Source organism: Asterias rubens, chromosome 1 (genome assembly GCF_902459465.1).
Source record: "Asterias rubens chromosome 1, eAstRub1.3, whole genome shotgun sequence".
Taxonomy (NCBI): Eukaryota; Metazoa; Echinodermata; class Asteroidea; order Forcipulatida; family Asteriidae; genus Asterias; species Asterias rubens.
The window spans coordinates 993,332-1,264,149 of NC_047062.1; the positions used below are offsets into that span (position 1 = coordinate 993,332).

At 38.3% G+C, this 270,818-nt stretch overlaps 4 protein-coding genes across 14 annotated transcripts; 3 read left to right on the forward strand and 1 right to left on the reverse strand.

The window, feature by feature from the left end:
• Positions 1-19,208: 19,208 nt before the first annotated feature.
• LOC117294605 lies at positions 19,209-58,053 on the forward strand. The gene is made up of 3 exons (XM_033777095.1): positions 19,209-19,315; positions 29,062-29,137; positions 55,755-58,053. The coding sequence occupies exon 3, from the start codon at positions 55,755-55,757 to the stop codon at positions 56,064-56,066; it is 312 nt and encodes a 103-aa protein (XP_033632986.1). The 5' UTR covers positions 19,209-19,315; positions 29,062-29,137; the 3' UTR covers positions 56,067-58,053.
• Positions 58,054-73,209: 15,156 nt separating this feature from the next.
• LOC117292964 (peptidyl-prolyl cis-trans isomerase FKBP3-like) lies at positions 73,210-80,320 on the forward strand. Its single transcript, XM_033775147.1, has 7 exons — positions 73,210-73,419; positions 74,215-74,316; positions 75,244-75,342; positions 75,959-76,100; positions 78,069-78,133; positions 79,180-79,277; positions 80,174-80,320. The coding sequence occupies exons 1-7, from the start codon at positions 73,309-73,311 to the stop codon at positions 80,226-80,228; spliced, it is 672 nt and encodes a 223-aa protein (XP_033631038.1). The 5' UTR covers positions 73,210-73,308; the 3' UTR covers positions 80,229-80,320.
• Positions 80,321-83,889: 3,569 nt separating this feature from the next.
• On the forward strand, positions 83,890-104,983 carry LOC117298064 (G patch domain-containing protein 11-like). 3 transcript variants are annotated; one of them, XM_033781312.1, is made up of 7 exons: positions 83,890-83,947; positions 95,212-95,447; positions 97,425-97,466; positions 98,672-98,883; positions 101,553-101,687; positions 103,182-103,263; positions 104,160-104,983. In XM_033781312.1, exons 1-7 carry the CDS (start codon positions 83,937-83,939, stop codon positions 104,213-104,215), a joined length of 774 nt encoding a protein of 257 aa, XP_033637203.1. In that variant the 5' UTR covers positions 83,890-83,936; the 3' UTR covers positions 104,216-104,983. The 3 variants fall into 3 exon arrangements, with proteins under 3 accessions (XP_033637203.1, XP_033637187.1, XP_033637195.1); XM_033781296.1 differs by lacking the exon at positions 83,890-83,947 and adding an exon at positions 84,456-84,527 and having other exon boundaries at positions 95,215-95,447; XM_033781304.1 differs by lacking the exon at positions 83,890-83,947 and adding an exon at positions 84,493-84,527.
• Positions 104,984-105,915: 932 nt separating this feature from the next.
• Positions 105,916-231,277, reverse strand: LOC117296642 (regulator of G-protein signaling 7-like). 9 transcript variants are annotated; one of them, XM_033779676.1, is made up of 17 exons: positions 231,185-231,277; positions 230,060-230,107; positions 215,234-215,392; positions 209,593-209,657; positions 191,377-191,453; positions 167,203-167,359; positions 158,114-158,200; positions 147,869-147,934; positions 138,072-138,133; positions 135,038-135,154; positions 132,860-132,991; positions 130,700-130,774; positions 127,788-127,989; positions 124,961-124,981; positions 121,432-121,503; positions 117,654-117,666; positions 113,226-113,245 (listed from the first exon to the last, which is right to left on the reverse strand). In XM_033779676.1, the coding sequence occupies exons 1-15, from the start codon at positions 231,258-231,260 to the stop codon at positions 121,441-121,443; spliced, it is 1,407 nt and encodes a 468-aa protein (XP_033635567.1). In that variant the 5' UTR covers positions 231,261-231,277; the 3' UTR covers positions 113,226-113,245; positions 117,654-117,666; positions 121,432-121,440. The 9 variants fall into 9 exon arrangements, with proteins under 9 accessions (XP_033635559.1, XP_033635624.1, XP_033635575.1 ...); XM_033779668.1 differs by lacking the exon at positions 117,654-117,666 and having other exon boundaries at positions 105,916-113,245; XM_033779700.1 differs by lacking the exon at positions 124,961-124,981.
• Positions 231,278-270,818: the final 39,541 nt, after the last annotated feature.

The window sequence follows — 270,818 nt, forward strand, 5'->3', positions numbered from 1 at the left end:
GTTAACAACTAAGGACAGTCTTATGGTCTAGACTATGAATAATGGTTTTTCACATTTTAGAGGATTTGTTTCTTCATCACCAGGATATTTAGAAACAAGGACAACAAGTGTAGTTCTTGAACTCTGGCTTTGAAGTTGGAGCCTCCATGAATCTCACGGGTGTTACATCAGGTGATTTACAGATGTCTTATATTACCTAAAGACAGACAAGGGTATAGTTGGCACAGTTGTGTCTCCTTGGTGCACGGTGTAGGGGATGAAGCAGATATGGGCCTCTTAAATTGATGTTACATCTCAAGGGTTTTGCAGGACTCTACAGTCACTTCTTGGGGATGATTTGTACACCACCCCCCCCCCCCCCCCAAAAAAAAAAAACACTTTAAAAGCATTCCTCCCTCATTCACCTATTGCAAAAAGAAAAAAAAAAGAAAAACTAAAAGATTTGTCGTTTTCGTACTGACGGACTAGTCCGTAGAGGTTATGGCAAACCATGAACGCAAATCCTATGGATCAATGGCCATAGTGCACACATAAACACACGATGACCGGTTTATACAGCCAGACCATACGACGACGACTAAGGCCTTTATACATAACTTTCATGGCCCCAGCCCAACACCATGATGGTACATACATAATAGCACCATAACCTGCCTTTGGTGACAGGAAGCTGAAACCTTACCGTTAATGACGCGTATACATCTCAGCAGCGTACTTTGTCAACGTACTTAATAGTTTATATGATACCTACTCAGTGCGTACATTTACACACTAATGGTTGTCATTTTGAGTTTCAAAGTCATTGATAATGGCATCTTTTGGTTTACGTAAAATCAATGTCCGAATAATGCAAGTATTATGAAGTTTGAACGGTATGTCGGTGCATCACATTGTATGGATATTGATAATTAAATAATTAAGTCTGAATCACGAAAGGAAGGAAAATAAACAGCATGAACATTAACCCAACGATGTACTTAGTTTTTGCCTACGATATGGTCAGGTATTGCGGATTATACATTTCCATCCCACTGTCATACATTGGGTGTTTGTAAATAAATTCGCAAAACGAAAATAAAAAATAAAGTTAAACACATAATCAAGCTTCGTTAGTTTGTAACCTGTGATTATTTTCTATCAGAACAATATTGCTTGAAGAGCACGCAAAGCAAACAAATTACCCTGTGATAGAGTAACAATTTTCCCTAAACTGCTTTATATTCGCTAGGGGATTCATATACCATTAAAACATCGATAAAAACCAACGGCATCGAATTAACCATTGTGTTTCTAGCGGGGTTTTTTTAGGGAGAAATTACTTGCATTTGAGGATTTTTCTTCAAATGAAGTGTCTCTTCACTGCTTCGGGCTTTCATAGCCTTCTTCGATGAATTTACATATAAATTCAAGCACGGGTGAATGACTTTTTATGTTAATAATAAACCTCTTGATTTCTCATTGTATTTCAGACGTATCCCCCTCATTGCTGTAATCGACTTTTAATTCTCAAGACAGCTCCAGGCACGCATTATTTTCATTTTGTTTTAGTTCCATAAAATCGGGGCAAGTCTCAGCGAATGCGAAAGATGTCAGAAGAAACTCGATCCAGAAAAGGAAGATGCGGCTGAAGAATTCATACACAGAGAAATGAAGGGCAGACAACAGGCGACTTTTAGGTTTTTGTTTTCTTCTTCAGAACATATTGTTAACACGATTTGCTCACGAACTAAATTGGCACAGACCTGTTTGTACGTAAGTTTTGTACTTGTACCGACCATTTTGAAAAGCTGTCGTAGAAAAATTGCACCAGCAGTGTACAACAAATAACAAATAAAAATCCCCTTCCTTTAAAATACAAGTTAAGTTATAGACTACATTTAAAGGCACTTGACACTATTGGTTATTACTCAAAATAACTATTATCATCACAACTTACTAGGTAAAGAGCCTTATAAAAGTATAGACTCTAAAGAGTAGATTCGCGACCACAATGTACTCGTTCGGCGCGACATTAGCCACGAATCTACACTTGCTCGTCAATTCTCCTTTACGTAATTTTAAGGCGATTGTTATAAGCAGTTGGCTACTATTTCAAAACATTTCCTCAAAGCACTTTGTATAACCATCTCAGCTCTCATATGCGTAATCTATTCCCTCCCATGCCCCATTTCTGAGAAGTAAAATAAACATCCTAATAAAAGAGGAATGGGGAGAATCAAATAAAATGAAACCTCTGTTTGTTGTTTGATGATTGCATAAACGACCTACAAAACGTAATTAAGAGTCCACAATACAAAACAACATCAAGAAGTTGTTTGTTTTGCGGTCATCAATTTAGTTCGCAGACCATTGACTAGAAAATGTTCAACAAAAGCAGCACAATATGACAAACCTGTGATATCAAGTTTCTCATAATTATACGGGTAAGAACAAAAACGCAATGGCTGTATACTGCTGCAGCCCACGAAATGACGTGGATATTCAACCCACGCCCGTCAATAAAGGCTAATAGAGTGTGACGTCATAGGTGAAAAGTTTTAATGGGTTGTCAGGAGCCAACAAACAACAGGTACGGCAAGAAATAGCTTGAACTACGAAAAAACGACTTCAAGACCAATGGTACTTGGTGAAGTTGAATAATACATCAAGGGCTCTGTTGTTTGCTATAAGTGTTATATTTGATGGCCTCTTAATAGTTACCAACGCAGGCCAAGCTTACAGAGGCGGGAGCCAGTCAAGGTCCGTTTGTCCAAGCAGACTGTACAAATAGAACACATCTCCTACTGAAGTTGGTTTTATTTTATTAACGTCATCTTTAATGAGAGTAAACTCCTTTATCAGCGCCCAGCATTGCTTTCCATGTAGGCCCTCATTAGTAAAAACATAAATTACATAATTATAACAACAGCAAAAATGTTTAAAAAGGAAACACCTTGTTCCCCTTGGATTTAGATGAGTGCCTGATAAGCAACGTATATGCTTACGACTCTATAGTCATGTCATTTTAACACGACCATTTGGGATTTTGGGATCAACTTACATAATCATTTCTCTGGTCCACCCCCAGAGACCAACGGATTCTTTTCAGAGCCAACAATCCCTCAAAAGAGATTTACACATTGTTGTACCCGCAAGTATATTCATATTTATATTTTATCTTATTATCCACACCATGCAAAGCTTCTAGCACCATTTACTGGTCCACCCTGAACCGCGCTAGGAAAACAGCCCCGGTACGCTAATTTCAAAATGGTTCCAAAATGTTTCCAAATAGTCGACAAGTGTAGTCCGACCATCACTGACTAGACGACTCTCAGAGTAATGGTTGAGTTGGTCGAACTATGGTCAACGGTAGCTTTTATTGGCACGCCATTGGGCAGACTTGATAGATTACGTAACACTAATAATAACAAAAACTTAACAAACCAAAATAATAACAATAATATTGACCTCCCCCCTCTGTTTCCCACCATTGATACTGTCCTTTGTGTTTCCATCTTCTTTTGGTCAAACCAGCCCCTTTCCAACACCTTTTGTCTCCCAATTCATTGTTTCTCCTGCTGTTTTCTGTATGCTCTAACTCCATTCATAAACTTCCATTTCCTGCCTATTTTGCACTTAGTTACCTGTTCATGTTTGTTGTGTTTGCAATAACAAAAGCTGTTACACTGTATACAGGCCAAATATTCACAACCCATGCACTGATACTGTTTTGACGTCGAAAGAACACGAAAAAGGACAAAGAGCTTGACAAAAAACTTGTGGTTTTGTCATAGAGCATAAAATCGAAACCACCAAAAACCGTCAACTTACATTGAACATTTGACTGTCCCATTAATCAGCCGATGTATTTAACAGCGACACACATTTCGCACTATTCAGTTCTCAAAAAGTGTAATCATCTTGAACTCCCGTGTGACCTAAATAATTATGATTTATTTTTTAATAAACGTTAACGAACGAACTGAAAATCTAATAAGAGTAGGGCAAGAACGACTCCTCAAGTCTGCATTTGACACGTTTCCACACTAAAGCTCAACGCGTTCCAATAAACATTTGCAACTCGCGGAGAAAGTGTGGCTCAATTAATAAAAATCCCCTTTGATTTGCTACAATTCCTATAGTGCCATGTTATGCCAGGTGTGGAAACTAAGTGTTTGTTCTGTTTAGTTAGAGACAGATGTGTTCTTAAAACTGTTAAAATATAACAAGGAATGACAACCTCCGCTATAATATCAGCAGTAAATAGAGATGTTTAAAGAAGGAGAAAAAAAAATCAATTTAGAGAGAAGTCTTCTGACGTCTTCTTGAAGATGTGAGTTTATTCACTTTATAGCAGGTACTTATTTTTCCCGTGGATTTTAAAGATCTAGTAATTACCTATTATATTTTTGTCTTAATTTTGTTTTCATGATTGCCTCGAGGGGGGATATAAGAGCCTGAACAAAGTTTCCCAGCTGGACCTTATGTTTCCATGGCAACTGTCTACTTTCGACAGCTTCAAGTGAAAACGGTTATTATGACCAAACGTGTGTTTTGACTGACTCTTTTTTAAAGGCTGGCTAAGTCTTAAGCTGACAACACAAGGGTGATTATATAATTTTGAACCAAACTGTGCATTGTTATATTTGTGTATAACAACAACAACATTGTAAGAGTTATACATTTTGTAAAGATTAAAATTTTATATATCAATATTTCAGGTAAACAATGATATAGCTATAATTATTGCTGGATCAAAAACTGTTATTTATTTATTTAGTTTTTTTACCATGAAAGGGTATAATAACAAATCAGCGTGACTATTTGATCAGTTTCCCCCATTCATCAGTCATAAGAAGGTTTATTTTGTGCATGGGGATGGAAAAACATGTAGGGTGTAATTCTAGCAACAGAAACAGTTGAAGTAATGCATATTTTTTAGTTATAAATAACTATTTTGGTGCTTATACGCCATTTGTTGTGGAGACATAAAAGAACGTAGCCTGTACTATTTTTTCCTACAAAATACTTCGTTTAGTATTACGGTAAAGATGGGCGTCAACGAGTCCAATTAAATTTGTTGGACCCACTTATTTTCCAAATGAAAATGAGTGGGTTATAAGAAGGCTTCTCTCTCTATCCCCATGCTAAAACATGTTAAAACATTGTAAAACGCCACAGTGTTTCATGTCTCCCAAGTGCAGTTATGTAAACATCAAAAACCATGCGATGACGTCACATTAGCATTACAACGGTCAGAGTACTACAGCCGCATTCCCGGTAAAGTAAAGTTGGGCTTATGGCTTATCCTTAATTGGCACTCTATACCTAGGTTGTACAAGATCAGATTATTTATTTAAATTCTTTACTTAATTATTTCATACATTTAAAACAAAACAAAAATAATAATACATTTTGGCGTGTATACTAAAATTGCTTTTGTTTGTCGATGAGACTCCCCTCTGACGGGTAGCTTGCACACGCTACAAGATAAAACATGGTAGGCCACGAGGAGAGTGAGTGCGGCTACGACTCTAGCTGATTAGTGGAATGGCTTCTGACTGACACGATACACAATAAGACCGTAACCACAGGCCTAGTTAGCACTGGGTAAACCGCAGCACAAATCCGGATTTCTTAGATTGAAATCCCAATCAAGTAATTGAAGAAGAATGAACATTACAATTTCTGGCCCTAGTTATTGACATAACAACTCAGATGTGGATTTAGCTCTATACACACACAAGAATATTTTGTCTAGTTAAAACGTTGTTTTAAATTACAACTCAAAAGAGTAAATCTTGGATTTTGCACTTTTTGTGTATCAAGTATGTGTATACTCATTGCAAAGGTCGTTGGTTCACATCCCACCTGAGTAACTTGCCTGTGGATTTTGTCACAGAACTTGGGAAAGTAATGCTTTATACATATCGGTAAAAGGAAACACATCAGTTAATATTCGTTATCCCCGATTCAAAATTAACATAACACTATAAAGGTCCAAAGGGCATGCTCAAATATTGTACCAAATGCTTTCCTTTTATGGTTTTATACGCCGTGCTGGAACACCCTCGCAGATTTAAACTGGATCAATGTCCGTGCGGTCCATTTTCAAATTTCAGTTATTCTCCACAATCTCACCTTGTCAGGCGGAACTATGCAAGGCGTTATTATCTCTCATACAAAAAGAGATTCTACTGACAGTTTTTACTCATACACAATGTTAGGTTTTTACATTTATTGAAAGTCATAATAATGTCAACATCACATCATAAATCAATTTTTGTTCGTTTGGAAGAATCAAAACATCAGAACTTTCGTCATCCCGATCATTCTCTTTCCCCAATCTCCTTTTGAAATACCACATGTTACCCGGAAGGCATTGTCATAAGACGTCCCCCCCCCTCAAACTAAGAAGATGACGAACGAGAATATGTCAACCCAAACACTCCAAGCCTCTGGTCCTTTGTCAAGTTCCCCGTCTCGTCAATATGAGAAGATCACACACTCGGGATTTGCATGCTTGGTTTAAAGAAAACATGACAGAAGTCGGAAACTCTTTTTTAATTTATCCCCAAGATTACCGCCATCAATTTTCCTGTGTGAATTCCTGTCGCAAATTTGCTAACCGCCTAGCCAATGACAGTTCGTACAATATGGATGTCTTTGCGCCCAGCAAAGCGGCTCATACAATACCCTGATTAATTTTGCTTACCCCCTGCGCCCCCCTCCTTTTCAAGTTGTCCTCTTTTCGATTAATCTTGCTGATCCCTTTACATCTCTATTCCTCTCACAATTTCCTTCCTCTTTTTGCTTGTGAATCCAAGGGGTTGAGATTGCCATGCCAAAGAATCAATAAAAACAATATTGATGACTTCATTCCTAGTGGTGTAGTCCGTAAATCATATTTATTAATTTGTGTATAGCTTAGCTGTCAAGTTTTATGCTGTGTTCACATCACAGATGCTCTCACAGAAATCTATAGCTACATATTATTTGTGTAAAATAGGATTGAGTTTTCCCTTAGTGATTCGGACACCTGTTCACTAACATAATCCCCCCACCCAGGACCCGAAATGAAATGTCTGTTCTTTCTTTATAGTGCACACCAATTATTTATTTTCCTGACGTTTAGTTCCTTGCAGAGTCTTTCTCGGAGGCTAGAAAGACAACAGTATAAACCTTATACCCATTTATGTTTGTATAGTGATGTCGATTTGCCTTCGAGAAACACTCTGCAGGGTCCAAACGACACGCCACAAACTACTTTTTTGTTTCTTTTATACCACAGGTCCTATTGCTTGGTACTCAGTTTTTAACAGCTAATCCTTTTTTATGGTAATAATACATCATTGGTTTGGGGAAGAGTCTCTCCGATTCCAGTTTTAATTGTTTCATAATGTCCAGTTTTCGCGAAAACAACGAATTTTGTTTGATGTGTTATTTGGGATTATGTGCACGTTCATGTACGTGCCTTTAGGTTCAACGAGACAACAAAAATAATCAATTGACATTTTTTGTAGTCTTCAGATATCATCTTGACTCTGACAGCATTTTCTGAGAGATATTTTCTTAAAAAAAAAAAAATAATAATAATAATCTGTTTTCATAATTTAATAATAAAGTAATATGCTTCCTTATTACAAGAAAAACAATTTTTACTCGTTCGTGTGTTTTTCCAATTGAATTACAGTAGATAAAACAAACGATTAAAACACACAGGAAATGGATGCAGGCATGTAGCGATATCCAAGAATTAGACGATAATATTACATGAGAATGACAGAAAACAAACATGACGATACCATGGTACCGTGTCAGTTCAATGACTTTTTCAAAAATAAGAGGGATGTACCTTTAACATCGGATCAAGTCGGGTCCATTACTTTCTTGTTTTTAAAGAACGCTTCACTTTGAAATCCTCCAGGCAAAAAGACACTGTACTTTATTCCACAAGACTGTAATATCATTTTTACAAGAAAGTGTGAAAATCCGTACCCACTCTCAAATGACTATGTATAGTATGTGATACTAATGCAGCAGCATGTATGCAGACTTTTCTCATGGGGGTCTAAGTGACAATTCAGAAGTTGCCCCAAACCCTTTGCTATAACACTACTGTCACTTGTGACCAAGCAAGCTTTTCTACTCAACACTACTCAAATTTTCATTTGGAAATTTTTGATATTTTTTGCTATTTTTGATTCCTTTGCCTCATGATTTTAGAGTCTGAGGCATAGGAATATTCTTATTCTCTACGATGTGCCCCCAAAAGAGCCAGATTTCGATTTCAGAGGTCCCAGGGCCTTGATGAGCTGAGATTACTCTAAGGCTATGCTCAATAGCTTAAGAAGCTGGATTTAAAAATTAAAGGACTCGGGCACACGTGTTTCTCTCTAACCAAAATTTATAGTTTTGTTTTAGTTTTTATTTTAAATAATAACAATGATAAACTATTCTTATAAAGCGCATATCGCCGTGATGTCCGTATGCGTTGTAAAATGTAAAAATTGAAAAATATTGATCTAGAAACATGGACTCAACATAAATATATGGGTGATCAAGATTTGATGGTTGAATTTGAAGAAAACAATCTCAATGGTTTGTCAAAATGCGTTTCCTGAGAGCAAAATATGTTGATGGATTTAGGGGAAACAAAATTAAAAACAATGTTTACCGTCCCTAAAACTGACCTAACCCTAGTAGGGTTCGGTTTGTGGGCTCCTGTTGTTGTGTGTTCTGTTTTTCCCTTATTATTCTGAAGAATTATCCTAATGGGTCCAGGTAAAACATAGAATGCCTACGTGGGGTTCATCGTTCCATTGTGCAAAGGACCCCACAAGGGCGCTCCTATAAACCACACACATACAAACAAAAACATCACACAATTTAGCAAACGAACACCCCAACACCCAACAAGCAAACAATCAAACAAACAACAGTTCATACATTACACTCCTAGCTAATTATCAGACTGTAAATCTTACACAGTCTGTTAGAATAACTCCCATGTGGGTTCCTTCGTTCCATTGTGTTAAGGGACCCCAAAAGGGCACTCCCGTGAGCCATACCTCACACACAACACAACATCCAAACAAACACTCAAACAAACAAACAAACATGTCATACATTACGCTCCCTATTAGGTCTGACTGTGTAACCTAAACACTTTGACTGAAGTTACATCTCACAAAAGTCGACACCATCCCTTTATATAGAAAGAGCATTGCTTAAGGGAAGATAAGTCCTGGTTCTTCGGTTTATCCTCAAAATAATCCATCACTTAAAAAGAAACTCACTATAATTCCCCAATTGAACATAATCCTCTACTAACCCCCTGTTTGATACGATGACGTTTCATATTTTCTTTTCAATAATTGAAGTAACATATATTTTTATGATGGCATGCTAACACATATGGTCGGGGTGCAGGTGTCTTAATACTTCATCCCAGTTGAAAGCAATTAAAAATGGACCACTTGGCAATTGTCAAATACCAGTATTTTCACTTGGTGTAACAAAACATATGCATAAATAATGGCAAATCTGTGAAAATTAACCAAGTTGGTATTCGAAGTTGCAAAAGAAAATTGACAGAAAAAGGGCCCTTGTTGCACTAGTGTGTGTCTAAGAAATTACCTCTGTCTCAAAAACTATTTTACTTCAGAGGGCGCCGTTTCTCAAAATTTTTTAAACTATCAGATGCTCTCCATTGCTCGTTACGAATTATAAGAAACGCTTGTATGAATTTATCGGACTTGACAGCAAAGGTTGTTTTTTATTGGATATCGGACATTCACAAATAGTTTTTACAGGGAACATCAATGTTGCTTTTGGATGTACAAGGTAGACATTGAACGTACAAATCTACGTGAATGTCCGATGTCCGATAACGAAAAAGCAACATTGATTTCGCTGTACAAACCTATGTGAATGTCCTAAATCCAATAACAAAACTAACGATACACTGTCATTCATCGGACAGCAACAATTGGGGTTTTATACAGTCCAAATGGGACTCTGGAATTCAGTGCCGTTTTAATTTTGTATAATCAGTCCACGATTGAACTGAAAATTATATGCACAAAATAAATCAGAGATCAGGTTGGTTCAGGGGTTTCTCCTTGTCTTTCACCTCTGTGGACCCAGATTCGAATCCCACCCAAGACCAAAAAGCTTGTGTGTGGATTTGGTTTTTAGTCCCCTTGTGATGGCGTGGGTCCCCCGTAAACGACTGGCAAGTTCGTCCCTTATCCCTAAACCACGCCCAATCCTTACACATCAATTAGTTTTATATTAGTAAGTATTTATAAAAAGTAAAAAAAAACAATTTGCTTGCGGCACAATAACAAGTATAATTTATTGCAAAATAAATATTGGGTCACCTCCCAACTCTCCTAGCCAACAAGTTAACATAGTGCCACCCGATCAGAAGCAAACACCTATTGGGTTATAGTTCTCAATCACTTCGTTCAATATAAGGATTACATCAACAAGTCAGGTCGTTGCGAGTGTTTAATCACTGCCTGGGCCGTCTCTCTGAGATCGGGCCATTCCGACAGTGACGGACGATCTCTTTACCTCTTCACTCGATCCTGCACCAATCCACGATAGCTTCAAGTGAATTATTTGCATTACGTTCATCATAGCTCTAGATAACACTTCAAGCTCCCTGGCTATTATTAACCGGGGGTTTAAATGAAAAGCGAAAAATCAGGGGCGGACAATGGATAGAAAGCCGGGAAGACTAATGAGCTTGCACCTGGCCATGAATTAAAGGAACTTGCCGGCGGGATGTGTTGATGGTCCCACTTGTGGATATGCTCAGCAGGTGCCGTGCTTTCAGATACACTGTAGAGGGTTCTTAAGATGGGAACCGAGGGCCGAAAGACTTCAACTGACTCGTTTGAGAATGTCAGAGAGGGAAACTAAACGAAAGAGGGCTCGTTGTCGTTACAAAATAAAACTTCTGATTTGTCATTCTGAGTAGAACACGTTAAAACAATTACGAGTATAGATAGACTGCCGTATAACTAATAGAAACAGAACAAATTGAATTACGGCTGTGAAATACTCAGACAGAGGATTGAAATGGTAAAGTCATTTCATGAGAGAACTGGTACACAGTAGATTGTCAGAGCAATTTCACAGAACATGATACCAAAAGACAAACATAATTCAGTCCTGTGACGTTTATCCGTACTTAGAAAAAGATAAAGCTGATTGTAAGTTACACTTTCTAATAAAAATACACGACGTTTTGTCCGTAATTACTTAACATAAGTTCATCTATTGGAAAGACACTGAAAACACACAATGCACGATTATACAGACAATTCTGACATTGTCCTTTCATTTTCTTTTTGACAATCACATTGCAGTTTTAGTCAGTCAATAGGTTAGGGTATACAAGCCAAGGCTTCACCCAATCCCAAGTTTTGTGTTCGTGACACCAGGGCCGGATTGTATGGCCCTGCTTACCGCCGAATTTTGAGCTTACGATCCGCGATTCCCCGCTTATACGTGCAAGCGCCAAGTTTCTGCGCTAGCCTTGTAATCGTAGAATGCATTAACGTAGAGTACGCACGCGCAGAAGCCAGAATTCGCCGCTAAGTGGGTTACGCTTGGCGTAAGCACAGAATTCCCTACTTCCGTAAGCACCGATTCTGTGCTTATGGTAAGCACCGATTCTGTGCTTACGGTAAGCATAGCCATGCAATTGGGCTCTGGTGGATTATAATGATATTCTTCGTCACATTATATTAACATATTGTTTACCCGCATCTTCACAGTACGTCTTCTGCAAACTGAGTACTGCTTGGGCAGATGGGGCAGATGGTACCCCCCCCCCCATTTTACATAAATAAACACTCTTTATGAGTTCAAGCGCCAAGTTTCTGCGCTAGCCTTGTAATCGTAGAATGCATTAACGTAGAGTACGCACGCGCAGAAGCCAGAATTCGCCGCTAAGTGGGTTACGCTTGGCGTAAGCACAGAATTCCCTACTTCCGTAAGCACCGATTCTGTGCTTATGGTAAGCACCGATTCTGTGCTTAAGGTAAGCATAGCCATGCAATTGGGCCCTGGTGGATTATAATGATATTCTTCGTCACATTATATTAACATATTGTTTACCCGCATCTTCACAGTACGTCTTCTGCAAACTGAGTACTGCTTGGGCAGATGGGGCAGATGGTACCCCCCCCCATATTACATAAATAAACACTCTTTATGAGTGTAAATTGAGTGCTATGAGTATAACATTACAATATTTGTTAAAAGTGCACCGATTTCTTACTTTTTCTTGCAGTAATATTCTGATTTTAAAACATCTTTCTCGAAGCAAGGGTACTTGCTAAGTTGACGATAAACCAGAAACACCAGGGTTAACTCCTACCATTCAACAATGAAATGTTCTGGGTTATTTAACGTACACTACAAATTATAGTATACACAAGACCTATAAACGGCTTTAAACAAACAAAAGTAAGTCTGAACAATGTTAGTACCACCATGCTCTCGGAACAGACCACAATTCAGTAATCATCAACCAATAAACAATTACTCAGTCAAAGAAAGAAAACAAATCGTTCATTCGTTTTTTTCCGAAAAACATACAAACTGTCCAATTTGTTTTGTCACTTCATAAAAATCTGAAGACTCGATCTTTTCTGTTTGCCTGAGCTTATTTCCAGATAGCCGTAATTGATAGCAAATCAATGGATCAATTTACACCTCTTGAGATCACAGCCCCACTCAATCAAAAGTAGGAAATGGCAGAAATGAAATGTAGAGGACGCCAAGAGAAAGAAGACAATTTTCACTGTTGCTTCACTTGGAAAACTGAAGGACGTTGATGATGTGAACAAGTGTCTGAGCTTCGATTTCTTTTTGCCACCCGGACGAGAAACTTCCGCACACTGTTGACATTCAGACGTAGGAAGACGACTGAGTGAAAACCAAGGACACAGACCTAGTCTTAAAAGCATGCCATTGTGACTAGAAATAAAATACAGGGATTATTAGAAGCTGAATCCTTGGACTTGTCTTGAAATATAGTTTTGGAGGAAAGGAGAGGTGACTTGCGTTGAAAATTAAATAAAAGGAAAGAAAAAAAAGAGATAAATAACAGGGAGGAATATTAGTTTCCATCGGAAAACTCATTGACTGTCAAATTTATGTTAGTGCTATTCTTCAAAAGATATATTAATGTCAAAGTCGAAAAATAGTACTTGAACACATCGTATTACAAAATATAAATTAACAACAAAAAGCTAACAGTGATTAATGGCAAAAATCATTGAAACAAAGTATGATCCGTATTAACCCGTTCGACCAGATATGATTAATTTAATAGACTGTATGGATTTTAATAGGTTTACTTTTAAAGGCAGTGGACACTACTGGTAATTACTCAAAATAATTATCAGCATAAAACATCACTTGGTAACGAGTAATGGGGAGAGGTTGATAGTATAAAACATTGTGAGAAACGGCTTCCTCTGAAGTGATGTAGTTTTCGAGAAAGAAGTAATTTTCCACGAATTTGATTTCGAGACCTCAAGTTTAGAATCTGAGGTCTCGAAATCAAGCATCTGAAAGCACACAACATCGTGTGACAAGGGTGTTTTTTCTTTCATTATTTTCTCGCAAATTCGATTACCAATTGAGCTCACATTTTCACAGGTTTTTTTTATGCATATGTTGAGATACAGCAAGTGAGAAGACTGGTCTTTGACAATTACCAATAGCATGTTTTCATGGATAGGCGCTATATACATTTCCATTATTATTAGATGTCAAATGAGCATCGGGGTTAAAGATTATTTTTAAAGTTACCCCTGCACAGGAGTGTGTAATTTATGTATGCTCAGTACTGTCCTGAGTCAAGTGAAAACAAATCCACAGGGATGTTACTCGGGTGGAATTCGACCGCTGACCATTGCCAATTCTAGAGCAGTGTCATACCAGCTAAACCTCCAAGACCGCAAGATTGACCGGTAGCTAGAGGCAGTTTGAATCCTGTTATTTTAGCAGCGGGTTCAACAACAGTGTAAAAGATGTTAAATTTGCATTATGCTATTTATGTTAATTTACTACAGATGTATGGTGTTTGCTGAAAAATATGGGTTAAGATTTAATTTATTCTTCCAACCAAAGATCCCTTTAAATGGAAGGTACACGTTTGGTAATTACTCAAAATAAATATTAACCTAAAAACTGACTTGGTAACGAGCATTGGAGAGCCGTTGATCGTATAACACATTGTGAGAAAGTAGCATAGATTTTGAGAAAGAGTTAATATCTCACAAAAATAATAAAAGACTTCTCTTTTATTCCTATCTGAAATCACACAATTTAGTCCAACAAGGGTGTTTTTTCTGTCATCATTGGATAAACCAAGTGAGAAGACTGTTCTTTGACAAATACCAAACATGTACCTTCCCTTTAAATTATCTGGAACCAAAAGAGAAACATGCATTAACCTTTTTGTTCAGTACCATCTTCCTTGAAATCAGCTACTCTTGTTTATAGCGTTTCTTTACATACGAACTGTGAATTATGATTGGTATAATTTATCATGTAGCCAAAGTCCTAAGTCTAGTGTCTTACACACAAACTACACATGATAAATTGTCACCACTTCTCATAAAGCAAATGCTAAAATAGAAATATGGGAACATTAAAAACACAATAAACGATATAGCACTAGATTGAGAAACGACGCTTTATCGAGATGACTTTCTAAACCGGTGTATTCCTGGTAAAATACGGTTGTATTGGTAGCCTTGTGTCTTTATGTAAGCATAACTTCCAGCGCCAAAACTATAGGGGGACATTGTAGGGGGACACACAACAAGGGGCGCACCGTTTTCTTTTCTAGGGGAATATGTTTGGGCCACTAAAACTTTAATTTATGTTCGCATTTTTCCTCGGAGGTAAAAAACAAAAAAGAGTAAATTACATTTAGTAAAAAAAAACAAGAACATTATTTATTAAAGCGTATAATAGTGCAATAATTAATTCCTGTGTTTGTTAAATCTGAACAGCTCGTTCCTCCCCACCCCCGCCAGCCCCCAACCCCTCCCTCCCCTCTAAGTTGCCACTAGGACTACCCTAATTTCTTCTTTTAAAATATCAAAAGCGTTGGCTATTTCAAGTTATTGATAGAAATACATGTTAAGTATAAAAAGCATTTGCAACACGCGCAGACGATTAGCTTGTTTGAAGGTTGGTTCGAACTCTGTCCGGGCTAGCGTGGTTATTTTTAACTGAAATTATCAAATTCTAGCTCACACGTCAATCGACCTACCAGAATGCATTTTTCGAGACCTCAATTATTAGAAACATTATTTAGGAGAAAGGCAAGTTTTATGCGTTGGTTATAAGGCAAGCCAATACATTAAATCAACACAATGGAAAACCAGTGCTGTGGTCCAAACTATACGTAAACGCACCCCAAGTAACATTTTATCTCACGCCTACATGCTCTCTGTTAATTCCAGTTATTTAACAATTGTGAACGCTCATCATGTAGACAACGAAGCATATGGTTATGTTTACAATAGCAGTACCCACTGTTACCATGTAAAACAAAATCAGGTTTCTCAATCTAAATTCACAAAGACGAAACTTAATTACAATTTGATTGCCCCGTTCTTCTTTTATTAATGCCACCGTTAAATTTGCTTGAACAATGCTTTTTTGTTTGTCACTGTTGTTTTCCCACTCGTGGATCCTTTAGGAAGGGGAACAATTATGCCTATTGTTATGTTCTTGTGTGGTTTCTATTATTATGACCTTGTGGGGTTTCTTCCAACCACACAGATTTGGATAAATTAGCACTGTCATAATAAGCAGCGATGACGCGTGATGGGGGAGCCCACCACGGATTTGTGACGGGTGAAACTTGTAATTTTCACAGTAGGGATAGAATCTTAAAGACACTGGACACTATTGGTAATTGTCAATGACCAGTCTTCTCACTTGGTGTAACTCAACATTACATAAAATCAAACATGTGAAAATTTGAGCTCAATTGGTCTTCGAAGATACGAGATAATAATGAAAGAAAAAACACCCATGTCACACGAAGTTGCGTGCTTTCAGATTTATTTCGAGACTACAAAATCTAATTATGAGTTCTCGACAATTCGTGGAAAATTACATCTTTCTCGAACTACGTTTACGTTACGTTTACTAGAGGGAGCCGTTTCTCACAATGTTTTATTTTATCAACATCTCTCCATTACTCGTTACCAAGTAAGGTTTTATGTCAATAATTATTTAAATTATCAATAGTGTCCACTTCCTTTAAGTCCTTTAATATTTGAGAGAGAAAATACCTCTTTCTCAAAAACTACATTACTTCAGAGGGAGTCGTGTCTCACAATGTTTTATACTGTCGGTGCCTTTAAAGGAATGGAATGGCCACGTTGGATGAAATACCACTTTTCAACCAAACAGCATCTGAATAGACACAGGTAATGTACATTAAAAAAGAACAAATAAAACATCACAAATACTGAAAAAGGGCCCTTTGTAGCTATGCATAAGAGCAATATTAACAGAATTTGGAAAATGTGTACAAGATCCCACAAATCTAATAAAAAGAAGACAGGAAAAAAAAGTAAAAGCAGAACACATAAAAAACCCTGATAACTGAAACACTAGCCCCGAGAAAAAATCTAAAACGTTAATTGAAATCGGGGTAGATTTACAGGTATGCTACAACACGGTGAAAGGCAGTGGAGTCACCGTGGGCAGGGGGCTGGGGCTTCCCCTCTTAAAAGAACTACTTCAGCCTTCTACGTAATCCAACAAACAGTAGTTACTCTCACACTTTTGCTGAGCAAAATCTTGCGTGCTTATTCTCAGTTTCTCCAATCAATTTCCCCCTCAATGTTTTCAATGCTTTAATTGAATCTTACCTAGGATAGTGGTAGACAATGACAAACATTGATAATAAATCATAAATGATTGCATTCCTACACAATAAATATTTGCATACAGTCAGCCTTCCCCTTTAATGAGCGAAGAGTAAGTAAATGCAGCCATCTGTACGAAATTGCAAATCCATCAAGAGACATCAAGAGATACCCATGCATCAACATGAGGAAATATGACGTTGCGTCAGGTGAGATGGAGGTTGCAGTGTACCATGGAGGAGCACATGGTTACTCATGTATGGGTATTGGGGGCTGATATCTTGAGGGAAGGGCGTCTCTTATGTACGGTCCAGAACAAAACTCAAAAATCTGTTATTGTTGTGTTTATAAAAGCGCATATCACAATCACAGAGCAATCTCTATGTGATTTGAGTTAAAAAAAAAAAAGAAGAGAATTCAAGTTACACAATAGAGACAAGAAACCAAAAATTAGCTGTTGCAAACAACTTACCAACCAAACGGACCGAGAGTATAAATGCAAAAAATAGTTAACGGCCTGCTACGGGGATCACCTCGGGAGTCAGAGTTTTTAACCATTGCACGAGTAAAAGCAGTCAATATTTGTTTTATAACACCCCAAACATTTCTAACTACTGTACTATTATTATTGAGTTACAGACCTGAATGCTACAATCCACGGACGACGCGAATACAGATTGCAAACACTTTTACTGTGCTGCATGTAGTGTCGTGCAATCCGAAATGGTTACAGACTATTAATTTACCATCCTCGTACACGCAACGGACGTCTGGGTACTGTACGGCGTGTGCTAGTCTTCGGACTAGCGCATGGCAAACCGATGCACTATCACACGGCCGTCGTCTAGCAAAACTAATACATGTCATGTGACGCGCTCTAAACCAATGAGCAGGCAGAATACTTGCAAGGGGTGTTATAAACTTAAATACGTTCTCTGCCATAAAAAGAACCCTTCTTGTTGGTATTCTTCTTTACATTTTATTGTTTTGGATGTGTGCCGTTTCTATGAAGCATGGGAACTAATATGATTTTGAATTAAATTTTGAATTGAATAGACCTTTACCATGATGCCACTGTCTTGGTCACGTTCCATGTATCCAATAACAGTACGGGTGCTAACATTCATTGTATAAAAATGAACCAGACTATTATTTTCATTCCGGCCTCGTTTTGGTTACATTGATCTGAATGAGAGGAAATTAAAATAGACGCACTTTAATAAAGGTTTATAGGAAGGAATGTCTTTCGTATCTTGAATGTGTAAGATAAAAAATGTTTTAAAGTTATCGATTAATGAAAACAAAACAAATGACTACCTGAAGTTTTTCTTGAATGTAATTGGAACTGGTCTTTCTTGATTTATAGTCTTCTGTTTCGGTTAAACATCATTGATGCGAGTCGATTACTAGACATTGAATGACATAGTTTATCAAGATCTAGGTCCGAAAGTCACCAGCGGTTATTTTTTCTTTTGTAATCCAACCTTGAAAACAACGATTAAGTTAATTAAGAAGATTAATAAATATACGCTCTTATTAAATTAATTGGCTTAATGGCATGACAGCGAGTTCTTGCAAATAAGATTTTACCCTATTAAAAACGATTTGGCTTGACATTAAACAATTCAATTAATATTTTAAATTGTACACCGCTTTTCCCCAGTTTATCCTATACTCTAATTAAAACCATAATACATCAAGCTAATTTGCTAGACTAGGTGAACAAAAAAAACTGCAACTGTGACAAAAATTGCCGCTGTATAGAGAAATCAACTATTTTGTGTAGTAGGATGGCCAACTCGATCCCATCACTGACAATCTACTCCTCTCCTCCCATTGGTCACTTGTTGGGAAGGCCCTGCCTGTACAAGCGACCAATCAGACCGCTCCAAATTGTTGTCCATCACTGATTAGCTGCTTTCAGTTCTTCCCTCATGAATAAATTACTCAAAAGCCACAGCCGAAGAAGAAGAAAAAAACACAAGCCTCTGTAAACACTTGGGAGATAATGGAGCATGAAATTTCACTCGAAGGGAACATATGCAAATTCATGTAAAGAGGAAAAGCATAATGAAGGGAATGCCAGTAACGTTTATTGCTAAAACTCATCCTTGGTTAGATCTAATATCCTTTTTAGAGATCCCTTTCAATTAACCGTCACTATGTCATGTTCGATGTTGAACGTGTGTGTGTGTGTGCAGGGGGGGGGGGGGGCTTGGGTAGGTGGACGTCAGAGAGATGAACAGCACGGTGGGTTGGGTAGGCGGACTCCTGGTGAGTATAAATGGCCCGAATGTCACAGCTCAAACTGGCAATAGACACAACTCAGATACCTGTGAGCTTGATCAGTTAGAGAATTCTACTCTGGAATTGAGAAGTGCGAAACACAGCAACGAATTGAACAGGTAAGATTTTGCTTGCTTTTATTTATTGGTGGTGGATGGAAATGGTTTTTAGTCTATTGCAGTTCTATTCTGGCTTAAAATGGCGAAGGAAATGTTACACTTTGGTAATTTCTGTTATGCACCGTGTACCTTCTTTTCCTAAATTGAGATATAGCCTACCAGGTGGTAAACTCACATCCAGAATCATGCATTTGGAGTTCAATTATTAAATTTTTCCCAACGATTTTTTTTTGTGCTAACAACAAAATGTTGACACCTCAGAAAAAATAATGTTATAGGTCTATATCGGGTTTGAGAAGTAAGCCGAGGAATATGGACGATTCTCACTTTCATTAGGCAGTATTTCTGAACAGGGATTACCTTCTTTACTTATATTGACTAATGGTTTTAAACAATGTTGGCCAACAAAAAATAACCACGATTTATCAGTCAGACTAGTATTTGATCTTCTGATTAGGTGGACGTTTTCAGCAGTATGCTTTTTACACCACTAGGAAACAACGAAACAATAACAATGTGATGTTGTCAATGTATGCCAGACGCACGCTGTATTTGGCACTCGATGTAATACATGATCTGTTTTAGAATGAGTGCATCCACTGCTATCGCACAGGCCCAATTTCATGATGCTGCTTACTGTGCAATTCTATGCTTACGGCTCATAGAATGCATTTACAAGGCTCCGTAAGCGTAGAATTCTTTGCTAGAGAGAGCAATACAATTGGGTCATGTTCGCAACTTTACTCAACGCGGGAAGGTCTTGTCACATTGGTGATGCTTTCCAAGAAAACAGCAAATATGAGTCTAAGGTTATTGTTTCAGAGATTGTGTGATTTGAAGCGGTATGTTTTGTAAAGCGGTGTGTTTTAAGGCACTGGACACTATTGGTAATTACTCAAAATATTTGTTAGCATTACAACTTACTTGGTAATGGGCAATAGGGAGCTGTCGATTGTAGAAACAAAAATGTGAGAATGGCTACATTCGAAATAACGTAGTTGTTGAGAAAGAGATAATTTTTCACAAAATTAAATAAAACACTTTATCATTCATCTGAAAGCACAAAATCTTGTGCAACAATGGTGTTGTTTCTAACATTATTCTCATGCAACACGAAGACCAATTGAGAACACAATATTTTTCACAGATTTGTAATTTTATGCTTATGTTTGGATACACCAAGTGACATTACTGGTCTTTGATAATTACCTAAGGTGCCAAGCATGGCTCGATTCCACAAAGCAGTATTACCATAGTGATTTGTATTGTGACATCACACATTACTCAACTACGATTGATTTGCAGTTACGATCAATCTTAGCTCTATGTGAAATCGTCCCCAGTGCTTTAAAGTCAGTGCTGTCGTAGTAATTCTGACGCTTATGTTATATAGGATATTATTTTGGTACTCAATGGTAGTGACAAGTTTATTAAAAAGTGTCTTTTCAATCCTGACTATTATGTGTTATATCAAAGTACACGCTCGTCCAAAAACTCGCTGAATAAATAAATAACAAAATAACTACGAGTTGCAATACTAGGTTGATCTAATAGATGTTAAATTTGCATCGGGGATAAATAATTTAATTTTGATAAATAATACTAGGTTGACAACAATTTACTGAAAAACTCTCCATTGTACCATTTCAAATACCTTTTTACTATTCATTTTAAAGACGCTGGACACTATTGGTAATTGTCAAATACCAGTCTCCTCACTTGGTGTATGCATAAATATGCGAGATAAAAATAAAAGAAAAAACATCCTTGTCACACGAGGTTGTGCGCTTTCAGATGCTTGATTTCGAGACCTCAAAATCTAATTCTGAGGTCTGAGGTGAAAAAAATTACTTCTTTCTCGATATCTACGTTACTTCAGAGGAAGCCGTTTCTTACAATTATTTATATTATCAACAGCTCTCCATTACTCGTTACCAAGTAAGGTTTTATGCTAATAATTATTTTAAGTAATTACCAACAGTGTCCAATGACTTTATTGCCTCGTTGTTAATTTTGTTTATCAAAATTTATAAAAAAAAACATCGAGTTTGGTGCAACTTTAAGGTGTGCCTTTGCAAAGTCTGGTAATCAGTTCGCAAGTTCACAAGACACTTAAATCATTAACATTAGGCCAAGGCAAAACGAAAGGTATCAACGTGTGGCTCGAATGAGAACAATATTTCTCTAGCGGGACGACTACAGAATGAAAATTTGATCACTACCTTGGTAAATATAACATAGTAATCTGGAAGTAGGTTCACACCCCGTTACCAGTGATGCTGATCTCCCTGGCACTGGAAAGCCACTGTGTACAAACTGCCTTTTACCAACTCACCCCAACTATAAAAGCAAATTCAAAACATTATCAAACAAATAATATATAAATTGAGTAAAGCGTAAAGAAGAAACATATGAATACAGCGAACATGTTGTAGCAGACGCAGCTTTGTTTTGCAATCAATTTGTGGCCGTTCCTTTGTTCTGTACATCGTTTTCTTTAGCAATTGTGAAAAATTGTTGTGGAAGGGTGGAAGTCCACAAAGTTTTCCAAAACACTGCCTTATGTGGACTTCTTTTGTTTCCATGTCCACACTTCGTATACAATGCTTACCCGTTGTAGTGAATTATGCAGTGGTGAATAGGAAGTGACCGAGGAGGGGGTACTTAAAATATTCTTCAAATTTGTTTTAGGGTGTTTTTTAAAACGATTGGATATCGAAATCTAAATTATAATTTTTTAAATAAAATTAAGTTCTTTGATTTGGGAACATTGCAGCCTCTAGCACCCCTTTTTACTTCTAAAGAATTGTTAGTCCTTCTTCCATGGTCGAAGTTTCAATGTCCATCTAAAACCAATATTGTGCAGCCACTGGATAAAGCTTTCAAGACTGACATCGGTCGCTTAAATCTTGATTTATTTCCGGTTATGAAAACTGACCACACTACCAGAAGATGTGTGAACGTACAAGGTATTCAATTGAAGAAAAGGAAACGCAATGTGTGTGGGTGAGATGAAAACTCACTTAATATATTGATTTCTTCGAATGTAACTGTCGTGTATCCTGATTACTATAATGTGCTTCAATCTTTTAGAAGCGAAGGCTAGAAAACCTTTCAGAATGGTTTTCAAAACCGGAAGAGTATTTCCTGAGTAAATATACATCCCGAACGTTCCAAATCTATCCGCTCAGTTACCCCACCTTTCAAAAGCTGACATTTATAAGGGGTTTGTCTGGTCTATTAACTCGCTACAACATGTACCGCTATGAAGAGGATTTAATTGATTCATACGTGAGCAAACTTCGACGACTACACGGCATTTGACACTTTTGATGTGTTTCTTTTTATCGTCTGACTTAAGGCGGGAAGACTGATATTTACAGAGAGTCTATAATCGCTTCAGTATGGTAAATTATTCAAATCTGAAAAAGTTGCAATTTCGCTGGCGCCGAAGCCTCGTCATTAGCCGCCCCGAGGCTAATATGATTTATGAATTGTAACAGTTACGAGTGAACTACCATATTAATTGCATACCTAAAGTGATTTCTGAAGGTAAATGGACAAGGGAGTGTTCTCTTTTATGAGCAGTGATTTATTGCTGAAGTTCTCAAACAGCTTTGAGGGATCTTAATAGTGTTCTTATTGATTAATTCCTATTTCAACCAATCTAATTGCAGCTCGTCAATTTCTAACGTTCGGTTCCGCACTGAAACATTCATAACGTCTTCTTTTTCAAGTTGATGAGTGAAATAATATACAATGCATTTTTCAATAATATCTCCGTACGACAGCACAGATTTATTTCAATGCATGGTACATTAGGACTATTCTAACCCGATTTGACGGAAGAGCTCTTAGTGGACTGCGCTTAAGAGCACACGATAATCTCTACTGGAAATAAAATGATTATGACAAAAAAGTAATGCAGACAGAAGGTCATCATGTAAACCAGTTCAACTGTTATTATTAATCCCATTGTGGGAAGGGATCAAGGGTTCTGAGCGAGATCGTGAGGCTTCAGTCCCGCCCAAAGTCCACTCCCCCTCCTCCCCCGTTACGACAGGGGTTAAATGCAACCATAGCCTCAATTCTTTCTAATATCAAATAATTACATTTCAATGTCAAGGACAACTTCCAAATAAGAAATTGAGTTTCTCATTAGACATTACAGACACTGATCAGATAATAATAAATAAAATAGAAATTATTAATAATAATGAAAAGAAATTACAGGTGATTTCAGAACCATAACATATGTCAGTATTTTTTGTAGAGCTTAGCGGCCCTGTTTTGGTTAAACGATGTAAGTCATTTTTTTGAGATTTTGAGATAAAGCCATTTCCCAGTAAAGTGAGGGCGCTCTTTCCGATTCTGAAAATCTTATCGTCAACGGATGAGTGGTTCAGAAGATACAAACTGTATGTTGACCTGTACAACTCAAAGTTTGTGACTTTAATTCACAAAAAAGATGTATGTCACACTTACACTTATTTTACAAACTAAAAATATGGTAAAATGGTGTATCTCTCTGACATACACTATTTGAGCAAATTAATCAACATCCCAAATGCTTTTTAGTATACCATTGTTATGCACCAGTTTGACGACATACGCTTTCCTGTGAGTGTGCATTATTTCGGTGAAATGATGTATCTTTGAATAAACTGTCACAGTTTCTTCAATAATGTTCAAAAACTTATAACAAAATATGGAAACTTATTTTCAATTATTACATTAGTGAAAAAAAATGACAATCCAATATTCTGAAACAAAAAGGCAGTTATTTCAACTTTAAACATATTTTCTTCAAATTAGCTTTTTTGAGATACATCGTTTCACCAAAACAGGGCCGTTAGGTCCTGGCAGACCGTCAAGGATTATATGCTTTATTGTCTTTATTTGCAACTTAGCCCAAGTTGAGTAGAGGGACCATGATGGATTCTGAAATTAAACTACTGCAGACGTCATTAATGGTAATTGTGTTTTAATTTACAAGTACACCGCAAGGGTGGAGCCAGATTGTGTGATTTGTCTCAGACATTTGGCTTTGTACCTGGCTACTAATGACTGCGACTAACTTCCCCCATCATATCCAATAGGCGTGACGACAGAAAACTATAGTGAGTTATTTTGGTAAAAAAAAAAAAGGAGGGAAAAATCATCTTTAATGGCATGAGGAACACTTTACCGAACCTAATGACCTACTGATTATACGATCATGCGGCCATGATCGTCTTTCTAGACAGAAACCCGAGTATGTCCCTTTTCGAAACCACGGCTTCGGCTCCAGACTCGGCTCAGGGTAGCTTGGCACCGCGGTTGTCTTGAAAACTGAGCGTGCTTTGTGTACGTGCTCATGGCTCCAGACGAGAGAATGGAGCCTGAAGCCGAATCCAAAGCTGAAGCCGTGGATTCGAAAAGGGCATTAGACTGGAAGAGAAAGAAGCTGGGCCCAATTGCATTACCCAATATGCTTACTCAATTTGTGCTTAGCAAGGATTAGCAGGATACCACTTAGAAGTGGTGCATGATGGCATTTTTCTTTCTTTCTGATAACCTTATTCTGATAAGCATGATTTTTATTTGTGCTTTATAGCTCATCTTTGTGCTCACTCATGGTTCTCGTGGTTGTTGTGGGACACACAGCAGATGTCGTCCGTATGGTAGCGCTTCGTAAGACGCTTTATAAGAAACGGAAATCCTTGAAGCGTTTCGAACAACAACACTATACACAATCACTTATTGATATCCTGTATATACAAAGGTTTATCTGAAAATAGACACACAAGTTCAACACCATTTTTGTTTCATAAATGTGTTTTGTATGATGCTTGATGAGGTCTTTTCAAACATCAACAGTTATTGTTCAGCCTGATGCCATTCAAAAGGTTGTTTTTATTTTGTTTTTAATTTTGACGAAATGTCTAAAAGTTGTTGCGTCCGACCTTGTGGTATGTTACGGTTTATTCCGGATTATTTGTTCCAGAGGTACGTTCTTCAGAGAGAAAAACGAACTGATCACCCAGGGCTCACATAAAAACTAAGAAAACGTATTCAATTATTAGGAGTGCTATTTAAGAATTTATTAAAACAATACAATACAGAACATACCGGGAAGCGATATTAACTATAGGATATTTAGAGTGAAAGTTGGATTGCAGAAATCTAAATAGTTGCGGCACGTTTTCAGGACTTGTCACCCCAGCAATTAAAAGTTCTTCTCCAACTTTGACAATGCAGTTCACTGACTTGAACAATAACACCTCTAATCGGAGACTTGGTACAGTTTATCTCTTCTTTTAAATATTTGTAATAGTCATTGAGCTAAACGAGTCATGGGATCAGTACACAACATTAACATTTTAAGTTGACTAAAATTTAGGCTTTTCTGAAAACAAATCAACAAAACCTCAAAAAATTGATGAAGGAAAACTCCCCAAATCCTTCTAAAACTGGTCAATGTTTTTTAAATTATTACTCAGATTTCTTTTTTGAATAAGGGAAGCCTTCAAAGATGTTAAAAATGTCAATTGAAACCCGTTCATTTCCATAAATAACTGTACATTTAAGTAATGTAAACTTCACTCAAATGAAAATGTATGTTAAACAATCAATAAATATCGGATATTCATTAATTTTCTTTTTCTTGGACAAAATCAATTAAATTACTCATCCATTGATCCTGTGATAGGATGAAAGAGATGTTTGAATTACAGGTGAAGGTTGGTCTAATGGCCAACAAATACAAGATTTGCAACCCAAATTATCCACGGTCATTCGTAACGATCTCAGACTGTTCATTTTGACGTCAAACTACGGCAAACTGTTTTGGCAATCAAAGCTATTTTTGTTCATTATGCAGATAAATTAATTGAAATCTTCATGCTGTTTTTAAGTAAGGCAATCTTACAGGCTGTGTTTCAATTATGTTGAGTAAATGAAACCTAACTTTAAAGGCATGCAGTGGGGTAAGGAGCTGCAGCCCCGCCCAGAACCCCCCCCCCCACTACCGATTACCAACCAAAGAAAAAAAATCAAGTGTAAAATGAATGGTTCAATACAGTAAACAGCAGACCATCATCATGTCTTTGTCTACGCTCTCTACCCCCTTGAAAACGGGTTATTGGGTTGGTCGGGTTGTATAGGACTACGGTTCGAATCCCGCCAATGCACTATATTGTTTTCTGTCCTTAACTGAGTGCCTTGGTTTGCCCTTAGAATGTTTTTATTTATGTATTTATTTATTTATTTATTTTCTGTAACACCCCAAAAAATTACACTTGTACTTGTTTTATGCCCCTGAAGAAGGTCCACGATGGTCGGGCGTCGGAAATCTTGACGCGCGATCATAAAAAGACACGGTTTTTAGGCCTCAGTCTTAGGATTGCGCGCAAGAATTCTGTCGCGCGACCGTCGCGCGACCGACTATAAACCGGCCTTAAACACTCTCGGACGACCCCAGACCATCTTTATAAAGTATAGGTTTTCCTTCTATGGAGTTTTTCTTGCATCCTTGTCTTTCTCCATATGGTACTTGGCTAGTACAGTGAAGTTTGCTTCACAACCAGACTAAATAAGATGAAATAAAAAGTGAAATGAAAATGCGTGGCTTCTGTCATGTCGCGCTGGATAACTTGAAGCTGCTAATGCATTGATATACAGCTTCATCTCAGCTTCTGTCATGTCGCGCTGGATAACTTGAAGCTGCTAATGCAACGATATACAGCTTCATATCAGCAAAGTACAATTAACCCCATTATGACCAAGTTACCTACACCAACCATGGGGTATCTTAATGGCAAATGACTTCATGGACCCACATTAATTTATAAATTGACCATTAATACTAGAACATAAAATAACAATGCGGTATAATTATATTCATTGAACCCATTGGTGCGCAACTCTGATTACATGTTAGGCGTATGGTTTATTTTTCCAAAGTACGATCATCACACACGCCTCTATACAGAAATTGGGTTTTCCAAGATCGGTAAAAAATTAAAAAATAACGTCCACAGGGATTGTTGACGCCATGGCGTAGTATCATACACTTGAAAGACACAAATTAAATTGCCTTAAATTATGACTAACAAAATTGGTCGGTATGATTAAATGAACAAATAATATAATTTTTGATGGAAACAAATGAATTGTTAAAACCTTTTGTGACAACACTAATCCATTGCCTTATTTCGTAACAGATGTGGTTGAAAAAGTCGACCACTAATGTTATTCATTCTAGTTGTTATTATTTTTGGTTTAGCATATGAATAGAAGATTATGTTTCGGTACACTATATATAAGGTCCACATTAAAGACACTGGACACTATTGGTAATTGTCAAAGACCAGTCGTCTCACTTGGTGTATTTCAACATAAATGCGTAAAATAACAAACCTGTGAAATATTGAACTCAATTGGTCATCAGAGTTGCGAGATAATACTGGAAGAAAAAAACACTCTTGTCACACGAAGTTGTGTGCTCTCAGAAGCTTGATTTCGGGACCTCACATCTATTTCTGAGGTCTCGAAATCAAATTCGTGGAAAATTACTTCTTTCTTTCGCACAATGTTTCATACTACCAACAGCTCCCCGTTGCTTGTTACCAAGTAAATTTTTATGCTAACAATTATTTTTGAGTAATTACCAATTAGTGTCCACTTCCTTTAAATGGAATGATTGGCCTACGAAGTGCACATGCAACCAAATGCACAACATTAACCTTGCTTAAATATGCTTTGTTTGTACGAATGAATAATTAAGTCCATTTATACCTGACGACATATTCAAATTTACACAACGGTTCATTTTTTACCTATGAATTGATTTTGTTTTCCATCAGAATAGACCCAAGAACATAACTCACTTGGGAATTTAGTTTGTTATTTACTTACAATTGCTTACTCGATACATTTTTAATCCAACCATCTGAATCGCCCCCAGTATGCGTCCACACATTAATTGTCTTTTATTCTTCCATGAGAGGAAGACTAGAGTCGAAGAAACAAAATGCACAGCATCAAACCTTCATGCATTGCTAATTGTACGCTAGGGTCGTAGTAGAATATGTCCCTCAAGCTCCACAAGACCTCCTCTGAGAATTCTGTCAACACTTCGCTTTCTTTCTATTAAACTTCATAGTATCAAAGCCACCGGTTGAGTCAAATTAATTGGCCAACTGCTTAGTTAGGGAGTTCAGACCAAACAACAGAGCGCCGTCTTTAACGAGACTTCACAATCAGTTCTTCGGGTATACCATATACAGTGAGAATTCGTTTAGACCTGCAGGCGTTTTGTTCATTACTAGATTGGGGTGCAAGGGTGCCTATTGGAATTAAAACATTGCCGCCACGCATTTGACTTTGTCCTCAAGTTAATTTGAAGCTGCCTGTGGCTGCGACAGGTATACGGGTTAAACAAAAATAAGTGCCTTGTTTATTTCTCACAACAAACATGTTCTTCATTGAGTTTTTTGCTTGGTTGTGGTAGAATCCAGCCAAAACTATGAACAGCAATTGCTGTGAGAGTTTGATGGATTTATTAAATTTAAAATATAACAAGAAATACTGTATTGCATATTAGATTAAATGTACATGATAAATTGTTCATTGTTCCAATAAATTTGACATTCGATACTTTGATTTAGTATCCTTGCATTGTTTTCAATCACTCCAAAATGACAGCCCGCCACATTATAATCGCTCCTTTGACGAATAATCATTGTATGTGTTTCATATTTCAGGTATACACCCAGCATCCTCCGTAAACTACAGTTATCTGCATCACCTGCGAAACACAGCCACCACATATTCACAAAGGTAGGGTCATCCTCCGTTATCACCCCCCCCCCCCCACCACCACCAACCCGGATGGACGAAAACAGTATCAGTACTCGTGTCTTGTGACGGTTACTCTGCACTTGAAGACACATTTTGCTTATACTTCCAAAAAGTTCCAAGTGAACTTGACTTTGGCGATGATGCAGAAGCTCAGTGTTATATTTCTCTGTTTGTTGTCACTGTTAGTCTACTCTTAATATAACCAGATTCATTAAATGGTGAACGTCGAAAGAAGAACATATTAAAATATTTTATGAGAAAATATAATAAGCTATTGCAAAAAGGACATCAGGTGATATTATAAAGTTATAAATGCGAGAGAAAAAAATTACATAGTTTTCGAATATTTAACAAGATAACATTTTACAAATTAAACTGACATACAGTCAGTAGACAGTGGGGTGAAGAGGTGCTTCCATTGAATAAACGGTTGCATTGATTTATTTATAATATTTGTTGACCTTTAGTTTTTGAAGCAAACACTCGTGATGACAAGCACATGCGTCTTAATTTGGCGCTAGTGCCTGTGTGGCCTTCTCATTATTTATGCAGCTACATCTGGAGCAATCAAAGGAAATTATACATATCCAAACAGTTAGGGAACGAAAGGGTAGAAATAAAGACAACGAAAATGCTTTTGATCTAAAAGCCCATTGATTGTTAAGTGTAGACTGGTTTCAGTTGTCCTTGGACATAAATCCATCTGAAATATTGTCAGAGAAAATAGTTGTTAAGACCCAACGTACCACCGTTGTTAATTCAATTGCCACAACCGAAATGAGCCCTATAAGAACAAAATCCCTCGCTGACTAATAACTTCTTTCCACTGGATCTTGATTGCCGTACTTGCTGTATTTCTTTCCAAGTAGGAAATTGTTTTTTCAAACTTAAAACAACTCCTCACTTTACAAACATGCTGAAAAGCCATTACAGTAAAACAAAACATAAAGTTGACCGATGTAATACTTTTTATAAAAAACAGAGTTGACCTAGACACAATATTTGAAAGTCTCATTTTTGTGATTTTTCACAGTAGAGTATACAATGATAGAGACGCTGTGTTTATTACAATCTTGGGGATGTATTGTAATGAGTTTACTCTTCCAAAAAATACCAAATAACTAACGCTCCCATTAGCGAACAAAAATAATCATTCTTGTTTAAAACAAATAATAATAATGAAGTTAATAAAAGTTAATATTTTTAATATAAAAGATACAAGGAATACACTACACGTCAAAATTGTCAAATTTCTGCAATGCAATTATGTACCTTTATGCCTACTGCGAATATGTTCCATTCGAAGTAGCTGTATAACCATCTGTTAAATCGAACCTGATCCTCGCTATATGTCCTAACAAAACAGTCTCATGACTTCCCGTCACGTCTCAAGAAATATCACAACAAGCTTGAATTGACTTTGACACAGCACTTGTTCATCATCATTGATTTTTAGTTTTGAACATTGTGAGTTAGCAAAGATTTGATTGAAAGAATCCTCAGCATTCCTCAATCCAACCATCGATTCAAATCCTTGGGTAAAGATCCAACAGTCTTCCAAGTCATGTCATGAATCTTTCATCTCTATCATCAAAGCGCCTGTTTTCTTAAATATATCATTGATTGGCCTTTTATCTATCGATTTTTCTTCTCATTTTTGGTTTATACTCGAGTTTAAAAAGGCAAAGTGTGAGTAATTCAGACATACCATTTAAGAATGAAATGACACTTAAGGACCTGAGTGAAGTCAAAGCGTAGCTTCTCAAGTGACTTATTGATTTAGTTGGCATAGAATAGCAAACAGTCCTACAGACGGTGTACGGAATCTTGTTATCTCCGATAAAAAGCGGTCTAGCAAGGTTTTTGTTCTCATAAACAAGGCAAAGCCCGTATAGACTACTCAAAAGGTGCGTCAAAAATTGCTTTATTAAACACTAGTTTCTGGCATCAAATTGCTTCAGGTATACGAAAATTCATTTGAATCATCCCTAATTTAGATTCATAAACCCAGGTGTTTGACTTAATTTTGGCATGGAATCTGTTTCAAACTGACCGAGAAGTCAAAATGTTTAACCAGTGTCTGACCCAGCCTGGCCCAGAAACGGGCCAGGTCACTTGAAACTTGGAATCCGGGTCAATTCTGACTCAGAAGGTTTTAGACTCCAACAACTTTACAGATTTTTTTCTTTCAATGTTGGCCTACACAAAGGACCCTGTCGGGTCTCCCCCCCCCTCCCACCCCCAAAAGAAGGGTTGTTTCTTTGTTCAACTTGGACGCCCTATATGGACTTGCTTTTTTATTTGATTCGATTTGATTTGAATTGGTTTATTTGAAAAGGGGGAGGGGAAAGAGCAGTAACAGGATCACACACAAGCCTATCTGAAAGGTTGTATGTGTGCGCACTACAAAACGAATTATCTTTAGAAAAAAAAACTGATACATTTAGATTTTAGACACAAAGACCTCCAGCGAACTACGTGTTTCTATGTTTTCACAATAAATTATTTTGTTAGTAACCTTGTAACAGAGAATAGGCACTGAGGCTTTCTCATCCGGGTTAAAGCATAGTTTCTTATTATGATTTTAATAATCCGACTTCTTTTGTAAGAAGTGATTTTTTCGGGGTTTTTGTCTCGTGTTTTTGTTCGTTATTTGTTGCACTTGAATCAGATGATAACCGAAATGGCCGTATCAAATGTAGAATATTGTTTAACATCGCGTCTTTAAATGGTTCATGCCAGTGGTTAAAAACATAATTGTGAAAGTTCCACAATCAAGTGGGATCATACTTCTAACATCAAGGGTCTAAAGCAACCAATTGATTGATCACCTTAAAGGCACATGAACACTATTAGTAAAATACTCAAAATAAATGTTAGCATAGAAACTTACTTGGTAACTGGCAATGGAGAGATGTTGATAGAATGAATCATTATAAAAAACGGCTCCATCCAAAGTAACGTATTTGAGAGAGAGGTTCCGTTATTTCTCACTCAAATAATTTAAAAGACTTCAGTCATGAAGCTTTTATAGGCATCGGAAAGCAATCACATTGTGCAACATGGTGTTTTTCTTTCATTTTTCTCTTGCAACTTCGATGATCAATTGAACCCAAATTGTCACATAATTATTTGCTGCTTTATGCATGTTTATGTTTTGATACACAAAATGAGAAAACAGGTATTTGACAATTAACAAGGTGTACAGTTCCTTTAAAAAATATAAAAAGTAAAATTATCAAATTGACTGATCTTGAATCGACCGTAGACGCAGGTCTGTCAACCAGAGGAGGGTAAAAAAACTCTAATGGATTTGGATTTTTTATACTTTTTTTATATAATTACTTTAGGATTGACAGGTCAACATCGGTCCCAAGAAACATGGAAGCGGTCATGTCCTTGACTAAATTAAACATCATGTGCTTTGTGCATTGATGAACTGCGTTTTTAAAGGGAAGATGTGTCAGGAGGACTTGACAGTTCGCATGGTGGAGATACAATTTGTAAAGGTTTGCGGTAACACCATGTAATGAGTTGGGGGTTGAAAGATGTATCATTATTTGTAAGCTACTCAACACCAGTTTTGAAGACAAATTGAAAAATTGTAATTCCTTCAAAAGATCTTAAGCAAAATTTGTTCTTTACCGACGATAAGAGTCTTGAAATATTATAATAATTATCTGTTTTTATAGGAAGCATCAAAATAGCATATTAAAAACCCATATTTTTACATAAATGAAAGCGTTTACACACAAATTCATTTGTCACTAAAATTCTCATTTTGAAAACAAACAACAAAAATCCAAACCCCAAAATACAACGTTGAGCTTTTTATCGAATCCAAAATGTGAATATTTTAAGAAATAAACTGAAGTATTCAATAGTAATTTTTAACATTTGTGTATTTAAAGCCTATTGAGAATCAATCTTTCCGATGGAAATACTAAGTAGGAAGTACTTTCACCTTGTACGACTACATGTTTCATACCTACTTACACCCTAATCCTCTTAGGCTAACAGGAAAAGTCCTTAAGTAGGATTTGGAACATTGCATGGTGGAAAAACGACATGGAAAGGTTTGCGGTAACACCATGTAAAGACTACTCGAAATTAGTTGGGGTGGTTCTGAAAAAACCATTGGTTTCAGTATTCTATGACCGTCTTCTGGGGAAAGCTTAAAGGTCCTCTATATACGTTCATGGCCACTGACCTCTACTCTCAAACATCATCAACCATTTCAACAATATATGAGATGCAGTTTATTCTCTCATTGAGGGTATTGATATTGGTAAAAAAAACCTTAGATGATAAGATGTTAACTGTAGCGCCAAAGGAAGGAATACAAGATGTCTCACCATGATGTTAAGAAATACATAGTTTGGCGGAGTCTTGTTACAGTTGAAGTCACCGACTAATACCACTCGACAAGTTACACTTTGAGTGTCGTTCGAACAGCCTTCTAATTGAATACACTAAAACCATGGCCAGTAGTGTCACAACTGCAACAATTTCTAGTGATAATACATTATTTGAAGCTAAAAGAATTGGTCTCAAATCGATAAAGCGGATAACATCTCAAAATGTTCTGGTGCTTAATTCGGTACATGAATCATTGACACATACTGTATGAGATTTGACTTATTACTCTAGGAATCTACAGACTGGGTTGGCCAACGTGACGTCAGTCCATTAACAATGTCAATAATTTGGAAGTAAACGAATCTTGTAACCACACACTTTGGGTAAATTTGTAAAGGATCCGTGAGCAAATTAACCCAGCTTCATTTCCTACATGAGTTAAGTGTCTTTCGGGGTCACTTATTTTATATCTTGGAGACTACCCAACCCCCACAGACTCACAAGTAAACATCTCTATCGGTACCTCTTGATTTACCACAAACCTCTGACTGCCACTGTTTAGCGTAGAGACATAGGTTTTGACAAAGCACTCCTTTTCAATTGCAGGAGTCAGGATATCAGACAAAACACTTCATTTCCCTTTAAAGGGTTGTATTGCAGGTATCTACGCGCTATGGTTAGCTCAATAATTCAATGATGCCACACAGTGTGTGCTGGTCATTCAAGGGCGTATAAAACGCTAAAGGATGTTGTGGGTTGTGGTGAAATCATATGTAAAAGGGTACATTATTTATTCCATTCGACTTGTAATTATGTGTGTAGGAACGTATTAAGCATGTAAATGCCAATTTGTATGCTTGGGGAAGTGAACCTTTTTGTTTCAAAAAGCAACGTCATCAAGCTGCGTTCATCTTCGATCATCTTGAAGGTGCACACAATGACCAGACTAGACTTGATTCCACAAAACTCGCTCTGAACGTGACCACAGCGTGAACGGTATGAAGGGTGGCATAGACTTTGTTTGTACGGCAATTAAAGATACCTCCCTGAAATCAGTGTTTTTAAACATTATCAGCAAAGGCCCATTTGACCGAAGCCCGACTCACTAGAACATTCAACAAGCGCTGCTGTTTCAATTTTGTTGTTATATAGATTTAAACCTATTAGCCAACTTTACGTTATGAATAGTTGTATTATTCTACCAGTTCACATTCTAAGCGTGAATGCATTTGAAATTCATTCGCACACTTTAAAACAATCTTTGCCAAAGTGGTAAGCCTAAAGCAACATAAATTTATGTATTCGGGCTAAAAGCCTTCCGTGCATTGAATCTGACGAGCAACCAATTGCCTCAAACTATACATTTACATCGTTCATGAACGAACTGGGCAGGTTTTCATGGACGGCTGAAGGCCTGTAAAACACCTAATCGAGCAAGATGTTTTAACCAAATTCAAAAATTGTCTGCAAACTTTCAATGGAATAAAATACCTCACATATTGGTTATGTATTTTGTTCGAATATTTTGTGTGACATTGTTAGAAACAGTAGCTATCTGTTTTTGTTTTGTGTGTTTGCCTTTCCAAAGTTTTCCAACCTCGGTTGATAAAAACTCAAGCTGTGACTTTGCGACAGAAAGGTCTAGACACGCATATGAATTCTCCATGCCTTTTTTTTTTTTTTTTTTTTAAGGTTGCATCTCACACAAGGTTTGAACTTTCCTAACTATTATCATCAAGTTTGCATGTGAACATTTCGAATGGTGTCCCCTTGCAGACCGGGAGTTCGGCGGTAAAAGAATTAATTGCACTTTTCCACATCTCCGATGATGAATCCCCCTCGGAAATCGCGGCACTCGTCTTATTGGGACCACAGTCCAAATCAAGAATGAAATTCCTCCACTATTGTCTACAGTCTTCCTGTTAATTACTGCATTTCAGTTCCCCCATTCCTAATAAAATTCCCTTCCAAAGGTTTTGCATCCAAAAGGTCCGAACTTTGATTTGAAAGGTGACGACAACAACCTGGCTGAATATATTAGGTTAGCGCTGTGTTTGATGCTTCCAGTATTCCGGGTCTAGCTCTAGGGCCAACTCTCAATTCTCCCACAAACTAAGCAAAACTGGACAAATTAAAAGCCCAATGATGATTTCTGTTGGGAATCATGAAGAACGTATGTCTGTAACTTTGCTCCCGGCCGGCTGAAAATTGATGAAAAACATGGCTTAATTGGAGTTTTTGGCGGAGCATCGGTAGAGTGCTTAGAAGTCCCCTCTCTCTCTTAAGTCGGTTCTTGAGTGAATTTTAAACAGGGTGATTGAAGGTTTGAGAAGAGTGAGTTGATTGACATTTTGTTTTCGTGTGATATGTTTAACTTCACGAAATATTTGGCTTGTAAATTTTGTAGATGAACTTTAAGAGAGATTCAAATGTTGACTATATTTAGCTCGTTTTCAATTTATAATGAGATGTAGCTGGAAACTGAGTAGTTTTCTGGTTCAATAAATTGCATTTAATCAGTTGCATTTGGATGGTAAGTCTTTAGACTTATGGAAATAGCTTTCATGCCATGGTACCTATTTGGTTTTTGAATTAGTTTACGTCGTTCAAACCATCTAGTTCCCTCCTTACTGAATGTATAACACAATGGTGTTTATATGATTTGCCGTTTACCAGCCCTCCAAGTAATCACCAAGAAGAGAATCTATTCACAATCAAATGTTCTCATAATTTTCTTGAGAATCGTAAGACATTGTTTGAAAAACTACTCTAAGCATGCACTGCAGTTGTTTGCCTTCAAGTTGCCTGTAAACGTTCTGTTTTGTGACAAGACCTTTGGATTCAATAAGCAACCATGCAGTCAACCAAGTACATTTTCCCATTGTTTTTTACTGTAATTTTCACATCGTGACTGACAATCCGTGTTCAAAAGCAGATGACGACCAGGGCACAGTTTAGCTCACAGTTTGGAGACCAAACCAACCGGCTCTTTTCAGAGCTACAATTTTTTCCAAAAAAATAGATTGTTAGAAGGAGAGATCAGATGCAGATTACAATAGAAGCATACCTCATATGTCCGCTGTGCAAAACCCTCGAAATGCAACTACAGAGGTTGTCGTATGCATGAGTTCCACTCTTACAAATTGTCACAGCATGCACACTGCTTTTTACAGATTCAGGATGGGGAGAAAGAAAATGACATACTTTTGTAAAGTCTTGACTATTGTGGGTGATTGCCACCGTCAACCAGGGAAAACAATCTCCCTTGATGACCGACTTCATACCAGGCTCTAAATCATCCGGAAATGAAAGATCATTAATTGTCATACATCAGATGTGGGGCTTTCCCTAAAGAGGAAGGAAAAAACCGACACTGGAAAGAAGACGCAAAACGATTTGCTTTTTGTATATTCACCTTCATTTTATTGCAAACCTCCGTAGAGGTTTCACTTTGCAATCGGGGGATAGATTGACGTGGTTGTGAACTACTTGACCGCTCCTACTGATGCATCCGTTTTAGCCCCTGTAATGCATGCATACTCGTTGACTGTCTCTTATAACAGATCCCCCTCAAGGAGTTTGCCCATCGAGACGAACCTCGACGATCCAAGGCAATCTCGGGCTCAATTGATGCAGTGTACTGCATCGGCTCGTTAATTGTCTTCGCAATGAGTTTATCTATCGAGTTCGGGTTCACCATTTTTATTATTTTCCTTAAACCGATTGAGTTATCTCAATCCCTGCCTCAATGGGGTTTGTTCAAAGTCTAATATTTTCTTCCGACGAATACCACATAAAGCAAAGAATGACCGACAATCAATAATCGTATAATATAATAAATACACACTTTAATTTGATAAACGGGGCTTCATTATCAAAATATTCGCCATGAAGTAAGGAAAGATGATGTATAAACCGTCTTATAATAATTATTACAATCATCTATACGAACGTGTTAAACTTGTTTGCATTTTAATAAATATTTGTGTGTAATATTACAAGACTAAATACCACTATAGTTGGTTTGCGGTAATTATGGGTATCTTCTTGCTGTGTAGATTATGTTCTTGCTTGATATTCTACTACAGTGGAATCGAATTTTCGGAAATGGGAAACTTCTCTACTACCGCAGATTATAATGGTCAAATAACACAATCTATATAACCAGCAAGTAGATACACAAATGGTGTTACCGCAAACCATTATAAATTGATACCTCACCTCACCATGCAATGCCTCAAATCTAATACATTCGGTAAGATACTAATTGAGTCATAATTTACTCATTTTACATGTTGACTTATCCTCGGTTCGAATCCGAAGCAAAATATGACGTCACGAACTATTTGTACCCCGGTTCTATGCTTAGTATTTGGGGAGCTCGGGAGAACTCAATTTTGCTAAGGCACATTGGACCACATAGTTATTCGACAATAGAGATCCGTTCAGGCGCATTGTGTAGTAGGTTGACCTGGCGGCACTTTCGATTATTAAGATTAATAATATTTTGATCACTGTGTCGACCATTGTACTCCATTTATACAACATCTTTCCAACCATATGCATGGCAAACGGTTACAAACGGCTTTTTATTGACCAACTCGTCCGATCCAAGGCAACGTGTCCCTTTAATGTTGCCAACCATTTCCGTCGATATGTCATTGAATACAAACTTGTTGTCTTCAAGACCAGATTAATATGTTGATTATTTTTACAAGGTTAATATGGAAACAATAGTTTGTGAATGATTACCAGTTACACCACTCATGCTTATCAGAAACATTCGTTTTTGTCAGTAGCATCACAATGAAATAAAAAGACGACACTTATGCTTTTATTTCTAGGGCGAATGGAACACAAGTCACCCCAGCAAAAAGGCATTAACTTGTTAAGGTTGATGAATGGTTGTCATTGAATGTGTCACAATTTGGTTAAATTTGTAGTTTTCAATAAAAAAAGAGACAATCCCCATGTGAGTGTTCTGTTTGACCGTAAAGCAGGGTATCACCGTATAGGCAGGTGGGGCAGCTCAGTGACAAAACGGTTTCATGTCCTTTGCAAGCACGGTGGCCGCTGGTAATTTCCTTCGCATTTGCATATAAAAACCAGAAATAAAATTCTATTCGATTCGGACTGCTTTAAGACCATATAAAATGTTTTAAAGCAACAGCTATTGGGAATGACTATTCTGGAATAACTAGGAGCCTGCACAAGTTTTTACTCAATCTTTCATCGGATTCACACGAAAAAAATAGTGCAAACAAATATTTCCACTGTTCTCAAACACGGTTGCGGACTCGCAAAATCACTTTTAATTGTTTTACTCATTCGTAAAACTATGACATTTCAGTCAAAACTATTTCAATTGATGCTTTGGCTATCTATACCATGTAAGAAAAGTACAAATTGCGAACATGTTGGTATACCCGGATGCTGAAATACTATAAGAAAAATAATAACGGTATTGGGCGTGACGAGGTGCAAAAATCATTTATCAAATTAAACCGACCACCCTATATTCGAACTCATGTTCCGACACCCAATAGTATTTTCGTAACCATAAGGCTTTGTAAATCATCTGGGGGAGGGGGGGGGGTTCGGAACTTCGGGTAGTCACCCTAACAAACTACCCTGGCTTATTGACTGATTGTAAAAGCTCCAGATTATCGAACTCGACATCTATGACAAGCCTAAAAGCTCCCGTTGTTTTTCACCAACAAGTGATTTGTTGGTTACTCTTTGGAACAATAATGATAGTAACATTTTCAAAATATAACAATACAGATTTAAATCGTTAAACCAACACACAATCAGTTTTTAGATACAGTTCTAGCAACTTATAAAGGACGACACCCTGGACCGGAAAAAACCACCAAGATTTTTGATTAGATTTGTATTGATTTGTTTAAATTCTATTCGGGTAAAAACAAACAGCAAGACACGTGGCACAATAGCCTAGATAAATTTTATTTGGCACAGTCGCCCACCTTTCCACGACGAATTGTTATACAGTGTGAAATGAAAATCTATTTTTCAGGGGACGTTTCTATAATTACTGGTGAGTGGAAGAATTGTTTTTTCTCGATTGAGATGGTTATTTATCACAATCCCCTCTGGTCAGTATCTTCAGCTTTAACAGCCGGTATTCTTGCAATTTCCTCTGGACTGACAGGGGCATCAAGACGAACGACCATACATCATTCCCACATCCAACTATTCTCATAACTTATCTTCGTGTACAAAACGACGTCCACTCTTTCCAGACTCTATATTATTCTGAATTGTAACAAGAATCTGCTTTCAATGTACCTCAGTTCAAAATGAGATTAAGACTTGGTTGAAATTACCTCAGGTAAATGTTGATTTTACCAATTTGAATGCACACTGTATTATTACAAGTGTTTGGTGGACTTGGGATCGCCAGTAGCGGAATCACCCATAAATTAAAGGCACTGAACAACTTTAGTAATTGTCAAAGACCAGTATTCTCACTTGGTGCACATTTATATGCATAAAATAGCAAACCTGTGAAAATCTCAGTTGCAAGAGAAAGAAGAAACACACTTGTTGTACAAATTTGTGTGCTTTCAGATGCCTGAGAAGGGCTTCAGGCATGAAGTCTTTTAATATTTGAGTGAGATATTACCTCTTTCTCAAAAACTACGTAAATTCACAGGGAGCCATTTCTCAGTGTTATACCAACAGCTCCCCATTACTCGCTACCAAGTCAGTTTTTATGCTAACAAATAACTATTTTAAGTAATTACCAAGAGCGTCAAATGCCTTTAAAAATGATGAAAATCCGTGGATAAATAAACGCCTACGCGTTTAAATACAAAAATTTAAGGGTCTTTTGTGGAAATATAGAAGCTTTCCCCAGGGAGAAAATACGAAATCAACGGCATGGGATGCCGGCGGTTGTCGCGTTTTGTATTATAAGATTGCCCAACGGCAAGTTTGACTACAGAGTTGTCGCATACAGACACAAATCACACGAAGGAAATAGGTTGTTTTTTCTTGTTCTTATTAATTATTTGTTACAAATGTGCACAAGTTTGAAAAGAGATGAATGCAGAATTATTTATACTCCAGAAAAACGACTCGTTAGTGCCTTTATAAGAATGGACAAATAATACTCTTGTGTTATAACAATGCGTTATCGGTTTTTAAAATGATTTGACCATAGTTGTAATCCTCCGGGTGTGTGATTCAACAGGATCTCCGACTTCCCATTTCACAATCCCACAACCATCACCAGAAAGGTTGTTCACACCCACCTTTTTGGCTTCTGAAGTGTTCCTTTAGTGAACTCTCTAGTTGTCACCTTTTATGACGCGTCGATTTGGTGGTTAATGTATACAAAAAATAACATTTCTGTTTGCCTCAGCTATGGTAGAATAGAGCAGCTGAACTTTCCAAAGAAATTCAGATCAATTAAATTAAATTCAAATAAAATCCACATTTATTTCCATATTGGTGAAAAAATGAGAATAATAAACAAATTGAGAACAATAATTGAAGTCAAAGACAGTCGAGAACTTGTCGAAAAAAAAGACATGAATAATGAAATGACAATAATTTAATGTAATGGATATAGAGCTACATGATCAATAAAACACGATGTCGTCATTTCTGCAACGTCCACACTGTCAACAAGCAAATATTAATTATTAAGGAGATCGATTTTTAAATTGTTTGAACCGTTGAAAAAAGATGGCCACTGCAAGAAAAAGATGGCTGCAAGAAAAAAGATGGCCACTACAAAATAACTGGCCACTGCAAGAACAACAAAATTGTCACTTCAAGAGAACTTCCCCTTGAAACCTTTTCTCAGCTGTTCCGAAAGCAAAGGCCAGAAGTATATTGGAAGTGAGTTTGACATTATTAGTCGCACCATCGACCCATTGCTGTCACCGGGAAATACGAAGCGTATCTTATTTATAGAGAATCCCTTGAACATTCAACATTAAACAAAACAAAAACGGACAAAGACATTAACCGGTTTTCTGTCGTTTTCACTAAAAAGGTAACCCCCAAATTTGATGAAAATGTCACAGGTTGTTTTGATGTTGTGTTTGTAGGAAACTAGAGGGTGGAAATTTAATCTTCAAAACCACACTGGTGTTCGTCTGTATTATTAACCTTCCAAAGAACAAACAAAACAATACGTATATTGTCAATGATAAACCGCCGGTGTTTTTTTTAATCATCGATATTGCACAATAATTTAAGCGAGTGGCCCCATAGTTTCTGGGTTTAACCTAATCCAGATGCACTTTAGACGTGTCATCCATGATAATGTTTCACCAAAGCATTATATATTTAAGATCGATTTGCTTTTATAGGATCAATCTCCATGAAGGACCGACTGTTGACTAAACCGAAATACACCGGGGTTTAGAGAGTGGACATAACGTCCAGTAAACCACATCGTATAGGAAATCCATCCTTTCTAAGGGTGAATTGAACAGTGTTCCATTAGTCCTTCAAATTGGGTTCTTTTTTTTAAGAAGTATGGGAACCATCACTCTCTAGTTTCCAATGAGGTTTCAGACAACCTGAAGCTTACCTCGAGGCACTATTGTTATGTTCTCCTGTCACCATGCTGTATTCCTGTCAATTTCGCCAGCTAATATTTCCCCGCGATTGAATCGCTGTTATTAGATTGCGTTAAATAAGTGGCAGCAGGCCTTTGTTTGGTTTGTTACTGTACATTTTGGAAGGGCGATTTCTTTGATGGCAAGCAGTCGTGGTAATGGTTTGGGACACCTTCAATTTGATTGTCTGGCACTGAGTGAATTTCCTCGTCTCTGATTGATTGTGGAAAGGCATGTTGAGAAGGAGTGTGTGCTGACATCAACTCAAAGGAGTATGGAAGCCACGCCCATCCCACTCCGACAATAGAAACATATGTCCCAATGTGTCCACAGAGTGGATATTTTGCATTCGGACATAAGAACAGTGCCAGAAATGTTTGACTTTGAGTTGTAGCTTAAAATACTATCGATGGTTAGGGAAATGTATAGTGTTGCTTATATCTGGCAACGATGCTGACATCAAACTCAAAGGAGTACGGAAGCCACGCCCCTACCACTCCGACCATAGAAAACATGGCATAATGAGTCTATATAGAGTGGATATTATGCACTCAGACTTAAGGAAAGAGTTCCAAAACTGTTAGATTTGGTGGAACAGCTTAACATCCTATCGATGGTAGGGAAATATGCACTTAAATATCTATCAATGAGTCGAACGAAACTTGATATCAAAAAGACAGTCGAAGAAACCCTAGGTAAACTGACATTTGATAACAACTAAAGCTATTTCCTCTGAGTTACATGCGTATGGTTTTTAGCATCGAGCGTTTAATAGTCAAACTGCACATAAAACTCATCTGAGTAAATATAACCTGATGATTTTGGTCTTATTTTCGTGACCCTACTGTCCCAGCTACAAACCCACGCTAAAGTGACCACCGGTGTGTACAAAGTATGAGTTTCTGTCAGATTTTTCTTGTTGTATTGAAATTTGATATTTCCGAATCTTGTTCTTTGGAGAGTCAGAGTAATACGAGTATATTTTGAATTTCCCTAATGGCCAGATTCCTTTAGAAATACATAGACATTCCGAAGATGATATACTTATAAGTCTGACTATAGGCGTCAAGTCGAGGATGTTCACGTCACGATTGGGAGTGTGTGTGCTCATAACAGACAATAGTCATTATACTTCAGACTTGAAATCGAGTCTAGCTTCTTGTTCGTAATCAACCAGAGTCTAGCAAGGGCTTTGCCACCTGTTGCCCTAATTGTCTTCAATAAAAAGCACACTTGAAATGTTTATATCACTCAAGTTTGAACGGTGCCAAAATCTTGACCACCAGTGTCTAAGAAATTACATTTAATTAAGTGCGTATCTGATGAGAGAGGACATGAGGTGTCAGATTTCTTAAGAAATGACTCTCTGTTAACATGTACTGGTGATTAAATTTCAAATCATTCTGTCCAGACATACTGTCATATATTGCTCCCATTGAAAGGGACATTCATATCAATTCAATTCAATATGATCAGAAGCGAAATATGAAACTTTACCAGAGACCGCCTCCATATTTCTGATATCTGAATTACTACCAGTGTAAAACTACATTGAAGCTGATGTCAAATGCATTAAATCTTCGGTGTTTATTTGTAATTCTAGAAAACTAAATAAACTTAATCGATTGGTGACTGGGCAATATTTCGATGATTAAAGGAATATAAAGGAATTGGTAAGAAAAAAAAACTCGTCTGAGATCACAGATTTACATAAAACGTACACGGTCTAATAATGATGATAGTAGAAAATATCCCATGTCATATTTGATGAGAAATAAATAAAACTTGTATCCCGTTTGGAGTTTATTAGTTTAGAATTCGATGTCATGCAAAATGTGATAATCGTCTTTTTTTTCGCTGTTTTTCTTTTCTTGACCCAGATGACCGTTCAATTTCCAACTTTTATAACAGCTTACACTGCCAGCAAACTGCATTGTTCCTAAAAAAACAATTTTGTAATGTTGCTTTAATGTGGAAGTCTGTTGTAGTTTTTAGGACAAGGTCTTAAGATGGGCTTATTAGGTCGGGTTTATTAAATAACCTCCTTAAGGGATACAACGTACACCAACAACCCCCTACTGGGAGAACATATGGGTTCGCATTTTACACGATCCTTATATTAGCTTACCTAGACAAGAACTCAAACAAACCCAAGCACAGCAGGCGATGTTATTTGACATATAGCTTGAATTCAATTTCATATTTCAAATCAGTTTTAATATCACTGGCTTGGTGTCTTAGAGTGATCATCTAAGACATGTCAGTTTTTATTTCCTTCAAGTTAAGACTTAAGTGCATATACCGATCATATTGTGAGTTTACACTGAAGAAGTCTTGTCATTTTCAAGATCATTAAACAAAAATGACAACTTGCAATCATTCGATAATGTCATCTTAAAAATAAGTTGTTGAAAAATTGATAATCATTATGTTTATACATCTGCGGGTTGAAAAGATGTCCTATTTCGAAAACCAATAATACCACGATCCAATCGACGGATCATTGTTGCATGCCTAAAGTGTGCTTCCCGATAAATATGAAAAAAACAAAGATACGGTCTCATTAATATTTTTTAGGCCTTCCATTTTTCCTTTTTCTAACAGATTTTAGAGCACAAGAAAAGGGATACAGTGTACGTTTGTTGTGACCTGGGGGTCGTTGGCTTCCAATTTATTTTGGTTGACGGATAGCCCCTGAAATAAAAAGTCCTTTTTGCCAAGACGTTAATGCACATTTTTCAAGAGCGATGCTCGGACGTTTGGAAAATTACATGGGTGTAGGGGTAATTTTATTTGGAAGGTGAATAACTCGACGGGCACGAGGACTCCCCATATCCTCTCAAATCCAATTTCCCCTTTACTGTAAAAAGCTGTGGGACTTTTAAGTATTATTTGTTCGTGTATAGTCAGCATTTTGCACTTTATGCCATTGGTGTTTATTTTGTGATGTGCAACCCTAAGCCCTCATGCTGAAGCTGTAGAATCAAAGAATGATCTTTCTCAAGCTTACCACATCTCAGTGCACACGAATAATAACAGCCCAAAGGAACAAAATTGTTCCATCCGTCCAATTCACCCAATGTGTCTGCTTGGATTCAAAGCTCGTTTCCTCTCCCAAAAAGGAAATTATATATGAACACTGTACTTGATTTCACAAAGCACTGTGATTCATCTTAAAGACACTGGACACTATTGGTAATTGTCAAAGACCAGTCTTCTCACTTGGTGTATCTCAACATATGTACAAAATAACAAACCTGTAGAAGGTCGTCAAAGTTGCAAGATAATAATGAAAGAAAAAAAAACCAGGCACGCTTTTCACACGAAGTTGTGTGCTTTCAGATGCTTGATTTTGGGACCTCAAAATCTAATTCTGAGGTCTCGAAATTAAATTCAAATATTTGAGTGGAAATTACTTCGCAAACTTCGTTACTTCAGAGGGAGCCGTTTCTCACAATGTTTTACACTATGAACAGCTCTCCTTTGCTTGTTTTTAAGTTTTTATGCTAACAAATATTATGAGGAATTACCAAGAGTGTCTTGTGCCTTTAAAGGCAGTGGACACTATTGGTAATTACTCAAAATAATTACAAGCATAAAACCTTACTTGGTATTGAGTAATGGGGAGAGGTTGATAGTACATTGTGAGAATTGGCTCCCTCTAAAGTGATGTAGTTTTCGAGAAAGAAGTGATTTTCCACGAATTTGATTTCGAGACCTCGGATTTAGAACTTGAGGTATCGAAATCAACCATCTAAACGCACACAACTTCGTGTGACAAGGGTGTTTTTTTCTTTCATTATTATCTCGCAAGTTCGATCACAAATTGAGCTCAAATTTTCACAGGTTTGTTATTTTATGCATATGTTTAGATACACCAACTGTGAAGGCTATTCTTTGACAATTACCAATAGTGTCCACTGCCTTTAATATGAGTTGTCTGGTAATACTATAGTGATATGCATTGTGACATCACACTTTGCTTACATAGCATTTAAGATGGATTCACACTTAAGATCAATCTTAGCTCTTCGTGATGTCAAGATCTTGTTAAGAACATAATACATTTCCGTTGTTAGTTAAACACGCCAGCTTCTGAACTTCAAAATGTTCACCAACTTCAACTTCTTTAGTACAAAAAACCTCAAGGAACACCGATTAAATGATGACGTCAAAGAATTTTCCCTTAATTTCATCCCCTAAAACAAAAAAAGCACTCAGAAGTATTTCTGGCATAGGAAAGGGAAATCCTCGTCATGCTACCATGACAATTACTCTCAAGAGAGATTTGTTTTTAGACTTCACAAAGATTATCTCTGTCAGTTGTTAGAGGGCAGAGAGTGTGCTGAAAGACATTTTGCTATCTCCATAAGATATAAAAACATATTTCTATTGAATTAAACAATAACAGAGTGGTGTGGGTTGGTGGTGAAGTGCCCCAGTCTCAGGTTTCATTAACGGCGGTGTGTTGGTGCGAACCCAGATGTGGTAGTTGTGACTGTGATTAGGATGTTTCACTTTCATAAAGCCTACATGTTGTTTTTGTATAAGGCACTGGACACCTTTGGTAATTGCCAAAGACAAGTTTTCTCACTTGGTGATAATTTTTACTCATTTGGTCATCGAAGTTCCAAGAAAAATAATGAAATAGCAAACACCGTTGTTGCACAAATTGGTTAGCTTTCAGAATGCTCAAAAAAGGCTTCAGGCATGAAGCCTTTTATTGATTATTAGTATACACATAATGAATGTTTATGAGTGCAATGGTGCGAATATGTTCATGAGTTGAAAGATGGAATGTTCTATTCAACGAGGCGGAGCCGAGTTGAATGGAACATTCCAGCTTTCAACGAATATTTCACTTCTTATCTCCTGGCACTATCCGTCCGTACAATCCGCCCATATTCCTCACTGTATACAAGAAAGCAAAGAAGTGCAGCATTGACTGCCTGGTTTAGACACAACATACCGATGGTTTGTTAGATGAACACATATAGGGCTCTGACCTTCTAATACCTTGCTGAGACTGTTTATTCTTCGTAACAATGAAACTATTGCACTTATGGTTTCTATAATTTCCATTTACAGCTGTCGGAAAGTCTGCAATCTGTTTTGATACTGTGTTTGAGAAATAATTGAAACATAATGGTAATTCGCACATTTGAAATTAAGCGGATGCAACCGTGTATAGCCGTTGGTATCTGTTTCAAAAGCTGTGGATTCGCACACGAGTACGTGCAGTCACTGTGTGGACGTTCATTTATTCATTTGTTATCTACACTGAAGGAAAATCCTTATCCTTAACACTGTAAAAAAAACTGTGTGGACGTGTGTAATTCGACATCGTATTTCTAGTCCCTTGATTGTGGACCTATTTTGTTCTAAAATGCACATCTTCGCACACATTCTCAAAAATGACTCCTTTCTCTTCCTTTTCCCCTGCACTTAAAGGCAGTGGACACTATTGGTAATTACTCAAAATGATTATCATCATAAACTCTTAGTTAGTAACGAGTAATGGAGAGGGGTTGATGTTATGAAACATTGTGAGAAACGGCTCCCTCTGAAGTGACATAGTTTTTGAGAAAGAAGTAATTTTCCACGAGTTTGATTTCGAGACCTCAGTTTAGAACTTGAGGTCTCGAAATCAAGCATCTGAACGCACACAACTTCGTGTGACAATAGTGTTTTTTCTTTCATTATTATCTCGCAACTTCGACGACCGATTAGGCTCAAATTTTCACAGGTTTGTTATACTATGTATATGTTGAGATACACCAAGTGTGAAGACTAGCCTTTGACAATTACCAATAGTGTCCACTGTCTTTAAAAACTTCCCAAAGACTTTGTACACAAGTTTACTTGTGAGGCACGTCTTTTTGCGAGTCCTGTTGTTTTCATGTTTAGGGGTCATTTGTCTACAATAAGATAGGCTTACCCAACATAAGCACAGTCGTGGAAACACATACGGTCCTATGGCGCCAATGCAAGACGGCCGACTTGACGATATCAAGTCGACCCATGGCATCATAGCTAAACGAGTCCTGACTGTAATTGTAACATGATTCGGGGGTGTGGTACCCCAGAGGTTCAATGCACTAGGTTGCCACTGTAGTAGTCTAAGGATGACATAAACTATTCTCCAGTGGGATTCTTAAAGGTATTAGGAAGTAGCGGAAAGGGCATTGACAGCCGTGTAATTGCTCTTTTAGAAACAGGCGGGAAAAACTAAGATCGACTGTCATTCATGACGCAGTATTATATACGACTAAACTCTATGACCAAATCTTAAGCATTTATAACAATCTTTCCTGTAGTTTGTGTTTAAACACACGACCACAGGAAGTACAGATAGTACTCTGTCCACAATCACAGAGAAAGGATAGAGGGTGTTTCTTTGTTTTTCACTTGTGCGTAAGGTCCGGAGTTTAAAGGAACACGTTGCCTTGGATCGGTCGAGTTGGTATTTGAAAATCGTTCTGTAACCGTTTGTTGTAAAATGTGTATGGTTAGAAAGATATTGTAAATGTAGAATACAATGATCTACACAAATATGCCTCGAAATTGCGTGGTTTTCTTTTTACCCTGTCGACTAACACGGTCGGCCAATTATGGGAGTCAAAATTTTGACTCCCATAAATGGCCGACCGTGATAAGTCGGGAAAACCGTGCAGTTTCGAGTGATACTTGTGTGGATCATTATACTCTACTTTTAAAACATCTTTCTAACCATATGCATTTCATAACAAACGGTTTCAAACGCTTTTTATAGACCAACTCGTCCGATCCAAGGCAACGTGTTTCTTTAATAGCTTTGCACATAGACAAAAAAAGTGTATGGTACAGATGGCGCCCTGTCTTAATTACGCAGACACTCATTGTGCCGAAACGTTGTTGTATTCAACACACGATCCGACCAATTTGGATTAACTGCTGTACGTTGACAAAACTTCCGGCTTGGTTATCCCTTGCATAACACAAAAAAATGCTCCACTTCAAACAATGAAACAATGAAGAATTAAAAACAATACTATGTGGAATAAATACAAATCGTTCATTGTTCGGTGATGCAAGAACGGGTGAATGCCATTGGGCATTCATTTACAATAATTTGCATTACAGTACAGTACAGTCCAAATGCTGTTGTTGTTTTTACACAAAGTATAGCTGCACAGAGAATTCTTCCTCGTTTTAAATTCTTTGGTAACAAAAACAAACCATGGGTAAAAAAACACTATGTAAATCCAAAGCAATTAGTTTTCCAAACACAAATGTTATATTTTCCTTTGGCCCCATTTTCAATTATGAGGCCTGCAAGTGGCGGGGCTGGAATTTATTTTTTTCCCTCGGATAAGAAGTGTGGCCTGTCGGCCAAGTACTGCGATTCGAGAGCAAAGTAGGCACTCAGTCAGCTGCCTAATCTCCTCAAATCCTTTCAGAAGTTAACCTGCCGCCATCGTGTTGGTAAATTATTGCAGATCTTGTGTGGAATATCCTTTATTGTGAGCATGTGTTTTCCCTGCGACGCTTGGTCTATCAAATGCATATAGCCCAGATATGTCGCAAATAAACATGTACCCAACAATTGTTACGGTTTGTAGTCTACATAAACGTCCTACTCCGAATTGATAATTTTGTTGCAAGTTATTGAACCTCGTAGCTCGTAAGGAACAAATACATCACTTATTAAAAACATTAAGAAACAGTTGTTCTGTTGTTCTAAGATTGTGCATATGCTACAACCATCTAGCACAGCTGAGAGTCATTGGTCTCTAAACCTACTTTCCCACCAGGGACCACAGAGCTAATTTGCAGGGTTGAATGTGTTTCTTTCTAAAAGATTAGACCGTCACAGATCCATAATTTGCATATTGATCACATGTGCGTGTTGCAATTGCCTAAACATGATTTTTTGAAGCAAAATTGTACACTAAATTGACTAAAATTTAAATGTAGTATTAACTACTTCAGTCTTTGCCTTTGGTCTGTGCAACCGACACCTTTTATTGAATTATGTGTTCATATTATTTGTGGTAGTTTGTAAAGCAAAGTTGCACACAATAATCTCGTGTTTCCGAGATGTTTTGCGTGGTTTAGGAGAAAAGGTGCAGTTGGTTACGTATTTCATGTCAATGTGGACTACTCTTCGGCCAGGAATGGCACATCATGTATATGATCTTCTAAGACTTATGCTCTAGCAATGCTCAGGTTTCGGGAGTGATTTGACTGGGCGAGAAGAACTCGGGAAAGTACCGAGTAGACAATGCTAAATACACATCGGTGTAAGTGTGAAACCAAAGTTCCATTTTTTATTCCCAATTCAAAAATAATAGATACTAAATGCACTTTATACCTTTTGGAAAAGTGCTAAATAAGTCAACAAAATTCACCAAAAGATGTCAATACTTTTCCCCTTTCAAAAAGGCAAAAGTGAAAATAAATCATGACTTTGAAAATAACTGCTTCACTTAAACTCAAGGTCTACCAGCTACTTCTTTTTCATGAAAGATTACCTCCCAAATGGCGCTCCTCATATTGTCAATTACCATTCCAGGAAAAACATTACTGAGGAAATGCCTGAACTATATCAAAACGCCACTCTGTATAAGCATCATTTTCCAGTAATCTCTAAAGAGATATTTCCATCAAATAGTTTGCAACATCAATAAACCAATCAATCACAACATCCCTACTGCCTTTAAGCCACCCTAACCCAATGGAGTAATTACCCGTAAGGCCTGGTCTATTCCTTATTGATGTATATCAAAACATCATTCTATGGAGTATCAAAGTGCTTTACGGTCTTAATCACAGCGATAAAAATGATTAAGTCACAACTTCTGATGAATCGAGTTCAATAAAAAGACCAATGCCACTGATTACGACAAAGGCTGCTATCTACTTCGGATAAATGGAGACAGATTGGGGACATGGGAGGAGGAAAATGTTGTTCACGTTCTGAAACTACCAGGGATTTCTTTTTGTCTATTATAAAAAGGCACAATCTATCTTGTATATTGTGTGTGGCTGCACCTGAGGGTGATTGCAGCTTTTGAGTCTAAGTTATTGAAGAAAAAATATATAATAATACAAATCAGGAAACTCCCTTTTCAATTAGATAGCAAGGAAGTCATTCACCTGGGAAATATGGGCAGCTGAATTGGATTGATGTGTCTTTGACATCTAATGCATATCAGATTCTGATTACTATACGAGGCAGGTGCTTCGTACTAACTAAATGGTGCATTTGCAAATGTCAGACAAGCTCTGCATTTATACGTTGCTGACATCTCACATGATTTTCCGGTACAAATAAAAGCAACTCTCTGTTTCATTATTGTTTTTCTCTTGATTGGAGTTACACGACTCCGTCCATTTCACACTCAAAAACATCTCATAATTCACAAACAAAACAATCCAAAACTTATCTACAAATTAAAGGAATGATTAAAGATTAGGTTTCCTAGAGATATACAAAACAAATTAGGGGAAGTCATTAATTAGGTATCCACAAATAATGCAGACTGAGTACATACAATTGAAACGAAAATTAATAGTTAAATTCCATTTGATTGGCCTTATTAATTAGCACAGAGTATTATTTCTAGAGCAAACATACACAGATTCTGTTTTATTATTTCATAAAACCAAAGTAGCAGTGCACAGAAATGAATTTTAACTACGGTTCTTGGTTTTTAAGTATGAAAAATGTGCATTTATTTATTCGAATAAAGTTACAGACTAGGATATCAAAATATATTCAACTCTGTCAGTGGAATATTTGCCGAAGGAGGCTCTGATTTGAGATTATTGAGACAGTACTCTGTCAAATCAGCAGAGATTGGATGAAGGGTGTCAAGGGTTGGGGCGGGTGTGGGTTGTGGTGTGGGTAGGGGTGGACAACATTCTTACACCTTATCGACATACTCTCAAGGCAGGCCAAGTGGTCCAATGTCCATTACTTCGTCACCTTGTATCCAAGTTACTTCGTAACAAAAATAGCAAAACTAGGTCACTTCATACTCGAGTCACTTCGTACTAACTAGGCCACTACCAAGGTAGATTCGTACCCAAATCATTTTGTACCTCATTATTGTCTGAATCTGCTGACTGATGTAGCTAGCCCACGCCGTTTGAACTGACCAAAGATTATTAATTCGGCCATGAGTCTGGTGCTCTTAACCGCTCGGACACGGCACGCCACAATTCAACCAATCTGTTACATCAATAGTTCGTTTTTGTTTTGTTTTTACTAATTAAATTGTACCGAAGACACTTACTATATGAATAGAAATTTACAGTTTGTTTTAAAAAATCTGTTTAATTTGTATGTCATTCTATTCAGAAAATGAAAACAACCTTGGGAGAGTGCAGTTATCTTGTTTGGAAGAAAAAGAAGAAAAAAATTCTTAAATAAAAGGGAGTGTTTGCTAATTTTGATTAATCTTTCAGATGGTGCTTATTCGGGAACTTTAAAACGGCATGTGGAATTAAAGTTGAACTTTGCTGTCTTGCTAGTTACCTTGAAAAGAAAAGACCCCAATTTAGACTATCCACTCGAACGAACAATGTTGTTATTGATATTTCAATTACTTAAAGATCAATGATTCCCGATTAGTTTTTATGCCAATCCGTGCTGCAAGCGTCTGTTTGAAATGTAGCCAAATGCAATATTAGTAAGCATACGATTCAACTTAAAAAGTAAAAAGGTGCAATTACCGGAGTTCATGGGTATTTTCGCAGATTGTCCTTAATTTTTTTTTAGGTACAGTAACAAGCAATGGCAGACATGTTGAAAACAATTGAACATTGCTTGTTATGTACTTTTTCAACGGACACAGCTAAATCTTTTAGACACTGCTCTAGAATTGTAAGGGTCGTGGGTTCAAATCCCAACCGAGTAGTATGCATGTGATATTTTTTCACAGGACTCGCAAAAGTAAGCCTACTGAGAAACAGTGCTAACACACATCGGTATATGGGTAAAAACAAAATTAATATATTATTCGTTATCCCCGATGCAAATTTAACATACATTATAGCTAAATCTTTCGTATGATATACTCCGAGTGTGAGCCAAACTCGTGTTCATGTCTGTGTCATCAAAGGCACAATTCGCCTACATTATTTCCTAAATCTTCCATAAACTTTCACTGATGTGGTTGGTGGAAAAAAACGTAATGACGGGAATCTTTATTGATCAATCTCCCGTTTCTCATCTTGTGGAAACTCACATCAGCATTAAAGCCATAATCACAGTTTGGTTTTGGTCAAATGAAAGGTTGATAAATAGTTTCCCTTTCTGGAATCAACAACTAGCCCCCCCCCCCCCATGCCTGCACTAATAAGGAAAGCCAGATACATGTCCCCATCATTATTGACGGACAATATCTTGCCGACTTTACAACATTTACATATTTTTAAAATCGACAACTCTTCATCAAAAACGTTCATAGGTATGGTGCTTCGGTTAATTTCTACCTCCATGGGTTAATGAAGACACAATCATACTGCACTTAGCCATGAGCACTATCTGAAAGCGATCCCCCCTTTATTGGAGTACTGAATCAATCGAGATGTGCATTTTTATTAGCAATTCAAAGATTGAAGTACCCATTTGAACTCGGCAGTGGTCAGTAGTGCTCCACGTTCTGCCACCAGGAGCCGCAGAGCCGCCTCGTTCTCAGATCCAAACGACCTCTTCTTAATACATCGTCCCCGCCCTTCCCACTCTGAGTGATTGGCCACTGAAGGCATTGATGGAATGATGGAACAAGGTTTGGGTCAACTTCGTATACTCTTGCTGCGGTAGATGAACCATTTAGATCCAACGAGGACATTAACTCATGATTCCCTCATATTATGAGGTTCAAATTGTCAATTATGCTAAAGGTCGCCATCATCACGGTGACCCGTCTGAATGGCTTCCGTTTCGTCGTGAAAAATTACCCCCTCTGAAGTTTTTGAAAAGGAGGTAATTTCTCACTTAAATATTTAAATATGAGAAAGACTTCAGGCCTGAAGCCTTCCTCTGACATCTGAAAGCACACAGATTTGTGCAACAAGGGTATTTTTTCTTTCATTATTTCCTTGCGATTTCGATGACCAATTGAGCCAAAATGTTCACAGGTTTTTTAATTTGTACATATCTTGGGATACACCAACTGAGAATATTGGTCTTTGATAATCACCAAAGGATGTCCAGTGCCTTTAAAACCCACAACTGTACTGAAATGTGTTGCACGTTCTTTCCGTGTGGCGTGTAACAATGAAAGACACGTATTACATCAGGGTGTTTTTGATAAGATGAGTTTTGTGATGAGATCGCGAGGGATTCGTATCTTCCTGTTTCTAACGGACGATGTCGACCCTTTCAAAATGAAACCAATTCTAGCGTAGTTCCTACTCAGGAAATGAGACAAGAGGTTTCAGGTTGGTCTTCTTTTTGTCATGCTCCAATAAATAGCTGTGAACCACTTGTTTGGCGTAGTATTAACAGTGCATGGTTGTTCATTGACTAGCGACTTATATGATGGTATTGTTGATAACCACTTTTTCATGGGTACCAAGTACCATCATGCAATTCGACTATTTCAGGCGCAATATGAAACCAATTGAGTGTGTAAAAGTTAATTAACCACATCCAATTTGAATTGACCATTTGAAATGACAAGTCTATCCTACCCAATAATACAATCAACAATATGAGGCAAAATCCCTCGTCCTATAAAAGGCAGTTTGTTAATGAATAACTCCCGTATTAAACAAAAATAAGGCAATGATAATAATTATCCAATTATAAAACATCACAGTATAAGGTGATTTGAACGAGTTCTTCAATTGACTGTCGCCTAAAAACAGGCCCCGTTAAACATAACTCCTTGGGCAAATGTTTACCTCGAATGTCACTTTGAAGGTAATTTAATCAGTGGTTTGGAAGTTCAGGATATTTGACAATTTCAAGAGGTATCTTCATTGTTTCTTGTTAATAATGAAACTGTCAATCAAAAGGAAGCTGCAAACAATGTCATGAATAAACGTAACTCTTTATACGTGCTGCTCATTCTCAATATCAACAGCATAGTGTTATAACAACATGAAGGGGACTGGCATTGACATAAACAAAATCAAAGTTCTTAATTTGATATGTACATAACAACAATTATTGAAACTTTTTTAGTTGTTGAAGCAACATTGTCGTTTTCTGGATTAATGGTATCATAAGTGGCCCTTTTCTCTTATTTTTGAATTGGTGATTTATTTCGCAGTTGTCTGTGCTACTTTATGGTTCCCAAACGAAGGCTAATCCAATACAAGCAATCAACGTCACTGGAGAAATGGTTATACGCAATGTGTATGTTTGGACTGTTTTTCTTACGGGATTTTATGCATTGCATATATTTGGTTTGCGGTATCACCATGAGTGTATCTGCTTGCCAGGTATATTAGAGTTTGTTCTTTAGAGAACTGTCTTTCTATATATTTTACTACTGCGGAGTCAAATTTTCGGAATTCGGGAGACTTCTCAGTTCTGGAAAGAAATGTCCTGCTTTATTACTCTGGACGAAAGGTAGAAAATCTGCTGGGACTACTACTGTTTTTCTCATTGGTGTATTTTCTTCTCTCGTGTTTGTATACAGATGAGGACAGCACTGGTAACGTTTTTAGCCATGCTTCTGGTTGGCGACCTGATAGTCTCAGCATTACCCATCGACAATGAACAAGACAGTGACCCCATCTTCGATCACCTCTACACCCGAAACATAGTCGAACGCAGGAGCCGAAAAGACCTCACCAAATGCATCTCTGAGTGTGTATCCTGCGCTAAGTATGCCGGACTCTACGCTGATAAATGCGTACGAGGCTGCAGTAGTAAAACAAGCGGGAAAGGGATCATCAATAAGACGGAGTTCGACGCGTGGAGTGCATGCGAGCAGTTCTTACACCGTTGAGTCTTAAGTTACTATTACGTTTCTTTGTTTTTCGTTCTCTCCTTTGTTATGAACTCTTTCGACCATAAACATTGACCTTTTTGCTTTTACTTGAACTGGAAGACACAATTAAAAACCCCGATCCTCATCAGTTAAAGTCTTTGAGATTACTGAAGTAAGCAGAGAGTAGGTACCAAGTTATAGGAATACATGGGTTTGAGATGGTACCGACCCCTTGGTTGTTCACCCATCCAAGGAAAGGTATGAAATCGGTTTTGAAGAATGCTTGTTCTGAAACATGATTTTGCTTTAAAAAAAAAGTTATCCAAATTGAAAGGGATTGCAGTTTGAAATTAAGAAATACTTTATGTAACAGAACCACAAAGGCTGACCAGTTGCCGAAGTGTTGTCCACAAACGTTATACAAGTTAGAGTGATGGAATTTAAGTAGGAAACAATCATCAGTTCTACGATGCGCACCATGAAAGGCCGGGTTTCAGTGATAGGCTAATGGACAACCATTCAATATGACATCTTTAATCAACCCCAACAATATTAAGTACGAAATTCTCTGAACCAATAGAAGTGATATGAACCATTTCTCTGTATGAAGATTGCAGAACAAAAAACTTCCAGTACATTGGGAAATGAATTTACCGACTTTAGAACTAACATTTAAGCTTTGGGTAAACAATTTCGTTAAAATAATGAGCTATAAAAATACTTCTTTTGGACTGCGAGGATTGGTAACTTCTGATTACATTTCAAAACAATGGTCTTTATTCAAATGAGCGTGCCAACAAAATACACGTAATATTGTATATAGTTATAACGACATTCCTTAGCAGTATGTATCTTAATCAATGACTTTACATCAATTGCCCTTAATTATCAAATTATGCATTTCGATTTCCTGTTGTCTGTCAACTACAAGTTGTTACAGCTCTCCTCGGTAAATTGCCCGAATTGGATCGTATTTCCAGACTGTCAGAACTCAGATAGTAAGGCAGTTGGACATTTTCACTGTGCTAAAGTGCTTTTTAATTAAAAGTTTAATGTCCATCTCAATTTAGACTTGAATAATGAGTTTGTATGAACAACATCTTTAAATTCGGAACACAGTTGTGGCAGACGCGTCTTCTGCTGAAAACCCCATTACATACCTTTTTGATAAAGGTACTTGCTTACATACAGTCTTTGGTTATTTGTTGCGTGTGTGGTTAACACAAAAGTTTTGCTAAAGGAGGAACACAAACTCAATCTGACATTAAAACCATCCAACGTAGTGATTGATAATTGTCCGTAAGGATGTCTCTTCATAAGGTACTTGTTTGTGCAATGTATTCTGACTCTGTTAATATACCAGCTACAGATTATGTGTTGTATATATTGAACACTATTGACAGTCAAAAGGATTTGTAGAACAAAGTTTAAATATAATTTGTTTGACTGGCACAACATCACAATTTACCAATGTGAAGTGTATGATATGGGAGTGCAAAGCAAATCTATATTGTATCAAATGATAAAGCATGCAAGAAATCCATCACTTTAATAGGTCATTTGATCATTCCCTCATCAAACTTGTACCTATTCACAGAGTTTCGCCTAAACAGAACAATAAGCCATAGGCCCGAGTTCTTCGAAATAATAGTAAATGTCCTTTGAACTGTACAATATTGAGTAAATGACCTTTGAACTGTACAATATTGAGTCAACGGCCAAATGTAAATAGCACTCGGGCCAAAATCTTCAACAATTTCGAAATATCTCCACTTTGAATTGTCATCATTTGGAAATAAAACTTGTCTTGATTTTGTAGTCATTACGTAACTCATGAATTCTTATGGCTCAAGTTAGTGTAGGCAATAATCACTATTATAAACCGTTGTAAATGTAAACTGGTTTGTTGATTTTGCCTTCCTCTGCAAACCAACTCAAATGCCTGAACTTAAAGATAAGCAAACCAATAAACGAATACAATTAAATCGAACATATACAGACGGACGATTTGTTTTGGCGACAAGAGTGTTTTAATCTTGTGTTCGTGTAATACGAAAGTTAAAAAATAAATTTATATATATCATTATTTTGTAACAGTAGTTCTGTTAATTAAGGGATTCTAAAAAACGAAAAAAACCTATCACTGTAACCTACCTGTATAGAAAGAAATGGTGAAGAATTTTCAACTTAGGAAATCCACTAGAGCTGCTTAAACCGAAAGCCCTGCACCATGGCTGTTTTCATGACATTGCTTTACTAATTTTTCAAAATCTACAGCACCTCAGCAAGTAATATTTTCAGGGAAGCTTTCTACTATCATCTTCAAACTGTGTAAGTTTAATGTAAATCTGCGGACATTGTGTTTTTTTGTCTTATAAAAGGAACATAGATCCTTAAACAAAAAAAATCAGCATCCCTCATTTTTGTCTTTATTGCAATATCGAGTCCGGAACTAACGATCCTTTAGTACCAGTGGGTCGCTATGGAACCTATTATGGAGTCTAAGATATTTCTGTTGTAATGACATTGATACAATCAAAGCAAGCATCTGTTTGTGGTTTTCTTGTGCAAGTTTTTCCCCTTAAAGGCAGTGGACACTATTGGTAATTGTAAAAGACTAGCCTTCACAGTTGGTGTATCTCAACAAGTGCATACAATAACAAACCTGTGAAAATTTGAACTCAATCGGTCATCGAACTTGTTAGATAATAATGAAAACAAAAACACCCTTGTCACACGAAGTTGTGTGCGTTTAGATGGTTCATTTCGAGACCTCAAGTTCTAAATCTGAGGTCTCGAAATCAAATTCGTAGAAAATCACCTCTTTCTCAAAAACTGTGGCAATTCAGAGGGAGCCGTTTCTCGCAATGTTTTATAATATCAACCTCTCCCTATTACTCTTAACCAAGAAAGGTTTTATGGCAATAATTATTTTGAGTAATTACCAAAAGTGTCCACTGCCTTTAAAGAGCAAACGCTTATATTGCAACCTGAAACGCGTCAAGTTTTAAGCAATGGTGCAGAACGAATGACATTATCAAGAAGCATTCTTAGAACACGATGAGATTTCACGAGAAGATCAGACATATTACTTTATTTTTAAGGGACTGGAAACTATTGGTAGTTAATCCAAAAATTATGCTAGCATAAAAAATTACTTGGTAACGAGCAACGGAGAGCTGTTGATAGTATAAAGCATTGTGAGAAACTGCTCCCTCTGAAGTAACATAGATTTTGAGAAAGATGTAACTTCTAACTCAAATAAAAAAAGACTTCAGGCCTCGAGGCTTTTTGTTATGCATCTGAAAGCATTTTACAAATTTATGTGGCAAGGGTGTTTTTTTTCTTGTTTTGTTACTCTCTTGCAACTTCGATGACCAATTGAGTCAACATTTTTACAGATTTGCTAATTTATGCATGTTGGGATACATCGAGTGATGATAATGGCCTGTAACAACTACCAATGTGTCCAGTACCTTTAATTCAAAAATTTGCACATTTTTAAGTCCCACAATATTTTGAAGGCATTTATTCAGGGGGTAGTGATTTTTTCGTAAAGCAACTGTAACATGACTTTGGCAGTGGGTGTATTTTGAATGATCAATCTCGATCCAGAGTAGTTCAGTGAGAGAGCCTTGTGGGGCACGACGGAATGTTGTTGTGATGAATTATTTCATTAAAGCAACCTTCTTATGTCTACACAAATAAAGAGGTGTTTATTGTTCACTAACCACACAGCAAACATCGCTAGAAATATGTTCCTCGTTGAATGACGGACGACAGGAAAACAACAAAATAATATCCTCCAAGGCTTTTCGCAAGCAGGATGGACTTGTTTAGAAGTCCCACTGTCCCACCCTAAGGGGGTATTGGCAAAATTGATTCATAGTAAATAACAGATTTCCACCATGTCCAACAAGTCCAAATTCACGGTACAAAAAAAAAGGCACTTTCTGGCGTTTTAATCAAGAATATGCAGTTTCAATCTCTGCGTCTCACCCATGAGTATTACAGCCATAAAGGTAACAAGGAGGGGGGGGGGGGATGAATATGCACGTAGGCTTGAAGTAGCGTTCGGTGCCAAGTGGGGGCGTTGAAGTGTTTGTGACATGACAAAAGAGAAAAGGATATCAACCCATATGCACCAAACTACGGCAGTCACTGTGAGTCAGGGATATCAACTCATATGCACCGTTAGCTGTGTCAAACGACGACAACCAATGAGACAGTGGTGAGGGGGAAGCGTTGGAGATGGAAAGCAACAATCTCTTGACTATACCCTCATATTGCGTTAAAGGGTTTGGGTACTTTTTGTAGGACACATATACAAAATGTCCACAGACTTGCAGTAAACTTACTGGTTGAAAGCTTCCCTTGAATCAACAGTGCTGTAGTTTATTAGAAAATAGTAAAACTATGTCATTATTGACAAAAAAGGGAAACTGCCAATATGATATAAATTTAGATAGCTCAGTATAGATAGCTCAGTTGGCATAGCACCGGCACGTTAATCCGGAGGTCGTTGGTTCGAATTCCACTCTGTCTTTCTTCAACCCCGAAAATAGTTTTCGTCTCATTAGGATACGCATATTATTTTGACTAATTTCTTACAAACTACAGCTGCTCAGCAAGAAATGTTTTAAGGGAAGCTTTCTACCATCATTATCTTCAAACCGTGGATTAATGTGAATTTGTGGACATTGTGCTTTGTGTCCTACAAAAAGTACCCAAAGCCTGTAAAGACACTGGACACTATTAGTAATTGTCAAAGACCAGTCTTCTCACTTGGTGTATCTCAACATATGCATAAATTAACAAACCTGTGAAAATTTGAGCTCAATTGGTCGTCGAAGTTAATAATGAAAGGAAAAAATACCCTTGTCACACGAAGTTGTGTGCTTTCAGATGCTTGATTTCGAGACCTCACATTCTATCTGAGGTCTCGAAATCAAATTCATAGAAAATTACTTCTTTCTCGAAAACTACGTCACTTTAGAGGGAGCCGTTTCTAAAAATGTTTTATACCTCTCCACATTACTCGTTACCAAGTAAGGTTTTATACTAATCAATATTTTGAGTAATTACCAATAGTTTCCACTGCTTTTAAGATCTCCCGCGCTTACTGGATCAGTAATTCACCTACGTCATCACAATGACCGGTAGACACCGCAGGGATTTCATTTCAATGGACTTAATAAACGTCCAATAATAAATTTTCTGTCACTTTTTTTTTTTACAGGCTCTTAAAATAAAATATTTTCCCCAATTGATTTCCAATCAAAAATACTCGATTCCCAATGGGAAGTTTACAATTTAAATTCCAATCTCTTCGAAATTGATCGATTTTTAAGTCCTCCCTGCAATAGGCAATGGATCATCATTTATCAAGAGCAGTAAAATGGTTCAAAGGAAATAATTTTCTCGGATTTACCTCAAGCTGAAATGTATCCTTAGGTCTGAAATTGGAATCAAGTGACGGTCCTAAGCAGTTCACTCCTCTGCAAGCAATTCACATCAATGTTGAGCACCAGAATATGCAGTGGTTACTGAGTTCTCCTCCGGGTGTTTATAGTGTCCTCTTTGGGGCCGGGACTTCACAAATAATCCGCTACGCGGCTCAGCTTTATGGTAAGAATTCACTCTAGCCAGCTCTCTATATGATTTTTGATTGATTTTTGTTTTTAGTGTAAACCAAGAAAAATATTTTTTATGACTTTAAAAAATGTATGAGTTGTGCAAATAAAAAAACTTCTTAAAAGGGGAAGGTGAGTTTGAGATCTTTAAAGACACTGGACACTATTGGTAATTGTCAAAGACCAGTCCTCTCATTTGGTGTATATCTCAACATATGCATAAAATAACAAACCTCTGTGAAAATTTGACCTCCAATTGTCGTCGAGGTTGCGAGATAATAATGAAAGAAAAACACCCTTGTAACACGAAATTGTGTGCTTTCGGATGCTTGATTTTGAGACCCCAAAATCTAATTCTGAGGTCTCGAATCAAATTCGTGGAAAATCACTTTCTTTTCTCGAGAACTACGTTACTTCAAAGGGAGCCGCTTATCACAATGTTTTTTACTATAGGTTTTCTCGTTCAGATTCGGCAAATAAGCAGTCAATTTCATTTTCGTGCGTTCGGATTAAAGCTGTTTTGCCGCTCCAGTTGTTACTGCGTTTCAAATTCAGATTTCGGTCATTCAATTTCGTTTTGAGTCGAGTCACATTCCTTTAGCACTCTGTTCAATTTAGCCTCAAGAATTTGAATGCTGCTTTGATGAATTGTAAAATTCAATGACTTTCAATTCGATTTCGCCGAAATAAAAATTGAATAGCTTGGAGGTAAAATTGGCTGCTCATTTTCCGAAATTGACAGAGAAAACGTATATCAACAGCTCTCCATTGCTTGTTACCAAGTAGTTTTTAATGCTAATAATTATTTTAAATAATTACCAAGTTTCCACTGACTTTAAAGGCGTTTGGTATCTGAGCCATACGTGTAGCGTCGTTAAAACCAGTTAAAAACATATTTGAAAATACTTCACAGTAAATGCTTTGTTTGCGTGAAAAACATTTTGATAAGATTTTATAGTGAGAATTTGTCCGAACACAAATATTATGATCAGCCGAATTGTATGAAGATGTCGGGCAACGAAAGTCGGGCAGGTTCAAGACAATCCCGTGTTTTGAGCTCATGTTGAGGAGTGGAGGCAGGAATGTATTCTAAATTGTTTTCAAAAGCCTGATTTGGATCTGTCGTGGGCCCAATTTCACATTTTGTTTGGGTTGAGAAAAAAAAATGAGAACATAATATATCAAACAAAGACCTCTATCTCGGGTTCCCCAAGCTTAGCGCCAAAATCTGCGCTAGAAGACTGAGGTTTGCAGGGCACTGCTATCGCCACCCTGAGCTTCCAGCCAGCAAGCTTGTGCTCTGGGAGCCCAAACAAGGTCAAGCCCAAAGAGGTCGAGGCCATCTGACCTATGTCGATCTGCTGAAAAAGGACACTGGGTTTGTGACAGCTGGGGATTCGTATCCACATGCATGGGGGACAGGAAGACCTGGAGAAACCTCAGCCGTAATATCATTGACCGAGGACACCGTTCGAAATAGTAGAAGAAACATGGGCCATGCAAAAGAGGTGCGAAAACTTTGGGCGTTCAGATGCGCCAGGGTGGGACACAATAACTTAACCACAGGGTAAGCAGAGGTGTAACAACAGAGCACCGGTGAACAGAGGCATTGAATACGGAATTCGTCAAATGAAAACCCCTTGCAGCATGCCAATTATTATGTCGATACAATATTACAGTTTAATTTTAATAAAAAACATTATTTAAAAATGCGCATGGAAATATTGCTATAAATAAAACGGTTTTTTTTTTACAATGGGGACATGGGTTACCCTGAAACTCCCCAACTTGTGGCCAACTGTTGACGAGTGAATTCAGTTTTGGTGTCATTTAACATCTCCAGTGCAAAAAAAAAGAGCAGACGCCGATAGTTAACTGCATTTTCTGGACAAAAGGAAAGATAAAGGTGGGGACCTACAACACTATGGACAGTAGAAGTAGCTCAATATCATGGAGGAATTTGGACACCAAATAGATGCACATCTAAGAGAGGCCTGCGCGACACCACCCGAAATCTCCCCCGGCAGCGGGGAAAAGAGCCAGCGACCAAAGACCAGCCCAGCGCCCAAACCCGCACGCTCAGATCGTCCCCCGGAGATCACTGGTTCCGTCGCAAAACTAGCAAGGTGACTATACCTGCCTGTCAATGGGCTTTATATCCCATTCCAGTCATTGACCTTGAATAATAAGGGTAAAGGTGTTCGAGAAATGGGTCAACCAAATGATTTGAGGCGTCAATCCGTCTTGAAAGGTGGGGGGGGGGGGACATTACATTTACGGCGTTGGGTCCGGGCCCGCTTTAGGGCCCTGGAATTTGTTTAGCCCGTAGATGCTCTCTAGTGCATTATAGTGAATCTGAGGGTGATGTTCCCCCCCTCTCAGATGTTGGAATTTAATGCCATTTCAAGCTATGATGCACCTATTCTTGCTATCATGGTTATTGTACCTAAAAAGCAACTCAATAATATAGCTTTGTTATATCCATATTGTTTCTGCATTCTAATGCTCAGACGGCGTTTCATCCCTATCATCACCAGACCTAAGACACAAGTTGTATGGGGCAGATCTGTCAGAATGGTACAGAACATCTGTACAATGTGAGCAGCAGTAGAACCTTTTGGGTTAACCTTCAAGTGCGGATCTATGAACCAAGTTTTAGGGGGAAATACTGTCAAAGAGTGAGCACGCGAGCAAAAACCTTTACGGCATGTTTCCGGGCCCGCTCAAGGGCCCGGGAAAATTTAGTATTTTAGATGCTCTGTGGTGCTATCTGTAGGCCATTTAGCGGCCAAATGGCAAACGAAACAGAATAATGAGCTGTGTGGATATTTGTGCTCCAGTGCTCCACCAGTTCCACAGTGCAAAACACGATTTTCATGATAAAGGTGGTCAAACGACACGGGGAACATTTGATACTGTGTCCCCCACCCTTCGAAAATGGGGTGGGGTGGGGTGGGGTGGGGTATACGTCCCATCCGCTCTTTCAAGGGGGAGGTGCAAATCTGTCAACGATGGAGCATGCGTGTGAGAAGCCTTTACGGCTCGGGGTGCGGGCCCGATTAGGGGCCCGGGGAAATTTTGCATTTTAGATGCTCTGTGGTGCAATCTTTAGGGCCAATTTTGAGGGGGGATATTGTGTCATCCTTTGCCCACAGGATTAATGCCCATATAGGGACACAGGGTTTCGTCTTACACAGTGCAAAACTTGGGCTTCATGATAAAGGTGGTCAAAAAGGTGGGGGGGGGGGACATTTGATAGTGTGTCCTGGAAAAAGAAAACGCCACACACCGGGGTCAACCCAAGGAAGCCAAACGAACGCACCCAGTATTAGCTCGGTTAGTTTACCCAAATTAAGTCCAATGCGACAAGGGCTAGGCCCTGTATGCCGAAACCAAACGGCAGTTCTCAAAATGACAAGTATTTTGGGGGTTCATGATCTTACAATATCAAATTGGTTTTTTTTTTTGGTTTTTTTTGGGGGGGGGGGGTTGAACAAAGAATTGACTACCCTAACAGTGGGTTGAACCAACGACCTCCGGGTTAACGTGCCGGCGCTGAAACCCTATAACCCCAGATGGCGGTCTCTCTATCTTGTCAACATCTTTGTTTGTGCCAGTCAGAAGCCATACAACCGTTGAATTGCAATACTGATGTTGGCGGTGAGTTTACTTTTACTAGGATTGGAGACGCATTGTGACGCATATGCAAACCGTGCATATATTATAACTCAAATACAAACAATACTGGACATCCAATCCATGTTTGAAAATACGATACGTGAACCGCAAACCTTTCGACAAATGTATGCATTGTTTTGAACGGAGTTTCTTTTCACTACCTACATATTGCAGTAATGAATAGGCACTTCTGTGAACATGAAAATGACACAGCTTTAAAGACAACTGTGTTTTTTACATACAGCAGCTTGAAGGGCATAATTAGTGATACACTTCAGCCAGATTAAACACAAGGCATCTAAATGTGTATCTATGTCTGACAGAATAAACATCACCACTCGGATACCGGCGGCAGACCAGGGTTTTTATAATGCTTCAAACGGCATTAGTACTGAATCAAATGCTGCTTAAAGCCCTTTCATGCGGCAGAAACCAGACGAAGACGTGCCCTTGCATGTACAATAGATGCGTCGAAAAGAATAAACAAACGGGCGAGGCGCAGACGTTCACTCCGCCCGTACTACCGTGATGTCCTCACTAATGTATCAATCAATGGCGTACGAGAACCTTACAAGGAAATGTTTCTTATCCATACAAATATTTGATGCATTTTGAGTGCATTATAGGAGAATACAATCTGGGTGAAATATCTGGACTGTGAAAGAGGCAAGACTTCACTGAGTGATGTCTGCAACAACAACACGAACGAAATACCTTAAATATTGAACCCATATATCCTTGCCATAATAAATTTATTCACAACCGTCATAAAATGTATACACGGAAACTCGTCCACCTTACACACACAAAAAAGTTCAGTTTTTGTTTAAGGCTTATCACTAACCATGGTGTTTGCAAATGTCAAGTAATTTGAATAATTAAAATTTCAAACTCAAATAAGGGTCAGCTCTGTGTAGCGTTTGCTTGGTTTCTAAAGACCTTTGCTATGGATTTTATATTTTAACGACGAACTACTATTTTGGCAACAACATACCTGAAGCATTTCTCATCAATTGTTTGGGTGAAAAGTTTTATCCCTTTTCTCCTAAAACTACATTCAAAGGGTGTCGTTTCTCACTACGTTTTATAGCATCAACAGTGCTCCTTCCCTTTCCAAGTACACTTTGAGTAATAACTAAAGTATACAAACACCCCCATAGCTTTCCGAAAATCACGCTACCAATAGAATAACTGCCACTGGCAGAATAGTCACAATGCATATCCGATGTTAGGTTCCACGCCTACGTAAATACATATTTATATAGCTTTAATAAAACGGACTATGTATCCTACTATATTAACATCGAAAGTACATCGGGCAATTATCTACACACTGACATTTTGGTGCAATAACCCGAAGGTTCGTGAGTATATGAACATTCACTAACACAGTGGATTTCACAAACTGCTCAGTGAAACAAAAGGTCTCTTTCTTATCCTCGGTACATCTTCACTCAACAAGAAACATCACACACAAAACTACAAATTATCTTAACGTCTAGTGTGAGGATTATGGCACACCCAGGCATCGTCGATAAAGAAATTAAGAATGACTGAATTCAATGACTCTTCGCAAAGCCCTAATTCTAAGTGTGAATTTTCAATCATTAGATGCAAACAAACACAATCCATGTGGATATTTAGAAGCACGTATGGGCCTACCATAACACACACACACAAAAAAACGTTCTTAAAATGCCCCAAATTTTAAGCTTACGTTTATTTTAAGTGCACGAGACACTTTACAGGGTGTCAAATTGATGTCAATGAAATATTTTACCTTTACAGAAACTTAATAATGATACACAGTCAGTCTAATGGCATAACTAGATTCAAACACACCGGTATAAATTAGCAACAGTGACTTTACACGGCTATAGCACACAGTGCAAGATTTGTACAATATGCTATTGTTCGGTCAGCAAACACAAATTCCTGCATCTGATTGAGCAGAACCTAACAATGGATAAAATCAGCTGTGGAAACCAAATCATTTGGTCGCCATAGAAATCTGAACAAACAGACATCCTTATAGGAATACATTTGTTTTCATAGATCAATCCTAAATCACAACAATCATTACTATTGGTCATTGACAATTGTTTTGAATTTCCGATATATAAAAACTATAGCTTACCTTTTTGAATGAGGCACTGGTCAAAAATAGGCTTCAATGGGGTCGACTTCAGAAGTACTTTCACCTCTGAGAACATTTTTAACTTAACTCATGGCTTTCCACTGCAAGCTAAAATTAAAAAATATATATTAAGCCAATAAATGTGGCTGTAATGTACACTTGGTTGAAAAGGGGAGTATTCAGTCTTTGAGGGGGAAGTGGCCGAGCGGTTAAGAGCACCGAACTGGAACTATGGTGCGTCGGATCAGAGGGTCTCACCCATTTCTGGGTGTCAGACCAATCCGGAGGGGTTGAAATCGGATCTTAGTTGAGGTATATACGTCAGTTTGACCCACAACTTATCTTAGTCATTTCAACACGAATTCCGGGTCACATTGACCCGATTGGATCAGGCCCCACGTGGGCCGGATCCGGGTGAAATCTAATCGGATAATATGTGCAGTTCGAATCCAATTATTTCAAGCAGGGATACCGCAACGAGTTAAAAGAAGGCTACATGGCCGGATTCTGTACCTCCGAGCTTGTGGGCGAATTACTTCTGATGGCGCCCTCTTTTGAATCCTCCTGCAGAAGTCATTGTTTATTTTTCCATGGCTGACAGAATCTCGAGCCGACAGACTTTACTTTATACAGAGGTCGTTGGTTCAAATACCGCTCTGAAAGACCATTTTTCTTTGTTCAACGGTGCCCTAAATCTTTTAAGTAGCCAGTCACATTAAGAAAAAAATTCAAATGAAAATGTTATTCAGGAGGGGTTACAGTAAAAAGACATTATCCTAAGTATACTTTATTAAGACCAAAAAATCACATGTTTTCTTAATCTAATCGTCAAAACCCTAAGTATGTCTCAAATGTAGAGCTGCCGATATTCGCATCTTGTGCAGCCTGCTTATACTTAGAGGGACATTTTACACTTAACATTAAAACATAATATAATGTTTCCCACACAATCAGGGAGAGTTGGTTCATCAGAACATGGAAATATGTTTTTTTTTTTCAGTGAACCTTTTGCAGAATCAGGGAGAGTTGGAAGCTTATTCAAAAAAGATATGTCATGAAAACGAACTAATCACTGAGCAGAAAGGGGTATAAAATAACATTATGTATACACAATACTCAGTACACAGGGAGGAATTAACCCTGTTTTCCTGTCATTTGAATCCAGCGCATCTACGTCTAAGCCTTTATGGCAGTGGACACTATTGGTAATTACTCATAATTAGCATAAAACCTTACTTGGTAACGAGTAATGGAGAGCTATTGAAGTATAACGTAGTTTTTTAGAAAGAAATAATTTTTCAAGATATTGATTTCGAGACCTCAGAATTCGATTTTGAGGTCCCACACACAGCTTGTGTGACCAGTTTTTTTTCTTCTTCCGTTTATTATCTCGCAACTTCGACAAAAAATTGAGTTCATTTTCACAGGTTTGGTATTTTATGCATATGTTGAGATACGCCATGAGAGAAGACTGGTCTTTGACAATTACCAATAGTGTCCAGTGTCTTTAATTGATTTTATCATATGTTGCATGTATGACATCATGTAAGGATTTCAATTATTTTACCTTTTACTGAGCTTTGTACTTTTCCAGTGGGGTAGCTTAATGGGAAGTAAGCAAGCCTAACCCAATCCTACCCTATTGACTTTGCATTTGTTTTAATCAAAGTAAACGGCATTGCGTTCGCATTCGGCTTCTTGATCTCCTAAACAAAAATGGTGTTTTCATCTCTTATTTCATGTTTCACTTCATCCACACTGTCACATACCCAGGAATTCTCACTCTGAGGTTGGACCTTCAGTAACCACCTCTCTCCTAAGGCCAACAAATCATTGAGCCAGGCATACACCATCTCCTTAGGAAACTCATATGCCGAATGAAATATATTACACTCCCATAGAGCCAACAAACCCTCCAAAACCCAATTAATAAGAATGTTAGGAATTTTTAATTGTGTTCCCCACTAACTGTTCCACCTGCTCGCCCAAGCATAGTCATGAATTTTTACTATTCAAATAACCAGTGAATTAACCAATCAAATACCAAGTTGGCTCAGTAAGTTTAAGGAATTTCCAAGTCACGGTTCGGCCACTTAAAACAAAAACTTGTTATCTTACAAGACAAACTAATAAAGTATACTACGGCCATTCACAATTCATATTACGTTACAGTCTTCTGAAACAATATTTCTGAGTAAAAATCGCAACGAAAATTTTTACTCTGTAACAAGCACAATGTTTAAAAATGCAAAGTCGAATATTTCGCAGAGTTGAGAGCATTACAAATAACCACATTAATTAATAAGGCCCGTTTCATCGCGCTCTCTTGCCGTGTCGAATTCAAATAGTCTGTATTATTAAAGATTCGACTAACAGAAGCACGACGTTTGATTTAGTCTGTGTGGACAACAAAGTAAAGTATGGGGTTCGGGAGGGGTGCGTAGTTTTCTTGTTGTGGCGTCTTTTTTTAAGGCCTTAAAGGTACCGGTGTCCCGGGAAAATTGCTCCGCCGGAGATTCTGCCCCCCCCCCCCCCATTATGGGAATAAAACATGGCCCGAAGGAGGTTGATTCAAAAGAGGACGCTATCGGCTTTCCTCTCGCAAACATTAACAAGCCGAAACGGCAGTGATTTTGTATTGTAACCGTTACTTGGACATTCCATAATTGATGTGTTACGTGATTGTGTTTAATGCGTTATGGAAATTCTAAATGGTCGCCGCCTAATCCAGCGGCAATTTTGGATTTGGGGGTTTCAGTCCGTAGTTTTAGAGGTTCAATCAAACAATTATATGGTGTTTATAAAGAGGCCTCATCATTGCCCCGTGAAATAAGTTTTAAGCGGGTAAACTTTTAAAAACGCGAGCTAAACCAATTATGTTACTAAGTAAACTCCAGTTTTAAAACGCAATGTCACGTTTTGGATTGAGTCAAAATGTACAAGCTTCTAATGTAAGTCATTTTGACAAAAGCAAAATACAGAAATCATAATTGAGTAAAATATATTGTTATATTTCGTTTGCGATACGACCATTAGTGTATCTACTTGCCAGGTAGAGTTTGTTCTAAGAAAACTGTCTTTCTTTATTATACTACCGCGCACGGAGTAAATTTATCAGGTGTTCGGGAGACTTCTCAGTTCTGAAAAAACTGTCCTGCTTTTTAACCATTAGTCTATTACCCGGGCGTTAGGTATAGAAAATAGGCTGGGACTACTACTTTAGCTTATATTGTATTATGATCATAATTGTACCTGCACTACCGCGGAGTCAGTTCTTAAAAATGGTCTCATTGTTTCGACCAGCTTGCTCTAGTCATCGTCACACAAATAGTTTTGTTTCACCAATAGGCAAAAGTGCCCTTTGATGTGAAATTGTTTTAATTTTGTTTTTATGTTACCGTGGAACTTATTTAAATGAACATTTGTGGCAAGTTTCATCACTGTAAAAAAAAAATATGCCAACAATCCTCATACGTAATAAAAATGCCCGGTCCTGGGTGTTGAAGAAAAAACGAATTGGAAAATTGCATGAAAAGCTAGCTTCACAGTGTTCATTGAACTAAAAATGTATGCAACAACGTCCGTCAGATTTATCTTCTTTAGTTCTAATTTTGTCAACCGATTTCCCGGATTGAATTTTGATCCAGTGACCACTACCAAGGGAAAGCCGACGAAATGGGACTGGATTTAAAAATAATCAAGGGGGATGAGATTTCAGTCCAAGTGCTTTATGGCTGTGGAGTTTCTCAAATCCTGGATACCATGGAAACCAAGGATGACACTTCAAGATCTAGGTACTTTGGGGCTTTATTAAAGAAACCCCAAGAGGGGGCCAAGTGTGACGAGTACAAAGCCACGCAAGCAATGTAGCAAATTAAAAAGAGGAGGACTAAAAAATCATACTATGCAAGGCTTTTCAAACTGCTTGTGGGATCAAATTTTGCATTACTGGCGGCTTCCTTGAGCGTGCAGTTTTTGTTTTTGCTATTTATCTATTTATTAATTTATTAATTTATTCATTTATGTACGAATTGCATGATTTTTACGATGATGCATTTCTGCATTATAAAAGAGTTTGTTTAGTACTTCTTCATATAATGATTGCTGTGTTTTTTTCACTGTTTTCATGAAGTATGAAAATAAATGTGAGTTTGAATAATAATTATGTTTGATATCAGCATTCATTTTTCTTTCTTTTTTCTTAAGATGTGGCTGAAGTTAGTCTTGCATTAAAGCTCCATGCTCAAACGGGGAACTTATCACCAGTTATGCCCTTCAATGGCATAACAGAGTAATAATTTTTTTCATTCATTTAGAGAAAAGCAAGTTTTTGTTATAAAAGCGGAACAAAGGTGTTGAAGAGGCCGAGATAGAACATGTTATAGTACAAAACCATGTAGTATCGTAGCGTCATACGTTATCGACCCTCATATGTTTTCGGTCCCAACTTTGATTCCCGTTTACCGCGAGATTGTGCAAGCTGTGCACCGGTGACAGAAGCTCTGCAGTTTACTCACAGTCTGTATTTTTATCAGGCTTAATCATGCTGAGAAAAAAGTTTCCTGTTGTTGGTTATGCTCAAACATTTATAAATTGATTGATTTTTGGTACTAATCACTAAGTGCATTATTATGCCAACATTCAAATGAGTCAAAGAAACATCATCCAACCTCGAAAGTTCAAAACAAAATTATTATCTGCTAGATTGAGTTTCATTCTGCTTTAGTCACTAGATGGATCACGTGAGGTGGTTACTATTTGGATTCTATTGTGTGCCAATATGGGGAAAATATTAAAATATTTTAAGTGAAAATGACCAAAAACAATTGTTTGTTTATTCAATTCCGATAAGCGTAATAAATATTAAGTCTACATTAAAGAGAAAATATCATAGATTGATTTCTTATCTCCTGAAACCATTACTGGTCTGAAATGGGGGAAACGGATTGTTATGAAGTGTGTGTGTTTCAAGGGGGGGGGGGGGGTGTTTTACTTTCATACCTTATGATAATATCTCTGGATTCTAATAGGCCTATAGTAGCCAAAATGCCCTTGGACAAAATTGTAATTAAATTTGTTAAGTAGTAATTGAATAATATTTTTGATTTATTTTGCACACCATTAATACTAGCTTCTGAATATTCAATAAAATACCAACCAATGAAAGGTGTGAAAACATGTGACGTTGCTCCAATGTCATGCATGCATAAGCACTGTTAATGGCGGACTGTCTCTCGCAACGTAAAACCAAAACTTGAACAATTTCAACACATCATGAAGTTTAAGTGTAATTGTTAAATTGGATAGATGATTTGAAAAAAAAAATAGTTTTGATTGTGAACAATTTTCCTGTTATCCTACTGAAAACACATGACACCAGGATATGCATAACTTTGAGGTGGCAAAGCGCCCTCAATTTATCCATAAAAGATTTTCGAGTTTGGCTGTTCTGCCATGGGACTTGGGCCGATCAGAGCAACTAATTGCAGGTTCAACCATGGGTAAAAATAGTTGCTCTTATTCTCCACACCGTTATGCAAAGCTTCAAACACCATTAATTGGGCCGATCATTTCACAAAGAGTTAGGACTCGTCTTATCTCGAGTTAGGACGAGTTTTGTGATAATTTTACCGAGACAAGATCGTAGGCTAAATGACGAACGTTGATCACAAGAGGGCGCTGTTTTTAGCAGCTTTATCAGGACGACTAAAAAGCCACGATCACGCTGCAGCGTGTACGTCGTCTGTTTTCTGTAAAAATAAATGTTATTGTATTTTGCTCTTCTCCGGATTTGACGTTAAATTTTCACAACATGGCGTCTGAAACTGAAGTAAGTCGGCCTTGGACGGATGATGAGCTAAAATCGGACAACACTGCCAAGAAAGCAATTGCTACATTTTTGCAAGAGCATGCTTCCAAAAAGGTAAGTTGATGTGTCGCATGTGCGTTACTGTTTCTTTACACCTGACCAGTTATGCTATGGAAATGTTTTTTTAAATATTGTACCACTGTTCTGTATCTTACTTCTAGAAACTATAAGGCTCCCCGTGAATCATCTACCGAATGCCTGGTTTGCACGCGAGACAGTTTAAAGTCCAACGGTTAACCAGTGTGGTAGTAGGCACATACTGTCAACAAACAATCTGCTCAAGTGTCTGTGTATAGTCTCAAAGTCAAACACAACACCCCAGCAATTACTAGTGATTTAAGGGAACTACTTTCTAGCTACGTACAAGCATTATCTGCAAACCGTCGAATGTAAATTATTGTGATTGGTCTCCTACAAACAGGAAGAAAATTGTTTTGTTTTTATAAAAGTGTGATTATTTGTCATTGAAATAATTATTTTATCTTACACCTGCACTAAAATAGTACTCTTGATAATTTTCACCGGCCAAATGACCATGGATGGCTCTACCTCTAGCCCTGGTAGGGTGTCAGTTTGTGCCACACTGCACTGTTGCATGCAACGGAGGAGTCCAACCTGGGCTAGGGTGGCACTAACGTATAAAGCACCTTGAAACAATATTGTAAATAGCGCATTAATTATATTTATAAGAAGTAGTCATTATATTAAAACATTGAAAACTTTGGACGACCTCTAAGGAAAGCAGTTATCAAAAGATTTAGAGCCAAATCATTAATGCTTCACTGTGAAATCTTGTTATGAATAGATATTAACCAAACTTATTTTTGTCTTCTTTATTCTCGTCTTTAGTTCTTGAGGGCACACAAGATGCTGGGCTCTTTGAAACAAATTACAAAGGTTTGCAACAAAGATCAGTTTGTCAAAGCCTACAAGGAATTGTTTGAGCAAAAGGTAATGTACTTAAACAAACATCAAATAAAAATGTATTAAAGTGTTACTGTTACCCTATTTGAAATTGTTAATTATGAATCAGGCATCGAGTTTCATCATTAAGACGATTTGCTATGTTAATTTGCAAAAGACCCTTTCATTAGAAAATCTTTTTAAGGACCGTGGCCTTTGTGGCCCTCTTTGATTCAAGGCCTGCTAATTATTATTATTATTATTATTTTTTTTTTTTCCAAAACTGTAGCATTTTGTGTGAAAACCAATATTTCATGTGATAACAAAATAATATAAAACGAATGTCTGTGGGGAATGTGAAGCCGTTCCTATTTCTCATATTATTATTATTATTCTAATTGTTGATGTAGGTGTTGTTGAACTAATTGTTGCAATTAAGTAAACATACTTAAAACTTAGCTTTTGAAAAGGTATGGAAATATTTACCCTCTATGTGGACATTTATTTTGTACCACTTTTTATTGACACAGATGTAAGGCTTATGTCAGCTCATGGTCTGCCATTTAGAAAGTCAAATTCTGTGAAAAGGGCACCATTATTATTGTATGCACACTGACAGTGAACACGCAGAGTACAATGTAACTCCCAAAAAGGCGCAACAAATATTTATTGTGGCAATGACGTCAGGTTAATTTGGTCAATAGATAGTTATGCAGAAAAATACCTACTTTGCATATTGTCTGTCACATGTCCTTGTTATACACTGGAGAGAAATTCCATCGTAGAATCTAGTCATTGTTTAAAACTGGGAGAAGTCTGATTATCAGGTATTATTATTCAATTGAACAACACATGACAGCCAGACTCGTCAGGTCATGAGTTTACTGGCCTGGGACTAAAATTTACTCGGACCAGTGTCGCAATCAAGTCAAGAAAGAGGGTAATATTTTATTATTAATCATTTGTACAATGTAGGCTTTCAAAGGTCCAGATGACGAGGAGGAAGACTTGGAAGAGGTCACAAAGAAGGCAGCAGAGATCAAGATCAAACCCAAACCTGTTCATGAGGAGAAAGTAAGAGAGCCTTTATAATCTTGTGAATTCAAGGGTGACAAACAGGTCCAATGGGCTCACCATTTGTCTTTGAGTCTTCCTGAAAAGTTGTGTTTATTGTTTATTGTAGGTCATTCAGTTACCAGACCAGGGCCTTATTTCATAAAAATACTGCTTGAAAAATTTCTTTGCTGTGCATTATTATTTGTTGATTGTTGTAAGCCATGTAGGTTACTAAGTAGAGCATCTTCAAATGCTGACTATTGATTTGTTTATTTTTTATGTTTTATTAATCTGTGAAGCTAAATAGTAGCTCCTACTTGATATAAATAAAAATAGCACATTGTAAGGCTTCACAAGGTGATGCTACATGTATGTCTGCGGCCTACCATGCCAGAAACACAATGGCAAACTCTTCATGCTTCGCTGCGTTCATGTTTATGACAAACAGTTTCAATTTATTGTAGGACACTCAATGAATCACACTTGGAAAATATAATTTTGTTTCAGAATTTAATAAATCATGGGCGTGGGCTGTTGTTAAACTGCAAACACTGCATACACTGATCGAGAGTTCTACGCCAACTCAGTAAGCAGCAGGAGCTACATGTAATACTTCATTTTGTTATTCACAAAGGTTGTTGAAGCCCCCAAGTACACCAAGAAAGTCCTGAAACAGGGTGACAAGACGACATTTGCTAAGAAGGGAGATCTGGTGTCTGTGTGGTACACAGGCAAGCTGACCGACAACACAGTGTTTGATACCAATATTCAATCTGGTGAGTACTTGGGGGTCCATGGCTTTACCTTTTATGTTTAAGAGTTTCATGAATGGAAAGTTGTACAAAGTCATGGATCAATAAGCCTCGGCTTCTAGATGATGCCTTGTAAAAGAGCTTTGTTTATCGGTTACTTCTTTAAATGTTAATGTTTTGGCTTTCAAAGTATACTTAAGCCTGGTTCAATTTGACGTCACAACTCATTATGGTATATGATTTTGAGGAGTTGTATGCATCTGTGGGTGCGTTCGATAAGCTTCCCAGGGTCGACCCCGTGGTGCTCATTCGGGTGAGCCCCTGGCAAGAGCTGATCGAACGATCACTCACAGCCTCTCGTGGTGACGTCATTCACCTCGGGCCAGCCCCAAGTGACCTGTTCCACAAGCAGGGCACTTGGGGCTGACCCAGGTGATCCCCTGGAATGAGGCCTAAGCTATCCGACGTACCGGGGGCAGATTGGGGTTGACCTGGGGAAGCTAGTCGAATGCACACAATGAAAGATGAAACTTTGGACACTACGGATAATGGTATGGGGAGGTAGATAGTAGTGGGTGAAGTTGAGGGAATGGAGTAGAAGAGGCACACCATTTACCTCATGGATAGAGAGTGTCAAGGCGTGGACGGAACAGGGAGTTTAAGTCTCTCCATTCGTAGATGCTAAAATTGATTGGTAGTGGACTCTAGTTAACCATGGTGCAGTTTGATAGCAACCACATCACCCATGGCAGCTAACTGTAATGGCTGGTGTACTTTGGTAGCGACCACATCACCCATGGCAGCTAACTGTAATGGCTGGTGTACTTTGGTAGTGACCACATCACCCATGGCAGCTAACTGTAATGGCTGGTGTACTTTGGTAGTGACCACAGCACCCATGGCAGCTAACTGTAATGGCTGGTGTACTTTGGTAGTGACCACAGCACCCATGGGAGCTAACTGTAATGGCTGGTGTACTTTGGTAGTGACCACATCACCCATGGCAGCTAACTGTAATGGCTGGTGTACTTTGGTAGCGACCACATCACCCATGGCAGCTTACTGTAATGGCTGGTGTACTTTGGTAGTGACCACAGCACCCATGGCAGCTAACTGTAATGGCTGGTGTACTTTGGTAGTGACCACAGCACTCATGGCAGCTTACTGTAATGGCTGGTGTACTTTGGTAGTGACCACTGCACCCATGGCAGCTAACTGTAATGGCTGGTGTACTTTGGTAGTGACCACAGCACTCATGGCAGCTAACTGTAATGGCTGGTGTACTTTGGCAGTGACCACATCACCCATGGCAGCTAACTGTAATGGCTGTTGTACTTTGGTAGTGACCACATCACCCATGGCAGCTAACTGTAATGGCTGGTGTACTTTAGTAGTGACCACAGCACCCATGGCAGCTAACTGTAATGGCTGGTGTACTTTGGTAGTGACCACATCACCCATGTCAGCTAACTGTAATGGCTGGTGTACTTTGGTAGCGACCACAGCACCCATGGCAGCTTACTGTAATGGCTGGTAACCTCGTATACTGGAACCATAGCTGTGCAGTTTCGCTCCATCTGACCAGAGAGAAAAGTAAAAATTATAAAAAGTGTTTTTCTGATTTTTTATTTGGCAAACTGACTCTTTTACAGAGATCATAGCAGTTGCAAACAGCTTGGACCAGAATGCTCATGAAATGTCCAAATTGACACGTTTCCTGTGTTTAACATAGTACATTTATAAAGCAAAACTAAATTCGTTTTTGTGTTTTAGATTATTTTTCTTGACATGTTGATTAAAAATAACCACATTTGCCATATCTGGGCATGTGATGATTAATTCTACAGAAGTGAATGGTGTCAAAAGGTTGAAGCATGTTTTATTCTTTTTCATTGAGCTGGACGGTGATTTTACAAGAAAACTTGTAACTATTCTTCCATTGTTGGTTTTCAATCTGTTATTCAAAGCAACAATTTTTTTTTACTTTTCAAGGTAAGAAAAAGAAGACAGCTATACCCCTCAAGTTTAAGGTTGGAACTGGCAAGGTTATCCGAGGGGTAAGTGCTGCACTAAATGGAAAACAATATTACAATGTTTGTAAAATATAAGATAGGTTTCCTGGTTTTCTGATGAGATGTGGTAATGAAACTTCTGATGTGACAATTCAAAAAGCTGTTGATCATTAAAGGCAGTGGACACTATTGGTAAAAATAATTATTAGCATCAAACATTACTTTGTAACAAGTAATGAGGAGCTGTTGATAGTATGAAACATTCTGAGAAACGGCTCCTTCTGAAGCAACATAGTTTTCACGAAAGAAGTAATTTTCCACAAATTTGATTTTGAGGCCTCAGAATTAGATTTTGGGGTCTCGAAATCAAGCATCTGAAAGCACACAACTTCGTGCGACAATGGTGTTTTTTTCTTTCATTATTATCTCGCAACTTCGACGACCAATTGAGCTCAAATTTTCACAGGTTTGTTATTTTATGCATATAGTGAGATACACCAAGTGAGAAGACTGGTCTTTGACAATTACCAATAGTGTCCAGTGTCTTTAACAAAGAGTAACCAGATTGAGCAAATTCCATCTGAAGTCTTAATACTAATTTTGGAGAAAACAGTTTTAGCAATACTGTGGACCTCCCTCCCATCATTTCTTCATGAAATTGACAACCTTGACCACTTCATAGCTTCGCTCAAGACTCACATCTCCCTTCAGACATGTAAATGCTAATTTTGTTGGAGAAGCTCACGCCTTTAATTGTTTTTGAAATATACGGTGCCATACAAATGCTGTGAATCATCATCATCATCATCAGACATTAACATCAATACTCATGCCAGGCTTTGATTGAATGAACAGCATGGCCAACCATATAACAAACAAAGTATGATGTAAAACACATCTCAAAACATATCTATTTCAAAACAGATTTTGGAAACCATAGCTTTTAAACTTTAATTGTCATTGTGTGCATAGCAGAGTTCTTGTTTTTGCATCAGGAAAGTCATCATTGACAGACATGGCACACTAGAAGTGTTCAATATTCTTATTACTATTATTAATAAAGTTAATGATTATTTGTCTTTTTGTAACAGTGGGATGAGGGTTTGCAGACCATGACTCTGAATGAGAAGGCGGAGCTTACCATTGAACCAGAGTGGGCGTATGGAAGAAAAGGAAAGCCGGAAGCAAAGTATCCTTTTTATATGTATTTTCATTACATCATTGATTTTTTAATGAGTAAAATACCTATTTGTTTTCCTCATTTAACATAAACAAGGATTATTCAAAACAGCGAATGCTTCTGATTGGTAGGGATTTTGTGTCAGTTACATGTTACTATTGCATCGATGGAAATAAGTAGGAGTGATATTGGGGTCTTCGAATGGTATCAGTTTGCTTTGAGATTGAAGCTACATGTAATTAATGTAGTTTGTTTTCAAATTATAGCCCATCAGCATCTCTAAAACAAATACATGTATTATAGTTTGAAACGCATTTTTGTTTTGTCACAAGCAAGTTTTTCCCGCAAACATAAGCTGTGGCAAAGTGACGATAAATTTGCTCCCGCCAAACTTTCAGCCACTAATTTGCAAGACCAACCCTTATTGGTCAATACTGTTAATAAATCAAAACAAATTTAAGTAATATATATTTGGTTTGCGGTAACACCATGTGTGTATCTACTTGCCAGGTAGAGTTTGTTCTTAGAGAACTGTCTTGCTTTATTCTACTATCGCCGATTAGATTGTTTGGGTGTTCGGGAGACTTCTCAGTTCTGAAAAGAACTGTCCTGCTTATTAACTATTACCTGGGCGGATGGTATAGAAATAGGCTGGGACTACTATGTAGTGCACTCTGTTCTACCAGCCAGGCTTCTTGTGAATGATACCCATGCCTACATCCTTACACACTTAGAAGGGTGTAACCCTGTTTCAGCCCAAGGAGTAGGTCGCAGCGTGCCCCTGGGGACAATTGATTTGGGTCGGCAGCCCAAATAAGTTAAGGGTAGTTCTCAGCTTGAAGTGGCCTTGTGATTTAGGGGGATTTCTCATTAAACATTATTTTCCTTAATGCATTGATTTCTAGGATTCCTCAAAATGCAACTCTCATTTTTGAGGTGGAGCTTGTTGGTGTTGACTGAACAACAAAACGTGAACACCTTCTTCTTCTTCTGCTGCCTTAAAGGATTTGTGTACTTTTTGTAACACAAAACACAATGTCCACAGATTTACACTAAACTTACACCGTTTGAAGATAATGATACTAGAAGAAAGCGTTCTTTAAAATATAAGTTGCTGGGGTGCTGTAGTGTTAGACAAATGAGTTGAACAATGTAATGAAAATACGTTAAAATAATGTTTGTCTCATGGTCACCGAGACAAAAATTTATTTGTCTTGACACTATTTTACTCATTTCTCAAAAACTACAGCACCCCAGCAAGTAATATTTTCAGGGAAGCTTTCTACCATCATTATCTTCAAACTGTGTAGGTTTAATGTAAATCTGTGGACATTGTGTTTTTTGTTCTACAAAAAGTACACAGACCCTCTAACTCAATATTTTTCCATTTGGAAGTTTCTTTTGCATGATACAATAACAAGAGGGATGTCATTATTAATCAAAAGAAATTGACTTCTTTAAAACATGCCCTTTTTGTCTTCCTTTTTGTCTTTTTGAAAAGTGTATTCTTAAGTTTTCAAAATCTGTATAAAATTTCATTCAACTTCCTGTTTTTGTAGCTCATTCATGAGATGTGGCACAAGAGGAGTAGGTTGTCACACTTATAACTAACTCTTTCTGGCCCTTAAAGGAAATGTTACAGAATTAGTAAGAAACAAAAATCGTGAAGATCACAGATTTACATAAAACTTACATGGTCTAATGATGATGATAGTAGAAAACATCCCTTGAAATATTTCTGTCGTAAACTTCATATTTGATGAGAAATAAGTAATCTAATTTCACGTTTGGAGTTTATCGCTCAGTGAGTATTTATTCATTTTTGTTTGGGCATTGATGCAATGCAAAATTTGTAATCGGTTTTTCACAATTTTCTCATGACCCAGATGGCTGATCGATCTAAAACTTCTACAGGTTGGTCAGTTTATGTATATGATGGATTTAATAAATTGCTTACACTGCCAGCAACTGTTTTGTTAGCAACAATCAATTCTGAAATGTTCCTTTAAAGACACTGGACACTATTGGTAATTACTCAAAACAGTTTTAAGCATAACAACTTTTATGGTAATGAGCAATGGAGAGTTGTTGAGAGTATAAAACATTGTAAGAAACAGTTCCCTCTGAACTAACATTTTTTTTTTTTGAAAAAAGGTAAGTTCTCACTCAAATATTAAAAAAGACTTCAGGCCTGAAGCCTTTTATAAGGCATTCGAAAGCACACAAGTGTTCAACAATGGTTTTTTCTTTCAATATTCTCGGGCAACTTCGATGTTATGATGGAGTTTGTTGCATTATGTTGGGGGTACACACCAAGTGAGAATATTGGTCTTTGACTATTACCAAAGGTGTCCAATGCCTATTTGGTAGGGGTGTTGATGTCTTTGACTATTACCAAAGGTGTCCAGTGCCTATTTGGTAGGGGTGTTGATGTCTTTGACTATTACCAAAGGTGTCTAGTGCCTATTTGGTAGGGGTGTTTATAGTGCATATGTTGCCTGGTATTCTGGTGTCCAGTGCCTATTTGTTAGGGGTGTTGATAGTGCATAATTTGCATAATTTGCCTGGTATTCTGTACAATAGTTTCTCATCACTGATATTTTGAGGATGATTCATGATCAGTGATAAATTGCTGACATTTGTTTTAAATGTAACATTAAAAAATGCATGACTTGGACTTTGACCCTTGCATCGATGTGTCATAAGTACTGTATAGTCAGTAATGTAGGAGTCGTGCTGAGAAAAAAATGACTGGGTACTCGGGTTGTGTATATAAGAACTAGAGATGCTGCTTGCACAAATGTGACGGGACCGCAAGGAGACACGCGCGCCATTTTGTACGCGTGTTGAATATGGAGTACATGTTGGAGTTTGTGTTTTAAAACTCTACGCGATGCTTTTATGTCAACTTACAAAATGGCCGCACACCAGGCCGGGTAAACACAGGCTGTGCGATACTGTTTTGTCAATTTAGCAAATGGTCGCATGCGCGCATGCCGGGCCGCGTATATAGGCCAGTGCGCCCTCTCGTTCTTATATAAAACTCTATGTTCAAACCCAAGACTCCTGCATTCTAAAGCTTATGTGATTGAAGGGTTGTTATCATTGTTTCAGTTTGTAGCGGTCGTCGAGACAATAATGTATCTGATTTGTAGTTTGTTTTACATATTTCTGGAGTTTTAAGGATAAGATTTCCTGAATAAGTATTCATTTGAGAATCTGGGCATTGTAAAGGAAAACAACTCTGAGAAAAAGAAAACAAAATTGATAAATACAAATTCCCCATTTTAGATCCAGATGAAGGGATTGAAAACACCACTGACATTGTTTTTGTATAAAATAATATCAACGTAGGGTATTTTGAGCAACTTTTTAACAGACATAATTCCAGCAGTATCATGGAAGTATTACATTTTGGTCTTTTTAAAGGTCAAAGCTTCTTTATTTTCCCTTGGCAAATTGATTTTTCAATGGGGGCGGACGCTTAAAGGGAAGGTACACATTTGGTAATTACTCAAAACAAATATTAACTTAAAAACTGGCTTGGTAACGAGCATTGGAGAGCTGTTGATAATATAAAACATTGTAGGAACGACTCCCTCTGAAGTAACGTAGTTTTTGAGAAAGAGGCAATTTCTCACTAACATAATAAAAGACTTCTAGCTAGAAGTCTTTTATTCTTGTCTGAAAGCACACAAATTCGTCCAACAAGGTTTTTTTTTTCTTTTCTTTTTTTCTCGCATCTTCGATGACCAATTGAGCCCAAATTTGTACAGGCATGTTATTTTATGGTTATGATGGGATACACCAAGTGAGAAGACTGGTCTTTCACAATTACCAAACGTGTACCCTCCCTTTAAATATAAATGGAAAGCAGATTTTTAATTCTTTTTTAATTATGAACTTTCTGGGGGAGTAAGTTGTTTATAATGTTTAAAACTTTAAAGCCTCAACAGTTTCATATATGATCTATAAATAAAAAGATTATAACAAAACTTAGAATGATGGTTTTAAATCTTGACTGTCCGTCTGGCTATTGCTTTGTATTGTAACAAACGGTGACTGCTCTATATTCCGACATCTCTATGTTCCGACACCCCTTTGTTCCGACACCCCTATGTTCCGACAACTCAACCTATGTTCCGACACCCCTATGTTCCGACAACCTGCACCAATATTTTGTGTAGCCATTTTTTTATAAGAAAAACGGAAAAATATACCTGATCGCAAATTAGTCCATTTGTGTAGTCCCCCAAAGGAGTTTAATTTTTATAAAAAAGGGTTATTCTGCTATTAAAAAATAGCCACTTTGTTTTCAATTCAATTCAAGAATACATTTATTTCCATACTATCATAAAAGAATAACAACAGTTACATGTATTACGGAGTAAAGCAAAACATTTCTTTAAGTAAACATAAATAAATTAAGAGAGTACGGGGCTGTTTTGGTAAGCATAAGCTTGTAAAATACAGACACAACAAGTTCGTAATAGAAGCGACAAGATGGCAAAACAGTTTAAGCTGAAAATAAATAAGACAAGTATTGAAGAGATGGATGTGGTTCAATTACATAAGATGAGAAGCTAGGATACATAATGGGAAGACAATGTCACGTTTGAAAGCAGACTAAAAAAGACTCACGGAGTGAGTATAGAAGAGGACTGAGTAATGGAGGGGTGGTAGGACTTAATTATTTATCATTATTAATTGTTAACAAATTATTATTATTATTATTACTAGTTTTTTTCGGGGGGGGGGGGGCAAAAGAAAGAAATTACACATCGGCGCAATTAATAAACGCAGTAGAGGATTATTATTATTATTATTATTATTATTATTAATTAACATTTATTTCATCGTTGCCCATTCATCTTACAATACATAGATTAATATTACATTCAGTTACACAATAACATGTTTATGATAAAGTAGGCTATTACAATGTATACGCAATATAAATAATAGATTGGAATGTGTTATTAATTGAAGGCTCACTGGGAAACCTGGCTGTAATACAAGTTGTGTTTTTGTTATAACAACCAACAGAGTATAAAATGTGCGAACAACAATTTGTCGGAACATAGGGGTTTCGGTTCAGTTGTCGAAAAAATGCCCAATACACCGTCGTTGGTTTGTTGTTTGGGGGAATTCCCGTTTTCTGTTTAACCACTTGAGGGCGCTAGACTTCGAACGTAAACAGTTTACAAAAATGGCACACGACGAAGATGACTACATGTCCGACGCTTTTCTTGTTGAAAGGTAAGCCTCCCCATTGTTTCATGCAATGCCATTATAAAATATCTAGTTATATATTAAACAGACTGCTGGACGATTATCCATTTGTCTATTCAGTAGTTTAGAGCCCTCATTCATGAAAAAATGATGGTGCCATACGAAAACTTTTCCCAGTACCAGTCGTACCATTCTACAAATTTACCCCCCAAAAAACAATCTTCAATTCCTACTCAAAAAATCAATGTGTAGCATTAAATTAAATGCAGACTGCTCCTCTACAATGAGATATCCCTTTTTGTCAGTTTGTAGAAACGAATGAAAAAGTGATGGCGCCATGCGGAAAGGGAAAGTTAGGGAAATAATTTCTGTATTATATGGCTATTGGCACCACTACTTTTTCATTCAATTCAATATAGTATCTAATTTACCTCACTAAGATATCACTTTTTGTAAAAATCACTGAAAAAGTGGCGGTGTCATACGGAAAGTTTAAATCAAAAATAATATTTGAATTGAATAAGAGACCTCAGCTGAGACCCTACGGCCTAGCCCACCTTGTTGAGCTGTTCATGGCTCCGCTTAAAATTAACATCGGTCTCATCACTGTAAACTAATGGCGACAGTGATGAGACTGATGTTAAAAGCAGAGCCATCATGACAGCTCAACAAGGTGGGCTACTTAGACCCAGTAACTGGGGCGCTGTACTCCTTTTTTCAAAATTTTGACATTATCGATCGAACGCCCGATAATGCCAAAATTTCAAAAAAGGGAGTACAGCGCCCCAGTTACTGGGTCTAAACCTCAGCTTAAGTCTCGAACTCAAGGCATCTGAGTGAAAGCACACAACTTGTGCGACAAGGGGTATCTTTTCTTTCATTATTCTCTCACAACTTCAACAACCAACTGAGTTAAAATTTCACAGGTTTGTTATTTTATGCATATATGTTGAAATACACCAATTGAGGAGACTTTTGGTGTCTTTAAAAAGTATAAAGAAAATTGGCATCAAATTCAAATAAAAAATTGTGCCATCTCCAAATCTTTTTCCTGTGTCGATGGTCGCTACAACATTTTGTGACATTTTCGAAGTATTATCTTGGGTCAGAATAAAATTTAAAAACCTGTTTTTTTAATGTTCACCATGTTTTTTTTAACGTTAATAATGGTTTATCACACCTTAGAAGATCTGTCAGCAATACGCTCCATGTTCCTCGAACTTGCCTGGCCAGTTATGGGGGACAGGGCTTACTCCAAAATAGCTACAAGACTCTGCAACTCACTTCCGGAATACCTCAGACAAATACACAACATCACTCTCTTCCAACAGAAACTCAAAACACACTTGTTCTTGCTTGCTTTCCAACATCTTGACAAAACTTGACCAGTGCCTTTGAACATTTCTTTTTTCAGTAAAGTGCGCCTTATAAATGCTGTAGTTTATTATTGTTAATATTAACCGGCTACTTGGGCGGAATGTTTCTAACGGAAATGGTATTTTAACTTGTTTATAATGCATTTGTTCACCACTATAATGTAATTTTGATATGTACGCTTCTGAGTTTTTCGTAATTATTGATTAAAAAATCAGGCCCCAACCTAAAGGTTTTGAAAAACTAAAAACACTTCTGCCATTGACGGCGGCGTCAAAGGACAATGCTTTGACGTCATTTGTGGGAGTTTACTTTATACCTTCACGCTGCAACAAAGCGGCTTTACAAATTGGAGCTCCCAACTATGATGTTTTGAGAGTGATTACGTAACAGAGCTTTTCGCAAATATCTCTCAGAAAAGCGCTGGATAGGGTATTCAAAATGATTTTTTTTTACACAATTAAAATCTATTGTAAATTTAAACATATGACTCGATTTCCTTATTCATTGAAAACATTTGAAATGAAGAAATTCAGCAAAGTTCCTGACTTTACATTTTCGTTCAAGCAGGTCTTTAGGGCAATTCCACACCAAAGTGGACATGACATAATTTTTTTTAAATGCATGTCACAAAAACAAATAAGGTGTCAAATTAAACTTTAAAGCTTAAGGTCTATATTTTCAAGATCTTTACTTAGAATAGTGATTTTGATACATTTTGGTATCCATAAATATCAATAAATCAATAATCTAGTTATGAAAAAAAATCTGATGATTTATACTTACCTAAAGATGTTCAAGAATTATGCTGAAAGTATATATAATTTATTTTAACTTTATCCATTCATATGAAAGTATAGAGTTTAAAGGATTTGGGTACTTTTTCAAAATGTCCATACTTACATTAAACTTACAGGGTTTGAAGATAATGATAGTGGAAAGCTTCCCTTAAAATCTTACTTACTGAGGTGCTGTAGTTTTTTAAAAATTAGTGAAACAATGTCATGAAAATACGTTTGTAAATGATTAAAAAAAAAATTGTCACATGAGACAAAAATTATTTTCATGACATTGTTTTACTTATTTCCCAAAAACTACAACACCTCAGCTCGTAGTATTTTCAGGGAAGCTTTCTACTATCATTATCTTCAAACTATGTAAGTTTAGTGTAAATCTGTGGACATTGTGTTTTTTGTCCTACAAAAGTTACATAGACCCTTTAAACAAAAAAATTAAAACAAAAAATCACAAATTTTGCAATTAGTTTCACTTCAGTGACTTTACATATTTTGGTGTAGTAGAATGTCCTTCCGTTACCAAAGAAACGTCATATATATATTTTTGTAAAACTAGTTATAGGATAAATGCAGTGAATCTTAGTTTTTAAAGCAAGTTTTGGTAGGCCCTTAACATGGAATTGTGACTGATGCCCCAAAACTTTTTGTTTATTAATTATGATTGATTCAAACATGTCATTCCGTTACCATATTAGTAACGGAAGGACGGTAACGTAAGGACAAGTTCAATTTTTAACAAATGTTTTATGTAATTTGTAGCATTTGATAATAAACAACCTGGTTCGCAATGTCTGTGTTGTGATACTGCAGCTTGGTGCAGCGTTTAACCTGTGGCAACATCTTTTGTTATGCTAACAAGCCTAGTCATTAAAGGATTCGGTTACTTTTTCAAAACGCCACAGATTTACATTAAACTTACAGGATTTGAAGATAATGATAGTGGAATGCTTCCCTTCAAATATTACAAACTGAGGTTCTGTTGTTTTTGAGAAATTAGTAAAACAAGTCACAAAATAATTTTCGTCTCAATAACATGAATAAGACGAAAATTATTTTAGCATGTAAAATCCCATTAACCAGTTATGATATTATACCATAATCAAAGCATAAAAATACGTTTTTACATGCTAAAACTGAGACGAAAATTATTTGTTTTACTCAATTCTCAAAAACTACAGCACCTCAGTATATAGTTGACGCTACTCGGGCCGAACTCGACTCGAGACATTGTGACCATGGGTTTGTCCAATGTTAGAAAATTGTCTGTGCCATCCAGGCCGATCCTGGGCAGCTTGAACGTGCTGTAGGCCAATACAACATATAAGCTGTGAGATGTAGGTGCAGCGGAGGCTTCCACCTTGTTGAAAGGGCTCAGATGGCTGGTTTTGTGGATTTAAGAAGGTAGCGAGAGGCACCCCAGGTGGAAAGATTAGCATACTTGAGAAGTGGTTTGTAGTTTGTTTTATTTGCTTCAGTACCTACATGAAGGTTACGTAGTTCAACCTTGGTAGCCTTTATGGGGCCAATCATCAAGAAAAATTAAGTGTTTAATCATTAATTAGCAGGAAATACTTAAATTACAATAAACATTTTCTTTATTAGAATTGTATTGACAAAAGGTCTAATGTTGAATAGATGTCACTAACGCTGCACATTTTCAGCAAAATTCTTTTTGAAAATGTAATGTTAAAATCACTTTGTGTGCATGGTATATTGAGTAAACTTGTTGTCCGTTACCGTCCTTCTGTTACCAAATGTTAATCCACTAATAATACAGTACTAAACAATTTCAAATGAAGAGTGGTAAAGTATATATAACCAAACCCCTAAGTATTGAATTTCTATCCTTTAAAATAAAATTATCTTTCAGAATTCACAGAAATTATGCAAAACATGATAGATGGTGTCCTTCCGTTACGAACCTTATTAATATTCATATTTTAGAAACTAAAAGTATTTCAGCCGAAGCCATTTTGAAAGCAGTCATTGATAAAAGAAATTTGGACATTTGCTTGATGAAACTAATTAAACTGTTAATGATATCCATGAATTAAATGTTGTTCAATGAGTCAAAACGTCCTTCCGTTACCATGGAATTGCCCTCAAAGTTTTTATTAAGTTTAAGAAAAGTGAGTCTAAAATTATTTTTATGTGAGAAAAAAATGCATTGTAGGAATTCAAGATGGCTGTACAGTTCAATGCAAATGAAACTCTATTTAGATGCAGTCACAATGATTATTTGGTTTGAAGGTTCTAAAATAATTAAAGGCAGTGGACACTATTGGTGATTACTCAAATTAATTATTAGCATAAAACTTTAATTGGTGACGAGTATTTGGCAGAGGTTAATGGTATAAAACATTGTGAGAAACGGGTCCCTTCTGAAGTGACATAGTTTTCAAGAAAGAAGTAATTTTCAACGAATTTGATTTTGAGACCTCAGATTTAGAATCTGAGGTCTCGAAATCAAGCATCTAAACACACACAACTTCGTGTGACAAGGATGTTTCTCTTTCATTATTATCTCGCAACTTCGACGACCAATTGAGCTCACAACAAGTGAGAACACTGGTCTTTGACAATTACCAATAGTGGCCAGTGTCTTTAATTACATGCATACTATGTCAGACATACGAAGCAGTATACCAATACAGGGACAACAACAGAGTGGCTGACGTTTGAAAGCAAACCATGGCAACCTTTTCATATTGACAATTAGCATTAACAATTGACAATGATCGCGTTGGAAGGCTGATTGGAACTCTTTTGTGTAATAATTTATGTTTTCTAGTTGAGGATACATCATAGTTAACCACGACCTTGTTTTTATAATTATGCCTGCCAGAACTTTTGGTATTATTGAAATTGACGCTAATGGATGACAGATAAAATCAATAATTTTGCAGCCTTACTCTATTTGTGTTTAACAACGAACAGACAGCAGTTTATAAAGCTCTATAGTACTAAACTACTAGTTCGAAATTTGGTTTGTATGAAATGATTTTCGCAGATTATCAAATCTTTTTTGTTAGTTTGTCTGTCGTCAACATGGTAACCAGGGGTGTGTTTGTAGCAAGAGGGTGCCCTAATGGATGGGTGCCTTATGCTGAGTCTTGCTACTTGGGTCTGGATGGATCCATGGAGGGCAACTGGTTCACTGCCGTGATGCAGTGTGATCGTAACAACGCATCTGTAATGGTCCCAAGCTCAGATTGGGAGAATAAATTCATATTCAATTCGTTTCAGCAACATGGAGACCTCTTTGGTGCTTGGATCAATTGCAATGAAGCAGAAGTTGAAGGCGATTGGAAATGTTACGAGGGTGATAAGCACCTGACTGAATATCGTAAATGGGAGCCAGACCAACCAGATGGTTATAAACAACGAGGGGACCAGGATTATGCGATCATGATAACCCGTAATTACAAGAATCGACCAGGCGTTCTAGGCTTCTGGGGCGATACCTGGGACTATGAACAGTTTTTCATCATCTGTGAGCGCCCCCGTAAAGCCAGATGTGGTACTTCTACTACTCATGGATAAAATGCGCATTGATGAAGGTACAGCAGTCAAAGGACTGCACCTTGTGTCTCTCGGGCTTTCAAGGACTCTCTGACTTCTTCTATAGTGGGGCCAGCTTGGACACTTACAGAAATGCTTGAGAGAACCATTTCTAAGACGCGTCCCATCCAGCTTTGCAACAATATGCACTCAATATCAAATACCCTGAAGGAATCACCAATGCTGAACTTCATCATCGAAGCAATCACACCAGCATCAACAACACTACAAGACAACTGATTGGACACGCAACAAGGCGTGACACTCCTCTCTCAATACTCCAGAACAGGAACACTCAACCTACAGTTAAACCCTATCAAAGAGGTGGAGCACACAATGCAAACCTACTACCAGCAGCTCTCTGATGACCTGAGGATGGTCGGTATTGGATTCAACCAGCTTCATCAAGCCACTCAACATGCCCAACAATGGAAACAAACAAAACAAACAATTATAGCCACGATGAGCAACGCCTGTGCGCTGCATGCTCACTACATCACCATGATGATGTGTCTCTGCTTCGTTAGACACATCCTGGACAAATACCCAACAGTCTAGAGTTCATATAATATCAAACTAAAATGTAAGGTACTAAGACCCATTGTTGTCAGGTCAATTTTGCTACTCACTACCAGTTCTTCTAAAAGTTGTTTTCATATTCAGCTGGAGATTGTAACCACGATGATAACGATTTTCAAATTTTTCTGAATGAGTATTTTACTAAATGTTTTTGATTCAACAACAGATTCCTGTTGTTTTCTTGTAAATAATAGTGGCTTTCTTATAGCGCGCATATAATCCATCACTCAGTGATGCTCCCGGCGATTTAACAATATGCACAAAAACCTGAATTAATATTCTTCAAATATCCCAATGCAAATTTAACATCGAATTATATAATAATCAGTGTTTTCCTGCAAGGTATGTTAGACTACGTTTGAATTTATGAGACCTACACTGTACTCCTTTTACATAGCACCAGGAACATCGGGGCGAACCCCTTTTCTTTTCGATAAGTGCACTGGGTTATACAACACACAGGACCACAGCCATATAAATGTCCCATCCAAAGGACGAAGTACTCATTTAAAAGTGTCTAGCTTTTTAAGGACACAAGTGTCACAATTGGGATTGGAACCCACATTCTGCTGATCAGAAACACCAGAGTTTGAATTCAATGCTCTTAATCGCTCTGCCTTGACACTTCCACGTTGACCATCTTCAAGAATGGCTGTAGTTTGCTGATAATCACAAGCTCAGACATTGTGTGCATGGCAAGTTTCTTTGCACTTGTGATCTGCTCAGGCGGGAAGTGTTGATTTATTCATCTATTTTACAACACAATCTGTAAATATACAATGGTGGGACTGGTGAAAGACTTGGCCAGACTTGGAGTGAAAAACAAACAACCAATTGGATAAAAAAAAAGAGAACCTAAAGACGCTAGACACTATTGGTAATTGTCAAAGACCAGCCTTCTTACTTGCTGTATCTCAACATATATGCACAAAATAACAAACCTGTGAAAACTTGAGCTCAATCGGTCATAAAAAAAAAAAAAAACACCCTTGTCACACGAAGTTGTGGGCTTTCAGATGCTTGATTTCGAGACCTCAAATTCTAAATCTGAGGATTCGAAATCAAATTCGTGGAAAATTACTTCTTTCTAAAAAAATACTCCACTTCAGAGGGAGCTGTTTCTCACAATGTTTTATACCATCAACAGCTCCCCATTACTCGTTACCAAGTAAGGTTTTATGCTTAAAATTATTTTGAGTAATTACCAATAGTGTCCACTGCCTTTAATGCTCTCAATGCATAAAACTCCAGGCGCTACGGGTCTTGTTTTAAAATTCAATGCATGAAACTTGCTGCAACTGGTCGCACACTCGGGATTTGGGATACTTGTGGCTCTAAAGCTCATATGTGCACACATGATTGTACCTAGTATATGAATTTATTTAACAAAAACTTGTGAATTAGTTTACAAAGATATACTTTTTAGTTTCTTGAGTAAATTATAAAAGAGAAACTACTTCTCATTGGGCTTGCTAACTGTTGTTCTATAATCCCTGGAGCTGAAATGTGTGGATAATTTACAGTTAAATGGCGTTATTAATTTCCAGCTAAGATATTACACAGAATAGTATTAACTAGTGCTGATTCTTTTGGGATTGTATAAAGATTGAGGATTTAGGCTAAATGTACAAAATGGGGCTTAGGTAGCTCTGTATCTTGTAGACAGATTGGAATGTTTGTAAACAAACAAACAAACAAACAAATTGTACAAATATTTACAGAGTCTTCACATAGAATGTTTTAAGGCCAATTTGTTTAAAATTCACCTACTGTCATTTTTAGAAGATTAACTGCAAATTTTACTAATTTTTAAATAGTTATTGCTTAAAACAAGTTAACTTTTAACTTCAGAGGACAAATGATGCGTGGCGAAACGATATTGTTTCAGTCAAAATTAAAAGTATACCCCATGTAGGTCATCGAGAACTTATAAAACAATTTCTAGACACACTTGACTTCTGAAAGATTCACTGTGTAATGATGTTTTGACTGTACTGAATATTGCATAGTGTTTGCCCATACTGGGGCCAATTAAAAAACATTATTTACCCAAAACAATTCAAATTCTTGAAACTGTGGGTGGGTGTAGACAAAAGAAATAACTGGAAATCAAAATTCAGTTTTTATTTTAAAACAAATGTAAACAATGTACACAGTATCAACAAAAGAAAAAGAAGAAGAAAAAAGCTGGCCAAGATCATCTATTTTATTCCGTATTAACCTATAAAGTTGTTTGTTTAAGTCAGGAAATGCCATTGAAAACTACAAAACCTGGTTCAATTGATGCAATGCTTTGTTCTTCAGTGTAATGAATTATATTAGATCAAGTAAAAAATAAATAACAAAGTCTTGACTTTAAAAAAGAAATTTGGTGAGGGAGCTTAGGTCCTTGTTGTTTTAAATTTCCATTTTTACGTTTTTTGGAAAAAAGTCATAGGATACAATTGCCCAAGTTTTTCTCACCAGATATGAAAAGACCAGTGTTGGCCCAAATTACAACCGAAACGGAGAGTTTATATTTTGGGGTCCAAAAATAGGGTAAAAATGTTGATTTTGCAACCTGAAAACATACTCTTATGCATGATCCAATTAAGCACTAGGGTGAAATTTAAACTTTAAAGCAATAAAGGCCACGGATAATACTTTGTAGTGATATGAAAGGTTTTTTGAAATAATTTTACATTTTGGTGGGGTGGAGTTGTACATGTACATGTCCGCATGTGAGCAAAAAAAAACAGTTTTTCAGACCCCCAAATCAGCCTGAAATGGCCAAAAAACAAAATGAGCTGTAATCATTGGCCTATATTGTGAATTGAAAATGCAATTTTGTTTACTCGCACCCCAAAGCCCTTCCACCCACAAAGTTTGAAAGAAATTAATTTTTTGACCGTGGACCGTGTTGCTTCTTCAAATAAACAAATTGTGCATGTTGCTTCTTCAAATAAACAAATTGCTATGAAATGATGTGTCTATTGTTATTCATTGATGTGTCTATTTTTATTCATTGATGTGTCTATTGTTATTCATTGATGCGTCTATTGTTATTCATTGATGCGTCTATTGTTATTCATTGATGTGTCTATTGTTATTCATTGATGTGTCTATTGTTATTCATTGATGTGTCTATTGTTATTCATTGATGTGTCTATTGTTATTCATTGATGTGTCTATTGTTATTCATTGATGTGTCTATTGTTATTCATTGATCACTAATGAAATCGCACACTAACACCATCCTACTCATTTGTCAGTAGGCGTGAATAATAGGCAAATTGCCTTGGGGGGTTGAACAGTAGATTACTAGACCGTGGACACAAAATGTCAAATATTTTCCTGAGCTGCCCCCTCTTAATATTTTACATAATTGCATTTTCATTGTGCATGTTGCTTCTTCAAAAAAACAAATTGCTATGAATTGATGTGTCTATTGTTATTCGTTGATGTGTCTATTGTTATTCATTGATGTGTCTATTTTTATTCATTGATGTGTCTATTGTTATTCATTGATCACTAATGAAATCGCACACTAACACCATCCTACTCATTTGTCAGTAGGCGTTAATAATAGGCAAATTGCCTTGGGGGGTTGAACAGTAGATTACTAGAATAAGTATTGTCAACTAGTTACTGAATCACAACTTCTTGATTTGTGCAATTCATAATCATAGACGTTAAACCAATGTTTGTATGAGAGAGATTGGATGTTGCCAGCTTGGTGTTTATATCCTCTCAAAGGAGTTTGCTGAGTTCCCTTTACAGGAAGATCATCTTAACAAACGAACGAACGAACGAACGAACGAACGAACGAACGAACGAACGAACGAACGAACGAACGAACGAACGAACGAACGACTGAACGAACGAACGAACGAACGAACGAACGAACGAACGAACGAACGAACGAACGAACGAACGAACGAACGAACGAACGAACGAACGAACGAACGAACGAACGAACGAACGAACGAACGAACGAACGAACGAACGAACGAACGAACGAACGAACGAACGAACGAACGAACGAACGAACGAACGAACGAACGAACGAACGAACGAACGAACGAACGAGCGAGCGAGCGAGCGAGCAAGCAAGCAAGCAAGCAAACAAACAAACAAACAAACAAACAAACAAACAAACAAACATCCCCAACAAACAAACAAACAAACAAACAAACAAACAAACGACACAACCCTTCTCACTTCTAATCAGACAGATACGGGCTCTCTGGACCCCAAAAGACAATATTGTAAGCTGTTATACAACAAAATCACATACTCGTACTGGCAACTATTAAAAATCTTCACTAACAGTAGCTTTAACATTAGTGTATCCAAACACATTTGTTAATTTTGAGCCTGTCGTCAATCTTACTCAAACTAATAAAATGTAATTTCTTCAGTAGCAGTAAATCAACCGATCGTGGCCTCGCATGGGGAAAGCACGTCAAGAAAAACAAGAAAGACGCTCAACACAAGGCAATCAATGAGCAACACCGCACTAAGTTCAAGCCGATCAAAGAGCGTGAGCAGGAACACCGACTGAAGGGTCTGAGTAATGCACTGACTAGTGACAACAAGGGGTTCGCTATGCTGGAGAAGATGGGGTACAAGAGCGGTATGGGTCTTGGCAAAAAAGGTAACCATTGTGTAGGGATTAGGGTAAGATTTGATGATGATAGCCCCTTATAGGTCCTGACTGGAGAGTACTTTTTGTAGGACAAAAAAACCAATGTCCACAGATTTACACTAAATTTACACAATTTGAGGATTTATTTATTTATTTATTTCCTTTATTTTCCCATGGTGAGCTAAATCAGTAAAAAATAGCTGGTTTCCATTTGGGCCCTGCAAACAAATAAACATTAAAAAGTAAAAATAAAATCACATAATAAAAAAAAATGTAAAAAACCAACATAATAAAATTACGATATAAAAATTACGTAAATATGTAAGAATTACAGGAAAATTAAAAGAAATACATAATTAAACAAATACTTATATTAGAAAGCTTCCCTGAAAATAGTACTTGCTGAGGTGCTGTAGTTTTTGAGAAGTAGGTAAAACAATGTCATGGAAATAATTTTCATCACGGTGATCATGAGATGTAAATTATTTTAGCATGTAAAAACGTATTTTCATGACATTGTTTTACTAATTTCTCAAAAACTACAGTGGGCTCACCTCATCAGCAACTAATATTTTCAGGGAAGCTTTCTACTATCATTATCTTCAAACGGTGTAAGTTTAATGTAAATCTGTGGACATTGTGTTTTGTCTTACAAAAAGTACATGTACCCAATGCCGAGACGTTGTTTATATTGTTCATTTCTTTTATCAGTTTTTGTTTTTGCCAGCAAGACAGAAATGACATAAAACAGCAAATTTAGTTTTGGGCTAGAAATTTACACACTAAATTGAAAAAATTAATATTCAGACATGACCTTTACTTAAAACCTCTTTATATTTTTTTTATTTATTTCCTCAAAACCTCAAAAAATGGAGAAGATAACAAGATTTATACAAATTACATCAAATAAACAGTATAAGGGACATAAAGACGTTAGTAAAGAAACAGGATAACCCGACAATCTCGGACGACCCCCAGACCATCTTGACAAAGTATGAAACAAAGGGATTGTCAGACTGATCTGAGTAGCCGACCGAGAGTATCAAGGTCATCACATTCAAACTGATTACGATTCAAAAAACTGTTTTTACACTATCACAAATACCATGGTTGACGCAGTTTACATACTTAAGGTCAGCGTTAAATTTCCGCCTGCAAGAAGGATTAATAATGCAGTTAAGCAGCAAAAAATCTTTGTGCAAGCTACACTGTTTTTAACACATCAATCAATCAATTAATGTATTCTTAGAATAAGCAAAATCATCGCTGGCCTCGCAATTTAAAAGGTGGGCATAACAAGATCTAGCCTTAGAAGTGTTAAAAATCTGACATACTAGATTAAAGTCATTATACACTTTCGGTAACCAGTATTGTCCAAGTCCCACACTTCCTGTATCGCAACTTATATATAAAATAACAAACCTGTGAAAATTTAGGCTCATTTGGTCATCGGAGTCGGGAGAAAATAACGGAAAAACCCACTCTTGTTTTCGCGCGTTTCGCCGTGTCATGACATGTGTTTAAAAATAAATCCGTAATTCTCGCTAACGAGAATTGATATTGTTTAAATTTTTTCTCATAAAGTAAAACATTTCATGGAATAATATTTAAAGAGAAGTATTTCACCATTACCTTCTGTAAATTATTTGTAAATCTGTGATTTTTTATTTATTTTTTCTGTACCGAAAGTGTATGATGGCTTTAAGTTGGAATGTCAACAAAATATCATTGATCTTACATAAATGTGATGAGGTCAAACCTTGCGGCCATACCTGTACGATATATGACACCTTTTGAGTAGGCTCTACATGAACAAGCTTTTACGTGTACAATAATGGTGCTTTAAGAATACATAAAATAGATCAAACATAGTTACCTTAGCATTGAAAGAGGAAACAAACAATATGATGCACACCACAGGTCTAACCGTCATTTCATGGCGGTTGTGTTAATCAAACCTTTGTATTCATTTTGGATGTACTACAGGTGGTGGTAGATCGGAGCCCGTTCCAGTTGAAATTAAAACAGGTCAGTACAAGAAAGTGATGGATGGAAGTGGTTAAGAAATTTACTTCTTTTTTGTTCTAGCCGAAAACTTCACGGAAAGCCTCTTCACAAATTCTCAATTTCACTCTATCCTGAGATGTCTCATTGCCAAGCAATGTCAGAGTAACTTGAAAAGGACTTGGCATATCATTGTTGAAGCCTATCATTGTTGAACACCCTAGTTAAAGACACTGGACACTCTTGGTAATTGTCAAAGACCAGTCTTCTCACTTGGTGTATCTCAACATATGCATAAAATAACAAACCTGTGAACATTTTAGCTCAATTGGTCGTCCAAGTTGTGAGATAATAATGAAAGAAAAATCACCCTTGTCAGAGGAAGTTGTGTGCATTCAGATGCTTGATTTCATGACCTCAAATTCTTAATCTGAGGTCTCAAAATAAAATTCGTGGAAAATCAGTTCTTTCTCAAAACTGCGTCACTTCAGAGGGAGCTAATTCTCACACCATTTTATACTATCAACCTCTCCCCATTACTCCTTCCAAGTTAGGTTTTATGCTAATAACTATTTTGACTAATTACCAATAGTCCACTGCCTTTAAATGTCAAGGTCATTATGGCTAAAACAAAGGAAATATTTTCCATGCGAAGGATAAGAATGGGGTGAATCAGGGTATTTGTGTTTGTCAAACATTCTTGTTTCATTTTTTCATTTTTATAAAACGAAGAACATACGTATAATAGAAAAAATTGCAAAGTTAGTATCAAACGGTATAATTTGGAAGCTTGTCAAGAAACATTTTTGCAGTACCCAACATGCCCAATGGCCGAAATCCCATAAAGTTTACATTAATGCAACTGGTGTGCTGCTCATTTTTTGTTCAGCTTTGAATGTTTTTTTTATCAAAGCTGTATTTAATGTCACAGCTCCGTTTTGGCACAGCTTTTTTTTTTTTTTTTTTTTTTAATTATTGTTTTTTTTTTGTTGGGGGGGGGGGGGAGGGGGTAGTTTTGTGATGTTGAATTGGGTTGGCATTTGCAATGAACCAGGTTTACTTGGCATGACAACAAACCTGCAACTGTTTTTCTGTGTATGTACAATAATTACGGTAATTACATTTTGACAAATCAGTTTTCACATTTGGAAACTGTTGCCTTTGGTTCTGGAAAAGTAACACGTTCTTTTAAACAATCTGTTTCCCCAACCCCTTCAACTCTCTGGAAGGTAGAGGAGGTTTAGGAAGAGAGTCCCAAATGAAGGATCAGCAGGAGACGAGGCAACGTCAATATCTAGAAACCGTGCGACAACGAGCTTCAATGGAAGTAGAATACAGGCAGGATTTCCGTCAGCGCATGAGCAGTAAGTTTATTGACAAGGAGACAGAGAAAGACCTGAACACAAGCCAGAAAGCATGTGAACATTTGGATGTCTCTCAGGTACGTTGATAAGTGGAGCTGTGTTTAGTGTTGAGAAGTTGAAGCCTGGCCTACTGAGAGTATTTAGAGGCCACACCATTGTGCTGTTTTGCCAAAGGAAGAAAGTTCGGTAGAAAAGTCTAATTTAAAAAGTTAAAATGGCCCGACGTGTCGACCCTAGCAGAGTGTTTCTTGAAACTGCTAGGGTTGAAGCGTCAGGCTGTAAAAAGATGTGCCTTGTTGGGGATTTATAGCACCTGTCCTTTGGTTGGTAATAGGCAGTTTGCAACAGCCAATTCTTTTTTTCTCAGAAAAGTCTAAATAATTCATTTATCATGTAATACACTGACTGACTGTAAGGAAAACATATTGGTTTTGAACAGTGTCAAATTTACTGGAGCTGAACTTGAACCAATGACCCTGGATTAACGCGCCAGTGCTCCCTCTACCAACTGAGCAATCTAAACCTAGGTTGGCAGTCTCCCTTTTAATCCATATGTTTGTTCAATGGTGCTAATTAGAAGCCATACAACTGTTAGCTGCCGTAAATAGTCAGGGGTCACACCCACGTTATGATACACCCTGGGAAGCGGCAGCTAGGGGATTACCTTAACCCTCTACACCCTGGGAAGCGGCAGCTAGGGGATTACCTTAACCCTCTACACCCTGGGAAGCGGCAGCTAGGGGATTACCTTAACCCTCTACACCCTGGGAAGCGGCAGCTAGGGGATTACCTTAACCCTCTACACCCTGGGAAGCGGCAGCTGGGGGATTACCTTAACCCTCTACACCCTGGGAAGCGGCAGCTAGGGGATTACCTTAACCCTCTGCACCCTGGGAAGCGGCAGCTAGGGGATTACCTTAACCCTCTACACCCTGGGAAGCGGCAGCTAGGGGATTACCTTAACCCTCTACACCCTGGGAAGCGGCAGCTAGGGGATTACCTTAACCCTCTGCACCCTGGGAAGCGGCAGCTAGGGGATTACCTTAACCCTCTACACCCTGGGAAGCGGCAGCTAGGGGATTACCTTAACCCTCTACACCCTGGGAAGCGGCAGCTAGGGGATTACCTTAACCCTCTACACCCTGGGAAGCGGCAGCTAGGGGATTACCTTAACCCTCTACACCCTGGGAAGCGGCAGCTAGGGGATTACCTTAACCCTCTACACCCTGGGAAGCGGCAGCTAGGGGATTACCTTAACCCTCTACACCCTGGGAAGCGGCAGCTAGGGGATTACCTTAACCCTCTACACCCTGGGAAGCGGCAGCTAGGGGATTACCTTAACCCTCTACACCCTGGGAAGCGGCAGCTAGGGGATTACCTTAACCCTCTACACCCTGGGAAGCGGCAGCTAGGGGATTACCTTAACCCTCTACACCCTGGGAAGCGGCAGCTGGGGGATTACCTTAACCCTCTACACCCTGGGAAGCGGCAGCTAGGGGATTACCTTAACCCTCTACACCCTGGGAAGCGGCAGCTAGGGGATTACCTTAACCCTCTACACCCTGGGAAGCGGCAGCTGGGGGATTACCTTAACCCTCTACACCCTGGGAAGCGGCAGCTAGGGGATTACCTTAACCCTCTACACCCTGGGAAGCGGCAGCTGGGGGATTACCTTAACCCTCTACACCCTGGGAAGCGGCAGCTAGGGGATTACCTTAACCCTCTAGTCACTGCACCGCCCGAGTTTCTGAAAACAAATTTTTCAAGATTCTTGCAGTAAACAACTGGAATCGTAGTTCAATTTTTAAAAGACAGCGTAATATTTATGCACAATTTTTTACCCTTTCGGTAATGTTTGTATAAAAGTACAAGCTCCCATTGGGAACAATAATCGGCTTTCGAATATTTTTTTGTAAAGATAAAATGGACACAATAGCTTTTCAAGGCTTTTATCTGGCTCAATGCTCATACTAATTAAATGCGAAGGCGTTAGTTTTCGACAATATCATCATTAATGATGAATAAATACAGTTTCCGTTGTGTTTACTCATTGGTATGAGCTAAATTATTTCATCGAAGCTAATGACGATGAAATAATTTAGCTCATACCAATTAGTAAACACAATGATTCCAGTTGTTTACTGCAAGAATCTTGAAAAATTGGTTTTCAGAAACTCGGGCGGTGCAGGGACTAGAGGGTTAAAGGGGATGCAACCTTTGGTTTAAGTCCCGCTCCAGTCAATTTATGTTGTTCAAACCCAGATATTTAAACCAATTTTTAATTTTTTAAAAAAACTCTTAATCTGATGAGCCATTTACAAGTTTGATTTGAATAATTTCTAGTACAATACCTTGCTGGTTCACAATTTACTGCTTAGTTTGGAATTCCTCGGACAATACAGACAGTTACTAATGTCAAATGATATGGGTCAAGTTTTTGTATTGTCACATAAGAGATGCAGGGTTGAAAACGTACCTCCTAGGATTTGAACCCAATTTAAAAGAGCTGCCAAGCCCAAAAAGATGATAAGCACAACAAAATAAGGCTTAATACCAAAATGAGGTCACATCCAAATTGTCATGTCATGTGTACAATTGTGACTGGTATCCTGCTCAATGCTGCCAAGCAGAAAGGTGGTTAGCAATATTTTCTGCTTAAGCAGCTCTATGAATTGGGCCCTGGACCCAAATTTCTGACTCGTTTTCTAAGCAAAGACTCTCATCCCGGACTGCTTGACTTTAATAGGAGATTGAAACACCTGTAGAGCCATGGTACTGGCCTAAGAAGCCTTCTGAAGAACCTGAAGAAGAAGATAAAGAAGATGAAGAAGAAGAAGAGGACGAGGAGGAGGAGGAGCCTGAACCAGGAAGTCACCTGACTGTAAGAATCAATCCATCTCAGATTAATCAATATTAAAACACACCTCCTGCTTGTTCTGTAGTCTGGTTGGCTGAAACACAGTCACGTGGGGTGAACTAATACAGTCTAGTGATTGTGCATGCCTGATTTGCAGGATAGTGCTCGCTGGGCAAAAGTCTTTGAAAATAGTACCTGGTTACAGCGCCTTCTCTTGACGTGAGTCGTGAACAGCATCTACACAACTTCCTTTCTTTTCCAGAATTCTGTTCTTTTTTTCACATTTAAGACCGTGGTATTTTATAAAACACATATTGACTGGCGTAATTCAGTAACTAGTGTACGTCTATTCCCCCTCGGGCCCGTTAGTGACCAGAAGAGTGGCCTATTTCCCTCAGCCTCAGGAAATAGGTCCCTATTCTGGTCACTCAAAGTCCCTCAGGGAATAGACATACACTAGTTACCTCATTGCCAGTCAATATGTGTATTATATTACTAATGGACATTTGTTTTGTGCCATATCTGTCAACTTAACACTCATGGGGCAGGTTATATGAAAATGATGTTGTAACTACATTACAGTCTTGGAATAAGTAAAAAAGATGCAAATTTGAGTCAACCAAACAGAGCTTAGCGTTGATAAAAAGCAAAGTTTTGAATTACTTTGAATAAAACCTTTTGTTTATTAGATGCCTACGGCAGTTTTGATAGTACATTTATAATTATAAAGCATTTTGAGAATCAATTCACTTGGAAGTATGGTGGTTGGTAAACATATATCAGGTAGGTTTTGAGAAAATTAGTTCAGTACAAAATATTTTGTCATAAGTAACTCACAAAGGTTTGTTTTAGGTCACGTGTTGTGTTGTACCCAAATAATGCAAAATATGCTTTACAATTATGAAAATGGACCCTGCTGAATATAGGCCTACAGTAAAAGATTTGTGCTGATTTAATTGCCTTGGACAATGCTCAGGTTTAAGTGTCGTGGCCTAGCGAACTAGTGTGTCTGTCTAAAGTTCTGATGTCTATCGAAGTGTGGGTTCGATTCCAGCTCATGTCATTTGTGTCCCAGAGAAAGACACTTCAAAGGCAATGGGCGATATTTGTTACCGCTTGAGGGCGCTCTCAATCACTTCCGGGGGTGTATTCATTCATACACAGAACAGTTATTAAATACTGGAACACATTACCACCCCAGACATTTAAAGAAGCCGTTTTAATCAAACTCTAAAGCAACTTCAAACTACGGCGCAACAAAAGTGACAGAACGCCTATTAGAACTGTGCAGGACTAATCGCGTATACCCCCGGAAGTGACAAAAATACTATTGAGAGCGTCCTCACGCGGTCAAAACAAAATTGGCCATTGCTTCTCTTTACCAAGATGTATAAATCTGAACCTGAGAGGTCAGAGACACTGGGATTATAAAGTAATTTGGGGTTTGATGCTCCTCAGGGAATTCAACAAGTTTTGAACTTTGAACTAACAACCCAATGAATTGTTGATTTGTTTCAGTCAGCAGAGAAGCTTGTACAAATAACCAGCTACCTCCGTAGTCAACACACATACTGTATATGGTGCGGGACATCATTTGAAGGTAAACTAGATTAATATTGTATTCAGTTTGGTTTTACCTATATTTATCAATGTGTGTTAGCAATGTAGACTCAGTACTTTCCAGCGCTCTGTGAAAATAATCACAGGTGTATGACTCGGGTGGGATTCGAACCTCCGACCATTCCCTCAAGCTACCGGGGCAGTCTCGATGGAACGTCTAGTTGGCAAGAACCAAAATGGGTAAAACCAAAAATAATATTATTTATCCCTGATGCAAATATCCATAGATTAATATTAATAACTGAAATATCAGATTGAGGTTACAAGAAAAGACAAGTTATTGTTTAGTGATGACAAATTTTGACTTTTGTTTTGTTTATGCTCAGGTAAGATTTTTCAGGAAGGGAAATGTCAAATTAAATTTTGTAAATACTAATTTTCTAATAGAAAGAGTCCTCATTTGAGTGAGGGGAAACATTACAAGTCTCTTCTCTCACGTTAAGATGGTTAAAACCACAGTGGATGATATTGAATGGTCATACAGTAGGAGGGTTATAGGAACTTCAGAATGATCTTTTTAGTTGGATCTGTTTACTTTGAATGTAACTTGACCTAATGGACGTGTTACAGCTCTGGCTTTGACTGTTACTAGGGCGATTCAGCGGTAGACGTAGCTGAGAATTCAGTCATGGCCTACTAGACTTTTTGATTGATCAATCAATTGTAATAAAAATAATAATACAATTTTGCCAGCCTGTTCGAGGGCAAATAAAAGTAAAAATGCCATAAGAAAATTACTCAGAAAAAAAGTTTTAGAAAAACTACAGAAGGGAGTGTAGAGGTACATGATATGATGATTGCAATGTCTTTCCAGTTTGGAAACTGAAATCAATTTATTTATACTGTATTGTAATTTTCTTGTAATTTTCTGCACAGATCAGCGTGATTTAGCAGACAATTGTCTGGGCAACACAGCTGAGGATCACAGGTAGCAGGAACCGAAACGATGGACAGATAAATATACTACACTGTACAAACATCCCGGGCTCAGTTTCATGGGTCTGCTTACCCCAAGTAAAGAATCGGCACTTACGTCAAAGAATCGGCACTTACATGTACGTCAAGCATTCACCGGTTAGTAGGGAACTTCGGCTTGTGCAGGTGTGTACTCCGTGTTACAAAGGCATTCTCTGCTTACACAGCTAGCCCAAAAATTGGACACTTGCTCTGCAAGCGGAGAGTGGTGATCGTATAAGCGCAAGATTCGGCAGTAAGCAGAACCATGAAATAGGGCCCTGTAATGACTAGGCATTCTGTTCAATTGTTACATATGATCAATTCATGACACCCATGTCAGTCTGCAAAACGATTTACCTGGTGATGTGGTGATCACACTTTGAACCGACTGATTGATCAACTCACCAGCCTGAACTCAGATATCTTATGGTGAACACTCATGATATTCAAATATCATGAACAGGTTCTCTGCAATGCTAAAGGGGACTCTTAATTTCATTGTCTATTCTCGTCAGACTAGGTCAAGTCAAGTCTAACCTAAATATTGAAAAGTGAAGAAAAATATGACCTTAACCCACTTAGTTGGAGCGTGCCATAATTGGTCTTTGTGTACTACATGTTTACCTGCAGAGAATACCCACTGAAGAGGCTGCACCATGCTGTAGGCTAGCTCTCTTAAAGGCACTGGACACTATTGGTAATACCTCAAAATAATTGTTAGCACAAAACCTTACTTGGTAATGAGTAATGGGGAGACTGAGGTTGATAGTATAAAACATTGTGAGAAACGGCTCCCTCTGAAGTAACGTAGTTCTTAAGAAATTGATAATTTCTCACTAAAATATTTGGCATCTGAAAGCACACAACTTGTGCGACAAGGGTGTGTGTTCTTGCAGCTTCGACGACCATACGAGTTCAACTATTTGACACGTTTTTGTTATTTATGTATATATATGTTCAGATACACCAAGTGAGAAGACTGGTCTTAGACAATTACCAAAGGTGGATGGAAGTCCTGTATTACAAGACGGGCATAGTTTGATTTAAAAAAAAAAATTGCCCTTGAAAAATTGAGTGGGTTGAGTGGTCAAGGATGCAACTGTTATGACCAGGATTCAAACCCACACTCCGATGACTTAACCACCAGAACTTGGATTTGACGCTCTTGACCACTCAACCCACTCAACTTTTCAAGGGCAAAAATAAATATAGGTAGAACCAAATAATATCAAGTTTGTAGAGTTGGTCATTCCCAGAGTCCCAGTCAGTCAATGTTGTGCCCTCTAACTGTCGACTAATATAACAAAACCAGAATTGACCATCTAATACTTGCCCTGTCTATAACTTGATTCATAGACTCAGTTCACAGACTCATGAAGTCCACCTGAAGGCAGTGATGTTAAACACAGTCACATTCTCCTCCTCACCATACACCCCATGATGACCGAATTATTCTCAAACCCCTGTAGTCCGACAACATGAATGTTCCAGAAAATCCCTGATGATGTGCTCGCCAAGGGTAGGGTTTAGGGTCAGGGTTAGCAGAAAACATTTGGGGTGTCCGAACATAGGGATGTTGGAACATATGGGTATAACCCTCCCTATAAACCTACTTATCTTTACATTTAGGCTTAAATATGACAAGAAAATAAAACCAGACAAGATTTCCAACCTGTAGAGTTGCATGTTTTCAGAGTAAGAAAACCATTTATTGCACATGTGCAAAAGCAAGACGAGCGTTGAAGAGAGAACAATAAGGTTCACTGTGCGTCGGTGTACAATGAATTAATGATTCATACTCTGTTAGACAAAGAATGTAAGAAAAGAACGCTACAATGACCAAGTACGGCCCAAAAAATGATTTGTTATCAAAGAACAGAAGGCAGATTTACTACTCAGCAGTGCAGTTTGCAGCTCCGAACACAGTTTGCCTTTTAAAATGCCATTTGGTGTAAATTGTTTATGTCAGAATCCTTGATATTAGTGTTTCTTAGGTTTGAATATATATAATAATGACTTATTATAGCACTCCAATAAGTGGCGTTCAGTTGCGCATGAACAGTTGACAAATGCCATGAAGGCGATTGTTTTACCGGTAACAGACCGTATTTGGAGAGCTTAAGACAAGATTATTACCAATTTGCAAAAAAATTGAAAGATGCAGCAAACCATAACTCAAAGCTAATAGAATGGAATCTTCACAGGATGTTGAAACCCTGACTGGCGAGATCTTAGTATCTGCCCCATTTTGACACATTCAGTATGTCCCAAAGTCCTGAGCCTTACAAAAACCTGCCACTCTATCCCCCAATCACTTCTTAGGCAATCTTTGTCAAAACAGAAACTAAACGTTAAAAATGTCCACATATTTCAGGAACCCGCAACAAATTAAAAATGCAAAGTATGCAATGATTGTTATTTAAGTTTTGTTGTGACATTTGTGAGCAGAGGTTGCCTTTGACTTGTCCATCCTGTGATGTACAAATTGTGCGCATTGAGTCATTTTTGTTGAGCGTAAACTATGTTCACATTTTCTTTTTCACTCTGGCATTTCTCTTTTATTTGATAATTGATACCTGTGGTATTGCATGATTTATTATTGCTGATAGCGACGAGTCTCATACTGCTTGGTAACCTGATTATTTTCTTCATATAATTCAACTTTCTTATTTATGAACACGATGTTTAGTTTTGCTGTAGTTTACCCGATTTCAAAATAATTTTGTTTGGGGATACAAGACATGGGGCATAATATACTGCTCATAAATATCACAACGAGACAACGGGTTCATGGGATGTTGATTCAAAAGCCTAAATAGCATTTCAAATAAAACATTTCATTCTAAAAATCATCTTGAATGAGTTTTGTTTTTAAAAATTTACTACAAAAATTGAACCTTGGTGCACACCATTTACTGTGCGTAATCAGAGAATACATGGTTAATAGTCTAGCTACGTTTTGGTCAAGATTCTCCAAGCCTGTTGGCCATCATCAAAGGTCCCCCATCCTTCCTCCCCATCCGACACCATTTTGTACCTCCAACTTGAAATCAATGGTTCATAATGATTCATAATGAGCACACTTTACGAAACACCGGGAGGAAAAAAACAGCTCACATCTTGGCTAGACTTGATGCAGAGCATCCATTAAGCCAAGCCTACTGAATACATTCACCAACCCGCCAAAATATCCACCCAAAATCTGTCACATTGAACTTTTATAACAAAATGTAAACAGACTGGTTTTTGGAGAGCTAAGTTGTGCATTTGACGTTTTGGGATGATTTGATAACAGACATGTTCATCTGGTTACAGTAGGCGGGGCTTAATAAATTCTGTCTTTTTTCTATGAACTGCGCTCGTACCCAGAGCTTTGAGACTTTCCCGTGTACAGTGTTTCGTCCAAAGTGAATCCAGATTACTCATTGGTCATTTCTGATAGTTTGAGGTAGTGCAGCACAGTAACCTACCCTGGTATAAGAATTTTGAACTTGACATTTGGTTTAACGACGTGCCGCACTACGTTGTCCGACATTAATGTCTTTCTTTCTTCTTCTTTTTTTTTTGGGGGGGGGGGAGGGAGGGGGAATCAAATCATAAAAAGGCATAGTAGGAATGCCACAGTTTAGTGGTTCCAACTGCCCACAAAAGATTACTTCACTTCAGAGTTTTTACCCCCAAAGTGTTTCAGCTGTAATTGACAACTAAATGTGGTTCCGTAATGCTATCGTGAATCAGCAGCCACATCAGTGTTGGATTGGAGTGTCAAATAACACCAGTCTGTAGTCAAATTTTTCCCAAAGATATCTTAAGTGGGGTTGATGCAACATCAAGGTAACAATCAATTCTGGTGTTTTTTTAAAGGGTGAAAATATATTCAAACACCAAAGTTGAAGAAACAGGATCTGAATGTTTTTTTTAACCAAATGGAATCAAGAAAACAGTGTTAAGTATCAGAGAGCAAAATGTTTTCTAGATTTGTAGTCGGCGTCAACCACAATTCAAATTTTTTCCAAAGGAATCTAAAGTGGGGATAGATTGAGGAAATTAAACATCCTCAAATATTTCACCATCCCTTCACATTTAAGCCAGATAGAGACACGACCTTGATCCTTGATCCTTAAAATATGTCAACTCATCAAAGACAAGCACTTCCTTTTTGTTATTATGGGCTAGGTAGGTTACTGTGATCTGCAATCAAGATATGGAAATAAACATGACAACATTCTTCGCAAAACGCAACCCTTTATGAAAGGTTGATGGCCAACCCAAAGCTCATCTGTGATTGGTGGACTGCAAAACTTAATCCACAGATAACAGCCCATTGCTGTGATTGGCTGACGGCTAAACCCCCATCCTCTGTGACTGGCTGAAATAACCCCCGATTAAACTAAAACCAGCTGCAGTGCACGGTGATTTACTCAACAGAAACCCAAATATGGCAAACACATTGGCTTTGCTATTACTCCTTGCACTCTACCTAATAAAAATCATCCAATAGTTAACTCACTAATAAATATACCATTTATTTATTTTTGTGAAACATTTCATACTTGATACTCCTTATTTCTTTAAAACTGTATATATCTCCATTGACTAGATTAATAGTATATCAATACTCTTACAGCTAAGAGTTTTGGGCTGTAAAAATGACTCTATCATATTCCTGTACATAACCTGTATTTATTTACATGTACATCTCAAATAATGCTTTTAATATATATTTTCCCACATTGAAAAATGTGTCTTTATATTCGCACCTCCTCATTTTTCTCGTAACTAAACAAAGCAATTACAATATACACATTGTATTATTTATATACCCAGAACCTTTTTCTCACAAAGGTTGAACGCACACTTCACTAAATCTACACTCATTCCCACAATATGGTATTCATCAAACATTTAAAAATTTGTTTGTTTTTGGTGTTTTTTATTAATGTTTGTTTGTAATAGTGAGTACAGAAAAAGTTCAGGATAAACCTGAAACGGAAATAGCTCCAGAAGTTTTTAAAATGAGCATTTAGATAAAATTGTATTACTCCAGCCAATGCGAATGAGCCACCATGGTTTATAGTTGGCGCGGTAAATTATCATCATGATGCTACTAAAACCAGTCTAAACAACCGATGTACTGAACACTGACCATGAGCACGCCACCCATACTACTACTGTGCGTGGGTCATCCGCACTCATATAAATGGCCGCATACAGAGGGACCTTGGAGAGTCCATCTCACACCACGCAAGCACTGCGTAGTATACATTCATGCACAGTGCGCATGTAAACACACAGACTGCATAAGGTTTGGGCGCGTAGCGCAGTAGTGCAAGGAAAGAAAAAACTATATATTAAAAAAAAAAAAGGAAATAAAACTCCAACACCTTGCTGAAGGCTAAAGTTTGCCTCGCTTATAAAAGTGAATGCTCTATCAAGATACTATGATTATTTTATGGGCGGTTTGAAGCGATCACACTTTGTAGCTCACTAATAAACCATGGTGGCTATTCGAATCGGACCAGTATTTTACCATCAGTTGATGAATAAAAATTGTAGGTGTTTCTCCTTGACAAACCTGAACATTTTTATTACAAATAGTTAAAAAAATAACCTCCCAAACCGAGGTCAACTGTTGACTGCTAAAATTAAACGCAAATATTCATGATACCAAAAACAAAATGGCCGATGGCAATTGGAACAGAAAGGCAACCAATAACAAAAGGTTCCTCTACTTTTTCAAAAGTATTGGTCTTTTAAAATTATCCAGAGTTTAAAAAATATCATTCATTTATTGAAACTTATTTTGTTACTAACCCTTTGGAGCCCATGTCTGCCGCAAGTGGCCGAAAAAAAAAAAAAAAATCTCAGATAAGTTGCAAATAACCTATTAAAGATTGGATCTACTTCCATTAAAGATTGGATCTACTTCCATTAAAGATTGGATCTACTTCCATTAAAAAAAAAGTCTTCATAATCATCACACCTTTGTCCTAATTTCATAGAGCTTCATGCACAAAAGAAATTTGTGCTGCTAAAATAAGGTAACCAGCCCACAAAACTATGCCAAATGAACTATTTTTGACGGGTGTTCATTTCTGCAATGTAGAAGATTTTTCTTGAACAGTGTTTGCGTAATGGGTAACCCCCCAAAAAGAAGAAAATTATCCCCAGATGCAAATTTATAACTTTAAAATCATTGTGGGACCCGGTGCTAAAATGAAGGATTCAAACTGCCCCTAGCTACACCTGACAAGCAGGGTAGGCTAGTGGTAAGACATCTGTTCTAGAATGGCAAAGGTCATCCGGGTTCGAATCCTACCGAGTAACATGGTTTTGCATTGGACTCGGGATCGGGAAAGTACCGAGTATGGTTCTGTACACTTAGGGTGTGAGGGTAAAACCCAATAATATTTATTATCCTCGATGAAAATTTGAAATCTATTGAAAAGAGCTGGTTGAGTAATGTTGTCTGCAACTCAGTCAAACTGGCATGACTGGGATGTGACTTACCGATTTCAAAACCAAAGCAAGCGTCCACTTCATTTGCATGTAAAGAAAGTATGTTACAAAATTTAGAAAATCAGCCCTGATTGGACAGAAACAAAGGACAGAATTTGAGTGGTCTCCCAAGGGTTAGGCAACAAGACAGCTACGGACAAATTGTACTTGTGATAATATGCCATCAAAACCTACCTTTAAACTGTGACAGTTTAAAACCTGGTTTAAAAAAATATCCTGACTGTTTTTGTTGTTGTTATCGATACATGTACTTGTGTATTTGTTCAAGAAAAAACATGTGCAGTGATTTTCACTATCAACGAAAACACAAGAAGAAAAAAAAACTATTTTTTATTTATTTATTATATAGGCCTACATGTTTATAATGCTTGTGCAGCACATACATGCATACATGGCATCAAAAGTCTAGTTACCCAATTCATTAATTGTATAAAAACTTGTGCCCACCGCACATTTTTTTGATAATCTCATTGCCTTTAATTCTGCACAGTTAAAATCCATCTCGCACAGTCATGCACAAACTCACTAACACCCACTACTCCGATAAAACGCTTCAATTGCATCAACTAAAAAAATTAACACAGTTTCTCTATACAGAGTTTATCAAGTAAAAGTTCTTCTGTATATATAACGTGTCTGTTATGAGTAAAACTGCACTCAATTAATTAACAAACAAAAACGATATCCCCAAGAACAGAAACAGATATTCTCAAGAACAGAAACAGATATTCTCAAGAACAGAAACAGATATTCTCAAGAACAGAAACAGATATTCTCAAGAACAGAAACAGATATTCTCAATTTGTACATCTGTACACAAAATGCTTTGAAATAATTTCCAATATACAGTAGGAAGGCTTTTCTATCTATATGTGACATAGCACACAAAGACAGAGAGAGAGTTCAAACTCTCATGACTTTGGTTAAAACAGCAAGAAATAAACTTCCCTTGCATGGTGCGATGAGAAACTCTCAAGCAGCTTAATAATGGCTGCCGTACAAAATGAAAACAGCTTTGAAACCCCTACTTTGTAGTTTGGTTGTCACTGGGTGGTGTATTACATGAAGTTATTCCTTGCTACTTTTTGGTTGTTTGCCGATGCGCCCAATTCTACCCCACACAGTGGGGTTTCTTTATGGCCTATGATTACATGCACCTATCTTCATGTAGCTCCGTAGTCTACTCTGGATCATGCACTCCCTCCATGCAGACGTTGTACTGCGGATTCTTTACATGCACTCCTGGTTAAATATATTTCAGTTTGAACGATGCGACCATCATCAAAATTTCACTTGTGATAAATCAAACTCAGCTATGATTTGGTTTTGTGTTGGATGCCTGACTCCTGAGAGCAAGGTTGCCTTGTATTCTGCAGTGTTAAGCTTGCGGCAACACTTCTTTGTGATGATTTTTCGATGGTGAGTTCAGTAAATGACTTTGACATTGTTCTGAACTGTGAGAAATCTCAGACCAGAAGACGAACTCCTCCTATCGATCGAGCAAAAGACTAAAGTAGACTAGAGCTGCATTTTTGGTTGCTGGCAAGCACTTAATGATGCACTTGACACCAAGCTGAATCTATTCAATATTCATGAGGACTATTCCATTTGTTACGTCAGGTTCCTAAAACGTACATTTTGATTCCAAATGCCCCGTGAACTTGAGGACATTTCCATCTCTATTGCTGCATTGGTTTGAAATCTCCAAGTCTCAATCGACGTTCCTCTTGTATGCGTGTTCCAGCGATTCTTGACAAGTTGGGTTTCTTAACCACATCAAGAAACCTCCCAAGCCGAAGCACAGGTTTCTTGAAAATAGTCAGCTGCATAAACCTGCTTGTGGTGCTTACCGAGGTGGTGATCTTTGCAGCAATAAATGGAACAGGTGAATTTACTCCTTGATAAGTGATGATGTCGTAACAGACAGGTGGCTACGTCAGACTCGATCCACATTCTGAATGCTGATTACTGGTTTACCACAGTCATCTTCTGTTTCAGGACGGTGTGTTATGTCCTCATTTATACATCAGCTGCTTGTCGGTCAACCATGAGGGCAGCATGTAAGCTTTCTTCCATCACTGAGGCCTGCCGCAGCATTTGGGTCATCCACGAGGAACAGGAGGGGGGAAATAATAAAAGTCGGCACCAACCACTGGATTTGGATGATCAGTTGGAATCTGGAACTATCAGTTGCTATGAGATAGTTTTGATAATAACTGTCTCGGTTTGAGTTTGTTTTCTCTCCATCCGTTTTGAATCCATGCAAGATTCATGACACAATCCTGATTAATTGAGTCCATTGTCTCAGACAGGGCTGTGTCGTTGAGTTCTTTTTTGGCATTTATGGAATCTAAGGAAGATGATGAGGGGGTTGGATACAAAGGGGAATAGGCAAGGGGAGTAGAAGGGGGGCACTAGATGACCACTACGGCTTCTTGTCATCCTATATGAAAGCTGGTCAGATGGTGTAGAAACTTGCTTTGCTGCTGTACATGAGGGGTGGATGGGCACGGAGATAGATCAAGGGGTGAGGATTTAAGAGGTTGGTGTAGAGAAGGAGGAAGGAAAAGAGAGAAAAAAATAAATAAAAAATCATCGTTATTCAAGTTGTAAATACTGATTGAACACTTCCCCTGACAGAATGAGCTTATCATTTGCTTTCTGGCATGTTTAAACTTATTGTTGTTAACAACTGTAAAAAGTGCTGCCTTTTATTTAGTTATCTGTCTTTTTAACCATGTAAAAAAAAAAAACTTTATTAGTGCGAATGACTCACAGTTACAAGAAGATGAGTAAATTCCAATTAACTCTAAACATGACATCAACAAAAAAAGTTCAGTTTCACTAAAAAAGAGGAAAATGAGACAAACTCAAAAACACAGGATGACACCTATGGGCACAAATACACACAGATCATTGCTACATCAAACACGACAACACTGCACACACAAACCACTAGAGGGCTGTTTGATTGACATACACCAGACTCCGGATGTGTTAGTGACGCTTATAGCACCAAACAAAAAACTACTAAACCAAATATTAATGCCAAGCACGTTTAACATCAGACAATCTGATAAACAAAGTTGGTTAAACACTCAATAAACAAGATTGACAAACGAAAAGTGCCATCATGAGAAAACGTAAAATGAAAGCAAGTTTCCCTCCAGCAGTAATCTTCTCCAGAGGGACAGGAAATCTACATCTTCATTTTGGCAAAAACAAAAAGATGGTTTTTATTTTTCATCTGATAAGGAAATAAAAACCTTTTGCGCAATTTAATTTTTCCTCCAAAGGATTAGTAATGCAAACGAATTGCACAGACAAATGGCACGGACACGCAACAAGGAAAGAAAGTACAGAAACAAAGACAACATATTTCACTCAAAGAAAGAAAAAGAAACAGAATAACGTAATATACAATAAAACAGTTCAATCGCTGTCACTGCAATTAGTGTGTTAGTTAGTCTGTTGAGGTAGTGGGTAAAACCCCATTCTGTTTAACTGCCGAAGTCACATGTACAGCATTACTGTCCGTGTTCGTCAAGTCATCGGTAATTTTTCATACAGGTATTAATCAGACAAAATTGAAAGCACTTCTTGACCAAACCAATGAAAGACTTCCCAAATAGTATATGAAAATTTGTGACGTCCGAGAATTTCAATGAGAATGCAATTTCTACTCTCATAATGTCTTGTACAACACCTTGCTCAGTGACAAGTGAATGCTCAATGAGAATTCCTCAGACTTAATCTAGTGTGCAACGTTACATGGTGTAGGTTTTTGCACAGTTCACATAAGAGATTGCGAACAAAACACACATTTCCAACAAAATGTATGGTAAAATTGTACAAGTGTCTTTGCTGGTCTGATACATAAAGCTATTCCATGAACCATGTAACATAGCAATGCTGGAATTAGACTGAGGAATTCAAATTGAGTATTCACTGCTCGCTAAAGGCTTATTGGTCTAATTTCATAAACAATTAATATTATCAAACAAACCAATTTGTCATTATGAAATCGATGTGGAAATTTCAGCCAGGCGTGGAAACTTAACAAATACTCAAATGTTTTTTTTCATGCTCAGCAAACTTATGAGTATAATTCAATGATTTGTCCGTCCGTCTATTTTGTCGGTTGTCATGATGATGTATATAATGTTTGCAGGCTCTTGGTGACCATCAGTGTTAATTAATGGCAGGGTTTTTGAGAGTGTTAGTATAGCTTCAGTACATTATGGCTGTTATGAGCACTGTGTTTGATGAACAGGGGCGAGTTGCTGCAATATGATGAAGAGAGGAAAGAGCTGGTGTGGGTAGGAGGTTGAGGGGATAGATGGAAAGTGTAAGTCTGTGATGACTGCGATGGAAAGGAAATGATAATGAAATCAGAAAAGGTTTAGCCGTCTCCAAACTGAGAGTCCTACCCATGGGGGCTGGTCTAATTGTTAAAAATAAGAAGATACAAAACAAGAAGACCTACAAGTAAAAAATGCAACATATGTGTGAAAACTTTCCCGCCTTTTTTCAAACTGATTGTTACCTTTTCACAGCTTTACTACATCTCTAAATTTGTATCTCATTGATTTGTTTTGAATGCGATGCAAGCATCCATTTTCATTCATTTTAATTGGGGAATAAATAAATAAATAAAAATATTTCAGCAACAAAATACTTAATCTGCTAAAATATGGCTAAATAAATAATATGGTCCCATGATGAAACTAAACTCCAAGAGAGGGTAATGCTCTTATAAATGAAGAATGACTTAATGCTACTAAACAATCCTAAACAAAAAGCAAGTTGTGTTAATACATTGGTATCAATTTACTAAATATGCTGACTGCTAGCAATGCCGTCTCAGCAGACAGTGCAAAAGAGTTTGCGATGCACCGAAAAGACAATTGACTTTTGTTCCCAGAAATATCACCTCCTTGCATGAAAGATTTTTAAACACTAAAACTGCTAGCTGGACAACAATTAATATGCCACTCCATAATATTTTGTCATACATCATATTGGCTTGTAATCACAAACTTGACTTACAATGGCAAAGGAGGAAGGCTTGACTTTTTGGAGTTTAAGCCCCTGCATAATTCCCTGACGGAGTGTACATATCTTTGTGTTTTACAATAATCGTGTAATAAATTTTGTTCAGACACATCCTATGTGTATAGGGCAGCCTTCACCTGACCACAACCAGGAGAGGATGCTCCAAAGTTGTACCTGGCATAAATAAATGCAATCTTTTGGTTGAGGGAATATTCTTTTCCCAATTATAGCTTTCTTTTTGCCTCAGATTATCAGTTTTCCTGCCCATTCAACTCAAAAAGGTTGACCTATAGTAATATTAGTGACCATTAACCAGCACTACCACCACACCTTAAAAGGCACTGGAAACTATTGGTAATTAGTCAACATGATTATTAGCGTAAAACCTTACTTGGTGACGAGTAATGGGAGAGGTTGATGGTATAAAACATTGTGAGAAACGGCTCCCTCTGAAGTGAGTTAGTTGGAGAAGGAAGAAATTTTCCTCAAATTTGATTTCAAGACCTCAGATTTAGAATTTGAGGTCTCGAAGTCAAGCATATCAAAGCACACAAATTCGTGTGCTGGGGCGTTTTTTTCTTTCATTATTATCTCGCAACTTCGACAACCAATTGAACTCTAATTTTCACAGGTTTGTTATTTTATTCAAGTGTTGAGATACACCAAGTGAGACGACTGGTCTTTGACAATTACCAATAGTGTTCAGTGTCTTTTAAAAGATTCTCCCAAACAGTAAATGAAGCTTGGTAAAGGGATCAATAGTTGTCATGAAATCATTATAATCCTTACTTCTAAAAAGATGCAAAAATCTGGATTTATAGGCTTAATAATTTCCTAAGCCTGTTTGATTTTCAAAAGCCTTTTTGATTTTCAAACATTTCATTTTAACAATTGGTCAAGTTCATCAGACAGAGGAAACACTGTTTAGAAAAAGGGAATTGCACTTCTACCTGCTTTTTGTATGAGGTTTTAAAAGGGGTCTAAATAAACTGTAAGACTGGCTTAAAAGTACACAAGGTTCGAGGGAACAAAGAATGGTGAAAGGGAGTTAGAAGGAAAGAAGGCATGACCATGAAGAAAGTTACAACTTTCAGATTGAAAGAATACGGGTAAAAGCAGAATACAGTGAAATCTCGTGGGGACACAAGATTGCAATATGGTGCGACTAGCTTTCACTGCTTCTTCTTGGTGGATGCGGTGACACATTGACACGACTGTGAATACTTGGCAGTGCAGTAGAGCAGAAGGTGCCGTTACAGGGTTCAACGCATGTTTTCTTGCATTGGAAAGTTTTTAAGGATGTTGGAAAGTTGAGCGAAGGGAGGAAGAGTAAAGATACATAAGAAAAATGGGTCATTTACAGAGAAAACAGCATTCTTCCTTTGAGTATAGAAGTAAAGACTTGTATGAAATCAAGGTTAGCTTCAGGCAAATGACAATATTTTTGAAAGGACGTCATTTTCTTACATCAACTATGTGGTGAGTGAGAGAAACATCATCTACGAGTAGAAAAATGGTCCTTAATCTATTGATCTACAGTGTTACAGAGAAGCAGATATCGATGTGTGAAGCTGTATGATAGCATAGTGCAGTTGGTGATTTGGTTTGTTTGGTTTCCCTACATCAGGAGTGGACCTTAACATTTGCTTGCCAATGGCTTGTCAGTTCACCATTTGGCATGCCTCAATTCTGAAACCTCACCGTCCGTTTGTTTTTCTCTTCAATATGGTTCAAAATCCATCACAAAACTCTCCCCCCCCCCCATCCCAAAAAAATAATCAGTTAAGGTCCAAACCTGGTAACAACTACAGCCAAGATTACCATACGGTTAGTACATACCTCTTTACTTCTTCTAATAACATCACATTGGCAAACATGGATCAAATTTAACCATTATTCAAAAGTTAGATTTTTTTAAAGTATTTGATAGAGGGTTAAACAGGTGTCCATAATCGGTGTGCACTATTACACAATAATCATCAAGTGAGTGAGAATACTCATAGATAAAGGGAGGAATCCGAAGAGAAATGGTCACAAGATCTTCAACAATGCAAGGAGTTTCATGCTAATCTAAATCAAGAGGAAACTAATTCAACCATTATAAAATGTAATAAGAGTGCGGTCTGAATAGCTGAGAGGCAGCAGCTTAAAAAACCTGCCTTAATAAGCCCCTACATGTTCTTGATGCCACCTTTCAATGGCACAACCCTGAAATCTGCTGACAAACTTGGGCAAAATGCAGTGCTGCTTTTAGCAACAAAAGTTTCCTAGTTTTGATTTTTCTCATGTTTTAACAAAGACATGCATCATGGGAGGGTACCAGTTTTGTTCAGTGGTCTCCGGGTCACTGTTTTGGCTTGTTATGCAACGCATTGGCGTCATACATTGTACAACTTGTTGAGTTATCACTTCTGAATCAATTAAATGACCCACCCCCACCCTTCCTCAAATACAAAACATTAAAAAAAAACTTTCACGATTCAGCGGGGGTATCTTGTCAGGGATTAGGTCAAGAGCATCTTTCTGGTTACTGATAATATATTTATGCATTGAGATTTCACACATGCTACAATTCTGTGTAAATTTGTTTCAAACCATGCAGTGATTAAAGAACACAATGACTCAGCTGCTTGTGCATAGAGATAAAATGCTCTTCATCCTAAAGGTTAAAGTTCAACAAAAGGTCAAAGTTTACATGAATCAAATCCAAATCCAAGTTGAGACTTAAAATGCAACTCTTATAATTGAAGTTACCATGACTGTAATTAATACGTGGTAAAATGTAGACACCAACTGTAAGTTAAAAAGCATGCAATATGTCAGGACTGGAACTACGTTGAGACCATAACCATTTTGAGATACATGGTGAACACCTTCATAAGACACCATGGGTTTGGGTAAATTTGTCTGTATTCACCCAAATCAAACAGTGCACTCCTGTGTCCGCACTATTGAGTTTGGGTCAAATTGTCTCTATACACCCAAACCAAACAGATTGCATACATATAGATGGAATGCAATATGCGTCATCGACCGCCATCTTTGATGTATTAACAAGGGAAAAGTGCTCGCGTGTAAGTGCTATGCGTGCACTTTTCCTTATTAATACATCAAAGATGGCGTTCGATGACGTTTATTGCAAATCATCTGTAGTGTCGGCCATACCTCAAAAAGGCTTATGGCCTATGTTGCCCCGGTCACCCCTTCAAATGTGCCTCATACAAATTGTTTTCCTAACGAAAATACCTTTTGCAAAGTGAAAATTTCCTTTCCCTCTCAAACATGAAATTCCAGGCCTGAATCTGTCCCTAACGGTTGGAATTTCAAAAACTCATTATATTTCTTATAGCCGGGCCAAATTTATAGGAGCTGCTGAACATAAAGTATGGCTTATAGCTAGTAACTTTGATCAGAGTGAGCAAGGATATTGTCGCAAACGATGTTCATCCTGTGAAATTTTGGAAGAAATGTCCAATGACCAGATACTTGCAGTAATGGCTGTCTTAATGAACACTTGATATAAAAGTTGATTAGTATATGTTTTGTACGCTACATCATAACTATTTAATTTGATTTGTTTTAAATGTTGGGAGAAAGAGTCTGTGTTGGTGTAGACAATGAGAAAAGACGTCTCTCATGGATGATGCCAATAAGTGCTTGGGTGATAATTAGTGATGTAATGGTGCACCATGCATATTTGGTGAGGCAGGTCATGCATATTCAATGTCATTCGTGCATATTCATGTGCAGTTCATAATGCAGAGTAACAATGCCTTATGCATATTCATGATGCATGTTAATGAGTTTCATGCACATGCAGCATCATGATTGGCTGCGGAATGCTGGTTTTAAACCAATCACAGCATGGATGACCGGCGGGACCTAATGATAAATTGTTCTTGTGTTCATCGGGTGTAAAAAGTCACTGTCGTTAGAAAATGTTAACATCCAAACTCAACCATGCATAAATAAACCACACACTGTCACGCTATAAACCTGTTCCTATAACGTATATATACCATGGTGGTTAATGAGTTATGTCAGAATGCAGGCAAAGGGGGGGGGGGGGTATTATAACAAAAACAGTATAATCCTCAACAAATTCTTGCATCGCATTGAAGAAATGATATCACTGAGTCACCAGCTCTGCATAACCATTGACACTTCATGAAGACATCTACAACTTTTCTTTACCATAAGGAGAGAATTTTTTCAAAATGTCCCCAAACTTAATTCAAATGTATATTAAAGACACTGGCCACTATTGGTAATTGTCAATGATCACTCTTCTCACTTGGTGTATCTCAACAAACATAAATGCAAAAAATAACAAACCTGTGAAAATTTGAGCTCAATCGTTCGTTGAAGTTGATAATAATGAAAGAAAAAACACCCTTGTCACACAAAGTTGTGTGCTTTCAGATGCTTGATTTCGAGACCTCAAATTCTAAATCTGAGGTCTCAAAATCAAGTTTGAGTAAAATGTCTTCTTTCTCGAAAACTATGTTACTTCAGAGGGAGCTGTTTCTCACAATGTTTTATACTATCAACAACTCCCCATTACTTGTTATACCAAGTAAGGTTTTATGCTAATAACTATTTTGAGTAATTACCAAGAGTGTCCACTGCCTTTAAAAAATCGATAAAAAGAGCCCCTTAAAAAACATGTTAGGATTTTCATAGACCTAGTGCCTTCTTAGTCTATTAACCCCAACTCCTCCTACAAAATTCGTTCACCACAATTGAGAACAGTTGATTGGATTCAATCTTTGAAATCTCACTTCTAATGCCAGTTCCACTCGTCCAGAGAAATAAATTCATCTTAAATACTTGTCAAAGTGAGAAAAATATAATTTGATGACCCCCAAATTACCAAAGCTTCCAGGGTTACGATTAGTTTACCACAATCGGAATAAGCTCAAATATAAATGTTCACCCCCAAATAAAAAAATCTTTTTTCCCCCCATTAATCAAGATCGACCTCCAAATTTGACCGAACTTTCACAGGATGGGAGCTGAATTCTTAGTCTTCGAGAAACTAACCAAACCTTTTTGTTTACTGTATCTGATGTGAAGTCTTTGTGTTTAAAATTTGCTAATAGTATACAAAAGCTGCTTGGGTATTAATGCTTAGCTTTTTTCTTCTTAAATGAAGTTATTTTCTTTGTCTCCAAAAGACAGACATTATCATCTGAGGTTTCTCTTTTAGAAAATCCTCAAACATCATAAGAAGATGTTGTAAAAACTTAAATGGTTGAATATTTGGTATTTAAAAAATAAGAATTTGTCCTTGAAAACTAGGAACACTGGCAAGTAACTCTGACGTGACATGCAGTTTGGTTTTTATGAATCTCTGGTGCATTATAAGGGGGTACTGTTATATCATTGAGTTTGCATGCACCCTATCACTCATTCTGCAAACCAAAAATAATGAAAAAAGGAATGGGGGGAACAGAAAGGAAAATAAATCTATTGGTGGATTCTTCTTTAGGTTAACATTCACCATTCACCGATCATGCACATTCACTCATTTCCAATGTCCAATAACTACTACAATGTTTTGAGTGCGCTACGGCCTGTGATGGAAAGACTATGAAGGGGAATTCGAACCATGTACCATTGCTATTCACTTATCCAGGAAGTCCATCCGATTGGCCAGACTGGGCAGTTTGGGTATGAGTGATTTAGTCTGCCGCAATGATCATAGAGAGAAGGCAGGGAATATACAACGTTAAAGCATAGGTTGGCACGATAACAGATTTAAAGCAGTTTATAATTCTGGGCCCTTTCATGAGAAAAGGAAACAAAGGAGTATGGGGAGGATGCTAATACGATCTGAATTCTACTATACTTCATAAAGCTTCTACTACTTCATAAAGCTTGACTACTTTTAAAGTAATATCAAGAATGAGTGTACACTTCAAGGGAAAACCTCTGTTAATACTCTCACAATTTGAAAAGGAAGCAATGAAAAAGTATGACTAGTCCAGATAGAGGCCATCTTTACAGGTGACTTGTGGGTTTTGGCTTTGAGGTGCGTCCCATGTTTTAGTATTTCCACTGAGGAATCATGCATGAATTTGATCAAATCCACATGTGCTGCAAGCACACTGTATATATACGCAAAATTAAAGTTGCGTTTTTTTGAAAATTTGTGCAAAGATGGCCGACATTATACTGTGACATGTCACATTGGCTTTCCAAACGTGAAAATCCATTGTAAATTTAAAAAAACAAGTATTCTAGAAGGTTAAGTTGTGGTTGATAAGTTTTCCATCAAACAGCTTTTTATCAAATAAAAGTGTTTTTTTTTTTTTTTTTAACAAAAAAACAGATTGAATCCTACACATATTTCTGTCTGTTATTGTACAAGATGAATTGCATTTTTCTAAGCATCTCCAAATTAAATGAGCAACAACTTTGATATGATGTACGTTTTTTTCTTGAATGGGAAAACATCTTGAGATATTCTGTCGAGATTGTACACTCCTCATAATAACCTAGTGACCGAGCTGAAACTAAGGTGCAAATTAATAAGTTAAGTAAATAAAATGAAAACATAATTTGTATCCCCATTAAAATTTGAAACAACTAATCGAACTTTTGTTAAAGCCATTATACACTTTCGGTAAACAGTATTGTCCAAGTCCCACACTTTGTGTATCACAACTTATATATAAAACAACAAACCTGTGAAAATTTAGGCTCAATCGGTCATCGGAGACGGTAGAAAATAACGGGAAAACCCACTCTTGTTTCCGCGCGTTTCGCAGTGTCATGACATGTGTTTAAAATAAATCCGTAATTCTCGCTAACGAGAATTTATATTGTTTTAATGTTTTCTCAAAAAGTAAAGCATTTTATGGAACAATATTTCAAGTAAAGTCTTTCACCATTACATTCTGTAAACCCTGTAAATTATTTGTAAATCTGTGAACTTTTTTTTTTTTCTGTACCGAAAGTGTATAATGGCTTTAAATTACTTATTTCTTTTGTCTAGTTTTAGTTTTTTATTATCTGAAGTGAAAAAGGTTAACAACTTCACATGCCTTGAAGGAAAAATAATAAAAAATAAACTCCCCTAATGGCGACTGGACATTCTTTTAGAGTCCAGAGTTTTGGCATTTTTTCTTGAATGACTCAGTAAAATCAGTATAAAAATAATTAAAAAAACGAAAAAACAAAACAAAGTTCACTGAATTTTAATAGTCATCAGATAATTTAGCCGAAGTACAGTGCTGACCTAGGAATTCTTTATGAGCCTTTTTACGCTCCTAGCCTACTTCTTCAATCTCTGCGTCGTCGACGCCCCCCCCCCCCCCAATCTAGAGTAATCAGAAGAAATCTTATTGCAGTCTGACTCCTTCCCACTTAGCGGCTATCTTGTAATAGAATGAGAAAATGGCAAGAGGAGGGTGAGAAAAAAGATTAAGGCATTTGGGTAGGAACCGAGGGTTACTTCAGATAATGGCCTGCAGAATGGGGGCGTATCTGATTTGCAAATTATCATCAAATTCATCGGCCGGATATTTCACAGTCAAAAGATCAGTTAAAAGAAAATCACCTTTTTTTCTTTCCCCTGTTCACTTTGAAAAAATTAATGTGGCTTTTTAGATATGCGTTTCCAGAGTCATAAAGGAAATATTATAATTATGTCTTGGTTAGTTTTTGGAAAATTTGCTAAGCAGAAAAAAACCCGGAATGGTGATTGTTTCAAATAAACTTAAAAGATCTTAAAATTTAAAGAGCTTGTATGAAGACTTTGAATTAATTATCAAGGACTTTGTTTAATTTATTGTAGCACTTAAAGACAGTGGACACTATTGGTAATTGTCCAAGACCAGTCTTCTCACTTGGTGTATCTCAACTCGAGTAGTGTTCATCTAGGGCTATGGCTGTTTGCTGCGGCAGCATCGTTAAAGATTGGACCTTTTATAAAATAACCACTGCTGATGCCTCAACGTGACTACCTCGTTCCCAGCGAGGTATGACCACCATTTTTCTTCTCTTCCCCAGAATGATCATAACCCCTGGAAGTGTGACTTTGAAATATCAAAATATATTGGACATTTTAAATGGTCCTATAGTTGATCCATTCTGTGTTAGAGATTACGCAGAGCCCCCTTTTGTTATTTTCCAATCTTGTGACACGTCGTGTATTTGGTTATGGTGACCACATAGAAACATATATTTATTTGAAATGTATTGCCTTGAATTAAAGCATTTTGACACCGGTGTACTAAGCTCTCCAAAAGCGCTCAAAGTTTTTTGTTTGTAACTAGCGATAATGCAAATCAGCAGTTTTTGTTAGCTAATCAACATTGGTTTTCAGCTCTTCCCTTCCAGAGGTTAGTGACGAAAGGTATCAATACAACGCGCTGCCTGAGGTAGTGAGGCTGCTAGAGGAGGGCTACTTTTACCACAGGGATTGGGGACGAGCAAGGAATGTCATCTTCTTTATAGATGTGATTTAATATCTTGGGATGTTACTCCCTCATGAAAGATATCCAACAAGATGTCAAGTAGGTATTTAGAGAACAAGGAATAAACATTATTTCCGAATAGTTGTTGTAGTCAGCTTGGGGCTTGTGAAGGGGATGTTATAAACGGGCCGAAGTAAAACGCTATGCTACATCATATTGGATTTGTCATCCAACGCAGAAATTTGCTTCCCCTTAGAATCAACAAATGATTTAAAATGGTACTACTTTAAATACTTATAAGACTATTTCTTCACGATGAAAAAACAACTACATGTAGATTATCTGACTTATAAAGTATTTATCTACCATATATGAACTTAAAAAGTGGATATCTACATGTTAGACTGTTAGCAAATTGGACATAAGAACAGATACACAACTTATTTGCTGCAGAGTTTACAAAACAAACAAAGTCCCCAGCAACCATAACAGCGCAACCAATCAGAGAGGGTTTAAATTGATACTCCCATTGGTCATTCTGCAGAGTCACGGGGGCTGACATCTTGGTTTAACTTGGCATCAATAAAGTTGCATATAGTTATTCCTGATGGAGTTTATAAAATATACTCTGAATTTGGACTACTAATAATGAGGGGTGAAGAGGGGTGATGATGTGTATGGGTCTAGAATGTGGATTAAAGCAAGCCATGGAATTGACCATACCTTTTCCCAGTGACTCAGGCACTATGTGCAGCATAATAAATGAATGGCAGTGAAGACGGAGCGGAGAATGGGGGCGTAGAGAGGGGGTCATGAATGTAATCCAGAGAGAGGGGGGTAAAGGGGGCATTGGTCCAAAGGGAATGATCCAGTATGATAAAAGGTGGGCAAGACAAAAGGTGGGATGTGAAGGACAGGAGAGAGAAAGAGTTATTATTAAATTTTGTTCACGGAAAATGTTTTGGAAATCAGTGTTTGTATGTCTATTTATAAAGAATGTAGTATGAGTGCATTATTGTCCCATCACACATCAGTCCGAATCAAAGTGAGACTAGGATTCAGACTAGGCGGGTGCCTGTATTTGTAGTTCACATCCCACAGCAATCACCACCATGCAGTCAAGGAGCTTGACAATGACAGCCAACAAAGAAATACTCTGGAATACTTGTAGTAGGTGTACATGGAAATGTGCCTGTGACTTCTAAATATTCTAGCTTGGTAAGCTGGTAAATGTTTTACAACTTGTTATTGTATTTTCAGTATTTCAATAATTTTGCAATAATGTGCATTTACAGCAATCACTTACCACAATTATCGACATTAACAACTGAACAAAATGCCAAGAATCAATTAGTGTCTTTAACAGGCACTCATAAACACAAGCATGGGCGAAACAATTGTGCTATATTGTGCGAGAAAAAAAGGTGACGCATGTAAAAGGGCAGCGTTAAAAATGCTCTGTTATTAAAAACCAAAGTGCAGCATCAATTAACTGAAACACATGACAGTAATCTGTACTCTACTACATAGACAAACTCAAAGACAACGAACAGACAAAACTAGAAGCCAAACTAAGAGGTCTAAGGGACATAGAAGGGCGGGAAAGGGTGGGGGGGGGGGTGAAACCAATATTCGCTAAACTTCTAGAAGTCCAAATTAAACACTTGTCTGGCAACCAGCCTGCATATATGTGTATTGCTATTGAGGAACTAAGAAAACATATCAGTCACAGACTAAATCATGGAGCTACATTCTTATTCAGGCCATTTTAAAAACTCATGACTAAAGCCATGTTCATATTCCTGCGAATGCGAAACAAATTTTTATGAAAACAAATTCGCAACGAATCAGTTCACAACAGTTGACTGTGTTCAAATGCTGACGAATCAGTTCACGAATCAGTTCACAACAGTTGATTGTGTTCAAATGCTGCGAACCATGTGACGTCAAAGTGGCGTCGCATGAAGTATGAAACGAGCCTAAGGCTTGGGCTTTAACTTAGGATAGCCTCCGCCTGTTTGGAGAAAAAAGAAAGTGAACATTCTTAAAATTACTGAAGGAGCTTCAGCAGGAACCTAAAAGTCAAAGATGTGGTTTTGAAAATGGCTGCAAACATTTAGAAACTCAATTGAAATGTCATATACAGTACCCCTATTGTGGCCAGTATCCTTCTATTCCAAGAGAATTTGTTTTAATCCTTTTCGTTTGTTTTTGTTTAAGGGTGTTTTGGGGATAGGTGGGGTGTGGTTGTATGGGCTTTGGCAAATGTTGTACTCCACCCAAACTTCAATTGAACTTAATTAAGAGATTGTTTTGATGATAATCAATGAAATGGTATACTTGCAACATCCAGAGAATGAACAATTGCACTTCATATGCAGAATGGTTCCAGAGTTTGTGCAGGAAAGATTTCCGGAGGGGGTGGGAGGGTCGGATTAGTTGTAATTAACAACAGATAATGTATAAATTCAAACAGATTGATTTGATTTGGGCCTGTAATGTCAAAGTACATGTAACTCCATTGCTGAAACCACTGTATTTCAACAATGCCAAACTCCTGATTAACTCCCAATTTCTTTCAAATACATAACTTTTAACCCGTTCTCAAATTTTAAGTTTAACAATTTGAAGATAGCAAATTTTGCATTGGTTGAACTTTTTGAATAAATATAGTACAACCAGAGTAAGATTGAAAGAACATAGATTCAAATCTGCCAAAATAAAGACCTTATGCCCATGATGATGTCATTTCAGTAGGGTGCCCTCGACTAGAGGTTATTTATTATGCGAAACATGTGCACCGCTCGTGCAAATCAGCCAGAAATCAAACCAATCAGAGAAGTCTTTAGGAAAAGAACTAGAAAACAAAAAGTGGTTGTCCTTAGGAATGAAAACTTGACACAGGACTCTGAATGTTTTTGAACACATTTACGACACAATTACATGTACATGTAGAACACATTTAAAACATATTTAGAACACATAAAGAACAAATTAAGAACACATTGAACACAACTCTAGACAAAATGAAAATTGTGAATAATTGTTTCCCTTTCTAAGCATGAATTAGTGAGGCTTCATTGTTGAAGGTGCTCTTGCTTGTTGAATCAGTGCAGCGCTTTTAACCCACACTAGAAGTAGACGCACGAATAGAAAGCCATGCAAGAAATCAAGTGCCCCAATTAGAAATGTGCACATGCTTTTGGTTCCAATATTTTGAGTAGAACAAAACCTAGGTAGACGTTCAGAAATCCATGCACCGAATTGTTCAAGAAGAACACAGTGACATAATGCAGCATAGCTTCACAAGTAACCAGCTCTGTTAAGGTGAGTTGCAACTTAAGGTGGTACTGTAACTGGCCGTGGGCATGGTGCGGCAGAACCAGAGTGGGCAATGCCCAAAGCATAGTGGAAAGAATGAACAATACAACGTGGGGCTAATCAAAAAATAAACCAACAATAACACTGAAAACAAAAGTCTCCCTCCAATTTCTTTTACAATGATATAGACACCAACACAGAGTAGGGACGAAAAATACGCAGTGTGTACCTTTTTCTTGGGATTAAGAAGTTCTTTATATTGATCTGATTTGAGGAATCGTGGATAGCTATCGCTCCGCATCAACGTGTAGATATGGTCCTGGGCCGAGTCAAATGTATACCTCCCAGCTCCTTTCATGTTTTTCCGGGTCACCTCCCGGACCTTGGAGTCCACGTTGATTGGACTGTGTGATGACTCGGACAGGAATTCACTGGAAAAATATTGATAGAATAAAAAGTATTAAAGAATCTGTTTTGCTTGGCAGACAAATTTTCTTTACGTAAACAAATTGGTCCATCTGGCGTGTCATGGCTGAGCGGTTAAGAGCACCGGATTCAATCTGTTTGATCAGCAGAGTGTGGGTTTGAGTCCCGGTCGTGACACTTGCTACTTAAAATTGGGGAGGTAGTGCTTTCTGCTCTACCAGCCAGGCTTCGGATTTATACCCAAGCCTACATCCACATGGACTGTAAAGGGGGTAACCCTGTTTCAGCTGTAGCCCACACCTTGAAGTAGCCTTCAGGACTTGTGTGTCTGGCAACTTGCATTAAAAAAAAAAAAAAAAAGCTTTTTGAACAGTCAAACCCTTGGCAAGCAAAAAAAATCTTTACTGTTTACTGTATTAAGGTTACCAACCAAAATAGCATATCACATCTGTGATTGTTATATCTCAGTAACAAATTGTGAAGTTTGATTGGTCGAGAACCAATCATGTGCCGTGCAACAAATACGCATGTATCATGGCTAAAGATGCGCGCTACGCGTATACACAGCGCGCCGGGTAACATCACCTTGATCTTTCCCACCGTCGGTCGATTTCCAGCGCTGTACGAAACACACGAGGGTTCGAGGGAACAGGTGAAGAATTGTTTCTTATTTGAACTGTTCGTCTGCTTTTTAAACCATGATTAAACCATGCACTGCTCCGTCTTAACAATGATTGAAGATGACAACAAAACTTTGAGAAGAGGAATAACAATGTTACCAAGGTATAACAAAACAATTGTTGCACGCTGTGACTGGGTCCATGGGTTTCGTACACCCTGGGGGGCCAATGGCACCCTCGGCTTTGCCTCGGGTGCCATTTTCCCCATTGAGTGTACAAAACACCATGGATCCCGTCACAGCGTGCAACAATTGTATACTGGAAACCTGCTTTTTTGTTGCCGAGCAGAAAATGTTTAAGCAAAATTGTCTACTTAGGCAGCTCTATCGAAATTGGACCCTATCTGTAAATGTGATGTAACTACATTGTTTTCCATGCCCACTTCACACACAAACATGCTCATGACAACCGATTACTGAGCTAGTATAAATTGAGCTAGTATAAATATTGTCCCTATGTCCATGTCAATTTCATGAACTTGTTAAAAGAACTGGCCAATACCATTTCGTAGTCGCCCTTCAACTTAAGTGTGCGTGGGCTACGTAGGTCTCAAACCAACAACTACTTAACCGTGAGTCATTGATCAAACCTGTTTAATTAGGTACAATTATACCTAGTTCTTATATGGTGCATTTTACAACAGCGTACAATAGCGTACGTTAGTGCCCTGTCGTCGATTTCCCCACACTCGTACTAACTTAGGATTAATCTTAGGACTTAGGACGAGTTAAATTCCGTATCCAAATAAGTAGGAGGCTATGAACCCATCCTAAGTTAGGACGAGTTACTCGTCCTAACCCGAGATAGGATTAATCGTAGCATTTCGTGAAATCAGCTGCAGGTCATTGGGCCAATAACATTCCTTTAATCTTTCTCAGCTCCCTGGTGAGTATACAGCCAGAGCTGCTGTGCGCTCAGAAGGCTTTTTCAATTACAATATCAACCTCTACCCTCGCAGCTACCCATTTATACCCCCGGGTTGAGAGAAGCATTTATAGCAAAGCATCTTGCTCAAGGACACACGTGTCACAACTGGGGTTGTAACCCACACTACGAATTTTATGCTAACATGTATGACCCCTCCGCCATGACACCCTAATTGTATACACTTACATGTATGACCCCTCCGCCATGACACCCTAATTGTATACACTTACATGTATGACCCCTCCGCCATGACACCCTAATTGTATACACTTACATGTATGACCCCTCCGCCATGACACCCTAATTGTATACACTTACATGTATGACCCCTCCGCCATGACACCCTAATTGTATACACTTACATGTATGACCCCTCCGCCATGACACCCTAATTGTATACACTTACATGTATGACCCCTCCGCCATGACACCCTAATTGTATACACTTACATGTATGACCCCTCCGCCATGACACCCTAATTGTATACAATACATGTATGACCCCTCCGCCATGACACCCTAATTGTATACACTTACATGTATGACCCCTCCGCCATGACACCCTAATTGTATACACTTACATGTATGACCCCTCCACCATGACACCCTAATTGTATACACTTACATGTATGACCCCTCTGCCATGACACCCTAATTGTATACACTTACATGTATGACCCCTCCGCCATGACACCCTAATTGTATACACTTACATGTATGACCCCTCCGCCATGACACCCTAATTGTATACACTTACATGTATGACCCCTCCGCCATGACACCCTAATTGTATACACTTACATGTATGACCCCTCCGCCATGACACCCTAATTGTATACACTTACATGTATGACCCCTCCGCCATGACACCCTAATTGTATACACTTACATGTATGACCCCTCCGCCATGACACCCTAATTGTATACACTTACATGTATGACCCCTCCGCCATGACACCCTAATTGTATACAATACATGTATGACCCCTCCGCCATGACACCCTAATTGTATACACTTACATGTATGACCCCTCCGCCATGACACCCTAATTGTATACACTTACATGTATGACCCCTCCGCCATGACAACCTAATTGTAAACACTTACTTGTAAATCTCCTGTGCTTTGGCTGGTACCTTGCTAATCGCTGTTGCTTTCAGCTCTTGACATGCTATCCAAAATCTACAACAAGAAAACAAACAAACAAAAATCATGTCAAATAATGCATAAAAAACTAACCAGGCATATAAAATACCAAACAAGATGTTAGTTATGCAACAGGATAAAGAACACAACTTGTTTTTACCCTTACATCTTTAAGGGAATAAAAGGGTAGCTACTAGTTCTTTCACGGCCGTTTAAAACAGGCAGGGTCAAATTGCCGCATGATGAAGGCCAGAGCCGAAGGGTTTGGCTAAAAGGCGAATCAAAGTAAGAAACTCTGTAAAAATTAAACGTTTCGCATGTGCTTGAGCTCTGTATGTTTCTACCTCCATGGTATGTACATGTTACATGTACATGTACGACTTCCGTCCGTGTGTTGCATGCCTATTTCCGACAGTTTCCAATTCCGTTCGTGCGCATGCTCGTTATAGTCTTGGTGCAACACGTTCTGGTTTCCCTTTCACACACAGCGCGGCCAACTCACCGACAGCGCCTGCATCGCCCGTAACAAGAAACGCCTTGCATCAAGACTAGCGCGCCAGAGTATCCGCTCACAACCGGTTATAAACACTGGTCATTATCAAAGGTTTAACACCCCCATGTGACATGCTCTCTCCCAATAGGAATAGTGAAACTGTCTGAGGTATTTATGAATGTGTATTTAGCACTGTTTACTATAAAGTACTTTTGAGAGTTCTGTGAAAAAAAACCCAGAGACAATCACTCGAGTGGGATACAAACCCACGATTTTTGCAGATTTGTGTTGAACCTAGACCACCCAGCTAGCCCAGTGGCTAGAGGCAGTGATAAAGATAATTAACGATTGTTTTTACCCTTACATCGACGTGGGTTACACAACACGGACATTGTTGATCTCAACTAACTGTGAAAATGTTGAAAGCAAAGTAACTTCAAGTTTGAATTGCAAGCCAGCTTTAGTACATATTTCTAAGGGCAAACAAACTGGAAATCTGACCAAAGTACAGGACTTGAATTGGGGAGGGGGACCCACAAGACCCCAGGGCTTGCAGCTCAAAATATTAACTGGACCAGAATTTTTTTTTTGAAGATCTAAGAGAGGATTAATCAAATTGTTTGTTGTGGGGTTAGTAATCTTCAATAATCAATAAACATTTAACAGATTGAAAGTCATGATAGATGTTAAATTTGCATCGGGGATAAAGAATATTAATTTTGGTTTTTACCCATTGAAAGTCAACGTTTCAACAACAAACACAAGACCCGAGCCGTAGATTTCACCTAACTCTTCCCTAACTTAGGATTTATCTTAGGAATTGCACTGTTACATGTAAACCTTAAGATTAATCCCAAGATAGGACTAGCTACTCGTCCTAACTCGAGATCGGATTAATCCTATTGCTTTAATAATAATAATAATAATAATAATAATAATAATAATAATAATAATAATAATAATAATAATAATAATAATAATAATAATAATAATAATAATAATAATAATAATAATAATAATAATAATAATAATAATAATAATAATAGTGGCTTCTTATATAGAAGTGACGCTCATGGCGCTTCAACACTATTACCCCTGGTCACTGGGCCTTAAATCATTCCCTAAACCATCTCAGCTCCCTGGTGAGTATACAGCCTGTGCCGCCAAATATGTAGCGCACTAAGCTAATCAATCACAAGAACCAACTCTGCCCTCACAGGTAACCTGTTACCCATTTTGTGAAATCGGCTGCTGGACTTCTTTGGCTATAAGTTTATTGGCCTGTTGCTGAAAACACTGGCCTCTGGCATGCAGTCCAACAGTAGGACGAATATCAAACCCCATGATAGCTACCAGGGCCCAATTTCATGGCTCTGCTTACCGTTAACACAGAATTGGCGCTTACAGAAGCAGGGAATTACGTGCTTATTTCCCAGGTTAGCAGGGCATTAAATGCACAAATTTTGTGCTTCACTCCATGTTTTATAGTAGGCTTTCTCACTGCTGAAGCTAGCGCAGATAATCAGAGCTTGCGCAGTAAGCAAAGAATGGTGAGCGCAGGTGCAGAATTCGGCCGTAAGCAGAGGCATGAAATTGGGCCACGGTCAATATTAAAGAAGCTTTCTCACCTTAGATTCTCTTGACTGAACTCCTTGGCAAGGAACCTTGCAAACTGGTCTCGGCCTAACGGATCCTTCAGCAAATCGTCGAAGGAGAAACCCCACTTCTTGACTCGCCACACAGGTACATCCTTCAGGTTCCTATCCGAATAAAATGAATTATACATGAGTAAGAACAAATAACAAAAGTACCAAACTGCAGAAATTGAGCTCTGCCGAAGTCGACGTTAAGATGTTGAAAGCTTGATGAGTTGTCGGTTGAGTGTTTCCGCAGTGAGTGGAGGCATGGAGTATATATAGAGTTGTATATCAGTGATGGCCAATTAACATATAGTGACTGGCTATCTCTCTCCCTCACTGTAGTCACTTAATCCAACTTGACAAGATTCCATTTATGATTTGAATCTGCCAATGTGTGCAGGTCCGGTCAGAGTCCCCCCCCCCCCCACTCCCAATCCAGGGTCCATTAGATGCGGTAGATAGTAAAGGTACATGCATCTACAATGAATCAAGTACAATGTTAGATCGTTAGTAGAAATAGCAGGCGAAGCAGGTGATAATGTCTTGACTCACGGTGGCTGAGCGAGGAAGAAGCGGGGGGGGGGGGTCTGGTTCAGTTATCAGTCAATCATCGATATCATTGACAAAATAGGATCTCCGTATCTGTCTTTCAGACAAGAACCTTAGGAACGCTGTCATTCCTACGCATCCCCCTCGAGTCAACTTTATCCCTCACTTTATCTAGAGTTTCTTACACAGGACGAACTTCTTAAGTCAAACGATGCCAATCACCACAGAAGTAGTAATTTAGCTTAAGGAAGAATGCTTCTCTTGGGATGACCAGGCGGTAGCGTCGATTCAAACCCCTTCAATTTCTTGATGACTTTGTAGTCTGACCTGGTTTTTGACTTTTGTCATCCAGGATGAAGTTCCTGTCTCATATAATAACCCATTTTACCTATTCCAGCATGTCCAGGGTTAACTTGTGTAGTGTACTGTGACCTTTATATTGTCTTATGCTTGGTATTTTTTGTCTTGAGGTGGATGAGCCAAAATAGCATTTATTCTCAGCATATTTGAACCACGCAGAGAGGCAGGTATCAGTCTTATAAATCTGCAGTACCAATAGCGAGACTTTTAAGCCAAACACAAAGTGAGTTGAAGCTCTTTTGGTGTGTGTTGTCATTGCGCTTTATTAATATTTGTAAAAATTTTTATTTTTTTTATTGTTTGAATGTAGAGGACGAGTTTGTTTTCTGGGAGTTTGAAAAAAAAATAATAATAAAGAAAGGTTTATTAACTGGTTTGAGATTACAATACGGCTAAAGGTGTGTACAAACTATTCAATGAAACTTAGAAAAAAGAATCAAATTTCTTAGCTTTAAGAAATCAAGTTCTGTTGTTTATCTAGAGAGATTCAGTAAAAAAAAAATGTCACATCAGGGGTGGATTTCACAAAGAGTTAGGACTATAGTGTTATCTCGAGTTTAGGACTAGTCTAAATGAGTTACTCATCCTTACTTAGGACCAGCCTTAAGTTTTTAATATCTCTTAGGACTAGTCCCAAGAGATATTCCTTTTTCTTTGTGAAAATCGACCCCAGGCTTTTTATAAATTATTATTTTTGTTTTTTTATATAATTGTTTTAGTCATGTTAGTGTGTGAGTAGTGGATTGTTCAAAATATTTAGTTGTAATAATAATCCTTGATTCTCAGGCCTGATTTCATTTAGCTGGTAAGCAGAACATTTATTGCTTAACAAAAAAACCTTGCTTAGCAAAACATTGTGTGACACCAATCACACAACCATCTGCTTCATGAAATCGGTAACCAGCTTCATGAAATCGGTAACCAGCTTTATGGAATCGGTAAGCAACTTTATGAAGTAGGCAGATTTATGAAATCAGTTACCAGCTTCATAAAATCAAACGTTGTTCGTCACAACTGGACAAACTTTTGTTACTATTCATAATAATGGACACCCGCAGTGTGTCATATCTGTCAGAGACACTCTTGGCACATTAAAATGAACTCTGGTAATGACGGTACTTAATACGTTAATCAGCAGTGACGTTTGAGTGCATTGGCCCATCTCAAGTCACAAAACAATCTGAGACTCTTTCCCTTCAAGAAGAGAGTGTTAGAGGTCATTGACCCTTATTAATACTCTCTTGGCTGTCTACTTACATGGTTGTGGCAGCTTCCCACATTAAGGGATCATCGGATAGCCAGGGATTGGTTCCTTCTGTTGGTGCTGACAGGAAACTATCATAGTCTCGGTACTGCTGACAGTAACTTATCAATCTGTTAAACACAGAGACAATGACAGGTTAGAAACTTATCGAAGCAATTATGCTTTGACTTTATTACTTATAGACGATGTCTAACATCACAGTAAAACCAAAACATTAGAACTTCTGCCCTGTGGTGGGCGCAATCATCAAATTTGGCTCAACCAAATTTGCAAGAATTGTGCTGTTGCTGCTGGACAAATATCATGAGAGGGCAGTTCAGCTGCAAACAAAGGGCACATAGACCATCTCGCAATAACTCAGTACGCGGGCGTTAGGCGCGGAATGATGTGCATGCTGGTCGAGCTAGCACCTAAGTTTGATCACTAGCTAGACCAGCATATACCTCATTCAACAGTTAGTGCTTGCGCTTTTGGTATTCGCGAAAAGATCTATGTTCAACATTTTATTTTTATTTTTATTTTTTTCATGTGGAGGGTTTATGGTTTATTGACTACTACATGTAGAAACTTACTGGATTCGCTAATGGTTGAGACATGTGAGATGGCTTTGCATACAGATTTAGGTATTTGGATACCATGATACCGTCACAAAAATTGTCACAAGAATTATTAAATGTTAGACATAATTAAATGATTATCAAAACAGACAAATATGCTGAGACATAAACACTTGGAAGACTCATGCAAAAAGGTAAGATGTACAAATATGGATCGAAATTATCCTGTACTTATAGAACCTATTCGTAGGAAAAATATTCTTTTTTTCAGGAGTCTTTTGGAATTGTTTTTTTCAAAAACAAACCTTCCAGAATAGGTTAAATTTTGTTGTGGCGCATGTTTTTATTTTATTTTGCAACTTTACATATGCTTGATTTGTTAAGCAGTTTGTTAAAAAAAAAACCTGATTGTATAACCTTTAATAATTGTTTCATTTTGTTTCTTTTCAGTAAAATTTCCCAGTTTTCACAAATCAATGAAATTGAAATGTACATGGTAAATTTAAAAAGAAAACAAATGAACACAACATTAAGATAAAAATGGAACCATGGCAGTTGCCGTAACCCATGATAAAACAAGATTACCTTACAGGGTGGTAGACAAGCAGAGGGCATTTCAAACCAATTTCACCATCACTAGCAAACAACATAGCGAGAGAGCAAAGAGACACAATCATGCAAAGAAAGTAGAAAAAAAGAACACAGGGCAAAGGAAACACAGTGGTAGGAAAGTGGCAAAAAGAAAACCGGTTAATCTGAAAACAAGAGCAAAACAACCAAAACAAAACCACAGCGTATTAGCAAGGAAATAACTCTGTTTAAAGTTTGGGTATATCTTGTTTGTCTGGGAGGTGTGGGAGGGTGAAGGAATATAGTACATGCAGGAAATTTTTCTCTGATTAAGTGATGCTCATCATGTAAGGAAACTCTCTAGCCAACTTGGCAAACTTCAAATCAATCAAGAGTAGGCACTTTTGTATCCACTCACTTCAAACAGCAACTTCAATGTTTTACTAAACTTTGCAACATCTTGGCTTCCAATAAGGAAGAAGTGAGGCCAACTTGGGTACACTTAAACAAAAATAACAATTAACGGAGGAAATTACACAGAAATGCTACAAATATGCTTAGACAGCATCAGTTTAAGGCCCTAGACTTTGGTGCTACAGCTATATGCTTCAGGCATAGTCAAACCTAATAGCAATAAGTCGTAGCCAAACCCACCAATACGGATAAAATGAAAGGGTAGTTGCTATGATTTCAACACATGTATGCATTACATGTAGATATAACATTCATACACATGCAAATGTACACATGCAATCACGCAAAGAATGAAGACATGCACTATGTGGCTATTACCCCAATTCACCTAACGTCATCACATTATCTTGGTTGCGCCATTTTGGAAGTCAATGCCCACGTGTGTTATACATTGTAATGCACATTTTAGGTGATGCTACATTGAAGCCATTTTAGAAGACAATGCGCATTTTAGGCAATGCTTCATTTACGCCATTTTAGAAGTCAATGTGCATTTTAGGCGATGCTGCATCGACTATAATAAGGACAAGCATATTTGACTGCTAAAGTGGTGAGACAGTACGCCATGTGTGACCTCAGTTCAAGGGGTCAATACCAGTTCAAAACACAATATTTCAATACTAAAAGTGTTAAACCCTAGCAGTGTCTTGGCCAACCATATCAGCCCAGTTTTTAGACTATTTGCTTACAATGCATTTGTTCTGGTTACAACACATCAGGGCTCAATGTCATGGCTCTGCTTACCATAAGTAAAGAATCAGCGCTTGCAGACGCGAGGAATTCTGTGCTTACGTCAAGCGTGTTTTACGGGCTAGGGGGAAATTTTGGCTTGTGTGCAAAAGCACTCCACATTACTAGGAATTCCAGGTGAAAATAAGTGCAGAATTTAGCGGTAAGCAGAGCCATGAAATTGGGACCGGTGGCAGTACAATTATTTTTAAACCACACACAACACGAGGGAAACTGACTATATGGGTAAGTTTTAAAACAGTTTGGGTTTGAACAAATTCAAATTGACTGGGAGCGGGATTTGAGCCGACAACCTACAGATTAATAAGGTGCTCTTCCAACTGAGCTAGCCAGCCCTATGTTGGTGGAATTCTTTTATTAGTCAATATCTTTGTTCAGGGGTGCGGTCAGAAGCCATTATGTTGTGTCCAAAGCAAAGTTTGGGAAGACAGCTTTGAACTTGTGTAGACCTGAACTTATATAGTTGTTGCTTATGGAATTTGTATTTGTATTTACGCATAATAAAAAGAACAAAAACAAATAAGAAAAAAAAGAAGAAGTAATGCAAAGCAAGGATTTAACAAAAGGGCACTGCTGTGGTCTGCTGAGTGGGTGTGGAAGGGGGGAGTACAAAAAGAAAAGAAAATCAAGAAAACTGACCAAATTTAATAACATCTTTCGGAATGACTATACTTACAGTTCAGCTACTTTCGACGTCTTATACTGTCTCTTTTCTAATCTTGCTGCCTGCATTTCAACCTGTGTAAGAAAAATTGAGGGGGAAACAAGAAATGTGTAAATAAACCATTTATGACAAGAGAAAATCCAAGTCCAAAGAGGGGGGAAACTCACAGCGTCCATACAGTCTATTAACTGCCTTATTTATGCTGAGAAACTGAAACAAACTCAGCGTTCCATTCTAACTCAAATGTAAAAGCACTAGATTGGATTCGACTGGACAAAAATTCTATGAATTCTTCTCAGCCAAAAGGGGGGGGGGGGTGCAAATACTAACAATCTATAAGTACAGACCAGAAATCCAGAAGACATAAACCCATCTGATGTCAGGAATTATGATTAGTGTAAGTATCCATTAAGACAAGGTTTTCACATTTTGAGCACTCATTGCGTTTGTTTCATAATCTGCCAATTCAACCAGGGGTCATTGACACTTGTTTGGATTAGAAGTGGATATAGTTCAGGTATGTTCTAAGGCACTTAATAATAATAATAATAATAATAATAATAATAATAATAATAATAATAATAATAATAATAATAATAATAATACAAACAATTATAACAATAGTGGATTCTTATATAGCGCTCAGGTCCGTCACACAGTGACGCTCATGGGGTTTCAACATTATTACCCCTGGTCATGTGGAAACAACTCAATCCATACTCCTACAAACTCCTCAAACTGGTACTATTGCGGAGAGTGGGTTTTCAATAGAAACGTTTCAAGAACAATTTCATCTTCTTGCAATTCATGGAAATTCTGGCGCTCTTTATCTTTGGAAGGTGCTGCACACAGAACATGACTCATGAATAATTCAATAGCTATGTACGAGTAAGGTCTCTGAGAGTCATTGCCCCGCTATGCCATCGCCGGGCTTGCGTGACAGTCTAGCCGACACCCTCCGAGACGTGGACAGCCAAAATGAGCAAACCTCAAGTGGTAAAAACCCAATCAATTTATCCAACGAAGCACAAATGACTAATTTAACAATACACAAGCAGAATAAAAAATTCCTTTTAGCTATCTCGGCAGGTGAGGTAAGTAGGGGGCTGAGAGACAGTTTGGGGGGGGGGGGTGGAAGTCACTCCTGGCATGTGTGGAAATCAAGGCTAGGAGAGGCACAATGACGACATTTTAAAAATTACTCTCTTGTTTACCAATAAAAGGTAATGTACATCCATGTGTGGGTTAAACTGGCATCAATCAATCAATCGATCAAAACAAATTACATAGCACTGGAATCCATACAACTTGATCAAAGGTGCTGAGTACACACGTTAAGTATAAATTTAAAAAAACAGAAAATACTTTGGGAGAACAACTGAGTCTGGAGTCTCTTCTTGAAGAAAATGGTCATGTTTAGGGGCTCTTTGGATGTTTACAGGGAATCATACACACTATCCCCATTGCGATGATTACATCAGTTAAAGACACTGGACACAGTTGGTAATTGTCAACGACCAGTCTTCTCACTTGGTGTACCTCAAAATATGCAAAAAATAACAAACCTGTGAAAATTTGAGCTCAATTGGTCATCGAAGTTGCTAGATAATAATGAAAGAAAAAACACCCTTGTCACACAAAGTTGTGTGCTTTCAGATGCTTGGTTTCGAGACCTCAAATTCAAAATCTGAGGTCTTGAAATCAAATTCGTGGAAAATAACTTCTTTCTTGAAAACTACAACTACTTTACTTCAGAGGGAGCCGTTTCTCACAATGTTTTATACTATCAACCTCTCCCCATTACTTGTTACCAAGTAAGGTTTTATGCTAATAATTATTTTGAGTAATTACCAATAGTGTCCACTGCCTTTAAAAAGGTGAGAGTTAATGTGTTTGAGGAGCGGTAGTAATTTGGGTGCACGAGAAACTTCATAAAACTTCAGAATCTAACAAACACTACAAGCCAAAATCAAATTCAAGTTCAAGTCCTGTCCTTTTACTTTTGTCTTTGTCTAACCCCCACCCCCTCCACTTTTTATATGGAGGAAAGGGATTTATAAAGAACAATTCCTAGTAGGATCCAAAGCAACTGGATGTCTAATTGATCCAAGTTATAGTTCAAAAGTTTGGGTCCCAAGGAAGATGGTTCCCACCAACTATAAACAGGTGAACCCAACCCTAAATATAAACCTTCTATTTAAATTTTCTAGAATCTTTCAAGAAACGGCATTATATTAGGAATTTCCTAGTAAATTTTGACTAAGAACATAATTCCTTTCAGACTGTTTCATATGAAGACTTCCAGGTTTAGCTACAACGAAACTCTTGTCTGAGCAGATTCCCACAAGTTTCCACAAGCTGAACTAACTTGTTGTTACATAAAGCAAGGTTTCCATAAGAAGACTTCCAGGTTTAGCTAACAAGGAAACCCTTGTCTGAGCCATATTCCCACAGGTTTCCATAAGCTGAACTAACTTGTTGTTACATAAAGCAAGGTTTCCATATGAAGACTTCCAGGTTTAAGCTACAAGGAAACCCCTTGTCTGACCCATATTCCCACAAGTTTCCACAAGCTGAACTAACTTGTTGTTGTTACATAAAGCAAGGTTTCCATATGAAGACTTCCAGGTTTAGCTACAAGGAAACCCCTTGTCTGAGCCATATTCCCACAAGTTTCCATAAGCTGAACTAACTTGTTGTTGTTACATTCAGCAAGGTTTCCGTAAGAAGACTTCCAGGTTTAGCTTAACAAGGAAACCCTTGTCTGAGCCATATTCCCACAGGTTTCCATAAGCTGAACTAGATTGTTGTTACATTCAGCAAGGTTTCCGTAAGAAGACTTCCAGGTTTAGCTTAACAAGGAAACCCTTGTCTGAGCCATATTCCCACAGGTTTCCATAAGCTGAACTAGATTGTTGTTACATTAAGCAAGGTTTCCATAAGAAGACTTCCAGGTTTAGCTAACAAGGAAACCCTTGTATGACCATTATTCCCGCAGGTTTCCATAAGCTGAACTAGATTGTTGTTACATTCAGCAAGGTTTCCGTAAGAAGACTTCCAGGTTTAGCTTAACAAGGAAACCCTTGTCTGAGCCATATTCCCACAGGTTTCCATAAGCTGAACTAGATTGTTGTTACATTAAGCAAGGTTTCCATAAGAAGACTTCCAGGTTTAGCTAACAAGGAAACCCTTGTATGACCATTATTCCCGCAGGTTTCGATAAGGAATAACCAAACAGTAATGGAGCTGCCAACATTCGCATCTTGAAACCAGAGAGAGTTTGTCCAACAATCAAGTAGAATCTAGAATAACATTCTACATGAAAGGAATAAGGTTTCCATAATCAGGGAGATTTGTTCATTACAATCTGTAAGGATTGGTTTAATTTCAGGGAAGTTTTTGCAGACTTTAGGAGAGTGCAGAGCTGCCAACATCTGCATAATGCAATCAGTAATATTTTGTAAAGCAACCGAGAAATCTTGAATTACATTTAACAACAGGGAAAAGGTTTCCATAACCAGGGAGATTTGTTCATCACAACATGGAAGGAAGTTTCTGCAGACTTTAGGAGAGTTGCAGAGATTCCAACATTTGCATAATGCAATCAGTAATATCTGGTAAAGCGACCAGGAAGATATCTAGAATTACATTCAACAACAGGGAAAAGTTTCCCTTATCAGGGAGATTTTCTAATTTGTTCATCACAACATGGAAGGATTTGTTTACTTTCAGGGAAGTTTTTTTTCAGACTTGAGGAGAGTTGCAGAGATTCTAACAATTCCATCTTGCAATCAGGAAGTTTATGTACAACAATCAGGAAAACATCTTCAAAAACATTCCACCTAACTGGGAAGAAAATGTTTCCATCAAAATTGTTGATCACAACATGGAAATACTGCTTTATTTTCCAGGAACCTTTCGCAGACTCAAAGAGAGTTGTCTGCTCTGCAGTGACCACACATTGAGCTGCTGTGCTTCCCAGCCATGAGGTGATGTGAAAGTATTAAAAGCAATTGGCTCATCCCTACCAAGAACAAGAAAATCAATTCCAACCATTGGGAATTCCTTAATGCCTTGCTGAATGAATGACGTTGAATAAAATATATTAAAAAAAGTAAAAAAGTAGTGGGGGGGGGGGGCTTGGATGTGTATGTCCTACCAAATGCTGACAGATCACATGACAAGGTTTTATGAACAACCTGTCTATTTATTGATCAGAGACATGATAAAATTTCATTTACTCATATTCATTGAGACTGAGTTGCCTAATGGGACACGTGGACACACAATCAACATTTGTTTAGGGTTCTTAAGCATAGGGGGTTCTTAAGCATAGGGGGCCCAGACGTACATTGGGAAACCCAGAGTTACAAAGTCAACCTACTCCGGTCGTTTAATTTTTTTCTTGGGGGATTTTGTTTTCTTGCTAAAAAGTGGTCTCCGTCTCATGCAAGAAAATTCAAAAAAATAAGGTGGGAGATTCATTGTAAAGCTAAGTTCAATGCAAAAATGGAAACAAACTGGCGATATTGTTCATAATGGCTTATTTCGGATATCAAGCATTAAAAACCATGACGTTTGTTTACCACTGTTTGTGCTTGTACTTGCATAAATGAATTCTGACGGGTGTCATGTGCAAATGGTTTACAATTTGGTGATGGGTAAGTCCTTCATTTCACCTAATTGCGTAGTTGGAAAGTTTAACCCTAAAAGAATGATGTACTTGGATAACACGAAGGATTCTTACATCCTTTTATATTGAAGCAAAATTTGTAAAATTCTTTCATCTATCAATATCTTTGCTTTGTGCGGATACTACCACAACGTGGTGGACTGGCTTCAAAAAGTAGAGCATCAAATTTTCATGGCCTTATTAAATTTGATGACGATATCAATTTTTGTTAAAAGCCTACCTAGCTGTCAATATTTAGTTTGAATCAGGCCTTAGTTACAGTGGGAGCAAAGTTTAATTACATGTAGATCATGATTAATAACATTCAATCAGAAGACGATCAGAGCATACTGATCGAAACGTCGAGTTAATCCAACGGTTCTTTTCAGAACCACCCCAACTCGTTGAGAGATTGTTATTACATGGTGTTACCGCAAACTTTTCTATAACATTCAATCACAAAAATGGCAGTTATTTGTTCCAGTGCCATGCCCCAATTAGCCATACCAGCTGGGTTTGCTCGTTAATTGAGTTTTTTTGTATGTATGTCTACCTCGCTGGAGAAGTTATCCTTGACACAAGCATAAGACAAGTACCTAAGGATAGGTTAGTGTGTATGCAAAGCCAACAATCCAGGCCCAATTGCATGGCTCTGCTTACTGTAAGCAAAGAATTGGCGCTTACGGAAGCAGGGAATTCTGTGCTTACGCAAGCGTACTTCACGGGTTAGCGGTGAATTTTGGTTTCTGCGTGCGCGTACTCCATTACTAGGCATTCTAGGCTTACAAGGCTAGCGCAGAAATTCAGTGCTTGCACGTAAGTGGGGAATCGATGATAGTAAGCGCATAATTCGCGGGTAAGCAGAGCCATGAAATTGGGCCCTTAGCATACCCTGATGTGGTTGGCTGGTTTGAAGCTCATCACCAATCTGGACCCAATTTCATCAAACTGTTTGATAGCAGGAAATATATAGTGCTCCAAAAATGTCTCTGCTAAGCAAAAATTAGGTGGGGCATCAGTCACAACAAATAGACTAAATGTAATTTTTGCTATTTACTTTATTCTGTTAGGCAATACTTTGTTTTTGCTTAGCAAGTTTTTGTGTTATTTCTTTTCATTTACACCGATGTGTGTTAGCACTGTATACTCAGTACTTTCCCGAGCTCTGTAAAAAAGGCTTTATATAATATGGCCCTGCATTGATAACATCTGGAAATATTTGAGGGATTTTTTTGGTTGCTAGTTTGTTGTGTGTGTGTGTTGACAATCAGAGATACCCATTGGTATACACATGTATGTCCAGCAATGGTGTGGTGTCTGTGCATTTCGGCTGACTGACCAAGAAGCATATTTGCTATAAAATAAAATAGGTTGCAAATGGCCATCAATTTTTCTTTAAAGATATAAAAATTTATGATTGTTTGCGATCGATTAAATCAGAACTTTTCTAAACAAATCCTGAAAATATGTAGCTATGATTTAGATAAATGCAAAGAAAAAGAAGTTCCAATACATTCAGTATTCAACCGATTCATGAAAGCCTGCGACTTTTGATGATGGCCTAGTTTGAACTCATGATAAGTAAAAGAAACAAGAATAACAAGAAGAAAAAAAACAAAGTAGAAGGAGATCTGAGGCGCGTGATTAAAATTCATGCCGTCGTCCATCGCCGTCTACAGTTCCACACCACACATGTCTCTGTATCATTCTACATGAGCTCATATTAAAGAGTGTGGATGTCCACGGAGCTTAAGGTTTCATTATCAGTCAAACAAACATTGGCGTTTCCGGCCACAGATTCATTCTGTACAAGTGATACATGTACAGGACCCCCCCCCCCCCCTTGACTGCAGAATTTAGCATTTTCTGCAGGCAATCTGGAGCAGGTTACTGGGTCAGAAATAGTGCAGAGCGTGTCTGGTCGCACCGGCACTGCATACAGGCTGTGGGAGTTGCATTCCAAATGTATTCACGATCCGTGTGACTGAGTGCTATCGTTTGGGCCATTTTAAACCTCCTCCGTAATTCATTGACAATGTCAAGGGTAGAGATTTTGCAACGGATACGTCATCGTGTGAAGGGGCTACTTCAAATGTCATCACGTCATCACGTTCATTGTTTGTTTTTACAGCATAGTGCATGCTTAAATTGCTAAAGCATTCAAATTGGAAATTCAACTCATGAAGGAAACACATCTCAACATTACTGTATCTGAAACACAATGGAACTGAGACATATAGTGTTGGGAAATTTTGACAGAATCACATCAATCTGGACTGACTTTCTCTTAAGTAGTTTTTAGTAGTCAATTTTGTGATCATAAAACACTCATGGTTAGTTCAGGTTCAGGAATGTTACCTTTGAGAGGGGGAACACCATTTTCATTTTGCAAATGGTGTTTCTTTTGGGGAAAAAAGGGTCTTACGGAATTATTCGGGACACCCAAGTCCATGAATGTTCCCAACACCTTTGTGTAATCCCAAGCATTCTCTGCTACAAGAAAGCAGCCTCTCTGCAGCGCAAACGCATGGCAGCAAATTGGCCCCAAAGTAATTTTCCAAATCCGTCCTAATCAGGTCACTAGTTCATTGCCTTTATGAAATAAACTCATCAGACTGAACAAGGTACTAGACCAAAGTGCACACACACTAACCCCGTTGAATATCTTGTAGTTGGCGGGGCTTTACGGAAGTCCAGCCATCTGCAATAATACTCCTCAATGATGGGGTGAACGTCAGCAGCTGTAATGTACTTCTTATCATTTGTGCGCCTTATTTCCAACTAATTAAGCAGCTTATTGTGAGGGTTATTCAAGTGTCTTTGTGACGCGCTATAAACCCAAGCCATACTCAGATTATACTGCTCATCTATTAATGCAATTTGACTCTTATGCATTTTGATTGTTGGGGACAGGAAGTTGTGCAGTTCTACTGATGTCTTAATGAACATTAATCTGCAGTACAATCAAATTTTCTATTTGAGACCACCCCAAGAATATGATTGAGAGTGAATACACTTATCATGGCAAAGTACTTTTAGCGATGACGTTGAGGTTTGGCCAGTGTGTAGAGTGCAACTTCCTAGTACAGTTAGACTTGACTTAAGTCCAAATCCTGTATTATTTTGTGATGCTCTGCATTCCCCAATCCCTAACCAGTTCCGCATTCTCGTGACCACATTTTGACGGCGAGCATGCACTGCTATCTACGGCTTGTTTGCTAAAAGTGTAGTTGGCGCGATATGCTCAGGGACCTCTAACATGAGAACGGGACTTGAATCAAGTCTATAGTACAGTTTGATGATGGATGGGATTAGATCTACAAAGTTCATCATGTGACACGCATGTATGGCAGTCTTTTTTTGCATGGACTCTAGCCATGTTGATTGGTCACTGAAAACATGGAAAATGCTCCAAAATGCTCAATTTGCGATACCATTTTACCATAGTGATTAGGTTGGCGTAGTGTTTTACCATAGTGATTAGGTTGGCGTAGTGTTTTACCATAGTGATTAGGTTGGCGTAGTGGTATTATTCCTCGCCTTCCACCTCAAGGACCCCTGTTCGAATCACGCCAGGAGCACTAGCACTTTGAAGATTGGGTTTTTAGTCTTTAACTAACTGCATGGGTTTTCCCATGAATAAATCTATGTGGTTTCCCACCCACATCTTAAACTGAAATTTCCTTGCTTGTATTCTCTTGATTGGGTTCTTTGCTAGTACAATCATTAAGTTGCCCTTTTCTGAGAGTCCTTGGATTCACAGCCAGTATAATTCAAAGGTAATAAAAGCATGCCAAGTGATGTCACTTTGTGGTACACACAGCAAGACACAGAGTACGGTAGAGCTCAGCATTTTGCAAGCTCTCTTTCAAACATATTTCCCAAGTTAACTGTATGTTCACTTTAGGTACAAACAGACCAAAGACCAATTTCATAGATCTGCGTAAGCACCAAAAGTAGCTGATTACAAAAGAATTGTGCTCACCAGATTAGGGTTACCAGCCAAAATACCATGTAACATGTACAATCTGTGACTGGTATGCTGCTTATATTTGCTGAGCAGACAATTGTTAAGCATTATTCTGCTTAAGCAGCTCAAGCAGCACAGTGAGAAACTTTATCATATTGCTGAAGAGAGAGGCTGTGGCTCTGGCTTAAGATAAAATGTTGAAGCTTCTAGCCATAGCTGCAAACTGAAAACGAAGTTTGGACAACAACATCAGTCCAAAAACATCCTCCGACACATTTCCTATCTTACGAAGCTACATATAGCTAAAATCGATACTGGCTCAGGACAAGTTGCAAATAATCTTTCAAATCTCCCCCCCCCCCCCAAAAAAAAAAAATGTATGTATAACAGTGAAAGATTTCAAAGATACAGTGGAATGGCTGTGGAAAAGAAATATTACTGTCTGGAACAAATGAAGAATTAAAGAAACACGTTGCCTTAGATCGGAAGAGTGGTCTATAAAAAGCGTTTATAACCGTTTGTTATAAAATGCATACGGTTGGAAAGATGTTTTAAAAGTAGAATTCAATGATCCACACAAATTTGCCTCGAAATTGCGTGATTCTCCTTTTACTTTGTGAACTAAACAAAAATTTGACTCCCACAAATGGCCGACCTTGTTGGTCGACGAGGTAAAAGGAAAGCCGTGCAATTTCAAGGCGTGTTTATGTGGATCATTGTTTTCTACTTATACAACATCTTTTTACCCATATGCATTTTATTAAAAACGGTTAAATACGCTTTCCAAAGCCCTACTCGACCGATCCAAGGCAACGTTTTCAATTAAAACCCTGTTGTGAAAATTCTTAAAGATATATATTTATGAAAAACATCAACAATGATATATAATTAATACAATGTCAACTGGTCACCAGCATGCTGCAGCCATCTTCATTTAGATCAACTGACTCTAAATGCAAACAATGAATAATTGTGCTGACACATAAAAAGGGATCAGTCTGCTTAAATGCCAGCCTCAGTTTCATCACATTTTGGGGGAAAGGAAAAAAAGATGGCTGCAGCAGGGTTCAGATCTTGCTGCACAAGACCTTTTAAGGAGCTCTCAAAGCATGGGGAATAGCTTGCCCATAGAACGCCACAGTGGGATTAAAAAGGAGACAGGCCTACCTTGCGCTTGAGGAACAAGATGGGTGAACAACATGCAAAGTGCAGATGCTCATGATGAGATGCATCCTGTAACAAGGAATTGGCATGAGAAATGGGTGGGGGTGGGATGAGGTGGGATATGGGTGAGGTAAGATAATGGAGAGAAAAGGATCAGGTGGGTTCAGGGTAGGATAATAGGTGGTTTGCCGTTTGGGATGGAGTGTGAATCAGGGTGAGAATGATGGACAAACAGGAGCACATTGTGGGTACATTTTGGGATGAGGAGGGAGGTTGGTACATGTTGAGGAGGATGAGGAGGGAGGTTGGTACATGTTGAGGAGGATGAGGAGGGAGGTTGGTACATGTTGAGGAGGATGAGGAGGGAGGTTGGTACATGTTGAGGAGGATGAGGAGGGAGGTTGGTACATGTTGAGGAGGATGAGGAGGGAGGTTGGTACATGTTGAGGAGGATGAGGAGGGAGGTTGGTACATGTTGAGGAGGATGAGAAGGGAGGTTGGTACATGTTGAGGAGGATGAGGAGGGAGGTTGGTACATGTTGAGGAGGATGAGAGTGTGTGACAAGGAATGGGGACATTGGTTAAACCACAGTAAGGAGTGATTGGGAGAAAGCAAGGTACGATACAAACATATATTAGGAATAGAAACACAACAATAGCCAACACAATCCAAAACACAAGTTGGCAACAGAACAGTCATTGACAATCACAATGGTTATTTTTGTGTTTTTGTTGTGTTTTTTTTACAAAAACACCAACATTTCATAAAATGACAATTCCAAGAAAGAATGAGATGTTTAAAACGATGTATAAAACAAAGAAAGTGGTAAGAGGGAAAATAGTAAAAGATAAACAACGATAACAAACACAAGAAAACAAACCAAGGAAATAATTAGGGAGGAAACGGTGGGCACAAATACAAATTGAAGAGTTGTTGACAAGAAGTGTCACATAAAAGAAGAACACGGGAAGAACAGCGGAAAGGATCATTTTTTTTAGGAAGGGACGTTGGGGGGGGGGGGGGCGAGAAAAAGATCAGAGAGAAGGGGAAGAGAGATGGGAGAGAAGAAAGCCATGATTATAAAAATGAGTTTGGAGCAATTGACACCGATTCAAGAAGTCTTTGACTTTGCTTGGTGTTTGTTATGTCACCACACTAACCCACCAGTGCAAACTCAACATGCAATAAAAGTACATCAGACCATCACTGGCAACGACGTGTTTCAAATAACCTGAAACCACCCAAACAATTTTCAACATGAGACAAAGGCTTACACTGAAAATAATTTGATTTGATTGATTTTGATGTTTTTATCTATTCTTTTTAACATCAACAATGAATGGATGACCTGCCCTTTCTATTCATTTGTTGTTGAGTGAAATTTAGAGTAATTAGCAACACAAATAATAATTGTTAACAGCTCAAACTACCTTTTGCTGCAAAAACAATCAATATTTAAAACATATCAGAAGAATGACCAAAATATTATTTAAAATGTAAGTGAGAAAAAAATAAAACAACAAAATAAAAATATCAAATGGTGAAGTTTACTTTTAAAAAACTTGTAAGAATAGTCATGCTATTAAATGAAGAAGAAAAACATGTTGATGCAGGGGTGAACAAATTGTTTGGTCTACAGTTCACCGGCATGCAGATTAAATACTCCAAACAAACAACAAAATGGGCATCAAAGAATAAAATTGCGATACTTTTTGATACTCATCAACATTGTATGAACAAAACTTTCTGACAAAATCGTCACACTTTTTTCAGAGAATCCTATTACATAATATCTTGTGAAATTATATAAACGCATTCTGAGAAAATTGCTTTATGTACAAGTGAGTAGGAAAAAACTGACTCATAATTGTTTTGTTTTCCGATTGAACAAAGTCAAGTTGACTAGAGCAAGGTTGGAAGCAGCATTGTGACCTCAATGTGACCTCAATGTGACCTCCGTTTTAACATGCTCTACCAACTGAGCTATCAAGCTTGCAGTCTCCCTATTCTGTCAATATCTTTGAACCGGGATGCCATACTTTTCCTTTTGTACGTGGACCATTATTTTGTTTCAAACTGGGCCGAATTTCAGCTAAGCACAAAAATTTGCTTAGCATGAAACTTCTTCCTTGATTAAAACAGGATTACCAACCAAATTTCCACTTGTTGCATTTTGCTTGTTACTGGTATCAGCTGTTGTTTGCTTTAAAACCTGAAAATGACGTGGAAATTTGGCTGTCAGACAAATATGCCACACCACCTACATGATCACTGCGCAATCGACGTGCAAAACTGCACTAGCAGTGCAGGGTACAATTTGAACACACGCGCGCCTTAGTGAAATTTCACCATTTCATCTGAGATCTGGGTACTTGGCAATATTTCGCATTCGTGCAGAATGCTATTGGCAAGAGTATCTCCTTCAAGACAACTCAGCAAATTACGAGGATTGTATGCCAAGATGCAGAATGGTGATGAGTTGATGACGAGTTTGAATGAAGTCATGCACTATACGGTGTAGCTGTGATTAACGAGGGGGCTACGATACACACACATCAACACGTACATGACGGGTACCACTAGTAACACCTTTGAGATGAGTCTAGGTGCAACTAATGTGACACAGCATGTAGTGTTACATTCATTGTTGGGCACTTTAGGAATGGTGTGTGCACTGCGTGTGCTATTTTTCATTTCCCACAGTGAAAAATGTGCTGTTGAAAAAACATTTCCATGCAGCTTGTTGCGGACTAGGAGAATTAATTATTTCTTTGCATAAAGCTACTCTATCGTATTACCACAAAACGCAGAATTAAAAATCTTAGACTTCAACTTTGCTCTTCTCAGAGAACTGTGCAATATTTCTGACAATCAGATTTTCATTTTCTTAAATGCATTGAGTATTGATTCATTTTAGAAGCAGCATATATTTTTGTTCTTTAAAAGATGGGTTGAACAATCTCTCAGCAGGGTCCAGGTTCATGGCTCTGCTTAGCGCAGAATTCTGAGCTTACAGTGCCAGTTAACTGTGTGGTTGGATGCGCAGTAAGCGCACAATTCTGAGCTTACAGTGCCAGTTAACTGTGTGGTTGGATGCGCAGTAAGCGCACAATTCTGAGCTTACAGTGCCAGTTAACTGTGTGGTTGGATGCGCAGTAAGCGCACAATTCTGAGCTTACAGTGCCAGTTAACTGTGTGGTTGGATACGCAGTAAGCGCACAATTCTGAGCTTACAGTGCCAGTTAACTGTGTGGTTGGATGCGCAGTAAGCGCACAATTCTGAGCTTACAGTGCCAGTTAACTGTGTGGTTGGATGTGCAGTAAGCGCACAATTCCACGGTAGGCAGAGCCATAAAATTGAACCAAACACTGACGATGAAACATACTTCCAGGTCCTAACTAATCTGTTACTAACCAAACACTGACGATGAAACATACTTCCAGGTCCTAACTAATCTGTTACTAACCAAACACTAATGATGAAACATACTTCCAGGTCCTAACTAATCTGTTACTAACCAAACACTGACGATGAAACATACTTCCAGGTCCTTACTAATCTGTTACTAACCAAACACTGACGATGAAACATACTTCCAGGTCCTAACTAATCTGTTACTAATAGTATGGATGAAATGATGAACTTGACTGCCATTACAGATACAACAATGACTTTACATGCACATTACACATGCATCATTTGCAGAACAAAGAGATATACACAGGCGATATTAAAAATACACAAGTTATTTAATTGAAAAATAGTTTAAAGGAACACGTTGCCTTGGATCGGTCGAGTTGGTCTTCGAAAAGCGTTTGTAACCAGTTGTTACAAAATGTACACGATTAGAAAGATATTTTAAAAGTAGAATATAATGAGCCACACAAGTATTACTCAAAATTGTGTGGTTTTCCTTTTCTTTTACCTCATCGACAAACACGGTCGGCCATTTACGGGAGTCAAATTTTTGACTCTCATAAATGGCTGTCCGTGTTCGTTCGCAAAGTAAAAGGAAAACCACCCAATTTCGAGGCAAGTGTGTGTGGATCATTGTATTCTACTTTTAAAACATCTTTCTAACCATATGCATTTTATAACAAACGGTTACAAACGCTTTTCAAAGACCAGCTCTACTGATCTAAGGCAACGTGTTCCTTTAATAAACCATCCATGAAATAATTATTTAATGACCAAGTTGTTTTCAGAAATTGTTCTTGTTTCAATCAAACTATAGCACTGCAGACAGGCCTGACTGCAGAGCTGAAAATGAAATCACAAATTAAAAACACTTTCATTTTAAATGCCTCAGCATCACTTTGTGTGACCTTCTCCACGTATTTATATACACAAATCTGGAAGTAGCTGTTCTGTCAATAGACAAACGCTTTTGTCGCATTTGCATGCGCAGAAAGGAAGGGGCAAACAAAAATACAGCAATTCTATTACATCAAAAGTGAGTATGAACTGTGCAGCTGATATGTAAACAAGAGCAAATAATAAAATCTTAGGTCCCAGCTTGTTAATTGCTTTATAAATGCAACTCCTCTGCAACTGCCATTGTGTTATTTCTTTTACACGGCGAAGGAGTGAATGCAAATTTGGAAAGGCATTTAGGCAAGATAGTAATAACCATGTCCTAGGAGATTTCATGTATTATGCAAGGTTGTGTGAGCCGAGAACGGATGGTTTGTACGCATGCCTGGACAGCACAGAGGATTGGCCCCTGACTAGGACATGGCGCTAGGCATGGGAAGCTGCGAGGACGTGCCGGTTGGAATGCTGCCAGACACGCGCGTGTCGTCATGGATTATTGTCATAGCAACCACATTTCCTGTAGGGGAAAAAAACATGCTGCACAAACAAATACTGCATGACTTTTAAAATAAAAAAAAAAAGAATGTATGTATACCAACCACAAACAACATTGAAAAAAATAATAAATAGATACAGGAGCTTGTAATTTCAAGGCAAGCTAGACCCTTAAAAAAAACAAAATAACAATTTTGTGCTGAGGTCAATTTGCATACAATGAAACTTCTGAAAAGGGGGTTGACAAATCAGACCTTCTTATGACTGCTTTTTAAGTATTAATCTTTTCATATGAAGGGCAGATTTTACATGAGTCAGGCAGGATATTGAGTTCTGTTTGAATCTAGAAGACCGTTCCTGATTGAGATGTTTTAATCTAGAGGACCGTTCCTGATTAAGATGTTTGAATCTGGAGGACCGTTCCTGATTGGGATGTTTGAATCTAGAGGACCGTTCCTAATTGGGATGTTTGAATCTAGAGGACCGTTCCTGATTAAGATGTTTGAATCTAGAGGACCGTTCCTGATTAAGATGTTTGAATCTAGAGGACCGTTCCTGATTGGGATGTTTGAATCTAGAGGACCGTTCCTAATTGGGATGTTTGAATCTAGAGGACCGTTCCTAATTGGGATGTTCGTATCTAGAGGACTATCCTGATTGGGTTGTTTGAATCTAGAGGACCGTTCCTAATTGGGATGATTGAACCTAGAGGACCGTTCCTGATTGGGATGTTTGAATGCAGAGGACTGTTCCTGATTGGGAGGTTTGAATCTAGCGGACCAATCCTGAATCTAGAGGACAGTTCCCAATTTGGATGTTTGAATCTAGAGGACTGTTCAAGGAAGAGGATGTTGTGAGATGAGTTCACATGATTGCCGAGGACTGTAGCTTTGGCTCTTTGCAAGGGTCATGGGTTCGAATCCCACCTGAGTAATATGCCATTTGTTCACAGGCGTTGGGAAAGTACTGAGTATATACAGTGCTATCACACATTAGTGTATGGGTAAAAGCCATAATGTATATTCTTCTTTATCGTCATGAGGGCCAAATTTTCATAAAGATGTTAAGCAGAAATACTGCTAGGCAAATTTATTTGCTGAGCAAGAACTTAGTGGGGCATTAGCCACAACAATGCAAGCTTAATGCAATGTTGGCTTGTTACCAGGTTTAGCTAAGCAATACTATTCTGTGCTTAGGATTTGTTTGCGTTTACTGGCTTTATGAAATCTGGGAGGGGGGGGGCACATGAATAGCTTTTCATTTTAAAATTGCTCTCTGTTCCTTTTACAATCGCAAACAAGCTTTTGAGATTTTGGCTTTTACAGTTACTGCATTTGTAATAGAATAATGACATTTTGAAATAAGTTTTGTAATATTTCCTTCTGCTAACATTCAAAACAACAGAACAAAACTTGAAGGAGTTAACAAAACAAAAAATCTGGCACATTTACATTGTAACCATGTCTACCTGAATGTTTTACAAACATTTTTTGTTGTGTTGCTTTTTCATGCATGTTTAAAGATATTGCTATACACCTAATAGCTTCAAGTTCGTCAAAATAAAAGGAGGGGAAAATTTATATGATTGAGTTAACTATTAAACAAACTAATTAATAAAATTAATTTAAACACAATACCACGACAGAAACAAAGCAAGACCAAGCGGGCGGAAGGGAAGAGGGCGGAAAAAATGCAATCAGTGGTGCAGTAAACGATGCAATGGACAAACAAAACCCTCACGCTCTCTTCTTCAAAGCTGCATTAAATACAATATTTCAAAAATCCATACTTGGAGAAGAAGGGTGGAAATAATTCACAGAATAATTAAATAACTGGCTGAACTTCGTCCGATTGAAGAAAGAGGAGAATATTGTCAGGCAGCAGCCTCGACACAAAACTGACGGCGAGCATAATACCCATTTAACGCTGTTTTGATCAACATGGAGCGGACAACAACAGTCCTTGAACTTGCTGCGCTACCTGGGAGCTGATTTTTTATTTTTTTTTTTACTTTTTTACACTGTGACTAAATTGCAGCCTTGTACAATTGTAATTTGAGACGATTTAAATTATTTGCATTTACTTTGTCACCGGTATTATTGCATGATAAATCAGTGTGCAGCCGGTCATACGTGAATCCTGCCATATCGAACAACCTGTATAATAAAATAACAACTAGCTAAACAAATATTTTTTTTAAAGAAAATAAACCAAATTTTAGGATGCAAATATTTTTTTGTCTTGGTTGTTCTCCCCAATGTTCTTGATTAATTTCTAAAAAAATTAATAATATAATTTTATCCAACTCATTATTTTTTTGAAAAGTTTCCATAATATTAAAACAAAACAAAATTTCTTCTAATTTTGAGTTGGAAACTGATCACTTTGACTCCGTTCCAAATAAAGCAGTTTTAGAAACGAAAATCACAAACAAATTTGAATCTGAGAAAGCTCAGACATCTGAAAGTACATAATTCAGATGCAACATTAACTTTGGTGACCAATTCAGCTCAACTTTTCACAGGTTTGTTTTATGCATATTTTGGGAGACACAAAGTGAGGATACTGCCGGTGCTTTCACCAAATTCTTCCTAACTTAGGATTAATCTTTAGGACTAAGGACGAGTTAAATTACTGTATCCAAAGAGGTTAGGACGCATCAAACCCATCCTAAGTTAGGATGTGTTACTTGTCTTAACTCGCGATAGGATTAATCCTAGCGTTTCGTGAAATCGGCTGCTGGTGTTTAACAATTACTTAAAAGTACATCTTTAAATACGCCAAAAATAAGGGCAAGGATGACTTTCTCCCGCTTACCCACCCAACTCATTGACATGTCTTTTTATCCATCGTGCGTTTGGGAGTGGCAATCTCTGCTTTGGTTCATTGACATGTCTTTTTGTCCATCGTGCGTTTGGGAGTGGCAATCTCTGCTTTGGTTCATTGACATGTCTTTTTATCCATCGTGCGTTTGGGAGTGGCAATCTCTGCTTTGGTTCTGGTCCATAACTTTCTTGTTAAAAACAATGGATAGGCCTACACTGAATGAGTATCACTCCAATGTACTAAACAGGAATGCTTGGGTGACATTCAAGCTGGGGCTTAAAGCCATTGTACACTTTCAGTAAACAGTATTGTCCAAAGGTCTACACTTCGTGTATCACAACTTATATATACAATAACAAACCTGTGAAAAATTTAGGCTCAATCAGTCGTCGGAGTCGGGAGAAAATAACGGGAAAAACCACCCTTGTTTCCGCACGTTTCGTAGTGTCATATCATGTGTTTAAAATAAATCCGTCATTCTCGATATCGAGAATGATAATTGTTTAAATGTTTTCTCAAAAAGTAACGCATTTCATGAAATGATATTTCAAGAGAAGTCTTTCACCATTACCTTCTGTAAACTCTGTAAGTTATTTGTAAATCTGTGAACTTTGATTAATTTTTCTGTTCCGAAAGTGTATAATGGCTTTAATTCAGCTTTCGCTAATGCTTTTTGAACGATTACACTCCCAGTTGATTTGAGTCACATTTAACTTCGTTATTATTATAATAATTCAGTTAATTTTTATTTTTCAAACCAAAAGGGCATAAGATGTGGGCCACATGATATCATGATATTCCAGTGATGGCAGATTTATGCATACATGATGAGATGGGGCCTATGGCAACCTAAACTGCAGCCAAGTAAATCCCACACTCGCATGGCAGTTCAAATCACACTCACAACTACTGTACAGAGATGCACGCTCCGATAATGGCCAACGATAAAGCTATGGCTTGTTTAAAAAAGAAAAAAAACAAAAACCTGCAGGGAAAAACCACCCCAGCAACGATTCCGAATACAGGAGACCCATAGGGTTATTCAACCCTATGGGTCTCATATCAAATAATATGATATGAAATGGGATTATTCCAATCCAACGGGTACCGGTCACTTCGGCATCTTGCAAACTCGGCACCTGCAAACTCGGCACCTGCAAACTCGGCACCTGCAAACGCGGCACCTTGCAAACTCGGCACTTACAACCTCGGCATCTTACAAACTCGGCACAATTTGTACAAATACAAACTCGGCACCCAGTTGAAAAAGTTTGATTTTCACACTGCGTGGCGCCTCATTTTTATGTTAAAGTTCAGCCCCCCAGTCACGTAACAAGCTTGATCCTGTTATAAATTATTTATTATTGCAATATAATTATCGTAAAATTTACCAGAAAATAGAAGCGACTTTATAGCACGGGACGAGAAAACAAATACTGAAAGGATTGTGTGCACCAACGATCTTTGGTGCGTGCACGCGAGCTATCACGCACAGAACTGTCGCGACCGTCGGTAAATTAGTACCTGTTTATGGCCGGCTCCTTTCGGCAAATCACGCTCTGTTAAAAAGCAAAATTCTATTGAAAACCATTAAACAAACTAAACAAACCCTTATTAAAATTGTTCAAAGCCCACATCATAAAAGAAATGGCACCGCACTTTCACCGACATGGATGCAATCATTCAGCCTAAACAACATTTTAAACACTTGTAGACTGAACACGGTGCGGCGCCACGGTAAATTTCCGGGCCCAAATTTTCCCATAACTAGTGATTTTGCCATTAACAATTTATACAAAGCTACTAACTATCAAACCATTTTTTATTGCATAGTTACACCTACGTTACTTTATTTTAACCACTTGACTCTTCAAGGTTATTTTTGCTTGGTACCGAGTTTGTTAGTCAATAAAAGGCCGGTGCCGAGTATGTATGGTGCCGACATTCTTGGTGCCGAGTGTTGCCAAGTTTGCAAGGTGCTGTTTATGGATAAAGTAACATCCAATTCAAATTCAAATCAAATAAAACAAAAATGCAAATGTAATAGATGTTAAATTTGCATCAGGAAAAGAATGCCTCTGATTTTATTTTCACAGGACTCGGGAAATTACTGTATACAGTGTCAACACACATCAGTGTATGGGTAAAAAACAAAATTAGTATAAAAAGTACAAATGTTTAGGTCCTTCACATCACTTACTGAATGAGGATTAACAGTGATTAGAATAGTTAAAGACAATAATCAAACTTTCATTAGACAAGCTTATAAATGCAGTAACTAATTTTTCAGTTAATAATGACAAGATAAAACTCTGTGTACAAAAATACTACAGTGCTTCAAGAATATAGTTGTAGTGTGTTAATGCTGCATAATCATGGTCATTTTCTACAAACTCAAAAATAATTTGAAAACATCGACCAAAAAAGAACCTGTCTAAAACACAAGAAGATGAAGCGATAAAAATAAACATGTCATCAAACAACCCAATATGTGAGAACATTAATACACAATTTGTTTCACAAGTGTAATAGAAAAATTACACCAAAAAACAATTCATTCATTCAAAAGGGGTTGAGGAAAAACGGGCTTTATAGACCTGAGTTTACTTACCGTTCGGATGAGTTCTTCAGAATGTGACTGAAGATCTGAATCTGATGCACATGGACTAATTCTCTCACCTCCCGCTCCGAAATTCATCTGCAGAAAAAAAAACATTCAAAAAAACCGAACATGAGTGATTAGGTAGTATACATGATGAAAACCCAGACATTGTTACGTTATAAAATTATATTAAAAAAAGTGAATAGTTTCATTTAAAAGCACTGGACACTATTGGTAATTACTCAAAATAATTGTTAACATAAAAATTTAATTGGTGCAATGAAGAGCTGTTGATGGTATGAAACACTGTGAGAAACAGCTCTCTCAGAAGTAACGTTTTTGAGAGAAAAAGTAAATTCTCACTATTGAATTGAATGAGACCTCGGCCATGCGACAAGGGTGTTTTTTCTTCCATTATTCTCTCGCAACTTTGAAGACCAATTGAGTTAAAATTTCCACAGGTTTGTTATTTTATGCATATGTTGAGATACACCAAGTGAGAATTACCAAAGGTGTCCACTGCATAAACCTACACTGTATGATTCTTCTAGTATTATAACCACATCGTAGGTTCCTTACATGCCTTATATCAGCGTTTATTTTTACTAATATTAATTTCACGATTGTATAAATAATCAAGATCAGCAAAAACATTATGAACTGGTTAACACATGATGAACATAGAACAAAACATAAACATCTCTTTGTGTTCACCAAAAACTGTCTAACAGGACACAAAAAAAACAGGGGGGGTGGTGGAAATCTCAATTCCGTTTGATTTTTGTTTGTTTATTTGTCTAACATTTAAGGAAAGATTTTATCAGAGGCAAGTAACCTCGACATGACGTTTAAGCGTACAATCCCATCTCCTTCTCTTGAGGTATCGACGTTGACCTCAAGGTCATCTAACCTCCATCCCAGAGCACTATACAACCTTATAGTTATTATATAACGCAGTTCATAATAACCTATGAATGCGCTTTACATTAGTGCCCAGGTCATTGGGCCAATAACATTCCTTTTATCTTTCATAACCCCCAGGTGAGTATACAGCCCTGAGCTGCCGTTTGCGTACATTTTCATACACAATATCAACCTCTACTCTCGCAGGTACTGTATTTACACCCCTGGGTGAAGAGAAGCAATTATAGTAAAGCATCTTGCTCCAGGACACAAGTGTCATGACTGAGATTCGAATCCACACTCTGATGACTTAACCATCAGAACTTGAATTCGATGCTCTAACCCACCCCCCCCCCTTCAAGATCGGAGCCGTTCAAGAAAATGTTCCCGCTCAGAAGACGTAGATTGCAGACACATTTCATTTTATGTAGCATTCAATTGAAGAAAACCGCTCATTTGTTGCTATTTATATTCTTCTTTACTGCAGTGAAGGGGGAAATAAATTCAAAACCAGTAAAGATATGGTACAAAGTAAATCTGCGGTCCATTTTTTTTTTCAGACCAGGGAATGACTTTTTCCAGAAGCTTTGCGCTGCAAAATATTTAAACTGAACAAGTTTTGTGCACACTGAATGATAGCACCAAGTAGAAAACGATGATTTATTTTTTTGAAGCAACTGATCCATTTGAGTGTAGCATGTTGCTTGGGGAAACCGTTCACTTATCACTATTTTTGTTCTTTTGATATGGGATCACTTGCAGTGGAGGAGAAAATGTATTGCAAACAGAAGGATAAAGAATGATTGTTTAAAGTCTGTAGTAAAAGTTAATATGTTTGTAGTTGGTTTTATCTATTTATCAATTTTGATTATGCCGGAGCCATTCCTTGATAAAACTTGCTAACGAAGAAAATATTCAAAACCTCATTCATATTTGAAGAAAATTCTTGTCGGTGTAAATTGCGCTACAGGATTACAATGGCTTGTAATTAAGTAAGCTTGTACGCGCTTCATTTGAAATAAGCCGGTGTATGAGTAAATTACATTGTAAAAGTAGCGTAAAATTATTATTTGTGTGAAGTCACCAAATTGAGCTTCTAATTTTAGCTTTAGAATGTGGGGTGCTTTCCAATCATTCATTTACACTGCACTATCTTAACTTGGTATTTGTACATCCAATGTGCTATTTCAGAGGTATAAGAACAGCACTCAATTTAAGATGTGCCATATCTATCCAGCATTATTATGAAATGTATCTCAGTAACCCTATCCAACAAAGTTACAAATACGAACACTTAAAGACATCTGCCGTTAGAATGAGAACACAGAATACACGTGTTGTTGTCAGCATTTTTGTTATTTTGGAAGTTGACTCCCTGACCGGCCGGCTATATTTTTCCTCGACGTCGAGCCGATTGAATAATCATCCTAATTGTCACATCCACATTGCCCCTGAACTGAACAAACCAGCATCCGAACCGATTACGAAAAATTCATGAACCTAAGACTAAAACACCCAACTCCTCCAAAAATACACAGGGGACGGTGTCCCAAGTGTACTGCCTCCCAAAATAAAATCTTTAAAAAAACCTCCATCTCGTTGTTTTTTATGAACCACCTAACTGCAGACATGCATGTGGGAATCTAAAAATAGATCTAGCTTTGTTTGCCCGAGCACACACACAGTCATAATAAGTTGCGCTTGACGTCATTGCCGGTGAATTCTTGCACTTCATATGGTCTCGGGCCATGAAACAAGCCAGTAAATAAGCCTGGCAGTGGACTGTATCCTACTCTATTAGTACACAAACAAGACCAGCAGATCCATGGGCTAAACGTGTGTGTCTCGTCGACACAGGGTGAAGGGGTGAACTTGAACATGGTCAAGTATTGATACCACACATCGGGAAAATGTCGGGGGTGAGAAAAACACTGAAATCAAGGCGAGGAATCTGAGAAGCTTTGGCTGAAAAACAGCCCGTTAATCACCCCACTGACCTACTTCTATTAATTGATTTATCTGGCATAAACATGAGGGCCTGGGAGCTAAAGTTATAGCCTAACCGTACATCAAATGCATCAACTTGTGTGAGAAATTAATGAATATACACACGATGACGGCAACATTTGCTGTGAGATTTTTCACAGCCACAAGGTTTTGAAAGGAGTGGTGGGTGAGCTGGTGGTTTATAATCTTGAATGATAATTTGTGAAATCTACACCGTCAATCAAATGTTGAACAAAATTTATTTTTGTTACCAGGTAAGGTTTTATGCCAATAATTATTTTAAGTAATTACCAATTGTGTCCACTGCCTTTAACGAAAGTTATATTCGAAATGTAGTCTGCACAATGGAATAAAAAGCATCCTCCACTGACATAACGAATCAATACATACCCAATTCTTCATGAGGTAATAGGGCAATCGCAAGTGAGAGAGGCCCTTCGTTCGGACGATAACAGAACCCTAAACCCTCTTAATTCTTAAAACCACCCTCCAACAAAAGATTGCCTGCTCCAGCTCCCAACTGAAACCAGCTACTAAAATTTTATTTGTATTGACGCAGTTCTAGCAACATTTCACACTGTCATTCATCTTAAAAGCAGTGGACACTATTGGTATTTCTACTCAAAATAATTATTAGCAAAAAACTTACTTAGTAACAAGCAATGAAGAGCTCTTGGTACATAGTATAAAACATTGTGAGAAACGGCTCCCTCTGAAATAACATAGTTTTTGAGAAAGAGGACAGAGAACCCTGGTCACTGACAATTACCAACGTGTACAGTGCCTTTAAAGACACTGGACACTATTGGTAATTGTCAAAGCCAGTCTTCTCACTTGGTGTATCTCAACATATGCATAAAATAACAAACCTGTGAAAACTTGAGCTCAATTGGTCCTAGAAGTTGCAAGATAATAAAGAAAGAAAAAAAACACCCTTGTGACACGAAGTTGTGTGCTTTCAGACGCTTGACTTCAAGACCTCAAAGTATAATTCTGAGGTCTAAAAATCAAATTTGTGAAAAACTATTTTTTCTCGAAAACCATGTTACTTCAGAGGGAGCCGTTTCTCGCAATGTTTTATACTATCAACCTCTCCCCATTATGTTTTATACTATCAACCTCTCCCCATTATGTTTTATACTATCAACCTCTCCCCATTACTCGTAACCAAGTAAGGTTTTATGCTAATAATTATTTTGAGTAATTACCAATAGTGTCAACTGCCTTTAAATCCCTCTCCAAAGGTAAAATATAGAGACGGACTTATTGTATCTCTTCAGGGGACTCTCACCACCTACATTGACACTACATTTAGCAATATTCCAAAAGCCCCCTCGCTTGGTACTCAAGTGCAAAGCTCCATGGTATCCCATCTAACTTATCCTAGAATAAACACTGTGACAGTCCAACAGCATTTATCAGATTAGAGGAAGCTTAGGAATGTGGTTGTATCCTCAAAGCACTGATGGGGTATCATGGTACGGGGCCGAACGCTGCGGGTTGCTTGCATGAAAGCTGTGTTTTAAGGCTTGCGCGGGCAGCCATCATCCCTCTTACTGAGTCTCCCCGTACATCTATCCCTAATCAATTGAGGCTATAGGCTGACTAGCATAACAGTACATGTAGGTAGTGGTGTAATGTCATTTAACATGTAGGAAACAAATGTGGCTGGCTGCACACGCGCCAACGACGATGTCCACAGCCACAATTTTAAAATTTCATAAAAAAACTGCAATGGGATTCACAGCAGCTGTTTCACCGATAATCAATGCACTCCCGCAACATGGGCGTTCCTGTACAGTGGACCAGTGATGAGAGCTCTTCAGACACAGCACGCATAACATGTCACACGGGCTGACAAACAAAGAGATACACCTGTCCTTATATGTCTCCAGCTTAAAAAAAAAAAAAAAGCGTCAGTCTAAACACGGAAGGTTTTCTATTTTGGGAGACGCTGGACCCAAAATAGTTGCAAGGCAGAGGTTACATCAGAACCCTGGGAAAGTGGATGAGCATCAGACGTGTTTGTGCAAGCCTTGATTTTGCACTCCTGTCAATTTTCTTGACGCTAGAATAAGAAACACAAACCCCTACCACTGTTTTTCATCCCAACGTTGTCAGGAGTACCACTCTAAGTTCACTGTCCCAACTTTATTTGTCAGTGTGCAGAATATCACAGATGTACAGAATGTTGTTAACCTGCATGTCAGGATCTAACATACATGTAATAATGTTTAAGTAGGATATGAAACTTTGCATGGTGGAAGTACGATATGGAAAGGTTTGGTTCTTTTCAGAACCACCCCAATTCATTTAGAGACAGTCATTACATGGTGTTACCGCAAACCTTTCCATCCAATGATTTTTCTTTTAGATTTCATCACAATATTGGTAATGATCAACAAAAGCTGATTTCTAAACCTGAAAAAGAGGAGTGTTAATAAATATTGACAACTTTAGGTGTTTATCTTTATTCTGGGGTGTTGGTTAATACAGTATTACACAAGCTAGCACGCATGTGGAAAAACAAACAGCAAAGTACATAAAAGTACAATAGAATAAACTATAATAACATAAATCTGTTGCGCCCCAATACTACTACCAACACCACTTATTACCGCGTTGGAACTACTCTGAGTAATGAAGTGATATCAGTTTTTAAGTGGAGTAAAATGAAACAATATCAATCACCCTGAGACTAAGTGGCCTCCTCTTGCCACTTACTATTATTGAGGTTGATTGATGCTACCCGGGAAGGGCTTCAAGCACTACATTCTGCGGCAGTCATGATCTCAAAGTTGACAAGTTAGCAAAACTCAATCCCAATTAATTAAAATGTGTCCTTTGTTCATCGGGGCGATTGTTTTGGGCGGTTAGATACACATAGTGGTATCTTTCCTCGCCTTCCACTTCTATGACCCGGTTCGAATCACGCCAGGGGCACTATGTGTATTGGGTTTTCAGTCCATAGCTGCCTGCTGGGGTTTTCCCCTGGAATATTTCAATTGGGTTTCTCTCCAACATCTGCAAATGGAAACTTTCTTGTCTTCTCTCCATTGTTCTTGGCTAGTACAGTGATTGGGTTTGCTTTTCTGAGTGTCCTTAGCTTCACAAATGTGGTTTGAGTCTTCGGTCTATACCTAGTTGCACGAGTTGTCCCTATCGGGGTGTTCCACTCACATCTATAACAGAACATTTCTTCACCATCTTCTATTCGCCCTATCATTGGCGCTAATTGGGCTGTTGGACTTGTAATGAAACAAGTTAAGTCTTTGGTTTTTTTTCTAAGTACATGTTAATTCCTTTTCTGTTCTTACAGCTGGTAGTAACATCATTTTTCATATTTATATTTAAGTACTTCCACAAACCTCCACAAATTTTTTTTGAACTCTTCTTGTTTAGGAAACTTCTACTGGCCCAGCAGTGTTTTCTGTTGTCCACCACTCTGCTCTCATTTGAGGAACAGGTAAATGCTAAGATTGAACTTGGCCAGCAAAAGAAGTTTGTACAAAATAATGTATTCGTACCCAGCCCAAGCATAAAGTTAGGTTTCAGGAGCAATAAATTATTGGCGAGCAAAAAACAATCATTCAACCAGACAACAATAAGTAAACACAAAACTATTTTAAGGCACACGCACTTCTGGAATCATTTCAGGTATTTCTAAATGAAGGACCGGCAAAACAAAAACTGCCATTTGAGTTTATGAGGGCCATTGCTATAATTGCTGCTGATTCTTGTCAACCCATTTGTGGGAAGATTCTTGGGCGGTTCAAGCTAAACATGGAGGACAAGTATGATGAGGATATCATTTATAAGCCTGATCGCCTGCTAATGGGAAGCATTGCAAACAAAATTGACTGGGGCTGATGACAAGGAAGGTGTATGGAAACCTTATTTAACAGGCCTAATACTTAACGGAAGCAACAAACGCCTCCATGCCCCCTTGGTGCCCTTGATGAAGTGCTACAGTAGAAATTTACAATTTATTCTTAGGGTGCCCTTTACCAAGGAGAAAATGCCTTGGTGCCCTTGCCCTTTCAAAAATGAATCATACAGGAGAAAGTTTGAGTGTGCACAATGGTTAACTTTTAAAAGGTTGACCATTTGCACTTGAACCCAGGCTGTAGACCATTGGTGTATATTCCTTTCAACAAATTTAATTGATCATGATGCCATCTTACTTTTTGCCATTCAACCAATGTAACCAAACTGAGGCTGGAAGGTAGACAAAAAGAGTCTGCTCCCTTAATTGAGAACGCTGAATAAGAACTTGAATCTGATCAAAAAGAGCGCATCATAAAAATATCCCTTACCCTAGTTTATAGCGACCCCTGACCAAGGCCACTACCAGTGCAGCATATGTGGGAAAACAAATACCAAATAACAAAAACAAACAGAAAAATCCATAACTTCTAACAGCTCTCCAAAGTGCAATCAGCCTTTTTTGAATCAACAATCGGGTAAAAAGAAAAGATGACAGCAAGGAAGGATAAAAAAGATATAAAAAAAGAGAGAAGTTTCTATCCAATAAGTGTTGAACTGATTTATGCTATAAAGTGAACCTCCGTGGAGCCATAACCCTTAATCATGTTAATCCTGTAAACTCTGGTTTCATCCTCTGTACATGTATGACATCATCGCAGGTCTGATACTTCATGGAGGCAACAAAGGCGATTGTCTTCATGCACCCTGGTCATTGCCTTGGTGCCCTTGAAATGCTCCAGTACAAATTAATAATTTCCTTATAACGTGCCCATTTTTTTATTTTGTATTATTATTTTTTTTTAAATAATAATACCTCATTGTGCAATATCTATCATGACAAAATGGTGACTATGAATCGGATAATGTACAACTTTGTGGAGTATCAAAGTACATTTATCCAAAAGATCTTCACACACCTTTATATATAGCCACTAATAGTATTATTATGAAAAAAACACCCAGTTTTTGTGGCATAGTGAGGGGTGCTGTGGTTATCTCAGGAAACGGGGTGATTACTTGTAAGAGACTCGGGACTCGGAACTCAAACCCACACTCTGATGATCAGATAGAGAAGAGCTTGAGTTCGGTGCTCTTAACCACTCTGCCATAACACAGCCTTTGACATGTTTGATCATCAATGGCGAAGAACATGAACGTCTTCAGACAGTCATTGAACATGTTGAAGCATCAGGAAGTCTCATTATAAGATCCTAATCAGGCTGCTCATAAAGGTACTCTCCCTTGCTACACTTCAGACTCAATTGGTCTGTGAATCATCCCCTTTGTAAATCAACGTCACAATTACTGCTCTACCAACTGAGCCGTCTAGTCCTTAGCCCTTTAGCTTTCAAGAAAGACTCTGCTACGATCAAAACACCAGGCCATTTACAATATTTTGCATTGATACCATAGGTCCATGTGGTTGGCTAGCAGTTTGCAACAGCTAATACTATTTTCCCATTTAGTCCTAATGTTGGTGGTCTCCCTATGTTGTCAATATCTGCGGGGGTACCTGCTAAAAGCCACACAACCCGTTACTGCCAGATAACCAGCGATCACAACCAACTTTTTTAAACATTCTGGGCAGAACGAAGACGGATCACCTCAAAGGCAGTGGACACTATCAGTAATTACTCAATATAATTGTTAGCATAAAAACTGACTTGGTAACAAGCAATGGGGAGCTGTTGATAGTCTAAAACATTGTGAGAAACGGCTCCCTCTGAAGTAACGTAGTTTTCGTGAAAGAAGTAATTTTCCACAAATTTGATTTCAAGACCTCAGAATTAGATTTTGAGGTCCTGAAATCAAGCATCTGAAAGCACACAACTTCGTGTGACAGGGTGTTTTTTCTTCCATTCTTAACTCGCAACTTCGACAACCAATTGAGTTAAAATTTTCACAGATATGTTATTTTATGCTTATGTTGGGATACAACAAGTGAGAAGACTGGTCTTTGACAATTACCAAAGGTGTCCAGTGTCTTTAAGGGGATGCAATTTGTTTTAACTTCAAATTTCAAGTAATAAACAAGGCAAACTTACCGCGTAAATTTGAATTAATTTTGAGTTCAACAAAGAAAAACTTTCTAAAAATGATATGAAGAATGCCCTTCTCTGACCACCCCCTCCAGCTATCACCCCGTCCCCCTTCATTTAGACAATGGGGGCACAGACCAAAATAAGAACTAAGAGTCTTACCTTTTTCTTCTTACACGTACGATTGATACGACTGAGTTTCTTTATGTCCATCTCTGTTGTGTTGACACATCCGGGTACCGGTCGATGCACGTCCCAAAACGCCCTCTCTTGACTGTCCAGAACCTTTCGCTCCATCTTGTCTCTCTTCTTATCCACTCTGCAGAATGAAAGAAACAGTTCAAAGTTTTTTACAAGTGCTTCCATTGGGGATCGTTTTAATCCCAGACCCTCGCCCCACCCCAACCTCTACAGCAAAGCATACCACAAAGTTGTACAGTATGTTGGATCACTCTTTTTCTTTCAAACAAATCCCTCACAACACTCCCAAAACCTTCTACTTTGGATTGGAGGAACCGACCGCACTGCCTCTTGAAAGCAAGACTGGTCCGGACTTTGAGTTGGTGGAACCGACTGCCCTGCCTCATGAGCAAGTTTTTGCTACTACGGTTAATTAGATCCAAGTTGACATTGTGACCTCAAACCACCGTGCAAAGTTTCAAATCCTTCTTCCTTATCAAAGAACCTCTAACAGAATCTTTGAACCTTCCGCCCAGCAACAACTCAAGATCCTCCATCACAATGAAGCTGCAAACTCCAGGTGTGCGACGTGACTAACACAATTTGTCAAAACACCGACGGGACATTGATGGGTGGAAGCACTGCCCTGACACAATGTTACCCAACAATTACGCATCTTTAATAACCGACACCTGTGAATTAGCGCAGCACGACTGTCACTTCAAATTTAGGTCAACAGTGTTATCTCTTTTGACTCCTCATTTGCTTTCGGGCAGGACTGTGGCAATCTGGGAGTTGTTCATCAACGTTCTTCTTTTTTTTTCAGAAAAGACTTCTCAGAAAATCCAGCAACCTCACATTCTTTTCCCACCATCAGTACAAAGTTACAGTACAAAGTTAGTACAAATCCTATGAATGAAAGTCTCGGTCATTTTACAAGATATACCCGAAAAATAAATTTTCCCATTTTCAGAAAAGACTTTACAGAAAATCCAGCAACCTCATATTGTATTCTCACCATCAGTTCAAAGTTAAAGTACAAAAATAAGTACAAATCTTATTAATGAAAGTGTCTGTCATTTCACAAGATATACCCGAAAGATGAATTTCCCCATTTTCAGGAAAAACCTCCTAGAAATGCAACCATGGAAGTTTTGCAATCCGGACTGAAGCCTTCGTGGCTTGTAGTCAAGTTAGACCTTAGAACTTTTCGCAAATACCAATTTCACATGCTGGTCTATCTCAAACTTGATTCATAGCTAGACCAGCATGCACCTCATCCTATGCTGAACGCGCGCAGACCGAGTATTTGCAAAAGAGGTCTATGACAGGAAGAAAGGCTAGATATTGACACAATCTGCACGAAATTTGACCTAATCAAGTTCATGTGTGAAAGCCAGTACTAAGTTTAGCCATGGAATAAGCTCTGCAAGGTGTACATGTAGGAAAGTCATCGAAAAGGAAAAACAAAGCCTTGTGACCGTTAACTCAAGTTTTGCCAGTGTCGTCTAAGTGGTGTACATATGATCTTGGCGAGCCATCCCCCCTCCTCCAAAATGCTATTTGAAGTCAAAATACTTGCATTTACTTGTGTATAATAAGACCAGTCCGGTGCCCTACAAGCGTTCGAAAGTTTCAACAAACACGCGCAGAGCAGTAAATTTTAGTTAGCCAATCAGCAGGTGATATAATGTGAGATGTTGATACTGGTAGAGAGTCAGCAGCAAAACAGATACAATTTTTTGTTGTTGCAATGTACATTGAAATGATCTGTGCCCAATTTCATGGCTGCTTACCGGAAGCACAGAATTGGCGCTTATGGAAGCAGGGAATTCTGTGCTTACGCCAAGCGTATTTCACGAGTTAGCAGGGAATTTTGGCTTTTGCACATGCGTACTCTACGTTATCAGGCATTCTGAGCTTACAAGGCTAGTGCAGAAATTTGCCGCTTGCATGTAAGCGAGGGATCGTAATCGCAAGCGCAGAATTCGGCGGCAAGCAGAGCCATAAAATTGAGCCCTGTACATTAGACCTTGTTTTCTACCACAGTGTACAATGAAAACAAACATAGTACATTAGACCTTGTTTTCTACCACAGTGTACAATGAAAACAAACATAGTACATTAGACCTTGTTTTCTACCACAGTGTACAATGAAAACAAACATAGTATATTAATCTATCACCTATTACTTCCACTTATTAGATAACTTCAAGGGAGGTATTCATAAAAGATATTAATAACAAATAATAACAATTAAAATTAACAACATAAATGTTTCGCATGAGATACTTTTGTTGTGGCATTCCTTTCATATGCTTCAGCATTTCCTGTATATATATGTATGAATACATTGTAAATTCTGTAGTTGTGTATAAGGAAATAAACGTTTCCAAATACATCTTCCTCAATGCTGAGTAACAAAATCTACATCTGTTTGCAAATTAATTTAATTCTTGTGCATCAGGATATCAGACAACTTATTTGCGATTAACAGTTACTGATATAATAGATGTTAAATTTGCATTAGGGATAGAGAATATTCCTGAGCTCTGTGAAAAAAAATCACAAGCATATTACTCGGCCAGGATTCGAACCCACGACCTTTGCAATTCTAGAGCAGTGCCTACCAACTAGACCACCGGTAGCTTGAGGCAGTTCGAATCATATATTTTAGCAGCAGGTACATTAACGGTTTTATAGATAGAAATTTGCATCTGTAGTTATTACTAATTGAATGCGCCATTTTAAAACAATTAAATAATTGTTGTTAAATATAAATTGCGTACAAAGATGGACTATTCCAAATTGGTGTTTTCATGACCAAAAGTGCAACCACCGCACATACATGTTTATTGACATGGACACCATGGAAACTACTCAACTCAACATAAAACCCATCAAGTGCTGTCGTAAATAAGAATACAAATAATAACAATAGTATCAAAGTCTTAGGCTATATATATAGCGCATGTATCTACCAAACAAGGTACTCATGGCCCAAAATTTATAGGAAATATTGCTTAATAATCTCCTGCTAAGCAAAAAGGAGCGGGATACCAGTCACAAATGTGACATGTTTTTTTTTTTGGCTGGTAACCCTATCCTGGTAAGCGCAATTATGTTGTGCTTAGTTACTTTTTGTACTGAGGGCAGCTCTATGAAATCTATTTTATCTAGGTTTTCATGAGGTCCCTCCAACTAGACAACATCAAAAGTTACGTCAGTCAAAAGACCTGCCCCTTTTAATATAAGAACCTGTCCTAAAGACCTGTATCACGCTGTCACCATCTTTGTCATGTTCCCTGTTTCCAATAACAGTAATGAATGCTAACATTCATTGTGCAAACATGACACTAGACTATTAATTCATCCAGCCACAGTTTGTTACAATGAGTTGGAATGGAGTAAAATCAAACTGGCCACACCGTGATCAAGGTACAGTATATAGCCTGAGTAGAGACTAGACAAGCGAAGGAAAGAAAACATAACATTAATATTCAGCCTCCTGTCTCCAAGACTCATTCTATTTATACAACAACAAGACCCTGACCTCTAGCGTCAAACAAAAACTCAGTAAGTGATCAAATACGAGCGACACATCGCCTGTCGGTCGGTCGGGCTGGTCTGCTCTGGCCTGCAGATGGAATGAGTTCATGTACAACTGGATGGTTTAGTCCAGCTGGGCTTGCTATGTCTATTGACTCAGAAAAAAACATACGTAGTCCCTGGATAGTAGCCGAAGAAAAATATAAGCAGTGAAATGTGCTGAAAGATTCCCCAAGACTAAACCGGAATCCACAAACAGACCAAGAGATTTCAAAGACAGTCACTCGCTAGATCCCCCTCAGAAGATAGAAATAGAAATACTCCATAAATGAGGTACATAGTAACTATAGTAAATACGGCAAATAGTAGCAGCACATTGGAAGGGGGCTTGTGCAAAAATCTGTTAGAATCACCACGTACTGACAAGTAGGGGAATCTGGAAAGGGTTGGGGTTAGGGGCCGTGAATATTTGGATTTGAAACCAACCTTTTGCCTGCGATGACTTAAGTTTTGCAATCCACTAATGATAATAAATCATACTGTTTTTTCCTAATCATGCTTAGTAACAGATACACTGATCTTAACATTGCCAGATAAGGAAGTTTGTATGAATTTCACATTTGTTTATTTTTTTTATAGCTCCTGTTAAATGGTGTTTGACGATCAACAGCGGTGTCCAAAGTAATTGTTTGGCAAATCGCAAAATAAAAATTCTGAGGAAAAACATTTATTTGTGAATTATGATATATATTCTTTTCTTCAAATTAGTCTGCATTTTTCGTTTACAGTCCTTAGAGATGAAGATGCGATTAATGACCTTAAAGGAACACGTTGCCTTGGATCGGACGATATTAAATGCATATGGTTGGAAAGATGTTTTAAAAGTAGAATACAATGATCCACACAAATTTGCCTCGAAATTGCGTGGTTTTCCTTATAGTGCAAACTAACACTGTCTGCCATTCATAGGAGTAAATAATTTGACTCCCATAAATGGCCGACCATTTGTTTGTATGGATCATTGTATTCTACTTTTACAACATCTTTCTACCCATATGCATTTTATAACAAACGATTAAAAAACGCTTTTCAAAGACCAACTTGACCGATCCAAGGCAACGTGTTTCTTTAAAGCCCTGACATGCCTGAGCTTACAATATATTCCTAAGTTTCTTTTATCCCAATCATCAAAATTCACAATATTCTAAATTCCTATAAAAAGTTGCTTCAATCACTAATTTATATTCCCTTCCAAAGTTTTGGCTGCTCCTACTTCCCAAGATGCAGATAAATGACTTTGAACAAAGTAATCTACTCTTCCCTCAACTGACGTTGCAAACTGCATAATTCCTTTATTGATTTTTCTTAAGTCAAATAAAAGATTTAAGAAAGTCATGAGGATTGTGGCGATGACACATTCCACGCTAGTTTATCCAATCTAATTCCTCTGGTTGTTTAAGCTTGATATTCCATTACACTAATAATCATCCACGTTGACTGGTTGACCCTGCCCCATTGTATATGATAATAACACACATGAATTAGCGTTGTCTGATGGTAGTGTGTGTGAGTGAGCGCAAGACTTTGCAACACTAACAGGTCAGCCCATTAAAGCCTTGTGCATTCTGACTGCACACACAGGTGGTGAATAATTCAGTGTTTGCTGGCTGTGTGAGGTATCGCTCGTTGACGAGACATACAAACCGAGTCAGCATGCCGGGGAACTCACAGTCACCGGCACCACCGCGTCAATTTGATTTGGACATGACGAGGCACGAGGACTAAGTGACAATGAGGTGATAAGGGTCCACCTTCTTTTCTGATGAAGCTGAAAGAATTTACCCGAAGATATGACACGTGAAAATGCAAGTCATGACAGTCGGTCAATCTGTCCACACGTTCAATACAAATTACCCCTGTATTAACTGGCGGAAATTGTGTAGGCTGTTTAGGATTATCTCAAGCTGTGCTAGTCGTTCCGATACAATCACCTTGAGAGAAATTAAACCAGCGCTACTCGTTGTCGTTGTTTCTACAATTGCCTCAATAAATTTGTAAAGACCGGTGAAAATTATGATGACTGGTTTGAGAAGCTCTTGAGGTTGTTTACTGTTTACAATAGAATTTTTTTTTATCAAGTCAAATTATTTGTTTAAGTTTGGTGAGCAAGGGTATTTAGGGGGCCATTCAGAATTTTTAATGTTTAAAAACTTCCATTTTGTTTTCAAAAGTGTGCTTGGGTGGGTCAAAAGAAATAACTGAAAATCAAAATTTAATTAAAAAGCAGCACCATCGGGCATAGGATATATTAACAACAAATGAAGAAGAAGATAAAATACCCAGCTGGCCAAGATCAGCAGTTGTGTAAGCCAGGAAAAGCAGTTGAAAACTACTGATGCTTGAGGCCTTTGATCTAAAATATCTTGTTCATTTGAGGCATTACTTTGTTCTTCAGTGTACAGGGTCATGGCTGAGCTGTTAAGAGCACCGGATTCAAGCTCTGGTGTTTGATGATCAGCAGAGTGTGGGTTCGAATCCCGGTCGTGCTACGTAAAATTCGGGAGGTAGTGCTTTCTGCTCTACCGACCAGGCTTCGGACTGATGATACCAAAGCCTATCTGTATGGACTGTAAAAGGGGTAACCCTGTTTCAGCCCTAGGAGTAGGTGGCAACGGCCTATGGAAAAACAATATTGTAGCCCACACCTTGAATTAAGAAGTGGCCTTCAGGCCTTGCGTGTCTGGCGACTTGCATAAAAAATAAAACAGATTGTATTATGAATCCATTCAATATTTAAACATGTGATATATTGGGTGGGTAGGACGGTAAACAAAAAATAATCTGAATGACCTCTGACTTGTACATCAATTAAATGTTCAAGTGCATCTAAATCAGACATACATGTTGTACCACCTCTTTAGTCTTTCCACATTTTGAAAATAACAAGAACCGTGGCAGTCAGCAGGTGTTTCTATCGCCACCAAGGTTTGACCTTTTAAAGAAGAAATGTATTAACGACAATCATGAAACAATTTCTACAAATCTAATACCAATCAACAAGAAACTACCATAAATATGTTACACATGCTTTGCTTTTTATCCAGTGATAAAATTAAAGGGAAGGTACACAGTTGGTAATATCTCAAAACAAATATTAACTTAAAAACTGACTTGGTAGTGAACATTGGAGAGCTGTTAATAGTATAAAACACTGTGAGAAACGGCTCTCTCTGAAGTAGCATAAGTTTTGAAATAGAGGTAATTAATATTAAAAGACTTCTAGCTAGGAAGTCTTTTATTCCTGAAAGCACACAAATTCGTCCAACAAGGGTGTTTTTTTCTCCATCATTTTCTCCCAAATCCGATGACCAATTGAGCTCAAATTTTCACAGGGTTGTTATTTTATGCATATGTTGACATGCACCTAGTGAGAACACTGATCTTTGACAATTACCAAGAGTGTACCTTCCCTTTAAGTAAACAAATAATGATATATTGCGAGACCGTGTCCTGACTTAAATTTCAGATGAAATAACAAAATCCAATTGAAGTCGACATAGTTATAAACTAAAAAAGAAGAAGAAGCTGAAACAGTTCCATTATATGGCTTGCATTAGAAGCATTGCAATAGGTGAACAGATCGGTAGAAGAACCACCATGTTATTCTTGCATAGGTATAAAAAGCAGTTGTACAGTAGCTAAATGATTAAGTTGAAGTCAGTAAATTTACATTCAATTTAATTTCATCATTTTATTTTATTTGCCACCGAACTGAAAATCACACAATAGTTTAAAGAAGAGTACAACAACCCTAAACATATTTAGTGAAGTTATGAGCATTCCAGCTTATGTGGGCAGAATCAACCTTCAGTGGGGTGGTACACTAAAACAACTAGAAACCAAAACTAATAAAAGAGCCCTGGCAGGGAAAATGGCTGACCATTAATTTTGGTCCTCAAAGTCACTAAAAGACCAGACAAACCCTCCCCAGGAGGAATTTTGTTTGTTTGTTTGTTTGTTTGTTTGATTGTCTGTCTGTTTGTTTGGTTTATGTCCTTTTACACAACAACTTGAAGAACAAAAAAAAAACACTTTAAATAACAACAGCTATGGTATGTACATAACCCCACCATCAAGCCAAGCATCCTAGAAAGAAAAACAGTTTTAAAAACATTACAAAAATACAAAAGCGCTAAGACGCTCTGCCACCTCTTAAAACCACAAATCAACTTTTGATCATTGTCCAATAAAAATAAACATGCAAATATTTCCATCTTTCTAGAAAATTGCTCGACAGCGATTGAAATAAGAACTAGGTTTATACATGGAGCTGAAGGGGTTTACATAAGCAGCCTTGGGAATTTATTGTGTGAAAAAACACTGTTACAATTTATGGGTTTTTGCATAACTCCTCAGAAATGCTGAATCACAAAGAAAAATATGAGAGATGCGATGCGCCAGAGATTTCTTTAATATGCTTTGGATTATTTGTATAAATTCACAAGAGGCATTCCTCTTGCAATGTGACTGCACTGGGTTTGTTTAAATTCTGAGGTCTAAGAATGCGGGTACTATTAGTATTAACAGCTTCATTTTAACTTCTACCACTCAAAAAATTGTCTTTTAGCATCATTGCAATATTTAAGTTTAAGGGTGGGGGCAGTGGGCTCAATGCAACCCGGCCCCCTCTTACCCTTATTTAACAAACGAAATAAAATGGTATATATCAAAATTGGTAAATAATATTAAATAAAACGCTTCTGAACTGGCAAAAAATTGGGTCATAGATTGGTTTTGTAGCAGAATGCTGACTTATTGGCGAAAGACAAAAAGTAACCTGACAGCCGAGTACAGTGTCTTCTGAAAGAACACATCAAAAGACTGTTACTGTATTTTCACACAAGCGACGAAGAATCCCTCCACGATAAGCACAGTATCTCTGGTCCCAGCATTTGCGAACAGATACCAACCCTCAGAAATTTAAGAAACGTTTCATGCATGCATGAATCGTTTCTCAGATTCAAAAGTTTTTATTGATTTGTAATCAACAGGGGCATTTTAGATGATAAGATTTAACAGGTGCTTTCGGTAAGAAAAAAAGGAGAAAAAATGGGATCATTAACCATAGTGACCTTACTTTTAAGATCAACAAAATGAATCAACGATCGTGTTTTGACTATGTCAACTTGGCATCTAGTAGAAATGTGCTTATCTTCCAGTACGCGCTAATCCAATATCAGATGCTTCAACTACTAGGGGGATAAAAACATTATATCCTAGTTGCTCTGTTTTTATTACACAGTGCGTATTGTGAATGTCAATGCGTCATGCTCCATATATGGACAGTGCAAAAGTTACATTCTAAACTTGGTGTGCGTGCATGCTGTTCGTCTCGAAATAACGTTCTGAAATTTTAAACTTTGCCTGGTTTACGTGAGACTGGAAGATAAATTTGTTATTAAAATATAGCGCGTCTGTGTCCCATATCCAACTCAGCTTTTGGCCTCGTTGGATATGGGACGAAATAGCGGTATATTTTTCTGTATTCCACTCGCGCTTGTGTGATAACTTATAATATCATGGAACTGTGTATAAGGTGAGCAAAGTATTTGTAACAATCAGACCTAATGAAGTATCATTCCAGACCATGGGTGGAGTATTCAGGCCATGGCACTATGTACTTTATGACAGTGTCAATGCATAATCAGATAAAACAGCTGGTCCAGATATCATATGATAATAACATGATTAGAATGAAAAGAGTCACGCATGACGTGAAATTTCACCAAGATGGTGTAGTAAGGGTTGGGTTAATTGGTGTGGGCGGGGCATTATAAGCCTGTGAGGAGGGGGTATCCCTAGATAAAAAGCACCCAACCTCAGACTGCTCAGCACTTTGTTATTTTATGTTTGACTAAGCGAGTAAAAGAGTTGTATGAGGTCCTGAACGTTCGTTTAAAATCTGGAAGATCTGTGGTCGTGCGATAGAGCTGAAGGCGAGGTCGGCGAGGTCCTTTATCGCATGACCATGACCCGGCAAGGGATATGATCATCCTCAGATTCAGTACATGTGGCGTGAAATGGAAGCACATTAACATGATGCAGTTACACAACACGTACAAACAATTATATACTCTAGCTGAAATCTAGTGTTGTGCAAAATATGTTTGGTCTGAACTTTCTGGCACTTGTAAAAAGATAAACCCTGATGGGACAGGTCAACTTCATTTTGAACAGACCCCCCTTTTCAGCAAGTTTTTTAGTTTTTTTTTTCAATTCCCACTCCCCCTTTTGGTTACATTTTACCTGAATCCCGCCTAAGTAATATTCCTGGTGATTTTTTAATTTCCTAAAGACTTTCGAAGATGCCGAGTATAAATTGCTTAATGCACATTTACGTAGGGTTAAAAATACAAAATAATAATTCAACATAAGTAGCAGGGACAGTACAAGGGTGTCGATCCATACGATTCTAGAACTGCTTTTTGATTGGACTGTTATTCGTCTTTCGGTGCTCTCACCCAGTCAAGGAAAATAATCGCTTAAATTTCTTTCTATCGTCTAGGTACTCGACTTCAATTTGTACCTTCATAATCGTTACCATCATGTTTTCGTTTGTCTTTCAATTAAAGTCAATGTACTTATTCCAAAGACTAATTATCTCTTAGCCCTATGACGTGAGCCCGATTAAAAACTTTCTCTCACTGACAAAAAAAGACCGGTGATTAACACTTGATGGAAAGAAATCAATGGACAAAAAATTTAACTCGCTGCGCCTCTGAGTTTAGATTAACTTACAATAAACAATCAGAGCATTACAAAAAGCCTTGCAGACAGATTAAAGTTATCACAGAGTATGTAGTACAGTTAGAGGGTCTGTAATGGGTAAGCTTGTTGTAGGATGCAAAACACAATGTCCACAGATTTACATCAAACTTACACTGTGTGGAAAATAACCATGGTAGAAAGCTTCCCTTAAAATATTACTTGCTGAGGTGCTGTAGCTTTTGAGAAATTAGTAAAACAATGTCACAAACAAACAACAAATTTCAGGAGACAAAAATTATTTTAACATCCCACATAATTTCTACCTGTGAAGTAATGGTATTTACGCAAGTCTCCTAAAAACATCGCTCTGTGATTTTCACTTATTTTTTTTCTCAAAAACTGGATGACTACTATTACTAAAGCTGAAACTTCTACAGGTAAATAATATTACACACATCTTTATTCACAGTCAGAAGGGATTCATGTCATGGCCATTGATCTACAACAGGTATCAAAACCCTTTTAAAAAGGCATTGGACACACTTGGTAATTGTCAAAGACTAGTCCTCTCACTTGGTGCATCTCAACATATGCATAAAATAGCAAACCTGTGAAATAATAGATGTTAAAAATGCATCGGGGATAAAGAATATTAATACAGTGCTAACACACATCGGTGTATGGGTAAAAACCAAACAAATATAAAAAATTGATAAACCTGTGAAAATTTGCGCTCAATTGGTTGTCAAAGTTGCGAGATAATAATGAAAGAAAAAACACGCTTATTACACGAAGCTTGCTTTCGAGACCTCAAAATCTAACTATGAGGTCTTGAAAATCTAATTCTGAGGTCTCGAAATCAAATTCGTTAAAAAATATTTCTTTCTCAAAAACTACTTTGTTCAGAGGGACCCGTTTCTCACAATGTTTTATATTATCCCCAATGGGAGACTTTGGAACGCTAGGTTGCAGCAGACTTACCAGTGTTTACGTAGTTCTGAACATGCGCACATTACAGAGTACAATAGATTTCATATGTCAAGTCTGCTGCCACCAAGCGTCCCAAAAGTCTCCAATACTCGTTACCAAGTAAGGTGTTTCTGCCTACAATTATTTTGAGTCATAAACAATCGTGTCCACTGCCTTTGAGATATTTGTTCAAATATGTTACCTGTAGGAGCTCATTGTGTGTGTACAATCCTTGCTCTATCTTTACCTTAATTGACACACATTGAGACACCTCCATGTACAATGTATGTGCATGTACAGTCCATGTACACCTAGCTGCCTTACAGACTAGTGAAAGTGTAACATCTGGACCTGATTTGTATTTTCAGCTGCTACATGTACAACATATGCAGGAGAATCCAATGAATTAACGCTTCTAGTAAAGGCGAGTTCACACCCAAACGTACCACGAGTTCCATGCTCTATGGTACCATGAGGTGTTTTCAGCTCTTGTTGAAACAGGTTCCCTGTTTTTATTCGCTTACCAAATAAATATGGTAAGCAAGATTTGTTGCTTGCTTGGCAGCTTTCAAATTCAACAAGAAATGGTCTTCTTAAAATTAAAATAAATTGCTTTTAATAACATTAAATAAAATTATCAGGGAAATCATCATTGGAATCTTTAAAACGTGAACGATGCCCCTTTCAAAAGAATTGGTTATTTTAAAATAACTCAACGATACTTGATATTCCAAGAATGCTAATAAAAACATGTAGGAAAATTCCTTCCTCTATGGTTAAAATAATCCAGGACCAGTCACAATGTTGTCCATGTGGTCCTCCTAGCTTTGTTCACCGATGAAAGCATCTATATTCAACCTGAAATATGAATCTGGGAAACAAGTTGACAGACTAATGAAATGACAAACTGTATTTTGAGTTACACAAAAATTATTTTTATGGATTTTTTTTTACTCATAGTTCAAAACCTACAGCACCTCAGTGGGTAATATTTAAAGGGAAGCTTTGTACCATCATATCTTTAAACCAGTGTAAATCTAATGTAAATCCCTGGACATTTGATTTTGTTTTGTGACAAACAAAAAGTACCCAGACCCTTTAAGGACTGACCCTGTTAAATGCTAGTCATACTGAAGACAATTAGCCAGGTACGTATAATTAGGCAAATTAAGATTCAGGGCTCCGACCTTTACATATGTTTAAACCTAATTTTATACAGCTGTCTAGCGTATACAGTACTGTCAAGCATAACATGTCTGGTCCAGTCAATATTTTCAGATACAAGTCAAATGGTCCTGTGTATTTATACAGAGAAATATGCATATAATAAGCTTCTTCAGGTTGCCTCTGACGAAGGTCCGGTTTGGAACCAACGCTATTAGGCCATTTACCCTACTTATATGAAATACAAACTAGCCCCATGTGGACCTTTATCATGTTGGCATCATCTTTAAAAGTTATATTATTTGTAAATCCAACATCATTAATGAATGCTAATCACTGTTGTAACAAAAAAAGGGTATCAAGTTATTTCAAACAAAATATTTGCTTTAGACTGGGATGCAGAAAACCCAGTGACTTAGTGAACTCACAATCTTACATACTCCTACATCTCTCCTTTCTTTCTTCACCCGAGACTCTCCCTGACAATTTGCAAAGCATCATCCATCTTAGAACAACGCATAGACCAACGCATCTCTTGTTTGTTAGCAAAGCTAAGCTTTCAAATATGTCTCCTGTGCTAAGCATTCAAAGAAGATAAAACAATTTGCGGACCCCAGAGCAAAATATCACAACATAGCAATGGATTTTCTGGAGGGCCTCGGACATTTCAGTTATACCACTTCCTCATAATCGTCAGAGAGAGCTCCCCAACATGAAGCCCAGCCCCTGATCATTTAGTTTCTTACCTAAGCTCCTGCAAAATCACACATACAGAGAGATTTAGCCTGGTATGGGCTCAGGGTTACATGTACAGCCTTCAGCGTTCATCTTATTTCCATGTCATCAAGAAACTCAGTGCAGAACATTAGTCAAGTGTGCTAATCCGCACAAGCCTCATCGCAGGACGACAGTCACAGATTCAATATTTTGAAGTCATGCAGATTCAGAATACTGAGGGGCGAGTTCGGGGCATAGCTCCAGGTGATCGCTGGAATGCGGGACCAAACAGTTGTGCAGCTTAACATATTTCTACATAAATCACAACCCGTTGGAAGAGCGCCAGCTAATCTACCATCGGAAATGAACTGTCCTTTTAAGATGCTATGTCAGATTTTTGGCCCCAAACATTAAAAAATATATTTTTTTGAGTGAATGGTATTTCAAAGAGTATCACCCGCTCTAACGAAAAAAAGTTTAACTTTTACTTTTAATGGTCAGGAACCATGACAAAAATTTAAAACGTTTCTTATAAAACACATAAGAATTGGTCACGCGATATATTGTCAGGATCCTGACAAAAACTAATTTTGAGCACTTTATTTCACTGCTACTAATAATTAGCGAACTTTTTCGAGCATTGGCTCAAATGATAACTTCCTCGACCCCCATCAAAATACCTATTGAATTTTAAATCAAAATTTTTGGGTCAAATTGGCCAAAAATCTGACATAGCATCTTTAATTCTCACTAATATCTTGTTTTATTCTATAGTCACAAACTCCTATCAATCAATACAGGAATGCATACATCTTTTTAACAATTTACGCAGAGGAATTTGTGTGCATGGCTTTGACAGTTATCTTACATTCCAATGATTTATAACTTCAATGGTGGTAGGTAAAATCAATAAAATAAAAAAAATTAACAGTTTCACAGAAGTGTTAAAATCATATATGAGTTTGCGGAGTAAAAGAATGTTTTGATTCGCAGAAACATTCTACATGTACCAGCTCAAACACCAAGCGATATAAATTGTTCTAAACACTTCTTCTTTTTCTCCTACTGTGGCAAGACTCTTTAAGCATTGCGAAGCAGCTGTGTGAATCTGGTCCAACAACGATGGCACATAGAGAGTAGCCGGGCTACTGGAGCCCACCGCAGGTGCAATAACAACTCTACCTTAGTGAAACACTTCTATAAGTTCTACCTACCTCATGAAGTCAAATATGCCTGATATAGTACTCGGTGACCCAGGATCTCGCGGTGACGATGAGGTAGCCATGATTTAACCTTATTCTCTGCCCTCCTTTGTCTTTCAAACTAAAAACACCCACTATTTAAAAAAAAAAAAAAAACCCAAAAGCACACACACAGAGGAAGAGAAGTGTACGAGCGGGCTCAAGTAGGGCCCCTATTCATCCTGGGAGACATCCTCAGCAGTGGCTGCTGTACAGAGAGTGTGTTTTAATATTGCTCCTAATTCTCTATGCTCCTACAAACACGCAGCATACACTCACACACACACACACTCCTTGTGCCAGCAGCTCTCCATCCACAACGCTGGCCGACCACTGATTGAAAACATGCTTATAGTCAAATGCATGTAGGTATGACCTCAACGTCGACGCCGCAGCCAGGCACATGAACATGACAGCACTGCATCCACGATGAACGCATCCCCATCCCCCCCCCCCTCTCTCTCTCTCTCCATCTCACCCGGGATGAAACCATTTCACTCATAGGGGTGGGCTGCTACATCGTTTATGTAGCCGTAGCGGTCGAGGTAAGAGTTATGGTTATTACGTGGAAATGGTAGGTTACAAAACTGTGTCAGTTGTAGCATTTAAACCAAAATGGAATGATAAACACAAGTAACCCTATAGGTTTATAGAATTAACACAAACTCTTCATTCGCAATTTATCAATGGCTAGGAAAACATATTCAAATATTATTCACCTGGAACACCCATATTGTTTTAAAATATTTTAAAGGAGTTTATATGGAAAAAAGGATAAAACACATTTCAAATAATTGTTTTCACTTGACATTGTCTTCTTAGACAGAAACTAGTATAGAATCCCACACCGTGTATATCCCGAAGAGTAGCGTGTACATTCATAAAATCCTGCACTAAACGCACCCTGATGTTGTCACGGAAACGCTGAATGGTCGAGCCACATGCACTAGATCAATGTTTGCCATTGGTTCCCCACCTGCCAATCAATGAGTGAGTTTTGACCTTTGACCTTCAAGGCAATATGGCCTCATCAGAACATGTTAAATTATGCCACACTACATTCGCTTATAGCCCATGCACGGTACATGAAACGGGAACATATTTTGAATTAGCTCAGCTGATCAAGACCTACATGTAGCGTATAGTGCATTAAGAAAATTTTCAAGCAAACTGATGTACAAAGATTAAGATCTCAATTTCGTCAAAGCTGTTAACAAAATTACGACAGCACAAAACTAAAATTTTCACTGATAAATAATTTCAGCTCGACAAGACAATTCTGTACTTGAAATAAGTACCAATCTTTGGCCCATTTTCATAGAGGCGCTTAAAGCAAAACACTTTGCTTAACAGTTTTCTGCCTGTCAATAAATTAGCAGAAAACCAGTCACAGACAGTGCATGTGATATGTTATTTTGGTTGGTGCCCTAAACCTGGTAAGCAAAGTTTTTTTTATGCTTAGCTAATTTCTGTTCAATGGAATATTGGGCCCAAGTTTATACTTGCATGCAAATCCTACGCTACTGCCAAGCCATAAGACTTACATGTAGGCCTATCTTTTTTAAGCAAAACTTACGCTCCATCATCAGCAGCCCTGTCAAGTTTATAAGAGATATTAAATTTGCATCGGGATAAAAAATATTAATTTGGTTTTTACCCATATACCGATGTGTGTTAGCACTGTATACTCAGTACTTTCCCGAGTACTGTGAACAAATATAAACAGGCATGTTACTTGGGTGGGATTCGATACAGCTGCCCTTGCAATTCTAGAGCAGTGTCTTCCCAACTAGACAACCGAGATTGCCCGGTAGCTTGAGGCAGTTCGGATTCCTACGTTTTAGCAGCAGGTACCGCTACAGTATAAGCACTATGAAATTGGGCCCTGATGTTGTGGTAAATTTCTCCATTTTAATAACAATTAGCAACTAAGCCCTTTGTACAGTGACGACAGTATTCTAAAGAACCATTTATCCATACATGTAGATCCCTATAGATCTGAATAGATCCGGGTTAAAGGCACTGGACACCTTTGGTAATTGTCAAAGTCTCCTCACTTACTGATCTCAAAAGTATGCATAAAATAACGGACCTGTGAAAGTTTGAACTCAATTAGTTGTCAAAGTTGCGAGATAATAATGGAAGAAAAAACACCCTTGTCGTACAAGTTGTGTTCTTACAGATGCTTCAATTTGAGACATCAGCTAAGGTCTCCAATTCAATTCAAAAATATTTTATTAGTTCTTTCTCAAAAACTTTGTAACTTCAGAGGGAGCCATTTCTCACAAAGTTTTATACTATCAACAGCTCCCCATCACTCGTTACCAAGTAAGGTTTTATGCTAACAATTATTTTGAGTAATTACCAATAGTGTCCACTGCCTTTAATAGTGAGTGAGACAATGATGAGATAGGATTTTGTGCATAATCAGCTCTGTCCTGCGCACATTCACGCACAGTGAAGTTACTCCGTACAAATAAAAAGGACAAACAAAAAGTACAAGGTACCCAGTGCCATGCTATTTGGAGAAAACCCTCGAACACTTTGTTCCAACCTTTGCACTATTTTCAAAAACACTATATCTATTATTTTGGGGTCCTATGCCCCCCCCTGCCCCTCCCCCATCCCAATCACTCTTCCTAAATATATTCAAACATCATCCAAAAACAAGCTTGAAAACCACCATTCAGTCTCGAGGAATGTTTTTTTACAAAACAAATAATAAAGTTTAATGACACACAAGTTTCTCTTATATTAATCACACGAAAAATCCACAGCTGAGTTGACAGAAAATAATACTCTCCAGTTGTATTGTGTAAGAAATCACAATACCGGGAAACTTATCCCAAGATTTGTATTTTTAAACAAAACTCCATTCATCTTTCCCTCACAAAAAAAACCCAGCCGATAAATAAATTAGTAAATCAGATAACCTTGGCTCTAAGTTCCCTCTCAAAGCATAAAATATACACGCTTCTTTGCATCTGAACTCAATGGTGCAGAGGCCTCGGCTGTAGATTATCATTTACTTATTCGTTAATCCCATCATTTAGTCTCGTCTTATATGACTCGTAACACTGTCTGGATATGCCCATGCAACGTGGTACCGTACCGTACGTGTATACTGATGTACACATACATGACAATTACAATTACATATACGTACAAATGCTTTTAGATGGTTAGAGTATATCAAAGGCAAACAATAAATCTTTAATTTTTGGAACCAATCGATTGTTTAAATCCACATAAATGTAGATGTAAACAATAAAACTAACATGTGAAATTTTTTAAAAAGTTCGTCGTGTTTTTGAGTTCCGGAGCCTATTTTTCCTAAACGGACGAATAATCTGGAAAAGGATTTTCAGAGCCAACATTATACATGGTTGTACCCATTAGCTTACTATTTATAGTTAGTTCTTAACCTTCACACCATGCAAAGCTTCAAACACCATTTAAATCTGAGAAGTGTTACTGACCGTAACTCACATTCAAACTTTGTAGCATCAAAACTTATATATTTTGTACATTAACCACATAACCTATACCTTCCCTTTAATGGGGAAGGGGGGGGGGGCGTTAAGTATTCCTGCCCCATTCCCTCAGTTCTGATCATAATCAGATAATCTGAAATCAAATATATTATTTAAGTGACAGGTTTTTGTCTTATGTAAGTATATTGTATTTTTCCCCTGATTTTTAATCAAACTAGTTTGCTTGTAGTTGGAACCATTTCTTCAGTTGGAAAAGACCGACATACAAGAGCTCACAAAATGAGAACGCAAACTAAATGTTTTATAGCTGGTATGCCCAACTCAAATGCTCATATTTCACTGATAATGGTTTGTTTAAGTTTTGTAAAGTTTTTTATTTTTTGTTTGTTTTTGAACTTATTTATTTTTATTATTGTTGTTTTGGTGGGGGAATAAATGTTCAGATTCATGAACCCATAGGCTCAATTGCTTGAAGCGCATTAAGCATCACTGAGTGATGGGTATGGGTGCTTACTTCATGTTTTAATGCTATGGCAACGTAAATCAAATTCAGAGGGAATACCAAATTTACAAAAAGTCTTGTAAATAAATACTTTGTTTATATATATTTGTTCCTAATTTTCTGAAAAGGTCCAGCTTGAGTTGAGTGTGTATTGTGCATTAAAGGGAAGGTACACGTTTGGTAATTGTCAAAGACCAGTTTTCTCACTTGGTGTATCCCAACATAAGCATAAATTAACAAGCCTATGAAAATTTGAGCTAATTGGATGAGAGAAAAAACACCCTTGTTGGACGAATTTGTGTGCTTTCAGATAGGAATAAAAGACTTCTGGCTAGAAGTCTTTTATTATTTTAGTGAGAAATTACCTCTTTCTCAAAATCTATGCTTCTTCAGAGGGAGCCGTTTCTCACAATGTTTTATACTATCAACAGCTCTCTAATGCTCGTTATCAAGTCAGTTTTTAAGTTAATATTTGTTTTGAGTAATTACCAAACAGGTATCTTCCCTTTAATGTTTGTGTAATGTGCGTGTGATGTGCATAAATGTTTTTCCTTTTTTTTGTCAAACCAGGAATCTACATAATGTTCATTCTTTCCCCCTACCCAGAGGACATTTAGACTTAACATGCATGGACACCTCCTGCGTCTACATGTGCATATATTTATAATAAATAAAAATGTACATCTACGCAGTACATGTACATGTAAATGTGACCCCCATGACATTCAATCCAATCTACACTCTTGGCAGCTGTTGGGCATGGAGGAAGGGAAGCAACGAGGGAAGGAAGGGAGGGGGGGGGGGGTAAAGTTATCCAATACATCCACAAAATAATTTCACCCTAAGGAACTTCATATCTCCCAAGACTGGTGTTGTACCTACCCCCCCCCCTCCCCTCACCCCCTAGTCTCCATGCGCGGTATACGCTCATACACTGTGATTCCGCATGGCAATGTTGGTTGAGCATTCTAAGACACCAAATAATGGCTAGCGGCATCATTTAGATGGAGCTCTGGTTCTCATGATTAAATGTGCTTACACGTGCGTACATGTCTGAAAAGGTCGCGGTCTGTCCCTCTGAATCCATACATACATGAAGGTGGATATTCTATGCTCGACAAGAGAAACTACCCTCCTCCCAAACAGAGTACATCCGATCGGCAAACCAAAAAAAAATTCTTTTTGACAAAGCATCAACATTTTTATTACGAGTGAAATGACAGTTAATTTTGAACAATGTGAGGACACGTAACAAAACTACAGACATCAAAGGCTCAATGGTGAGGATGTCTTCATGGTCTGTTCATTTGTGGTTCAACGAGTAAAACCTTTAACCACACTTTATCTGACGAATAATTTGACAATCTGATGACGGGATATTGACGTCATAAGAATGGTGCAATGTTGACTCGAGCGACAAAAAAGAAGAAGAGAAATATGAAACTACAAAATCTAAACTGAACTAATATCAAATGGTTAAAAATATTGTTATTTCCATTCTGCTGGAAAACAAAACCTGTTTAATGCTTTTCTTGGTTCTGCTGATAATTTCAGAGACAGGGGAGTTCCAGACATCTTTCAAGCTTAAACAAAAACCTCTTGTCTTGTCACTGGGCAAGCTCAGTGGTCTAGCGGTGGGACATCTGGGCCAAATTTCATGGCTCTGCTTACATTAAGCAAACAACCAGCATTTATGGAAGCTGGGAACACTGTGCTTACATAAAGCAAAGAGCTAGGACCCGTGATTTTCACAAGTTAGCAGAGAATTTGTTGTTGCCTGTGCGCAAGTCAGAATATAATAATTAACAAATAATTAACAACAGTAGTCACCATCTTGGTGGTGTAGTTGTACATTAGACACTGTTCTAGAATTGCAACAGTCGTTGGTTCGAATCCCACCTGAGTATGCCTGTGATTTAGTTCACAGAGCTCAGTAAAGTACTGAGTATACAGCACACATCGGTGCACATGTATATATGTGTAAAACTTAATTAATATTCTTTGTCCCCATTGCAAATTTCCACTAAAGCCTTAGCCACAGGCATGACAGCCGGAGGCCACAGCCAAAAGTTTGACAAGGCCATAGCATACCTCTCCCAACATGTATTTAACTCTCCCTGTGGGTTCATTACTAGTCACTATAAATACACATGCTCAGTTTAAATGCAGTCAAGTTTCTTCAATTTCTACAGGCTAGCAGCCAGTAACTGCCACTAACTCAATTTGTTAAACTCTATTAAACAGATGCATAATATGAAAAGTTTAACACTGTTTTCTCTCTTTCTCTTTTTTTTAAGACACCCATGGAAAAAGCAATATTCAAATAAAAAAGTTATTTAAAGGCAGTGGACGCTATTGGTAATTACTCAAAATAATTATTAGCATAAAACCTGATTTGGTAACGAGTAATGGGAAGCTGTTTATAGTATCGGGTTCAACATCGGGTTTTGACCTTGGCCATGTTGGCGGTTCAAACTGATTGTATGACTCAAAAACTAAAGCATGTATAAAAAAAATTCCCAGGGAAATTGCCAACTATTAGAATTTTTATACCATGTACACTGTAAGTTGCATTGTTATACTTTATAAGTATATGTGAAAATCTGTGAACATTTATACTTTTAACAAAACAAATTTTGAGCACACCCTTCTGTTCAAGGTTTGGTTAGAAATGCTGCAAAGACAAATAAAGCATATTCAGTGATGTTCTTTGACGATCTCTTTAAATTTGGCACTAAAAATCATTCCCTTATGTGCTGGAATTCCTAATGTAGATAACCTGGAAAGCAGAAAGAATAGCTGTCAAATCGGTTGTAAATCTTTAACATAAACTGCACTTTGGTCCACAAAGAAACTGCAGTGTGGTTGACAAGGAAAATAAAACGTATGCTGGAATTTCAGTCATTCAACAAATCCTAGCTTGATTTCTTTCTTTCAATAAAAGAAACAAACTTGACAAATAACAAAAAGCTTAAGAAATCCATACCATTTTCAATAAAAAAAACCCAGAAATTTAGCAGAAATATTCAAGTCTTTTTTCCCTAGGTATAATTTAGTTATCTGCATGATCAGCTGCTTACTAAACCATGCATAAATGCAGTTGGAGATGCGACATCACATTTTTTATTAATCAGCGTCTTTGAGCGTCCTTAATGCATAAAAGAAGACAGACGAAGAAAGGAAGAAGAAAAAATTCACAGAAGAGGAATCCATCACGACCTTTTGTGTTTCCTCAAGTCAAGGTTAGGCAGCCAGGGCAGGGAGGGAAGAAGAAGAAAAAAGATGAGAGACGACAAGACAAGTTCTGGGAGCCATCTTAGATGTAATACCGAGTGTCTGACTGTTAGGCACTTATTGCTAAGGCACTGCAGCGATGCATGAAACAATGTCAGCAGCTGACTATCATCACAATGATGTGATGCTGAGCGGGAAAAAAGGCTCACCCAATACAACGTAACACGGCGTTAGCTCAACCTCATCATCAATTTACACCCATGCTTTCCTTCTATATTTCGCTGACGGCCGGCGTTTCATCATTTTCCCTCGTCTTCTCCCACTCCCAAAAAAAATTCAAAGTGATTCCTTCCTTTATATCTACTATTCATTGAATTTCGAAGGCGGCAATCACCGAGTGGGAAATGCGCCCAAAGGGCTGACGTTTCCCTATCCCTACTCTAGACCTGCTGACTACATGTACTCCATCTTGTAGCTGCTTCGTTGGCTTCTCATGCATCACACTGACCGCCCCCCCCCCCCAAACCCATTATGACCATTAAATTCTGCTGCACAGTAATTAGAGCTGATATCAAATGAAGAATGTCAATCAATTAAGACAAGTATGGCCATCCGGAAGTGATCAGTGAAGAAGCTTTACATCAATGTAATTCATAAAGAATGTGTAGGGTGAAAGCGAAGGGTGTCAAACTTCCGTTGACATTGGTTTTTTATAAGGACCTTGAACAGATTCGATGCAAGCTACCTACAGCTTTTTATGATCATCTTCAAAATAAATGCAGTGCGTGTATCATCCCTAAAAGCAAACCAAATCTACAGTATTCTCAAAGCACACATCAAAGGTACTCTCAATAGAAACAATTGGATTTTTTCCCCCAAGTAATTAACCACAAGGGAAACTGACTTGGTGATTTGAAGTTAAATTTTTGGGTGAACAAAGAAAAAAATGACTAGAACAGCAGTAGAACCTGCAACCTTCGTGTCAGCATTATGGCAGCTCTACCAACTGAGCTATCTAGTCCTAGTTTTGGGGGTCTCCCTATTTTATCAATGTCTTCGCTCAGCGGTGCCAGAAAGAAAACATTTAACCTTGACTGCATAATAATAATAATAACAATATAACAATAAATGCACAAACATCCACCCTTCCAGGTGTCGTCTTCCTTTCTTCGCATAAACAGCAGTTAAGGTTGAATGCCTTGTGACTTGCATCACAGTAAAAAGATACTGATAGAATAAGGAGACCGCAAAAACTCGCGCTCGAAAGCTCAGGCCTGTTAATCCAGAGGTCCAGGGTTCAAATCCAGTTCTAGAGAAGTTCTTTTGTTCGCCCTAAAATAAAATTGTTCCCCGTTATAAACGACCCCTGGCCCTAACCATAAAAAAACAAATCAACAATTGCAATTTATCTTTGTTAAAAACTATAGAACAAAATCAAGAATTTTGCAAGAGAATAATGAAAGAAAAACCACCCCGGTTGCATTACTTTGTGTGCTTTCAGATGTATAATAAAAGGCTTCAGCTGAAGTCTTTTATTATTTGAGTTAGAAATTACCTCTTTAAAAATAAATGCCTTTAACACAGATCGCCGTGTTTTCTTGTAAAGGGACAACCCATTTCAAGCCCTCGTCATCTAGGCCTACCCAAAGCAATCTAGTGAACAAACGACAACAAATAACATCCACGTACTCTTCTTTGAAAAATTACAGATGATTTTCACCCACTCAGATCCCACAACTTGAAGCTTGCCAAACCTGACAGTTGTACAATAATTTATCCAGCTAGGAGACAAAGCATCCAGTCTAATTTTGGAGTGGACCACGCGTTGGTTTATACTGGCTGCTAATGAGTGACCTGAGACCCTCATTCTCGGAAAGCGTGTCACTACAAGATCAATCTCAGCTCCTTTTTCATCTACATTTCATCTCTACGGATAAACTCCTTAAAGTGGACTTCCCTAATTCATTGCAATCTCTATATTAAAGGCACTGGACACGTTTGGTAATTACTCAAAATATTAGCATAAATACTTGCTTGGTAACATGCAACGGAGAGCTTTTGATAGTATAAAACATTGTGAGGAACGACTCGCTCTGAAGTAACAAAGTTTTTAAGAGGTAATTTCTCACTCAAATATTTGAATCTGAGAAAGACTACAAGCCTGAATATTTTCTCAGGCTTCTGAAAGCACACAAATTTGGGTAACAAGGGTGTTCCCCCACCCCCCCCCCACCCCCCCCCCCCCCCGCCATTATTTTCTTACTAATTCAATGACCAACCAACTGAGCATAAATGTTCACAGATTTGTTATTTGTATGCCCATGTTGGGATACACTAAGTGAGACTACTGGTCTTTGACAATTACCAAGTGTGTCCATGCCTTTAACACACACACAAGAACGTGGGAGTTCATTCCGTTGTGGGGTGGGAGGGTCTGACATGATCTACATCTACCTCTTTGTGGGTAGGAGGGATGGTGGGAGGAAGAGATGGTGAGATAAAAGAGGGATTTACTTACTTGGCCTGTGCCTCTGCCTGCATGAAGATAAATTCCCACTTTCTTGAGAACATTCGCTGCAGCTTGGCTAAGTTCTCCTGTAGATGAGAAGAGCGAAACATTTACGTCAAAAGAGCATGTGACGCAGAGGGTTATGAACAGCAACATGAGCAGCAAATAAATTTATCAAACCAAAATCTGGATTTATATAAATGTAGAAGTTGTTACATGACAGCCTAAATATCCAGGGGAAATAAGGCAGAGGCTTGTAGCAGCAATGTGCATGTTTTGGTACAAGTATTAAAATAACAAATATTTTAAAATTAAAAAAATAATAATAACAGAGTTTTATAAAGTGCACAAATTCATCAACAAGTTGCTCAGGGTACTAATTACAGCAATATATTATAACCCCTTCCCTGTTCATTGGTCAATAAGCATTCCCAAAACAATCTCAACTCCTTTGGAGTATTGTGACGGTCAGTGCATTTGCTATGTGTTTAAGAAGTTATGCAACGGCGCATGCGCGAGCTGGTCGGTGACTTGCACCGATCTACGCATGTGTTGTAGGCGGAGCGACGGGTTGGCCGTCGCGTGAGCACGCCGTGCACACACGAGGCTAATCAGTCTGCTGCAAGATCCCATAGAAGCCACAGGTACGTTCTTTGTTTTGTTTACGGGGTACTCTGTACAATTGCTGTGCGCTACTTTTGCGTGTGGTTGATGCCATAGAGGATCTTGAGCGAGAGAGACTCAAGTGGTTGACTGACGTGTGTACCAGTTAGCCGTGAAGGTTGGCAGGGTTAATTGACGTGTGTTCCAGTTACCCGCCGAGAGTCAACTAACGCTGCGTGCGTTGGTAGACTACCGCTACATGCGTGATATAGCTGCGTACGTGGTGTATAAGTAAATCTAGTAGAACAGTGCAGGCTGAGGTTGACGGACGTGTGTACCCGTCAAGGCTCGGGTGTACTGGTTGACTAGGCGCGGTGGTGGCGTTATATAGTGGTTTTACGGGCACACCTGGTTGAACAGGGACACAGTACATGGTTTACTAAGTGATTTGTTTATTCATTGTAATCTAATTCAACCACTGATATTCTGTGAACGATACTTGAGAAGGCCAATATAATTAAACTGATTGATGTTTGTTGTTCTGAATTTAACTGTCCATTGTGATTTTTTTTGTGCATTGATTACCTGTTATTATAAGAGCTAGACAATTGACTACGATCGGCGGTATATTTCCTCCAAAACTGACATAGCTCCTTAACGCTCAGTAGCTTATTAATCCAAACTCTGAGGGTGAAAGTAGGCCCGGGATTAAGTAGTAAACAAGTCTATTCTTTACAAATGGTGTCAGAAGTGGGATGATTGTAGTCGATTAAGTCAAGCTCTTTGTAGAAATTATTCCTCCTTTTTATTAAGAAGAGGAAGTAGTACACAGGTCCAAGAGTTGGCAATGCAAATGTGGATTATTGCTGTATTTTTGTTGGTTTTGGCAATTGTTGTTCTGATTGTGGTTTGCCTGTTGGCCAAGACTCGTTTGGAGTTGAGACAGATACGGCAAACTGCAAGGAATCAGAGTTTGACACTATTGCAAATCATTAGTTTGACTAGTGAAAGTCCAGCTACTTGTCAAGATTAATCCTCCTTTGTAGAAAGAAGAGGACATAGAGCACAGGTTCAAGAGTTGGCAATGCAATTGTGGGTTTTTATTGTTCTCCTGGTGATTTTAGCTGCCTTATTGTGTATTTTTGCAGTGGAGATTTTTTGTGTGTGGAGTGAAATCCAGCAACGGAGAAGAGGTACCCGTTGGTTGGCAACCACACGAGATACTGCTGAGAGGGAGACAGCAGTGTGAGTTCTGGCAAACTTGTTTGTGGTAGATTTAATAGCTGTGGTTTACTGGCTGTGGTGGTTGACGTCTAGAGGTACATTTGATTCTGTTTTGTGTTGGGTTTACTGGTCGCCGGTTGGTTGACTAGAGGTATAGTAAACCAACATGAGTCAAGGTTCCAAAGTCCAAGAGGGTACCCCTGGGGTTGATGTGCAATTGCAGAAAATCCAAGACGGTTTACTTCGTGCAAAGTTGGACATGGAACTTTTGCAGTGGGAAAGGGACCACTATACTGAGATGAGTAAAGATCCAGAGACTTTGACACATAGGCAGGCCACCGATCTCCCAAGACAAGGGAGCGGTAAGGCTGTTAATGAGAATAGTCGTGTGAGGTTTCAGGTGGACTCGGAGGTTGACTTCCAAATCTCAGAGAAGACTTCTGGGTATGGTTCTGGTATGGGAATGAATCCATTTCAGGATATGGCTATGTCCTCCCAGGTGAGGCCCCTGATGAAAGATAGGGCGATGGGAAATCGAGAGAGTACCCCCCTAAGAGGCTATGTTTCAGAGACACCCGCCCCTGCTGAGGCTTTTTCTGTTGACAATGATGGAGACGATGCACAGTCTTTTGTGTCTAATCAGAGTTTTATGGAACAGGGTAGACAGAGTACAAATCCATTTATTAAGGACACAGATGTGGTTAGTCTAAAGAGGTTGAAAAGTCCAAAGGGAGTGGCTAACAATTCTGCTGAGGGAAGAGTGCTTCCTGTGATGAGTTTAGCTGTAACGGATACAGTGCCCTTAAAGAAGCCGAACGTTTGTGTTGTAGAAGAGGGTAAGATGTTTGAGCGTAACAATCGGCGCCCAAATATCACCCCTGACAGGTATAGTGGCAAAGTTTGGTGGCGAGAATATTACCGACATTTCGAGTCATGTCGAGAGGTCAACGGGTGGAATGAAGAGCAATCAGCGAGGTATTTGTCAGCGAGCCTTCAGGGAAATGCTCTCAGAATTTTGGGAGACGCTTCCCCTGGTCACAAGCGTACCTATGGTGAATTGGTTAAATTGCTAGAGAGGAGATTTGGTTCTGGAAGACAGAGCGAGAACTATCTTGTAGAGCTGAGGCATCGTCGGCAAGGGCTGAGGGAGAGCCTGCAAGAGCTTGGTCAGGCTATCCATGAGTTAACGCTTAGAGCGTACCCTGAGATCCAAGAGGAGTTTCGTGAGAGGTTGGCCAAGAATCATTTTCTTGATGCAGTTGATAGTCGGTCAGTAAGGGAGGGTATAAACCGGGCCCGCCCAAAGAATCTGGACGAGGCAATCCGGGCTGCTCTTGAGACTGATAACTTTGAAAAGGTGGAGCAGCAAAGGATACTTGATGGTAAGCCTCCTAAGATGGCGAGGGCAATAGACTCTGGTCTGGATCAGAGAGTAAAGAAGATGGAGGCCAATTTGGAGTTGCAGGCTCAGACTTTAAAGACAACGGTTGACTTGCTGGGACGATTTTCAGGTCAGTCGGTTGAATTGCCTGCTCAGGCAGAAGAGTTCCCCCAAGAGAGGAAAAAGTTTGCGAGAGGCAAGGGGAAAGATTGGAAATGTTTCAATTGTAACAAGAAAGGTCATTTTGCCAGAGAATGCAAGGAACCCCCCAAAGAAAACGACTTCAGATCAGGGAAACGGCAACCAGCCACACGGTGGACCCACGGGGCGGCTGGAAGTCGGAGAGGGTCCAAGAGGCAATACAATGGCAACTCAATAGTTGACGATAAGAGAAGAAAGGTAGAAGATGGGCAAAGAGTGATAAATCTGCCTAAGTCGAGTGTTGATCCCCGTTATGGTAACTTTGTAGATGGGCTAGTCAGGGCCACAGATTGTCGATTTCTGGTTGACACTGGGTCAACCGACACTTTAATCAGCAGTGAGGTTTACTACAAAATTCCTAAGGAGAGAAGGCCCCTTTTGGGAGAGGGAAGCAAACAGGTGAGACAAGTGGATGGCAGTCCACTTTCAGTACTGGGCATCGCTGAGGTAGAAATTCAGATTGGTCGAACCACCCAGTCGGTCAGGGCAATTTTCACAGAGATGCGTTGTCCTGGAATCTTAGGGATGGATTTCCTTGTACCCACAGGTGGGAAATTAGATTTTCAAACTAAGAGGTGGAGTTTGAATGGTGAGGACATACAATGTACCAGCAGTGTCGGGGAACCGTTTGTTGGTCGTGTGGTTGTTCTTGAAAACACGGTGATTCCTGCTGGCTATGAGGCAGTTGTCCCTGGTACCATAGTGAAGAGAAGTAATCTTTTTGCAGGTCCAGCCCTAGTCATGCTAGTGGAACCTTTAGAGAGTGGTGGTGAACTGGCAAAGAAAGGATTGGTACTGGCCAGATCGTTGGTAGAGGCAGGGAACGACATTGTTCCACTGCGAGTGTTTAATCCTGGTAAGGAACAGAGAGTTGCCCGAAAGGGAACGACCGTTGGTGTGATTTGCCAAGTTGAGCATGATTTGATAGAAGGTAACCCCGGGTTGATAGCAGACCCACCACTGGAAGTTCCTGGTTTTTTAAGTGACTTATATGAGAGAGGCACTGCAAGTGTTGACTCAAAGTACCACGAGGAGGTAAAGAAATGCTTGTGTGATTTCCGTGATGTCTTTTCCAGTGGTGACCATGATATTAGTCGAACAGAGGATGTTAGACACCATATACAAACGGGTGATGCTAGGCCTATCAAAGAGAGGCCAAGACGTCAACCTTACTGTAATCAGCAAGAGATAGACAGGCAAGTCCGTGACTTGGAAAAGAGAGGTGTGATTGAGCCATCAGATAGTCCTTGAGCCTCGAATGTTGTTCTTGTGAGTAAGAAGGATGGGACGAAGCGTTTTTGTGTCGACTATAGAAGATTAAATGCAGTCACCATTAAGGACGCATACCCGGTCCCACGCATTGACGAAACATTTGATGCCTTGGGTGGGGCAAAGTGGTTCTCGACCCTAGATCTTGCTTCGGGGTATTGGCAAGTTGCACTTGACGAGGAGGCAAGCCAGAAGTCAACTTTTGTTGTGAGAAATGGGCTGTATCGCTGGAAGTGCATGCCATTTGGCCTTTGTAATGCACCAGCAACTTTTGAGAGGCTCATGGAGAAAGTCATGGCAGGTCTGCAATGGGACATTCTTTTGATTTATTTGGACGACATAATTGTTTTTGGGAAGTCAGTGACCGAGATGATAGAGCGTCTCAGAGTGGTGTTTGCGAGACTCGGGCAGGCAGGGTTGAAGTTGAACAGTTGTTCCGACAGTCAGTAGCTTACCTAGGGCACATAGTGTCTACAGAGGGTGTGGCCACAGATCCGCAAAAGGTACAGGCGGTGGCTGATTGGCCTGTTCCAAGGTGTGTGAAAGATGCAAGAAGTTTCTTGGGTCTTGCATCTTATTATCGGAAATTCATCCGTGGGTTTGCAGGGATAGCCAGTCCCCTGCATGCGTTAACCGAGAAGTCACGAGATTTTATATGGGATGAGTCTTGTCAGGGTGTTTTCGAGGAATTGAAAAGTATGCTCGTTACTGCACCTGTATTGCCCTATCCAATTCCAGACCAAGATTTCATCTTAGACACCGATGCAAGCGGTGATGGTATCGGGGCGGTGTTGTCCCAAGTCCAGGAAGGGAATGAGAAGGTCTTGGCATATGCTAGTCGTAAACTCAGCAGGCCGGAGAGGAACTACTGCGTTACCCGTCGTGAATTGCTTGCTGTTGTGGTTTACTTGAAGCACTTTAGACAGTATTTGTATGGTAGAAAGGTCAAGGTGAGAACCGACCATGCTGCGCTTCGTTGGTTGTTTCAGTTTAAGAACCCGGAGGGCCAGTTGGAAAGGTGGATGGAAGTGGTTTCTGAATATGACATTCAGATTGAGCATAGGCCGGGCAAGAAGCATGGAAATGCTGATGCGTTGTCCCGGCGGGAATGCAAGCAATGTGGTAGAGATGAAGGAACCGTTGATGACCAAAAGAGTTCTATGGTCCAACAGGTGCTTCCTCAAAGGGAAGATCCCAAAGTCAGGGGTGTTGTGGTTCAACCAGTCTTGTGCTCAGAAGTTTTAAGAGAAGCAAAGATGGAGGATGACATTGTTGGATGGGTGGTCAAGCTGAAATGAAGGGGTGAGAATCGTCCTGAATGGAAGGAAGTGTCTCATCTTCCGAAGAGTCACAAGGCGTATTGGTCTGTGTGGAAGCAGTTAGTGGTTAAAGAGGGTCTCTTGTATAGACAATGGGAGTCAGATACCGTTGATTCGGTGAGTTTGCGACTTGTTCTCCCTAAGCAGTTCAGAGAAGAAGTATTGGGCGAGTTACATGGAGGGCAGTTGAGTGGGCATTTGGGTGTCCATAAGACGATGGCCAAAGTGAAGTATCGGTATTTCTGGCCCGGTATGTCAGCAGACATAAGGTCCTTTTTGAGGAGTTGTGACTTGTGCGCAAAAAGGAAGTCATCCGCCAGAAAGAGGCGGGCTCCCCTCCAACAATATCGTGTGGGTGTCCCTATGGAGAGAGTGGCCATAGACTTGCTCGGGCCACTGCCGAGGTCGGACAGTGGCAATCAATGGATCATGGTGGTAGGGGACTACTGTACTAAGTGGATGGAGGCTTACCCGCTGCCAGATGCGACAGCGAGTACAGTAGCACTGAAGTTGGTAAATGAGTTTGTCTGCGGATTTGGGGTCCCGCAAGAGTTACATTCTGATCAGGGTAGCAATTTCGAGTCTTGTGTTTTCAGCGAGATGTGCCGTGTATTGGGCATCACCAAAACCCATACAACTGCCTACAATCCGAAGTCCGACGGGATGGTGGAGAGGTTCAACAAGACTCTGGTAAACATGGTAGCGGTGCTCATCGACCCCAAAAGAATGCAAAAAGATTGGGATGAGTGTCTTCCGTACGCAACTTTTGCGTACCGTTGCACTCCCCACGAATCTACTGGGGAATCCCCAAATATGATGATGTTGGGTAGGGAGGTGAGCCTTCCGATTGATTTGTTGGTTGAGTGTGGCGATGTGGAGGACGGTATTGGGACAGATTTCGCAGAGAGTTTGCGGCAGAATATGAGGCGAGCTCATGAGAGAGCTCAACAATTTCTTGGGAAGAGTGCCCAACGGCAAAAGAAAGACTATGATAGAAGGGCATCAGACCATGGGATAAAGGAAGGGCACTTCGTGTGGCTCTTTAACCCAGCCAAGAAAAGGCACCTGACACCAAAACTTCAGTTGCGTTGGGAGGGTCCGTGGTTGGTAATCAAACAGTTGTCTGATGTTACTTTCCGCATTCAGTTAAAGAAGGGTGGTAAATGTAAGGTTGTCCATGCGGACCGACTGAAACCATACCTTGGAAGGGAACGGGAGTCATGGGAAAGGAAAGATGAGGTAATGGTGGTGGAGTCAGGGACTCCTCAGTCTATTGACCCCTTAGAGTCTCCCAGTGTGGCAGAGGAATTCTTTGTAGAGGAGACGGCACAAGCAACAGTTGATAGTTCTGGGGAAGTGTGGGAAGGGACCACACCCTCAATAGAATAGAGTGTCCCCCTAGGCGATACCCTGGGCGGGATCATAGAACATTTGAAACCAAAAATTTGCTAATCATCAGGGAATTGTGTAAATTTGTTATTTTATGAAAATTGAGATCACAGTGTGTGCCTTATTATTGCCAAATTGCTGCCTTTAATTGTGTGTAAATTGTTGTTATAAATTGTTAAATGATTACCTCAAAATCTATGTAAGTTTTAGTACTTTTAAATGGTGTGATTGAAGTGGTTTACGCAATATTGTTACCAGTCAACCATAACGTTGTGCATTTAATGAGAGTAAAGAGATGCATTACAATTCTTGCCGTAGTCAACCATACAGTAAGCTGTTTTTAGGTGTTCTTTGGTAGATCACATGGTTTATGCAGGGTTTATGTATTACTCAGATTATTATGTGAGGTTGACATGGGTTTTTTGTAGATCACATGGTTTATGCAGGGTTTATGTTTAACTCATATTATGTGAGGTTGACATGTTTTTGTACCTATATTTTTGTAATGGTTTACTTAAGATTCTATAAGGATTCATGTATTTTATTAATTACATGCACTTCCCTTTTATTGTTTTGATGCTAAGCTGATTGGACTGGGACAGTTCAAGCTTAGCTCGGGCCTGTGTGACGGTCAGTGCATTTGCTAGGTGTTTAAGAAGTTATGCAACGGCGCGTGCGCGAGCTGGTCGGTGACTTGCACCGATCTACGCATGTGTTGTAGGCGGAGCGACGGGTTGCACACACGAGGCTAATCAGTCTGCTGCAAGATCCCATAGAAGCCACAGGTACGTGTTCTTTGTTTTGTTTACGGGGTGCTCTGTACAATTGCTGTGCGCTACTTTTGCGTGTGGTTGATGCCATAGAGGATCTTGAGCGAGAGAGACTCAAGTGGTTGACTGACGTGTCGTTAGCCATGAAGGTTGGCAGGTGTTAATTGACGTGTGTTCCAGTTACCCGCCGAGAGTCAACTAACGCTGCGTGCGTTGGTTGACTACCGCTGCGTGCGTGATACAGCTGCGTATGTGGTGTATAAGTAAATCTAGTAAAACAGTGCAGGCTGAGGTTGACGAACGTGTGTACCCGTCAAGGCTCGGGTGTACTGGTTGACTAGGCGCGGTGGTGGCGTTATAGTGGTTTTACGGGCACACCTGGTTGAACAGGGACACAGTACATGGTTTACTAAGTGATTTGTTTATTCATTGTAATCTAATTCAACCACTGATATTCTGTGAACGATACTTGAGAAGGCCAATATAATTAAACTGATTGATGTTTGTTGTTCTGAATTTAACTGTCCACTGTGATTTTTTTTGGTGCATTGATTACCTGTTATTATAAGAGCTAGACAATTGACTACGATCGGGGGTATATTTCCTCCAAAACGGACATAGCTCCTTAACGCTCAGTAGCTTATTAATCCAAACTCTGAGGGTGAAAGTAGGCCCGGGATTAAGTAGTAAACAAGTCTATTCCGCCACAGTATGCAGCACCGGCAGCCAAAATGGTGCTTAGGCTGCTAATCATTCACATAAACAATCCCTACCCTCACAGGCCCCCATTTACTCCCGGCTGAGCAATTGTAGTTACATGTATTAAGTGTCTTCTTGATAAGCACACAAGTGTACCGACTGGGATTTGAACCCACACTCCAACACCCCAACAAGCACATTTTGATTTGTGTTTTACCCACACACTGATGTCTATCAAGCAGTGTAATATTCAGAACATTCTCCAGTCCTGTGAATACAAACTATTTCATTAATTTTTATTTTGGCTGTGAAGCCAAGTACTCTCAATAAAGTGAACTCAATCACTGTACAAGCCAAGAACCCAATGGCCAAAAGACAAGGAAGGAATTTCAATTTTAGATGTTGGAGAAAAACTCTCAGAGAATAACTCTGGGAGAAACTTATCAGTGGACTGAAAACCCAATCCACATAGTGCCCTGGTGGGATTTGAACCGGGGTCCTTGAGGTGGAAGGCGAGGAAAGACACCACTATGCCAACCCTACCACAGACATCCTACTCAGGTGGGATTCAAACCCATTCTGCCATTCTAGAGCACACATCTTACCACTATACCACTGAGCTTGCCTGCGTTCCTAGAGGAAGTTTGAATCCTACCGGGCAATCTTGATAGTCTAGTTGGTAAGACACTGCTGTAGAATTGCAAAGGTCGTGGGATCAAATCCCACCCAAATAATATGCCTGTGATATTTTTTTACGGGACTCGGGAAAGTACTGAGTATACAGTGCTAACACATTAATATTCTTTGATATTCTTTATCCCCCATGCAAATTTAACATCTATACTGTCCAGCATTGCTTCAACGATGTTAAATTTTCATCTGAGATAAAGAATATAATTTGTGCTTTATCGATACACTACAAGCACTGTATTTACCAATGTGGCCACAAACAGCTTGTACCAAAATATCCATAGCGACCGCAAATGGCCGCAAGGTTTGACCTACTTCCAGTCAGAGTAAAGGTCGTGTCCGGATATGGAATTTTCCAATGTAGTAGGTGATCAATAAGTATCAACATATTTAATCACAAAACTAAATCCCCTGTTTCATTTTATTTCTGTTGAAATTTGTACTGACAAAATTTGTTTAAAGAAATGAAAAGTTATCATTTTCTTGGCGTTTTGTGATGGTCTCTAAAGTGTTAAATCACTGCGGCACTCGCAACTGTAATTGCAGCTGTTTACAGAAATCACCTGAAAATATCCAGATTTCTACAAAGTAAAGAAGTTTTTGTTCAATCCCACTGACAATGCAAACGTTACAGGCTCTTTTTCTATTTTGTAATTGAAACCCAAGTCACATTACATGATCTTCATTTGAAACTTATTTTCCAAGAAGAGAAACAAAAATCCCTACTTAAATTAATCTACCTAAACGTGGTAACGTTCTTTCACAGCAGATCAATCAAATGTGTAAATATTTAAGAAGGCATTAAATTGCGTTGTTTGGTTATAATTACTTGTCATAAAATTGTAATGACGTTAACACTCTTGGAGTGCATGACTTGTCAATAAATAATAATGAATAATTGATAGTTCTCTAACTCAGATCTGCCATTCCTGACACGGCAACACTTTGGTTAAAACACTCAAAAAAATCAATCAGGAAAGGTATTTAAAAAACAGTATCTCACCTATTAATAATAATCATAATAATAATTAATAAACTGTACTTAGTGCCTCAAACAAATGCCCGAAGCGCTTTACAAAACAAATTAGTAATACTGGTATGTCATGGCCGAGCAGTTAGAGCACTGGTTTCAAGCTCTGGTGTTTGATCAGCAGAGTGTGGGTTCGAATACCGGTCGTGCACATTTGCTACGTAAAATTAAGGAGGTAGTGCTTTCTGCTCTACCGGCCAGGCTTCAGACTGCTGATACCCAAGCCTACATCCGTCTTGACTGTAAAAGATAACCCTGTTTAAGCCCTAGGAGTAGGTGGCAACGGCCTCTAAAAAAAAGAAAATTGCAGCCCACACCTTGAAGTGGCCTTCAGGCCTTTTGTGTCTGGCAAATTGCACATTAAAAAAATTATTTAAAAAATACATTAATTAAAGAGGTATTTTTTAAGCATCGATTTGAAAATGTTTTAACTTGGAGAAGTGTTGAAGTTGGATGAAGTCTAGCAACTTGTTCACAGTGTCAGTGAAATATGTGAGAATGAGCAAAGGCCATATGAATGATGTAAGAAACAAGTTGAGAAGTAGAGCTGGAATGGAGGGTACGGTGAGGTTGGTATGCATGAAGGAGTTCTTGGGGGTAATAGCACTTAGAGTTTGACCCTTAAAAAACTCGGGGGAGGGGGTAAAAAACTGGAATAGAAATTGAAAAATAGAAGTGCTGATATCCTGACTGTACATAATTGCATGCACTGTCAATGGCATTTTATAGTTGACTTGTGATTAACACAGCGTGAATCTAAACACAACTGACCAATAGAGGGCAGTATTGCATCTTTCATCTTATGCATCTTTTAGTAGGGTATCCGATGGGAGCCTTGCTGGCAGTTAGTGTACCAGATACATCCAAGTTTTTTTGAAATGGACACAAGCTCAATGTACACAATGGAAAGAATACCTTACTTGCAAGTCTGACTTGGATCAAACATGTCCCCTGGGCCAAATTTGATTTTGCATTTTCATTTTCCCTTTTTGTAAAAAGTCTAGGGTTCGACTCCAGGCATGACACTTGTGCCCTTATGCAAGGCGCTTAAATAGTCATGGTTGTGCTTTGTAAAAAGTTTGGAAGGTAGTGGATGATTTCCTTATGGACTGTGAAGGGGGTAATCCTGTTTCAGCCCCAGGAATAGTTTAAGCAACGTGTCCCTTGTGACAGTTAATTTTGGTGGACAGCACAAATTAGTTAAGTGTAGCCCTAATATTGAATTGGCCAACCGGCCTTCGGAGCATGTGAGTAAATTTCTGATAAATACAAAAATTAGCTAAAAAACAATAATGAAATTCACCTCTTTCATAAACTTTTTAATTTTCTGAAAAAAACTAAGACTAAAACTAAAACTAATAAAATTGGGCCCGGGTGAACAAAATCCATCATTTATATACAATACACAGTGAATTACATTAAGTATCAATGAAGAAAACACATCATGTACAAATCACTCTGCCTCTCCTCTGCACAAAATAAACTCCATCATTGAAAAATGTGCCGACACAAATGGTGCTTATATGCAAAATATCACTCTACACAAATTTTGAATGATATTTCAGCATCGCTTTAATGTAATGAGCGGAAATATTCCCTCTTGGTGAAACACTATCTGATCAGATTGGCTTGTATTACACAGCCAGCTAGCTGCACTATAACCAACATGGCCGCCTGATGTTCGCAGGTTCAACTCAGGGCAAGGATTGCAGACTTTGCGTTAGGGGGAATTCAGATGAGCTGTTCCTGCACAAGCATTATTACGACATGGAAAATGTAACATTCACAGTAGTGCATAATGGTATATTTTTTGAACACATTGCTTGCGTTATTAGCATTTTTTTTTTTAATGTACAAACTGTCTGCATGAGAACATTTTGAGTTCACACTATTAAAGAAGACAAACTAAAGATGGGTAATTATCGTAGGGAACAATTTGATTAGTTCAATCTGAAAGCTCACTAATTTGTTTTAACCCCTGTCCCACTGTACACTCAGTACTTTCCCGAGATCTGTGAAAAAAAACCATCCAGGCAAATCACTCGGGTGGGATTCGAACCCACAACCTTTGCATTGCTACAGTATTGATCCAAATTTAGTTAACGTCATACAAAAGGCGGTGTACAACTTACTCGCAGAGGCTAATCAAGTGGAATCTATCCTGCATGTCCTCTGGCATCTACTAAATTTGTATCAGTACTGCAGAGCAGATGTCTTAAAACCAGACCACTGAGCTTAGTCCAGTGGCTAGAGGCAGTTCTTATTCTTGTTCTTATTATGCACAAATAATAAAGACTATATTAAGTTGTTGCGATACCCGCTGCTTACTCATTAGATTCGAACTTCCTCAAATATGATGATATTGTTTTTATTTCCTCTCGTCATGCATCTGCCTAAATTTAAGCTTGCATGTACAATATCATACCACAATACTGTACGTTCAGTGTTAAGTTCTAGCATTAATGCTAATTGCTAATGTATCGCAATAGTCTTTAACTCAGTGACAAACATAAAATTACGCCATTTTTATAGTCTTTATCTAACTCCATGGAGCTGACTGTCTAAATATATTGAGTTTTGTTTTCAGACCTGTTGAAGTGTAGGGCCACTGATTTTCCGTTTCAGAAAAGTGCAAATTCCGTTTGGCAAAAACATGAATTCCGTTTCAGGCACAAAAAATTCCGTTTCATGTTTTTTTAATTAGATAAAAGGTTGTTTAATACCCAGGGACACACTTATAAAAATCAATTTGAGATAAGTTGCACTGTTGACTTCGTAAAATGTTCATTTGAACTGACAAATTTCAAAAAAATACTTTTTTTTATAATTGTGGATTATTTTGTATACTGCTGTTCTAAAAAGGTTGCACTGTGACTGCAGTATCAATGCACATGATGTGATAGACTTGATTCCAAGTCTAAAACTGCAGTTGATTCTCTGCATCAGCCACATTGTAGGCTAATGACAGGAGTGTATCCACAAGAGGGCGCTGTTTCAGCATGATCAAAGACTTGGGAACAAGTCTATGGACGTGACCATTCTCCATCCACAAACAAAATGTCAGCCATTTTGTTTTCGCTTTGGCGACAGAATGTTGACAGTTTACGGTTTTATTTTAGACCTTTCCGAGATGAAAAAACATTGTATGTGTTCTTATAGATCATAGGTAAGCTAGTTTGTGTATTATTGTTGGTAAAAGAGAGGGAGAAAATGCAATTTGGGTGAACAAAAAATGTTTAAAACGTGCCGCGAATAATGCCCTTCGCTTAACCATGTTAACAACGTGTGTACATCATGTGTGTAAACATTGAGGATGGTGTGAAGTAGAACAGAATGATCCACGGTTACGATCTCGTACTTTTTAATGGTCTGATTTCTGATGCCTTTTTAGTTTAACAAAAAGAATCTTAATAAAGAATGCAATTTCAATAGTTTTGGCGTCAAGAAAAAAAAAAAAAAAAAAATCAAATTTTCTGAAATCCCGTTTTCCGTTTCAAAGGGCGGATTCCGCGAATTCCGTCCGTTTTCCGCGATCGCGGAAAATCAGTGGCCCTAGAAGTGAAACCAGCCTTGAGGATACCCATTGGGTCCCAATCTAATTACGCTAGATTTATGTCATTTATAGGTTCAGGACAATTTTCAAACCAATTCCACAAATTAGATTTTCAGTGATGTACATATTTATTGAAATTTAGGGACTTTGTATATAAAAAAAAAAAAAACATCCCGAAAATCCAAAACAACAAATGTACACCAGTTGCAAGGAGTGCGTGGTTATGAGAAAAAAATTAATGATGGCTTTATTTAATAATCTTTCATAATGAGATGACACTTTCTCCTAGACAGAAAGGAGATTGACCCCCCATCCAGTGTGCACAAAGTGATGAATTTAGTACTGTTGCAGCAGTGCTGTGTTGCAGAGCACTGTACATGTAAGATGACATGGCTATAGTCGTACATACATTATGATCATGACATTTAAGCAGAGAGTTTAACACAGAAGCGATTATACTGCCCTCATGTGGTAGGTGACATCTCCTACATATCCAATGACTGAATATCAATGTAAAATGTCGTCAGCCATTATTATTCCAAAACCATTTATTTGTACATTATATTTGTTCATATATACGCATAAAATAAATTGTTCACTCGTCAAGTTCTCACCAAGGAGACTCTTATGTTGTAGCAGATGGCGTTGCAATAACTATAACCCTTTTTATAATGCTGTTTTTAGTTATCTGTTTGATATTTTGAGCACTAAAAATTTCCAAAATGTCAAACGCATTGCTCAAGGATTAACAGTCCATGTACGTCAACAAATAGAAAATGTACACATTTGTTTGGCGTGTACAACATATATTCTTAAATTACTACTTTATAGAGGCTATTATTTCAGAGAAAGCATCAGCTCGATGCTATTGGTCCTTAATTGAAAATTCATATCCATAAAGATCAAAAAGGTAATTGATTAAAAATTCTTTTTCGTTTGCAAACGAAGAAGAAAAAAAAGGGGGGAAAAAAAATAAAAATTAGAAACAACTTCTGTCAACATTTTATGTGGAGACAACTATTGATAAATAAACTTGCATGTGCGTATTTTTATTATGTACCAGGAGCTCCAAAACATGAACATTATTATATATATTTTACCAATGACCAATGTTTGATGAAAAATACCATCCCGCATAATTAAGTGACCAATTATTTAAAATGTAAGAGAAGTGAACTCTCTTCAGATTCTGAAAGTTTCATACAATTTTTGTAAGTCTATGAATAAATAACTATCAAGACTGTAAAATAATTTTGCATTCATGAGCGTGTGTGAACTTGTCATTTGTCTGGTCACGTTCTCGCATTCGAATGTTGACTACTAGTAGGCAGGAAACACATGGTAATTTTTATTTATTCTTTTTGTAAAGATTTGTGTATTTTTTAATGCAAGTTTGTACATGAACAAGAAGAACAATATTAAAGATGAAAGAAACTCAGTGGAGCTGAATGTAAAACATGATATTCGTATTAAAACAGTCCAAATCAAAGGATGGAGGGAAACATGCACCTAGCAAGGAGTTCCAGATAGATGAAGTACATGTACATGGAATAAAGCTGATGAAGGTTCATGTACATAAGGGTACATGTTCATGTACACTTACCTTGTCAACTGTAAACCCTACATCTAGTACATGAAGGTGCATGTACATGAACCTTAGGTTGCCCACTGTAAACTTCTACATCTACACACAGGTACAATGTACATGAAGGTTCATGTACCTTTGGTTGCTTCCTGTAGACCCTACATCCACATATAAAGGTTCATGTACATGTACCTTGGGTCACCTTGTTGCCTACTGTATGCCTAACATGTGTAAACCCCTACATCCACCTGAAGGTTCATGTACCTTGGGTCAACTTGTTGCCTTCCCCTACATCCACATGAAGGTTCATGTACCTTGGGTAACCTTGTTGCCTTCCCCTACATCCACATGACGGTTCATGTACCTTGGGTCACCTTGTTGCCTTCCCCTACATCCACCTGAAGGTTCATGTACCTTGGGTCACCTTGTTGCCTTCCCCTACATCCACATGACGGTTCATGTACCTTGGGTCACCTTGTTGCCTTCCCCTACATCCACCTGAAGGTTCATGTACCTTGGGTCACCTTGTTGCCTTCCCCTACATCCACCTGAAGGTTCATGTACCTTAAGTCACCTTGTTGCCTTCCCCTACATCCACCTGAAGGTTGATGTACCTTGGGTCACCTTGTTGCCTTCCCTACATCCACCTGAAGGTTCATGTACCTTGGGTCACCTTGTTGCCTTCCCCTACATCCACCTGAAGGTTCATGTACCTTGGGTCGTCACCTTGTTGCCTTCCCCTACATCCAAATGAAGGTTCTTGTACCTTGGGTCACCTGTTGCCTACTGTAGGCCTAGAACATAAACCCCTACATCCACCTGAAGGTTCATGTACCTTGGGTCACCTTGTTGCCTTCTGTAGGCTAACATGTGTAAACCCCTACGTCCACATGAAGGTTCATGTACCTTGGGTCACATTGTTGCCTTCCCCTACATCCACATGACGGTTCATGTACCTTGGGTCACCTTGTTGCCTTCCCCTACATCCACCTGAAGCTTCATGTACCTTGGGTCACCTTGTTGCCTTCCCCTACATCCAAATGAAGGTTCTTGTACCTTGGGTCACCTGTTGCCTACTGTAGGCCCTGAACATAAACCCCTACATCCACCTGAAGGTTCATGTACCTTGGGTCACCTTGTTGCCTTCCCCTACATCCACATGACGGTTCATGTACCTTGGGTCACATTGTTGCCTTCCCCTACATCCACATGAAGGTTCATGTACCTTGGGTCACCTTGTTGCCTACTGTAACATGTGTAAACCCCACATCTACATGAATGTTCATGTACCTAATGAGTTGGCTCGCTTCCTACATACGTAGAACCCCTCCGTCTACACGAAGATTGCCTCCTGTGAGCCCCTACATTTCACATCTAAGACCTTGACAACAGAGGACACAGCCTCTGTGACCTCCTCTGTGATTCCAGGCATGTGATGACACACTTTGATAAGCAATTGAGATCAACAGACATGGCCTTTTCACACTACAATAAAATCTCAGTGTTGGACATGGATACAATCCAGATAATGTGCACTGACCTTTTCACACTACAACTTTTCGACTCGGTGTGTATCCGGATATGGGGCTTTATCCGTGTCGAAACCAACCCTGCCCGGGAGGTGGGTTGATAAACCTCTATCCATGTTGAAGATTCGAAAGCCGTAGCGTGAACACCTCCGGGTTAATATAAAACGATCCAGGTTGAGTGTGCGTGGCGGCATCCGCACACTACGCAACCACTCGCGCCGCGACGCGTCCTGCTTTGATCTGGGTAAGACCTTGCAGTGTGAAACGGTTGCACAACATCCAGATTGAAAGTTACACTTTCTCCAAAAGACGAATAGAGCATACTGATCGAAACGCCGAGATGAAACCAACAGTTGTTTTCAGAACCACCCCCAACTCATCAGAGAAAGTCATTACATGGTGTTACCGCAAACCTTTCTATATCGTATTTCCATCATGCAAAGTTTCAAATCCTACTTTTGCTCTATGTTTATTTTAGGGAACCTGTTCATTTGAAGGGATCGCCAACTTTCCTGAGTTCTGCGAACAAAATCCACAGGCAAATCACTTGAGAGGGAGTCGAGCCCTCGAACTTTGCATTGCTAGAGCAAGATGTCTTACCACTAGACCTACGAGCTTAACTAATGGCTAGAGGCAGTTGGAATCATATGTGTTAGCAGAGGGTACTGCAATGATTTCATCAGATGTTATTTGGGTGTTATATGTAATCCATTATTAAGATTCCATTTCATGAAAGGATAATAGGCTGTGTAATTTTGAGAACATTAATTTTCAAGAGATGTACCTAATGTCAATCGAATTCTGGCTTTCAACCCAATGCTAAACAAAAAAAAGTTAATGGATTTGTCTTCACCAGATACAAGCAGCCACGAGTACATCATTTATTGATCGTCAAACTTGCTCAATACTAATTTTCTCCTCTATTGTGTCTATAAATTCCAAAACTACCAGCATATTTAAGAACATGACCATTTTGTACTTACCGCTTCATAGTCTGCCAGTTCCAGCCTGGACTTGTTTTGCATAGTTCGTTTGCACAGATAAACAGCTGTAGGAAAATTGGAGGGGGGGAAAAACAAAACATCAAAATTAAAAATGCGGGAATTGATATCATTTAAAACAGTCGGTTTGTTTTATAAATTACAGAAAATATTGAACTGCACAATGACAGAGAAGTTTCATGTTGAGACTCATTCAGAAGACTCATGAAGATTAAAAAACATATTTGTCAAAATAAACCAAGAACAAGTGAAAACTTTTTTTTGTCCCCCCTCCCCTCTGATATCCTACCACTACCTAAGCATGTGCGAAATGGCTTCACTATTTCCAACCCCTGCTGGTAATAAATTCTCATCAATAACAACCGATTTGTCCAGCTTTTCCCAGTTTTTGGTAAAGTTGCTAAGAGCATAATTGGATCAATCAACGGGTAACTGAGAGGCCTTACACTGATCATGTTGTAGAATGGAACCAGCAAAAGAAGCTTTATCCCTCTTGGACCTCATGAAGAAGGCATCGGGGCGCAACCCACTAAATCGGGAAAAAATGTATCTCTGCCTCATTAATTTTTTGTAGGCCCTCGAAATTATTCTATAATCGACAAATTTGAGAGCCAAATAAAAGGGATACAGCGTAAAAATTATGCCAAATTGTGACCTGGGTGCTGTTGACTTCCAACTTTAGGTATTTTAGATGAAATACATGTATGCCCTGAAATAAATTATCCCATCTGCAAGAGGTGTAGGGACATTCTTCAAGATTGATACTCAAACATTTTGAAAATGAAACCGGTGAAGGGGTGTTTCTATTTTGAGTGAGAATAACTCGCTGGGCTTTGGGACTCCCCTTTGCAACTTGAGCTAAGGATAAAAGTTAATAAGTCAATCAATAATAACCCATTTAACAGTAAAAAGCGATGAGACTTCTTAGTGTTCTTTTTGTGTACATTGTACTTATGGTAGGCTATGGGAGTATACTTAGTGGGGTGCAACCCGTGGCTACCAGCGGAACTGTTGCAAACGTTCAGGCCATCAGTTTAAGTCCCCAGGTTCCATGGGGCTTTTCGAATGCCAAGCTGTCAATGCAACATACCATCATCATGCCCTTGTACTTCTCAAGGATGTTGTGACAGCGATTTGTTTGGGTAGAGTGATATTGGTCTGGAATTGCTGCATATGATTTATGGCCCTTGATCCATGTCAGCATTGATTTATCAATATAAGATGTGACAATGTAATACTTAAAAAGTGCCGTGTTTAAAGCTCCTGGGTTATCCCTAACAACAGGGCCCAATTTCTTAGAGCTATTTAAGCAGAGATATTGGTTAACATTGTCTGCTAAGCAAAATGATAACCAGCAACAATAAGGCCGAAACAGCGACATCGGCTACAGCTATGGCTACATCAGCGCGGCTATCAGTGTTGAAGAATAGGCAGAAGGGCGCGATCTAGCCGTAGCTGTAGCCGAAGTGGCCGTCTTGGACATGGCCTTATTGGCCCAGTTATAACCCCTTCCATTGAAGATGAAACAAAATTCACTTTCTTTACGTTGACTGGAGCAGATGGGTCCAGCACTGGGTTGTAGCTACAGCTGGAAACTAATGCTACATGAAGTGGCCATTAAAAAGTTGGTTGACAAACTAAATAAAAGCAGCTATTTTCGGTACATGAAATTCATGTAATTTTGTTTCTGCTTTTTTTTTTTGGGGGGGGGGGGTAGGTTGAGACATGGTTCTACAGGCCTTTGGATGGGGCACTTTCGGTTATCAAATGAATATGGTTGGAAAGATGTTTTATAAGTGGAATATAATGATTCACACAAATATCCCTTGAAATTGTCTGGTTTTCATTTTACTTCATGAACTAACATGGTCCGCCAATTTGTGGAGTAATAAATTTGGTTACAAAATGGCGGACCGAATAGTTTTGGGAAGTAAAAGGAAAACCACACAATTGGAGTGATATTTGTGTGGATCATATTGTAATCTACTTGTGTCTTTAAAAAATCTTTCCCGCCATATTTATTTCATCACAAACACTCCCAAACCAAATGCATTATGTCCCTTTAATTTGTCTGTATCCAGTATATCAGGGGGAAAATGTTACATTTGAACCAATGACCTAAGTTTGTTTGTTCAGCCCAAAATCATTAATCATGTTAATACTTATTCATTGTAGACTTAAGTTGATGTCTACATGTATAGCAGTTAAACAATTTCTGCCAAAACATGTAAGCTTAATCAACATGAAATAAAAATTTGAAAAACAACACAATTGTTTTTGTTATCATCCCCTAAAAACAGCACTGAAACACAAGACACTTTCCTACTCGGCACCACTTACAACAGTCCCTCTCCCAAATTAATCCAAACTTAACTATGACAACTGTATGTTTTTCCCAAATAGATTCTATCTGGCAGAGTTCCAAATGCAACTAAATGGCTGGACAGCCCACCTTCATCTGCCTGATGAATGGCCAAATGCGTAGGCTTAACATTATCTGTAAAACCACACTTGCAGTCACGGCAACACTACCAATACTTGCGTCCTGCAATAAGGGGGATTTTAATAATAATAATAATAATAAAGACTTGTAATGCGCACATATCCAGCCTGCTGGATGTTCAATGTTTTCAGTCAAACAAAAACAAACAAAAGAAAACAGTCACAACTACATTAGTCCTTGAAAACCTATGACATTAGGTTCGCTTTGAAAAGATTTTTGAATTTTGTGGTACAAATACAAGATCTAAGATTAAGTGGTCGAAAGTTCCTGTCACCCCAGGAGTGTTGAGACTTGGGTTTTAATGAGGAGAAGCTTGAAACTGGAACAAAGATTCCTAGATGGAGTGTAAATTTGAAGTAGTTCTGAGAGGGGAGTCTTGCTGCTAAACAACCAGGGAAATGTTTAGAATTAAAGTCAACAAAATAGGGGACAAAATTCCATAATCAGGAATATTTCAAATTATGTTTTATCAGGACATGACAAGATGGATTTTCTTAAAGGGAATTTTCTGCATACTTCTTACAATGCATTCTGCAATATTATGGACTTGCCTGACTTGCCTTGCACACTATTCACACGACGGCAAGTTAACTGGAGTTCCTTGCTTAATTTACCATGGTTGTAAAATGTACCAATATATTTGACAAGATTTTCAAGAGAACTAGGAGAACTAGAAAAAGTTGTTATCCTTACACATGAGGTAATATTTTACAACCATGCTACAATTTAGCAAAGGACCCTTGCTAAATTACTCTCGTGTGAAAGGGGCTCAACACACTATTACTTTGTAAACTTGTTTTTGTTTGACATCAGGGCCCAAAGCTTAAAGCGAAAATAGTGCTCAACAGATTTCCGCTTAGCAAAAAATAACCGGATACCAGTCAAACGTTTTACACATAACATGAAAGCTTGGCAGGTAAGCAAACCCTGGTAAGCATAATTTTGTTGTGCTTATAGATTCTTTTTGTGTGTAAGCAGTTCCATGAAACCAGGGCCCAGGTTGTTATTTTGCTTTACCAGTTTTTTGTTAACAGTATCAGCTCTAATGTCTTTTTTTGCAAATTGACATCACACCCATAATGAAATATAGTGGTCTGCGTGACACGTCATTTGAAATATAACATGAAATGTGAAAATAAGTCACGGCTTTCTAATCCATTTTGATTGTGATGATTGTTTCACTAAAGTACAATGAACTGTGCTGGCACTTATTCAATGTGCGCTGTACTTTTTAATCCATATTGCATTAACATTTGTAATTAATAAAAATTTAAAAAAATCAGCTGAAAATATACCTATTAAGAGTGCTTTCCCCTTTTAAAATATTCTCTGAAATTTATTCCATTTAAAATAGGGCTCTCCGGAAAAGCCCAAAAGCGGGGCTTGGCTAAAAGTGACATCACTGACCAGTGGAACAATGAACGAAATTGAAGTTTCTGCGATTCATTGCTATAAACTGACAATACATGTACGTTTATGCACTTACTTTTGTTGTGTCACAAGCATTTTGTTACTTTCTCGCGTTGGTAGAATTTGGCAGCAAATAAAATATATAAAAAGGTTGTTCATGTTTGCTGGTATGTAGCCATGTGATGGTCTAATGGCTTAATAGCTACTAATCAGCTCTCATACAGCGCTTTAATTATGAGAACCTCAATTTGTTTTGGTAGAATTTTGCAACCAATTCCCAGCTTTGATTAATGTGATATTTTTATGGCATAAATACTAATATTAATGTTTGCCTCTTATATACCCCTGGTCACTGGGCCATTTATTTCATTCCTTAAATCATCTTAGCTCCCAGTGAGTATACAGCCTGTGCTGCCAGGGTACATGTATGTAGCAAGCATGAGAATGGGCGATGATGAAAAAACAGGAAATCCATTTTGTGCGTAACAAATCAGAAAAATGCATTGTCCGAATTTGGGGAAATGTCCAGAATTTGGGCAAGGTGACCCAGGCGTTAGCTTCGCACTCAGTGAACTTAAAGTTTCCACACATGTTCCTTTGCTGCTAAATGGGTAAACATTACAATTTCTGATTAAATAAGAGGGATTAGCGACATCCTAATGTATACCCCCTATAACTCAACCCAAATTTCTATAGCAAATTCATACTGAACTCTTAGACCACAAATTTCAAAGTGAAAAAAAAACAGGAATTCCTGTTTAAACGGGAAGATGGCTGATCACGTATGAATAATCAATCACAAAGAAAACTGTCTCTGCACCCTCTTGTGATGAGAAGCGTTTCCATTTTAGTTAAGCGTCTTTCTCAAAAACACATTACCAGGGTTCGAACCAACACGCTGATGACTTAGCCACCAGAACTTGAATTTGATGCTCTTAACCACTCAGCCATGAAACCCCTTAACAGTTGCTTATAAGCAGTTCTCCAACAGCGCTTTATTTATTGGCATCTCAATTCTTAAAGCTCTTATTTAGTACCCAGGGGTCGATTTCACAAAGTGTTAGGATTAGTTCTAGGAGATATTAAAATTTAAGGCTAGTCCTCAGTTAGGACGAGTAACTCTTCCTAACTTGATATAAGACTAGTCTTAACTCTTTGTGAAATGCACCCATGGTTTGCTAAGTTTATTTGTGACCCATTTACACAGCAACTTGCATCATCATCATCATCTTGTAAGATGATGTGGACGATCTGTTGCCAACCATGCCGGAACACACCAAGGCAATTCCGTTGTCTTAGATAATTGTAACTAAGTTCTTGAACCCGCACTCTACTAATCAGATACACTAGAGCTTGAGTTCATTGTATTTGACTACTCAGCCAAGACATGCCTCACAAGCATCATGAGAGACATGCATCCCACACCAACACCCACCCATCACCCACCATGCCATTTTGTGGAGCCTACTTTTAAAACATCTTTCTAACCATAGCGATTTTATACCAAATGCTTTCAAATGTTTTTTCCATGGACCAACTTGACCGATTCAAAGCATCGTGTCCCTTTAAGATGATGAGGGTACTTTTACTCGCACCTTACAAAAATACTGCACACCTTCACGGCTGCACAACAAGAGTTTCCATATACCACACCTTGGACAAGCAGTTAGCTTTCCAGTTTTATTCACCGAGCATCATGATTTGACCTACCATAGTCTGTATTTTCTGGTTCCCAACAGTTCGACGGCCAGAAGTATGGCGTTTGAAACCTGTAGAATGTGTTGTCATCCTTGAGGGTGAGTACGTGATCCGTGATGGGGAAGAAGTAGCCGTTGGCAGCTAGTAGTGACCCAAGATGAATAGCATTGGCTGTAGACAAAAAATATATGTATATAGGATTTTTAGTAAAATAATATACATCATTTAAGAATTTGCATCAAACAGGAAATGAGTTACCCAAGGGGTAGCCCAGGCTGGACTAAATGTCTTCATTTCTTTATAAATCATTTTGGGTTGAACAAAGACAAATTTACTAGAGCGGAAATTTAATCTTTGGTTTACACTGAGCTATATAACCCAATGATAGCAGTCTCTCTATTTTCCCTATCTTTGTTTGGGGTGCCAGTCAGAAGCCATACAACTGTTAGATGCCATGTAGCCAGGATCACACCCACGTTAATACAACTTGGATGGCGAGAGCAAGGGGATCACCTCATCACAGGATGCAACTTGTTTTATATCTTTGCAACGGATGTACATGTAAGCACTAGAAGAGTCCAACTTGGGCTACCTTAAGTGTAACTTGAAAACAAGAATGTAAGGATCTGGGTTGTAAGGATCTGGGTTGTAAGGATTTGGGTTGTAAGGATCTGGGATGTAAGGATTTAGGTGGTAAGGATCTGGGTGGTAAGGATTTGGGTTGTAAGGATTTGGGTTGTAAGGATCTGGGTGGTAAGGATCTGGGTGGTAAGGATTTGGGTTGTAAGGATCTGGGTGTTAAGGATCTGGGTGGTAAGGATCTAGGTGGTAAGGATCTGGGTGGTAAGGATCTGGGTGGTAAGGATCTGGGTGGTAAGGATCAGGGTGGTAAGGATCTGGGTGGTAAGGATCTGGGTGGTAAGGATCTGGGTGGTAAGGGTCTGGGTAGTAAGGATCTGGGTGGTAAGGATCTGGGTGGTAAGGATTTGGGTTGTAAGGATCTGGGTTGTAAGGATCTGGGTGGTAAGGATCTGGGTGGTAAGGATCTGGGTGGTAAGGATCAGGGTGGTAAGGATCTGGGTGGTAAGGATCAGGGTGGTAAGGATCTGGGTGGTAAGGATCTGGGTGGTAAGGATCTGGGTGGTAAGGATCTGGGTGGTAAGGATCTGGGTGGTAAGGATCTGGGTGGTAAGGATCTGGGTGGTAAGGATCTGGGCTGTAAGGATCAGGGTGGTAAGGATCTAGGTGGTAAGGACCTGGGTGGTAAGGGTCTGGGTTGTAAGGATCTGGGTGGTAAGGATCTGGGTGGTAAGGATTTGGGTTGTAAGGATCTGGGTTGTAAGGATCTGGGTGGTAAGGATCTGGGTGGTAAGGATCTGGGTGGTAAGGATCAGGGTGGTAAGGATCTGGGTTGTAAGGATCTGGGTTGTAAGGATCTGGGTGGTAAGGGTCTGGGTTGTAAGGATCTGGGTGGTAAGGATCTGGGTGGTAAGGATTTGGGTTGTAAGGATCTGGGTGGTAAGGATCTGGGTGGTAGGGATTTGGGTTGTAAGGATCTGGGGTGTAAGAATCTGGGCAGTAAGGATCTAGGTGGTAATGATCTGGGCTGTAAGGATCTGGTTGGTGAGGATCTGGTTTGTAAGTTTCTGGGTTGTACGGATCAGGATGGTAAGGGTCTGGGTTGTAAGGATCTTGGTGGTTAGGATCTGGGTGGTAAGGATCTGGATTGTAAGGATCTGGGCTGGAATGTAAGGATCTGGGTGGTGTGTTTCCTTTTGGGAATTATACAAATGCTGCTTACAATAATGGACAGGCTGCCGTCATTATTTAGCATTGTATTTGGCTCAATGGGAACCCCAAGAAGTTCAGAAAATAATACCGCACAAAGGCACAGTAAATATTTTTAAATACTGATCCAAATTGATCTGTGCCTGTGAGCATGCTATGAGTAAAGAGTTTTGACATGACTAGGATGGCTAGACAAGTGCAACCACTTGCAGTCGCTCTATTGAAGACAATTATGAGACTAAATGACAAAGCAGAAGACCAGTGCAGTTGGTCCTCAGCAGACAGGAAACCGGTCAATGTCACACAAAAACAAAAAAACTGTCCATTTTCCACCCTTGAGAATGTGTCATGCTCCTAAGTTTAAAGGCAAAGTATACCTTTGGTTTTTGAAACCTTTCGGATTGTTTTAATTGTATTTAATTAATGTATACAAATAAAATACAAACTGTAAAGTTTTCATTTCAAAAGGTGGTCATGTTTTGAAATCCGGAAGGGAATATTATTCATATGTCCACGCAGGAAGAATAACCCTCAATAGGAATACACAATCTGAGAAGGTGGTAGTTTTTTTGCGAGGCTGGTGAGCTTTTTCCTGATTCTTGGTAGCCATTTACTGTCCCAATCTGCGCCGCTGAGTTGTCTCTCCTTGGTAAATGCATTTGATGTCTCAGGCCTTTTCTAGCTCATTGTAAATAGATCATCTTTTTCCATCATGTATAACATTGTAAGTTTTTGAAAGTTATTGTGTTATTGAAGGCACCTTGGACACTCTATTGGAGGATATGTGCTCGTTGTAAGTTATTGCTATTATTATTGTTATAATTATAATAATATAGAGGGTGCACTATATTGTAAACCACACGGCCCCTGGAGGTAAGTTCATAGGCCCTGTCAGGAGTAATACACGGTGGTAATATATGACACCACACAGGACATGATCCACACGGTATCAGTATAATAGATCGAGGGTCACTGCCAACCGCAGAGCGCATTTGGCCTTCTCTAAAATAAATAAAATAAACCGTTTGTGAAACCTCTCCAGGGAAATCTGGCGTTGTCTTATGGGACTCTGACGAGGGGGGGAATTTCCTGACAACTGACCCACAGAATATCAGTCGCAAAGACGAGAAAGCTAAACATAAATTACACCCCCAGCCAGATCTAATAAAGATGAAGTCCAGTGCCGGAGTTTTTAGTGTCGCTTGACTTGAGGTGGTCAACTCTTGAAACAACTGACCTACTTAAAGAATCCAACGGTTTCTAGTACCCATGTTAAAATACATACACCTCAGTTATCAGATCAAATACATTGACTACTTGGATTGAATTAAATTTTTCCCAACAAGTCTTAAAGCAAACATTTACTAAGAGTGACACACCATCCCCCCCCCCCTCTCTGAACACACACACAGAGCGATTGACACGTGTCTAACTGCACCTATGGACATTCATTACACTTTTACTGTGAGCGCTAAAAGAGCCTCCCTCATTTCAATATAAAATTTGGTACAAGTGGGGACGAAACGTTTCTGGAGTGGAGGAGTGTTAGGAAATGTTATTTGTGTTATTAAGTGTCCATTATTATTATTATTATTATTATTATTATTTGTGAACTGTCATTTTTCTAAACGATGACAGCTTGTCAGGAAAACTTAGTTCCCATGTGATGATTGCCAGCCCCCCACCCCCCTCCCGCTCTTTCAACAAAACTAATGTAAGCCTACTAATATGACGTCACACTATATCTGTGGCCAACTCCCCGCTGGCACCCCAAACATCGACCCTTGGCAATGGACTTTCTGGATACTCCCTTACAGGGTGCTGCACAACTCTCCTTCAATCTGGGACCAATTTACTTCTTTCTCGAAAACTACGTCACTTCAGAGGGAGCTCTTTCTCACAATGTTTTATATTATAACACCCCGTACAAATATTCTGCCTTTTCATTGGTTTAGAGCGCATCACATGATATGTCTTAGTTTTACTAGACGGCGGCTGTGTGACAGTGTATCATTTGCCGTGTAATAGTGCATCATTTGCCGTTTGATAGTCCGACGACTATCACACAGCGTGCAGTACCCAGACGTCTTGTTACCCACCTCGATCCCAATCAGTTGTGCATCTGTGTATCTGAAACACGCGTACAAACGTAACGTGTACAAAGATGATAAATTGGGAGTCGTAGTTTTAACCATAGCACTCGAAGCAGTCAATATTTGTATATTATCCTCTCCCCATTACTTGTAATCAAGAAAATCACTGCCTTCAACTAATTATTTGAAACATTGATTTCCGATAACCTAGCAGACACATACAAATATACTTGGCTAAGCAATACACATATTACATTTTTCCTGAAAGGTCATTAAAAAAAATTACATTAGTCTCTTTTCGATAACATACTAAATTCTACATTACTTATAAATAATAATACTTCAGAAAGCACATGCCCCACAGCAACCTGCAACTGTTACTATAGATGCTACCATGGTCAAGTGGTTAGAATGTAGTACTAGCAATCACAAGGTTGTGGGTTCGAGTCCCCCAGCTAACCGCTGATTTCACAATGACTAGAATACATGTAGTTACTGAATTACAATTTCTTGATGTGTGCAATTCATAATCATAGACGTTAAACCAATGTTTGTATGAGAGAGATTGGCTGTTGCCAGCTTGGTGTTTATATCCCCTTGTGGGAGTTTGCCGAGTTTCCTTCATGGGAAGATCATCTAAAAATACATGTAGATGATTTTCATATATGGCATAGCTTCATGGGATTCACAGACAATTTGAACGAGGATCCTTTAACATGGCAGTGAAAAAAGGAAAGCGGATTCTTTTCTTGGAGACCCTTCTTTCCATCTCCAGTCTATTTCTTTCTGACCCCCTTCCCGATCCCCCCCCCCCCCTCCCTTTACAAAATTTGTCAACCTATGAATCAGTTTTTACAAGACCTGGGAATTTAATCTCCTATGAGAAATTACCATACACCACGACGTGTTAATGTACAACCATCACCCCTCGTTTGATATCCCTGTGAGTTGGCATTTATGCAACATCGCCGGCTGTAAAGAGTGACTCACTCGTCAGCTGGTATCCCATTTTCCCAGGTTCACAAACCTGGGCATATTACGTATGCATCTGAATGTGGATGTGTACGGTCTGATGCAAAATGGTTAGCTGTTCTGCTTTCATGTGTGTGTGTTTGCTTGATGTATAGCACTCTGTATAGTATGCTTTTAATACTTTACCGACAGTAGCTTGTGCATCGATACAAGAACTCTCACATGTACTGGGAAAAGTCCCTACTTGCTACAAAACATTGTAATTGAACTGTAGTAAGGGAAACGAAAAGCAGTAAAGCAGTCTGTTTTTTTATCCAACAATTTTTCCTCCTATGAAGTCTGATTCAAAACACTGTGCATTAACAACAGTGGAAACTATTGGTAATTACCCAAAATAATGGGTATAGGGGGTGGGGGGAGGGGCAGGCTCAAACGCGAGCAAGATTCACAGGTACAGGGTTGTAGAAATCTTTCTTTGAAAAAGCAAAACCTAGTTTTGTTAACGATGATTGCATGACTGAAGGTGTATTGCATCACAGGCGTTCAGGAGTAGTTTTAAAAGGTTTGATACCTTTTTAAGATCAAGTTTTTGGCCATGACCTAAATCCCTACTCACTGTGAATAAAGATTTGTGCTATTATTTACCTGTAGAAGTTTCAGCTTCATTAGTCGTCAAGTTTTTGAGGAAAAAAGGGTTAAAATCACAGAGCAATAATGTCTTAAAGACAGTCGCATTTAATCGGTTGTACATGCCACCGTAATTTTCGTCTCACTGTAAAAGACAAAAAATATTTTCGGGAAAATGTTTAACTCATTTCGCATAAACTACAGCACCTCAGCACCTTAAGGGAAACTTTTGACCATCATTATCTTTAAACCGTGAAAGTTAATGTTTATATGTGGAATTTTGTGTTTTGTTTCGTACAAAAGTACCCAAACACTTTAATTAAAGGTGTACTACCGGTGCATCACAAGTTTTTCCGAGGGGGTTTCAGCTCTATCTCTTTATTTGAAAACTCTTTCAATATCAATGAGTTAATAGATGTTAATTTTGCATCGGGAAAAAGAATATAATTTGTTGTTAACCCTTACACCGATGTGTATTATGCTCAGCACATAGTACAGTGTTCGGTACACAAAAGTAAAAACAAAGCAGGGGTTACGAAAGAAACTACAGGAAACTATAATGTTACATGAATACCCCCAAAATAACAATCTGCGATTTCCTCAATAATGTGACGTCACAGAAAGACTTTACGTTTTAAAAATGACTGTTTACTTTCTCAATAAAAACACAAAGATACAAAACATACCTTTCCATAGAAAACTCAACAAAGTATAATATTCTTATTAGACCATTGAATTATTATCATTCGATTATTTCCCCCCAAATTATCCCTGCGTTATTCCGGCCTGCCCTAAGCTACATCCTAGGACAGGATTAATTAGTTACTGCAGATGTTCAACTGAGTAACAGCCAGTCATCCATCGCAACAAGGACGGATGTACGTTCACCTTAAGCTACCTGCATGCTTCTGCATCCTAGTGGAATATTTATGATGATGATCTTATAGCTTCAGTTCCATTCATGCCTTAGCGCCATAAATTTGACAATAACGATTTTTTTTCCTTTTCATTATTTATTTCTTCCCTTTTGCGTTTGCATCACTGCTGATAACCTCAGTTGAAGGAGTTTGGGTAATAAAAATCCATGGCGTCGCAGGTCGTTCGCCTCGCAGGAAAACAATAGAATGAATGGAAGCCCGCCTCAAGGTCACCGATAAGGACACTAATCAGAAGGTCATCCAGATACACAGCATGCGTCAATTAAAAATTTGTCAAATCTGATTTCTCAAAGATGCTGGCATCACCAAAAAAAAAAAATTCTTTTGCAAAGTGCGTTAAGTGTGTGTACACGTACATTGTGGAGGGCTTAGTGATGGATGATCTAACATAAAAAATTCCAAGGGGATAATACACCTGCCCATCAACCATGTGTAATTGGTGAATTCAAAAGACTGGATTTTTTGTCTCAGAGATAGATGGAGGAAAAAGAAAATTGTCCGGATAAGAATTAAATTTGCTGACAATAGTTAAATTATACGCGTTATGCAGACAAGATTTTCATGCATTGACGTCAGTGATTTACCAATGGTCCGAGTTGGAGAATAATTCCTGACTTTGGAGCTGGAAATCCTAAGGGAGAGACAATGTTCTGAATCACACCGAAAGACTTACCTAAACAAGGGCTATGTTGGGTGCGTTTCTGTGCAGCCATAACCAAGAACTTTTTGCCGTTGGTTGATCACTGTCCATTAACCAAAACAGTTATTGGTTGCACAGACCTGGAATTTCATCTGTGAAAGGGCAAGGCCAATTTGATATTTTGCAAAGGGAACATGTATTGGAAAATCATAAAGTCTATGGAAAACTTTTGAAGAGACACCGGGGCAAAGACATGGGGCACTGAAGACCATGGCCGGCAATTCCAGGCCTGCTTACAGCCACGAAAATGAACGCTTTCAATACCAAATGTTGGGGTTTCGCATACAAGGTCAATATAGTTTGAACAACATGGGACATGGATCCCAACATAATAATTGTGGCTTTTTATATGGTGCACATGTCCGCCACTCAGTGACGCTCCTGGCGCTGTAACATACAATACTTCCTGCAAGATGTTGCACTACATTTGAATTATGAGACCTTATTCTGATAGCACCATGTAATGTCTAATTACAAGGTGCTGTGGCGCAATTTGCTGCCGATCGGACCAGAAACACCGGGGCGAACCCCTTTTATTTTTGATAAGTGCACTGGGTTCTTTAATATGCGTAACAAAACACATGGGACCAACCGCTTAATGTCCCAACCGAAGGAAGAACCAATGGTGAAGTGTCTTGCTTAAGGACACAAGTGTCACGGCTGGGGATTCGAACCCACACTCTGTTGATCAGAAACACCAGAGTTTGAATTCGGTGCTCCTAATCGCTCGGACACGACACTTCCATACTATAATTGGCTTTCATAATGTGTGCATGTTTGCATTGATGAAGCAGTAGGATTTAGGAGTGTAATATACAGGTAGGAAATAACTGTGATACTAGTGGCCAAAAAGCATAGAAAATTCAAGGTTGATGCTACAGGATGAATGGAACTAATTGAACATGTTCAATTCACATTGGACAAATTTCCTGGGTATCTCCTGGGAACATTTGGTTTGGGGTTTCAATAGTAGCTTTTTCCACCTGGGTTAATCCCTGTTAGGGAGTAGGGTCAAGTGAGATACCCCGGGGTCGGAACACTTACATTTAGTGTTCATTTTCAAAAAGAAATATGCATGAAGAGTTAAACTACAGTACATGTAGTTTGTACATGTATGTAGAATGGGATGGCGGTTTAAAAGCATGGTTTAAACAATGTCACAAAAATAAGTTGTACATGCTAAAACAATTTTCGTCTCACTGAGACAACAATTATTTGTGTGACTTGTTTTACTCATTTCTCAAAAACTACACCACCTCAGCAAGTAATATTTTAAGGGAAGCATTTCACTATCATTATCTTCAAACTGTGTGAGTTTAAAGTAAATCTGTGGACATTGTGTTTTGTGTCTTACAAAAAGTACCCAGATCCTTATGGGATTGTTCTTTGTGTCGTCTTTTTTTTTCTTCTTCTTCTTCTACTGGTTGCCTGATAGTTTATCTATTCTGTAGGTAGGGTTAGAGGTGTCTGTCTCCTGAAAAGATCAAAGCTCTACTGATTCCTGCAGGGTTAGACCTATGCAATGAGTAACTATTAGTTCCATGTTGGCAGGACAGACATATACCCATACTGTGGTTTGGGCACTTGCCTGGTCACCAGTCATTTTTCTTATATCTCTTTCTCCTATTCTGCACATTTTAAAACAGATTATGCACTTTTGATAGTTTGTACGTATGTACAAAGTGCAATATAATAATATGCTATTACAAACTAGGTGACAAATCCTTTAAAAGAGGCTTTCAGTAACACACCCCTGCATCATCATTAATTCAATAAGGGAATAAAAGGGTAGCGACGAGTTCTTTAATGGCCGTTTTAAAGTCAGCAGGGCTGTTGCTGTGTGATGAGGGCCTTTATCACACGGCAACAACCCTGCAACTTTAAACGGCCGTTTAAGAACATGTCACTACTCTTTTATTCCCATTCATATTTTGGTTAAAAGGCATAATAAAGTAAGAAACTGTGTAAAAATTATCCGTTTCCGGTGTGCTTGAGCTCGCTGTACGTCCGTGTGTTGCATTGTTATGACTGAGGTGCCTATTTCTGACAGTTTCCGGATTCGTTCGTGCGCATTGTAGTCTTGGTGCAAGACGTTCTCGTTTTCCTTTCACACACAGCGCGGCCAACTCACCGACATCGACTGCATCGCCTGTAACAAGAAACGTCTTGCACCAAGACTAGCGCGTAGTATCCGACTACAACCGGTTATAAACAGAGCTCGGTAGTCTAGTTGGTAAGACACTGCTCTAGAATTGCAAGGGTCGTGGGTTCGAATCCCAACCGAGTAACATGCCTGTGATATTTTTTCACAGGACTCGGGAAAGTACTGAGTATACAGTGCTAACACACATCGGTATATGGGTAAAAACCAAAAATTAATATTCTTTATTCCCGATACAAATTTAACATCTATTATTAATATGCCGTTTAATGACTGATGCTCGGTTTAAACGCAAGCATTATTTATTTATCCAGACATAAAGCATTCTGTCGTAGTACACATTGGTAAGCCAATCAATATTCTTCTGTGCAAGATTTTCTTCTTTTTTTCCCAGTCAAAGTAACCCAAAGTTCAGATTACGTGGTAACTCGATCAGCGGCATTCAACATTGGCACACACACTCGTCCCTGATTTCACTATGTAAGACTCATCAACTGCAGAAGCGATGCTGGTACACGGCGGCAATGTCTCGCATCCCTACTTTATTCATGCAGTACACCGATAAAGGTGCCTTGACACCCTTGGTATAATTGTCAAAGACAAGTATTCTTACTTGGTGACTCCGAACATTTGCATTAAATAACAAATCTGTGAAATATTGGGCTCTTTTGGTCATAGAACTTGCAACACAAATAATACAAGAAAAAACACCTTTGCTGCACGAATTTGTGTGCTTTCAGATGCCTAAAAAAGTCTTTCAATATTTGAGTGAGAAATTACCTCTTTCTCAATACCTATGTTACTCCAGAGGGCGCCATTTTCACAATGTTTTATACTTACTAGCAACAGCTCTCCATTGCTAGTTACCAGGTAACTTTTTATGCGAACAATTATTTTGAGTAATTACCAAACAGGTCCGGTGCCTTTAAGGATCTGTTACACAATATACATAAAACACTGCGGCGACGGCGGACGGCAGCCAGTGAGAGAGAGGCACTATGGCAGGCAGTTTCCTACGATCACTGTATAACATCTCCCTGTACTTGGGGTATCGCTGATGGCACTACTAGATAGCGTACTGACCCACTTCTAGCCAGGCCAGGATCTGTGAGAGGAGAGAGGGGGCAAGCCGCTGTGGTGTACGTGGGAGGGTACCAATCGATTTGGCGCTGGATCTTTTTGCATATCAGTTGAAGTGTCTCTTGTTTTATCAAATGCCTCATCTTCAACCTCGCATTTACAACAATCTACATGTAGCTACTGCATTGGCAGGACCTTATCTTCTTCTTCTTTTGAGAGACAGAGTCTTTTTCAGCCGGATGATTTCATAAAAATTAATATGACTCACAAAAAAAACTCTCAACAAGATAAACTTTATACTTAAAAATAACACCATAGTTTGAGACATACTACATTGTGAAAACTTTAACAAAATTATGAGATTATAAAAAAAAATTGAATAATAATTGTGTCAGAGTAAATAATAAGATTTTGGTTTTTAGCCAAGACTGATTTGTGATTGAGCACTCTACATGTATAATATAAGCAGTGCTTTGCCGAGTCCTGCTGGGAATAAATACACAGCATTCTACTCAAGTGGGATTCGAACCTACAACTCCCATCATTCTATAATTGATCTCTTAAACACTAGAACAAGAGCATCAAATGAAAAGATTAAATTCGATTTTGGGCTGAACCAAGATAAATTCACTTTTAAGCAGGATTTGAACCAATGACCTCAGGCTGGCACTCTATCGACTGAGCTAATTAGCCCTAAGTTGGAAGTCTCCCTAGAGGTTAGATACTTTTTCCCAACTTTTATAAGGACTCATATCCGTCACCATGGAGGAAGAATGCTGTCACTAAGCATCGCTCAAGCCGCTTCAACATTCAGTATTTTCCTGCATGGTATATGGTACTAAATTTGAATTACATGTATGGGACCTACTCCTTTAAAAGTGCCATACTGTGGTTTGTGCCGCAATGTGCAGCCAATCAAGCCAGGAACACCGGGGGGAACCCCTCCTCTTTTTCGATAAGTGCACTGGGTTCTTTAAGGTGTGTTACACAACACACAGGACCAACAGCTTTACGTCCCACCTGAAGGATGAAGCATCATGGTTAAGTTTCTTGCTTATTAAGGACACGGCCGTCACAACATGGACTTGAACCCACACTCTGCTGAGTTTGAGTTTGAGTGCGTTGCTCATAACCACTAGCCCACAACACGCCTGGTGTTAAAGAGTAGCTTCAAGGTCAATTCCGTTTCATGAAGCACTCCTATACTTGAAAATGGGTGTATCACAAATCTGAAGTTGGCCTTGGGACCTCTCTTTACCACCCATCTTCAAATCCCAAAACATAGTATTTATTTCAGCAACGTAGTATACCATAATCAAGTACATACTCTGGACCACAACAAAACTGGGTCATATAAAATGACAGCGCAGCATTGTGACCGTGGATTAAACTCCTACATGTAATCTACCACGTTGAATGAAACGAAGCTGAACCAGAGGAAAGGGCCAAACTGATAGGGATATGTTTGTCAACTGATACCAATCACAAGATAAACATTCATTTTTAAGGTCAAAGTTATTTGTAAGTTGTTTTTGTGATGGTTTTTATTCACAATCGATAATCAGGGTAGAGAGTGCATGTGAAAAACCTCAAACTGAAGGATTAATAGACATTGAGTGATTTGAGAGACCTGAGATTTAGGGCTACTATGTGAAACCTGTATCGTTATTATCACTATGTTTGCATGTGATGTCATTTTAGCCTAAAAGTTGAGAAAGACTCTGCTAGGGTCTAAACGTCAGGCCATTAACTATTTTCTGCGTTTGGTTTGAAACGGCTCATTATATTTTCTCCTTGTTTCTATTATAATAAATCACACAAAAAACAGAGAAAAGAGAACAAAAATAATCACAACTTCCTACTATTATGTAGGTGTTGTGCAAATGGGCTAATATTTTAACATTAACACTATGGTCTGTGACACCCTTTGGTGGAAATTGCCTCATTGAGGTTTTTTTTTTCAAGAGACTAACATGAGAATGAGCTGCCAATACACACAAATGCCATCCTTCTCAGGAGATTTCACATACATGCAAGCACAAAGAAGAAATGACTGGGGCATTGGTATTTTGTTGTTTGTGGACAATATTGTTTGAAAAAAAACTGTGTACTCATTTTGTGTGTAACCAAAATGTTCCTTTACCAATGCATGCATTGCAATTAATTACCCTCACAATGCCCATTTACGAGTTACTTTAAATGATGTCTGGCACAGTGACTTCCCTGGTTACTAGTGAATGCTCAATTTGAATTCCTAAGACTCAGACTACATCCAGTGTTGCTATGTGGCATGGTTCAGAGACAAGCATTCCCATTGCAACCTCCCAATCAGCAAAGCCATATTCTTGTGCCACACATTTTATTTTCGCTAAAGGGTCTCTATGCGTTTGGTAATGGCTCTGAAAATCAATGGCAATAAAAACTTAGTCTCCTGTTGATGACTAGAGCAAGCTAGTCCAAATTTTGCGACCAATTAAGAACTCCTTTCGCGGTAGAGCAGTTAAAAACGATCCTATAAACTAAAGTAGAAGTCCTGGCCGATTTTCTACCTTCCGCCCAGGTAATTGATTAATTCAATAATTTATTTGTCCATTAAAAAAACAAAAATGGACAACTTTACATGTCAAAACATTGATAAAAAGCTCCAAAACAAAACACTAAAAAATACAGACATAATGAAGTAGTGGTCAAAAAGCAGGAATTTTTTTTTTCAAACTGAGAACTTTGAGGTCGCCCAAAGAAATCTGAAATATCTCCTCCGCGATAGTAGAATATATAGCAAGACAGTTTACTAAAGAACAAACTCTACCTGGCAAGTAGATTTACTTGGTACGTTTATTGACATGTGTGACCTAGACTGGTCTTTATCAGCAAGGCCCAAGAATACTAGTGGATAAACTTGCAGTGACATAAGCTTTAAATTGCTGCATTTGGATTGGTTGGCTCCGAAGTGATGTAGTTTGTCAGCTACAGACCACCAGGGCCCATTTTCATGTCTCTGCTTACCGTAACCAAAGAATTAGCGCTGACGGAAGCAGGGAGTTCTGTGCTAACGTCAAGCATTTTTCACAAGTTAGCAGGGAATTTTGGCTTGTGTGCGTGTGTACTCCACGTTACTAGGCATTCTATGCTTTCACATCTAGCGTATAAATTCTGTGTTTCTGAGTAAGTGGAGAATGGTGATTGTTAACGCAGAATTCAGTGGTATACAGAGCCATGCAATTTGGCCCAGCAGTTGACTGTACTTTTGATTGATTGCTGCTGCTATAATGCACACATTACATTAATCACAAAAAAAAACATTGTGCACATTAAAGGAACACGTTGCCTTGGATCACCCTCTACACATCAAACAAGCCACTGCGATCTCAAGTTTCAAGACTCTTCTCAAAACACATCTATTCAAATTATCTTATACTTAATTATTCTTTTGGTTCCTCTGAGCGCTTAGAGACTTTCTTTTGGAGGTGTTAGGCGCTATAGAAATGCGGTTGTTATTATTATTATTATTATTATCTGACGAGTTGGTCTATAAATAGCGTTTGTAACTGTTTACTATAAAAAGATGTTTTAGAAAGATGTTTTAAAAGTAGAATTCACACAACTTTGCCTCAAAATTGCATGGTTTTCCTTTTACTTTGCAAACTAACACGGTCGGCCATTTATGGGAGTTAAAAATTCGACTCCCATAGTTAAAAGCCGACCGACCGTGTTAGTCAACGAGGTACAAGGAAAACCACGCAATTTCGAGGCATATTTGTGTAGATCATTGTATTCTACTTTTAAAACATCTTTCTACCCATAGATGCATTTTATAACAAACGGTTACAAACGCTTTTTATAGACCAACTCGTCCGATCCAAGGCAACGTGTTCCTTTAATGTGCACAATGTTTGTTTGTGATTAATGTAATGTGTGTGCCTGTGTGAGTGGATAGGTGGGAAAAGGTACATCTAGCAGGATCCAGACAGGCCACCAAGTTCAACATGTTCAATTCATCTCCATGTTTCTCCCACTTGGAAATATCTCTAACTCAGTAATTCACATAATAACATTCACATTTAACAAAAACTCATTTAACTTTAACATTAAAGGCAGTGGACACTATTGGTAATTGTCAAAGACTAGCCTTCACAGTTGGTGTATCTCAACATATGCATAAAATAACAAACCTGTGAAATTTGAGCTAAATCGGTCATCGAACTTGCGAGATATTAATGAAAGAAAAAACCACCCTTGTCACACGAAGTTGTGTGCGTTTAGATGGTTGATTCGAGACCTCAAGTTCTAAATCTGAGGTCTCGAAATCAAATTCATGGAAAATTTCTTCTCTCTCGAAAACTATGGCACTTCAGAGGGAGCCGTTTCTCACAATGTTTTATACCATCAACCTCTCCCCATGTTATTACTCGTCACAAAGAAAACTATTTTGAGTAATTACCAATAGTGTCCACTGCCTTTAAGGAAGAATGTACTTACCCTGGTCTACATCTAGTATCCTCATCAGCCATTGAACTAAATCAGCACCTGTATACACAAATCAGAAATCAAAATCTGATCAAAATCACATTTATTCCGAACGAACACAGTCTGCCATTTTGTATTGACTGCACCACAAAACAGCAGGCTGTGTTAGCAACTGAAGTAAAAGGAAAACCACACAGTTTCGAGGGATGTAAAAACAATTGTATTCTACTTTGAACACATCTTTCCAACCATTTTCATTTCAATACAACATGTCCCTTTATAAGGTTAGGGTCCTTTTTGTATGACACAAAACACAAAAATCCACAGATTTATGCTAAACTTACACGGAATAAAGATAATGATAATAGAATGCTAACAGCCTTGAGAACCTTGTTGGTAGCTATACGGGCGCTATATAATACTTTGATATCATTATTATTATAACATCTTCATTCAAAGTGAGTAGAGATTCAAGTCTTGGCCAAAAGCATTATCTACAAAAGGTGCAAAAACCCTTTAAAGACACTGGACACCTTTGGTAATTGTCAAAGACCAGTTTTCTCACTTGGTGTATCTAAAAAACACAAAATAATATGCACAAAATACAATATGCACAAAATAACGAACCTGTGAAAATTTGAACTCAATTGGTTGTCAAAAGTTGCGAGATAATAATGGAAGATAAAACACCCTTGTTACACGAAGTGGCAAATTACTTCTTTCTGGAAAAAAACTTTACTTTAATTGGAGCCGTTTCTCACAATGTTTTATAATATCAACAGCTCTCCATTGATCGTTACCAAGTAAGATTTACGCTAACAATTATTTTGAGTAATAAGCGCTAGTGTCCAGTGCCTCTAAGAGATGAATTAACAGTTGTACCTGCAACTTTACTGGTGGTAATAGATACTTCCTGTTAGCCACACCATTCAAAGATTGAAACATCATTCAAAATTATGGTTTGTGTGGTGATTGTTGGGTTTTTTCCCTGATTTCTGAAAAAGCCGGTGAGTTTTGGCTGCGGCTTCTGGCTGCTATATTGACTGTCAGTGCACTGAGATCTAGCCAAAGTAGCTGAAGCCAAGTAACCTTGCCAACATCAAGAAGAGTTTAATGGTGTTAATCTTGAACACTAACCTGTGAAGACACTTGGCACTTTGGACATGAAACTTTTCACGGTCCGTACAGGTACGCCATTCTTCTCATCTTGCATCTTTTGGATTAGCTTTTCCACCTGTAAATAAAGTTCAAGATACAATAAATAGTTTACAGTATTTATAAATACAAAAATACAAAAATACAAAAAAAAAATACAAAATATTGTCAGTATGCACTGAGCAGACTTCAGCAGACTAAACATTCTGTCTCTTTCTGGAATTTGAAAGACAAAAATATTTCAACAAAAGTACTGAGCTCTCAAAGAGACTTTTAATGAAACATCGGAATGAAGCTTTTATAGTGACTGCAATCCTGCCTGTAACAGAAAAAGTAGCCAAGAACAAGATAATGCTTACAACAATCGGGTTACCTGCAACAATACACTCTCTCATATACCATCTGTGACTGGTATCCTGCTAACATTTGCTTAGCAGCAAAGTATTGAGTAATATTAAGTAGGTTCATACATGTAAGGCACCTCTTGTCTTCAGACTATCATACAACATGTTTAGCTGAATGCAGGCCTTATGGGCAATTGCCTCCATGTCTGTGATTTTTGCATTGGTGCCCCTTGAAATTGTCCAGTAATTGTATAGAGGTGCCCTTTGATGATAGGAAACCATGCCTTTGCCATTTTAAGAATGAACTAAATGTCTGACAACATAAGGGTAGTATCCAAGAATGCACTACTGAGAAAGACAACTCAAATTAGTAACCAAGGAAAATACAACATGTTGCGTTGTGTTTGGTGACATTGATATAGAATATACAAAAAGTGCTTTATTTCTGTCTAAATAAACAGTTTCAAGTTTGTCCAAAAAGTAATTAAAAAGATAAATTTCTCAGCCATATCACCTTGTTGCATTATGACGGTATTCCCCATTGATTGCACACAATACAGGTTTGCAACAAACCTTTTGACCAGTCTAAAACCGTGAGGAGTGTCCGTGCAACAAAGTTGTATACAATTTTTATGGTCATTGGGCATAACAATTGTTTTGAAGGTATTTAAAGGAACACGTTGCCTTGGATCAGTCAAGCTGGTCTTTGAAAAGCTTTGTAACCGTTTGTTAAAAAAAGCATGATATATGGTTAGAAAGATGTTTTAAAACAATGATCCACACAAGTTTGCCTCGAAATTGTGTGGTTTTCCTTTTACTTTTCGAACTAACATGGTCGGCCATTTATGGGGGTCAAAAACTTGACCCCCATAAATGGCTGACCGTAGTAATCGACGAGGTAAAAGGAAAACCACGCAATTTTGAGTGAGACTTGTGTGGATGATTATATTCTACTTTTAAAATATCTTTCTAATCATTATGACCTTTTTAACAAACAGTAACAAACGCTTTTCAAAGACCAATTCGTCCGATCCAAGGCAACGTGTTCCTTAAGTGTGGATATCAGTACTTTTATAATGTTTTTATTCTAAATGTGACTTTTGTCTTCATAATTCCAATGTACAAGTGGACTTGTCTTAAACAACCAGTGAGTGTAAAATATACGTCCAAACCTCAAAAGGTAATTTAAAGGCACTGGACATCTTGGTAATTGTCTAAGACCAGTACTCCCATTTGGTGCATCCCAACAGTCATATGTGCCCATTTGTGCCCACTTGGTCTGCGAATTGCAAGAAATAATACTTCAGGCTTGAAGTCTTTCTCAGATTCAAATATTCTAGTGAGCAATTACCTCTTTCTCAAAAAACTACGTTACTTCAGCAGAGTTATTTAATCAACAGCTCTTTGTTGCTCATTACCAAGTAAGTTTTTATTCTAATGGTTTGAGTAATTACAATCATGTCCAGTGCCTTTAAGCAAAACAAACAAAATTGGAGCTCAATATTTGTTAAGGTGTTCTGCTGCGCTGTATTTTTGCTTTTAAATGTGTCCAAGGTGATTTAATTAATGCTCTGCAAAGTGACAGACAGCCAGGAAAAAAAAACAGTCTACTCAGTTTACGTAATGCAGAGGAATGTGACAGCTCCAGCAGGTTGTGGAAAAAAATTACTTAAAGGCAACGAACACGCGTTGTAATCTACGTCCATCTTTTTTTTTATTACCGCTAGTACAGTATCAGTTAAGGCCAATCACAGGAGTATAGTGGCATTACATATCATGTGCTTGGTTGATTTGTGACCCCCCCCCCACTTGATAGAAATTGCAATCACTTTGAAGTTAGCAATGATGGCAGCTGTCAATTGCGATGCTTTTTGAAAGTGAACTTTTATAAAACAAATTATTGAGCTACTCTGCCTACTGTGCAAAAAACCTTCATCTGGATTTTGTAATGTTGTATCTTGTTACTTCTCCAAATATCCACTAGCAAAAGAATGTTCATTTTGGTCTTACCCAAATACAAGTACACAGATGTGTGTTAACACTGTACACGCAGTACTTTCCCAAGTTCTGTGAAAAAATTCACAGGCAATTTTACAAGGGTGGGATTAGAACCCACAACATTTGCAATTCTAGAGCAGTGTCATACCAACTGGGATTTCTTTCACAGAACTTGGGAAAGTACTGAGTATACAGTGTTTACACACATCAGTGTATTGACCCATTTCACCTGACATCATCAGCAGAAAAATCTTGAATGCGCCATACTGGTGGGCAATTTCACTGTGTGTTTTTATATATAACTCTATGCTGCGCGTTATGCAGTGAAGTGTGCATTTTAGGCGAGGCAGTGTTAATACACCTAAACCTAACTGCCCACCAACATGGTGAGCGTGGCATTGGTCGCCACGTGTGATGCGCGTGCAAAGGGTCAATATGGAAACCAAAATGATTATTCTATCCTATTAAAGCACAAGAATGGATAGGTAATAAGAAAAAAACGTTCAGATTTAGATTTGGGAGAAAAATCCCAAATTCAAAAAAATCTAAACAAGTTTGGTGGTCTTCTGTTTTCAATGTAACATCTTTAAAACATGCTTTAAAAAGTTCGCCTTAGCAAAATTATGGAGGAAACTAGTTTTGTGAATTGTACATACATACAAAATAATGTGAATGGTTTTGTTTAAATTATTTTATTTTTTTACAGATTTACCAAATCAAACAACTATGATAATTACTGTACAAACTGCATCATGTTTTTACCTTTAAAGTTGATAACAACAAGCTTCAACGAATACTCTTTAATTTTGCATACATTGTTTCAAAAATAGCCCCATCATTACACACCAAAGATTGTTGTTATAGAATCTTATATAGCCACAATGTGTAAAGGCCCATCAAGGTTGTGTTTCACTGTATCACACTAAAGATGGCGAAAACATCTTTCTTTGTCCAGGGTCCTGAACAACTTGGTGGATGCCCGGCTCTTTGTAAGCTGCGTAAGGGCCCTGTGGAGATGTTATGGCCACAACTACTGACGTCAATGGAAATCTTCAACCCGTACACTGGTGACTGGCATGGTAACAAATGTGCAGCACACATGATGGAGAAAACAATTGTGATAGCCCTCGTGTGGTCTGTGTGTTGCATGCGATGTGCAGCTTCATCATGAATGCATACACGCTGTATCAATTGGCACGGCGATCGTTGTGTGATCTGTGATTCGTGTGAAGACTGTCGTCAGTTTGTACCGACAGTGACTTGTATGGGATGTGTGTGCATGCAAGATCAACCATGGTGGTTCAACTAAAAACGACTACTTGAGAACTTTCTACCATGTCTTAAGGTTTCACTTCAACTAAGGCCTGTTGTTGTAATTTTTTGTTATCTCTTTTTTATAATACCGAGAATAAAGGGTTAGACGCTTTCAGAAAAGTATAACCAAAATTGATATTATGAGTTTTTATTCAAAACTATAAGATGTTGCTTTTTGGCGGTTTATTTATTTAAATAAATAATGGTAAGAAACTTTATAGCATTGTGGGTCACTGACCAGAAGTCCGGGGTGTATTTCTAGCAGTGTGGGTTACTGACTCTGGCCAGTGGTCAACCGAGTATTTCTAGCACTGTGGGTTACTGACTCTGGCCAATGGTCCAATGGTTATTTCTAGCAGTGTGGGTTACTGACTCTGGCCAGTGGTCAACCGAGTATTTCTAGCACCGTGGGTTACTGACTCTGGCCAATGGTCCAATGGTTATTTCTAGCAGTGTGGGTTACTGACTCTGGCCAGTGGTCAACCGAGTATTTCTAGCACTGTGGGTTACTGACTCTGGCCAATGGTCCAATGGTTATTTCTAGCAGTGTGGGTTACTGACTCTGGCCAGTGGTCAACCGAGTATTTCTAGCACTGTGGGTTACTGACTCTGGCCAATGGTCCAATGGTTATTTCTAGCAGTGGGTTACTGACTCTGGTCAGTGGTCCAATGGTTATTTCTAGCAGTGTGGGTTACTGACTCTGGCCAGTGATCAACCGAGTATTTCTAGCACTGTGGGTTACTGACTCTGGCCAATGGTCCAATGGTTATTTCTAGCAGTGTGGGTTACTGACTCTGGCCAGTGGTCAACCGAGTATTTCTAGCACTGTGGGTTACTGACTCTGGCCAATGGTCCAATGGTTATTTCTAGCAGTGTGGGTTACTGACTCTGGCCAGTGGTCAACTGAGTATTTCTAGCACTGTGGGTTACTGACTCTGGCCAATGGTCCAATGGTTATTTCTAGCAGTGTGGGTTACTGACTCTGGTCAGTGGTCAACTGAGTATTTCTAGCACTGTGGGTTACTGACTCTGGCCAGTGGTCCAGTGAGTATTTCTAGCACTGTGGGTTACTGACTCTGGTCAGTGGTCCAATGGTTATTTCTAGCAGTGTGGGTTACTGACTCTGGCCAATGGTCCAATGGTTATTTCTAGCACTGTGGGTTACCGACTCTGGCCAGTGGTCCAGTGAGTATTTCTAGCAGTGTGGGTTACTGACTCTGGTCAGTGGTCCAGTGAGTATTTCTAGCACTGTGGGTTACTGACTCTGGTCAGTGGTCCAATGGTTATTTCTAGCAGTATGGGTTACTGACTCTGGTCAGTGGTCCAATGGTTATTTCTAGCAGTGTGGGTTACTGACTCTGGCCAGTGGTCAACTGAGTATTTCTAGCACTGTGGGTTACTGATTCTGGCCAGTGGTCAAAGTCTGAGTGTTTCTAGCACTGTGGGTTACTGACTCTGGCCAGTGGTCCAGTGAGTATTTCTAGCACTGTGGGTTACTGACTCTGGCCAGTGGTCCAGTGAGTATTTCTAGCACTGTGGGTTACTGACTCTGGCCAGTGGTCAACTGAGTGTTTCTAGCACTGTGGGTTACCGACTCTGGCCAGTGGTCCAGTGAGTGTTTCTAGCACTGTGGGTTACGGACTCTGGCCAGTGGTCCAGTGAGTATTTCTAGCACTGTGGGTTACTGACTCTGGCCAGTGGTCCAGTGGTTATTTCTAGCTCTGTGTGTTATTGTGGGGCTAGCAGTGGCGCTGCAGGTTAATGTGCACATATATTTGAGTGCACAGCACAACAGGCCTGAAATTCCATCTTTGAGAGGCCATTTATATTTTGCGAAGGGCAATTCCATTTGAACATCTTAACATTTATTGGAAATCTACATTTATATGAGATTAAAACATTCAAATTGTTAAACATTTCAAAGGTATACTTTAACTTAAATGTCCATGTGTATATATGGATTTAACACATTTTAAAATTTGAGTACAATTTTCATCAAAAAAAAAAAAACGAAGAACAATTTATATTGAAACCAATACCTTTTATAACTAAAAGTAAGGTTAATTTTTTAAAAATCAAATATAATACTGTAAAATTAAAAAAATTGAGGCACAGTCCTAGACAAGTAAATAGTATTTATCTGTAGCAATTTACCAAATGAGTGGGAGTTTTAGCATTATGCACACACACATGTTTACACTTTTGCGACAGACTCATTTATTATTCCTGAAACGCAGACGTGACAGAAGTGGTACATAAAATATATCCACACTTTGTCTGCCCACACATTAAAGTACCCATGATCTCATGAAGCAATTAACGCACTTTATTATGCCCTACATGAAGGTGTTTTTTCCCCAATAAAACACAATCAAACACAAAGGTGACATTGCCAACCAGTTGTTTTGAGTGTTGCATGTTCAAGGAGGGGAAAATATGTTTTTGGGGAGAAGCTGTTAGGAAGAAGAACAAAAAGTAAGTAACAAAGTGAAGAATTTGCATAATTTCTACAAAATACACAACGCTCATTATCTGAATAATTTGGTTATAACATAACAATTAAAGTTTATAGGGTGCTGTTCCATCAAGATCATAGCGACTAGAAATAAATTATCATGGAAAAAGGTGAGTCTTAAAGGAACAGGTTGCCTTGGATCGGTTGAGTTGGTCTATAAAAAGCGTTTGTAACCGTTTGTTATAAAATGCATATGGTTGGACAGATGTTTTAAAAGTAGAATACAATGCTCCACACAAATATGCCTCGAAATTGTGTGGTTTTCCTTTTACTTTGCAAACTAACACTGTCGGCCATTTATGGGAGTCAAAAATTTGACTCCCATAAATGGCCGACCGTGTTAGTCGACGAGGTAAAAGGAAAACCGTGCAATTTCGAGTCATGTTTGTGTGGATCATTGTATTCTACTTTTAAAACATCTGTCCAACCATACGCATTTTATAACAAACGGTTACAAACGCTTTTCAAAGACCAACTCGTCCGATCCAAGGCAGTGGTTCCTTTAAGGACTTTATGAAAAACAAATAGAATATTAGATTCCCTAATGGCAGTAGGGAGATTGTTCCAAATCATTAACCCAGCCACACTGAAAGCCTTTTGACCTATGACTTTGTTTGCATGGGGAACATTACACTCTTGCACTGACGTGTACAGTCAGTACTTTCCCAAGTTCTGCGACTAAGTCCACAGACAAACCACTCATGTGGGATTCGAACCCACCACCTTAGAGCAGATGAAAGGAGCTGAGCTAACCTTGAAAATAACTAGGTCATACTTTTTAACTTGTGCTGAGAATAAAACAATTTCAAACTTTTGGTGACAATATGTACGTATTATGCACTTCACTAAGAGTTTCAATTCTTTATGTAATAGGTCAATCCAGGAAAATTTTGCACTTTCAGACAATTTTGAGATAATTATAGTGGGATAAAGAAAAAATAGTTTGTTTTTACTCTTACAGTAAGTTCCCCGAGTTTTGTGAAGAAAAAAACCCAGGCAAATCACTCAGGTGGGGTCGAATCCATGACATTTGATTTGAAATGATATAAGTTTTGCGGCAGGGGATAAAGAGTTTCTGTTTTGTTTTTACCCTAACACCAACGTTTATTAAAAGCACTGTACAATATTGAGATATGTTATTCATGGGTTTTCCTCTTGCTGGTAATGATAAAAACTGCCCCCAATCCTGACTTGGATGACACCAATTTGGCAGGAATCATGTCCACACACTCCCAGCGACTGTATTCCGTAGTTTAAACCTTAAGAGCTTGGTATATGAACTCCAGGCAGACACTGCATAAGAGGAAGGGCGACTTATGCAACGGAACGTTTGAAAGATGGTTCACCTCATTGATCCAAGTCTGCCAACTGTCATGAACATATAGAAATTCCACATCTTGGGGGCATCAGTCAATAATTATGAGGAGCAATTCTTTTAAGCGGACGCAGTACGGTCAGGATGTGTGGGGATGCAATAAATAGTGTGGCAGAGCCTCCGCGGCTAAAGTTTCCCACTCGTCGTCATCTACACCACTTGCACTGCACATCATGACGTCATCGGAAGCTGCTGGCAAAGGCTGGAGCACAACAAGGTGCTGGCGTAATCGTGCATTATGTACACACACACATTACACAATTTCGGACAAAAACTCAATGCAGAATATTTGTGCATATGTCGGCTTGTCCTTCCATTGTCTGGCTAAAAAGCTAGTTTTGCATTAACAATGAAAATATGGAAAGGCCGTGGCCATCAACCCAGCTAAACCGTGTCTTTAGCGGACTGGTGCTGAGCTCTAGAGCTATTATTAGATGAATGCATGTAGAGTCTGTCGTACGCTACTACTTGCGTCATTCCAACAGAAATACCCTTCCATTTGAGAGCACAGAGCCAAAGATAAATGAAGGGTGCATGTAGCTGAAGACGAGGCAAAACTATTAATAGTATTGGCTGACACAATTTGGGATAATTGGATTTTAATTTCAGAGGTCAAGAGTGGTGAATAAATATAGATGTCCATTCAAAAAGTAGTTTCTGTAAATTAGGGTCCCAAGTTTTGATGTACAGGTATCAGGCACAAATTAAAGGTTAGCGGATCTGAATGCAAAGGTTTACTGCACATAAGATTCCCATATAGACAAGTGAATTATGTAAACAAAAAAATGAAATAAATATTTTCTAAAAGCAATCAATAGACCCTAATGTTTAAATTAATTGCGAAGAATAAACAATTTACAGGACTGTAATTGAACAGACCGATGACTACTCTATGTTCCCACACTGCTACATGTATGTTCTGATAACTCCTCTTGTGATCTGCACCAGGGTTAGGGTTTATTAGGGTTAGAGTTAGGGTTTGAGTTAGGATTTGCTTGCTTGCTTAATTGCTTGCTTAAGTCGAGTGATGTCCTCGAATCACGATGGTTCCCCAAGCCTTTCTGTCCCCCATTGCTGACTTGAAATCTGCTGATTCCAGACCCATGTCCATTTTAAGAGTCAGTGTACGTTAGTGCAGGTCTACCAGGTTTCCTCCTCCCATGCTTAGGGGTTCATAAAACAATATTGGATATTGGTTTCGTCTTCGTTCCTGAATCAGTGGCCAGCACTTTTGAAAAATATATTTCCAGAGGTGTGAAAACATGGGGGGGGGGGGAGGTCAAAACATAGGGGTGTCAGAACATTGTAAGCAGTTATTATATTTCTTTGTTTTTATCATAATAATGTGCTCATAATATTGTTCCTAAAAGCTCATTTAAAGGCAGTGGACACTATTGGTAATTACTCAAAATAATTATTAGCATAAAACCTCACTTGGTAACGAGTAATGGGGAGAGGTTGATAGTATAAAACATTGTGAGAAACGGCTCCCTCTGAAGTGAAGTAGTTTTCGAGAAAGAAGTAATTTTCCACGAATTTGATTTTAGAATTTGAGGTCCCGAAATCAAGCATCTGAAAGCACACAACTTCGTGTGACAAGAGTGTTTTTTTCTTTCATAGTTATCTCGCAACTCCGACGACCAATCGAGTTCAAATTTTCATAGGTTTATTATTTTATGCATATGTTGAGATACACTAAGTAAGAAGACTGGATTTTGACAATTACCAATATTTAGTGTCCACTGTCTTTAAATTTAGAATGCCGGGTGATTACCCAACAGTGGACATCATGTTATCATTTCAAATGTGGAACCTAGTTTCAGACCTTTTGGGTAGCAATGACTCTGTGACTCCTAAACTTTATAAAGTTCAACAAAATTATAATAACTGAAAAACAAAACAGCTAGATTAAAAATTCCTTGAATGTTGATGCTTCAAAATCAGACTGGCATGATTGAGGTGCGGTGTTTAGTACATTCAGACTTTCTCTCCGATTGATCTGTCCAGATTTTTCCTGATTTCAGGTTTTTTATCTTCCCTCCAGCTTCAAACTTTCTCGACATGTTAACCTTGTATCCAAAGTCTTCTAATTTTTCAGAGATGCGGACAGACTACAAATCATTACTTTCATCCCTCAAAGTTAAGCAAACCACATCTGACATTCATGAGAAAACGCCAATCCATTTTCAGATTCCAAATTTGTGTGAATATCAAATTCCCGTTTTTACAAGCACGGCGACATTCTCAGCTGATCCCTGTGTATACACACCCCAGTCATGCAAGTCTTGTCAAGCTTGAATGATAAAGACGAGGGTTTTACTGACATCACCGCACAAGCTCAGAAGAGGGAGCAAGATCTCCTGAACAGAGGGGAGCAATACCTTGAGCAGGGGGAGCAATGATCTCCAGTTCCTAGAGACAAGCATCATCCAACAAACAATTCATATTTTATCTTCCAAGAAACAAGTACCAGTTATTAGAAATGCTATTATTCAGGTGAAACACTGTTCAAGCACAAAATATAAGCCAAAGAAGTCTTCTCGGAACTAATCAAAGAGGCGTCTACTTTTCATTGAGTTCCAGTTCAAAAGGTAAAAGCCTGGCCCGTACTTTGCGTGAAAGCAAAACAATCAGTTTGCACTCTTTTCCATTGTGATATAAGAGTACTCGCTTCTATTTTGCACTTGGCAAGAAGTATAAACCGAGCTTAACTGAAAGAATTTTATGACACTGATGCAACCCCCTGAGAATTAATCAAACGTACAAATTTGAAAAAGTTGTTTTTCAACTAATATCACAGGCAAATGATCCAACCACATTTGTATATTTTCTTGAAGAGGGAGGTACATACACATTTGGACTTGTTGATTGTTAAAAGTTTGTATCCTTTCACATACTTGACAAAAATGTCAGCATGATACAAGTGTAATATTTCCATTTGAAATATGAAACAGACTATATGGGTTTTTAAATGTTTGAACAAGGGCCCAACAATCTATACATTGTACGTCACTACTTAGCGATGGATAATGATTTCATTAAATCTTTGCGACTAATTTACTCATCCCCAAAAAATGAACAACAATGAAAAACTTGTGATAACCGAAAAGTATAAGTTCATCACAAATGTATGACAAATTGTGCCTATTTGCGGTTAATTTGATTAGCGGTATACATGTACATACATCTTGACAGAAGTTGTCCATGAAAATATGTTCGTCTTGCTAAAAATATACTGTTTATAATTAAATGAAATTTTCACAGGTTATATGCAATGTGTATTTATTGTAATGGGAAAATCCACTTTTTACAGAAAATCATGGCATTTATAATGTATTTTCCCTTTTAAAAGATAATACGAAACTTGCACCTGTGTGCATAAATCTACATCTAGGGTACATTAAGGGAACACATTACCTTGGATCGAACGATTTGGTCTTTGAAAAACGTTTGAAACAGTTTGTTATGAAATGCTTAATATGGTTAGAAAGTAATTTTAAAAGTATAATATAATGATCCACACAAGTATCACTCGAAATTGCACGTTTTTTCCTTTTACGTCGCGAACTAACATGGTCGCCATTTTATGGAGTCAACATTTTGACTCCACAAAATGGCCGACCGCGTAAAGGAAAACAGTGCATTTTCAAGGCATGTTTGTGGGGACATTTTATTCTACTTTTAAACCAAACTATCTAACCGCAGATGCATTTCATAACAAACAACTTCAAAAGCTTTTCAAAGACCAACTCAACCGATCCAAGGCATCGTGTTCCTTTAAAAGTAAATCATTATAGCTGGTGTTGCACTTTCAACAAACACATCAATGAACTCATAGTAAAACTACATCTCCGTTCCTTACTCCTGAAACCAAATCTGTTTTATTACAGCTCGGACATCTACAACACATAATTGATCTTGTACATGTACACCAGCCATGCATTGAGCTTTAATGTGCCTACCGCATGTATTTTGTACACAGTCTATCACCATCAGCTCCAACGTATTGATTGGCAATATACACACACTGAGAGATGATCACATATGAACACAGTGACAAACTACATGGGGGTCTGCGGCCACAAGTTCATCCAATGAAAATAAGATCAGTCATGGATGAGAACATAACATGAACTCATTAACAGGGACGAGATCCCTGTGCTTCAAGTACATGTTTGGGCTAGACATTATGTGAACACTGCATGCTCTCTACTGTTTAATTAATGATTGCATTGCATGCTAACCAGGGGATGGGTTTAACCGTTCATAACCAGTGAAGCCCAGTTCATACTTCCTGCGAATGCAACGAAAAATTCGCAGCGGTTGTGACGTCAAATTCGCTTGGCATTCGCATTCGCATGAAGTATGCACCGGGCTTTACTCTTTTGGTTGTGGCTGTAAATTTTTGGCAGGAGCTCAATTTTTACATGGATTGCAGGCCTGAGGCCAGTGATTTTAGCATTTGGCCAGTAAACTTATGACTGGAGTGATCGGACAAGTCCGGCGGTCTTTTATTTTCCATTTGAATAATAATACCTCACTTTGTTACATTTTTTGCAAAAGAATATGGTGTTCAAATATTGAGCAAATTTGATGCGCTTAAATTTAAAGTATCGCACAATATGGTTTAATATCACAATATTGTTGCCATGGATCGTCCAATCAGAATTGAGGATCGTAATTTGCTTATAGATTAGCTGACCTACTGCTTTCCTACTGCCCTGAAAAAAAAAAAATACCTTTTTGCCTCACAGCTTAAAAACTAATTAATGGTCAAGGTTGCTTTATCCATTTGTCATACCTCACTGAAACTCTCCAGGGTCTTGTAAACTTTAGTATCCATTTCAAAGATTGGAATCAATTTCCAGGCGACTTAGGGTCAACTCCGGTGATGAAACGCAGCAACCATCAGAACTTGTCGTCCTGCTAAAACTGCCTTGCCATAGTACCCTTGCATGTAGCGTCACACACTCAAAAAGCACCCTCACTTGGGTCCAAAAGTGCCCCCACTGGAGTCCAAAAGTGCCCTCACTGGGGTCAAAGGAGGCAAATGATTTGACGATAGCTGATGGAACAGGAGTTTTTGACAATTATATAATCCAACGCAGGTGAAGGAAAATAGTGCGCATCGTCTTCTGTTCTTTGATCACAGGGGTAACTGTATGATATGAGAGAAGTCCGATGATGAAGATGATTCAGGTATAGCAAAGTTTGGACGAAAGATGCTCCTTTTTAACTGTCTATCACCCACCCGCTGAGCAAACCGCAGACTGCATCAGTGATTCGTGCCCCCCACTTCATCAAGCCCCGAATAGAGTGGCAGAAGTACATGTAGATTCCACTACTCAAGATTGAATAAATGTTGCCATCATCACTTAGTAGCAGCAGCACTGGCAAGACACTGATGAACTCTCGACCGTCGACAGACCTTATGCTCACATGACTGTACAATGTACCACACAAGGCTTGGGCAAGCAGCTCCCTATAACTTGTTTATGTATTAACACTGGGGCTGGTTCAAAAGATTTGTTAATGACGGTGAAGGGACGGCACTTACACTGCAACCCTCTTGCAGGTCTTAAGACGTTAGGTAGTACTGCTAAGTATTGGGTTTGCAAAATTAATGACTTCCAAATGGGAAATGAATAAGTTATTCATAATATCATCTTTCTTGCTCAAAGCACAAAACCACTAATAATCATAAGGTACATTGTACATGTATGCACACCTGTTTCAGCCTATGTGATTAAAGGTTTAACACTGATGCACTATCTCTGACACTTCAAAAAAGGCTTCCTGAATATTTCAGGGACATTTTGTCCACTTCATACAAATATAATTTGTGCAGTTTTAAAGAGTCCACTCTATTTTGCCATTTTTGCCAGTGACTGAATCCCATTAACCCTGTTGAGGTACGGTGGACTCTATAGGAGTGTACTGGATTGGGAGCATACCGACAATCTCACCCAAACCAAATAATGCCCTATTAATAAATGTATCCCCCATTATCACCAATTGGCAGGTTTTATATTTCTTTAAATCATTTGTAAAAAGCAGGATATTTGTAAAACTATGTTGTTTCAGTTTGTAATAATGAAACAAAAAAGTTTTTTTTTTTTTTTTTTTTCAATCTTACGGGAAGGTAAGTGAAAGGATTTAAAGGATTTTGGGACTTTTTCAAAATTTCCACAGATTTACATTAAACTTACACGGTTTGAAGATATTGATAGAAGAAAGCTTCCCTAAAAATATTACTTACTGAGGTGCTGTAGTTTTTGGAAAAAAACAAGTCACAAAATAATTTTCATCTCAGTGAGACATTTTAAAACGTAAATTACCAGTTATGATATTATACCATGCTAAAACTGAGACGAAAATGATTTTGGGGTTGAACAAAGAATTGACTAGAGTAGGATTCGAACCAACGACCTCCGGATTAACGTGCCAGCGCTCTACCAACTGAGCTATCGAGCCCTATATTGGCGGTGTCCCTATTTTGTCAATGTCTTTGTTCGGGGGTGTCAGTCAGAAGCCATACAACTGTTAACTGCCGTGTAGCCAGGGATCACCTTTAAAGGGGATGCAACTTTTTGTTTCAGATATCAATATAAACCACAAGGGAAACTGACTGGGTAAATTTTGAAATAATTTTGGGGGTTGAACAAAGAATTGACTAGAGTGGGATTCGAACCAACGACCTCCGGATTAACGTGCCAGCGCTCTACCAACTGAGCTATCTAGCCCTATATTGGCGGTGTCCCTATTTTGTCAATGTCTTTGTTCGGGGGTGCCAATTAATTTTCAGCTAGAAACGTTGACACACATATCCCAATAATTTCAAGCTTTCAGAAAGTTTGGATATTCCCATTTTTAAAACCAGAATGAAATTTACATCACCCCACCCCCTGCCCAATTTCAAAAAGAGAGTAGCTCTCTTTCATTTACATATTCCATAGGCATTGGAGTCACAAGCCAGCTTAATGTCCCTTTAATTATTGCCTCAGCGAGACAATATCACATCTCGAGTTCGTAAGAATGCCTACCTCCCAAATTGGAGTACACGTACGTATGTACTATGATCAATCAACCAATGTATACAAGGTAGTGATGAGTTGACACCTCCATTTTAAATTAGGAATAGTACATGCATGTCTGAAATGCAGCAGGGTTTTTCCACATGCACAAGAAAGCATAAGGGGGCAATACGCGCCAATTGTACTATGTACATCTTAAATTATAACTTTTATTTAAACAAAAAATTCAGATCACATCCACAAGAAACCTCACAAAAGAAATATAAAACCACTTAGAATGCACCAGCGTTGCACAGTAGAGCTTTAAACAAAAAAACAAAACAAAAACAAACAATTTCATTCAGTGTGGACCATTCTTTCAACATTTGGGTTCAGAATGCGACCCCCCCCCCCCCCCCCTTCCCAGTTTTGACAAATTCTGTCTTTATGGATTATGGGTTTATTTAACCAAAGTATCCTTATCTTTACATATTGTTTTCAGGATAATGCTAAATTAAGATTTTTTCCCCCAGTGCTATTTACTGGATTCGTCAACCAGTGTACTTGTTGGTTTTTAGTGGTTGACAGTTGACCCCTTTTTTTAGAGTGCAAGGGTCATGGGTTCGAATTTTCACCTGAGAAGCCATTACGTTTTGTTTTCCCCTGCAGAAATTGAAAAGCTCTGAGTATTGCTTACCACACATCAGTGTACATTGTAAGTGTCAAAAGGTGACTGATTCTTTACATGCAGAGTTAATTTGTTCATTTAATGAATAATGAATAATGTTTTATTGTCACTTGTAAAGAAACAAATATTTGTACAGTGAAATGCGTTTTGGTTTTGCGTGTCTAAAAATATGCTGGGGTATTTTGCCCCACTTTCAAAAAAGTTTGCCCAGTAGTGAAACTTTTGCAAGGAGTATTGAAATATATTGAAGGATTAGGCAAATTATATGCTAATGTACATTCTGTGCTCTATGCATGCAAGCAAGGTATGCATGAGCGATTTTGCATGGGTACTAGTATGTGTGTAGAATGTATACATGGACTGGAGGAGAGGACACACCAAGACGTTTGATGTGACAACATTTCAGTTCAGTTCAGTTCGTGCCTGTGTGGAATTGCTGACTGCAGTTATAAAGGTACGCAGTGTGAAATGCCTTGGGTATGTCTAATCTTCGTAGGATAAAAACAAGTTGGAATACTGTAAGTTACATTTATTTTTTATCTCATTTTGGTATATTTGGTCAAAGAGGTTTGTGTAATTTGTGACCTGCATAAACATTTTTGAATCAGAGTAAAAGGGAGGGAATTTCAATTGTAGTTTCAAACTAGTTTGCCAGCATGGGGTTTTGTGGATAAAGCTTTTCCCTGGGTATTATAGGACAACCGTCACATACCTAGGATTCGAACTGCCTCTAGCTACCGGGCAACCTCGGTAGTCTAGTTGGTAAGACACTGCTCTAGAATTGCAAGGGTCGTGGGTTCGAATCCCACCCGAGTAACATGCCTGTGATATTTTTTTACAAAAACACCCTAGTCACACGAAGTTGTGTGCTTTCTGATGCTTGATTTCGAGACTTCAAATTCTAAATCTGAGGTCACGAAATCAAATTTGTGGAAAATTACTTCTTTCTCAAAAACTACATTACTTCAGAGAGAGCCGTTTCTCACAATGTTTTATACTATCAACCTCTCCCCATTACTCGTTACCAAGTAAGGTTTTATGCTAATAATTATTTTGAGTAATTACCAATAGTGTCCACTGCCTTTAAAGGATTGTAATGCATTATAGAGCACAATTTGTGTTTCGTTGTGATCTGTCCTTGTGATATCTCATCCTCTGCAAAACCACTTCACTGTAGGGTCCGAACCAAGTTGTGACAGTAAGAATAAAGGCAATCGCCAATATAGGGCTAGAGTTCAGTTGGTAGAGCACCAGCGCAGTAATCCAGAGGTCATTGGTTCAAATCCCTCTCTATAGTAAATTGTTCTTTGTTCAACCTCAATAAAGGTGAAATAACATTCTATAACCCCTAATGCAGCTATAACAATCAGGCAAATCCTCATCAATTCTGACTGGTTGTACCTGAACTTGATGGAAACATTCCTGTGTACCCTTAGCAACCACATCATCATCATCATCACAGAGATGTTCGTGTGCCTGCAGTGCACAAGCGTTACTCCAGTGGCTACGTATTCATTGCTCCCCTCATTGTGTTGCATATGAGTGGCTTGTTTTAAAGGCACTGGACATTGTTGGTAATTACTCAAAATAGTTGTTAGTATAAAACCTTACTTGGTAACGAGTAATAGGGAGCTGTTGATAGTATAACACATTGTGAGAAATGGGTCCCTCTGAAGTAACATCTTTTTTCAAGAAAGAAGTAAATCTCCACTGATTTGATTTAGAGACCTCAAAATTAGATTTTGAGGTCTCAAAATCAAGCATCTGAAAGCACACAACTTAATGTGACAAGAGTGTTTTTCTTTCAATATTATCTCGCAACCTTGACGACCAATTGAGCACAAATTCTCACAGGTTTGTTATTTTATGTATATGTTGAGATACTCCAAGTGAGAAGACTGGTCTTTGACATTACCATTAGTGTCCAGTGTCTTTAAAAGCTGATAATACCAACCATTCTCAGGTCACCATCTAAAAAATTGCATTTCACAATAACAGCGGGTAACAAACTATTGATATTGCTCGAGTATAAAGATTTGGTAGAAGTACATGTTGTACCAAGCATGCCAAGCTGAACAAATATTTCTTCAGGCTCAGCTCTTGGAAAACAACAGGAAAGTAAAACCTTTCCATAAATTCAAAACATCTCATTGAAATAGATTGTTAAAACTTTTATACTCTTTTCCCCCGATGCTTTTTCCGAAACACTGTTTGCGGCATAGACTTTTACTGTTTTTTTTTAATATCTTATAATACAAATTCAAAAGAAATACACAAATATGCAACTTTCTTACAACAAGGGATTTGCAGCTTATTATTCCTCATATGGATTTTGAGTCACAGTAATTGTTTATATTTATATTATGCAAGAAGAATGGTCAATGTGCCATTTCCTACAAGATTGTTTGAAAATTTTACGCAAGTCTTCGTATTGCTTGCACTTCTGTGTCTTTGACAGGCGCACGTCTCTACTCATTTGTTATCCCACTATTTTTATTGACGACATCCATTTATGTACGATGTACACCCTTAACATAATATTGTCAAACCTCCAGTTTCACATACAAAAAGTAACATGTACACATCATATCCAGGATGTTAGAGGCTTGAATAGTTTTGAAAGAACCTTTAAAACAGACCCCACCGTCTTGCCCAGCACGCAATCGCAACAAATGTCCTTGTTGCGGTAACCCGCTACCTTTAATCCGTGTTGACATTCTGCATGCAATCCAAGGGCCGATATGCCTTTATGCTGCGCCTAGTAAAAATATAGCTGACTGAATGCAATTATTTCTCGTTTGACAGACGCCTTGTGAGGTGAATATGGTTGTTGCATGGGGGTCAGTAGGCTGCCGTATACATGTACGTGTACACACAGTCGGCCGACATAACCGGTTTGGTCTCACAGCCAGGCCGATCATCTAATTATTATGAACACAGAGTGCATGTATGAACGGACACGCTTCATGTCATAACATATGATGGTTGAATTGAGAACGATCTCTGGTCCAGCACTGTGTACTGTTAATGTACATAATATATTCAATATTTTCAATTGTCATTGTTTTTATACAGTTTTTGGACGTGCTCAATAAAATAGTGGCTGTTTATTAGTATGGTTGTACTTGTATACTAGACTAATGTACCTGCAAAAGTACAGGTACAGGCTAGCCCTGGCGGCCTTACACTTTCGTATTATACTACAGTGACGTCCTGGATATATATAAGGACACATTTCTGGGGCGGAAAATTTTCAAAGCTTCACGTAGCTCAAATCTTACCTGCAACAAGCCACTAATTTCAACAGTCACATTCTATGGCAGCATATATTTGTCTGCGGTGGGTTTTGGTCATCATATTCTTCACAAATCCGTCATTTTCATGAAATAATGCAGCTCCCAACGTTAAGAAATTCCCATTTTCGTTGGTATTCTCACAGGCTGCCGTGTTGACGCAAGACGCAAAACGCACAATTCTTGCGTAGCGTTTGCGTGTTAACGCTGTGAAGTCAAGATACAGTGACCAAGGAATTCATGTGTCTTGCATCTCGCACGCGAATGTACATGTATACGCGTACGCACGGCAGCAGACAACACTGTGATAAAACGATCAAACGGGAATTTTTTAACGTTGGGAGCTGCACTATTTCACAAAAATGACAGATTTGTGTGAAATATATGAGGTGCAAAACCCACTGCAGAAAAATGTATGCCGCCATGGAATGTGAGTCTGTTGAAGTAACAGGCTTGTTTGCAGGTAAGGTTTAAATTATGAAGCTTTGAAAATTTTTCGCCCTAGAAAAGGACCTTAATAGTTAGGACTCTGTATCTGTGTACAGAGGAAGAGTCCTGTATCTAGGGCTAAGGTGCAGGCAAACTGTGTTCTGGCTCTGTAAGCCGAATGGAGGTATTATTTTTTTAAACAGAAGTTTATTTCAATCCTTTGTTTATTTATTAATTTATGGATTTAATTCAGTACTCATCCAACAGCAACTAGTGCTAATATAACAGAATGAATTTGAGACAATGACGAAGTGTTCATTTTAAGATGTGGGAGGAAAACCCCAATGGGGAAAACCCAGGCAGTCGGGTAGGAACTGAAAACCCAATCCACATCCACAGAGATGAAAGGCAGAGAAACAAACAACTGAACCAACCTGATCCATTTTTAATTACGTAAATAAACATTATTTTAATACTTAGAAAGCACGACCACCTTTTCACACTGGTTCCAATTTCTATAGCTGCTGCTATAGTCAGTATTGAATATGACGTCAACGTTTAAATATCTGCCCTACAAGATGACGTTTGTGCGCATGTGCGTGGGTGTGTGCGTGCATGTGCCGTTAGAAATCAAACAGGGAATGCTGCGTGCTTCGTTGATGTACGCGTTCGTTGATGTACGCGTTTGGACGCGCAAACGGTTCGACCTACCAGATGGTGACTTTCATAGCAAAAACGGGGTTATTCAATACGGTCTATTAAGCAAACTTAGGATACCAGTCACAAATTGTACAGACATAACATTTGGCATAATGTTGTTATGCTTTTTAAAGCTTTTAATGCTTTGACAGTAGCTTTGTGAAATGGGGTACTTTTGGGGTTTAACTTTGGGGGTTCAACGGGTTTTTTTTTCCAATTTGCAATACGACCTACTAATTAATTTCAATTTGTATTTTTTGTAATGTAAAATTGTTGTAATTTAGCTTTTTACAAATAAGATTCTGATTTTGAGAAAAAAAATTGCTGAAAAAATTACGTACTACAATTCTTTCCTGAGGAGGGCTTACATTTATGTTTCATTTTATTTCAACAAAACAGAGGTAACACCCACTACCTTTGCTGCCCTATCTAATAAGAGATTAACTGAGTACCTTGTTGATGTAGTGTTGAGTTTGAATTATTGAGCAATATTCTCTGCCTTTACCAAAGAAAAACTATCTGGTCCGATTCATGTCTTAAGTTCAAGGCCAATGTTTAGCCAAGACAACTTTTGTTTGCTCTGATATCTAAATGTCAGTACGACAAACATGCAATTTGAGAGACCTACAGATGCTTGTATTGAAGTACAACACAAACTGGCAATGCCAACTTGTCTTTAATTTTATACTGGAAAAGTGAATACTGGATTAATGGACTATTATATTTTATAGCCTACATTATTCTGCATTATAGTGCAGCAAATTACAAAAACTAAAATAAATAGGCAGGATTAAAGTGTGTAAGTTTAATAAAAATCTTTGGACGCTTGTGTTTGGAGTTGCACTCAAACCCTTTCGAGCCACACAGTTGTCTTATCAAAAATGTAGAATATTGTACAGTATGAACAAGTAAAGTTCCAGGGGTCGATTTCATAAAACATTAAGATTCATCTTACATTGTGTAAGGTGTCAATATTGCCAGAGTGGTTTGTATTGTAACATCCCACTTTGCTTAGTAATTATGATTGATACACACACACTAAAAATCAATTGCTAACTCTTTGTGAAATCAGCTCCAGAGAATTGTAATTGTGTTTTACCACTCTAAGGCAGTGGACACTATTGGTAATTACTCAAAATAATTATAAGCATAAAACCTTACTTGGTAACGAGTAATGGGGAGGGGTTAATAGTATAAAACACTGTGAGAAACGGCTCCCTCTGAAGTGATGTAGGTTTTGAGAAGTTATTTTCCACGAATTTGATTTTGAGACCTCAGAATTAGATTTTTAGGTCTCGAAATCAAGCATCTGAAACTTCATGTGACAAGGGTGGTTCTTTTTTAATTATTATCTCGCAACAACTTGAGCTCAAATTTTCTCAGGTTTGTTATTTTATGCATGTTGAGGTTGAGATACACCAAGTGAGAAGACTGGTCATTGACAATTACCAATAGTGTAAAGCTCTTGGTTCAAGGAATACATTGCCTCACCTACCAACAAAACAATTAATTAATAATTAACATTCATAATGTACTAGGAGTTTTCTTCCTTTGCCTTTTTGAATGTATTAACTTTTTGAAATGGGCACAGGGGTCTTAAACATAGCATTAGAGGTTCAATAAAAAGTCAGAGTAGATATGCGTTCAAAATAACCAACACTGTGGCAGTCAAAGGTACATGTCTATACATGTGAAAAACAAGCACAGAGGCAGTCACTACGTAATATTGCTGCTTCTCAACATTAGTCTATGCTAGAAACCTATTTGCCGGGGCTTGTGTAACACACACACAGCAGACAGCATGATGATGTGAGCATGACTGCTGCTGACATTTAAGTATTGGGATTTTCCTGAGGTCTGTTCGTTGCTATGTGGAGTTTGTGTATATATAATGAGTTTTATCTGCATACCACTATCAAAATGTTGGAATAAGTCTACTGATCTTGGATCTTTTGCTAAAAATAGTTTCAACATTAAGGTTGAAAACATCCAACTGAAAAATCCTGCGCAGGTTGAATTAAAGTATACGTACAAAGCCTACATTGTACATGATAAAAATAACCATTCAGAGTTCATCAAATTTAAGTTTTAACTGTGTCTGTGAGAACCCTGGGTTATGTGCAGTATAATTTGTTATCTTTTTCTGTATAATTTGTTATCTTTTTCTGTATGCATCCAAGCAAAGCCCATTTTTTATTTGGTATTACACAACAATGTTTTTTTGTCAGAAATTGAGGGTACAGGGGTCTGCAGTTTTTAAAAGTGATTTGTTTTTTCCTCTCAAAATAGTATCTTTTAAAGGCAGTGGACACTATTGGTAATTGCTCAAATAAATTATTAGCATAAAACCTTTCTCGGTGACGAGTAATGGGGACAGGTTGATGGTATAAAACATTGTGAGAAACGGCTCCCTCTGAAGTGCCATAGTTTTCGAGAAAGAAGTAATTTTCCACGAATTTGATTTCAAGACCTCAGATTTAGAACTTGACTGATGTCTCAAAATCAACCATCTAAACGCACACAACTTCATGTGACAAGGGTTATTAATTTTGTTTTTTTACCCATATACCGATGTGTGTTAGCACTGTGTACTCAGTACTTTCCCCGAGTCCTGTGAAAAAATATCACAGGCATGTTACTCTGGTGGGATTCGAACCCACGACCCTTGCAATTCTAGAGCAGTAAAAACCAAAATTAATATTCTTTATCTCCGATGCAAATTTAACATCTATTGTGACAAGGGTGTTTTTTTCTTTCATTATTATCTTGCAAGTTCGATGACCGATTGAGCTCAAATTTTCACAGGTTTATTATTTTATGCATATGTTGAGATACACCAACTGTGCAGGCTTAGTCTTTGACAATTACCAACAGTCTCCATTGCCTTTAACCCCAAATTATGTTATTATGTACAATGTACATATAACTTTTTTCCCATGCATACCCTTTGAGCTCTATGTACATTTAAAGGCAATGGACATTATAAGTAATTACTCAAAATAATTATTAGCATAAAACCTTTCTTGGTAATAAGTAATTGGGAGCTGTCGATGGTATAAAACATTGTGAGAAACGGCTCCCTCTGAACTAACGTAGTTTTTGAGAAAGAAGTAATTTTCCACGAATTTGTTTTCGAGACCTCAGAATTAGATTTTGAGGTCTCAAAATCAAGCATCTGAAAGCACACAACTTCCTGTGACAAGGGTGTTTTTGTTTCATTATTATCTTGCAACTTTGAAGTCCAGTTGAACTCAAATTTTCTCAGGTTTGTTGTTTTGTGCATATATGTTGAGATACTACACCAAGAGAGAATACTGGTCTTTAACAATTGCAAATAGTGTCCAGTGTCTTTAAAAGAACTCTCGACTTGATTTACATTTCAAAATATCTTTCCTAGCCAACATGCAATTTGCTATTAATTTTTACTCTATAACCTTTCATTTCAGTTGTTGTCAGAATTCTCAAGCGATTAAATGTTTGTGTTGCTCTACCACCGGCATGCATCACCATGTATATACATTGTCACTCCACAAGCATCATCCATGCATTCAAAATTTGTAGTCCACTTCAGAAATGCAAATTTATCGAGGCTCAGAGAGAGTGTGTGCACATTGCTGGACAGCCATGCCTGGGAGTAAAAAGATGTTCTTATATTTTTGTCATTCTCAACGATGAATAGAATTGAGGCATTGCTAGCTCACCACTCTCTCTCTGCTCTCTCTCTCTCTCTCTCTCTCTGCTCTCTCTCCCACACATAGAGACGGATGGAATGGGAAGCCTCCGACTGCCAATGAATAGTTTTTGACCCTCATCACCATAGAAACTAATTACTCTGGTTACTATGGAACCCCCCCCCCCCCCCCCCACCACTGCATTGCAACGTCCGCCCGTTGTGGTTGTAGAGAGCTGTGAGCAAGCACATGTATAGAATTAATAAGCAGTCATATATTATATTACAATTGGTGAGGATAGGCTCGGTGCATATGAAGCACAGGTGTTTATGTGATGAGGTATATGTAAGGGATGTTGGAAGATGAGGGGAGCCATCTTGGAAATGCCCTTGTTGCCTGTCTCTCTCTTCGTAGTCAGTGGCTTGTATTGTGTCTTGCTTCACTGGCTCCACTGTGGGTTTTAAAATCTCCGCCATCATACAAGGATTGATTTGCTGCAAAAATCTTTTCTTTAAACTTTTTTTTCTTTTGTTTTCTTCTCCCTCACCTGTTTGTTTTCATTTGATATTCCCTTATTTGCCCTTTTTTTAGTACTTTATTGTAGTTTGATATAGAAAAGGCTCTTTATTGTAAATATATAATTATCAATCATCTAGTTTCCATTTAACATGTTCCAAATAATTGCAGCATGAAATTGGCTTCTGAATGGTTTCTAAAAACATGTTTTTTCGTTGATGTGTTTTTTTAAATAACAGGTTTCCTTGCATAGATTTTTTATTGAGGTAGTTTTTGTTTACTACAACAGCATTTTAACACAAAAGATCTTTGAGGTGACTAGTCCTTGAACATGGATTCTGCATGAATTTGAATTCTGAATTCTACCCCATCCTTTCCAATTTGTCACTAATTCACTCTGTTTGTCCTGGCTTTTAGTTATCCTGTTTTGTATTTTCAATACAAGTTTACATCCTTTTTCAGAATCAAAGTCAATATTCAAATCCATGATGTTATTATTTAAGGGGCATTTATTTTAACATCTGCATACACGTTTTTATTGTTTGTGGTGATGTTTTGATAATTTACAAAGAATGTATGTAATGCACTACAAACAAACCAGCACATTTATCATCCTAAACTAATAAATATACAGGTCTGTCAATTTGAGATTCTTCTGTCACAAGATTTTCTCTACATTATGATGGGAGGGGGTGGGTCTGAAAAATTGCTGGGAAAATTGTTGAGCACATTATTAATTTTTACAATAACTACCCAGATCTTCTGTTTTTGTTCGAATCCCACCCAAAGAATTTGCCTATGGATTTGTTTTGAGTATACAGTGCTTGAACCGGTTAAGTAATATTAATAGTCAAAGCCCACTCTTCATTCTCACTCGCTGTATCCCAAAATGCATACCATAACACCTCTGTGGAAATTGTCATCAAAGTTGCAAGAAAATTGAAATAAATAAAGAACAAGTTTGTGTTCTTTCAGATGCCTTAAAAAGGTTTGAGGCCTGAAGTCAGGCCACATCTACACTGTCTGTACTTTTTCATTTCCTACATTATTTTTGCAGAAAATTGATTGAGCGTTAGTCTTTGTCCACACAAGCTCTGCAATGAAATTGGGTTGTCGTGCCTCAAAGTCTATGGAAGATTTGAAGCTGTTCTTGGAGGACGTGGGTTTGTTTGTACCAGTTTTATGATAACATTAAATGCATAATTCTTTTCTTAGAAAAGCTACAGTAGCTGATTTTCTCACCTCCAACCTCGCTTTTCTCCGCTCTGGGCATTCTTTTCTTCCAACAAGACATTGTCATATTGTCATAATGCCAAAAGATAGAGTGAACTTATCGTGAACCATGAGCCAAGAGCTAACAATCTGTATTCATTGTGCCGCATTATTTTGATGACAACAGGGTGTTCACCGAGTTCATGTCAACAACAAGCTACCCCCTGCAACCTGTTGGCACCAATAGTGGCTCAACATTGATCATTTCATGAAATGCCACCAGAGTGTACTGAATCATCCCATGGGAGTCAGGGTACATTACAATGCCCCTGGCCTTACTTACCTCATCATACAATCATGTACAATGTTTCAAAATACAGCTCCGTGAGAGACTCACAAGAGGAGAGCAGTGTTGAAGAAAGTTGCTAAAAAACATGAGCTTTTTCAAACTGATTGACCAAAAAAATATAGTTTAAATGAATAATGTTGGGAATAAATCAAAGCACTTTTAGTGTCTTATTCTTATCCAATGCAGTGTACATGTATGCCAGTTAATACTTTTTTGTATGTAGCAATTTTTTAGATCCCTGTACAAATGAAGTTCAGACTCTGAACAGGGTCACATTAAAGACACTGGACACTATTGGTAATTTGTCAAAGACCAGTCTTCTCACTTGGTGTATCTCAACATGTATGCTTAAAATAACAAACCTGTGAAAATTTCAGCTCAATTGGTCGTCGGGATAATAATGAAAGAAAAAACACCCTTGTCACACGTAGTTGTGTGCTTTCTGATGCTTGATCTCGAGACCTCAGTCAAGTTCTACATTGTAGACGGATGTCAAGTCTGTGCCCAAGCCCAAGTTGTGGTTTTGCAAACGGCCAAAGTTACATGTATTATAAATGGCAAAACAAAATTTCAAATCAGGCAAGATCTGAAACAATAAGGATAAGAAAAAAAGAATGTCATTAAAGGTGGAATTTCGTTGGGATTTTGTCACTGATTTATAAAAGCAACAATGTCAAGAAAGACACACATAAAATGTGAAAACTTCAGTTGTAAATACTGCGTCTGCTTGTAAACAGCACAGAATTGTCACAGTATTTTCGTCAACAAATCAATCCATTTTAACAAGGTGACAGTGGGTAGCAACTGCATCTGTGGTGGTATTAAGGGCTGCATTCAAACTAGCCTTGTCCAAGGCTCTTTACCTAAGCACTGGCCTGCTAGGAATTCACCACGTAGCGTTGGACGACAAGTTACGATACATGTACATGTACTGGCACGATATTAACAGTACTGTGGGGTTAAAGCATGGTTTTTCGAGGTTTTTCAACCTCGAACAACATCGTTTTCGGCTTTGTTGTGCGAGGTTGAACAAACCCTGGCCTAAAACCCTTGTAGACGCTCTCCAACTCAGCCTTCAATGAAACTTAAATTTTGCTTTATACCTATTTGACTGTTTAAAAAAAATAAATTGTTTTAAAAAATAAAACAAAGCACACATTTGTACACCAAAGTCATTCATCAAAACCAAACAACACTCATTGAACTCAGTATACAAACATCAATTTGGACATGATAAAGAGCAAACAACAACAATTGCTGAATTAAACCACTACCCTAATCAGAATCAAATTAAAAAAACAACAAGTTACAAGCAAATGGACTTTAGTTCAAACTAATGTTTATACAATTGAAGACTAAATATCCACTTGTAAGGTCAAGCCTTATTCCTCATGTAAATCCAACACCAACAGCAGGGGGGGGAGAAGAAAAACAACCAACAAGACTATTATTCTCACGCCCAAGTTTTCTTCGCGATATAAAAAAAATAAATTCCTACATCATGACTTCCACGTGAGTGGATATTGAGTCTGTTTCGAGGAAAGGTTTACTGCTGGATATCCACGGTACAGTATTTGAACCATGAAGAGTTTAAGCCGAAATTGCCGCCTTTCTCAGCCAGTGTCTTTCAGGGAAGAACAAACATGCATTGACCGATTCAGCGAACAGGGACTTGGGATGCCCCGAGGTTCGGTTTCTTCCCGAAATTAGTCAAACAAATTTTGGAGCCAGTGTCTTTCAGGGAAGAACAAACACGCATTGACCGATTCAGCGAACAGGGACTTTGGATGCCCCGAGGTTCGGTTTCTTCCCGAAATTAGTCAAACAAACCTTGGAGGTGTGGAGAGGTTCATTGCTGAGACTAATGCTAATCAACTGAGGCCTTCTTATGCATGGAGGAGAATGCCAACCATTGTATGAATATTTGGTGTAGAATGGAATTATGGGAATCTAGAAAAAGCAGGCTTGGAAATACACAAAGACCATGGCCTTCCTTGCCCTGGTCTTGGCCTTGGTGCACATTCAAAAGTTTCTCAAAGACTTTAAGATTTCTAATTTGAAAGTGACATTTGCAAAATGAAAATGGCCTTGTACTCTAATTAAGGAATTGTTTAAAACATCCTTGATTTTAAACCAGTCATTTAGTATAAACAATAATTAAAGCCAAGAAGTGGAAAAAAAACTCACAAGTGTTGAAAATTATGCAATTTTTGAGATTCCCATCGCTTGGAAATCATTTATAATGTATACCCAATACTGACACGTGTAGTCCTACAGGAACAAAAGGTTATGACAGTCATTACTTGATCATGGGTAATGGAAATTTGTACACGTACGCGTATGTGGAGTTTGACAAGATGCAAATTTTTCTTTAAAAGAAAGTATTTTTGACAATTTTAGTTTGTTTCATGCAGTAGTACCACAACTCCCTAAAACACTAACTACCAGCAAATTGTGATGAAGAAATATTTTCTTTACTTTGTTTGAAGACTCAATTGGCACGTCTTTCGTCAGGCGCCTGCAAATGTTGCAGACTATTCATGTCAGTGCACGACTCAAATGTGCAGGTGGCTAACAACATGAATGTGAGCGGACCCGGTCAATGACGTCAGTTGCAGTAAAGTACATGTAATATAATTACTCATGTTACAAGAAGCACTCATGTTACCAAAGTCAAGCAAAACTAATATCTACACGCATACTACCCCTACATGCAGTACAGGAAAATTATGTTATAAATACAAACAATCTAGTTGGTACTTTTTTTTTCAGCCACTGACAAACACCAGGTAAAAAAATTTAACAAATCTCTGGCTCAGTCTTATAAAAATGTCGACTGGAAATGGCGTCTTGTTGGGACTGTGACCAGGGGTGGATTTCACAAAGACTTGAGACTAGTTCTACAGTGTTTCTCGAATTAGGACGAGTTACTCGTCCTACCTTAGAACGAGCCTTAAGTTAGTTATATCTCCTAAAGTTAGGACTAGTCCAGGTAACTCTTTGTGAAATCAAACCCTGGTACATTGCAGACCGAAGATTAAGGACACAATTGCTAAGAAAACGAAGGGTGCTTTATTCAACCTCAATCATCGTCTATTACCAAACTGAAAACTTTTTATATTCTACAAACTAAGGATTCACCGCATAATTACATCGCTAACGAGTTATTTAAATGTTGCATATAATTTCTTATGTTGAAACCAAAGAGCCCTCAAAAGTGCCTTGCACCGTGATCTGTAGGCCTGACTCACTGACTGAAGAATAGATCTATGAAGAGAAGATGTTGTAGAAATCGCAGTCTTAGACGTGGGAGGAAAACACCCAACTCGGGAAAACCCACACAATCAGGAAGGGACTGAAAACCTGACTTCAGGCTCCTGTCCAAAAAACAGGATTCGAACTGGGGTCCACAGAGGATAATGACAAAGAAGAGACCCCTAAGCCAACTAAAATGTGTTTGCTCTGGGGAAAAAACAGCAACTCCACCAGATACATCCCAAAACATTGGTACGGGAACAAAAGCTTTTGCTTCACACTAGGCCTAAATGTTGCTGTTTTTGTGATTATTTACACATGTATGCAGCCCCTTGTAAACTGTATATTTGTTATCATTTTAGTTGCTATCATTACATTGTTTTTAATCATGGCAACAATGAAATAAATGTATTATCTTTCTATTGCATGGTCGTTTTGCAAACAAGAGTTTCAAATAGTTTCCCATGATGCAAAGTTTCAAAAACTAAAATTTATTATAATCTTTTGATGCACTCCATCAATTTCATGGCACTTGCCTAGATACTTACTGCTCACTGTTCAAAGGCACCCACATGGCACATGGACACAATGTACAGTTCAGTAGTTGATTTTACTGATGACGGTTTACTGTACTTCAAATGGAAATAATTACATGGGAAGTTGTGCTGATTTATGTACGTTCCTCCTTAGTTTGTTCGTCCTTCGTATGACTTAGATTTACCATGAACAATGCTGCTACATAAAATCTACTTAAAAGTTTTATAACCTACATGAAGTAATAACTTTTAACAAAAATTAGTGTGATGCTAATTAGACAGGAATGAGTAAGAGGCGCCATGAAACAAGGCCTTGGTGTAAGCAATTTGCACTGATCCTAGACACAGGTGTAGTGTGAAGTGCGATTATTAAGTGGGCTTTTTAAGAGGTCATTGATGCAAATGGGTTGAAGCCTCAAACGTCAAGGCTCTCTCTCTCTCTCTACAATAAAAAGACCCTCTTAGTCTTAAACAAACATATCGAGAAGGAAAACAGTGCGGCAGAAACTCTATTGAAGAATATTCACTGCGTCGGTTTCCTGGTTGGTTTTCAACTTTTACTAAATGTGACGCTATTGAGAGGCGCATTTCTTTTGTTGACTGGACCATGTAGCCAAAAGACAAATTGAAGTTCACCTACAGGTACAATGTAAATTTAATAAGTGTTCAAGAGCCTGTAGTTTTTCAACAAGATGCCACTACATGCACATGGTGTAAGTATTGTTCCAGTAGAACTAAAAAGTGGTGGATGAGACTGTTCCACCCCAACAATAGAATTGGCCTTCATTTGGGATGGTCCCTAGTTGGGCAGCACCCAAATATAGTACAAACCTAACTATTGTTAGGCCGATCCATAGAGTTTGCCTACATGTAATTGGGATGATCTCAACTACATGTAGTTGGGCAGCACCCAAGTATAGTTAGTACCAGCCTAACTATAGCTAGGCTATTTCCACAGAATTGGCCTAACTACATTTGGGATGCTTCCAGCTATAACAGGTCAGCACCCAACATGTAGTTAATACGAGCCCAACAATAGTTAGGCTGATTCCATAGTTGGGGCGCAACAATACCATGTAACCGTGCTCGACATCAAACCAACATCCTAAAAAAAAAAGAGGAGTAAAAAAAAAACCCAGAAAAATATTTAAAAGGTTACCTTTTTGTAGACGATTTGGTGGGGATGGCGACTGCACGTACTATCCCCATCCTCTTCCACACCATTGACTCGCCTCCAGTGAGCCATTCTCAACAACGCAAAGAAACGCCTACTCCCCAATGTTCCTCGCCCCAAGACACAGGGTTAAACACTTGTGGTAGCATAGGTCCACTGGGTAGGGAGTGACAAAGTTAAAATAGAGATTGTTAGAGACAGTTTAAGTTTTATAAAGTCAGAGACAGTTCAAGTTTTATAAAGTCAAACACAAATCAGTGTCTTCAATGAGAGAGCCAGTTTTAAAACTCTAAAAATCTCTCAAATTGTTCAATTATGTCACACATGCCATAACAAATTTATGCAATAACAGTTTGTGAAGTGTGCACAAGGTGTACTTGTCAGCCCCTGGGCTTACATTCATCTATGTTGTTGCACAATCTTTGTAAGATACTGTACATCATAGCATACATTGCCTGGCTGGACACACAGTACAACTACATACAATCCATAGGGCCTACTACGTACACATAGATTCTATACAGCTCATACATGTGCAAATCTTTCTATCCAACTATGTGAAATCTTTCCAATCCTGAAAAGCATTCAGCCCTCTTCAAACTACAAATTATGTCCATGAAATCGTCATCAAATAATAGGGCACACAGGGCTGTGAGTTACGGTCCACACCAGTGTAGTTTGGTGAAGCAATTCTTCAATGTGCAATATTTGATGAAACACCATCCTAGAGAAATGCACTAAGTTACTGCGCAATGTGCATTTTCAGCCATGCATACAGACATACGCGCGCATACCAAATGTAAAGACACTTCCCATACCATGAACTGTACACATAGTACTGTGCATCCAGCCAGAATGCTATTTCACAAAGAGTCTGTGGTGCCCTTAGCAATATTCCAATACAAATTCACATTTTTCTCATTATGTACATTGAGGAAAAATGCTACAAGAACATAATTCAAGGTCTGCTGCAGTTTGTTTTAAAGGCAGTGGACACTATTTGTAATTACTCAAAATAATTATTATCATCAAATTTTTCTTGACAGTATAAACATTGTGAGAAACAGTTCCCTCTGAAATGACGTAGTTTTCGAGAAATAAGTAATTTTCCATGAATTTGCTTTCGCAATATCAGATTTAGAACTTGAGGTCTGATCAAAAGCATCTGAAAGCTCACAACTTTGTGTGACAAGGGTGTTTTTTCTTCCATTATTATCTCGCAATTTCGACGCACGATTGAGCTCAAATTTTAACACAGGTTTGTTATTTTATGCATATGTTGAGATACACCAACTGTATAGACTAGTCTTTGACAATTACCAACAGTTTCTTTAAATGATCTGCCATTCTGGGAATTGGGCAGCTCATTTGGTAGTATGTGTCAATAAATGTGATCATGCAACACCAATCCTGAAGAGTCTTCATTGGCAACCAGTTGCGTCACAATCTCAATCACAGGTTTACAAATAACTTACAGGGTTTACAGAAGGTAATGGTGAAAGACTTCTCTTGAAATTTTATTCCATGAAATGCTTTACTTTTCGAGAAAACATTAAAACAATTATCAATTCTCGTTGTCGAGAATTACGGATTTATTTTAAACACATGTCATGACACTGCGAAACATGCGGAAACAAGGGTGGGTTTTCCCCGTTATTTTCTCCCGACTTCGCTGACCGATTGAGCCTAAATTTTCACAGGTTTGCTATTTTTTATATCAGTTGTGATAGACGAAGTGTGGGCCTTTGGAAAATACTGCTTACCGAAAGTGTCCAATGGCTTTAAACGCTTTTTGAGAAAACATTAAAACAATATCAATTCTTGCAACTGTTGATAAGAGATTGTTCAGGGTTGTTATTTTTAAAACGTGTACATGTTTTTGATATGGCCCTTTCCTGCTTTGACCTTATTTTTACAATGTAATATGATGGTACCGTATTTCTTTAATATTTTCATTTCAAAAAAATTGCATCAAAACTTATAATATAGACAGTTTCTAAGGTTGTGACTAGCCAGCCGGGCTACCTAACACCAACACAAATCTTGACTGGTGTTTGAATGCAATCAGATGATGTGATGGGTGAACTAAAGCAAGCATTTTGTAACTTTATTAATTAAACTAAAATTACTATAATAAGACTCACATTTCCATAACAATGATTCTTACTGTTTGTTGTCATCTTTTAAAAAAATTGTATTTTTAGGGCTCTTCAGGGGTTTTTTTTGCAAGGGATCCCTGTTCCTAAGGTGGTTTTTTTATACTGGGGTTTTAATCTAGGATTCCCACAACACCCGTGCATTTTTGTAATGTCTTATTTTGTAATGTCTTATAACGTTTTGTAGTTCATGTCATTTTTGTAATGTTTAAAAGAAAATTATTCCTACAAATCCTACATTATTTATTGTCATCTTGTGAAAAATATATTTAATAAAAATGAATCAATGTATATGAGTGCACACTGTTGTGCAATTAAAAACTGTTCAATTAATCTAAATTGACAAACATGGCTGACACTACAGACTTGGGAAATTACATTACGAAGGAATGCAATAAAACAACAAATTAAACAATTCAAATATGACCTTGATTAAGGAAACCTGGTCACCTATAGTGCTGTTTGGAGTAATAAAAGCTTTTAATCAATTAGGAACAACTGCTTTGTTGATTCAGTGTCATAATACCCTTGATGACTCAGGGCTCTAATTTGAGGGGAAATCCACAAGACCACAGGGCTTGTTGCTCAAAAGTGGATGTTGCCCCTTTCATAAACACTTGAACCGATTTCGCCAGAAAACTTGCTCACATATTTGTTTTTGATTTACTGTTTTTGTTTCTTATGAGGCCGCTCTGATCTCTTGCTAAGCATCTGAAACTGACTACTCAGGGTCATTATCGTGGGCATCCATCTTCATTCTGGATCTACTGAAGATCTTAAGATCGTTTAAATGTGGCACAGGATTATAGCTACATGAAGCTAATACCCTGGTCACACATAGACAATGAAAAAGAGGCCAATCGGGGGCCAAATGTGGTAGGATCTCCATGAGCATGGTTTGGCTGGGGTGGGATCCCCCAGTTCAAAAAGCTGCATTCTCTGCCCTTGTTTATTTTGAACTTGCTCAAAATAAGCGTAGCCTAGTCGTAGCCAACAATAAGAGGTGTTCAAGTCTTATGAAGAACGTAGTAGGAACGCCATCATCATACAAGCAACGTGGTAGCATCATGGTGAGATCTCTGTGTGGTCGTAATAAAACAGGCACAGTCTGCAACTATCTCATAGTTGAAACAAACCGTTTGGTCGGCATTGGTCAAGGACGGGTGTAATCATGGTGGCAGCGAGTCAGCAACACTTTTGATGTAGAAAATACGGTTGTGTGGAGTCTTTTGCCCACTTGAAGGACCTTTGGTTGATGACCTTTTGATCCACTTCCGTGTCCAAAAGGTTTATCAATGTATGATCATACTCGAGTGGGAACACGACTGCGATCAACATTTGCCACTAATCCTTTTGCGGGATCATGATCTTGCAATCGTGGATCCAGTAGAAACACGGTCTTAGTTGGCATCCATGTTATAAAAGCCTTAAGCTAAAATATCATGTTAGCCTCAGTGGGGACACTATAGGGCACATGACCCCCCCCCCCCCCCCAATTCGGAATTTGAACTTCCAAGAAATAAAAAAAATGCCTTATTAAAATGATACATTTTCATCAGCTTAATTGAATATTTCCTACATTTTAACGCAGGTACACGTGTATGTTTTTACAGTCACGTCATAAATTGGGGCAAGCAGAAGACCCCCAGGCAAAATAGAAAAAATGGTGCACCCCCTCTTCTTGGGAAGTTGTGACCCCCTCCAATAAGTAAAATTTTACCAAAGGTCTGGGGCTGGTTTTGTTAATAGTAATAGATATAATACTTTTTAATAGTAAAAATTTGTATTTTTGTGTAACTGTTATTGTTATTGAAAGCCCAACAAATTATTTCACACATTGCCAAACAGTCAGTCAATCACTCACTACTATAGTACTAGACAGGTTTTACAGAAGAATGAAGTGAAGGACACAATTTCTATTTTTAATTAATAACTGACTGACTGATAGGCCCTATACTATAGTATAAGTGATACCTTGAAAGTTGAAAATGTACCTTTATAAAATTGCAGATAAGGGGTACATGAACAGTCAGTAGTAAGCAGGTTTATATAATAGTAATACAGTTTTTTAAACATTATCCATGTGGTGTACCATCATGAGATAGAAATATAAAGACCCACAGGCGCGTGAGATTCGACCACCAGCCAGGCATGGCAGTAAACAGACACACACCTCGCCAATCCACAACACACTGAACACCAGTGTAACTGTAACTGCAAGTGCAATAACATAAGGTCAGACCTTACATTTTCATAGATAATTCCACCGCAAAATACTCACTCAGTTGAACAGGTATCCGTCACGAAACTGTCGATAAAATCCAAAACGATAACAGCATTCTTAATTCATGACAAACACTGTTGTTTTCGTGTAAAATTCCAGAGCTTTGACAGCTAGCGCGGTATCTCCTCCTATTTTTTTTTTCACTGATTTAGTCTGGTTAAAATACTTCCATTTTATGAATAATTTTTACAATGACTAAGAGTGTGGAAAGACTGGGTACAAGATCACCAAATGGGTGGGAGGATAAAGCTGCAGGCCGATTGAAGTCAATCGCCCAATTGTGGATTACTGTTATAGAACGTATGCCACATGGGATGCATTCTAAAACTCTCACTGATGTAGAAAATCACGTTTTACAAAATTAAACCTTTAATAGGACTCTTTTTTAACATGTACAAATCTTTTAAAAGAATTATCAAGCATTATGGCTAGGCCAATACGTTTGTTTTTATTATTTATTGTTCTATCCCTATTATAACATAATGGCCGCGTGCATGCATTGCGGCCTTGCCGATTGTGGGCGCACTATATAAAAAGTTTATGGACTCAGAGAACTAGACCCAGTGACTGGTGCTGTACTCCTTTTTTCGATTTTGTTTTCATCGGTCGTACTCATAGCTAGTAACGACCGATAACGACAAAACGTACGACCGATATGACAAAATTTCGAAAAAGGAGTTGGCCCGCCATACTTACTCCAAACTGTTGTGCCCGTATAACGCGAGGTCTGCTTCAGGCACCCGGTGTTACTTCCAGACTGGGCTGGGGCTGGAACCTCCCCGTTCACGCTCAGCCCTTTCCTAAATGATGTTAGGTGATTCATCATAATACAAAAACATTATAATTTTTTGACAATATTATGTTTTTAATGCTCACAGGAATCAGAAAATGGTGTTTTTAACCAAACTAGTACGCGTAAAAGGGAAAGAGCTACTCCGAAGTGTTACCCCCCCCCGACGAACGGAAGAAAATGTAAAAACCCTAACATTCATAACAACTCACGATCATGCATGAATTCCGAACCCAAAAGAGACAATGAAATTCCTACAGGCCAAATACATTAGGTATGTCTTTTAATGCGAAGCTGTAGTTATTTAGGCCTATATAACATAAACAGCGTTAATTTGGGACACAAGGTTTGAGAGGCGAGTCCTGTGAAAAAAATATCACAGGCATGTTACTCGGGTGGGATTCGAACCCACGACCCTTGCAACTCTAGAGTACTTCCAAATATAGACTACCGATGTTGCCCGGTAGCAGCGGATACCGCAACGATATAAGAGATGTTAAATTTGCATCGGGGACTAGAATATTAATTTTGCTTTTTACCCATACGACGATGTGTGTTTGCACTTTATGTTGTAGTATAAGACTGTTCGTACATTGTACATCCAAACAATCTCAATAATGGTAATAACTCAAATTATTAGCATAAAACCTTAGCCTACTTGGTGGCGAGTAAATGGGAGAGGTTGACATTGTGAGAAAGAAGTAAATATTCAACGAATTTGATTTCGAGACCTCAGATTTAGATTGAGTCGAAATCAACCATCTAAAAGCACAAGGGTGTTTTTTTCTTTCAATATTATCTCGCAATTTCGGCGACCAATTTAGCTGAAATTTTCACAGGTTTGTTATTTTATGCACATTATGTTGAAATACGCTAAGTGAGAAGACTGGTCTTTGACAACAATAGGGTCCAGCAAAGAACACACGCCGAGTTATGCAGTTAAGCCATGAGGGTAAAACGCGGAATAGAGAGGACGGATACGTGTTTGAGGTTCCCAACATTATACAGTTGTTAAATGAGTATTCATAAATACCTCATACAGTTTCGGTATTCCTATTGGTGGAGAGCGCGGGTGTGTATAAACCTTTGTTTATGACCTGTAAAAAGTGTTGAAACATGGGCGTGACACGTGAGCTTGCACCTGTGCTTATAAGACAGTTTCTTCATTCCTATTGATCGAGAGCAACTTATTAGCAAATTGATGAACGTATCGGTCATTATTAAACTCGACCCATAATAACATATGTGTAGCCCCCCCCCCCCCCCCCCCAAAAAAAAACAAAAAAACAAAAAAAAAAAAACGTATGACCAACAAAAGTTTGAATTTCGGCTCGGGGGATGTCTAAAACATTCGTTATTCGCTGCTGTTCACTAAGAAAACAACAAAAACAACAACATCACCAAAAACCACAAAACAACCCACCTGTCCATAATTCCGACTTCGGCCATTTCTTTTGGCAGTCCGTCGGCCTCATGCATACTTCAAAGTCCTAAAATATATTATAATATGTTTAAGAGCCAAATAATAAAAAGGGGTTTACCCGTATAGTATAAAAAAAGATTAACAATTTGTGACTCGGTGGTTTTTGACTTTCAAACTGGCCAAGAAAAAAATAATCATGGTCAATTATTGCTGTAGTGCATATCGGATATTTGAAAGTGTAATAGTTGGACGCAGAATAAAAGTTCTCTTTACTTTTAGAAGGCGTCAATATTAGTCTACTTTTTAATTTTTGTTATTTGGCGGTGGTATTTAAAATAAAAAAAGTACATGCGCAGTGTGTGTGTTGAGGTGCGGTCCAGTGCTGGAAGTTTGGCAAGCGATGTCGTGCCATTGCAAAGTTACCTCGCCCGAGCGGTGGGATTTTCAATCAGAATGGTTCATATTGCTATACACACTATATTACCCCGAAGCTGCAATCCAAACGATGCCTGGTCATAGCCGATGTCGCATGCAATTATGTCCTATATGCAATACTATCCGGAGAATATTATTGCATATGCAAAAATGTCCGCCGGACGGTTTTGCATATGCAATCGTGTCCGCCCGGATGCTGCTGCTATAGTGCAATTGTGTCCGCCAGGACACATTTGCATATGCAGTTGTGTCCGCCCGTGCAAAACCGTCCTTGCAGTAAATTAAACGCCCTTTGCATGCTTGGTCGACGGAACACGTTCGCCATTTTGTTTTACAAGCTAAGTCATGAAATGACATGGGGAATGTTCGGCCGTTGGGTATTCGCTGCAATGATAAAATACGTGAACATTCATTCTGCACAATACGTAGGTTTATAGTGCATAATATGCGCGCACATTGTATACATTTACATGTGCATGTCCACCGGACGCGTTTTTGCATAGCCCCGGACACGATTGAATATGCAAAAGTGTCCGGAGCGGACAGTATTGCATGGCGGACACAATTGCATCTGACACTGGCATGTCCTTCTTGGCGTAGTGTTTCACCATTTTGTTGTCAGTCAGAGTTTGATAACTCTTTTTGGTAAGCCTAAACTTAAAATAAATACAAATTTAGAAAAATAACCTAAAAATGTTTTCATATGCCTGATCCAGAAAAGGGTTTTAAAATAAACATGAGGAACTAACGTGAGGTCTGCTGAACCGCGCCCGTCGCCAATATCTCCTGAACCTCAAGTTGAGCTGTTATTATAATGGCTCTCTTTTATAACATTGGTCTCACCACTGTAACTAATAGCGACAGTGATGAGACCGACAAGTAGGCCAGAGGTTCAAGTTGAGAGCTACATTGGCAGAGTTTACCCCCCCCCTCTTTGTAGCGGCAGCCGATCAATGCATTACTAAAAAGTTTTAAAGACGGCCGTGTGCCCCCGCCCCGCCCCATTCCTTTTGTTTGACCGGGGATTTCCCCCAGTAGGTTCATAACACTTTTCTGTGCGAAACTAGAGCTCATCTGGGAGTGGGAGCTTTATTAAAACCAAACGCCAATAAAGGATTAATTGGCTATGTGTATATTAAAGGACTTGCAATAGGGCCTTATGTTTTAACATAACATTCTACACATTTAAAAATGTTTAAGGATATAGCCTAGGGTACTACCTTTTAAACGAGTAGGCTAACAATTAGACCCAGTTACTTGGGCGATGTATTCCCTTTTTTAGAAATTTTGACATTATCCGTCATACGTATTCCCTTTTTCGAAAGAAAGGAAGATAGTGCCAAAATTTCGAAAAAAGGAATACAGCGCCCAGTTACTGGGTCTAGCTCTAGTTTGCGATCGTAAAGCGGCAACCCCCCCCCCCCCCCCAAGTTATGCAGGGTGTCACCATTATTCGATTTTAGCAAACACCTATCCTTAAATCTCTCGTGAACTTTTGCAAATGGTGACCCCGATTCAAAAACTAACACCACTGAAACCACAGACAAGAAATAATCGAAACGACTGACAAGAAAGCGACTTATGAATACAAGAAAATTACATTTATTTTAAATTAATAACTTAACGAAAATTATGTTCAACTCTCTTGGTTCGACTAGTGAATCCTTTCACATTCAGTTTCGGTTATAACACCCTAACTTTAAATAAAATGCTAGGTGATACACGATTGATTAACTCTTTACGGAGGAGTTTAACTCCAGAACCTTTCTTATTGGTTCACACAATCTTAAACTTCCATTCAACTTAGTTCAGCTTCAAGTTCGTTTATGACATACACATTGTTAATTACTTGGTAAACAATTGTACCATTACTTCATCACGGAGGAGTTTAACTCCAGAACAGACTTTTCTTATTGATTCAAACAATCTTAAATCTAGTTCAACTTATGGAGTATTCCAGCTTCAGTTTCTTTTACAAGATTTTCAACTTCAATTCTTTCACAAAATCATAGCTTTACTATATCACAATCAACTCATCATCACGGAGGAGTTCAACTCCGGAACCTCAGGTAGGTCTACACTTCCAGACTGCCAAGTATATACGTCTCATTCATCTACAACAGTTCGGTGGAATTAGTACATCTTT

What these genes read in the sequence shown, in the direction of transcription:
- LOC117294605 (XM_033777095.1), top strand. Translation starts at nt 55,755, where the DNA reads ATGAGGACAGCACTGGTAACGTTTTTAGCCATGCTTCTGGTTGGCGAC.
- LOC117292964 (XM_033775147.1), top strand. Translation starts at nt 73,309, where the DNA reads ATGGCGTCTGAAACTGAAGTAAGTCGGCCTTGGACGGATGATGAGCTA. An exon ending in AACCTGTTCATGAGGAGAAA is followed by an intron (nt 75,343 to 75,958) that starts GTAAGAGAGCCT and finishes TTATTCACAAAG; the next exon opens with GTTGTTGAAGCCCCCAAGTA. An exon ending in CTGGCAAGGTTATCCGAGGG is followed by an intron (nt 78,134 to 79,179) that starts GTAAGTGCTGCA and finishes TTTTTGTAACAG; the next exon opens with TGGGATGAGGGTTTGCAGAC.
- LOC117298064 (XM_033781296.1), top strand. Translation starts at nt 84,478, where the DNA reads ATGGCACACGACGAAGATGACTACATGTCCGACGCTTTTCTTGTTGAA. An exon ending in AACCAGGAAGTCACCTGACT is followed by an intron (nt 101,688 to 103,181) that starts GTAAGAATCAAT and finishes GATTTGTTTCAG; the next exon opens with TCAGCAGAGAAGCTTGTACA. An exon ending in GTGCGGGACATCATTTGAAG is followed by an intron (nt 103,264 to 104,159) that starts GTAAACTAGATT and finishes TTTTCTGCACAG; the next exon opens with ATCAGCGTGATTTAGCAGAC.
- LOC117296642 (XM_033779668.1), bottom strand. Translation starts at nt 231,260, where the DNA reads ATGCAAGATGAGAAGAATGGCGTACCTGTACGGACCGTGAAAAGTTTC. An exon ending in TGGGAAGCTGCCACAACCAT is followed by an intron (nt 132,992 to 135,037) that starts GTAAGTAGACAG and finishes TTATTCGGATAG; the next exon opens with GAACCTGAAGGATGTACCTG. An exon ending in AAAGCACAGGAGATTTACAA is followed by an intron (nt 127,990 to 130,699) that starts GTAAGTGTTTAC and finishes ATATTTTTCCAG; the next exon opens with TGAATTCCTGTCCGAGTCAT.